The 288358-nt window shown below is 39.2% G+C and overlaps 1 protein-coding gene across 1 annotated transcript; it reads right to left on the bottom strand.

Moving 5' to 3' along the window:
* Positions 1-67193: 67193 nt before the first annotated feature.
* LOC126188363 (centrosomal protein of 290 kDa-like) lies at positions 67194-255336 on the bottom strand. Its single transcript, XM_049929965.1, has 32 exons — positions 255091-255336; positions 254797-254917; positions 252490-252611; positions 252087-252281; positions 251859-251994; positions 244094-244230; positions 243171-243293; positions 242952-243067; positions 231133-231268; positions 217822-218012; positions 208258-208399; positions 203145-203274; positions 190620-190805; positions 184072-184237; positions 178348-178546; positions 165027-165269; positions 155658-155783; positions 142963-143041; positions 121145-121284; positions 113312-113477; positions 109284-109464; positions 108137-108290; positions 106888-107034; positions 104424-104600; positions 99044-99178; positions 98769-98941; positions 94316-94465; positions 85249-85447; positions 77923-78023; positions 75492-75642; positions 71223-71402; positions 67194-68450 (listed from the first exon to the last, which is right to left on the bottom strand). The coding sequence occupies exons 1-32, from the start codon at positions 255268-255270 to the stop codon at positions 68415-68417; spliced, it is 4818 nt and encodes a 1605-aa protein (XP_049785922.1). The 5' UTR covers positions 255271-255336; the 3' UTR covers positions 67194-68414.
* Between the last annotated feature and the right edge of the window lie 33022 nt (positions 255337-288358).

Below are 288358 nucleotides of genomic sequence, written 5' to 3'. Positions count from 1 at the left end.
TCCTACCAGTAATGTTATTATCTTATACCAGTGAGGATCAGATATTTGTAATTTAGCCATGTTTCTGCACATATCAATATAATATTGGTGATACCGCTTGTCTTGCATTAAGAGAATCCTGTAGTCATTTATATTTTCTAAGTCACTGTTGGTTTCATTCATACCTTGTGGAAGCATAGGCAAAGTGTCGGCAATGGTGTTGTCCTTACCTTTTATGTACTTAATTTCAAAAGAGTAGTTCTGAAGAGTAACTGCCCATCGTGATAATCTAGGATGTACAAGTTTACAAGTTAACAAAAATGTCAGGGCCTGGTGATCGGTATAAATTACTGTATGTTTGCCAAATAAATAATAATTTAATTTCTTGAATGCCCAGACTATGGAAAGTGTTTCTAACTCAGTAGTGGAGTATGTACGCTCACATTCAGTTAGAGTACGACTTGCAAACCCAATAATTCTTATCTGTTCCTTTTCTTTATTCTTTACAACTTGAAATAAGCAACAGCCCAAGCCAGAACGTGAAGCGTCACAAGTCATACAAAAATCTAAATTGAAATCCGGATGGCTCAATATGTTTGCATTCACTAAAGCATGTTTAATTGTATTAAAGTCATTCTGCACTGTTCCGACCAGATCCAAACTTGATTCTTTCTGAGTAGATTTAACAGATGTTTACTGTTAAAAAGTGGTTGTGGTAAAAAACGTCTGAAAAATGAACATAGCCCAAGGAATGATTTTAACTGCTTTTTTGTTCGAGGGCTAGGAAAGTTTCTGATAGCATCTAATTTACTGGGATCACGACGTATGCCCTGTGAATTAATGATATGTCCTAAATATTTTATCTCACTGCAACCAAATTTTGATTTCCTAAGATTGGCTGCGACTCCAGCTTGTGCAAAGTTTTCTAAAATTCTTTGAAGTGTCTCAACGTGTTCATTCCAAGACTGTGTAGTTGTCAGTATATCATCTACATAGTGTGTGACTGTCTCAACTAAATCATCGCCAAGCACAGTATCCAGAGCTGTAATGAATACCCCAGAACTGACATTCAATCCGAAGGGTAGAACACAAAACTGATAGGTTCGCCCCCCGAACATAAATGCAGTGTATTTCCGAGAATCAGGAGTGATACCTACTTGCCAAAATGAATTAGCGAGATCTATTGTGGAAAAATATTTTGCATCTAGAAATTTCTGTAATTGCTTTTCTAAATTTTCGGGTTTTGTATGAACTGGTAAAATTATTTCATTAATTGCTCGTGCGTCTAACACTAGCCTAATGCTACCATTTGATTTTTGACAAGTAGAGGACTACAGTAAGGTGAGGTGGATGGTTCAATGACCTTCCAGTCTAACATTTGTTTTAATTCTTGTCACACAGCAGGTCGTTGAGATAACGGTACGTTATATGTCTTGTGGTAGAAGATCTTGTGAGGCTTAACTTCAATCTTGTACACATTGATAACACCTAATCGTTTGGTCAAAATTTGTAAATATTTGGATAACACTTCCTGTAGTTTTATACGTTCATGTACACTGAGAGCTGTAGCTTCATTTATCTTATGATCAAGCAATGTTTTCAAGTCCATTAGCTCTGTGTCAAATGAGAGTGTTTGCATGTCTTGAATGTCATTGTCAAGTACTAACTGAACCTTGTACCCTGTACAGTGTTTGTCATGCTTTAGAGTTCTCCTGTCCAAATCAATAATAATTACACTGCCTTTATCATTTAAAATACATTTACCTTTGGAGAAGTCTATAATGCAGTCCTTCTCGCTCATAATATCTAATCCTAATATGCAATTTGTCACAAGGTTTTGTACAACCAGGAATGGCCATTGTACGGTTCCATTACCTATTTTAATGTTTACAAAAACTTGCTTCTTAACCCTACATGACTTATTACCTAGAGCAGTAGTTATTTTACAGTTTTGGGCGGGAAACTCAGGCACAGGCTCCAATTCAACATCTTTTTATAGAAATTAAAAGACAAAACGCTCACAGCTGCACCTGTATCTAAGATAATAGTAGTTGGAATCCCACCTACTACACCAGTAGTAGATGCTAAAACAATTTCATTTGTGTTTGAACGACATTGTGTACTGTCTTGCAAAAGTTCATCTGATATATTCTCATTGTGGTGTATCGTATAAATAAAACAGGTAGTTTTTGTTTAGAATTATTAGGCATATCAATATTTTGTTGTTCAATGGTGGTGTCAAATAACTGATTAACATTGAAGTCGCCCCCCAAGAATTCTTCAGCCACGACCCGGGGCATAGAAGTGACTGTTCCTAGTTTGTTGGATTAGCATTTGTATTAGGTACTGACACAGATTGAGGTTGTGTATCAGGTGTCACGTCTATTATATTCACATTCGGATATTGCCTGTTGTGATCTCCAAACTTTCGCGGTTGTTGTTGCTGTTGCGCATTATGACTTACCTGTCGGTCGTAAGGTATGCTCCAATTTTCTCCTGGTGGCTGCTGTGGTATAGCAGTGTTTGAATGAAAGTATTGATCGCTAAGAGTCCACCCTTGATGCTGTCTTGGCTCGTAGTTATTATTATTTCTATTTCTGTTTGTGTTTTTGTTGTTATATTTGTATCCGTTGTTACCGTTGTTGTTGTTGTTATTACCGCGGTGCCTTTTGTATGGATTGCCGCATGAAGTGTTATTACTGTTGTAACTGTTGTTTGTATTTTAATACGCGTGTTGATTTTGATTTCCGTATTGAGACGGCATGGGAGTTAGCTGTTTTTGCTGTGCCCACATCTCGGGGTCGTGCGGTAGCGTTCTCGCTTCCCACGCTTCTAAAGCTGTTAAAAAATAATCTGGATCGTCATCCGGAATATGTAAAAGTTTTTCTTTAATGTTGAAAGGCAATTTGGCCTTCAACGCACGGAGTATATCACGTGTTGCGACTGGTTCGTCCAAAAAATGTCCCATGTTCAAGTATTGTTCAAAATATATGCATAAGTTACCATTTTTACTGTTAAAAGTTTCAGGTTCTAAAATTTGTCTTCTGAGTCGCTCCTGGACGGATTGCGACCAGAATTTTTTCAGAAAGGCACGCTCAAACTCACTGTACGTGGTACATACGTCAGCTTGACTGTATGCCAAGACAGCAGCATCGCCTTGGATGTCTGCCCCCGCCGCGGCATTAGACGTGACTTCATGTATTAACATGGGCTCTGACTGAGACTGAAATTTATGTGGTGGACGGCCTATTGTCAAAATTTCCGTTAACACTTGCGTCAATATTTGATGAATCGTCACTACCGGTTGCTGTCGTAAAGTCATTTTCAAACATTTGTCTCTCGTCCGAGTCGGATTGCGTCTGAATAGTATGTCTTTGCTGTTCCATCTTTCTGTATTGTTTTCTAGTTATGACCATGCCACACGTAAGATATGCTTCGAGAAAATAAAGTTTGACACTGGTTTTAAAATAAAATGCAGTTAAACATGAATCGCTCGTAGCAGCAATGGCTGTTTGTTAATTTAAAAATGTAAACTGAATATGGGATTATTGTTAATGGCTGCTGGCCATGTTACAACGTATCGTACAGAAGTCGGCCATATTGTACACTCGCGTATAGGTATTGTTGCAGAAGTTATTGTTTAAAGAAAAGCACTGAGAATGAAATTTATCACTGAAATAGGCTTGACCACTGTTTCTATGTTTCGATACAGTGTATCGATACGTGGAACTGTTTCAGTGTTTCGGAACGGCTGTGGTTAACTGTTTCGAAACAGTGGTGTTTCATTCCGCCCCTGTCTCGGATATCCGGACCAGACACAGAAACTGTATCGTTGTTTCAAAATAAGGCTGTTTCAGTCCACCTGTGCTTGGAACGGACTGATTGTATCGAAACAGTGATGTTTCATTCCGCTCTGTGTCGGACGAGATTCGGGCTCGGCACAGGTACTGAAACACAACATACCACTTCGTGAAACACTTTCAAGAGTGTCGAAATCGTTTTGACAAGCAATAGCATGAAGCTTAAGATATCCGAAAATAAAGCTTCGTTTCTAGATGACTGTCCTATTCCGAAATGGCGTAACATTTGCTTTATAAACATTAACCAAACAATAAAACAACGCATACTATTCACATTCAAAATAATAAATATGTGAAAATCATTCAGTTAAATTACACTTTTTTTATAACATACGTTTCTCTGTTCAAGTACAGTAGTCATATTAAGAAACGCAAGTAAGCCTAGAACATTTTGAATAAAAAAAAAGGCGTAGAGTGACAGTTATTATACATATACATAAATTTAATGTAGGTATAATTGCAAGCAATCTGTTTGACATATCACTGATAGTGTAATGGTGAACGGGAAGAGCTAGGAAGCATGGTGAATTTATAGTAACGGTTCGAAACACCTTGAAAGACAAAATTTTTCTGTTATATTTTATTATTTATTCGAATTATTTGGCATTATTTGTGAGTCTATAGTCACTGTGCCTATTATCCACAATGATTCCCTTTGTTTGCATGGGAATTAGCAGGATGGGTATATTCCCATACTAGCGGAATGTGGGAATCCCAGTACCATATCCGTTGTTTCTGCAGTTCGCTCCCACCTCCAGTTCCGTTCGTGGTGGTTCTTCTGTCTTCAGCTATGGCTGTCCTCAGCCAATTGAAAAGTATGAAAGTCACACGACACGAAAGCAGCGCATTTGCTGCATGAAAAACGAAACTGCCAAGACGCCTAAGTGATAGTTTCATACTTTCTGCGATATGATTAGCGCTCTCGCACCTCATTTGTGTTTATATGGACATACCTATACAGTAGACATTCAAGATGACAAAATGTCTAGGTTTATTAGATTACAAAACACAAACTGTTTCACTGTTTCGAAACAGTGTATCGAAACATTACATTGTACTGTTTCATTTGTTTCGAAACCGTTACGTGTTTCAGTTTGCCCATCTCTACACTGAAAGCTGCTACGCGCGAAAGAAATACTACAGTATCTACTGAAGAGCTAATACACTGAATTATGCGTCTGGTCAAGCCTGCTAATGCACAGATGCTGCGTCTTACCTTATTTTGCTGGAAGCTTCATTGCGTCTTCCCGGAAAATTTTAGAATTGGAAAATATCTTCAGATTTTTGTTATTTCTCATTTATTCAAGTCCAGGTCCAGAAAGTTGATTTTTCACATGAAACAAAGAGAACAATGTAACAAATGACAAAATAACAAGTCCGAGACGCAGTCGCCAGTATAAAATAAATAAATAAATATTGATTATTGTATATATATTATAGTGATTGGTTGTAATTAATATTTGCTTATCTGGAACGTGGACGTTTAATTATTTGGTATCAGACGCTTGACAATGGCTTTTTCGTAAGTGCAATGTTATTCGTAGTTGACCGTGAAACAGACTCAAATAATCGGACTTCGTATTTAAATCATTTCCAAAGACTGCTGCGGTAGGTGCGGACTCCAAATCTAAATCTCAATATTAGAATAATTTGCCAGCCATGTCAATACGTCGTACAGAGGCGACTGTCTACTAAACATAAAAAAGTTTACACAGTTAGTTAAATCAGACATATTCAACGAATAAGCCTACAGTTAAATAATTGAACTTACTTTCATAAATATAAATTCTTTACAGAATCGAGTGCCTAGTAAGATTGCAACTCGCAGTGTTCTCATATAACATCAAAAATGGCGGTGTGCCAGTTAATAAAATATACGTGCTTCCAGCCTCAGCTATTCCACAAGACCTCCTCCTTCTTAATGAAACATAAGAGTGTCATAATTGTATTTTGTTTTATCAGCGGCATAGCGCTGCAGTTCTGTGCCATAGGCTTTATTTATTTGTCAGAGATTAATTATTTAATTAAGATTTCGCGTTTCCGAGGAAACTCACGCACGGCATGCAAATGTGCCTTTATAAGCGCTGCAGGATTCATGGTACCAGTTCCCTCCAGCACTACTTCAAACATTAGTCGAGTCCATGCCACGTCGTATTGCGGCACTTCTCCGTGCTCGCGGTGGCCCTACATGATATTAGGCTTGTGTACCAGTTTCCTTGGCTTTTCAGTGCATTAGAGAGCTATACTCAAGTCCGTTGCCATTTCATATAACCTAACAAAATAACAAGAGTTACGATAAGCAGTAATGCCGCTATTCATACTTCCGTAGATACATCGAGATTACGAAACAAATTGTGTAAATACTTTAAGTCAAAGTATAGGACCAAAGAATGAAGAAGGAACTGAGGAACAATAAAGGAAATACGTATCATTTTAGCAAATTGGAAAAAAATGTACACAATTTACTTGGTGTCATCGAAACATGTAATATATGCTGTAATGTAACCTACAGCTTCCAATAAAGGCATTTCTAAACAAGTTCAATAAACTACAATTCATGTTTCTCTGTAATTTATCTTCTTCAAGTATTCGTGGGGATACGCAGATCAACTGCTGCCGATGCCAAAGACAGTAATTCATCCAGAGCAGAAATTTTCATCAGGCTGAAATTGCTTGGCAAATCGCTCATGTGTGGCGGGGTCGAGGTAAACGACCTTTAGCAACAATATCGAATGCGACGGGTTGCTGCGATCTGTCGCTTGTGTGTGGTCGCTTGCCTCGACCCCGCCACACACGAGCGATTTGCCGAGCGATCTCAACCAGTGTTAACTAGCGCCAAGGTGTAGTGAAGCTGTAAAATGGTAACTGAACTGCTGCGTTTAGCAGCTGCCGTAGTGCTACGTGTGACTGCTAACACTCGGAAAAGAAAAAACCTGGACCAAAAAATGGTTTTTTAAGAGAAAAGTTATCTCATACAAATGTACTTACGGAATTACAATTTCACCCAAAAGACCGGCATAATTACATGCGTATTACGGAAGCACTTATCTGAAGGTACTAAAAATTGTTACTCCAGAAATGCAAAACCGAGACACAAATAGAGGTCAATCAGTATCAGCTTGCGAGCGTCTCACAGGTTCGTTGCAACTGGAAGATCTTAGTAAGGTCTTACATTCTCGGCAATGATATCGCCACAGCTCTTCACAAAACTTCAAAAATGGCTCTGAGCACTATGGGACTTAACATCTATGGTCATCAGTCCCCTAGAACTTAGAACTACTTAAACCTAACTAACCTAAGGACATCACACAACACTCAGTCATCACGAGGCAGAGAAAATCCCTGACCCCGCCGGGAATCGAACCCGGGCGCGGGAAGCGAGAACACTACCGCACGACCACGAGCTGCGGACTCTTCACAAAACTCTAAAGGAATATTATAAGATAAAACGCATAAGAAAATTTGAGTTTACTCACTTTTTATTTTTAAGATACACAATTCTAAACATTACAAAGTAAGGTCAAAATTGCAGACACAATTTTGTATCTGCGAATTAGGAGCATTTTCGCCAGCTGTATTATTATTTATTGCTGCAGTATTTCGCATCACAAGTGTGAAATGAAAACTCAGGTTTTCAATTTGCCCTGCAAATAACACAGTTACAATTATTTCAGCATACATTCTTTGCATGCTTGACATGACCCTTAGTTTACAAGCAAGGTTTTTTTGCAACAATATCCGCTGTATCTTCTTTGTATTCCTTCCTCCTCTCCGCCACCGCCTCTCCTCCCCCCTCTCCATGCCCTTCCTCCTCCTCCTCCTCCTCCTCGTGGGACGTCAGCTGCTGTGCGCCCTATCATCTGGTGGTATTTCCCGAAACATGTATTAACGGAAGTGTACTTTATTTATTGCAGTTTCCATCTACGGACCAAAACTGGAAAGAAATCGCGAAGATTTGAAATCAGATAGAATTTTCTTAGCTGTCGGGGAGAAGTTGACGGTAAACAGATCTCAGTTATACCACCACCTGATGCGGGATCTTACTTCAACTGTAAGCAGTTCCACAGACAGATGCTTTTTGTTATTGCTAATGTAAATTATGAATTAATTTACCTCCATTACGGCACAAATGGGTTTGTATCTGACGGTGGTGTACTGAAGAATACAAATTTCTACAAGAAACTTTTGAATTGTACTTTGAAACTACCTTCACTATCTGAGGGGAATGGGTACGTTTTTGCTGGGAGACGAGGCTTGTCCATTAGTTGAAAACTTCATGAAACTATCAACAAAAATCAACTCAAGAGAGAAGGAAGGATTTACAGTTATCGACTGTCACGTCCCACACGGAATGCGAAAAACGTATTTGGTGTAATGACTACAAGATTCAGAGTGCGTAAAACTCGAATCAATTAAACCTGGACAACGTTTCTTCAGTTGTAACGGCTTGTTCTAAGCTACACAATTTCTTACGTTGATAACAGTCTGCTGGCCGTTGTGGTCTAGGCGCTTCAGTCCGGAACCACGCTGCTGCTACGGTCGCATGTTCGAATCCTGCATCGGGCATGGATGTGTGTGATGTCCTTAGGTTATTTAGATTTAAGTAGTTCTAAGTTCTAGGGGACTGATGACCTCAGATGTAAAGTCCCATAGTGCTTAGAGCCATCTGAACCATTTTGAAACAGTCCAGACACATACCCGACATCGCACTGCTTTGACCGACAAACTTGACAGAAGAGTGACCGAAAAAAAAACAGGATGTCATTGCGACTTAGTGGGGCTACAAAGAATTCGAACCAGCTCCAATGCTTCTGCTCAGAAAGTTCCAGAAAACGTGCAGTACTTGATTGGTGCTGCCAGAGTGTTTGCCAGTTTTAGTCTTCAAAAGCGTCCATACAGTATAATGACAACCGCATACATGTTCTAATTTGTATTATTTTGTACTGAAATACTCGTAACAGCCGTCATTAAAGATAAAAATAAGTAATATTGACTTTAATTAATTGCTATCTCATTCCTATATTTCAACTAATTTTATTACACCTCTGCAGTTACGATGACAAATGCTAAATAGCTCATAATTTCCTCATCTCTTTTATCGAACTGGCTGTTAAGGAATAAGACCCCGCGTTATTCTTTAGAAACAGAAGCTTATTAAAATACCACAGCTGCGGTGTACATATTAGTTCTGTTGGACGCCCTGACGCTAAAGGCTTTCCCACTTTGCTGAACTCCTTAAAAACAGATCTCAAACTGTGAATTTTTTTAACCTGGCCCTTTGTTGCTGCCGTAAATTTTACGAACAGGAGCTCCAAATATTTCTCTCTTTTTAATTTATCATGTAATCCTTAGATTTCACAGCTGTTCCCGTTCACAGAATAAACTCCGGTATAAAATATTTATTCCGCGTGGCCATGGTGGTCCTTATAACATACAGGTACACGGCAAGAAAAACAAATTGATTTAATTATCACTGCGATGTCGAAGTATCGTCGATTGTCAATTATAGGGCGCCATTTCATTTTCGCAAACATTATTGCAGCGTGCTCTTTTTATTAAGCCGTGGTTACTAGTTTAGATAAATTACCCACGTGATGATGGGTTATCAGGGGTTTTCATTTAATAGTAATATTTTTCCTTTTCAACTCTATTTGTGATGGGACTGATGATAACCTTGTTATTTTTAAAACAAATAGGTGGCTGCTAACCAGCCAGACACCGATATTACAAGCGCGAATCACAAGCGACCCACCAGACTGCCCGGGATTTCCACAAAACCAGCGACCGATCGCTGAGGTTTGCCTACACACGAGCGATCTACTAGCAATCGGTCGTCCATGCAACGGATCGCTGCGATCCGTCGCTCATATGTGGAGCCCTTAAGAATGTAAAAATCATTATAACCCGTACATAATTATTGCGTAACAAGGAAACTGCCTGTCATAATAAGAACAGAAAGTAATAAATGGCATAGAAACCATTTATCCAATTACAAACATGTTTTTAATACTAGATGTACTTAAAAAAGATGAAGCTGGTTCATTTCGGCTGCTAATTTAGTACATAAGTATTTAATTTATTTCTGTCGCTAGCTTCTTCCCGTCTTAGCAAAATATTCTCGCTCCTTTTTTGTTAGTCGTTATGCATCCCTGAGAATTATTAACATAAAAAGCACACTTACGTATAACTATAATATAAGTTACATATTGTAATGAAGTCTGAATCATACTTCTACCTTAAATTGGAACATCATCGTTCCACATACACTAATAAAATGAAAAATGTATTTTCGGCAAAGGCATGTTACAAACGAGAAAAAACCGTCAGTTGGTGTGTCGATTCTACACGTTGAGGTGCGTGTGTATGCTTCTTATGCTTGAAATACTGTTTTTATATTCTCTTTCTTTGGCGTGTAAGATGCAGCTATCGTGTGTCATAACAAGAGTTTTGCCCCGTAATGTATTTTGGTGATTCATACCTCTTAATATTTTACTGCCGTTTTTGACGCAGAAATATACTAATTATTTCGTAAATTATGTATATGAAAATAAATTTAAAAAATCATAATTCTTATGGTTCATTTTATTTTATTAAGTGGCAAGCTTTCTCTACGCTAGGTGCTAGATGGTAACAATTTTAACAGCAGTGAGCGTGACGACTGCATGGTATCTTGCCCGACTGTAGTATTACTCAGGGCACGGCTTGAATACAGAGACAGATTTAGTGTGCTGATATCGATATATGCATAATATCGAATCCAGGTTCGACGTTAAATGCGGTGAATGGGTAAGATTAACAAGTATATAGGGAAAAATTAATTGAATTCCTGTTTTCTGGGCTCCAGCTTGGTCAACATTGATCAAACCAAATGTCACCTTTTCACTGTATCTCTACAAAACATCAGCATGGATGGGACGTGAAAACAGATAGTACTGTAACAAAATAATTTGTTAAAACAACGAACGAAAAAAGTTCAGGCGCGTGGTGTTTTGGACGGAGTTTCCACCTGTCCTATTTCGGCGAGGCAGTCCCGATTTTCACGGTTTTGTCCCGCGTCCCGGGACATATCTGTTTTGTACCGACTTTTGGTAAGGACTCAGCTAGTTCGTTTGTCTTACGTTGAAGCATGAAACTCGCACTCGGGTCAAGTTTGCCGTCCTGCGCTCGCCACACACACTGCGCTCGTGTTTCGTATCCCACTCAGCCCCCGCCCCTGCGCAGCCCTCAAATAGACAGTCGTGTGGCTAGTTTGGTTCAAATGGTTCAAATGGCTCTGAGCACTATGGGACTTAACATCTAAGGTCATCAGTCCCCTAGAACTTAGAACTACTTAAACCTAACTAACCTAAGGACATCACAAACATCGATGCGCGAGGCAGGATTCGAACCTGCGAACGTAGCAGTCGCGCGGTTCCAGACTGTAGCGCCTAGAACCGCTCGGCCCCCCGGCCGGCGGCTAGTTTGGACGAGAGAATACACAGATGTGCGTGTGTTTGGAAAATTCACAACTGTGTTATGTTCACAGTGATTTGATAAATTATTGAAGAATTATTTCAATCCAAAACAATGTGCAGTACAGGATTGGATGAACCGCGCGCTTCTCTTATGGCACACACACAAACTAATGTGGCGTCGATAGTTACGATGCCACAATGGAGGTGCACACTCTCGTAAGTTGGCACTACGAGAGAGAGTAAAACTACGAGGACCACAGCGTCCTCTGGTCGAGGCTAGGGAGCAGGGGGAGCGCCGTCTTGATGTCGCCCATTTCATCAAGAGTAGACGGTCTGGAAACATCGCTTCTACTACCGAGTGGGTTAGCCTGCTATTGAGACTTTGGATTAGTTACGTTCAGTTGAAGTTTGAACACCAGCAAGTATTTGTTAGTTTTGAGATTACACAGAACAGTCATCCTAACTTCACAGGATTAGACATGGACTACGGCTTCACATCTACGTCCTCATCCTAGCCAAATTTATGTATGCATTTGATATTTACTTGTGTTTTTGACTCTATTAAAAGTGTTTAAGTTACATGCAGTACCGAAGTCCTTCACCTCTACTGCTCCTACTCGCTTCCTTCACTCTCGGCCTATGTTACAGGAGAGTTCACAGGAACAGATGCACGCACCGCCTATCCAGGCAGGATACAAAAACTAATAACTCGAAAATGAAAATAGATATCGCTTTACGGTGAATTCTAAATAAAACCGTGATATGTTAGCTACATTTCAAAGCCAATAATTTATGACCTAAAGTAAATAAAAAGTAAACTAGTAGGAACATGAAAAATTCACTAGAAACACATGCAATGCCTTACTTTATTTCAAAGCTGAACAATAAACGTAACGAAGTACTAAAATATTGTCAGTTCATTATCACGCTAATATATTTCACTGTGAGATGTTTAAAGTTTCAGTTCGTTATACTGAATAGTTTCCTTAAAATCGGATAAGAAGTACGTTTGAGAGGCCGTCACTTTTGCGCTAGCGAAGTTCCTACTGTAAAAATATGACACCATGAAAAGTTTTTACTGTAATGCTTCTGGAAATGTATTTGAATGAAAGCGTACTTTTTGTTTCAATATATACCCTAACTGTTGGTCAGTGGCCTCATTGTTTCCAGAAAGAGATACGCGCAATTCTTTACGGCGCGCTGCCGCCCAAGCAGCTACGATTTAAACAAGAGCGCGCGACGCTGCACTGTTGTCTGATTACGCGGTGCAAAGGGTTAAGTTCTCAGTTCCTATGTTGCGCTCCTTGCATTAAAAATAATAATATATAATTTGTATTTACACGTTAGGTAATAAAACAACAAATCTTCCTCAGCGAAGGCAACGCTAGGAATTGATGAGTTAATTGATCTAGCTTCGTTTTGCTCTTTTTGATTAAGTATGGTTTTAGGGATTCGGTTGCCAGAATTGCCATATAAATATTTATATGTATGTTTATTCAATTTTTCAATATTTTTGATTTTATTTTTTGGGTGTCTGTATGACACTTGGCTTATCTCTCTTTTCATACAACAATTTGCCACAATGACTGATCCTGAAAGTGACAATGGTTCAAATGGCTCTGAGCACTATGGGACACAACTGCTGAGGTCATTAGTCCCCTAGAACTTAGAACTAGTTAAACCTAACTAACCTAAGGACATCACACACATCCATGCCCGAGGCAGGATTCGAACCTGCGACCGTAGCGGTCTTGTGGTTCCAGACTGCTGCGCCTTTAACCGCACGGCCACTTCGGCCGGCAAAGTGACAATAATTATGATAAACAAGATAGAGAAATTGCAAAAATATCTCATTACACTCCCAAAAAAAGGCAAAGCGTTTATACAAATTTCGTGATGAATGGTTACAAAGTAATTCATGCATAGCCAAAGGCAGCACAGTTTTTTTTGCGCACTATGCAAAATTTGCGATAAGGGTTTTTCCATATCTCATGGCGGATTGAGCGACTTTAAACATCACGCAAATGGAAATGAACATGAAAAGAAACAGCTTTTCAGAAGCACTCCAAAATTAATGACAAGTTTTTTTTTCAAAAATATAATTCAGCAGAAATTAATGTAATAACTTTCGCTGAACGAACGGAAACATATCATTGTGTTCAAGTAATATTTCGTAGTCTTTCAAGGACTGTGCCATGAAATTGCTTCCACATATATTACCATATTCAGCTATTGAAAAAAAAAAGTTCCCGTGGCAGAACTAAGGCTGAAAGTACAGTCAAAGACGTACTCGGCCCCAAAGATGAAGAAGTTGCAGTGACAGCTCTTAAATCTTGTGGTTGTGACGGAAATCCTAAAATTTACTTAAGTATCGCTACAGATACATCTAATAAAGGAAACAGGAAAATGTATCCCGTTTGAATTCAATATTTTTCTCATGAAGACGGACGTCAAACAAAATTATTGAATTTTTTTGAGTGTCTATTCGAAATGGCTGGGGCAATAAGCGATGCTATTTTAGCCACGCTTTCAACGTTTGATTTGGGTATCGCATGTGCCTCGGTGTTCAGTGCAGATACTACGAACGCCAGTTTTGGAAAAAATAGATCTTCGTTTACCCTGCTGAAGGACAAAAATCCAAATATATTTAAAGCTACATGCCTGGCTCATGGTTTGAATAATACAATCAAACACGCTATGAACCAATTAGAACTCGGCTTGGAATCTGTGGTTTTCAGAATTTATAGTCATTTCTCATTGTCCACCTTAAGAAAGGAACATTTGACGGAGTTTGTAGCCTTTGCGCAATTGGAACGGACTACAAGGTGGCTTTCTTTGAGTACACCCATATAATAGATTCGGAAAGCTTACCCGGATATAATTTCCTATTTCTTACGATTGGTAATGAGTGTCCCAAAGCCAATAAGACATAGTTATCCATTACAACAGACGATGAAAGCGACGTGGAATCGCATATGTTTAGTAAACGTCTTTATACTTACATTTTTCTATCAATGTATGCACAATATTTGGCGTTGCAGGACACGACAACCACTTCGATCTAATTATATAGAATTTTAGAAAATGTGGCAGGTCTGCGGACAAGAACTGAAAAAAAATTTTGGATTGCATTTACATACTGCACGAAACCGCGCTGATGAGAAAGCTTATGAAGCATCAGTTTTAAATTTTAAATTATTTGATCAAGATTCACTTACTTATCTCGAAAGCCACTTTGATTTTAATGAATCAAGCCCATTCAAAAAGCTGAAACGATTGTCACTCTCTGGTGAGTCGACGTTTAAAGAACTTTGTGATGCTGCTTCCGTTTTAGGATTCGATTCAGACGAAGGATTTTCAGTCTGAAGACTATTCTGTTTTAAAAGAAAATATCGACTCACATTGATCAAACTCACAGTGTAGATAAAAGTGGGTACAAATATTTAAAACCGCAATACATCAAAAGTTAAATATGTCATTTGGTATTGTACCTCTTGCTTTGAGCATACCGCTCTCAAATACGTATGTGAAACATGTTTTTTTTAATGAGCATGAAACGGACAAATATCAATAACCGTTGAAATTTCGCTTAATATGGACATAACATACTCGGAATTTACTTGTACCACATCTTACAAAAATAATTCCACATTGTTGTTACTTGGAGTATATTATTACATAATAATAGTAATAATAAAATAAGTATAAACGCGTTTTTATTTATTTTCCTACACTCGATGGTCCATAATCCTCCTTTCCCCTCGGAGCCTTCGAGCAATTGTCCCGATTTTTGTACGCAGAAAGGTGGCAACGCTGGTTGTCGACACCACACATTAAAAGCCGCTCGTGTGATAAGCTTAAATTTTCGTAATTGTGTAAATTCCGATTTGCTTTATATCTAACAGTTATGTAAATAACTAAATTAGAATACACAAAATATCAATTATCATTGTTTTCAGTTGCCAGAAACATACTTTGGGGTGTTCAGGACACCCTCCGCCAGTTCTCATGCAAAAAAACAAAAATAATAACAAGTGTCAGTTTTTTTTTTTAATTTTACAGCCGTTTCATTGCTGTTGCATTTCATGTTATATTAAGTGAAGTCATTGTTGTCTAGTACCGCTATTCTAACTGCTTTTCAAGTGAAATTAAAATCTCGTAGACAGTGTTCCATCTGTTACTGTATGGCAGCAACTCAATCTACAGCATGTGTACGGATGGAGAAAACGAAAGACGAATACAGAGATAACTTGAAGTTGAGCATGAGAAGAGTATGATAAATCAGATTCAGAATCATCTGATGGTTTAAATGGCTCTAAGCACTATGGGACTTAAACAACATCTGAGGTCATCAGTCCCCTAGCCTTAGAACTACTTAAACCTAACTAACCTAAGGACATCACACACATCCATGCCCGAGGCAGGATTCGAACCTGCGACCGTAGCAGCGGCGCGGTTCCGGACTGAAGTGCCTAGAACCGCTCGGTCACAGCGGCCTTCGACTTGGCGCTAAAATTGTAACAAAGTAGTAACAATATATTGTAAAATTAATTCAAAGCCAATCTCTCATTTAATAGGACAGCTAGTTAAAAACTTGGAACTCAGAAATAACTTAGTACGACTGGTTCTACCACATCTCTTCCATTCGAGGCACGTTAATCGTTTTCTAACAGGGCAGGCAGGCGTGGCTCGACCAAGAACTATATGGACACGACCACTTACCAGGTATGAGAAGTGCACCTAGAACTACGGAAACGACCTTAGAGCGCTTCCTTTTTTTTATAGAAGTGTGTTCGAGAAAATAAGTGCATATACTAATGTGTACATAAGAAGTATTTGGGTATCTTTGCCCGGAAACGATACACCAAAGAGACAGCCGCGGCTCAAATTAAGGCTTTTGTTGGGTTACTTAGTCTGGGCAATTTTTACTGCTGTGGACGTATGAAACAAAAGAACCTGTGGGGCACAAATTATTTTGCAATTGAGATATTTCACACTAAGATGAGTTTGTACTTGTTCCCGTTTCTGCTCAGATGCGCGCTGTTTGATGACATAGAAAGCAGGCAATAGAGAAAGTAAATAGATGAACTTGCGCCGCCGGCCTGGGTGACCGAGCGGCTCTAGGTGCCTCAGTCTGGAAACGCGCGACCGCTTCGGTCGCAGGTTCGAATCCTGCCTCGCGCATGGATGTGTGTGATGTCCTTAGGTTAATTAGGTTTAAGTAGTTCTAAGTTCTAGGGGACTGATGACCTCAGCTGTTAAGTCCCATAGTGCTCAGAGCCATTTGAACCATTTTTTAACTTGCGCCTGTCAGGGAAATACTTGAATCGTTCTTGGCGGCTACCCCGCGCGGCAATGTGTTCATTAATGATAACGCTAATCATGTATACATATCCTACCAACTTGCTCGTTCCACATCATTTCGATAAAAAAAAATCGTACAAATCATCTATGAAACATATAACTAACGAACTAACTTTTTATTGGTATTTGAGAGTGGAAAAAAAGAAATGAAATAAATGCCGTTTATTAGTATTTGCAGTGGTATTTTTCGAAAATGTACAACGGGAAGAAAGGAGGGTTAGTGTCGAACATGTCGTCATCTGAGACAATTAAGGACCGAGCTGTGGCTCAGTTGCATACGCGAGAAGGGAACCGGACATGTACTGTGTAAGACGTGTATATTTCTATTGCCTATTGTCAAATCACAATTTATGAAAGATGTTTATATTTTATTAATAGGATTAAGTAGGAATAATTAATATTTGTCATGTTGGAAATAATTGTGGCAGCAGGGAATGTCTGCACCAAAGTATTGTTGACAAGAGAGACCGCAATAATTTTAAAAAGGGCGGGAGAGACCGCGTATGGATACATTTTAAGAAAAGAGCGGGAAAGACCGTGCAGTGATACATTTTGTAATGGTAGCAGGGATTGTCTGCACCAGGAAGCATTGTTGGCAGGAGAGACCGCAGTTAGAGTTCGTAGGACGTCAGTAGGTTTGAAGCGAGTAGTAAGCAGGTCTGAAGCGAGAGTTTGAAATGAGCGGTGTGCTTGACAGCCACTAGCTATGATTTACAAGAGATTGTAAACGGATGTACAGAGACATCAGCTATTATAACAAGAGGAACTAATATTATTGAATTAATTTTTTTGAGAAACTCAAGACTGCTGAAGGTAGGTTTGCGCATTGCTAGTTGTAAGATTATCGTAAAAAGTAAGTCCTATTTGAACGTTTGTAAACTCATTTCATTACCAACAGTAAATATTTGAAGGGTTTTCAGAATATAATTAATTTTGCCAGCAATGTTGCATTATTGATTATAATCCATCCCAAAAACCATCAACATAAAACTTTGCAAAAATTTTATTGTTGTCATGAAAAAGTGTAACTACGAATTGCGTAACTTCCGTCAAATTAATTAAAGAATAACGTCAGTTTTGCTATTAAAGAAGAACGTCAGTTTTTGTATTAAATACAGCCACTTATTATGACAGCCCACCAGCAGTTAATAGAGTATAGTAAACCAGAGTAAGTATATTCATGTCGCAGTTCGATGTAGCAGCCAGATGGCGATCCAGTAACAGTAAAAAAGGTAGGGAACAGTTTTGGGTTACTGCAGATAACGACTGAGGGCCACACGACGACGACACATTCTATGTTTCGTCGAAATAATCCGAAAATCACTTTTAAAAAGCAGCAATTAAATTTGTATGCGAAGATTGAGAAAGAGAATAAATTTCAAAGGGAAGATTTCATTTGTTATTATCAAGCAAGAGATAGATACCCTAAGGAAAGGTTTCATAGTTTACTGTAAAATGGAAGGTTATCATTAACAAAAGAGATACAGAGGAGACGGGAAGGTTTCACTTGGCGACATCCAATCAGTAAGACTCTTTAGTGAATCTACTGTGAAAATGAATATACTGACTCTGGCAATTGTATGAATAAGCTAGTGTTACGTGGAGCAACGCTTATACTAAACTGTGTACCTTTAATTCACAGCCCATCGGCAATTCTGTTTGCTCTACTGATTCTGCGTTGAAAAGTGTTTTTCCAGTGTTGAATCCGCTTTGAACAGTGATATATTTTGTTGTGTGTGTTAATTATAGACAATGTCCCGCAGAATAATTACTCGTTCTCAAAGCGATAAAAGAGTAGAAAATAGTGACGAGAAATTCTTTTCAGGAATAGACAGAAATAATACGTGTGAAAAACCCGATAGTGAAACGTTAGGTGAACAGACATTAAAGAGTAGTAATAATACGGAATCTTTTGACGAACAATCAACTTCAGATATGCCAACTGATAATGAGACATAAGTGCAAAATAATTTGTTTTTAAATACAACGGACGCTACACAGCCACAAATTACGCGTAGCAGACATAATAGTTTCACTATGAAACCACTATAATGCAGTCAACCAGTGTCACTCCATTACATGCCGAAACAGATTCAAACGGTACACAGCCACACTATCTGCGTAGCAGATACCACAGATTTATTGACAAAAATTCCGAAACCACGGAAGAGGTGACACGATTACAATCGTCTGAGGATGTTCAAATGAACACAGATGTACAACCTTTAACAAAGAATACAAATACACACAGAAGTCAATCCGAAACGGATCCAATAATGGCATTTTTGCTACAAGTGAGACAAGACATGAATCAAAACTTTAACAGAAGGGCACAAGAATCAGCAGACCTAAAAAACGAAATCAAGGCAGAACGCACACATAGAGACCAGAAATTAGACAAAATGTATCAAAATCTAAAACACGAAATCAAAGTAGAAATTCAAGCAGTCGCTGAAAAATCAAACCAAGAATTACAAGCTAAGATTCAAGAAATAACAGATAAACGAGGAGCATTCGCGCTAAGCATGCGAGAAAGAATGACAGAGAACTTTTCTAAACAAAACGCTCACATTGATGAACGTTTTAACAATCACACAGAAAAATGTTTGATACGTCACCGCAAAGAACGAAAAGAACTATCACAAACAATTAATAAATAGCGACAGGACGACAAAAATAAAGTGTTTGCTCAGGGAAAACTTCCGTGGACAATCACATATACTCGATTTCGGAAGAAATCGAAACGGTTAAGGAGACAAATATTCAAATACAAGAGAGGCTCACGGAAATCCAATCACATACAATTGAGGCGAAAATTTCTACACACACTGAAATCCAGAATATTAGGTATAAATTAACAGAAGAAGTTCTGACACTAACTCACAAAATGGAACACATAAAAATCAATCAAGACTCAGAAAATTTGAAAGTAGATTTTAAGAAAGTAACCAAAAGCAATCGTAAATTACGAAACGAATTGAGAGAAAAGATCAACGAACTCACTACAAGAATAGGCCTGTTAGACACTACCAATGACAGTAAATCAGATGACACTACACCAGTCTCACTTCAACAGATTTCTAATAATGAAGATAAGCAAATTACAAATGTACAACAAACAATCGCAGACCTAGAATCACGTAATAATTTGTTACATCCGAAAATCAATTCTTTACAGCAAAGGATAGCTGACACACAAGAAACAACTGCAAACAATCAATTCCAACAGAACACACACCATTACGACATGCCTCAGATGCACAATACATATAATGTCGGTAGACTTCAGAGAGTAAGAGATCTTAACCAGGCAGAAAGACACACAAATTCATATTCACAAAATTACGAAAGTAATTACACACAAAGACATGACGGTTTCGACCACAAGCATTTCCTTTCAGTGAGAAAGTTTAAAACATTTAAAAACGACAGGACGCAAATACATCCACTGGACTGGATCCAACAATTCAATGCGGCACTCCCACCATCATGGCCAGTTCATCATAAGCTAGAATTTATTATTATTTTTCTTGAAGGGGAACCAGCGAGAAGAATGCGACCAATTTTCTAGACATTGTTTTTCAGTAGAAGCATTCCAGGAAGCATTTCTAGCAGCATACTGGTTAGATACCATACAGAGTAGCATTAAAGATCTGATAATTAGTCTGCCAAATTTCGAGAATTCTACTCTCCTAACAATCACACAATTTTTTGAGTATATGGTTGAACAAAACCAATACCTCAATGAGCCATACAGTCAATCAGCATTAATACAGCTGTGTATTTCAAAACTCCCCAGAGCATTAAAAGTGTCATTATTAACAGGCCAGCAAAAGGACAGCGTGTACGTATTTAGAGACATCCTGCAAGTGCTGGGATTATGCGTTTGTTAATAAGAACTTTTCACGACTTAACCCAAACCAAACAATACTAATTTTGAGCAAACACGATTTGGCAATAACAATCATAATAAACGCTTTCGCAGCGAAAATGAAAACTTTAATCCAAAATACACACAGGGATTCAATGAACAGCAGTATAATAACAATGTACATTAAAATTAAAGACAACAACAAAGCCATCCAAATAACACGACACATATACGACAGGAAATGCCGAACCGGTCTAACTTTCACATGACTCATCGCCAAGAAAATGCGGCAGGTGCAAACAGTTACATGGGTCAGCCGCAAAATACACAAAACGAACGAAGACAGCCTTTTCAGAGAAACACGCGTGCCTCGCCGTATAACCACAGTTATGACGACAGAAGGAGAGAAAACGAACACCGACCGCAAAGGACATTCTACAATGATAATTTTTATAGAAATTCAAACAGTGCACAACAACCAAGTTATCATATGAATGTACCAGACACAAGATTTCATCCGCCACCTACCGCTAATAATCAAAACGGTAGAACAGAACAGCTCATAGAAAACACACAACACTCCCCAACAGAAAATGAAATGTCAGAACATTTATGACTAGAGATAGCCTGTGATGAATCTCTAAATGACGACACTATGGATAAGGACAGAGAAAAGATAACGATAGAGAATACCATTACATTCGACCACGTGCGAGACACATTGTTGTTACACGAAAAACCGATCATGCAGAAAACTATATGCCACCCAATAATCCAGATAAATTTAAAGCCACAAAATATTTTAGCAATAATTGATTCAGGCTCACCAATGTGCGTAATTAACGAAGAATATTTAACAGATGCAATAGCAATAATGATTACCCAGTATTCTCATTACACAAAACTAAAGTCAAGGGAACATTTCCAGGAAAAATCATTGAAGTCAAAAGACAGACACAATTAACGTTTGTTTTTGCAGGGCAAACTTTCCACAGCAATTATTGGATAGTTCCACGTTTAACAACTGATAAAATATTAGGAATGAATTTTCTCGTACAGTACGATGCAAAGATTGACTTTAAATCGTCATACCTAACATTACAGAAGGAAGACAGTGAAGTGGTAGTGAGATTTCAAAACACAGTATCCTCAGAAGAACAAAATTTGCACAGGATCGAGGTTATTGCAGATTCTAAGGAGAACGATTATTATCTCACACTATACACGAATACACATAATAACTATATGGCAGAGGAACAGGAGTATAATGTATTAGAGACAATAACACGCAAGGCTAGAGACAGTACAGCAGAAGTCTACACAGAACGCACAGAATTAGAAAATATTCTTGTGCAACATAAAACAGTTTTTAAGAATGTTCCAAGAACGATGACAGAATTTATGTACGAATTTCAGGTGAAACCACACGAGACTTTCAAAGCAAAACACTATCCAATCCCGCATATATACACAGAAGCAGTTAAGAAAGAGTTACGAGCATTGACTGATCAGGGTATAATTGAACCAGCAGCAAGCCAATATGTTAATCCATTACACATCGTTGAAAAGAAGGATGGATCACTCCGTTTAGTTTTAGATTCACGTGAGGTTAATAAAATAATCATTACAGAAACTGACCGACCACAGAGGTTAGAAGAGTTACTTCTAAAGTTTCATGGCACCTCTATATATACCACCTTCGATCTCAAATCAGGATTTTGGCGAATCCAGTTGCATCCAAATTGCCGAAGGTGTATTGCATTCCTTTGCTTTGGTGAATGTTACCAATTTTGTAAACTTCCGTTTGGACTAACGATTTCGTCTGCAGCCTTTATACGAGGCATGAATACAATTCTCCCACAGGATCTTAAAAACAAAATTACTACATATGTATATGACATTCTAATCACAGCAGAAAACTGGGAACAGCACAACCACACCCTTCATCAATTACTAAATACATTCGAGTAGAACGGTGTAACTATAAACCTCCATAAATCTGAATTTGGAAAAGCCTCAATAAAATTTCTAGGTCATACCATTTCACAAACAGGTATTGCACCAGACTCCGACAAATTGCAAGCATTGAAAGATATCAACGTGCCAACAAATAAGAAGGAACTTCGGAGCTTTTTAGGCCTTGTTAATTATTTTAGAAAATTCATTCATTATAAAGCATTAGACACACCCTTGCTATACCAGCTCACAAGTAAAAACACAATTTGGTCATGGAATGAAGACGCTGAAGCTGAATTCTAGAATTTGAAAGAAGCGTTAATAAGGGCACCTTTGTTATCGCATCCTGACCCAACACAAAACTTTTCCATTGCAACAGATAGTTCAACTACAGCACTTGGAGTACATATTTTCCAGGAAGTAGAGGAGGACGGTAAGACAATCGTTAAACATATGGCGTTTGCAAGCAGAATACTTTCTCCAGCAGAGCACAATTACTCTCCAGTTTTTATTATCAGCAAAACTTACGCATGATAGATTAAGCCGTTGGAAATTATATCTACAAGAGTTCGACTTTACTATTGTACACATTCCAGGCACGCAGAATATTGTTGCCGGCGCACTATCGAGATCTATTCAGCATAAACGACTAGAGAAAGAAAATACCTTCTGCCACAACAACCATAGTATTATGTATATCAAACAAGTAGCTTTCGAAAACTTTATATCATCAGCATTACAGGACATAGAGAACAGCAGAAAGATGAAACAGTAAAAGAGATTGTAACGTTTTGGCGAGACAAGAGCAACGCAAAAATCAGACATAATTACACTATACATCAAAATATTCTGTTTATTCGCTCGTACCCAGACGGCAACAATTGGCTTGTATGCATTCCAGAAGGGATCACAAACAAATTGATATGGTATACGCACCTAAGCTATGCACATTACGGAGCTAGGAAATGCTTTCTAATTCTTCGACAAAATTGTCGCTTTAACAATATGGAAAAACACATTCGCAAAGTTATAGCATCCTGCAAGATATGTCAGAAAGCTAAATCATCTACAGTATCACATATTCCACCACTGTATCCCATCATACCGGTTAAGTTAAGACACAAGGCAGCAGTAGATCTTTTCGGTCAAATCCCCAGAACAAGTAAAGGTTATAGTTATGTTCTAGTAGCCGTAGAGCTGACATCCAAATTTGTAACATTTTCTCCACCAAAGAAAGCAACAGCTAGATCAGTATCAAGAGCATTTGTAAGAGATTTTCTACTAGTAGTAGGACATGTACAGAAGGTTATTTCAGATAACGGACCACAGTTTAGGTCAGACATATGGAAACAAATGGTAGAGAGTAAGAACATAATACCAATTTACATATCAAGATATCACAGTTCTTCTAACCCGTCAGAAAGAATAATGAAAGAGATCGGGAAACTTTGTAGAATTTATTGCCACAGAAAGTATACAACATGGGACGAATACATTTCACAATCAGGAAGTAATAAATGCAATACCTAATGAGTCAACGATGCTATCACCAACTGTAATACTGACGAATAAAACCCACCGAATAAACTTACTGAAATGATTACTTTTCCAAAGAAGCGTAGACTTCGTCATTGTGAGATAATAGACATGGCACTAGCGAACATTAAAGGAGCTGCAGATCGTCGGAAGAGACGGCAGAAGCAGGTAAGTAGATTAAGAAAGTACGAGATTGTCGATAAGGTACTAGTTCGTACCCATTATTTGTCACATAAAGGGAAGAAACGATGCAAAAAAATTTGAACTTCTATACGCAGGACCGTACAGAATTCGAAATATTCCGCACGCTAATGTAGTACACATTGAGACACTCAGAACAAAAAAAAAATCGAGAGGAAACCATCATATGTCAAACATAAAGAAATTCTTAAAATAGAAAAACCTTCTTACAGGAATACATATTGACAGAGTATAACAATGAGCTTTTTGACACATTCCAGCAAGCCCGAATACAGTGAGCTACTAATGGGTTATTTACGTGCGCAACAGGTCACCTCGATTCGACCGCAGATAAATACACTGAACATTAATAGCAGTCTTAGAAGCGTTCTCGCAGGACATTAATTTCACATTATGTAAGGTAAGTGAAGCAATTAACAGGACTACTTTAAATGTATAACACGTACAAATAATTTTCATACAGTAGTAGCAATTAGATGTCTTCTTTAACCCGTGCATGCAGCATTGTTGTCATAGTTCACCAAAATAAACGTAGTTTTAATTATAAGTATTGAATATGGAGAAATGTGGATAAATGCTTTACAGGTCAGGCTGAGAGCTGACGCGATTTCCCAGATGCAGAGAGATGTTGAAGTCATGCCGTGCGCTGACGATTATTAACCATACATATTTTGTTATAGGTAATACAGAGAGATATTGAAGTCATGCCGTGCGCTGATGATTATTAACAATGAATATTGTATTACAGGCTATGCAAAGAGATGACACGAGGTACAAAGGAGAGAGGAGAATGAAGATGTTAGTATGTAAGGAATATAATTTAGTAATGGTTTATTTTGATAACAGGTGACACAGCACAGCGCAGCACTACGGATGGAGAAACCACATTAAATTGATTGCTATATGTACTTTACTATGCGAAATTTTTTTTTTTTGCATTGAACATGAAATCTTTTACATCAGATACATACATAGGAAAAACAGATCACACCAAATGTCAGCATACCAATTCGCACTCTATGTAAAATACAAATGTTTTCCCTTAAATAACAATGACGATGTGTGTTACACAACTCAAACATAATATGTAGTCGACTGACAATATGACTCGTAACTGATGAACACATTACCAAACATACTGAAGTCATGGAAAGTGACATATTTTCTCAAAATTTACTTTCATGTTTCAAAAACTGTGAATTCACAACCTGTGAAGTAATATAAGAGTGTCTTTATCTAATTATTTATATGAGCACCAGATTATGATTTATTTAGAGTCACAGAAAGTGACACAGTTTGTATAAAGGTACTTGTCTATTTTATTTAAAATGATGATGCCTAAATATACTACTAAATTCCACTTACAGAAATATTTGTTTATGTTACTGACTGTCATGTAATGTAATACGTATTGTACTCTGAATTCACTACAGGTCGAAAATGTGTTTTTTATGTAATTGTTTAAAACTATAAACTTTTTCTACAGTCACACAAGGTGACATATTTTGTCCTTTTAAACGTAAAATAAATAATTTTTATGAGCACTTAGGAAAGAGATGATGTAAAATTTGGTAATAGCGGTATCAAACATATCCGTGAACCTTTTGACAAAATGATTATACCTGTACCTTAATTCCTGTTCATCCGCATGGTTATGGAGCACAAACAAAGTGAATAGTGACCCACGTTACTTTAATCTACGATGTTTTCTATGAGGTGTCGGCAGACCAAGATGCACAACACAGTCATGATGTATGTCAATAGGTGCTTTCATACCAAGATGCACACCATCACTACTAATGGACAATTGGAGTTGGAACTTGTACCTGACATGTTCCACATCCTGGAGGACCACCTCACTATGGATCAATTGGAATGAAAGTAAATCTAATCTAATCTAACCTGATGTAGCTGCGGCAACTCAGGCAATTCGACAGTTAACGTAATGTTTGGTTACACTAAAACTATGGATCAAAGAGACGACGGAATCACATGGCGAAACCTGATGTTGTGCTATGTGAGGGAAAGAAACGGACTTTTGAGTGCATTCACAGACAGTTGCCAGTGCTTTGACCATGCTATCCAATTCCTTTTTTTCCCTTCCTTGAATATGGTACTAATAGATGGCAATTTATAATGAAACATAAACTATGTTCTAATTTTTGCCATCCATTACTATTAGAAATATAAATAACTTTTACAACCTGATGAACACTTCCAACTTACTGACTCATATTATTTGTATATTTTGATGTATACTCTTTTGAATATTCTCTTTGTTAGACTTAGGAAAACAAATTCTTATGACAGTATATGTATGTGCTTTGTTGAAAGAAATATTATATCATTAACTTACTTATTTCTACACATATTTCTATAATCAAATTTTCTCTTTACGTCAAGTCCAAATGACTTAACGACGTAGGAAAATAAGGAAACACAGTGGAGGATTATGTAAGACGTGTATATTTCTATTGTCTATTGTCAAATCACAATTTATGGAAGATGTTTATATTTTATTAATAGGATTAAGTAGGAATAATTAATATTTGTCATGTTGGAAATAATTGTGGTAGCAGGAAATGTCTGCACCAAAGTATTGTTGACAAGAGAGACCGCAAATTGATATAATTTTAAAAAGGGGGGGAGAGACCGCGTATAGATACATTTTGAGAAAAGAGCGGGAAAGACCGCGCATTGATACATTTTGTAATGGTAGCAGGGATTGTCTGCACCAGGAAGCATTGTTGGCAGGAGAGACCGCACTTTAACGTTCGTAGGAAGTCAATAGTAAGCGAGATGTGAAGCGAGTAGTAAGCAGGTCTGAAGCGACAGGCTGAGAGGAGCGGTGTGCCTGCCAGCCACTAGCTATGATTTACAAGAGATTGTAAACGGATGTACAGAGACATCAGCTATTATAACAAGAGGAACTAATATTATTGAATTAATTTTTTTGAGAAACTCAAGACTACTGAAGGTAGGTTTGCGCATTGCTAGTTGTAAGATTATCGTAAAAAGTAAGTCCCATTTGAACGTTTGTAAAATCATTTCATTACCAACAGCAAATATTTGAAGCGTTTTCAGAAAATAATTAATTTTGCCAGCAATGTTGCATTATTGATTATAATCCATCCCAAAAACCATCAACATAAAACTTTGCAAAAATTTTATTGTTGTCAAGAAAAAGTGTAACTACGAATTGCGTAACTTCCGTCAAATTAATTAAAGAATAACGTCAGTTTTGCTATTAATGAGGAACGTCAGTTTTTGTAATAAATACAGCCACTTATTATGACAGCCCACCAGCAGTTAATAGAGTATAGTAAACCAGAGTAAGTATATTCATGTCGCAGTTCGATATAGCAGCCAGATGGCGATCCAGTAACAGTAAACAAGGTAGGGAACAGTTTTGGGTTATTGCAGATAACGACTGAGGGCCACACGACGACGACACATTCTATGTTTCGTCGAAATAATCCGAAAATCACTTTTAAAAAGCAGCAATTAAATTTGTATGCGAAGATTCAGTAAGAGAACAAATTTCAAAGGGAAGATTTCATTTGTTATTATTAAGCAAGAGATAGAAATCCTAAGGAAAGGTTTCATAGTTTATTGTAGAAGGGAAGGTTATCATTAACAAAAGAGATACAACTGCATCAGCGAAAAGAGCATTCCCAGCGGCTGCCTGAAGTGGTCTGCGATAAAGCGAAGGCTGTGGTAAGTAAAGGGTGAAGAATTCTGAACATGGTAATATTATCTCCTACGTTTTTAAAACTTAAGCGTGTCTTTGGCTTGTTGAAAGAAATGCGAATCGACTACTGTATATTGCCCGCTACCTTCTTCCTTGAATTTATTTTTTGTACTTCTTTTCCTCATTATTAATGTTAGGAAGTGTTGTATCATTATCTTACTCTTTTCAAGAGCTTTGAAATGCAATAAAAAGGTGCATTGTTCCACAACCCTACTTGATGCAATGTCTACACACACAAAGATGTTCAAACAATAGCCCTTTAACAGATTACTCTGCTCTTTCCATATTGTTGCTATTCTACTGTACCGTCAGTTTGTTAGGAGATCCTGAATGCATCGCATATTGTAGTTTTCTGGTTAGCTAATAATGTGTAAACATTATTTAAATCGTTTGTTAATTTTTATCCTGACACTGCTTTAATATCATCCTTTTACCTGAAATAAGGTGAGGAATGTGGCGGAATTTCTCACAGTTTACGACATGAAGTCACAGTTTTAATTTCTGCTCCAAAACTTGGAACACGGTAACTTCAGTAGTTTGTTTTGCGCCATGCCCTTGAAAACTTCGATGTTCATAAATCTGCATGTAGTATTTCATGTACAGTTTTCGTTTTACGCAGTTTTTAATAATTTTTTTCCAACTGGGGTCTCCAATTTGTACAAGGATGTTAATGGCCGGCCAGTGTGGCCGTGCGGTTCTAGGCGCTTCAGTCTGGAACCGCGTGACCGCTACGGTCGCAGGTTCGAATCCTGCCTCGGGCATGGATGTGTGTGATGTCCTTAGGTTAGTTAGGTTTAATTAGTTCTAAGTTCTAGGCGACTGATGACCGCAGAAGTTAAGTCGCATAGTGCTCAGAGCCATTTGAATTATTTTGATGTTAATGTTAAGTGAAGTCACTGTTTCATTATTTGGTTGTACTTATCACTAACACACTTATATTGGCAAGGCAGCAGTCAAATAACAATTTGTTTGAATCCCGTCATGCCAACGTCTGCGTGTAATTGATTACGGAAGTGCAACCGAGCAAGATGGCGCAGTGGTGAGACATTGGACTCGTATTTTGGAGGTCGGCGTTTCAGATCCGCGGCCGGACACCCACATTTCTGTTATTTTCCTAAATCGCTTAAGGCGAATACCGGAGATGATTCCAGTGAACAGACATGACCGAAATCCATCCCCAACCCGAACTTCTGCTCTGTCTCTGATGACCTCATCGTCGCCGCGCGGGATTAGCCGAGCGGTCTGAGGCGCTACAGTCCTGGACTGTGCGGCTGATACCGGCGGAGGTTCAAGTCCTCCCTCGGGCATGGGTGTGTGTGTTTGTCCTTAGGATAATTTAGGTTAAGTAGTGTGTAAGCTTAGGGACTGATGACCTTAGCAGTTAAGTCCCATAAGATTTCACACACATTTGAACATTTGACCTCATCGTCGATGGAACGTTAAACCCCAGTTTTCCATCTACGGAAGTGCCCTGTTTATCGCTAAATTGGTTTACAAGCAAGTGCGGGCAGTTCACTTATTTGTGTATACATCCAAATAAGATCTGGACGTTAAGGTCACTTTCTGACAAACAATTTTATAGCGTCACTGAAGCCGAAGAAGCTGAACGTGCAGACTTCTATTCCACATTGATTGTCGCACCAAAGTAATTCAAAATTCCAAATTATACTTGAAATTATGTAAGCAGACAATTGTGAGTTAATTGTACGGCAACTACGTAACACATTCATCCAAAATCAACTCCAAATGCGTGTAGTGGAATAAACTAACATTCTACGAGTAGGTCAACCTTTAAAAACCTCAACATCATATACACATCTGCTATTTGCTCTGATATAATGCTTGTCTGGGTGATTTTCTTGGGGAGCTTTTGCACTATTGTCGTTTTTTAAAAAAATAAAATAAAAAACTGTTTCTTGCCCTAAAAATTAGCGTTAGACTTCATTTACGAGTGACTGTCAAGCTTACGAAGTTCACTCGTGCACGTCATTCGTGTTCCTCGTATAGATAGTGCCACCATGTGGCACATATAGTCGCGACGTTCCTGCTCGCTCTTGTTGTCCACTGTGAGAGAGGCACATCAAGCGAGAAATCTGAATTTTTACCACGGCATTTGGTGTACGCGGAACGTAATGTTTACATTGGATTTATCATGGGCGACGGCAGTGCGGCCACGACCACGGCCAGACTTGCGGTTGGTCTGATGCGGCCAGGTTTACGTGCAAGGGTACCTTACAACGCGTACACAGCCAACTGCAATCAGACGCCCTTCTGATGAGCATTTTGTCACACGACCAGCTACCGCCGATGAGCCGCTGCGGCCAAAGTTATATGCAGCTGCAAGGGACAGCGCGCACGCTAGACTGCCAGTGTGCGACCAATGTCAGTGCGATGTGTGATCTCTTACATTTCATTCTTTGCGTGTTGCTAAGTTTCTGCAAAAAGATCTTTCGGCCATAATGGACTTCAATACGAAGAAATTTATTATAAAAATTAAAGAGGAGCCTGCTTTGCGGGACTTGACATTTGAAGAATGTTGTTGTTGTTGTTGAAGTCTTCAGTCCTGAGACGCAGGAGGTCCCGAGTTCGAGTCTCGGTCGGGCGCACAGTTTTGATCTGCCAGGAAGTTTCAGTCCTGAGACTGGTTTGATGCAGCTCTCCATGCTACTCTATCCTGTGCAAGCTTCTTCATCTCCCAGTACTTACTGCAACCTGCATCCTTCTGGATCTGCTTAGTGTATTCATCTCTTGGTCTCCCTCTACGATTTTTACCCTCCACGCTGCCCTCCAATACTAAATTGGTGATCCCTTGATGCCTCAGAACATGTCTTACCAACCGATCCCTTCTTCTAGTCAAGTTGTGCCACAAACTTCTCCCCAATTCTATTTAATACCTCCTCATTAGTTATGTGATCTACCCATCTAATCTTCAGCAATCTTCTGTAGCACCACATTTCGAAATCTTCTATTCTCTTCTTGTCCAAAGTTTTTATCGTCCATGTTTCACTTCCATACATGGCTACACTCCATACAAATACTTTCAGAAACGACTTCCTGACACTTATATATATATACTTGATGTTAACAAGTTTCTCTTCTTCAAAAACGCTTTCCTTGCCCTTGCCAGTCTACATTTTATATCCTCTCTACTTCGAGCATCTTCAGTTATTTTGCTCCCCAAATAGCAAAACTCCTTTACTACTTTAAGTGTCTCATTTCCTAATCTAATTCCCTCAGCATCACCCGACTTAATTCGACTACATTCCATTATCCTCGTTTTGCTTTTGTTGATGTTCATCTTATATCCTACTTTCAAGACACTGTCCATTCCGTTCAACAGCTCTTCCAAGTCCTTTGCTGTCTCTGACAGAATTACAATGTCATCGGTGAACCTCAAAGTTTTTATTTCTTCTCCATGGATTTTAATACCTACTCCGAATTTTTCTTTTGTCTCCTTTACTGCCCAATATACAGATTGAATAACATCGGGGAGAGGCTACAATTCTGTCTCACTCCCTTTCCAACCACTGCTTCCCTTTCAGGCCCCTCGACTCTTATAACTGCCATCTGGTTTCTGTACAAATTGTAAATAGCCTTTCGTTCCCTATATTTTACCCCTGCCACCTTTAGAATTTGAAAGAGAGTATTCCATCATTAACGTCGATATGCAGTAGGATTTTTAGAACATATATTGTGTTCGAACATTAGGAGTTACCTCAAGATAACGGTAGTCAACACACAGTCAATTCGGATTTAGAAAACGTCGTTCTTATGAGACACAATTAGGTCTTTACTCACACGAAGTGTTGAGTGCTATTGACAACGGATTTCAAATTAATTCGCTATTTCCAGAAGATTTTTGACACTGTATCACAAGCGGCTTGTAATCAAATTGCATGCTTATGGAATATCGTTTCAGATATGCGACTGGATTTGTGATTCCCTGTCAGGGAGGTCACAGTTAGTAGAAAATGTCGGAAAGTAATCGAATAAAACAGAAGTGATTATGGCGTTTCCCGAAATAGTGTTGTAGGCCCTCTGATGTTCCTTGTCTATGTAAACGACTTAGTAGACATTCTGAGTAGCCGTCTTGGGTTGCTTGCAGATGATGCTGTCGTCTAGTAAAGTTATCACAAGATCAAAACCAACTGCAAAACGGTTTAGATAAGATACCTGTGCGACAACAGGAAATCGGCCCGGCACAGCCCGGCACACAGTTTAAGTCCGCCGCTCGTGGTCTCGTGGTAGCGTTCTCGCTTCCCGAGCACGGGGTCCCGGGTTCGATTCCCGGCGGGGTCAGGGATTTTCACCTGCCTCGAGATGACTGGGTGTTTGTGTTGACCTCATCATTTCATCATCATCCAGGAAAGTGGCGAAATTGGACTGAGCAAAGATTGGGTAATTGTAAGGGCGCTGATAACCACGCAGTTGAGCGCCCCACAAACCAAACATCATCATCATCATCAACAGGAAATCGTCCCTAGATAATGAAAGGATCATCCACACGAGTGCTAAAAGCAATCCGTTAAACTTCGATCACACGATACATCAATCAGATCTAAAGGCCGTAAATTCAATTGAATACGTAGGAATTACAATTGCGAGCAAATTAAATTGGAAAGAACACATAGAAAATGTTGCGGGGAAGGCGAACCCGAGACTGCATTTTATTGGCAGAACACTTAGAAGATGCAACTGATATACTAAAGTGGTTGCCTACACTACGCTTGTCCGTCCTCTTATTCGAGTACCGCTGCGTGGTATGGGATTCTTACCAGACAGGATAAACGGAGTACATCGAGAAAGTTCAAAGAAGTCCAGCACGTGTTGTATTATTGACAAATAGGGAAGAGAATATGACGGACATGATACAGTATTTGAGGTGGACATAATTAAAACAGAGGCGTTTCTCGTTGCGGCGGGATCTTCTCACGGACTTTCAATCACCAACTTTCTCCTCCGAATGCGAAAATATTTAGTTGACGCCGACCGACATAGCGAGAAACGATCGTCGTAATAAAGTAATATAAATTAGATCTAGCACGGAAAGATATCGGAGTTCGTTTTTTCCGTGCGCTGTTCGAGAAAGGAATAATAAAGAAATATTGTAAAGGTGGTTCGATGAACCTTCTGCCAGGCACTTTAGTGTGATTTGCATAGTATCCATGTAGATATAGATTACGGAAGACAAACACAATTCAGACATAAACTAAACGGGAGTGACTTACGTTTTACTTGCTCATTACGCGTTTCCGCTGTCGCACAGAACTGTGTGTCAGTAAGTTGGTCTACGACTTGATAAGCAAAAGGTAGTTTCAACTAGCGTCATTCTCGAGAAAGAGGTTTCATATAGTGCACGTTCGGGACGATGCCAATCAGTGAGGATATTTCACGGGCTCCTCAGTGCCGACGTTGATTTCGCTTAGACAGCTCTGTACGAAGCAGAGATGGGTTTGATTTTTAGATGAAATGAAATGTGCATCTGGCTGGTCCTCCCGCCGGGTAGACCGCTCGCCTGGTGCAAGTGTTTTTAAGTTGACGCAACTTCGGCGATTTGCGTGTCGATGGAACGAAATGGTGATGAAGACAACAGAACACCTAGTCCCCAAGATGAGAAAATCTCCAACCCGGCTAGGATTCGATCCCGGGCCCCTCGCATGGCATTCTGCCACTGTGGAGGCGGACAATGTATTTTTTTTAGATACATTGTATACTCCAATCTATGAAGATATTCTACAACGAATGCAGAGGTATAGAACCAATTCACTCTAACGAAACGATTTTGACGATTACTTTGTACATTAAGATTCTCTGCCATGGTAACTGGGTTACATTCACTGAACTACATCTTCTTCTTCTTTCGCTTTTGCCTGTATCCCGCGGTTTCGCAGGGTCGGCAAGGTTAATGTTATTGCGTGGCAGATGCCCTTCCTACCGCCACCCCGTGATGGAATTAGTGTACCCCAGTTGTCTGCGTTTAGTGTAATCCATGGAATAGTGTGAACGTGTTCAGATGTCTGCGAGCCGTGTAACTGAGGCGGGACGTGAGGACCAGTGCGGTATTCACCTAGGGGGATGTGGAAACCCGCCTATAAACCACATCCAGGCTGGCCAGTACACCAGCCCTCGTCGTTAATCCGCTGGGCAGATTCGAATCGGGGCTGGCGCGCCTACCCGAGTCCAGGAAGCAGCGCCTTAGCGCTCTCGGCTAACCTGGCGTGTCATTGAACTACGTGTCTGTGATGTGTTAATAAAACGTAAGTAATCGTAAAAGAACTTATACAGCGTCTTGTGTTCCTATGGCCTTGCTCATTAGTTGCCTCCGAACATCATAGTGATTCCCTCTCACATTCTCTTTTTCGGAATTTTACCGGTATATTCTTCGGATCCCACCCATGAAGAAAGGACCTTGGTGTGGAGGTTTGCATGCCTCAGCGATACAGATAGCCGTACCGTAGGTGCAACCACAACGGAGGGGTACCTGTTGAGAAGCCATAGAAACGTGTTGTTCCTGAAGAGGGGCAGCAGCCTCTTCAATAGTTGCAGGGGCAACAGTCTGGATGATTGACTGATCTGACCTTGTAACACTAACCAAAACGGCCTTGCTGTACCGCGAACGGCTGAAAGCAAGGGGAAACTACAGCCGTAATTTTTCCCGAGGGCATGCAGCTTTACTGGTTGGTTAAATGATGATGGCGTCCTCTTGGGTAAAATATTCCGGAGGTAAAATAGTCCCCCATTCGGATCTCCGGGCGGGGACTACTCAAGAGGATGTCGTTATCAGGAGAAAGAAAACTGGCATTCTATGGATCGGAGTGTGGAATGTCAGATTCCTTAATTGGGCAGGTAGGTTAGAAAATTTCAAAAGGGAAATGGACAGGTTAAAGTTAGATATAGTGGGAATTAGTGAAGTTCGGTGGCAGGAGGGAGAAGACTTTTGGTCAGGTGAACACAGGGCAGGAGAGAAGGAAACATAGTGGGTGAATATGGATTGGGGGAGAGAAATGAAAGAGGAAGACGTCTGGTAGAATTTTGCACAGAGCATAACTTAATCATAGCTAATACTTGGTTGAAGAATCATAAAAGAATGTTGTATACATGAAAGAATCCTGGAGATACTAAAAGGTATCAGATAGATTATATAATAGTAAGACAGAGATATAGGAACCAGGTTTTAAATTGTAAGACATTTCCAGGGGCAGATGTGGACTCTGACCACAATCTATTGGTTATGAACTGTAGATTAAAACTGAAGAAACTGCAAAAAGGTGGGAATTTAAGAAGATGGGACCTGGATAAACTGAAAGAACCAGAGGTTGTACAGAGTTTCAGGGAGAGCATAAGGCAACAATTGACAGGAATGGGGGAAAGAAATACAGCAGAAGAAGAATGGGTAGCTTTGAGGGATGAAGTAGTGAAGGTAGCAGAGGATAAAGTAGGTAAAAAGACGAGGGCTAGTAGAAATCCTTGGGTAACAGAAGAAATATTGAATTTAATTGATGAAAGGAGAAAATATAAAAACGCAGTAAATGAAGCAGGCAAAAAGGAATACAAACGTATCAAAAATGAGATCGACGGATAAATGGCTAAGCAGGGATGGCTAGAGGACAAATGTAAGGATGTAGAGGCTTATCTCACTAGGGGTAAGATAGATACTGCCTACAGGAAAATTAAAGAGGCCTTTGGAGAAAAGAGAGCCACTTGTATGAATATCAAGAGCTCAGATGGAAACCCAGTTCTAAGTAAAGAAGGGAAAGCAGAAAGGTGGAAGGAATATATAGAGGGTCTATACAAGGGCGATGTACTTGAGGACAATATTATGGAAATGGAAGAGGATGTAGATGAAGATGAAATGGGACTTACGATACTGCGTGAAGAGTTTGACAGAGCACTGAAAGACCTGAGTCGAAACAAGGCCCCCGGAGTAGACAACATTCCATTGGAACTACTGACAGCCTTGGGAGAGCCAGTCCTGACAAAACTCTACCTCTGGTGAGCAAGATGTACGAGACAGGCGAAATACTCCCAGACTTCAAGAAGCATATAATAATTCCAATCCCAAAGAAAGCAGATGTTGAAACATGTGAAAATTACCGATCAGTTTAATAAGTCACAGCTGCAAAATACTAACGCGAATTCTTTACAGACGAATGGAAAAACTGGTAGAAGCCGACCTCTGCGAAGATCAGTTTGGATTCCGCAGAAATGTTGGAACACGAGAGGCAATACTGACCCTACGACTTATCTTAGAAGCTAGATTAAGGGGCTCCAGAACGCCCTATACTTGCAATGTTAAAATAACGCTTATAAATTACATCTCTCCTCACAAAGTATTTGAGGTAGGAAGTTGAACTTTTTACAGATTATTTATTGGAATATGGGCTACAACTTAACACAGGGATTTTACAGAATTTTAGTTCAGTTATTAAAGATGATTTTTTTCAATTGTAATGAAAATTCACATTTTTTTGCAATTTTTTATTTATATATTCAAAAATATACAGTTTTTTGGAAAAAGGCTGTGTTAAATTATGCAGAAGGTACTGTGTAACATTTACTGAAAGTTTGAAACAAATATGTTTGGAAGATCCTTAGAAAATATGTAATTAGTATGAGAAAATAAAAGTTTTGGTAATCGAGCGACACAGATTGGATTAACTTTTTAGTGCATTCCAGGTCCATAGGATGGATTATCTTCATCCTCTGCAAACTCCTCCTCCAGCTTCCTCTTGTTCCTCCTCCTGTTTACTCTTGCTTGTATTTCTAGACTCTTTACAGCCCTGTCTGCAGCCCCAAGGCGTTCCTTGTCTAAAGCAAGTATCGCTTGTACCATGTTAGAACCTATCTTCATTCCCATATTTCTACATACCTTTCCATCATTGAAAGTCGCAACAGCATCATACACACCAAAGTGAAGTGTTTCTATTCCAACAAATACAGTCTTGGGGATTCTCGACCATATAACACTATTTACACTTTCATTGGGGTTTTGAGTTTTTCCGTGAATACACTTTTTCAACAGTTCAGGTGCTGCTAAGATCTGAAAATAGGTTTTACCACCTCCATTATTGCATGAGGCAGACTATGCTTATGAGTGTACACTTCACCAGTTAGCAATCCTTTGTTATATTTACATCAACTGTCTTCTTCTTTGGGACACAAGCTATGTTGGGGATTTTCATCGGTTGAAGAAGTATGAAAAAAAAGAGCCCAAACAGCCTTCTTCATTTCGTCAACACTTTATCTATTTTGCCTAATAGCCATTCCATAATAGTTCTGTATTTTGTCAATTACACTGTCAGTTAACCTTCCCTTCCCATCCAACCCTTTACCATCACTGAGATTTTGTTTTTTGTACGAAGCTTTCAGTCGCCGAAGTCTTGTTCCCATTCGCTTCTGTACGTGTCCAATACACTCAAATTTCTGCACTACAACATCATCACCATAGGGCTTCAGTCCTTGAACATGTTTGAAACTTTTAGAATCACCGTCACCAAGGTAATTAACATATTGCACTTTATCACACGCCTCAGAACGCTGGAATACACTGGCAACACCAGCCACTTCCATTCCTCCACTACTGCCACTATAGTTAGCTTTGCAATTATTTTCATGTGTACCTTTATATTTTTGTGGACATCTACAATACTTTGATATTACTGCTACATCTAAAACTTTCCCTGTATACATACTGGTGGCAGATACTACACCATGAAGAGATGTGTGTCCCCGTTTATGCCAGGTACCATCGAACGCTGCAGTCAAATCTCTGTTACCATTATTTTCCATTACTGCCTCTTCCACAGCGTTCTTCATAGATTCTATACAGACATCTTCTACTTTAGACCCTATTAATTTATTATAGGTCGTAAACTTGGTTGGGGGATTTGGAAGATTCATGATGCCACAGAAAATTGCACCTGCAGTAGCACACTTACCAACTGAACGCAAGGAATAAACAAATCTAATGTTGTGTTCGTAGATTTTGCTACCATTTTCTTCAGTTGCAGTTACTGCAACACTGTTCCAAAAGGTGGTCATGTATGAACACTTATCACATTTCAGTTGTATTTCACTAGCAAGTCCTACGTGCTTTATTATGGAGAGTTCCAGACCAACTTCACTACAATGAATACATCTTACACAGTTTGAAAAAATTCCTTTGAGAACCGACATATCAAATATTTCATTCACATCCGATTCGCCCATAAAACATTCATAGATTTCACTCATTGAACCAAGCTTCTTCTGTGAAGTATTCTCTTTCCCACTTTGACTGCTATGGGCAGGTGTACTTGAGAGGTTAGGTTCACTCACTTGGTTATCATCTTTATTGTTTACAGTAATAACACATACCTTTGGCTTTCCAACATTTATCCTTTTCTTAAAAGCCTACAGAGGATTTCTAATAACTTTACTTTTACTCATTATTATACTTCAACAAAACAGAGACTCAAGAAACAGAATTAATTACGAATATTTTCGAGATAACGACAGAGTAAATAAACATGAAACAATCGACAATCACACCAGCGATATATATTGAACCATCACAGGTTAGCCACAACACATACTTTATCTCACATCACTAAAATGTACCTGATGAACACGGACGTTAATAATAACACCATTTGACAGCAGTTTAACAGCGCCACAGTGGGTCACGCCCATGTAGAACACATTTCAAAAAAAATTTAAAAATAGTTGTAGTCTTCGGAATTGAATAAATTATATATCTATTAAAAGGTAATAGTCTGCAGATTCAGAAAACGCAAAAAAGTAAAAATTGAACTTTTCATGATTTTGAGCCTTTCCGGAGCCCCTTAAGGAAAGGCAAAGCTACAATTCTAGCATTTGTAGACTTAGAGAAAGCTTTTGACAATGTTGAATGGAATACTCTCTTTCAAATTCTGAAGATGGCAGGGATAAAGTACGGGGAGCGAAAGGCTATTTAGAATTTGTACAGAAACCAGATGGCAGTTATAAGAGTCGAGGGGCATGAAAGGGAAGCAGCGGTTGGGAAGGGAGTGAGACAGGGTTGTAGCCTCTCCCCGATGTTATTCAATCTGTATATTGAACAAGCAGTAAAGGAAACAAAAGAAAAATTAGGAGTAGGTATTAAAATCCATGGAGAAGAAATAAAAACGTTGAGGTTCACCGTGAAATATCCTCACTGATTGGCATTGTCCCGAACGTGCACTATATGAAACGTCTTTCTCGAGAATGACGCTAGTTGAAACTACCTTTTGCGTATCAAGTCGTAGACCAACTTACTGACACACAGTTCTGTGCGACAGCGGAAACGCGTAATGAGCAAGTAAAACGTAAGTCACTCCCGTTTAGTTTATGTCTGAATTGTGTTTGTCTTCCGTAATCTATATCTACATGGATACTATGCAAATCACACTAAAGTGCCTGGCAGAAGGTTCATCGAACCACCTTTACAATATTTCTTTATTATTCCTTTCTCGAACAGCGCACGGAAAAAACGAACTCCGATATCTTTCCGTGCTAGATCTAATTTATATTACTTTATTACGACGATCGTTTCTCGCTATGTCGGTCGGCGTCAACTAAATATTTTCGCATTCGGAGGAGAAAGTTGGTGATTGAAAGTCCGTGAGAAGATCCCGCCGCAACGAGAAACGCCTCTGTTTTAATTATGTCCACCTCAAATACTGTATCATGTCCGTCATATTCTCTTCCCTATTTGTCAATAATACAACACGTGCTGGACTTCTTTGAACTTTCTCGATGTACTCCGTTTATCCTGTCTGGTAAGAATCCCATACCACGCAGCGGTACTCGAATAAGAGGACGGACAAGCGTAGTGTAGGCAACCACTTTAGTATATCAGTTGCATCTTCTAAGTGTTCTGCCAATAAAATGCAGTCTCGGGTTCGCCTTCCCCGCAACATTTTCTATGTGTTCTTTCCAATTTAATTTGCTCGCAATTGTAATTCCTACGTATTCAATTGAATTTACGGCCTTTAGATCTGATTGATGTATCGTGTGATCGAAGTTTAACGGATTGCTTTTAGCACTCGTGTGGATGATCCTTTCATTATCTAGGGACGATTTCCTGTTGATGATGATGATGTTTGGTTTGTGGGGCGCTCAACTGCGTGGTTATCAGCGCCCTTACAATTACCCAATCTTTGCTCAGTCCAATTTCGCCACTTTCCTGGATGATGATGAAATGATGAGGTCAACACAAACACCCAGTCATCTCGAGGCAGGTGAAAATCCCTGACCCCGCCGGGAATCGAACCCGGGACCCCGTGCTCGGGAAGCGAGAACGCTACCGCGAGACCACGAGCGGCGGACTTAAACTGTGTGCCGGGCTGTGCCGGGCCGATTTCCTGTTGTCGCACAGGTATCTTATCTAAACCGTTTTGCAATTGGTTTTGATCTTGTGATAACTTTACTAGACGACAGCATCATCTGCAAGCAACCCAAGACGGCTATTTGGGGAGCAAAATAACTGATGATGGTCGAAGTAGAGAGGACATAGACAAGGAACATCAGAGGGCCTACAACACTACTTCGGGAAACGCCATAATCACTTCTGATTTATTCGATTACTTTCCGACATTTTCTACTAACTGTGACCTCCCTGACAGGGAATCACAAATCCAGTCGCATATCTGAAACGATATTCCATAAGCATGCAATTTGATTACAAGCCGCTTGTGATACAGTGTCAAAAATCTTCTGGAAATAGCGAATTAATTTGAAATCCGTTGTCAATAGCACTCAACACTTCGTGTGAGTAAAGACCTAATTGTGTCTCATAAGAACGACGTTTTCTAAATCCGAATTGACTGTGTGTTGACTACCGTTATCTTGAGGTAACTCCTAATGTTCGAACACAATATATGTTCTAAAAATCCTACTGCATATCGACGTTAATGATGGAATACTCTCTTTCAAATTCTAAAGGTGGCAGGGGTAAAATATAGGGAACGAAAGGCTATTTACAATTTGTACAGAAACCAGATGGCAGTTATAAGAGTCGAGGGGCCTGAAAGGGAAGCAGTGGTTGGAAAGGGAGTGAGACAGAATTGTAGCCTCTCCCCGATGTTATTCAATCTGTATATTGGGCAGTAAAGGAGACAAAAGAAAAATTCGGAGTAGGTATTAAAATCCATGGAGAAGAAATAAAAACTTTGAGGTTCACCGATAACATTGTAATTCTGTTAAAGACAGCAAAGGACTTGGAAGAGCAGTTGAACTGAATGAACAGTGTCTTGAATGGAGGGTATAAGATGAACATCAACAAAAGCAAAACGAGGATAATGGAATGTAGTCGAATTAAGTCGGGTGATGCTGAGGGAATTAGATTAGGAAATGAGACACTTAAAGTAGTAAAGGAGTTTTGTTATTTGGGGAGCAAAATAACTGATGATGGTCGAAGTAGAGAGGACATAAAATGTAGACTGGCAATGGCAAGGAAAGCGTTTCTGAAGAAGAGAAATTTGTTAACATCGGGTATAGATTTAAGTGTCAGGAAGTCGTTTCTGAAAGTATTTGTACGGAGTGTAGCCATGTATGGAAGTGAAACACGGACGATAAATACTTTGGACAAGAAGAGAATAGAAGCTTTCGAAATGTGGTGCTACAGAAGAATGCTGAAAATTAGATGGGTAGATCACATAACTAATGAGGAGGTATTGAATAGAATTGGGGAGAAGAGGAGTCTGTGGCACAACTTGACAAGAAGAAGGGATCGGTTGGTAGGACATGTACTGAGGCATCAAGGGATCACAAATTTAGCATTGGAGGGCAGCGTGGAGGGCAAAAATCGTAGAGGGAGACCAAGAGATGAATACACTAAGCAGATTCAGAAAGATGTAGGTTGCAGTAAGTACTGGGAGATGAAGAAGTTTGCACAGGATAGAGTAGCATGGAGAGCTGCATCAAACCAGTCTCAGGACTGAAGACAACAACAACAACAATGTGACTAGCAGTTTCTGTTCACTTCCTACTGGCTGCAGTGCCCAGCGTTGCCTGGGATGTTTGAAATCTGCACACACAAAGTGATTGGCCCCGTGCCTTGTTGATACTCATAGCGAAGGCAAGCCGCGTGGGAAACTGCAATAGCTTTAAATCGAAGGGCATATTTAAAGCACTGGGTATCAACGGAATGCGAAGAATGGATACGACTTCACCTGCGGCTTACTCGGTGATGATGGTGGCCTCTATTACATTCGGAAACAGGGTCCTCAGGGCCGCCGCCGGCCGTTGTGGCCGAGCGGTTCTAGGCGCTTCAGTCCGGAACCGCGCTGCTGCTACGCTCGCAGGTTCGAGTCCTGCCGCGGGCATGATTGTGTGTGATGTCCTTAGGTCAGTTAGGTTTAAGTAGTTCTAAGTCTAGGGGACTGATGACCTCAGATGTTAAGTCCCATAGTGCTTGAAACCATTTGAATCTTCAGGGCCAGTCATATTGGTTGGTTGGGTGATTGATTTGAGGGACGGGACCAAACAGCGAGGTCATCGGTCCCATCGGAATATAGAAGGATGGGGAAGGAAATCGGCGGTGCCCTTTCAAAGGAACCATACCAGCATTTTCCTGAAGCGATTTAGAGAAATCACGGAAAACCTAAATCAGGAGGGCCGGACGCTGGGTAGAACCGTCGCCAGCCTTGTTCCGTTGCATATGTAACAAAGGCATATTTCTGTCAAATTCTCGAGCTTTCGCTCGTCCCGCGATCTTGTCTGATGGTACTACCTCCAAGACGAGTATTGTCGCTGTAATTTATTCTCGCGATGGGAATTACAGTCACCTTACCTCGGTATATTTCGTTTGGTAGGCACTTGATTAATTTTTTTTTAATTTTCTTCATTGTTTCATCTTAATATAGAAATTTGAAGTCAATCGGTCGAGTACTTTTCGAGATGTTTGTTAACAGCATTACATATATATTGTATATTTAAAAAATACACACATCAAAAGAAGTTTTGCATCAACCCTGTTCCCAGAATTCCTGAAGGTAGACGTTGACGGTGGATATTGTATCACAGACATAGTCCCTTTAACTGTTCAGAGGTGTCTCTAAACCCGCCCAGAGATGTAAACAACCATGCATGAGCAGCACCTACTAGACGGAGGGGGTCCAACAGCCGATCAGTTCCAGTCATTCCACCGGGAAGGACGTACACGGCTCGTGTTGTCTGTAGTTCAACCATGCCTAGACGGTCAATACCGCGGTTCGATTGCGTCCGCATTGTTACTTTGTGCCAGGAAGGGCTCTCAACAACGGAAGTGTCCAGGTGCCTCGGAGTGAACCAAAACGATGTTGTTCGGACATGGAGGAGATACAGAGAGACAGGAACAGTCGATGACATGCCTTGTTCAGGTCGCCCAAGGGCTACTACTGTAATGGATAACCGCTACCTACGGATTATGGCTCGGGGGAGCCCTGACAGCAACGCCACGATGTTGAATAATGCTTTCCGAGCAGCCACTCGACGTCGTGTTACGACTCAAACTGTGCGCAATAGGCTGCATCATGCGCAACTTCACTCCCAATGTCCATGGCGAGGTCCATCTTTGCAACCACGACACGATGCAGCGCGGTACAGATGGGCCCAACAACACGCTGAATAGACCGCTCAGGATTGGCATCACGTTCTCTTCACTGATCAGTGTCGCATATACCTTCAACTAGACAACCATCGGATACGTGTTTGGAGGCAACCTGGTCAGGCTGAACGCCTTAGACACACTGTATAGCGAGTGCAGCAAGGTGGAGGTTCCCTGCTGTTTTGGGGTGGTATTATGTGGGGCCGACGTACGCCGCTGGTGGTCATGGAAGGAGCAGTAACGGTACGTGAATACCATCCTCCAACCGATAGTGCAACCATATCGGCAGCATACTGGCGAGGCATTCCTCTTCATGGACGACAATTCGCGCCCCCATCGTGCACTTCTTCTGAATGACTTCCTTCAGGATAACGGCATCGCTCGACTACAGTGGCCAGCCTGTTTTCCAGAAATGAATCCTATCGGACATGCCTGGGATAGATTGAAAAGGGCTGTTTATGGACGACGTGAGCCACCAACCACTATGAGGGATCTACGCCGAATCGCCGTTGGAGAGTGGGACGATCTGGCCCAAAGTACCTTGATGAACTTGTGGATAGTATGCCACAACGAATACAGGCATGCATCAATGCAAGAGGACGTGCTATTGGGTATTCAAAAATGGTTCAAATGGCTCTGAGCACTATGGGACTTAACATCTGTGGTCATCAGTCCCCTAGAACTTTGAACTACTTATACCTAACTAACCTAAGGACATCACACACATCCATGCCCGAGGCAGGATTCGAACCTGCGACCGTAGCGGTCACGCGGTTCCAGACTGACGGGCCTAGAACCGCACGATCACACCGGCTGGCTATTGGGTATTAGAGGTACCGGTGTATACAGCAATCTGAACCACCACCTATGAAGGTCTTGCTGTACGGTGGTGCAACATGCAATGTGTGGTTTTCATGAGCAATAAAAAGGGCGGAAATGATGTTTATGTTGATCTCTATTCCAATTTTATGTACAGGTTCCAGAACTCTCGGAACCGAGGTGATGCAAAACTTTTTTATGCGTGTATATAGCCTTTGTCAGCCCAAATGTTCATTTAGGGTATCGTGTAGAAATCTGAAGTAAATCGACCAAGAAATGTTAGATATTTTTGGCATACACATACATGTACGTTTCAAGTCACATTACGAAACCTTACGTAGACAGTGATCTTCCTCTTGTGTTGAAGGTAAAGTGTGCATAATTGCAACAGATCAGAATAAAACGTAGGTAGATGCATAGCCACATTCTGTGTCTACACCTCTTATGCTGTCTCCAGTGTTCTTCAGTGTGTCATCAAATTATTTTATAGGTATTTATTGAAACTGAAGTATTTATCTTAGTGCCCATGAAGTTCACAAAAACAGTAACAAACACTACGTTTGTAGAGCGGAACTGCAACGTAGGATGCACTCAATATAGTTTCTTTTTTCGGTTCGCCTCACGATTCCAGAGGTACACAGCGCTAGCTATCGCCGTCATCTCATCGCGCGATTGAGCTGTGGTCAGTCGATTGCCAGCCGTGCTGGTCGCGGTAGCTGCGGCCACGGCCAGCCGGTGGTCGCGGCCATGGTCGCACCAGCCCTCACCTCGAAACGTCATGGTTGCTCCATGCTCTGAAGCGAACTACTACATCTCATGGAATGTGCTCGACAACGTGATTTGCGACCTTAGCTCTCCCCAGGTGCATCTGGCGCGTAAGGATCCGGTCGCACACGTCCGGGCCGTGTCCGTGCTGAGACGTCCGAGTATCGCCTGTCACCCGGAGGAAGGAATACACCGTTAACATAAATGTAGCGGTCCACAAATGACCGGGAGATGCTCGAGTAACGACTGTGAGCTGAGAGCGTGCCGGGAGGAATTTGTTCTGTTTAATTTTTCAGTGACGGACAACGCGACGGCAGAATTACATCGTAAGCTGCGCAACTGTGCAAACCCCTTTGTGTACAAAAAAAAAAAAGCATGTGGAAAGTCTAATAGAAGAAGTTCCTAAGTTTTTCGTAAATTCTTTTTTGTTTACCTTCTGTTTACTCTTTTTTGAGACCACCTTAAAAAAAAAGATACCAGGTGTTCTTTGGGTGAAACTGAGTGTACTGGTGTTGCTTTTTCCCCACAGTGCCTGGAAAACACGTGTTGAAGTCCATATTTACTATTGCGAAAATTAGTGAACATATTTATTTACAACTTTCACAAACAGAAACACAGACCAACAATTGCGAGTCACTACGAGTAACAACGGATGAGTCTCGGTCCATATGTGGCTCCTACAGGAACGGGCTGGAGCATGGGCGTCACTCGACTGACACTTCTTGGTCCTGACATGACCCGAACATGAGTGAACAGACCTTTTTAAATCACATAGTTTCTTTACGAAAATGGACATGTGTAAAATAGCAGTGTTAACTCTGTTAGCAATTTCCGAAGAAGAGCGGAGAAAATCGCGAAGAAGATTCTGGATTTGTCATTGGTTTAAACAGTGAATTGCTGACAGAGTGACACTGCATAATGCTGTACAACGATCCGAGGTACTGTACATTCGGGAAGAAGTTATTCGTTCACTCAGTTGAATCTTCATCCCATTTTTTGTTTTAAATTGAATATAGCTAAAGTATTGTGTCTAATATCAGTCTGTGCATGTATACCATCCATATTCTCGGTGTCACATTGACTACCATCACTCTGAAGTTACGTGCTTCATCACATAGATTTCTAGATTCAGATTCGTTTCGTAATTTCATTTGAATGGAAGAGGAGATTTTTTTGAAGCTGCTCACCTTCACTGAAAAAGACATTTATTGGCAAGATACAAACATGATGCAGTCCATAAAAGCAAGAGAGAGGTTTACAGAAAGTTTCATAATAGCAGAAATGTCCAGTGTGTAGCTTGTGTCAGCTTTCTCACACAGACTGGCAGATATGTTAAGATTTCGGACCACTTGGGAAACATTCCAGTCATTGTCCTTTGCAACAAGAATTGCAGCAAATACATTATTTATAATAAATAACATCGCTTCTACAGATAATACTTTTATTAAATTAATAAAAAAACCCAGAGTCTTTTAGAAAACAAAAGGTAAAAAAAATGGAAGGAGGTGGATGCAAACCTACTATTTTTCTCTTCATAGCTCACAATGCTATAAACTATGCTATGGCTTTGACATGGCAATCAGACTTCCGTGTATGGCATACACTCTCTAAATAGTGTCTCGACAAATGTCATTATTTGATGTTTTATATGCAAATCCTACCATAACTCTGAAACGGTATATTATAAGAAGTTTCCAGAATGAGATTTTCACTCTGCAGCGGAGTGTGCGCTGATATGAAACTTCCTGGCAGATTAAAACTGTGTGCCCGACCGAGACTCGAACTCGGGACCTTTGCCTTTCGCGGGCAAGTGCTCTACCATCTGAGCTACCGAAGCACGACTCACGCCCGGTCTCACAGCTTTACTTCTGCCAGTATCTCGTCTCCTACCTTCCAAACTTTACAGAAGCTCTTCTGCGAACCTTGCAGAACTAGCACTCCTGAAAGAAAGGATATTGCGGAGACATGGCTTAGCCACAGCCTGGGGGATGTTTCCAGAATGAGATTTTCACTCTGCAGCGGAGTGTGCGCTGATATGAAACTTCCTGGCAGATTAAAACTGTGTGCCCGACCGAGACTCGAACTCGGGACCTTTGCCTTTCGCGGGCAAGTGCTCTACCATCTGAGCTACCGAAGCACGACTCACGCCCGGTCTCACAGCTTTACTTCTGCCAGTATCTCGTCTCCTACCTTCCAAACATCAACCACTAAAAACATCAACTATAGGAAGCCGTTGCCTACAATATGTAGCTTATTGTCATTTTATTATAACAAATCGTAGCTAAAACGACGCATTTTCAAAAGATCATAATTTGCTCTTGTTTTGAAACAACTTATAGTCATACCACATACTCTGATTAAGAAAATCTACCAAATATGACACTTAACACCATAAAATATGGTGGCTCCTATGTTCTGCTTGTGACTTACAAACAATGCCACATCTCATTGGTCACATCCCTACCCACAAGGGAAAGATCTGTCATGCTAGATAATTTATTTCAAGCTCTACAGTGTACTGTAACTTGGAATTCTATGCTGTAATGTCACCAGCACCTAATCCATAGATGTCTTCATGTCCCACGAAAGAACGGCTTAAGTCCCATAGTCCTTTGGAGCAATCACTTGCAGCGCCATGCCTAGAGGGGACGGCTACGATGCCTAAGCGCAAAACTGGTAAACAATGCGTATCATAATTACTAGTGAAAACTGGCATAGGTGAAAGTATATAATTGTAGATGCAAAGCCATTCCATTAAATGTGGGTAGTGTATGAGATAACTGCAAATGTGTGGTTTCGAGTCATCACTGTCTTCAGAATCAAATATTGTCTGACAAGGGGACAATGTCTAATCAGCATCATAGGTTTTGTCCAGATTTATGGTATATATAGGGCTTGGCCAGAAACAAAAGAGGAAGAACGGGGGCTCCAGAGAAGAGGGAAAATATCATTTTTGACATGGGTTGGGCAAGGCACCAGCCATTTATGTTAGTGTAGTTTCTAGACAGCAGTCGGCACAATGGAAAGAGTACAGAACAGTAATCCAAGGGTCATAAAGTCAAGTGTTTATGCAGAAATCTTCTTTCTAATTCTCAATTTTTATCTTTCTTAAACTGCAAATGAACCAAAATAATGTTGAACATATTGTATTTATTAATATTTTCATAAAATGTATGAAAAGAGAAGGCAAAGGAAAAAACTGAGAATGGAAATAAATTTTCAGGAAGGTATTATAAGGTTTGCACGAGAACTTAGTATATAATGTTAGATACTTTCATTATTTTATAGTTAATGATTTACCCCAGCTGGGTGATATTCATCTTAAAAACAGAGGAGGCGATAATTTTCTTGTGTTAACATTTCTATAGAAAAACAAACTTAATTTACAACCAGAAAAGGTTTGCTCTCATCACACAGTTTGGCACGTATTTTGATCTACTTTTCTCTGGATGTGATTTCTTCTTCTCTCTCGATGAAATAAGAGCAGTTTTGATGCTTTTTAATCAAGTTCTTTAACTGATGCTAAAAATAGATAGCGTAGAGTTGCAATACCAGAGTGCATTTGTGGGGACTCATTTTAATATTACACAATGGCAATCATTCTTAATCTTGAAAAATATTGTCATATACTTCAGGATATATTTATCTTCCCCATGAGTCAATCAAGAAATTTCTTCTCCTGCTTCATCACATCAATCAAAATTTTTTTTCCTATTATGCTGTTGTGAGTTTCCCAGATTTAACATAAATGGCTGATGCTTTGCCCCAACTGTGCCAAAAATGCTTTTTTAAACGCTTGGCCATGTGGACTGCAACATCTGTCACTTTCATTTCTGGCCAAGTCCACCATATACCACAAATCTGGACGAAATCTGTGATGACAAGTAGGTGGAGTCCCCTTATCAGTTAGCATAAATGTAATTGAAATATAAATTTTTCATCTTTTGGACTTGCAGCTCCTACTTTTTCAGTGTTTAGCGTTAAAATAATTGGATATAGGCTCTGCCTTTAATGCAAAACAATCTTTTTTTCTTGTTATCCAAACACGTTTTTGGTACCTCTGTGCCATCATCAAAATGTGAACATACTGTCTTTAGGCCTGTCTTTTGTTTTATAAGTTGCAACCTAAAATACTTTCACTTTTTACAGTTTTTCAATAAGCAAAACCCTCCAATGATGGCACAGAAATGCCAAAACACATTTGGGTAACATATATATATATATATATATATATATATATAAAGATGATGAGGCTTACCAAACAAAAGCGCTGGCAGGTCGATAGACACACAAACAAACATACACACAAAATTCTAGCTTTTGCAACCAACAGTTGCCTCGTCATATATATATATATATATATATATATATATATATATATATATATATATATATATATATATAATAGGAGAAAACATTCCACGTAGGAAAAATATACCTAAAAACAAAGATGATGTGACTTACCAAATGAAAGTGCTGGCAGGTCGACAGACGAATGGATGTGGGTTTTAAGGGAGAGGGTAAGGAGTCATTCCAGTCCCGGGAGCGGAAAGACTTACCTTAGGGGGAAAAAGGACGGGTATACACTCGCACACACACACACATATCCATCCACACATATACAGACACAAGTAGACATATGGTCTTTAAATATGTCTGCTTGTGTCTGTATATGTGTGTGTGTGCGAGTGTATACCTGTCCTTTTTTCCCCCTAAGGTAAGTCTTTCCGCTCCCGGGACTGGAATGACTCCTTACCCTCTCCCTTAAAATCCACATCCTTTCGTCTTTCCCTCTCCTTCCCTCTTTCCTGATGAGGCAACAGTTTGTTGCGAAAGCTTGAATTTTGTGTGTATGTTTGTGTTCGTTTGTGTGTCTGTCGACCTGCCAGCACTTTCATTTGGTAAGTCACATCATCTTTGTTTTTAGGTATATTTTTCCTACGGGGAATGTTTCCTTCTATTATAACCATATATATATATATATATATATATATATATATATATATATATATATATATATATATATATATATATATATATATATATATATATATGTTTTGCATAAAAGGTGGAACTTATATCCAACAAATATAAACTTTTCGCTGAAATCCCGGTCTAACTTGGTTCAATTTTCAACAAAGGTCTGTCATAACAAGAATACAATATCTCCTCAGCACCTTAATGGGGTTAAAGCAGTTTTTCAAAAGGCAGATTGATAAAGATATACAACACTTTCTCAAGAATGACTGTATCGATTGTCAAGTTCAGCCACTGAAAGTGATACCTTGATATCAGTAGATTTAGAATTTTAGATTCTATTTTGAAAATGTGCTAGGTTAAAGGTTAGAAAATTTTCAGTGTACTGTTTTCATCTGAGAGAAAGAAAGATTTGTTGTTGGGTAGTTCACATGCCTGAGGTGTAGGCCAACTTTTGCAGGACCAGTTAGGATCAGAATACCAGGTCACAAATTTTTTTTACAATAAAGTGCTGGTCTGGGTCAGGTGACAGAGGATTTAGGTTCACTCTGTTAAGATTTTACTAAGGAAGACACCGTGGTTATTCTGGGTGGGCCGGGCAATAGTATTGACAGAGATCCTGGGTACAATATAGAGTGTGACCTGGCAAAGATTGCATCAGCAACGAGACACACTGGTGTCGAGTTTGTATCTGTTCTGAGACGCCATGACCAACCTCATTTAAACTCTTCTGTCGGGGGAGTTAATTTGGAGTTGGAACAGCTGCTTGGGTCAGGTGCGGGGTCACATGTTGGTTTGATTCCTGTTGATTCTCTCAGTAGGTGGGATTATACTAGACATGGCCTACACCTCAACAGGAAAGGGAAGGGTAAACTGGCTGAGCTAATAGCAGGAAATGTAAGGGGGCAGGCACTGCCATGACTGGTAATATACCCGTGGTCACAGGTGTTGGAGCAGCACCTTTTTTAGGATAGGTAGGACAGAACGAAGTCAAGTTCTGAGAGAAGTAAAGATTGAAACAAGCCTTCAGTTTGGTAAAAAAATCAAACAGCATAATCCTGGCACAATGGATCAGCGAACACAGCTGTTGGTTAAAAATTTACAGAAATCAGCAGAAATTTTATTTCCACACGATTTCATCTCAGTAGATGTGAAATGCCAACTATCTTTAGTGCATCAAAATATTCAAGGGCTTGGAAGTAAAACTAATGAACTACTTATGTGCATTGATGAATTAGAGTCATCAAACCCAGTTGATATAATCTGCCTCTCTGAACATCATGTGACCACTGGTATAGATATGTTAGACCTTATAGAATTTAAGTTAGCTTCCTACTTCTGTAGACAAAAGATGGAGAAAGGAGGAGTTGCCACATTTGTTAAAAACAGTTTTAAATTTAAGAATATTGACATAATAAATTTTGCTTAGAGCAGCACTTAGAAGCATGTGGAACAGAGATAGAATTTCATAATAGGTCCTTTATAATTGTAGCCATATACAGAGCACCTTCAGGAAATTTCAACCTGTTTATAAACGGCCTTGAAGATTTATTATCTCATTTAAAATTAAAAAACCAGGAACTAGTGGTTGCTGGTAATTTTAATATAGATGCCCTGAAAAAACACTGTCAGTGAACAGTTACTGAAATCAGTTACATTGTCATTCAATTTAATTTCTACTGTAAATTTCCCAACTAGGGTATACAAATGTTTCAAGACTGCCATTGATAATATATTTATAGACAATTCTAGGGAACTGTGCCACATTACAAAACCAGTAGATGCAAACCTAACATAAAATTTTGAAAATTGTCAGGGTAAAACATCTATCAGAACTGAGTTCAGAAAGCCAATAAAACAGTCAAAAACTGAGAAATTTAGGAGATTGCTCGAAGAAATTTGATTGGATGGATGTTTACAGCACCCAAGACACAAATGGAAAATACAAAATGTTCATTAATAAAGTTAGCACCTTATTTGAAAATTGTTTTCCCCTGAAGGTAATTCAAATTAAGCAGAAGTCTAATAAGAAACCATGGATCACACAAGGGATAAATATATCATGTGAGACAAAAAGGAAACTCTATCTGATATGTAGGGACACCTTTGCTACTAGCATTATAGCTCATTACAAAAATTACTGCAAAATATTGAAGAAGGTTAGCCAGAAATCTAAACACCTGCATTATGAGAAGAAGATAAATACATCCAGCAATAAAATAAAAAAATATGGGATATAGTTAAGTCAGAGACAGGTAGGACCAGAAATGAGGAGGAACAAATAGCTCTAAAAATAAATGAAACCCTGGTAACAAACACATTTTGTGTTGCAAACCATTTAAACAATTATTTTGTCTCTCTGACTGATAGCATGAGACTGTCAGGTTCAGTAAATAATGCAATGGAATATCTGAGACCAGTGCACACAAGCAATCTCAGTAAAATAGAATTGACATCCACTTCATCCAAAGAAATAGAATCCATCATAAAGTCCTTCAAATCAAAGCATTTTAGTGGTTACGATAACATATCAACAAAGTTAATGAAAGAGTGTTCATGTGAGCTTAGTCATATCTTAAGTTATTTGTGTAATCAATCACTTGTCACAGGAACATCCCGCACTGGCTTAAATATGCTGAAGTTGTACCTCTCCACAAGAAAGGGGACAAAGAAATCCCGTCAAATTACCGACCGATCTCACTTTTGCCAGCTTTTTCAAAAATCAGGGGACAAAGAAATCCCGTCAAATTACCGACCGATCTCACTTTTGCCAGCTTTTTCAAAAATCTTTGAAAAGGTTATGTTCAAGCATCTACTTAAGCACCTTAGTGAAAATAGCATACTGTCAAAGTCACAGTTTGGGTTTCTTAAGGGTTCTGATATTGAGAAAGCTATTTACACTTACAGCGAAAATGTCCTTAATTCATTGGACTACAAATTAGAGGCAACTGGCATATTCTGTGACCTGTCAAAGGCATTTGACTGTGTGAATCACAGTAAATCACAGTAAATTAAAATATTATGGCATCACTGGTAGTGCTGCAAAGTGGTTTCATTCATATATTACTACTAGAAAACAAAGTGTGTCATTACATAACACTTCAGCAGTAGGCAATCAGACATCATCTGACTGGGAAGAAATTACATGTGGTGTTCCCCGAGGTTCCATACTAGGTGCACTACTGTTTCTTGTGTATATTAATGGCCTGTCATCTGTTACATTACCAGATGCCAAGTGTGTCTTATTTGCAGTTGATACAAACACTGCAATAAATAATAAATCAAATATAAATTTAGAAAGGGCAGCTAATCAAATTTTTACTGGCATTAATACGTGGTTCATAGCCAATTCACTGTCATTAAACTTTGAAAAGACCCACTATATGCAGTTCAGAACTTCCAAGAGTTTTCCTTCTTGTGTGTGTATAAAATATGATGACATGGAAATAGGAGAAGTTGAGAGTGTAAAATTCTTGGGATTACAACTTGATAATAAATTCAGTTGGGAACAACATACTAATGAGCTGCTAAAGCGCCCAAACATGTCTGTGTTTGCAATGCGATGTGTTGTAATAGCCAAGAATCTAGCAAATGTCTGAATGATGGATTAAATGAAAGCAGATGTAAGTATTAAACCTGTAAACATTAGAAGTTTAAATTTAATTAGAAGTTTAAATTTAATTCATGTACATAATTTTACTGTTTATTGACTCAGGATCATTAAAATGAATGAAACTCAAGTTTTTCTAATTACATTTTTGCAATGTGTTTATCTGACGTGTTCCACACCCAGGAGGATTCCATCTATGGAATGAATAATCAATCTAATCTAGTCTGAGGGAAAAATTGTAAGTACATATACTGAAGAACTGTAGGAATTATGCATGACTTTATTAATAGAATTTTCACTTTAATGTCACACACAAATTTCTGTCTTCATTTCAGTTGCATATATATAATGTCTGACATTGTTTATCAATTTTCAACTACTTTCATAGGAAATTTTCTAAAATTTAACTGCATACCGGAACTGGTAAGTTTTTCCACATGTAACATATAACCTACGCAGTTAAACAGTATCTTATGTTTAACATGTGCAATTTCTTCCAGTGGGAAGTGAAATAATCTGTAAATTATAGAATTAAGAAATTCTATTATTAAACTAAAAAATTACAGAAATTTTATAATTTCATTCTTTCCACTCTGTTTAATGTATAGCACATTTTACTGAAGCTACAACAACACAGTAGATCTAGTCGTTTCTACTGTCACTACAGGACATCAAGAATTACCTTAAATTTAAATTAAATCTTTTCCTAATATTTGGCATCAAATTGTCTGAGTAATACTTACTTTGGAAAAGAAATAAATGATTTCCACGAACACTAGATTTAGATTTATCTTTGTTTTTGAGGAGGAGGGGGGGGGGGGGGGGGGGGGGACAGTAAATGTTCTCCAACAGGCCACAGGCCCTATGTAAGCATCCTCAAGGGGGAGGGCAGGAATGAAACTGGCTGGGTAATTTCTCCTAATTCAACATTAATTCCTACTCCATATTTTCAGCTGGTTTTGTTTGATACTACTGTAATCATTATGACACTTTAACTGTCAGTCACAGACATCTGCAATTTGTTACATAGAACAGCGGTTCTCAAATGAAGATATACATGCACACAATACAAGGCAAAAATCTGACCTTCACATGAAACAGGTGAGAACATCATTGTGTCAAAAAGGCACACTACATACGGGGATAAAGACTTTCAATAATCTACCTAACCATATTAAATCAATAGGTAAACTCTGTAGTTTTAAGGCTGAAGTAAAGGCCTATTTAATTGATCATTGCTTTTACAGTCTCACAGAATATATAAAAGCCAAACAACAAAAATAAAGATGCATTATTAATATTCTACTTTGTATGTTGCCTGTAATGTTTGTTGTATGTATGAATCTTTGCTAAATTACTTCAATATCTAGTCCTTAGAATTGCAATACAAACTGTATTTTATCTTGTAAATACCTAACCATGTCCAATATCTTTGCATATATTCTATACATATAGGATTTGAAGGACTAAATAAATAAATAAAATAAAATAAATAAATAAATTTTGTTGTGATGGAACCCCTCTGAAATACTAAATATTGTACAGAGACCTGAAATAAGCATTACCTGGTTTGATGTTCTTTCCTTTATTTTAATAATTTAATGAAAATCATACAAAAAATAACTGCGTTACACACTACTGATTATAAGCCATACTTGAAATTGTTTTTACTGTCACAACTGTTCATTTCATTATTTTCTGATTAATTTATTTGATGTTACGGCATGCTTAATTTGTAGATGTTAACTTGAATTTTAACAAGAAAAGTCCAAATGCAATGCCACCTAACTGCTACAGATTGTTGTTTAAGGTATGGCGCCTCACTAAACAATACAGTAGCCTATGGGAAGAGTGTGCATGTGAACTGATAAGATACAGTGTATTGAGATTTTTAAAAGTACTATGCTTTTGTTTTATTTTTTTAAGTACAATGCTTTTGTTTTATTTTATAAATGGATTTCTGTAATAGTTGTAGAACTATTACTTCTCATTTGTTCTGTTTAACTGACAGATTCTGATAATGGCTGTGGCTGAAATGCATCAATGTGTATATTTTTAAAACAATAAAAATATAAATAATGATAAAGATGGACAATTATATTGACCAGTGATAATGACCACAGGCTTATATAATGATTATGCCATTTGTGGAGAAAAATGTATCAGCAGTCAGGGGTTAACAATGAAGAGCAACTACACTGAAAACATTATTCCTTTCTACAAGGTGTGCTTCAGTACCCACTCATTGAAGAATGAATAATGTTTTTTTCCCCAGTCTCTTTGGCTACTGGATGATTGTACTGTCAGTTGGATACATTCAATGTGCCTATGTTTTCAGGTTAATATTTAGTGTCTTGTGTTGACACCCACAAAGCTTGCTACTTCTGAGTTGCATTCAGTTGTCTATTCTGATGGGCACACGGACATCTGTTAAAAAGGCAAGTGTGTGTATGTGTGTGTGTGTGTGTGTGGGGGGGGGGGGGGGGTGTTGATATATTAAAGAGAATTTTAAATAGACTCATGTTTTTCATTTTATTCTGAAAACATGTTTATTTACTTATTAGGTCCATTGAACTAAGCCAGAAAATCTTTCCTTGAAACAGTATAACATATATTCTCAACGAATGTGCAGTTAAATATTTCTTTATTTGCCAATATGATAACTTCACTACATTCCCAAATGAATTAAAATTCTTTGCTAACAAAACACAGGTCATTCTTCTAATATAAGTACAAGTATAGGTATAGTTTTAGGTGACAGCCAACTGTTGATATATTGATAGTTTAAATCTATCGAAGGCCTTGTTGACTATCATTAGTGCATATCCCTTTTTTGTTACATGACTGAAAATCAAAATGTAAGTGGTGATCAAAAAACTTCTGTTTGAAGGTAGTAAGTCCACAATTGGTACGTCACTCAGGTAAGATCACTGCAGGTGCTGAGGCAATCGTCCCACTGATTCACCAGGTTGGAGATACCGGTTTGGTATAACACTGTGTCCTGCTTCATAAAGAAGTTCATAACTGCCTGACACACATCCTTTTCCAACAGGCATCGTCAAGCCTTCAAGACCTTTTTTAAGGTACCAAAGGTATGATAACCACATGGGGAGAGAATAGGACTATAGGATGGGTGCTCGAGTGTCTCCCAGTTGAGCTGGCGTAACTTCTGTGTTGACATTTGCGATGTGGGGATGTGCATTACCAGGAATCGGCAGCACCCCTTGTCACACCATTCCACAATGGCAGTTTTCGACAGACATGCTCCTCCGTTCACATTCTTCATTGTCTGATGAATGTCTATTGGTGTTTGCCCTTTGGCACCCAAGAAAAGAATAATAGCATGTTGGTCCTGCTTGGGCACATTCAGTAACAATGTTACTGTAGTTCACATTTCTGCATTTAACACACACACGTTGGAAAGAAACAAATGCCCCACTAAACCATTGCCTTCATGGTGGTACTTATACACCTGCATCGGAATCACATTATGTTGCATGTACACTGTAGCTACAGTCTCAAATGGAAACTTTTAATCTTTCTGTTTCACTACATGGCAACTAGGTTGCGTACAATTTTTTTAGGTGATAGTGGCAGTCTGGACTCACCCCTCCCTTTGGCTATATCCTTGTGATGGGCAATAAGTTAGATGTTATGACTGTCTTTGCTTTAGTTGTTTGTGGATGACCTTGTCATTATCTTTTTCCAAAACTTCCCACTATTTTCTTGCTAGTCCACAACTATAAATTTACACCCTCAATGATACTCAAAATTACTACTTGTAACACAAAAAGGTGTAAATATCCTATTTGTTATTGTACCATGCCTGGTACCAAATTTTTTTTCTTTATTTTGCTCTAGTTTCATAAATAGCACATATACGACAGTTACACAAGTAGCTACTTTCTTATTCAAGCACATATGCATAAAGTTGTGTTACTCACAAAGTAATTTCACATTTACTGATGATAACAGCATAATTAATTTACCTGGAAACAATTTTCAGAAAAAGATGTCCATAGTTTAAGTTTTGTAAAGAACACTTTGAGTGGAAATCCCTTACGAGAAAATGGGTGTTTCGTGCTAAAGTGATGTACCTCATTTGAAGGACCTCAATCTCCTCTTCTCAGAACACATTTTATGAATTTAAAAAAAATCTATTTTAAAAATTATTAGTAACCTCAGTTTGCATGTTCTAGAACATTGGACTCTTAAGTAACGACTACTTCCAAATTTCCGGTATCATAGTTCTGTACCCCTAATTTTTCTGATTACAAAAATTCCCTCTGTCTCTGGGGGAACTCATTAGTTTGAAAATTATTCAATCCAGAAAATTTCATTTTTCCCCATTTTTGGCATATGCTGTGAATCTCTGTGGAAGTATAAATAACATCCATAAAATAGTAGTAATATTGCCTTTTTTCTGATCATCCAAGTCATAGTTAAGCAGACTTGATGTTTTCCTTATTACAATTTTGTGTTATCTAATTTTACTGTCTTTCGTGTTATAAATTAAAATATAACAGTATATTTAATGTTAATATATACAATGTACACAGTGACTAAATAACTGAAAACTCACTTCATGTTACCTGCGAGTCAGAACATGACAAGGAAAGTGTAGTGTAAAAATGTTGCCCCTAGCAACGTTTGCACTGTAAGCACTGACCTGTGGTATAAAGACTGCTAAAAGTATTAATTGTAAACTGGTCATCCATATTTGACCAATGTTAATAAATGTGAAAAGATCACAACTTGTACATTGTTGTATTCATCAATTAACTAAACAAGTCATTAAACGCTGGCTGGAGTGGCCGAGCGGTTCTAGGCGCTTCAGTCTGGAACCGCACGACCGCTATGGTCGCAGGTTCGAATCCTGCCTCGGGCATGGATGTGTGTGATGTTCTTAGGTTGGTTAGGTTTAAGTAGTTCTAAGTTCAAGGGGCTGATGACCTCAGCTGTTAAGTCCCATAGTGCTCAGAACCATTTGAGCCATTTGGTCATTCAACCAAATTATAGCAAGAAGCAACATACTGAAGAGTGGGAGCTACTGAAAGCAGAAAATCCAGGTCATTAAACTTACATACTTTTCCTTCATCCTAAGGCTGACTATTTTTTTGTTCTTCCAATGACTACTCAAGCCACGGACTTAAGTCAACCAAACAGCTTAAACAATTCATTATCTTTACTTGCACTAAAGGGGCACTAGATTTTTGTGTGGTGAAACACCGGAATGATCCCCTAACTATTTAACCACTGTAAAAGGATTTCTGAGTTTTATACCTCAAAAATTGTTTAAATGATAAATCTACATCTACATCTACATACATACTCCACAATCCACCATACGGTGCGTGGCAGAGGGTACCTCGTACCACAACTAGCATCTTCTCTCCATGTTCCACTCCCAAACAGAACAAGGGAAAAATGACTGCCTATATGCCTCTGTATGAGCCCTAATCTCTCTTATCTCATCTTTGTGGTCTTTCCGCGAAATATAAGTTGGCGGCAGTAAAATTTTACTGCAGTCAGCCTCAAATGCTGCTTCTCTAAATTTCCTCAGTAGCGATTCATGAAAAGAACACCTCCTTTCCTCCAGAGATTCCCACCCAAGTTCCTGAAGCATTTCCATAACACTCGCTTGATGAGCAAACCTAGTAGTAATAAATCTAGCAGCCCACCTCTGAATTGTTTCTATGTCCTCCCTCAATCCGACCTGATAGGGATCCCAAACGCTCAAGCAGTACTCAAGAATAGGTCATATTAGTATTTTATAAGCGGTCTCCTTTACAGATGAACCACATCTTCCCGAAATTCTACCAATGAACCGAAGACGACTATCCGCCTTCCACACAACTGCAATTACATGTTTGTCCCACTTCATATCGCTCTGCAATGATACGCCCAAATATTTAATCAACGTGACTGTGTCAAGCGCTACACTACTAATGGATTATTCAAACATTATGGGATTCTTTTTCCTATTCATTTGCATTAATTTACATTTATCTATATTTAGAGTTAGCTGCCATTCTTTACACCAATCACAAATCCTGTCCAAGTCTACATCTACATCTACATCCATACTCCGCAAGCCACCTGACGGTGTGTGGCAGAGGGTACCTTCAGTACCTCTATCGGTTCTCCCTTCTATTCCAGTCTCGTATTGTTCGTGGAAAGAAGGATTGTCGGTATGCCTCTGTGTGGGCTCTAATCTCTCTGATTTTATCCTCATGGTCTCTTCGCGAGATATACGGAGGAGGGAGCAATATACTGCTTGACTCTTCGGTGAAGGTATGTTCTCGAAACTTTGACAAAAGCCCGTACCGAGCTACTGAGCGTCTCTCCTGCAGAGTCTTCCACTGGAGTTTATCTATAATCTCCGTAACGCTTTCGCGATTACTAAATGATCCTGTAACGAAGCGCGCTGCTCTCCGTTAGATCTTCTCTATGTCTTGTATCAACCCTATCTGGTACGGATCCCACACTGCTGAGCAGTATTCAAGCAGTGGGCGAACAAGCGTACTGTAACCTACTTCCTTTGTTTTCGGATTGCATTTCCTTAGGATTCTTCCAATGAATCTCAGTCTGGCATCTGCTTTACCGACAATCAACATTATATGATCATTCCATTTTAAATCACTCCTAATGCGTACTCCCAGATAATTTATGGTATTAACTGCTTCCAGTTGCTGACCTGCTATTTTGTAGCTAAATGATAAAGGATCTATCTTTCTGTGTATTCGCAGGACATTACACTTGTCTACATTGAGATTCAGTTGCCATTCCCTGCACCATGCGTCAATTCGCTGCAGATCCTCCTGCATTTCAGTACAATTTTCCATTGTTACAACCTCTCGATACACCACAGCATCATCTGCAAAAAGCCTCAGTGAACTTCCGATGTCATCCACCAGGTCATTTATGTATATTGTGAATAGCAACGGTCCTATGTCACTCCCCTGCGGCACACCTGAAATTACTCTTACTTCGGAAGACTTCTCTCCATTGAGAATAACATGCTGCGTCCTGTTATCTAGGAACTCCTCAATCCAATCACACAATTGGTCTGATAGTCCATATGCTCTTACTTTGTTCAATAAACGACTGTGGGGAACTGTATCGAACGCCTTGCGGAAGTCAAGAAACACGGCATCTACCTGTGAACCCGTGTCTATGGCCCTCTGAGTCTCGTGGACGAATAGCGCGAGCTGGGTTTCACATGACCGTCTTTTTCGAAATCCATGCTGATTCCTACAGAGTAGATTTCTAGTCTCCAGAAAAGTCATTATACTCGAACACAATACGTGTTCCAAAATTCTACAACTGATCGACGTTAGAGATATAGGTCTATAGTTCTGCACATCTGTTCGACGTCCCTTCTTGAAAACGGGGATGACCTGTGCCCTTTTCCAATCCTTTGGAACGCTACGCTCTTCTAGAGACCTACGGTACACCGCTGCAAGAAGGGGGGCAAGTTCCTTCGCGTACTCTGTGTAAAATTGAACTGGTATCCCATCAGGTCCAGAGGCCTTTCCTCTTTTGAGCGATTTTAATTGTTTCTCTATCCCTCTGTCGTCTATTTCGATATCTACCATTTTGTCATCTGTGCGACAATCTAGAGAAGGAACTACAGTGCAATCTTCCTCTGTGAAACAACTTTGGAAAAAGACATTTAGTATTTTGGCCTTTAGTCTGTCATCCTCTGTTTCAGTACCATTTTGGTCACAGAGTGCCTGGACATTTTGTTTTGATCCACCTACCGCTTTGACATAAGACCAAAATTTCTTAGGATTTTCTTCCAAGTCAGTACATAGAACTTTACTTTCGAATTCATTGAACGCCTCTCGCATAGCTCTCTTCACACTACATTTCGCTTCGCGTAATTTTTGTTTGTCTGCAAGGCTTTGGCTATGTTTATGTTTGCTGTGAAGTTTCCTTTGCTTCCGCAGCAGTTTTCTAACTCGGTTGTTGAACCACGGTGGCTCTTTTCCATCTCTTACGATCTTGCTTGGCACATACTCATCTAACGCATATTGTACGATGGTTTTGAACTTTGTCCACTGATCCTCAACACTATCAGTACTTGAGACAAAACTTTTGTGTTGAGCCAACAGGTACTCTGAAATCTGCTTTTTGTCACTTTTTCTAAACAGAAAAATCTTCCTACCCTTTTTAATATTCCTATTTACGGCTGAAATCATCGATGCCGTAACCGCTTTATGATCGCTGATTCCCTGTTCTACGTTAACTTTTTCAAATAGTTCGGGTCTGTTTGTCACCAGAAGGTCTAATATGTTATCACCACGAGTCGGTTCTCTGTTTAACTGCTCAAGGTAGTTTTCAGATAAAGCACTTAAAAAAAATTTCACTGGATTCTTTGTCCCTGCCACCCATTATGAACGTCTGAGTCTCTCAGTCTATATCCGGCAAATTAAAATCTCCACCCAGAACTATAACATGGTGGGGAAATCTACTCGAAATATTTTCCAAATTATCCTTCAGGGGCTCAGCCACAACAGCTGCTGAGCCAGGGGGCCTATAGAGACATCCAATTACCATGTCTGAGCCTGCTTTAACTGCGACCTTCACCCAAATCATTTCACATTTCGGATCTCCGTCAATTTCCTTCGATACTATTGCACTTCTTACCGCTATAAACACGCCTCCCCCTTCACTGTTCAGCCTGTCTCTGCGGTATACATTCCAATCTGAGTTTAGGATTTCGTTACTGTTTACGTCTGGTTTCAGCCAACTTTCTGTCCCTAGTACTATATGGGCGTTGTGATCGTTTATTAATGAGAGCAGTTCTGGGACCTTTCTATAGACGCTCCTGCAGTTTACTATTAGCACATTAATATTGTTATTCCCTGTTGCATTTTGCCTACTCCTATCTTGCCGCGTCTCAGGAGGCGTCTTGTCGGGCCTAGGGAGGGGATTCTCTAACCTAAAAAACCCCCATGTGCACTCCACACGTACTCCGCTACCCTTGTAGCCGCTTCCGGCGTGTAGTGCACGCCTGACCTATTCAGGGGGACCCTACATTTCTCCACCCGATAGCGGAGGTCGAGAAATTTGCACCCCAGATCTCCGCAGAATCGTCTGAGCCTCTGGTTTAAGCCTTCCACTCGGCTCCAAACCAGAGGACTGCGATCGGTTCTGGGAACGATACTACAAATAGTTAGCTCTGATTCCACCCCGCGAGCGAGGCTTTCCGTCTTCACCAATTCCGCCAACCGCCTGTACGAACTGAGGATGACCTCTGAACCCAGACGGCAGGAGTCATTGGTGCCGACATGAGCAACAATTTGCAGTTGGGTGCACCCAGTGCTCTCTATCGCCGCCGGTAGGGCCTCCTCCACATCTCGGATGAGACCCCCCGGCAAGCAGACAGAGTGAACTCTGGCCTTCTTCCCCGACCTTCTCGCTATTTCCCTAAGGGGCTCCATCACCCGCCTAACGTTGGAGCTCCCAATAACTAATAAACCCCTCCCCCCGTGTGCCTGCTCGGACCTTGCTGAAGGAGCAGCCACATGTCCCCTCACAGGCAGAGCGGGCAATGCCACACGGCCAGCCTCCACATTGACCTTCCGCCTCGTGCGCCGCGAACGCCGCTGAACCCGCCACTCCCCTTGGGGAGAGGGTGGCCCAACCGCGCCCGGTACCCGCGAAAATGTCTCGACAGCAGGGACAGTGGGTGAAGCATGTAACTCCTGGGGTGTACCTTGCGACGCACCAGACTTCCCACTGCCGCTACACTCCGAGGCAGCAGCCTGAAGACGGCTGACCGCGGCCATCAACACGCTCAGCTGTTCGCGAACAGTGGCCAGCTCCTCCTGCGTCCGTACACAGTAGTCACACATCCTATCCATCCTAAGGAAACAATTTACTGAAGAGAGTTAATCAACCTTTAACTAGACTGCTAATTCACTAAAGGCGGCTGCTTATTCACTAAACTGTGGTTGCTAGCCACTTCTTGTAGAAAACAATGAAAATAGCACTACCTGTCTCTGGACTGTATTGAAAACAAACTCTAGCACTACTGGCACTATGGTTGACTACAGGGACTCTCTCTGACTGTATTCAAAACAAACACGAAATCTATGGAACACTATTAAGAGCACTCGAAAAATAAAGCTTCCTAAAAGCAAATACACATGGAAGAAGTGACAAGTAAGAAAAATACAGTTAATACTTAAATTAAGGTAGCTCGCTGCACAGCAGACGTGAAGCAGACAGCAGTTACGACGACACTGACACTGACTATGGCTGACTAAAGGGACTCTCTCTGACTGTATTCAAAACAAACACGAAATCTATGGAACACTATTAAGAGCACTCGAAAATTAAAGCTTCCTAAAAGCAAATACACACGGAAGAAAAGTGACAAGTAAGAAAAATACAGTTAATACTTAAATTAAGGTAGCTCGCTGCACAGCAGACGTGAAGCAGGCGGCAGTTACGACGACACTGACACTGACTATAGCTGACTAAAGGGACTCTCTCTGACTGTATTCAAAACAAACACGAAATCTATGGAACACTATTAAGAGCACTCGAAAATTAAAGCTTCCTAAAAGCAAATACACACGGAAGAAAAGTGACAAGTAAGAAAAATACAGTTAATACTTAAATTAAGGTAGCTCGCTGCACAGCAGACGTGAAGCAGGCGGCAGTTACGACGACACTGACACTGACTATAGCTGACTAAAGGGACTCTCTCTGACTGTATTCAAAACAAACACGAAATCTATGGAACACTATTAAGAGCACTCGAAAATTAAAGCTTCCTAAAAGCAAATACACACGGAAGAAGAAGTGACAAGTAAGAAAAATACAGTTAATACTTAAATTAAGGTAGCTCGCTGCACAGCAGACGTGAAGCAGGCGGCAGTTACTGTAAAACCAAGTCATCTTGTATCCTAATACAGTCACTCAACGATGACACCTTCCCGTACACCATAGCATCATTAGGAAACAGCCGCACATTGCTATCCACCCTATCCAAAAGATCATTTATGTAGATAGAAAACAACAGTGGACCTGCCACACTTCCCTGGGACACTCCAGATGATACCCCCACCTCCGATGAACACTCACCATCAAGGACAACGTACTGGGTTCTATTACTTAAGAAGTCTTCGAGCCACTCACATATTTGGGAACAAATCCCATATGCTCGTACCTTAGTTAGGAGTCTGCAGTGGGGCACTGAGTCAAACACTTTCCGGAAGTCAAGGAATATGACATCCATCTATACCCTTCATCCATGGTTCACAAGATATCATGTGAAAAAAGGACGAGTTACGTTTCGTAGGAGCAATGATTTCTAAAGCCATGGTTATGCATGGACAGCAACTTCTCTGTCTCAAGGAAATTCATTATATTCGAAATGAGAACATGTTCGAGAATCCTGCAAGAAAATGATGTTAAGGATATTGGTCTGTAATTTTGAGGATCCGTCCTTCTACCCTTCTTATATATAGGCATCACCTGCATTTTTTTCCAGTCGCTCAGGACTTAACGTTGGGCAAGAGATTCATGATAAATGCAAGCTAAGTAAGGAGCCAATGCAGTAGAGTATTCTCTGTAAAACCAAATTGGAATCCCATCAGGACCTGGCGATTTATTTATTTTCAACCCATTCAGCTGCTTCACAACCCCAGGGATGTCTATCACTATGTCCTCCATATGGGAATCTGTACGAGACTCAAACAGCGATATGTTTGTACGATCCTCCTGCGTGAAAGATTTCTCAAATGCTAAATTTAAAATTTCAGCTTTCGTTTTGCTGTCTTCCGTTGCCAGGCCAGACTGATCAGTGAGTGACTGGATGGAAGCCTTCAAAGCGCTTACCGATTTTACGTAAGACCAGAATTTCCTTGGGTTTTTAGCATGATCTTTTGCTAAGGCATGACGGTGGTAGTGGTTGTATGCTTCACACATCACTCTTTTTACAGCAGCACTAATCTCTACTAACTTTTGCCCGTCCTCATTCTCCCGATCTTTCTTGTACTGCGAGTGCAATTGTCTTTGCTTCCTGAGCACTCTCCAAATTGCGCTGTTAAACAATGGTGGGTCTTTTCCATCCGTAACCCACTTTTTCAGCACATACTTCTCCAATGCGTGATTTACAATGTGTTTAAAATTTGCCCATAATTCTTCCACGGGCATTGTACCGGAAGTCGATTCATTTACTAAGTGGGATGCTAACAACTGTTTATCTGCTCTTTCTAGTAAGAATACTCTCCTAGCCTTCTTAACCGACTTTTTAATTTTGTAACCATAGTCGTAATGACAACATCATGATCACTAATTCCTGTCTCAACATTGACATCGCCGGTGAGATCTGGTCTGTTCGTGGCTACCAGATCTGAAATATTTCCATTACGCGTTGGCTGTCGATTTAGCTGCTCAAGACAGTTTTTGGATAATGTGTTCAAAAGTAATTCACACGACGGCTTGTCTGTACCACCTGTAATGAATCCATAGGCATCCCAGTCTATACTAGGTAGGTTGAAGTCGCCTCCGACTAATACAGAATGATCCAGGTACTTCTGCGATACAGAGTGTAGACTTCCTTTGAATGATTCCAGAACTGTCACGGTGGAATCTGGTGGCCGGTAATAACACCCAACAATTAACTTTATTCCTCCTAGCCCGGTTAAACATGCCCAGATAACTTCACAATCACACTCTACTTCGACCTCAGTAGACACAATATTTTTGTCAACTGCAATGAAGACACCACCTCCTACAGTGTCTAATCTGTCTTTCCGATACACGTTCCAACCCTCACTAAATATTTCAGAACTTCCTATCTCAGGGTTCAGCCAGGTCTCAGTCCCGAGAATAATTTGCACTCCACACGCTTCCTGGAGGGCAGTAAATTCAGGAACTTTATTCCGAACACTCTGAAAATTTACTACTAAATCATGTCTCCTAAAATTGTTTCACTGTGGAAGACTGCACTACAGTTCATTCAAATATAAAGTTATTGTGGAATCGAAACTTAATTATGATCACTTAGTAGGGATAAGAACCACTAGACCTGCTGGAGTACTAGAATTATACTGCTTATATGAAAGAAATGACCTATCACCTATCAAATGTGTATCAAAGTGTGCCTGTAGGTGCATATAATGTGAATACTGTGGATGCAGTGAACATCTCTTCCCAAGAATATTTTCCCTCACACAAATCTTACCTAATGACCAAAAAAGTACAATAAAAATAATTTAGTTTCATACAGTGACACAGACTACTCATGACAGGAATAGGAAGGGAAGAAAGGAATACTGGCACATTATACTTCATCCATCACACATTTCATAGTGGCTTACAGAGTTCATATTTAGGTCTAGATGTAAATCTGTGAGTCATGTGAAGCTGAATAACTCTTGAAGATAATTTTAAAGCAATGCATTTTTGAATATTCTTTGTACCATTATAATTATAGCCAATATCATACAATTTAATTGATTTATTTTTTGTATTTGCAAGTGAACATATTGTCTACCTTCAAATCCCACTACCATTAAACAGCATAAATGTTTTGGTGCATTTCAACACATTTTTAATCTCAAAAGAGAATGGATTACATAAAGTCACACAACAATTCTTGCAAAGTATAAACTAAATTATGATGACAAATAATAAAACATCAATCAAATCCAAAATCTTAAATAAAGGGAAATGCTAAGAACATAAATATGAACAAGTGTGCACAAGTCTCCCTGTATCAAACAAATATTTTTTATGAAGATACATACAGTATTCTGTACTTTTTTATATTAAAAGTTAGCAACGCAACCCAGTTTTACCACTTTAATTCATTCTTATTTTTTGCAGATAAGTAAATTTATTGTTACAACCATATACAATTGTATTTATTTGTGTGCCTTTTAATTTTCTAACTGTTGGGACCTGACTGACAACCAAATTATTAGAAATAAAATAGGCAGCAATAGTCATACGGTTAATTAAAACAAAATCTTTGATTTTTTTTGTACTGAAAGGACAAAGAAGTGTTCAGAAGTATCTTCTTAGTAAATAAATACAGAAACAGACAGAACTACACACACATATATCATCTGAAAAATAAATTAGGCTACACTTTTGTTTGCAAGTATACATATATGTTAACAGGACACGAATGAACAAGTGCCAAAATAATTACATGGTTTACCAGACAATTCACAATCTTTTACAAGTTTATGCATGTAATATTTACTGTTGCAAATATAGGCACCTGCGAAACAGCCATCTGAATAATGAGTAAATTAAATACTCAGATAAGTACCACTCTATTAATACATGAAAACATCATAAAAAAAACAGTAGTCAAATTACTAAATTAATACCTCTGCTGAGAATAACAGACAGTACACCATTGCACAAAGGTAAGTGATGAATGTTACATTGCTGTTATAAACTCTGGGCTTTCAGAGGCATGAGCACAAAATAGTCAAAAAATCTGTTTTCCAAGTGTAATGTGCAGTCACATATGTTACTGCAAGCACAGTATGGAGATTTTGTAAAAATAGAACATGCTTCATTACAGTACTTCATACAGAGGAAACCCCAGAATGTCAAGGACATGTCATACATGTGTTTCTTCCCTCTAACGTGCTGAATGCAAGCTGAATTGTGTTTTGCAAACAGTTTTGAATTACTCATATTTTATTACCTAGCTGAAAGAGCTAGTTTCACTTTTTCCTCCTGAAACGGAAAATAACAGGACAGCATATTCACTTGGTAAATGCATGTTAACACAGTTACATTAACAGGATAGATAAAACTACTTATGCGCCATCAAACATAGTCTTCTTACTTATGAAAGACTTGAAATCAAAATCGACACAACAAGCCAGTTTACAAAATTAATCAGAAATAACCTCTGCAGCTTATCTCCTATGAATGGAACTTATTCAGATGTGTTTCTAATCATGGCTTCTATTGTTCAGCATAAATGGCAATTATAAAATGCAATGATACTTTAGCAATTGCCAGGAACATGACAAGAGTAGCTAAAAGATAAGAAAATATAGCTGGACAGGTAAAATTCAGAATATGATGAAGACTAAGGTCACACCACTGAATTTACGATAGAAACAGAAAAATGAATGTTTTCATTCTTATCACTATTTTAGAATATATTAAGAGTTTACAGTGCCATCATGCAATGACTAAATGAAATCAAATGCAAATTATGACTGTTGGCACTAACAGAAGCCACCTCCTAAAACAACATACCAGTTATTATTAGTAACATCACTCAAATATATTTCACACTCAAAAAAGGCTCCAAAAAATTCACAAAATGGAAAAGTGACCACTACAAAAAGAGAGTATAGCAATTATTGATGATTTCATAATCAATGAACAGAATGTGAAATGAGCAATTATTTTTCATACCCGAGTGACAAAATGTGGAAACATATGTCACAGTTCCTTTCTATTATGAAGATGACTTCTATATGATGATGAATGATCTATTGTTGAAACATTAAAATTAGAGCACAAGTGTGTGGCTGATCCAAATGGTCTTCATGTGACTGTGGTGCGCAAGAGAGAGCAAACAAACTTTGTAGAGCTTGGTGGAAGTTGCCAGAAATTACCAATACTACTTACCTAATGAGACAGATACACACAGAGCATGTATGGCTACATGGATGTCACTCACATGGGAATTGGCTGCAAAGTTGCAGTGTGCACAGACCTGATGTTGTTCCATTACTTGCCAATACACCTTGCACTGTGTTGTGACGTAGCAAAAGCTGCCAGCTGTGTGGAGTCTATGCACATGGAAACTGAGTGGTGGAGAATGAGTGTTCCTGATTCATCTTCAGCACATGGATGCAGTGCTCTATTAAGAATGGCATCTTTCTACTTCTTATGTGTCTTAACCATCAACAAGCTCAGAACTAAATGTAATCTATATAAACAAAAATCAATTGCCATATGTATGAAAGACCACCACTTGAGAATGGCATGAGTGATTTGGCTGATTTTTGTGTCCATAATTGTCAGGACAAGGTTTGTATGAAAGAAAATTTTTGGAAAATCCACAGGAATATCAGAGATTTTGATGGTATTTTTGTATGAAAATCTCAATGAAATAAATGTGATGGTCAGTTTGACAGTTCTGCTGTCTCATGTTTCCATAACAACATCAAACTCTGCATTGAATATTGATATTCTGCAAAAAAGAATACAATATTTCAGTGTCTTATCAGTGGTGATTATATCTTTGGTGTGTTGCCAAGACTGAATTGATGTCAGTTTGTTATAATTTGGTGTGCTGCAAATGTTCAACTGATTTCAGTTCATTGTTTACTTCTTTGGAAAAAATGCCACTAGTGAGGCATCGAAATATTGGTTGGCGTATGTGCAACACGAGCCAACAACATGACCATCAAATCAATGAGACTGACAAATAGTGTGGACAGAGTTTGAAGGCAAACTGAATAAGAATTTCTCAAACTCAGTCCATTTCGACTCTGGAACAATGGATAAAATCGAGTTCAGTTCACTTGGTTGGGGCTTATGCATGAAATAATTTGGAACATTGACAGAACAGATGGCCAAATGTACCAATTTGAACTGAATGTTTGGCTTCAGACACAATCCAATAGTAGATTACACTGTGGATGTATTGGTCGACTTCAGGACAACGAACATTATTTGGCAACATTGTAATGCTTTGAGGTTTCGACATGAACCGTCAGGATTATGTTGTGTGAATGGAAACGTCAAATTACCACAATTGACACTGCCACCAAAGGCACTGGCATCTTGCTTTCGGGCCAAGAAACTTGATTGAAGCATTTCTTATAGACTATAAGAAAGCACAACAGTTCCTTCCAAATGACATAATTTGAGGGGAATATTATCCAAGAATGAGATTTTAACCCAACTTATAAGGTAAATTCTTTTTCGACTGCATCACACAACACATACACAAGCACATCAATAATTCACCAAGACTCATAAACCTATTCCAAATCAAGGCTCCATTTTCAATAACAATAAATACGGTCAGAGAGAGTGGGGAGAAGGAGATGGATAGAGAAGGCGGGAGGAAATGGATATAAAGGAGGAGGATATGCACAGAGAGATGAGGCAGGAGGAGATGGATAGAGAGGGTGTGGGATGAGAGATGTACAGGGAGAGGGAGGTGGGGGGGGGGTGAGGTGATGGATAGAGATCATTCCCATACATATTTAGCACTTGCAAAGTATTGCCAGGTGCACTAGTAATACATATTACTGATCCAGCAAACTTTCTCATTACAAGACTGTATACTTTAATTAATTAGTACTTCTGTGAATCCTTTCAATCATACAATGCATCACAAGATGCCATCAAGAGAAGAATCTTCACAGATGTGGATTCAGTTGAAGACTGGATTAGAAATTACTGCCTTAACTGGTTACAGCAGACAGCACATGCAGAAACACAACTTCCAAAAATTATGCCAAGCTAAATTACCTTTAATGTGGAAAGTTTAATGAGAAGTAGATTTTTCTCCCGTTCCAGTCTAGTAACCGTGAATCTTAAGCCGGTGTTGCTTTTTTCCAGTTTTTCGTTGGCTTCTTTCATTTCTTGTAATTTCTTGCGTATTTTTTCTAACTGAATTTGCCATTTTTTCCTTTCATCCCATCGCACTGCCTGAAAGAAAAATATTTTCATGAAAATAGTTACCCCTTTTCAGTTTACAATATACTTGTAAAGTATGCTGACAGTAAACAGCTCCCGATAATAATATAACACTGTTGTTAGTTATGCAGTGTCTTGCACATTCATCATTTCACCTATCTTTTACCAGTAAGAGGGGCCTTTAACAGCTGTGACTGCTTTTTACAATGGCATGAATTACATTAATTATTTAACTACACTATTAGCACATCAAATACTAACAGGGTGTCAAATGAACAAAATAAGTTGAATTAACACAAATAATGGTTAACTCCATGTTAATTATAGTCCAGGACAGTGAAAAACAAGGCTTTGTCCTCAGAATATTTTGGTGTTATCCAAACCTGGCTTTTTCACACACTGATAGAATCATATTACATAAGAAAATAATAATTAGTTTATCTAGTTCACATATTACAATATTCTTATTTAAGACATGGCATGTCCTCTTATTTTCATATCAAATGCGTTTTAGTGATCTAAATCAGTTCATGCAACCATATTAAGTGATATATTTATGCATCATTTTAAAACAAACCACAATACTAATAGTGACCACAGTAGATCCAAGTCTTAACACAACTTCAGAATCTATGGCTAGCCGCAATGGCCGAGTGGTTCTAGGCGCTTCAGTTCGGAAACGCGCGACTGCTACGGTCGCAGATTTGAATCCTGCCTCGGGCATGGATGTGTGTGATGTCCTTAGGTTAGTTAGGTTTAAGTAGTTCTAAATTCTAGGGGACTGATGACCTCAGATGTTAAGTCCCATAGTGCTCAGAGCCACAACTTCAGAATCTACATTATACTCTGTGGATCTCTATAATGTAGGTGCAGAGGATCCTTTTTGCTGCAGTTAGTATTAAGACTTCTTCTTAATCTATTCACAGATGGAGCCTCATAAGAATGACTGGTAAAATGCCCCTATGTGATCTGTCTAACTTTAACTTGAAAGTCTTTATAAAATTTATATTTAGGGAACTAACAACATTACGAGTTTTCATCCTGAAAGCTAATTTTGTACGTGGATGTTTATGAGAGGTAAAATAAAACAGTGGGAAATCCTGGTTGGAATAATGACAATATTCTGTAAAGGATAGACTGCTACTCATCGTATTAAGGAGATGCTGAATTGAGTACAGGCACAACAAAAAGACTGTTATACATCTGAGCTTTAGGCCAAAAGGCCTTCTTTTAAAGTAGGAAACATACATGTATTCGCACAAGCACAACATATACACACATGACCAATGTACCTGGCCATTTAGGCCACACTACGAGCAACTGCACACGATGGTAGAAGCAATCCATGGGTAGAGGAGGGTACGGGTGGGTAGCATGTAGTGCTGCTTGTCAGAGCATGCAGGGACATGTTGCAGACAGGGTAGGACTGCTAAGTGCAGCTGGTTGGTTTGGAGGGGGTTGGGGAGGAAGGGGACTGGAAAAGAAGAAAAATAAGGGAGGGGAAAAAAGACTAGTGGGTACGTTGATGGATGAGATGGCTGTGTAGTGCTGGAGTGGCAGCACTACACAGGAAGGGGATTGGTGGGTGAAGGAGAGGGACCAGCAAAGTTTGAGGCTAGGGGTGGGTTACATTTGTTATGTTCGTATAACCCTACTTGTTATGTTCCTATAACATTTGCTAGTCCCTGTGCTTTGGCCATCTATCCCCTTCACTACTCCCAATCCAGCACTATACAGCCTTCTAATCCACCAACACACCCACCATGTCTTTTTCTCCTCCTCTATTTCTCTCCTTTTCCACTCCCCTTCCCCCCACACCTTCTCAAACCTCCTACTGCACCTGGCAACCTTATATTGTAACTTCATGTTCCCACAAGCAGCACTACACCCTCCCCCAACCCTACCCTACTACTCTTCCCCCTCTCAACAGCAGCATCCTCCTTACCCCTACCAACCCCTACCAACCACATATTGCTTTTCTCATCATGGACAGTTGCTTGTGCATGTGTGAGCACATGTGCGTACTCCCATATGTTTGTGGTTGTTTCTTAATTTACAACAAGGTCTTTTGCCGAAAGCTCTGTTGTTTTCGATGCACATTTTGTGTGTTTAGTTCACAATATTCCTTCTCCCTTCTTTATTTTTCCATGTTAGCTCTCACAACTAAGTAGAATCAAATGAATAGCAAATGATGAACTTAATTTCAGAGTAGTCAACATTGGGTTGTTTGGGGGAGAGACCAAACAGTGAGTTCATCGGTCTCATTGATGGGAGGATGGGGAAGAAAGTTGGCCATGCCCTTTCGAAGGTACCATCCTGGCATTTGCCTGAAGCAATTTAGGGAAATCATGGAAAACCTAAACCAGGATGGCCGGAAGCAGGATTGAACCGCCGTCCTCCCGAATGTGAGTCCAGTGTGCTAACCACTGCACCACCTCGCTCGGTGTATCACGGGGATATGGAAAACAGTGCACTCATTTCATAATGTGGAAATGGAGTGGTTTATCTGACGTCCAAAAGGGCATGATCACTGGCTTTTGGGTTGAGGGTGAAAGCATTTCCAAAATGGTCAAATTTGTAAACTGTTCACATGCCACCACGGTAAAAGTATACTGTGCAACGTAACTGTGGTGCACCACAGGCCACAGATGACCTGGGTGAATGATGGCTGCCAAGATGCGTACAGGTAAACAGATGTGCAATTGTTGAACAGCTGACCATTCAGATGAATCAAGGGGCTACCAACAGTGTCTCCTCAATGACCATTCAGGGTACATTGCTGCATATGGGCCTCCACAACAGGCACTTGGTTCCTGCACCACTGTTGGCTGCTGTTCATTGGCTACGAGGGCTGGAATTTGCAGACCAATGCTGTAACTGGACGTCCACTGACTGGTGACAGTTGGCCTTTTCAGATGAATCACATTTTATGCTCCATCAGACATAAAGCAAACATCCTGCAACAACTGTTGGAGGGGTCCAGGCCAGAGAAGGGAGTATTATGGAATGTTTTTGTGGCATTCCCTGGGTGATCTCGTCATTCTGGAAAGCACGATAGATTAACACAAGTATGCATCTGTCCCTGGACAGCTGTCTGCTGGAGTTGGCATGGTTCCACATCCCTGTCAGTATCTTTCAGATCTTCATTGACTCTCTTCCTCCACATCTATGAGCAGTCAACACTGGGAAAGGTGGTTATTCAGACTTTTGACAGGTATTCACTTTAATGTGACGGGACAGTGTAAAAATGATAAGACTAAGTAAAGCAAATACTATTATTGTTTAGCACTAAATACAAAACATCAAGTAATGTACATATAAACTGAAATCATATACTGAATCTAAGACACAGGAAAATTGGAAAATTCAGATTGCCAGCATTAAACAAATAATAATACTGAACATGAGTATAGTAAATTAAGATAGCATCAAACATACAGTAGAATCCTGATTAACCATCTCTTCTGCGACCAGGGTGTGATCAGTACACTAAAAAGTATGGATAATCAGAGTAGAATAAAACAACCCCTTTACAGAGCTCAAAATGGCATACTAAATCAAAATCAAGTAAAAATGTTATAGACCTTTACTTTGCAGCAGCATCACACTATTTCTTAATCACAAGTTAATAAACTGTACAAAATTACACTGCTACATTAAAATTAAAAAGAATACAGTGAAAATGTGCACAGATAAAACAGGAGATTAAAGAATACAGTAAAGCAAACAGTGCAGCAGTCTGTCAATGCATGCATGAGGAGCAAAACTCCTGTGACAGGAGTGTAAATTGATTTATAACATTGGCACACAGTTTGGCAAAGAGCACAGACTCATGTTGACACACTGTCTGATAATCTGAGGAGCTGGTTAATCAAAGGTTGGGTAAAAGAGGTTCTACTGTATGACAATACTAATAATTTTACTTATAAAAGAAGTTTAAAGGCACATTCCACAATTAGAATTGTCTCAACTGACTGATATTCATAAACAGGAATACAACATTAATGAAAGAAATAGCATTTGTGCTTTTTACTGAACCACTAATAACCTTCAGGTCTGTTGAAGAAATTAAAAATATTTAATTAATGAACAGCAACCAACCTTCATCTTGCGTTCTTCCACTTCTGCTTGTTCCTTCTGTTGTTCTTGTCTGATGTCCTGCAGTTCCTTCTCAAGTGATCTAATTTTTTTCTGGAGCTCTTCTTCTCGGATTTCTTTCAATTGTAATTCTTGCTGTAGCTTCCTGTTTGCTCTGCAAAATGAATACTGAATGTTGAAATATAGTCATGTTTCCTTATTCATACTATTTTTTATCTTTCTTCTGAGATGCTCTGTTACAACATGAAGTTTGTTTATTAGTACTGTTTACCATCCTTCAAGACATTCCTGGTGCAAAAGTCAACAGACACTCTTTCAGGTACCTAGCTGAATTATTAGTATCATACAATCTCATCTGGGTCTCAACAAAGAATGCACCAATACTATAGCTCATAACATTTGATGAAGACTGTTAAAACATTTATAGAAATTTATGTAAACTGAAAGTGATGTTCTGGCTTAATGTTGAAAGAACAGGTATTTTTACAGATACAGTAATAATCCATATGAAAAGCTCTCAGGTTTTCAGCCCAGTGTAAACCTGTGAGCATTTCTTCAGTAGTGTACACCAGGAAAGTCTACATTCATATACACATTAGTCCAGTTCAGTAATGTAGCAACAGAAACCATCAGCACTTTTTAATGGAATCATACCAGAAAACTTAAATTAAGTTCCAGGATCAAGATCTGAATGTGGTGCTTCTTGAATAATTATCACATATCTTAATGCTACACCACAGCATTCTCTTATTAAATAAATGGAGCCATATACAATTATTTTGAAAATGACAGCCCTAGGATAGAAGGGCATAAATTATATAAAATTTAAAGAGTAAATAAATGACCTGCAAATGGTTTTAATTACAGAGTGGTAAAGTGCACACAAGCTGAGAAACACTGCGTAGCAATGTTAGCATAGGTATGTAGAGAAATTCTGAACATTCAGTATCGCTATTTATCAATAACAGATAATATATAAGAGATTACTGTATTATTGGCAAAAAGGCACACCAGTGCCCAGAAAGGCAAATGGTCAGGCTTTCTGCAGTTGTTTTGTTTAACCGAAAAAATTACAAGCCATGACATTATTACAACATATACCAGTGCCATACAAGTGTGCACACACATGCACATGGAAATGGGGAGAGAGGGGGGAATTGTACACATGAGAAGGTCAGTCCTAAACCTTGTACAGGATTATGAAATTTGACGTCAGCTGAGGCTGACAGACATGACAGACATTGATAACCCATAATGCTTCAGTTCAGTGGTAGCATAACATAGGCCCAAATACAAAGGCTCAGTGGTTAAGACACTGCACTTGCAGTTTGGAAGCCATCTTCATTTAGGCTTTTCTTGAATTTCCTAAATCACTTAAGGCAATGATAGAATGATTCCTTTGAGAAAGTTTTTGCTGATTTCATGCCCCCTTTCTTATGGTCCACCTCTAGTTGCCTTATCACTGATGGGACATTAAACTGCACTCTTCCTTTGAAACATGGGAACACAGCTACAGTTCTGCCACTATCACCAAATGGAATGGATTAATCAGTAAGGGCAGTCATATGCAAAGTGATGAGAAAATGACTTTTCTAATTAATTTGACTTCATATCGATCTAAAATAATAGCTGAGAACATGTGATGGAAGTACTGTACAAGGGACAGGCATCTCCCAAAAGTGCATTGTCCATTAACACTTGGAGTGATGGTCCCTTTTCATCCACATACAATAGTCAACATTGCTGAATTTTGGATAAATGTAGAAGTTATTTAGAGTTTCATCCCTCAAAGTCTGTTTGATGTAATGTCATGTACACTGCCTACTATGATTTGTAAAAATAGTGACTGTGGAATTGTATTTATATATTGCTCCATACATTTTGTTATTTCTTTGTATCATTAGAGCTCTTATGCTGACTAAATTCAGTCCTTTTCTAGCTTTTCCTTTGGCATATGAAAATCCTGGTGCTTTCAGTGCTACACAGGCAAATTGTTATAAACATTTTCTAATTCTCTCATAACTTTCTTCATGAACACTACACATTAAAAGTCCACCATTTCACACACAAGACATACACTGACTAGTAATTGAGATATTGGTCAATAAGGTTCTCACTACATAAACCCACAGGACAGGAGTGTTAATTTTTTCTTTCAGGTGTGTCAATTCTTCATCATTTCAATTAGTTCTTAATGACTTCAATCTCTCCCTTGACATGGGGACACTTGGGACTATACACACAGGTGTCTATGTGGGGACACACATACACAAAATCTGACTTTCACAGCATCAGCAAATATCTTAGAATAATTTTTCAAACCACAACTTTTTCAAAAAATTAGCAAAGAACTAAGAAATTAATACTTAAATATTTATTTTTCTGCTGCTATGACTGAAGTGGATACAAAACAATATATATTCAAGAATGATACCTTTTTCTTTCTGCAGAATAAACTGTTGCAGGTTTCTTTACTTCTTCAGGTTGCAAGATTGTATCATGAGTTAGGGCCTCTGCTAACATCTTAATATCACTCTGAAAAAAATACGTTTATGACAGTAAATGTCAGTAAAAGACACTACAATTGTTTACCTATATGACACAGCAAATATTGGGATGGTATAATTTTCCTAAAAGTCGACAGAAATTAAGTATACTCATACTTTTCTACACTATACTGCAACTCTTACAGCATAGACACTATATCAAAGGATGAAAGTCTCTTCACCAAAATCTATACAGGTAACCATACATTCCAAGAAATCACCAACCCACAAATCATTTCATATAATGATGAACAAACCCATTTACTAGCTAGTATAAATCTGGTTACATGGAGAATTATCTTCCTATTCATGAAATTTGAAGCCCTACCATTTTCCAAGACATAATCCATGCAGAGTTGCATGTCCTGTTGAGGCTGGCTACACATAATGTTCCGCACATTACTGTTATGCAAAACTGAGAACATATTTTTTTATTTTGGAATAACATATGAAAATCATACGAAATAAATGTTAATGTACAGAATATACAACAGATGTGAAAATGTATGTGGTATACACTCACAAGCACCTGGGTCAGATGCAGTTGTGTGTTGGAGAAACAGCAGTTCTATCACTGCCACAAACCCAGGATAAATTTATATATGGATAGTTTTTATGTACTATGCAGTAATGCTGTTACTCTTTTATAGTTTGTCAATTTACAGGTTTCCACACTATCTTTATTGTGAGCTACACTTGTAACTTGCACTATCACGTGGTTTACTGTAAACAGTTTTAAACACTCTTATTTTACTGTTCACTATTAATTACCAATACATGTTAAAATACATTAAAATTTACACTTCAACAATTTAGGGACATGCATGAAATGCCACAACATTTTAGACCCCATATTACTCACATCCAGTCTTTACATAAAATAGAGACTATACCCACACTTAATTACAGGGACACACTCCTGTCATAAAACAAAATACAATGAATAAGCACCACATGTTAGTGATTCCTTTCACTGGAAGTCATGCATCAATGAGTATAGTGAATAGTGTCCAATTCAAAGTCTGCTGTGACCAATTTCATCACATCTCTTTACCTGGAGAGAAGTTTGCCAAAGTCATGTGTTGGTTTATGAATTGCACCTTGTTGACAGTTTCCTTCTGCCTATGAGATTCCCATTGACACACATAAAATCTCTTCAAAACTGAAACTATCAGATATAAGGGGAAAGCACAGTATGATTCACAATTTAAACCAGATTCTTACCACACTGGTACACAGAGCAAGAGTTATATGCTACAAGGAAAATCTGCCTACCGAGTTATAGAATCTGCACAAACCTTTCATAAGAACAGCTACTCAGAGACACAAATAAAACTCATTACCCAGTAGAGCAAGAAGAAGAAGGAAAGAAAACAATCCAGAAGAAGAAACCAAGCACCTAGCGTTTTTTTCTGTATACACGGCTGCCCATTTGCTGAATACAGTAGCTGAACAGTCTGTGAAGCACTTAGGGGATCTAGACATATAAGTAATTTTGGCATGTGATCAGATCATTTCTTCTCCATCCCTCTCAAGACTGCATGAAGTTCAGCACCAAACACAATTTATTCATTGTCATGAGTAAATTGTAAAGAACCACCAGTCTACATTACCCATTACCTTAAAATTGTAGCAACTGCTTTAGATGTGATAAAATTTGATCTTTGAATTCTGTATTCCATGAGCTCTTACAGTATATCAACATGGGACTTAACAACAACCAGTGGTGATATTTGTTCCAATCTCGTGTCAGTAAATTTGTATCTGCCAGCCTATTTTCAGTCATACACTAATTTGGTAGGACTCAAACATGTGTATGGATGACTGTGGATGTTCTCAGAAATTTAAGGTATTATGGGCATATGTTACCAGTTATCTAGCTAAAGATGTGGCACGGTTCTTGCAGAACTGAACTTCCATACTTCTCCAGACATCTTGATTTAGGTTTCCCTAAATCAGTTTAGCTAAATTTCTGAGTTCCTTTGGTTTCCTTCCCCCATTTTTGTTCTTTCTGATTTTGTGACCAACCTCTATTAACACAGTAATCAGTGGAATGTTAAACCCTAATTCTTTCTTTACCAAGCCCCAGAATACAGGCTGGTCCAAATTGTTCCAGTTTCTAATCTGATGCCTCATCGTGTAACACATTGAGCATTTTAAGGTATGAAGCTTACACTGATCTACAAATGGTGCAGCCATAATGTGACTGGGACTGAATAAAATCAGTTGTATATTTCACTGGTTGCAAAGTCATAATTAAACACTCCTTTTGATATGGATGAGACTGAAGCCTTAGCTCTCTGGAAATATGATATTACAAATGAATTGTGGGATAATCTTGGCTACCTGTAGTGGTGCCTTTGTGGACCATCCATTGTTCAATATTTATATCAGCTGAACAGTCCTACATTCATTTGCAATCCTCTTGCTGACTCACATAATACTGAAGATCAGGTGGAGCAGTTAATGACAGTAAGAAGCTGGTGTCATAATCTGTTTTTATTCTCTGTGTTTCTTCTTTCTGCTTTAGACATTGCAGTCCAAAAGGCCACATGGTTTTCTGTGGTTGGATTGTTTTTGGAGATTCTCAGTGGTACTGGCCTCTTCTTCATTGGAGAGTAACATATCTCATTACACTAAGCACCCAGATTTCTTCAAATATATTTTGCAGATTTTGGCATGGATACCTCAAAACCTCTGTAGATTACAGATGTTATTCGTTCCTTTCAATCTTGTACACTGTCCTGCTACTGAAATACAGTCTTCTGGCTGTATAGAGTGCAGATTTCCTTGAAATGATACACTTTGGCAGTCTGCTTTTGGGTACTGCTCTTTAAGAGAAAACCAGTTGGAACTGAAAGTGGTCATTGGAGTTGACATTTCGCATCACTCTTGCATTGAAAGTATCTCCATGGTTTGGGGAGCAGAACACAAAGTTTATGGCACAGAATGGTTCTGGTACTGTGCTGAAATGTGTCATTCCTATTATGTTTAAAAGACATACATTTTCTGGAAGCTCGGGACACTCAAGCAGTTGTTCCCTCGGGCATATGCTGGAAGAGGCTCACAGCATAGTGTGCCTCACTATAGAGATGTTCACTCATTGGTGGAGAGCAGCAGTTCCCAACCTTTTTAGGCAAAATGTTTCAAGCAAATGTTTTTTAGCCATCAGGGCAACATCAAGCAGCATTATTGCCACTTTAGGAGAGGAAATGAATTACCAAATAAAAATAATACAGGGTACCATATCTTTGTAAAAAACAAAGTGAGTGTTTGTGTGTGTGTGTGTGTGTGTGTGTGTGTGTGTGTGTATGTGTGTGTGTGTGCGTGTCAGTAGGTCCAATTGGTAAAACATGCTGTACAAGAAGGATTGAAAAATAACTATATTTTTTTATAAAGAAAATATTTTTATTATATTCACTTAGCTGTCACAACTAGATGAAAACTAAAGATCATGTGGTAAATGTTAAAAAGAACTCAATGAGATTTTTGACATTGTCATCCATGAGAAGATCAATATTTGGATTAAAACTGGTTACTTTTAGCATCAAATCACTATCTACATTCAGTCTATTCCTATACTTATTCTTCAAAACAAGTATAGTTGAAAAGTTTTGTTCACATTGAGAGCATGTCAAAAAGGCCATCAAGTGTCTCAGGAAATAGTAATACGGCAATATCTCCATAGGAATTGAGCAAAGAGATGTGCTGGCTAACACCCTCAACTCACATTCTACAGACTCAGGTTCAATTCTTGGAACGGCCATCCAATTATCTGTTTTCTGTGGTCACCCAGGTCACTCTATGCAGGTGCCAGGATGGTTGACTCCTTCTCCTTCAGCACAAACAAATCAAAGCAAAGCTCCTTCTCTCACAATCTTTAGCCACATATGGGATGTAAAATATCAACCATCCTTCCTCCTTCTTGTATCAGGATATTAAATGAGCAAAATTCAAGCAAACTGTTCTTGTGAACAACTGTGTTTGAGAAACTAGCAACTCGACAAATTACAATTGGATTGTGGGGTGTTATGTGTTTACACCATTAACAGCCAACCAAGGCTGCACGCCACCCCTGTAGGGCTGTTTGTAAGCATATATACTTCCAGCTTCCTGGTGGCACATAATATTGGCCATTTTCAAAATTAAAAAAAAGAAAAGAAAATAACTGGTGAATATTTCAGTTGTTTCATTTTGTGCTCGCTGACCTTGACGACTGATGAGTGAAAACCCTGAAGCTCCCAATAATTTTTATCTTGTTTTGGACTCTAGACCAGTGCTCAAGGCCTATTGCCACAAGTGGGCTGTGGTCCATGGGTTGGGAACTGCTGGTGTAGGGCATAATGAAATACTAGATTATGCACCGATGGCAGCAGCAACAGCTTTGAGTGCAACAGTTCTGGTCATAGGCGATGCCTAACAGGTGTCACCAGCAAAAACACTGCAATGCTACCACCTTCCACGACCAAAATCTTCATTATGCCCACAAGGCAGATGTGTATGAAGATTTAAAATATTTCTTATAAACATATATTTAAGACAGGGGGTTCCTGGATTAAGAGCTTCAGTTCTTCTGCATTTCTGCATGAGATCTGAAGCAATGTGTCTGATTTTTCCTTCAGGTGATGCAACTGGGAGAGAGTGCCTGTCACTTCTTGGAATGGATGCTCGAGGAATGTTAACCTCTAACCTCTCCATGAAGTGCAACACCTGTATTGAAGCATCTGCTACTGGAGTTGAATGAGCACTTTGTTACACACTCTTTCTTATTAAATGAACCTATGACAAAACACACTGCTCTTCTTTAGATCTTCTCCATCAACCCTGACTGACAAGAGTCACGGACTTATGACTTATATTCAAGAAGGAGGGGTTGATAAGCTTCCTCTTACTTGGTATGATTCCTTCGAAGAACCTCAGTCTGGCATCAGAATTTCCTGTATAACAATGCTGGTGAGAGTCATTCTTTCCTTTTTTCATCTCAATGGGAAAAAAGCATGTATGATGCAGGATTAGAAGGGCTACGGTGTTCACTCATAATTATTTCGATACAAAATACTGAACTGTTGACATCAGATGTCACAAATTTGTGTTTGCCTCTTTCTTCCATTCTGTTTCAAGTTTTTTCACCTTTTTCTCTTGGAGTAAATGACAAATTGGATGTTGCTGAGAATACAGGATTTAAGGATTTTATATCTGCAGGACACTCGTTTTTCAGACAAAACATTAACTTTTAGCTTGTCATGCTATCAGTTTCAGATAGCGACCATTTTTTACACATGCACTTGCAAGTACAAGTGGTTCCTACTTCCTTTAAAGACTAGCTCCACAATGAAGCATTCCTCTAACCTTTGGAGTCTTCAGTCTTGCATCAACCATGTGTTTTGAAAGTTGGAGTATATATTATCTTTAATGGCCTCTTTTCATTTCATTTCAGAGGCACCTTAATTTACCACCGGCTACACCAACAGGCTAATTTATTTATAGTCAAAAGAGACTTCAGTCAGTGGTCTACATTAGAACAGTCTCTTAATAGACAAGTCTAAGGATAACTGTCACCAGCTTTGCACACGACCTCAGAAACTAGCCAACAAAAATCATCCTGTTAAAGAGTATAATGCTCCTAGGAGAAAAACCTCTAGCCTTTGGCAAATGGTGAAAACTGCCTCCAAACAGAGGAAAGCGCAAGGTGGCAGTGTCAATGAAGCATCCTCACACTTAGCATAGCCTATAACTCCATGACACCAGGCCTATCCACTGTGTACTTCAGGTCACTCCAAGTTCTCAGCCATTCCTGTGAAAACCATGATACTCATACTACAGCGCTCTTGCTGGTAAAATTACCCTCACTATGTTTTATAATATGCAAGTATGGATGCCTATGCATAATCTCTACCACACATTTATGCAGTCAGTGTATGCATTTTAACCCCTAACAAGGGCCTGTAGGCTCTACAGACAACTATAGGGGTGCATTAAATCACCATGGTTTTTTAAAATGTTTTTTCTTCTGTGTAAAGACTGAGCATCTGTGCTTTGAGCTGCATGGATACCGTAACTGTTAACAACACATTTTCTGCCATTTTATGATGAGTCTTACAATGCTCCGGCATGTTGCATCCCATGGTCACACAATCAAACATCTGGAATTTCAACATCTCACTGGATCTGAACGCACAGCTGTTCCTCGAGGCATGGAAAAGCTTCCATTATATATTTAGGGAGCTCTGAAGAATCGAAACTAATATACAGGGACTAGTCTGTTCATTGTCACTATTCACTTGCCTCATTGTTTTTCACTTCCCACGATTCTTGGAGTTCAAAGAGACTCACACCCATAATATATTTACAAATTGCTTTGTCATTATTATAGTTCAAAAAGCTGGGCACTTCTGTTGTTATCAGATACTTGATAGGACCTATACTTTTGAGGACTGTTAACTGACTGTGAGCAGAAGTTCCAACAAGTAGATTACTGCTAAAGGGTTGTTTCACTGAACTGAGAGCCCCAACCAGTCAATATAAAATATTATGAACAAAAAATTGAAATATTTCTAGTCTATTGACATTACAAAAATATTTTGACACAATGGAAGTTCTAATTTTCAGTCCTCACTCAGCAGGTGCTCAACAGGGCTGCCCTTCCGCAGCCACTTAATCAGTTGTTGGTTATTAATATTGCATAAGGCCACAGTGAAAGCTCTAGACCTGTCTGAAGACTGATTAATGTGCTCTACTTCACTTCCACAAAAATCTATAAATATAGACAGTAAATCCAAGAAGAGGCTCACACACCTTGGTGAACCAAACACAACTGGTATGCAGAATATGCTCTGTAGGTAGCCTACAAATGGCCTTTTGCTCCTCACTAGTCTCTCCGTCCCTCTTCAGTGTTAGTACGTAGCACACCTTGAGGCTGATGTGCTTCTAATGAGGACTGTACTATCTTTCAAATGTATGCTGTTAAGACAAATTCCTCATTCCATATGGCAAATTACATTCTACCCATGTGGTCTCTAAAGAATCCCCCCCTCATTCTATAACACATAAATGGCCACAAAAGACAATAAAGACAGAGTATAACACTTTGTTGCTGCACTAAGCATAAACTGCATACATTTATTCAAACTTACATGACTATGGACTTGCTCCTGTAGTAAGGTACAAAACAATATTTTATAGTACAAAGCTCGGAATAATATCTGTGTCTTTACCTCAAGTTCTGAAACTGTCTTAGTCAATATTTCCTGTTTTGAACCTTGTGCATGAAGTAAACTCATGCACTTATTAAGAGTAGGATCTTTCTTAGCACCCTCCAGCTGCTCAATTAATTTCTGAACAGCACAAAGTAGTTCTTCCTTCTTTGTATCCTTCTTTTCATCTTTCAACTGTCCTTCTTCTAATGCTGGAACACTGCAAAAGACCTTCTACATTTTTCCCATTCAGGAATTAGCAATACCAAAGTGTCACAGTAAGTGTAGAATATTTTATAATTGATCAGTCACATACAAATACTAACTAGAAGACATTAAATTAATACAGTTGAAAGCACCCGTTGTAGGTGTCAGTTCTATTTACATTTTGGCTTACACCTTCTGTATACAGTGGTGTCACTTACTGCTGTTACTGTGTTGGCCTTCATCTAATGGGACACAAAAATTGTGTGTGCCGGGGCCAGGTCTTTAAACAAGAATTTCTAGTTTTTATGAGCAGTCACTTTAACTATTAAGCTGTCAAAGCACACCTTGTGAACTAATGTCAATTCTCACTGTTCCAATACAAGTCTCTTAAAATTCCAAACAATTCTTGCATTATGGCAACAACATCATTGTAAAGAGCATGGCAGAGGGATCAGTCTGATAGCCAGGGATCAGGTACAAACACAACATTAGAATTTTGTGAATATCACCATTTAACAAAGTGATAGCATTAATATAGTCATGCCACAAATAATGAGACTAATGAGCAGGGACACTAAATTAGTAGTGTGTGGCATAAATTGAGAATTTGGATCTGAAGGGAGGTGTGGTAGGGTAGTCCGTGCAGCTGTGGCGATCACTGTGTCCAGATGGCATAGTGGTCAGTGCATCAGCCTAGTAAGCAGGAGACTCGGATTCAAATCCTAGTCTTGCACAAATGTGCAACTTGTCCCATTGATATAAATCAATGCTCACTGGCAGCTAATGTCCTTAATTCCTTTGTGTGTTGATTCATAATGGCTGCAAGATCAAAATGGGGTCTGTTCTTTCGGAAATGTTGGCAAGAACAGAACCACATATATGTTGAATAAAACTAGGTATCATAGTCAGTAATTATATTATTTATTAATAAACTTAAATTGTAAGATATCCATAAAATTAAAATCATGCCAAAGACTGCCAAACACTATTTGAACAATGGCCTTGGATCTCCTTGTAAAGTTTGGGCAAGTCCAGTTTGTATGCTGTTGATTTTAATTTTAGGAATAATTCCAGCTTCTCATCAATAAGATGACTTCTCAGTTTAATCTAGATTAGGTACCTGTTTTGAAACAATTGTTTGCATGAATATGTAGTACAAAATAACAATAAAAGCTAGGTTTTTCAACAATTGTTTTTCTCCAACATTTCTATATCAACACAAAAGACATTTAAATTTAGAGCTCCACAGTTCTTTGTTTCTTTAAATCTGACAACAGCATTTCAAAACTGCCAATGCCAATATTAAAGGAAGAAAAATTTTATTCTGTTACAGCAGCATTAAAAGTTGTTCAACCAAAGCTCATGTCAATTTGCCATTTCTGTAACCTGTTGAGAAAAGCTTCCCTTGTATTTAAAAGTGTTGTTCTGAAATAAAAAATTCCAATATCAGAATTAATTTCTTGGTGATGTTTCAACAGGATGCAAAGCAAACAAAGTCTTCCGTTCAAAGTCTTGGGCAAAAAAGGAGGATTTATTTTTGAAAGAAATAACTTATTCTAACATTGAAAAAATTGTTTCCATTCCCCTGTAGTTTACAATTAAGCTGCTGCAGATGAGACACGTCTACCATGAAATGAAATTTTTGGGCCCACTGATCTTTTGTTAGTTCTGGATAGTGAACATCATTTTCAAGGAGAAGTGCTTTAATTTCTGTTATTAAGGAAGTGACATGTTTCAAAATGTTTCCTCTGATAACTACCATAACTTGTTACACAGAAGAAGATCTGCATACTCAATCTTCATTTCAACTAAAACTTCTGTAAATTGGCAATTATTAAGAGGTTCATCTATTGTGAATTTGATACTCTCAATCACGTATTTCATAACTTTCCAAATTTATTCTGGAAATGTCTGCTCACAAAGTGCTTCTAGATAAATGATGTAAGTATGTATCTCATGATTATTTTTTTCTTTCAAGATAGCAACAAAACCATTCCTTTGCCAGTCATACTCTTCACCTGTCTGTTGAAACTGAGACAATTTTAATGAATGGAATACCGTATTTACTCGAATCTAAGCCGCGCTTTTTTTCCGGTTTTTGTAATCCAAAAAACCGCCTGCGGCTTAGAATCGAGTGCAAAGTAAGCGGAAGTTCTGTAAAATGTTGGTAGGTGCCGCCACAAGTAACTTTTGCCGTCGAATATATGTAGCGCTACACAAGCATGCTTTGAAGGCACAAAGATAAATACTGGCGCCAAAACCTCTGCGCCAGTAAATAAATTTAAAAAAAAGAAAAAGGTGGAAGACGAGCTTTTTTTCTCCGCCCCGAGTTTCGACCACTGCATTTTCATACATTATCCAATGAAGTAAATACAAATTCCGTATTGTTCATCTTCGAATGTAGCAGCCTTTCAATGTACTACGAAAATCCGACTGGCAAGACTGTTTGGGATGTTTGTCGATATGGCCAACTCTACGTTCTGAATTTTTTCCTATCTGTGACAAGAGATGGTTGCTAATAGGAACTTTTATGAATTGTGAATCACATGCAGTATTCTCTTCATCATAAGAATAATACGAATATAAACATTTTGCCATGTATTCTTTTGTGTTTGCTGCTACTTCATTTAAATCCTGTCTGCCTAATAAACTTCGAAACTAGAGGGAACAACAGCAATCGCGGAAGAATATACATATCATGCCATGTTTATATTAGTATTATTCTTACGCCGATTAGAGATACAGTCAGAAATGAAGCACGACAACTGACTAGATTTTTAAATCTAAGATGACTCTAATTTCTGTGCAGAAGGTAATGTACTAAAGAGGCATCTGGAAAGATATTCAAACGGAGAAAAATTTTCGCTAAACTCTCCTTCACAACATCTTCTATCATACACAGTCTATTATTTGGTTCTTGTTGATCATTATCAAAGAAAGCAGCAGTGTAAGTAACAACAAATTGCAGTCTCTTGCCATTGTTTCGCTAATGAGACGATTTTATTCATTTATTTTTATTTATTTTCAATTGGAAGCGGCGGTAGCGCGTACAAAAGCAAGCCATGCCGCGAGCGGCGACAGGTCGTAAACACTCACTATCAGAATGCGACAAACAATGCGCGACACAGTACAATAATGCATTTTCAGCTTAGAGTGACGAAACACCTATAACAAAGTAACAGCACTTATCAGATCAAAGAAAAATAAGCAATCAATTCAACCCAGATGAAGCACGTGAAAAAGGAAGGGTACCCGTATAAATATGGACGGAGCACCTGACGCATAGCAATGGCTACCTGGTAAAGCTTAACTGCTAAGCTTACGACTCGAACCAAACTACTGTAGCTGTATCGTCATTCATTCGACCTAAATTGTATCTCATATTACAATCGACCAACTTTGTTTCGATTTGGAGGTGCGGCCTAAAACTTTTCTCTACCCTTGAATTTCGAATCTCAAATTTCAGGTGTGGCTTAGATTCGGGAAAAATTTTTTTCCTTGATTTCGAGTCTCATTTTTCAGGTGCGGCTTAGATTCGAGTGCAGCTTAGATTCGAGTAAATACGGTACAATGTTTTTCAATGGACTCAGTTACAACAGCTGCTATATCCTCTCCACATGTTTCACCTTTGAGTGGCAATAGTCCTCAAAGTTCTTCTTTAGAGTCTGTAGATGAAATACAAAGGAGTGCTGAAAAGTAATTTTTTTATGTGGAAAATGTTAAAGCTTTTTTAATAAAGTGAACATTATTAACATCCTACATCTTCAGTCTTCATGTCTATATATTTATTACTACATGTATTCACCCTGGTGACAAATACATTTCTCCCAATGAGAGACTAGTTTGTCGATACTGTGGAATGTTTGGCTCTGTTGACGGAGCCACCACCTCACATCCACTTGCACCACTTCATCAATAACAACAGGAAGTCCTGGAAACAGATGAAAATCGAATGGAGCCAAGTTTGGACTTTATGGAGGATGTCCAATTGTTGCAGATGTCAAGTGCTCACATGTGGTATGGCATTGACATGCTGAAGGGGAGATGCAGATGAACTCTTCGAATTTGAAACTAGATTACAGCACACTGTTTTTCATATACCAACATAATTACGTTACACACTGCCACATTACATGCTATAATTCAGAGCCCTCTAGGGGCAGAGGGCCACAAATATGTATTAAGTTTTCACATAAAAAATTTTTCAGCAAGTCATCATATATCATAAAATGAAACTTGTATTGTATCATATAGTTCATTATATTTGTCACTAGACTTGTTGACTATATTCAAAGACTTTTAACTGTTCTATCTTTCACTGTTTTTGCGGACAAAAATTTTGTTTTAAAATCTTAAAACAGCTCTTTAGAAGCATCTACAAAACAACTTTTTATGTGTTCACTGTCTGTATATGGTTTTATTCCCTTATCAGTCTCTTGGCTAACTACTGCATCCAGTAATTACATGCGAAAGTTGATTTTTCTTGCCACTTCTGAAGTTTCTAAAGTGCTTTCTTCCTTGCATCACTGACAGGATATTTAGTACTACATGACAAATATTTAGTTGTAAAGTGTTTCTCTAAATTTGATTTCTTGTTATGAGCCAATTTTTGGAAGGCCGTTTAACTGCAGAATAAATGCAAAACTCTCAGTCAATTCAAATTTTATGGGTTTTATCTTCCATTTTTCTTTGCCACTTCTCTGTAGCCAAGTCAAACAGGACACACAAAATTTATGTTTTGTTTTATAACCAACACAAAATAATTACAGTTCTTAAAACTGGTGACCAAAAGTTCCTATAGGATTTGCAGCTGGTTGGGAAAATTGTTGGAAACATTAAGCTTTAAGAACATGCTTTTGACACCTGAGCACCATTTTCATACACAACTAGCACTAACCACTGCATAATGAGACTGCTGACTGACTGGCTCATTCAACTCATGCATGAACCACACACGCCTGGCCCACAGGTTAACTGAAACTTTAGGTCCCATCAATGCAAAGAATGATAGTGAGTGGAGGAGAATTTCCATCTGCAAGGATGATGCAAGTAATACATGCATGGGACACAAAGTTTCAATCACACTCTCGCATGTGGTACTTTGCAGAAGAGAACCACTCAAAGGGTCCAGGAGCCACATATGCTCATGAGCCACAGTTTGTTACCAACCACTGTCCTATGCCATTAAAGGAAAGATCACCATTGAAAGCAGCACATCATATGGAAACTCCATTGTAACTGCAGCACAGACTTCACTGATCAAGGTGGCACAACAGTTAGCAGATTGGACTCACATTCAGGTGGACAACAATCCAAATATGTGTCCGGCCATCCAAATTTAGGTTTCCTGTGATTTCCCTATATCACTCCAGGTAAATGCCGGGACAGTTCCTGTGAAAGGGCATGGCCAATTTCCTTCCCCATCCTTGACACAATCCAAGCTTGTGCTTCATTTCTAATGACCTTGATGTCGATGGGATGTTAATCTCAATCTTCCTTTTTTAATATGGAATGCGCACCACCAAACCACAGGCATGGGCAAGGTTGATCATGTAAGGTTATGCTACTAAGTAGAAACAGTTGCACTCCCAGTTCAAAGAGAACATGCAAATGACAACAGTGAAGGCTAACAGAGATTTGTGCATCTGTGAAAAGATCTAGGCGTAAAACATACAACAACTACGACAGTCATGCCTTAGCAAAAGATCTGACTGAGAATCTGAGAACATTGTGACCCTATGTAAATTTGTTATGAGGGGCTAAGGTTTCCATCCAGTCACTTGTTGATAAGTATGATGTGGCAGTTGAAGATAGCAAAATGAAAGCTGAAGTTCTGAATTTCACATTTAAGAAATCATTCACACAGAAGAATCGTACAAACATGCCATCATTTGCCCATAGAACAGACTCCCATATGGGTGACAGTAATAAATATCCCAGGCATAGAGAAACATCTGAAAGGGTTGAACATAAATAAGAAGCCAGATCCAGATGGAATCCCAATTTGATTTTACAAAAAGTACTCTATGGCATTGTCCCCTTACTTAACTTGCATTTACCACAAATCTCTCACCCACTGAAAAGTCACAAGTGACTAGAAACAAGCGCAGCTGACTCCAATATGTAATAAGGGTAAAAGGACAGACTCGCAAAATTACAGACCAATATCCTTAACATCAGTTTGCTGTGGAATTCTTGAATATATTCCCCATTTGAATATAATAAATGTCCTTGATACCGAGGACCTTATGTCCATGAGTCAGGACGGTTTTGAAAGCATGACTCATGCAAAATTCAGCTTACCTTTTACTCACATGATATACTGCAAACTATGGAATGAAAGGCAACAGCCAAATTCCATGTTTCTAGATTTCCGAAAACCATTTGACCCGGTACCCCACTGCACACTGGTAACAGAGGTATGAGCATATGGAATAGGTTCCCAGATATGTGAGTAGTTTTAAGTCTCCTTATGTAATAGAACCTAGTATGTTGTTCTCGACAGCAAATGCTCATCAGAGACAAGGGTATCTTCAGGAGTGCCCCAGGGAGGTGTCACAGGACTGCTGTTACTCTCTGTATACATAAATGATGTGACGACAGATAGGGGAGCAGCAATCTGTGGCTGTATACTGATAATGCTGTGTTGTACAAGAAGGTGCTGGGTTGAGTGACTATAGGAGCATGTAGGATGACAGACAAAATTTCTGGCTGGTGTGATGCATGGCAGTTAGCTCTAAATATAGAAAAACATAAAGTAATGCAGATGAGTGCATAAAACAAGCCCACAATGTTTGAATATAGCATTAGTAGAGTCCTACTTGATACAGTCATGTCATTTAAATACCTGAGTATCACATCGCAAAGTGATATGAAGGTGAACGATCAACTTGGTTCATTGGGAGAATTTTGGGAACGTGTGGTTAATCTGTAAAGGGGACCATATGTTGGTTGTTAGTGTGGCCTATTCTTGAGTACTGATTAAGTGTTTGGGATCTGCACCAGGTCATATTAAAGGAAGACATCAAAGCAATTCATAGGTGGGCTGTTAGATTTGTTACCAGTAGGTTCAAATAACATGCAAGTATTACAGAGATGCAATGGGAACTCAAGTGGAAATCCCTGGAGGGAAAACGATGTTCTTTTCAAGAATCACTACTGAGAAAATTTAGAGAACTGACATTTAAAGCTGACAGCAGAACGATTCTACTGTCACTGACATACATTTTGTGTAAGGACCATGAAGGTAAGAGAAATTAGAGTTCATATGAAGTCACAGGAAAGTAAATGACTAGAATTGGTAAAATGTATCCTCTGCCATGCAGAGTGGCTTGCAGAGTATGTAGATTTGGAAGTAGACGTGTATGTAGCTGTACAAACTACCAGACATAAGTGAAAATCAATGTCTGATGCAGAACAGAACAGCATACAACATCAAGGAAACAAGACCATGTGCTGCCAGCTATGAAAAAGAGCTAACACTTGTGGCACATAGTGTGCATGTTACCATAATCAGACCAGTCAATGAGTTGACAGCATAAGTGCCTTCTTATGTTGCTTTAAGAGTGAGATCAGCTGGCTGCAATTACCAGTTTTGTGATGTGTTGAAAATGAACATTTCATTAACATGGAGATCATAATTAACATCCAAACTCTAGCATTCACGCAGTAAGAGATTTCTACCTACCTATTGCATGAGCACAAGGGGTAACTTCAATGACTACTTCATAACTCATGCGATCTGGATCCTTTCTCCTTACCATAAGCAGTCTCTCCAACAGATCCTTCTTAACTGCAGTCCCCCTAATCTCAATATCCATTACTCTCTTGTCCTATTCCCATCTCTGACCATGTTTCTCATCTTTTATCAGGAATCCCCACAAAAAAGAAGTCTTACCCTTTCACCACGACAAACTCACTTTTGTTTGAGTCGTAGGTCTATTGGTTTATGGGGCTGTCTAGTTGGACTCACATGAGTGAAATTTATACAGAACAACAGCCATGTGGTAGCAGTCACAGAGGGGCATGTAGCCATGTCATACCAAGAGGAAGACAAGTGAAAACCAAATACTGAAAGATTTTGGACCACTTGTAGTGCATCTGTAAAATAAGTCTTATATTAGTTTCTTGGTAAACACTTTACTTTCAGGATGAATAAATTAAGTATTTTCTTCACTACAAATCTTTATCGAGCAGTTTTACATGAACTAGTTGGTTCAAAAAACTCAATCTTTGGCATCTCCTAGTCTTACAATACAGATTGATACCAAGCTGCATATCCTTGCAGTATTGGTTATAATTAATGTAATGTTTCAAAATTCAGTAGCCCATGACACTTAATTCAAATAGTTTGCAGGAAAAATGGAATCACTGAGCACTTTACATTTTAAACAAATAAGGTACACACTGATGTGTGTAAATTGCATCTAACACATTGCTTTTAAAGCTGAAAAATAAACCACATTGCTCTTCACAGTTTGGAGTAAATGGACATTGTGCACTCATAGATGTGTTGTAGTGTGGCATGCTGAAATCATTAAGTGTCTTTATTTTCTCTGTTGTACATAGTTTGTCAACTTGAATGAAAAGTACATCAATAAGTAAAGGCAAGGTGATTGCATACAATATTCCTAGCAGAATGAAGCAAACTGCACAATAATTGTTTAATGGTGTGCTTCTGGGAGTTCTGCCAAGCCGTTGTTTCCATTTTATGCACCTGTGCACTCCATTTTATACATAATATGGAAAAAATAACACAGCACAAAACTCATAAGCACACCATTAATCAGTCATGATGAGAAAACCTGAAAGATCACAAAAATGGCTTTCTACTGGCAAAATTTGAAGAATTATTTTAAAACTCATATTCTATTACACTTACCTTGCAACCTGAGGACTTAATGACTGTAGAGCAGCAAGCTGATTACGCAGATCAGTAATTTCCAACTGAAGCTGCTGTAACTGGTGATTATAACTTTCATTTGAGCTGTTTCTTGCCTGAATGAGGAGAGCACGTGCCTTTTGCTTCAATCTGAAAAACCCAAGTGTATATAAATAGGGGGATGTATTTCTGCATGCAACACACAGGCATACCTTCAGTGATTATGTATAACGAAAAATGAAGCTTTAGCAGTTGCAGACTTATCAAACGATACAGACAGACTATTATTCAAAATCACGTAAATGAAATTACTCAAATAAAATTTTGACTTTCATTAATGGAAAGTGAGTTCAATGATTCACAGTTGTGTGCCTTGAACTGTGAAGACGACTATAACCATTAGGTCAATTTATGACTATCACAGCCTCTGTCTGTCCATACAATGTGCCACTAAATTTCAGTAAATGCCTCCAAGGTGATGAAGAGTTGTGTAGCTATTTTTGGGCTGGTTAACACTGTATCTCATCCAAGGAATACTAACTGGTTTATCTTGATGGCCTGTATCAACCACTCCATTCCAATGTCCCTTTTTGTCAAATCTACATTGTTACAAGTTCCACTTATATGAAAAGGAGCACAGGCATATTGAAATAGAGTATGGCTGATGCCAAATCATTGCCACGGCATGAGTAGCGGTGACAATGTGCCCTCTGCTACAGTGGGAACAGTGCGCTTCTGTAAGAAACAATCACTCAACATTCAATAGGTATGGATATGCTCACTAAATAGGAAGAATACTATTCTATAACAACACAGTGTGTTGTTAGCATTACTATAACTGGCAGTAGGCACACTCTGCCAAGATCCTCACTGTATGTGGAATGGCTCATCCCACAGAATCCAAGTGCAAACAGCTCTCAGCAATTGTGTAATTGTTAAACTTTCTACTACATGTCAATAAAAATCTTGTGTCTATGTTTTTTAATGAAGTTTTTCAATTTTATTAAATTATTTACTGAAACACTAAGTTTCTGTCTACCAGTGTGTTTGGCTGGCTTGGTCCAGATTAGAAATAAATGAATCCCTGATTTGACTTTTTCCCAACACATCAGTATGAACTATTTGGAAAAATTTAATGACTGGGATGACCAGTCACTGAACAGTATCATCTTTGTCATTTCAGCCATAGTCATCAGGATCATTTTCCACAACTGAAGTCAAGATTGACCATTTTTCACCACTAACTAAACATTTTTATTCTTCCATCAGAAACACACTGGAATGTAGATTGAATAATGACAGAAGGATCATGACGTATCTCATAAGGGAAACTCCTCATCATCACCCCCCCCCCCTCCCCTCAGCTTTACTGGTAAGAGTGCCCTATGGATAGCCCATCAAAAACTGGACACAGATCAACCATGAAAACAGGAAGAAGGTGGGGGGAAAAAAAAATATAAATAGTGAACCTTCCAAGAACAAGAAGGGCTTTAAGGAGCAGCTGGAAGCAGCAATGGCATCATGGGTAAATGGTCATGGTGTCCAACTGCTAAGCAGGTAAGCTGTGTTCAAAACCCCCTTGTGCCATTCCCTTTTTTTTCCACCACAACTCTCCGTCCGGCCACTGAAATGTTTTGTTCTCTTTCCACAGTCTTGGCAGTTGTCATACTATACACTGATTATAGAATATGAGTCATGCGGTAAGAATATGTTACCATCGCTAGTAAATGTGATGAATAGTGAGAGCAGGAGACATACCATATAGAAATGAAAACAACAAATAAATATGTGTGATCTATGTTACAACAAAGGAATTCAAGATTCAAGACTTCCAAAACTGAATACAATTCCAAAAATGTTAAAAACATATGTTTTGGCAAAGCACAGAGAAACTCTGTGATTGTGAAACTGTTTGAGTCATTTGTTGCAGCTTATGTGACAAACTGTTGTGTTTTCATCCTTTCCTTGGGAATGATCACATTCACATTCAAACGAACATTTATATCGGGCAAGGAGGCCTATCTCACTCACTTACCAGTCGTACAAATTTGGTGTGTTGATAAGAGATTCCTATCATGGGACACGCATACTGTAACTAATGCCGTGTATGACACACCACATGTTTTCCGATGGAGGATTCGATTGACTTATCACTCTGTCATCATATGTTTGCGGTTCCCATTTGAAAGCCACTTCCTTTCCACTGCTAATAGAGTAGTAGTGCAGAATCAACTGTCATTATAGGTTCCTACCTTACACCTCACTGTTGCAAATGGACATTACACCATGATGCAAACAGAAATTTGAATAAAGTGAACAGTGGAAAAAAAGGGAAAATACTGGCATGTGGAAGGTTTGGACGTGGCTCATCCGCATGGCAGTCCACCACCATAGCCATGACAGCACTTCCCTTCCCAGGTGCTCTATATTGCACTTTTTGTTCTTGGACCATTCACTGTTTTTATTTTGCTTGTTTTTCAAAGAGCATTATACCTTCTTCCTGTTTTCATGCTTGACCTGTGTTCAGTTTTTGACAGGCTGTCCACTGGGCCCTCTTACCACTAAATATGAGAAGGATGAATGGGGAGTTTCCCTTGTTAGTGTCACATAAAATATATTACCATTGAGAATGTATCATGCTTCAACTTATAGAGTGAATCATCATTTCCCCACTACCAATTATCATTGATCCATGTACCCATGGAGAAGTCATTTTATAACATCTTAATGTACCTTTATTGGGCATGGCATATTTTGCACCAGCTCTTGCCACTGTACATCTTGGCTTCACGTACAAAATGTTCACAGAACACCTTACCTATGAAACAACATTCAATTAATTGCCCTTGTTATTGTTGTAAAATGAAATATACAAAGCCACATGTCTGGGACTAGCTAGGACAGCCCTGGTTGTGTTTTTAGTGCTGTCCTGGGGAAAGTGTCCAAGCTTGCGGAAATGTCCAGGGTTTGAGAATTTTTGACTGTGAGGATATTTTTACACATCTATATCCACAACAGGAGTGAAAATTGGCCATTTTTCAGAAATACTTACTACTGTTATCAACCTTCCATCAGAAACATGTTTGACATCACGCTTTTAAACATTATTTTATGGCTGTGCCTCTCCCAGCCGACTTGGATGCAAGTACTGACACTGATGGGTAGGTGTGGCTACTGGTCCAACCACAACATTTTCCTTAGTCATTTGGCAACAGGGGCAATGTGGCTATGTTGTTTTTGTGTGTGAAATAACTTGTCTACACATTTTTGATCACTTCATCTATATGCGTTTTTTGCCTCATCATTAAGCAATGGGCAAAAGGAAGGTTTTTTTTCCTGTGACAGGGATAAGATTTTTGAAACAGGGCAATGACACTGACGATAAACTTGTCTACTGCACACTATGTACTGGATGATTTTTTTGGTTGCATTTATATAGAAAAGGGTAATGTTAAAGACCACATGAAAACAGCTAAACCTAGGAGTGCTATTAATGTGACTGCTTCACCAAACATAACAGATATTTTTTAAAACTGAAGGTGGGAATTGTTATCTGGAGTGCGCTGCTGAAGAGGCTATACTTTCATACCACACTGCTACACATGAACTCAGTTTCAAAATATCAGATTGCAGTTAATAAGTTATATGACCTAAAATTCTTATCTACTAGAAACAAAATCTGAGGCAATTATTGTTATCATTATGTTGCCATTTATGTCTGATAATGTGTTGCACTCTCTGGAAACCATTAGTCACATAACAATAACAATGGATAGATCAAACAGCAGTGAAGTAAAATTGTTTCGATTGTTGTAAGATATTTCAGTATGGAGAAGGGAATTCAAGTTATACTTTGTGACATGTGGAACTGCTCAAATTTTGACTTCATATTTTTTTCAAGGCATGAGAAAATACAAACTAGAATAATAGTTGGTTCATTACATTGCTGATAATGCTCACAGTAATTTTTGTGGTGCGAAGAGAAACATGAATGAAAATATGTTAAGGAAAGTTCAAAGTGATTTAAATAAACTATTTTAGGAATTGGTTGTTAAATCCACATTGTTCACAAACCGTTTCTGAAACAAAAATCTCTTGTGAAAAATACAACTGAATAAATAAAGTTTAAATTTTAAGTCAACTTTTAAATATTTTCCTAAATCAGTCCTGATTTGGACCCAAAAACATATAATAAATTTCCTTCATGTCATGTCCATGGCCACATTACAGTTATTTAATAATCTGAATGCATCAAGAGTTTGTGTTTTTTGGATTAATACCACCTCTAACTCTGAAGCCATTGTCGAGTGACAGAGTGATGCCTACATAAAGTAGCTGTTTGTAGCTTTCTAGCAGAAAAACAATATCAACATTAACTCAGTAATTCATCTCATATACGATATTTCTACATAAGTATAGGGTGGAAATGAGTTTAATTTTCTGTTCACCATACCGACTGTGTATCTGGCTGTGGAGAACCATTGCACTCTGAAGATCTTTTATTTCTTTTCGCAGTTTCTGCTCAAGTTCAGTAGATTCTTCTCGATTTTCTTGCAACAGCTTCTGATAATGGCAAATAGTTTCATCCTTCTGAGCAATCACAATCTTAAGAGCTTCAATTGTTTCCTACCAGTCAAACAGAAGGCATTAGTAATTATGATTATTATCATTAACTTCAGATAAAAATAAATAAAAATTATTATTTTTTAAAGCAAATTATCTGCTTACCTGTTGCTTTTGACTATCGTAACCACTTTCACAATTATGATTCTGGATCTGCTCTTCTAGAATCAACATTTTTCCTTTCAGTTCTTCAATTTCTTCTCTATCTCCTCTTTCAGGGGCATTTAGTATTCTATTTTCCTAAAAATGTAAATTATTGTTACGTAAATTATGCTACTGTACACTAAAACTGTCACCATTTAAGAAATATTTCTGAAGTGCTCCATTTATCAATCAACGTCAGTAACCAGACAGTTGTAATGAAGATATACACTCTCTAATCATTCCAGGTGTACTTCCATGTCATCTTCTAGCATATATTTTATAAGATGTTGCAGCTGTGCATACAGGAAGATAATACTGAGATTCATACCAGCCAAGGAAGCCTATAGACTTATTGCATTTCATTTCACGTTAACAGATAATGCTGCTCATCACAGCTGGCAGAAATCACGCCTTTCTGGAAGAATACAACATTCTACTAGTAGAACGAAAAGCTGGCAAGTGAAGAAGCAGAGACACAAAAGACCAGCTCCTGAATGACAAAATTATTCTGGAAATCTGTCAACGCTGTGAAACAAAACGATGAGGGTGAATCAAATAGTAATGGAATTTTTGTTTCTCAGCATCAACAGTTGGCAGAACTGCTTTTAGTATTGTTGGGTGTGGCTGTTATGAGTGGGGAGAGCCGGCCATTACATACTACCACAACAGCTTCGTCAATACTGCTCAAAATATCGCAGGAAAAGTTGCAGCTCTCCACTGTGCAATGCATGCATAATTGTAAAATTTCTTGCTCATGAAGAAGTTCAAGTGACAGTAATTTTCCAGAAATTGACTGCACAATTTGGTGATCAAATATTGTCATGGATGCACGTGTTCACTTGGATAGAGGCAGGTGGAGGACAAGGACTAGGAAAGGATGATGCCAGGGCAGTTATGGGAACAAAGGATATGTTACAGGGAGAGTTTCTGCATGCACAGTTAAGATTGTTGGTATTGGTAGGAAGAACCTAGGTGGCATACAGTGTGAAAGAATAATTAAAGTCAAGCACTTCATATCGCACTGCATGCACGGAAATGGGGTACAGCTCTCCCTCAGTTACAGTTAGGCAGTGGTCATTCATGGCAACAGACAGCTTCTGAGTGATCATGCTGATGCACAATGGTGCACAGATGTTGCAGGTAAGTTGAAAGACTACATTCCTGCTATCACAGGTTTTGATGGAATAGGAAATGCCTGTGACAGGACTGGAGTAGGCGGTAGTGAGGACATATGGGACAGGTTTTCGATCAAGTCTTTTACATGGTCTTGGGATGAGCCACAGGGCAAAGCTTTGGGAGCAGGTTGGAATAAGGATGGACAGGGATACTGCATTGGTTGGGCGGCTGAATGCCACTGAGAGAGGGGGGGAAGGGGCTGGCCACGACAAGGGTAGTCAAAACCCTAGCGGTGAATGTGATTCAGTTGCTCCAGTCCTGCAAGGTACTGAATCAAGAACGGGATGCTCCTTTATGGCCAGTCACTGTGTAGGGGATGGTAAGTGACTGGAGAGACAAGATGTGATAGCTCTGTTCCTGACAAGTTGGGGAGGGGTAATTTCGGTCTGCAGAGGTCTCAATGAGATTCTTTTGAGAAGAACTGCTCTTCCCTGCAGGAGCAATGACCATGGGTGGCTGCGCTGTGTAGAAGAAACATTATTATGTGGAATAATGGCAGCTGTCAAAACAGAGCTGTTGTTGGTTATCGGTAGGTTCAATGTGGACAAAAGTACTGATGGAACTATCCATAAAGTGGAGGTCGACATTGAGGAAGGTGGCTTGTTAGGCTGAGGAAGAATAGGTGAAATGAAAGGAGGAGAAGGTGTTTAAGTTCTGGAAAAATGCCTTTGGTCTAGATCATGATGATGTCATCGATGAATCTATAACAGGTTAGTGATTTGGGATCTCAGTGGCTAGGAAGGATACCTTTAGATGGCCCGTGAACAGGTTGACATAGGACAGTACCATGTGGGTGCCCATGACTATACGGCAGATTTGTTTACAGGCGATTCCTTCAAATGGGAAGTAATTATGGGTGAGGGTATAGTTGGTCATGATGACTGAATGTACTGGTGTTTGGTACATACAGATAAAATTGTGGTAAAATAGACCGAAAATAATAACACATTTATTCAGGATACAGTCACAGGAAAAAAAATAACGCCATCATGTAACTTTAAAGTCCATATGAGTTACAGGAAGACACAGCACATAGAAAGTAATCACCCAAGGAGTTACTAGAGGAGATATCACCAAGCTGATAACTCTATTGAAGCAAGGGCACCTGTACGATGGTTTGTAGGGAAAGGGGTGGAGTGGGGGGGGGGGGGGGTGGGGGTGGGGGGAGGACAACTAGATCTGGGTGTCTGGAGTATTTTTAATATGTTAAAAGATGAATGGCAACTTGTAAGTAGCCATAAAAAGTTCCAGTTCCACCCCAGTTAAAAACCTGCATAATACCAACTTTTAAATTATTTTCTTGAAAGACAAACACCTGACTACACAATACTTTTACCTTTCCCTGAGAGATAGGGGAGGGAGAGGGGTTTACAGGCATCCAGGTATTGAAGGTGTGTGATTGAACCCTCACAATGAGCCACAGTCCAAGGCCTAGGGGTCACGTCAGTGCCCTGAGAAAAGGATTTGTCAGATTGGCAGCGGATTGTGCTAGACAGGAGTTACTTCAAATGAGGAATCACAGAGCAGTCAGCACAATTACCAGGCAATTCCCAACAATGACTGACTTCTCAATGGTCATGCACCAACCTAAGTACTACTCAGTGGAGATATACGGTTCAGACTATTTTGAGGCACATGACTCACAGAGGGAAATAGTCCCACACTGGCAGCGCCTTCTTTCATTGATTGACACACTGCTAGATGGTGAGCCCAGCACCTGCAGTGCTGGCGTCCTGAGTTCCCAGCAATAACAAACTGTGTTGTTATCAACATTGTTGTTGTTGTTGTTGTTGTTGTCTTGGTTGCAACACAGAACAGTTCGGAATGTAGCTGGTTTGCAGACTCCTATATATTGATAGGTTATACCAGAGACTAAGCCTATCGTGGGATGCAGGTGTGTGTGCGACTGAAGTCCGGTCACAGAGCAGGAATGCATACTGCATCCCTTTTCCTTGGGGAGATGATGGTAAAGCCATCATACTAGTAGCTGCAGGTCTTACATTCCTTTCCCCCTTGAGGAATGAGATGGCAAAGGCTTCAAGTCATTCCTGTGGAGCACATGCCCCTCCCTCCCTTGGAGAGAAACAGATGGTGGTACCAACTGGATGCTGGAAGCCAAATTCCAGAACTGGTACCTCAGGTTGAGAAGTGTTGTCATGCAGATGTTATGGTCAGGCCAGATATAACTGTGAACAGCAGAGTGGGCAAGAAGAGGCACAACTGAGAAAAGGAACAGATTAAGGCTAGGATGTCACAAAAGGACCAGTGGCATAAAGCAACCAGAAAAGAATGCAGAAAGGAAAAGAGCGGGTCACTTGAGGAATCTATTGAGTGGAGCAAAGCTGCCAGAGGAAGAATGGCAGCATGGCAGGAAGAAGGCACGAGCACCAGAAAAATGGTCCATTGCAGGCTCACCATCTTGTTGTGGGCAAAAGCATGTAGTGGAAGGGAGCAAAGAAGTGCCATAGCAAGTGGTCTACTGAGAGCTCACTGACGGAACATTTGTTGCAGCATTGAAGGAAAAAAGGTAGGCCTTTGGTAAAGAATGAGGACTGGAGCACCCTGTTAAGCCAAGGAGGCCAGTGGAAGGAGGGCAGTGCCCTGGCAGAGTCTGTTGCATACTTAGTCACAACAGGCTGGCGGAGTCTTGGAGGCAGATGATCCTGCCCTGTCCTGGAGGCAGTTGATCCTCAGAGCCCTGGAGGTGGTAGGCTCTGGTGGCAGGATGAGCCTGGAGGTTAGATGTCCCTGGAGTCAGATGACCCTGGAGATGGGCAAAGGCCAGCCATGAAGCGAATGGTGCAGCACAACTGAGCTGAAGCCCCGTGCCCAACTGGTGTCCATAGCAGTGTCACTATAGAAGAGGACCTAAGCTGCAACATTTTGACGCAACAGAAAGGAGCATCATGCAGTGGGAGGAGGGCAGCAGCCAGGTGGAGGACAAGATTTTAGGCTACTGGGACATATTGCAACCCTGCCTGGGAAAATATCGAGAGCATAAGCCATGCTAAGTCTAGAGCAGGAAACGACTAGAGGCAGAACCAGAGGCAAACAGAGAGCATGGTACTAATAACAGGACAAGAACTGAAAGCGGCAGCACTGGAGACAAACAGGCAAGGACAGCAGACCTAATTGGCAAGCACACCTTCATTGAGTATACCTGAGGGCAAAAATGTCGCATGTCACAGCCACACTGGAACCCACAAAAAATGTGTGATCTCACTGCAATTCCTTTGTCTGAGCAGTACCAACCTCGAGAAGAGGACCTACAATGGTTGTAACATGCAAAGCTACAAAAGCAGCTTCAGGCAGAGCTGGAGGTGGCAGCAGCCAGATGGTGCAAAGGAAGAGATTACTGTGGGACCATAACTATCCTTATTGCAAATCTATCATGTACCGTGGTTCAATAAATACAGATAAAACAGCATCAAGTAGATTGGTAGCTATCATACATTTATTCAGCATAGTTACAGGAAGAAGCAGAGTCTATACAGTCTATGTTGATTACAAGACAGCATAGCACTTAGCAAGTAACCACTTAGGGAGTTACTGGAGGAGATATCACCAAGATGGTAACTACATTGAAGGTGTATGATGGAGCTGTAATAGTGAGGCACAGTCCACGGCTTAGTCCAAAAGGCGGTGCCTGCCGAGGAGGATTCGTCAGACTGGCACCAGTATGCAGTTACTCCAAATCAGGAACAGCAGAGCAATCACTGCAATCTGCAGTTGCAGTCCAGTCAGAGTGCAGATGCAGGTACTGCAGATACCAGGAAGAATGCTGTAGGTCTGGAGTAAGATGGACAGTGGGAAAGATAGTGTTCAATGGTGAGAAGGCCATAGGCATTGGGGATGTTGATGTAGAGAGAAGTGACATTAACAGCAGGAAACAGGACATTGGGTGGAATTTTAGAGCTCTGGTAGAGGAAATGCTTAGTGGCTGGGACCTTGTCCAGTCCATGACACTGCATATGACTGTTGTTATTGTGATGGAGAGAGGTGTTACCAAGCTGTAAGGGTAAAAGTGACTGATATGTTGTGTGATAAGCTTATTTCATGCAAGAATTCTAGAATAATGACCTGCATAAACTATTTGCATGTGCATTCTTAAGATATAGCAGTTCCTTTCAGCAAAGCAATGTAAATTGTGTTGTTAATTACATACCTCTATCGTCTGCACTGATTTGCTTTCTAATGTTTTTGCACAAACATTCATTTCTGATTGATATTCTGTGGGTGTCTCTGGGAACTGTGTTGCTACTTCAGTCTTATCTTTTTCTGCATTGGATGTGTCTTCTGTTAAGCTTTCTTTCAGGTCCTTTAGTTGTTGCTGCAAAGTCTCCTGTGGCAGATTTCACAGTATTCCCGCAATCAGTTGAAAGATATTTACAATAACAGTTACAGCTAGTGTAAAAGAATATATAACATTGTTTATACAGCTTGTACTATTTTACTGATGAACTCACATGTTTCACAAGTTTGGAACTATCGCAATTAATTCACTCCTGTACAAAGTGTTAAAGAAAATGTATAGCACCAAAAAAGCTCAAACTTATCATAGAAATGTAAATGATAATTATGCAAATGTGGAAAACTTATGAAGATTGCAATTAATAATTTTTCTATTTTTCACAATAAGTCACTGCTGTAGAATTCTTGTTGACCAGTATTTTGGAACTTCATTCTATGATGAATTTCCTCCCCAGAGCCACAAATTCAGCTCTTTCTACACAAATTCTTAACCATAGCAATAATTTTGTGTACCAAACAGCTGCAGACTGATACTAATGATTTCTCGCCGTGTACTGTTTCCACATCTTTGACCCAGATATGTGAGGTTAAATTGTCTATCTTAAATAGATCCATTTACTACAACTTTTTTCTCACTTTTAATAGATGAAAATGCTGCAGATACCAGCTGATTTTGTTTGCATATCAGTTCGACATTGCTTGGTAACTGCAAGATTTTTCCCCTATCTTCATTTTAATCATTTGTGAACTGTATTTGAAAGTCAGAAAAAGACATCAAGAATTTTCGAGGCAAGTGCTGAAAACCTGTCTAGGAGAAAAGTAGCATTTTAATTATTTTCATCAAATTTAGGGTTGGTTATGCAGTTAACCAGTACAAAGAATCTGCTGAGTTATACAATGACAACAATTCATTAAAATTAAATGCATATTGAATGCATTCACTTATGCATGCCTTTCTGATAGCAAACTGCCTTCAAAGAAAAGGTTGCTAAAGCATGCCTGTTTCGTGGTCCTCAGTGAGTACCATAGGTAATCAGGCCAAGACATTTTCATCATTAGTATTAGGCCAATAGTGGGAAGACAGGTGGTAATGTACCTACAGCTCCTGATCACCAGATTTTGTGTCAGTGTTCTAGTTAAAGCCAAATCTCTCTACAATGCATCACAAAATGATGGCATATGACACTATTGGCAGCGATTCACTAATTAGATGGAGACATTGAGCTCAGCAGTCTCCTTGATACTGTTCAAGATGCGTAGGTTACATGCTGGCAACACAATTCTCTTTCTATTCATCATCAACAACACAAACATGAAACTAAAAACTGTACATGTTCTTAGCACCATCTCCTGCATTGGACATACAAATTGTGTGTGAGGGAGGAAAACCTTTTCAATTAGTAGCCAAACAAACCCCTTGGGGGGGGGGGGGGGGGGGGGGCGTTCCCAGCCAACAACATCATTTTTACTTTTCTTCTAACAGCAGTTAGCAGCTGGTGGATTGCTATGACACAGAATTTTGGGAAACATATTGTGACAGGTGAAAATTTATGTTACAAACATTGTCATGCACACCAAAGTATTTCCTCTAGTGACAGTAACTGAATGATTTCAGCATTTAGCATTATTTAAGATGTATAGAATATATTTCTGTGTCCCCCCCCCCCCCCCCCCCCGAAACTTGTTATCACTAATGCTGTGGCGCACTTCATGTAGCAGACAAAACATGTATGACACAAGGTTATCCACCTGAGACGGGGACACCAGAGACTGATGTTCAAAAGGCTCACTGACAATTATAACAGGCAAGATGATATGTTATCTATTACTAATATACCCTGACTGTAAAACTGTGCCAATAAAATTAAATTTTGGATTACAAAGGGTACACAAATGTGGTGAAAAACATGGTATCTGGAAGAGAGGATACTTACAATAAAAATGAGACATCAGTCCCCTATATGAACTGTGATGTCATTGTAACATTACAATGCTTGACAACTTCAAATGACTATTATAAAAATTTCTCAATTTCTGGTGGCCACTAAAACACGTTCTCATCATTGACTTATATAATGTGAATGTTCCCCTTTACCTCAAGTAATAGATGTTCCTTGATAATCCAGGACATGATTAATTATCCCATATCAGAAAATATTTCTGTACTCAAACTGGAGATTCAGTGAATTGTAATGTATACATATCGTAACTGAGGGCATGGACAACAGTAAAAAATGAACTTATGTAATACAACACAAATGTTAATGCATCTTTTGAGCTAAGTGTTAACACAATATCCATTTCACAAAATAATATTTATGAACAAGCCACCAACTTCACTACCAAAAGAAAGCTAAATACTTAAAATATTATTGTACCTCAGATGCCTTCCATTCCTTCTGAGCATCCACTAATTCATTTTTTAAACATTCTTTCTCTTTTTCCAGTGACATAATGACTTGACTTTGATTTACTAAATTATTTTCCAGATCCTTGCATTGCTTTTCCAGGTCATTATTCCTTGTCTGGAGAAAATCAAACATCAAATGTTATCAAAAATTAACAAAGGGTATATGGTGTCATAAGGCTTAGGCCTGTCCCACCCCTCATTAAATCGACCAAGACTTATATGAATAATTGTAAGAACAGTTATTATTATTATGTTCTTTAAGTTTGTTTTTGGGTTTTCAGAAATACTGTGGGAAGAAAGTTTATTTATGTTGCAGATAATGTGGAAGACGATGCCCAACGATCACCAAGAAAGTTCAACGTAGCGGCAAGTGGGCAAGGAATATAACGAATGCTGCAAACTACCGCGAGCCATGGAAGAGCCTGGGCTGCGAGGGCGTCGAGCATCCTAGGTCGTTGTTGGACAACATCAAAGGAAGAGATATTCTGCTTTCTCTTTGTAAACAGATTGATTGAGTCTTGAAAGGTTCATGTAAAACGTATAGGCGGGTGACACGTGAGGTGGGACCCAATGCCTGTAATACTTCCACAGTGATTAAAAAGATGTTGAACGGCGAAACCAATAGTTCATTATTTATATAGATAAAAAGTAGTAAAGATATAGGAAAGGAAGAATTGCAGCATCAGAACGAAAAGTGATACATCATTCAGGCACGAAGGAGGACGTAAATTGTGGGCGTTATGTGGTGAAAACAAATCAACTAATAAAATAGTAAGTCTATAATTAAGCATAAAGCCCCATAACACTGCAGGTACTAACACATAAAAAGTCATTTATTAGTAAATTACTACTCAAACAATCACTATAAAACATTTGAATTAGTTGCAAGAACTGATGGAAGGTGAAGAAGAGACACTTACTTTTTGTCACTTACATTTCATAGTTTTAAGTTGATACTCATTTAAATTACCTGTCTCAGAGAAGTACATAATGGACAAAATTATTTTAGACTTGTTCAGGTAGAATTAAAAGCTAATATCTGAATTCGGAAAACTAAGAGAGCCTGGACTATCCTGGGATGATTTTCTCCTTTAACATAATATAACAAGTGGATTTGTCTAAATCTCAAGAACTTAACAGCCAAGTCATTAGTAACAAAAATCAGGGTGATCAGAAATTATGAGATTCACAGAAAATATGAAAAAAATATGCAATACCTGAAGAATCTCCATATCAGGGAGACGTTTTCGTGGTAAAGGAACTGGCGTACTGTGAACAGGAACAGCTGGTTCTGAGACCCGTTCCTCATTCTTGCCTGTTTCTGAATTTGACAGACAGCTGTGCAGATTCTCAATTATTTGATTTAACACCCTAAAAATAAAACCATTTAGACAGAATAATAAAAATATGAAATGAGAAGTCACATTTCATTATAAAATTTTGCTCAAACAATGAACTCTCATGTCCATGTCCCTCCTTAACCCATGGCTCGCATTACCACTAAAAAAAAGACGCTTGGTGATAAAATACCTCCAAAATTAGTTAGTGCTAAAAATTATGTTACATAGTGTGATGAATATAGTACACACACAGAATAAAGTAGGCTCAAATGAAAAACGTTAACGGAAAAGAATGAATTTGTGCAGACACGAAGTAAATGCTACAAAAACAGTAAAATCTCTAAAAGATGTATCAACTTCAAATATTTGTACATTGGGTGAGAAAAGTATCTGAACAGAAACTTAAAAAGAAAAATGAAGGCAAGTAACAGACTAGCAGTTATTGCCATTCTGTTCATAACAGAGTGTAAGTCATAGAAAACTTCAACAAAATGCAGCAGCAGCAGCAACAATAATAGCCAAAACTTGAGCGATATGAGCTTTAAAAGTGATTGAAAAAATATTGCATCACCTGTACTTTTTTAAGTTATATGTTGTTTTTTTTTTGTTGGTCTATTTTGTTTTTACTGCTCTTAAAAAAGTAGAATTTGTTGTATCTGCTGGACCCAATTCAAGAGTAAATGAAAGTATCCTATGGTTCAAACATTGCAAAAGTCAATCTAAGTATTTATGATACTGTCATTCTGAATCATAGTTGTTCTAATTGGTTACAACAAAGCTTTTTCCTGTTAATTAATGACAGGTCTAATTTCAATGATGAATTCTTCTCGGGTTATCACCCAAGAAAATTCATCATTGGAATACGCCAAGAAAGACTGCAATCGCATATAGGTCTAATTTCAATTCGTACTTTCAAGTGCAAATAACAGTGTATAGTTTCACACTAAGCACAATTAAAATACTAGAATAGTGCATTACAAATGTGCTTCATGAAATTGAAGATCATCCCATACAAAAACATTACCTGCACCTTGAGTTAAGCTCATCTCTTACTTTGGATAAACTCTCTTCTTTCTCATGTAACTGAGATTGATTTGCCACAATTACTAACTGTAATTTGACTATCTCATTCTTCTGCTGCTGAATTATATTTTCATATGACTTTTCTTTTTGTTGTGTTGCCAGAAGCTCTTGCCCCAGCTTTGCTGGAAAATTTATCACCCAGTGTTATGTAATGCAGGAGTAGGGTAAAACAAATCTTGTTTCTTATATTTGTCATCATAATATTTTCTATTCAACTGAAACAAGGTGGAGTTAAAAGAGTATATACCATCAAGTAATACCATTACAATTAAGGCTCATACAAGTCACCATATCAATGAAAATATAACATGCAGTTAGATTTTACTGTTACAATTAAAAGGATCATGACAATGTTTTGTCACCACCAAATATGAGGAAAGTGAAACTGTATGCGTTTACCTATTGATGACATGTTAGAATGAAAGCTGTTTGTGTAGCAAGAAACTTTTGGATCCATCAGTTAAATAGCTGCATACAAAAAGTTGAAAAGGAAAACCTGGATTTAAGGAGAAGTATATAATAAAGAAACTATGGTTACTGTAAAAAGTTGAAAACCATGAAAGAAAGAACATAATGTGGAAAAATACAGCTCAAAAAAAGGGCAAATAATCAACCAATTTACAGAAGAAACTGAAAAGAAGCTCGGTTGTGCCAAAAATGTAACATGACAGAAGTTCTAGAAAGGAGGAAGCATTATGATTTAATCTATCAAGAAGATAGACTTCATGCAGAACAATTCTAAAGCAATATGGACAGAAGAACACAGTTACAGCAAGGAAATTGCCATCACTGAGGAGGACAAGGACTTTTCAATCTGGATGAAATACGTAGAGATAGATATTAAAGAAACAAGACATGGAAAAGCGAGAGATGAAACGAAATCCCAATAGAATTTATCAAAAGTTATAAGTGTAGGGAAACTGGAACTGTTGCACTTAAGCAACATCACTTATGTGAAGGGACACTTGCTTCGTGATTTGACCAAGATTGTGATGGTGCCAATCCTAAAGAAAAGCAATGCTTATAATATAGAACTATTGCTTTGTATCTCATGTCCCCAAAATTCTGTTACGAATTTTTAAAAACAACCTACAGTCAAAACTTAGAGAGAGCTGAAAACTGAATAGTTTGCAGCCAGAAATGGAAATGGGGCATAGGATGTGATTATTGTGTTAAGAAATGCTGCAGTTAGGGGTCTATAAAATTTATTTGATAGAGTAATTGACTGGTAACAGAGAAAGTTAGTAAGATTTGTATGTAGTACAGCAAGTAAACATAAGAACTGGAGAAGAAATGAAATGAAAGAAGTAATTAAAATTGGCTGGAGTGCAAAGCAAGGATGTAGTTCATTACATTTCCTGCTCATCATGTGCCTACAAAAATAATATGTATATGTGTTCAGAATGGAGGAGGAGTATCAGTAAATGGAAGGAAAATTATGTGCATTACAGTTATGGATGATATGGTATAATTTGCTTAAGATGATGAGACAACCTGCAGTAATTTCAAAGAACTGAAAAACACCTGTGAACAAATATGATATGAATCATAAAATGTAGGCTTTCATGGCCAGCATCTTCATTAGTTAAAACTTCCAGGCTGAGGGTCCATGGTCGATCTGTAAAACTTCTTCTCCCTGACCTTTTGTTGCCAACTGCGGGCAACATGTTCCGAGGTGAGTCAACAACTGGCTGCCAGACCATGGAGGTCCTGTTTATATAGAGCGCATAGAGGCCACCAACATATGTCATGTGTGGCCAACTATAAATCTATCTCTAACATCATTATTCTTGATTGAAGGGAATTGACTGTCACATCATTGGTGTAAAGTCGACTACCATATCTTGTCTAACTTTAAGCTTCCCTCTTTTCGGTTAAACTTATAGTGGTGTTTCTGAATCTCTATAGCTCCCCTACACATACGTGCATAACAATGCGATGTTCTGGCTAGCATGCTGGTCTCACTAAATTTGATTTCATGATCACTGTCTTTAAAAACATGTTCCGCTACAGCTAATTTGTTGGTATGTCCTAGTCGACAGTTCTTTTGTGTTCGGTTAAGTGAGTGTTGACACTTCTTTTCATTGTTCCAGTATAAACCTTCCCACAGCTACACGGAATTTTATACACCCCAGTAGTTGCTAAGGTGTGTTGTGGTCTTTTGCCAATCTTAAACACTCACTAACCTTCTTGGTGGGTCTAAAGATTGTTTCAACTTGAAACTTGGCCATAACTTTCGCAACATGGTCCATAATTTTGCAAATAATTGGAAGAAAAACTTTTCCAGCTGACAGTTGTTGTTGCTGAATGTTGTTAGCCACTTTTCTTTTGGGATGAAGTGCTCAATCTATCTCGTTGCCAGTGTATCCAATTTTCTTAAAAGCCGTTCGCAAATGATTTAGTTCATTTTGCAAATAAACTGGTTCACAAATCTTATTAGCTCTGTTCACCAATGTTTTAATGACACCTCTCTACTGCCTGGGATGATGGTTCGAATCCTTATGGAGGCAACGGTCGGTGTGTGTATCTTTTCTATACACTTTATGCCCTACACTCCCATCTGCCTATTTAATTACTGATCCATCCAAAAAATTTAGTTGTCCATTGCTCTTTTTCTCCATAGTAAATTGCATCTCTGGATTAATATTATTTAGGTGCACCAAGAAACCATGCAATTCCTCTTCACCGTGATTCCATTCCACAAAAGTGTCATCCACATACAGATATCACTTAAAAGGGTTACTGGCAAACTGCGGTACCTGCGGTTCAAAAGATTCCATGAATAGATTAGCAACAGCTGAACTCAGAGGGCTGCCCATGGCCACTCCTTCGGTTTGTTAGTAAAACTCATATTGGGAGCTTACCCTCCTAGATTACATGGGCTGCTGAAGATACATAAGCCTGATGTCCCAATGAGACCGATAGTAAGTGCTATTGGATCGTCTACTCAAGAGTTCATTCAATGCATCTATCTACTCCATGCTCATTATACCTCTCAATTTATTTAGTTTCCTGTATGATCTGTTGTGGTCTCTGCATTGTTTGTTTTCTGGGATAGACTATGTGATCAGAATTATCTGACTCTTTTTATTATTATTTTCTCCTTAGTCACTTTACTACAATCATATGATTGTGGTCTCATTAAGATCTAAGTGCAAACTGAGTAATTTAAAAGCAGTTAAGTATCACATAGACAACCTAATGGCTTGTGAATTTATGTTGTTTGTATATAAGACAGAATCTGTCAGCCTGATGGATAAGCAAACACTTTATGTATTGGCCACTTGATAACACATGCTGAGAGCCAAGAGTCACAAAATGATACCTGCACATGTTAGTATGGGGCACTGTAGGTTCCTTATTCAGACACATATTGTGTATTGTCTGCAGTATTGTTAGAAAGCTGACAAATCTGACAAGAAGGACAATATTATAAGTACATGGGCAACATTAAATAGCCCCAGGATGTGAAGAAAAAATAATTCAAGGAGGAAGGTGAATATGATAAATTTAGTTTAATAATAATACTCGCAGGTCAGAAGTCATTATGTGCACACGTATACCTAGCAAACATCACAAACAGTTCAGTTAATTAAAACAGACCAAAGGAGTACATTTATTTATTTTATATATGCACGTAATGGATAGATATAAACACTAGCAAGAAGGTTAAGAAAATCATGACCCACAAATAAGTTTGGTATTTGAAAACACAATTTTTATATTTTCTCTAGAGGCAATGATCTTGTTTCCTTGCATGTGGCTCTCATTGTGACACAAAGTGGTTTATTATTACGGAAAAATTATGGTCCAATGGACAACAAACATCACAGTGTCTAAAAGGATTATTCTCCAATATACAATTTGTCTCTCTTTTTGTAAAACTCAATACTTATATTGACATCTTTATCCTCCACTATTGCCTTTCCCCTTTATTTCCTTTCTACTTTCTCCTACTATTATACTCACCAATTTCTGCCTTATCATCACTATCTGATTGGAGTTTTGAAATTAGTTGCTTCAATGCACTGAAACAATCTCTGTCAAGTTTCTCGGTAAATTTTTGCTTCTTTATTTCATATTCTGCCATTTCAAATCCTTCCAGCAGTTTTTGTTTCTCCATTTCTAAAGTTACCTGAAAACGCATTTTATACTTAGTAGTGTCAGATTAAATATTATAAAATCATTTTTTTCAATTGTACAAACAGGCTGATAGTTTATAATGAATTAACATGTACCACTATAAAAGTGCAGTAAAAGTGCACTTCACTTCTTATCCTTCTGATGTTTCATGTCTAAAAACATCCTTATATTTATCTGAAGATCTTGATGGCTACTGACTTCCTGCTGGTAATGAATAAGAGATATGGCAGTTTATTTAAGGATCTTTAAGGAAACAGTGAGTGCTGCACAATAGTTTAAGTAGACTTATCTACTGTCAATGAACAGTTGCTTGTTGATTCCTCACTAAGAAAAATCAAGAAATATGCTTCCATTTAATTGCAGTGGCACTGTGAAGGTGAATTACGATGTTACTTGTCTTAGTTGTGTAAATGAAGATGGCAGACTCAGAGCTATGAAAGTATTTTTCAGATGATATTAGGAATTGGCAGCTAATTTAGCTAATGGTACCTTGGTATAGATTTCTGTGTAATACAAAACTGCAGCTACTCTTTGAGAGAAAGCACTAGTCACCCTGGTCTAATGTACAGGTAGCAGAATTACCTCATAAAATTGCTTCCCTACATTACCTACATGTGTGTGCTGTAAGTTTCTCACACAATCCACTATTTGAAGAAAACAGTCTTCTCCATGATAAGCAATGAGAATTCCAAAATAATTTGATCATCTGGATCCCAGACTGCAAACATGATTTCCTAAAAACCATAGATCAATATAACACATCTTTTGAATTACTGAAACACTTATATTTCACACAGAATTTCTGTACACTAAATACATTCCTATTAGATTATTTGTTTAGTTTTGTGAGTGGATTAAATATATCTAGATGGGCTGGGCTGGATGCAAGGCTATATCCTCAACAGAAATTCTTAAGCTGGCATATAGGAAAGTTAAGATAAGCCACAGGTTAACAGACAGTAATCGTGCTGTTATGAAGTGGGTCAAAACTACATAGCACATTCAACAGAATAGAAGATCTCTCTGAGTTTATCATCATCTGGAAACCAATTTTTTTTCTCCCTCATACCATTTTATGTTTGAAGTTTACCAACATGTTACATGTGTCAATTTAAAAGACCCAGGTAGAAGAGCATGAATGTGTTGACGTGTATAATGCAGAACAAAGTGATAATGCTTCTTCCTCAGTCTTACCCCAGATACATTTATGTAATCAATGTCAATCGGCATCTGCGGAGGGGGGACGAGATGGGTGGCGCGCGCGCGCACACACACACACACACACACACACACACACACACACACACACACACACAGAGAGAGAGAGAGAGAGAGAGAGAGAGAGAGAGAGAGAGAGAGAGAGAGAGAAGTCCACCTCACCTCTAATATTGTATGTCTGCGGCTAAACATCTCTTCTATTTGGTGAAGAGTAACTTATCCTTGTGTAGATGTTTATATTCTGTGCTGTATGCAGGGGTGTCCCCTCCATACTTTGGTCACCACACTAACATGCTTTGCAGGCCAGATATGGTCCTGCATCACCAAGGACACTGTTTGTACATAGAAGTCATGGTACTCTGTACAATAAAGCTGCCAGCAACCACCACAGTATCTGAGGGCATCAACCTCACCAATAGGCAGAGTGCCAATCACGACAGAAAGCACTGCAGGCAGTGCACTGTCTCCCTACATGACATCACTTGTCCTCACAGCGCCACACGGATATACTTCCACAGGGCTATTTAGACTATCAGGCTATGTTGGGGAGTTACATCCCCAGGCTTCATGCTGGCCTCACCAGCAGCTCACCAGTGGAGTCACTGCCTTTGGCAGGAGCACCTGTCTCTAACACTTTTCAGGACCACAACCTGCCACTGCCAGGTGCCACAACATGCCACACATCACACCAGCAACTATTGCCATCTGAGCTATCGCCTCTGACAACTGTCAATACCCGCAGAAATACTGTTGTCCATCCAGCAGCTACGTAGTTTGACCCATCATCGCGGACTACTGTGCATGTACTGTCATCTCAAGGACATACTACAAGCACCAGGTTGGATCCTAATGTCAATCAACCTCAGCTCCTCCTGCTCTGCCGTCTATCATGACCTGTGAGCTTCACTGTGTAGGTACATTTCAAGTAACATCGAGGAGAGGCACTTCTGTTTGTACTTCAGTTGTATGGACATAATTCACAGACTTTGTATTTGATTTATGTTTTCCATACCAATAATAATGAGTTGTTAATGGAAAGTGTGTGTCTCACTTTAGTCAGTTGCACCACTTGGCATAGGACACGTTAATAATGGTGACAAGTCTGTTTATCACATGTGGTAAAAGCGCATTATGAAATTGTTTTCTCTTCTCTCATCCATCATACATCAGAAATGGTGATGAGGTAAAAAGCTTTCATGTTTCTGTATTCTTCAGGTCTGTTATAGTATCTTGATGTGTAATAATTCATTTTGACAGAGCAGGTTTCCTTTTTAAGTTTGTTCAAATAGATATCATCCAAGTAGATTTTTGCTAGTGTGCTAATTCATTTTGGTGGCCAAGCATTTTCATGCTTCTTGTGTTATCACAGTTTGAAGGCAGTAGCTGAAGTCACATTCCACGATTCTTACTGTGGGGAATGTTTCTCAGTCTATCCAAGTTAGTGACACGAGTTTCTTAGATGTTGTCTTCTTTTTCTGGGTAATTCAGGTGGTTTGTTCACGTGTTGTACAAGTGCGAATTCTCTAAATTGATGCTGCTGGTCTGACATGTTCTCAGACACTGAAGGCTCAGGTTTCAGTTCACTGGCAGTATATTTTTGTGTAAGGTTTGAGTGTCATTTTGTTGTATCATGTCTGTCCCATCATCAGAGCTGCCTTTGTCTCAAGTTGTTCAGTTACAGGAGAGAAAATTCAGAAACTGCTGCAGGATGTAACCCAGCTCACTCAGGTTTTGGCTACTACAGCCACATGTCGGTATGCCGCTCCCACATCTACGCAAACTTTTTGGGTGTTTGACTGTCAGAAGGAGGAGCAACTTATTAGTGGGACAGTTTTATGTGGATTTTTGTTGGACTATTGCCTCCAGATGAGCAGTGCACATGCCTCATTCATGGTTAATGTTGGACAGTCTTCCCCAAGGTGTTTGAGTGAGCTTGTTCATGAACAGTGTCTGGGCTCAGCATCCAGAGGTTTCATTTGGGGAGCAAGTTGGGTCACCTTAAGTCAGGTTGTTTGCAATGTTGTGTGGTGCAGCCCTAGATTTTGTGTTCACAGAGTTCTATAGTGGCAGTTCTGCCATTCTCAGATCAGACCTTGCCTGTGGTGCCTTTGGACACTGACTATCTCATCATCGGCATCTGTCCTGTCAGCACTGGCCCTGTCACGACCAGCCCTCAAGTTGTCACAGGCCCTGTCACAGCCAGCCCTTTCACAGCAGGCCCTCCTGTCGGTGCAAGCCCTCCCCTAGGCCACCCCCCTGTCATCAACAATATCAGTCCAGTTGTCAGTCTGGATGTTGCTGGCTCTTTCATGGCCAGCACTCCCACGCATGTCGGCGGCAACATCAGCCTTTTCGTCAGTCCAGATGTCATTGGACCTGTCACAGCCAGCCCTCCTGCCTTTGCCAAGTCTGTTGGTGGTGATGTCAGTCAGTTCACCAGTCCTGTCAGTGCCAGCTCTTTCTTGGGCAACCTCCAAAGTTGTCACTCAGCCTGTCAGCAATCACGTCTGTCCAATCATCAGTCCACACATCAACAGCCCTGTCTCAGCTGACCCACTGGTGTCACCGCAGCTGTACCAGCAGCTGCTCCTATAGTTGCTGCTGGCCCAGCTGCCAGTCTCACCATTCTTGCTAATACCACAATCCTGTCATGTGTCCTTCCGGGCCTTTGGTTGTGCCTTCATGGAAATTTTGCCGCAAGCCCCGCCTATGCCCAGTCTGCCCACTAATTCATGCAGAGGCCAGTTATCAGTCCCCGATGGGAACTCAATGTGTTTGTTCTATTGGGATAATTTTTTGCTTTAATTAGTAATTCGGTTCAGTATATTCATGTGCCTTGTCTGAGCTTTTGGAAGTTATTAAGCAGTGTTTACGTGTTTCTCTTGTCTTGTGTATCGGATGTCACTGGTCCTGCACTCCATCCTCTGCAGTCTTGTGCAGTCTTACTCAAGTGTCCATGCCATGTCTAGGCTTCTTTTTATGCATAGTGTTTCAGTTCTATTCAAAGCTATTGGTATGAAATGTTGTGTTATAATACTTAGAATTGTACTGGTTAGTTCTCGGGCACATGATTACACACTGGCTGACTGTCTTGTTGCTTTGTGCAAGTTGTTTTGTACCACCAGTGCTGGCACCTGTGTTATGCCTCCTCCCTTGGGTATGGCACTTCTTTAAGACAGTTGTCCCACTTGGTTTTAAGGGTGGTGGGATGTGGTGTATGCAGGGGGCACCACCACACAAATGTGTAAGCTTCATGGGCCAGGTATGGCACCTGTCTCACCACGGACATTGTTTATAAACAGAAGTCATGGTACTGTGTACAGTCAAGCCACCAGCTACTGCCATATCATCCAGGGGCACCATCCTCACTGACAGGCAGCATGCCTGTTGGGACAGAGTGTGCTATAGGCAGGACACTACTTCCCTTTGCTACGTTATGTGCCCTCACAGGGCCACGAATGTACCCTTCCCTGGAGATTATTAAGACTGCCTGCCACTGGACCATGCTGAGGAGGTATGTACCTGGTCTTCACACTGGCCATACCAGCAGCTCACTGTACAGAGTCATTATCTTCACCTTGAGCACCTGTCACTGACTATATGCAGGACTGTCATCTGTCACTCCCGGGTGCCATGCCACATCGCACGTCTTCCCACCATAGCGGTCATCGTATGAGCCATCGCCTCTGACAACTGCCAACACTCAACATCCTGAAAATACGGTCATCCCTCTGGAAGCTATAGTCATCTGAGCCATCATCTCCTACAAGTATTAGCACCTGACATCCCAGAAGTACCATCATCTCAAGGACATTTTCCCAGTGCCAGGTTGGATAATAATGACAATCATCTTCAGTTTCCCCTGCTCCACTGGCTGCCACAAACCATAGGGTTCATTTTTAAGGTACATCTAAGGCAATGTCTAGGAAAGACAGTTTTGTTTGTACTTCAATTCTGTGGACATTCATCTATGGACTTTGTATTCAAGTTCTGTTTTCTGTATCGATAATAAACAGTTTTATTGCAATGTGTATATCTCACTTTAGCCAATCATGCCACTTGGCAAAGGACACTTCACATTCCATCTTCCTTTGATTCATTTTTCCTTGTGATATGCTTCCACTCTATACACCAGGTTATTTGACTTTTGTTGCTATGTGTGTATTTATTTTCTTTTTTCAGTTCTGTCCCTTTCCATTCCCTATCTTCGCTTCACTTGTCTAACTTCTCTTTACATTATCTGGTAACCTACCTGTAACACAGCTCACTGTCACAACTAGCTTTGCGATGATGAACATGTCGCCTGTTCATGAAGCTACGGGTTGGACATTTGCAATTTTGTATTGACCACACATTTCTGATCAAAATTCACTTTGTGGAATAGATGGAATCGTTACAGAGAAACATTTTGATATTTTCTTGAAAACACTTCTGCTTTCTGCAGACATTGTATTTATGTGGGTAGACTGTTGAACAGCTATTTAACTCACTTCTTTCTACACCAATATTAGACTCACTATATGCTACTGTATGTCATCTTCCTTCTCGCATTGCACTTGTGGCTTTTTCAATAATGCCCAAACATACACAGATTTTTGATAATAAATTTATTCAGCAAATAAATGTTCCGCAAGTGGTGATTAATATTCCCTACTGACTAACCAGATGCATGCAATATATACATGCATGAAGCACACACATACCTCTATAATGTCTTTGGAGAAAATCAGAATTCACACAATGAATACTTTTTGTGATTGTCTGTTAACTCAGCTAGTAGTTTTTAAGGAAGTCTAGATCAAGTGCAGTGATAAATTGGATAATGTCATGATGTAGCTGCCAGTTTCTGCATTCCAGAGGTCTTATCTTTTGCAGCAAGGAGATCAAGAAGAAATTTTTCATAGTGCTATTTTGCCACTGCTGGTCTTATTGGTGTGTATTTGTTATATACAATTCCACAACTTTCAAGGAAGACATCAACCACCACTTTGGGTTTTAACAGGTCACATTTTTTATTTATTTATTTATTTATTTATTTTTTTTCATACTGGAGACAAGAAATGCTTCCACTGTGATGACTGTGCTCTTGAGAAAATGCAATTAACCATCATCTGTTTGTTATACACATATTGTCTACTGGTTTTGGTCATGCATATTCCATGTTCGTTATGGACTCGTATAACATCAAAGTTGAAACTTCCTGGCAGATTAAAACTGTGTGCCTGACCGAGACTCGAACTCGGGCACACAGTTTTAATCTGCCAGGAAGTTTCATATCAGTGCACACTCCACTGCAGAGTGAAAATCTCATTCTGGAAACATCAAAGTTATCATAATGAAAGCCCACAATCAATAGTACAGTGCAGCACTTACAATAGTAACAAAGCATGACAGTGATTAACACACTGTGATGCAGTACTCCTACTACAGGTGCTGCACTTAACTATTGATTGTGGACTTCCATTGTACTCAAACCGGTAGACTCATATGTTTATAATAAACAGCTGATGGTTAATAAACATTTTCTCAAGTACTTAATGACTGTTGATTGTCACTTAACCAAAACTTTAATGATTATGCTCCTGTTTCACGATCATATGTATATACTCAAGACTCATATCCAGTTAGGACAGTGTTATAAACTCAAGATCATAGATGGTAGTGTCCAGCATATCTTGTGAAATCTCATTACAGAGAACATTGTTCCACTTTGATGATGGCTTGGGTACAAATTTTATGTGGCTTACATTCAAATTCTTCTGTTAAATTCAATGTCAAAATCTTTACTGAACACAAACTTTTCAGCTATCTTAATTATCATCAAACAAATATTTCCAGTTACCCGATTTTGCACATTCTTAAACATCAGCTGCACTATGATCAGTTTGTGGCCTCACAGAAGACTGCTTAACAGTTTATGTAAACTGGAGATGGAGAGGGAGAAAGGAAAGGAAGGGGAAGGAACTGATGAGATCAGCTGCATCGAGACTTTATTCAGAAGCAGCGGAGATGAATGAAAATGTGTGCCAAACTGGAACTTGAACCCGGGACCTCCTGCTTACTGGGCAGTTGCATTAATCATTGCGCCACCCAGACATGGTGTTTATCGCAAATGCATGGACTACCTCGGCAAACTCTCTGGCTGAGTCACATCCCCACCCAGCATCACCTATCCACGGACCCCATCGGGTCCTGCATGCCTGGTAATTTCAGATTCCTACTGGAGACCGAACGAAAATTTCCATCTGCACTGAAGCTTGTGGATTCATTGCCAACTGAGCCAAATCAATTTTATGAAAGTGTAGTGTCTGCTCTTTCAGACACATCTGAAAGAACAGACACCATGCATCCACATACTTAACAATTATTGAAATTAATGAGTGAGACAGGATTAATAACATGATGATATAAACAACGAAAAGTTTTATTTAAATTACTTACTATCTTATACTCAGCATCCTCTTTTTTCTTCTGTAATTGTTCATACTCCTCACAGCTTACACAATGGAGCAGTTTGCCTCGAAGATAATCACATTCAGTTTCTAGTAGCTGGATTCTGTTGTTTGCAATTGCTGAATCACCTGTGGAAGGAAAAGATGACGCGAAAAAACATTATACAGTCAACTTCTTATTGTTAACAGATGAAGGGGTAAATTAACACATTAAGTTCACATTTTCAGTTGACCAGTTCACGCCGTAGGAATGCAACAAATTCAAAAGAGCAATTTTTTATCATATGATCAAAAGAAGTCTCACTAAACACTAAAAGCTGCCTCCTTTTATAATGAGTGTTAGGGACACAAATATAGTTGTTCAAACATTGTTCAGCATTCAGAAACAATTACTATCAACATCTAACTGCCTAATATTCTTTCTTAAGCAGAATCTATAACACTTTATCATGCTGCTCCATCCATCTGTGATCTATGGTCTATTACGGAGAAGAATGCTCTTTATCTATGTGCATGTGAAGGTTTCCACAGCATGTCATTGCAGTAAATCTTTACAAATTAGTAACCACTTCAATTCACATAGTGTCCACAACATATCAGCTTCTGCCAAACTGGTGTTATATCATATTCCATGCCTTTATATATGAGGATTTAAATCACATAACAATTCAGCTTCTCATCACTTCTCCTGGTGGCAGCTCAACTCATTATCTATCATTTAAACAAGGGGTTACCAGCTGATTCAGCTGACCACGAACAGTTAAACTCATTGAATACTATGGGTTTCAGAGATATTTGCACGGCACTGTATTTACCTATTTACATTAAGTGTAGGTCTGCAATGTCTCGCTGTTTAGATCTAGTGTTGCTACCCAGTCTTAAGTCTTATAGCAAAAGTATTAAATCTTATAGCAAAAGTAAAAAAACAGTGGGAAAGCCGCCATTAAGTATTGCACTAGCAGCTCCGGATTGGTAGCCACAGATTGGTGATATGTGGTTCAAAATAACATACAGCAGAACCTCAATTATCCGACCTTCACTTAATCTACTCCTCAGATTATCCGACCATGTGTCTGACCAATCACTATGCTCTGCACCAGCACCAAACAGCGTGCCAGCATTATCAATTGATTTTACTCAATAAACCTACCACCCCATGCCGTGATACTGCTAGCCAAGTCCCAAGTCACCCTTCTGAGTCTGAACCTTAATGAGGTGACATAAAAGCTAAGTTTTTGCCTTCCTCCCCCCCAACCAAATGATCAGGGTGTTATTGAGTGGATAAAATGGCATTACAGGAGGCAATATTTCACTGTACTCTTCAAGAAAACAGAAGATGGTTTTGATCTTTTTGAAACAGTGAAAAGCCTCAACATAAAAGATGCAAGTTGCACAGCTGCCAAAGCTTGAGAAGAACTTAAGAAAACAATTCCACAAAGATCATGGAAGAAGGCTTGTCCTAACCTAAATCAAGAGCAAGAGCTTACACAAAACTAATGAGTCAGACACTAGATTTTTAGTCATTGATCTGCAAACTCTTCAGAATGATAAACAACCTGGTGATGTAGAGAAATGGCTAGTGGAAGATGACACTGCAGCTGTTACAAATGAGGAACTTTAAATGATCAGCTTATCGATTTTGTTTTGCAACAGTATAGTGCCGAGGGGGGGGAAAGGGGGGGGGGGGAGGGGACGGACCAAAAGATTTGGCACTCTGTAGCAAAGAATGAGTTCAAGACTGCCCTCCGATATTTGTAATAACAGCCAGCCGCTACAGCTACGAACAAATTGTGCACAAAGAAGTGGTGGGACATAGTCGCAAAGTCAAGGTTTAAGAAATTGAAACAAAAAACATTTCACACTATCTAAATAGATTTGCTGTGAGTAAAATTTTCTGTTGTTTTCCTCTTTATTAGAAATTAATTATTTTTATTTAATTTTGATTTACTACATTATTTTGAGCTTTGTGAGTGACGTGTTTCATTCTCCCCTAATTACCCACACTTTTTTTGCATTCCAACCACCTCTTGGTCCCAAAAGTTAAGATTAATTAAGTTCTAATGTGCTTGTACAGGGACTGCAAGACAAGGCTAGCTAAACTCAGCGGAAAACTGCAGTATACAGAGGAAACGACCATACCATGTGGGGTGGATGATGTCACCAAATCAGGGCAAGTCTCTTGTTATGGGTGACACAATTAGGTGCCAGATTTTAATGAAACAAGTGCATCTCAGAGCAATATAAACATGTTTGAATTTTGAGGCAGAGGCACTAGCTTTTGCCAGAGTTCAGCAGCACCAGTGCGACACCTAGGCCACACCGGACAGCGAAACAACTAGGAATCACCAGCAGCAGCCACTGCCAACACTAAGTTCCTCAAGGGACTTGGTGCCATAACACCACCAACCTGCTGTCCGTGCCTGCAGCCACCAGTGCCAAGTGCCCTTCCAGAGGCTTAGTGCCACAGCACCAGCTGCTGTCTGACTCCTGTCAGAGAGCAATGGGTCAAATCCTACGCACAGCAGTCTCCACAGTGGCTGAGTGTGTGGACGAGGGACCATCCCAGATGTCAGTGCTGATGGACCAGTAGCATGCTGCTGACATCACAACCATAGCCTACAGAGGCCACTGAGCACCCACAGGCCTGCCGTCAGGATTGCAGGGTGCCTATGTAGCATCCTGTCAATGGAGTGGAGGCCCCTGCCCAAGCATCAGCAACAGCAACAGCCAGCCCCAACAAAATGAGGTGTGTTTTGCCTCGCCGAACCAGGATGAAGCATGCGCAGAGAAAGAATAAAGTCCTCTTTATTGTCAGCAATGTTTCCACAGGGCCCAACTTGCCGTCACTACCACTACCATTCACCCCAACTGCTCTTATCAGAATGGTGTCAAAGTGGTCGTCTCCTCTGTTCACTCTTCAGAGTGGTACACCAGTAGTTGTCTCCTCTGGTCACTCTTCAGAGTGGTACCACAGTAGTTGTCTCCTCTGGGCACTCTTTAGAGTGGTGCCAGGGGAGCTGACATCACAACAGTCAGCAGCAGAGGATGTGCTACCCTCCCCAGCATGACATCGCATCACGGCTTAAAATATCGTCATTTGGTGTGAGAGATACCATATTGTTCTTTTGTGGTGACGATCATGCGATTAAGGATTAAGGAACTTGATAATAGTAGGGTTACTTTTGTAACACTGGAGGAGTTATCACAGTTGAAGGGAAATTCTAGAGATGAATTGTTAGTACCTATGTGTTTTACACAGTACAACTTGGTTGAGCATTCTGCCCTTGTGCCAAGTTTGCAGCAGTTGTTTGTTTTACATGTAATCATTTTGGGCATTACATATTATCAGTTTGGACGCAAGGCTAGACAATGTAGAGTGTCCAGGTGGCTCATAATTAGACAAAAGAAGTAGGTTGGTAGGATAGGTAGCCAAAGAGCTTACTGTCTGGATTATTGTTGGATTATTTTTTGTATTGTTTTGGGTTATTATTAATTCTGAGTCTTTAAAATGATAATGGTGAAGCAATGGCAAAATTAGAGTCACAAGGTGTCACTAGAAAGAAGGCTATAGGGTTATTGGTGGACCAGGTAGCTCAATTAAGAACAGATAAAGTGGTTTCAGATAGTAAACTATCAGAGAAAAATGAGGAAATAGAGATGTTGAAAGTCACAGGCTCCAGGACTGGATCTGGCTGCTGCTAACCTTGTTTCTCCCTTTTCTTGTAAGTCATCTGACGATGTGTTAGCATTTGTGGAGGATCTCACATAGGGTGTTGATCAGATAAGCAATCATTACAGATAGCAAGGTTATATTTAACAGGATTAGCGAAGTCGTCTGTACAGTGGAGAGAGGTGCTGTGCAAGACACAGACTTTTCATCAACTCAGGCAAGCATTAACAAAGGTGCGGGAAACAGTACAATGCATGGCTTTTCCACAAGCTACTGAGAGTGGTTTCCAAAAGGCATCATGAATCAGGTGAAGATTTTTCAGATAGGATTAGGAAACTGAATGTGTGTGCTTATGAGTTAACACAGAATGAGGAGATAAACAAAGTATTGCTACAGGAAACTGAGCAACTTGGGCTTGATGCTTTTCTGAGAGGTTTGGCACCTAAGTCATCTACGAGGGTGCCCACTGTGGTGCCTAAAGACCTTCATACAGAGGTTAGATTGACACTGGAATATGAGGGAAACAACAGGCATAAGGGATTGAAGAAATGTATTTGCACCAAATGTAAAATGTTTTTAATTATGGACATACGGGGAATGTACAGAGGCCACTGACCATCCATAGACCTACCATCAGCATTGTGGGGTGCCTAATGGCATCCTCTCACCAGGGCAGAAGCCCCTGTCTGCACATCAGTGCCGGCCAACATCAACAGTGTGTGGCGTGTTTTGCAACAATGAAGCATGTACAGAAATTGAATAAAACCTTCTTTACTGTCAGAAGTGTTTCCAAGGGACCCTTTGGCTTGTCAACACCACCACTCAGCTGACAGAGTGCAATTGCAATCATCAGAGTGGTCATCTTCTCCAGGATTATTTGACACTAAGTACTGAGAAATGTCACTTTGCATTTGAAGAAGTTAGCTACAAAGGCTGTGTAATTAGTAAGAGTGGTGTAAGAACTGATCCTAGATTAGTGCAAGCAGTGCAAGATTTTCTGGTACCAGGAATAACCAAGGTGTTACAGTCTTATGTGGGTCTCACAAATTAATATCGTACTTCCATGAAGGAATTTGTAGATATTGCACAACTGCTTACACAATTGTTGAAAAATGGTGTTAAGGTTATTAAAAGACATCTTCTATACCCCATGAGCTGATTTGGCAAAACTGGTTTTTTGGTTTATAATGCATCACCAGTGGCAGATTATGCACTTCTATAGAAATGACATGTTTGTCAGTTAATACAACAGGATCTGAAATATATCCTATAACACAGCACACAGTTTCTCATGTACATTACTGCTGTCAAATTTTAGGCAGTGAAAATTCTTGATAATGTTTGGCGTAACTGTCATATAAAAGAATGTCACAGAGAATTTGTCAAATTAAAGAATCTGTTAAGATTGAGTTCAGTGTTGGTGTTTCCAAACTATCAGAAGAAGTTTATACTGTCACGTGACGCATCAAACCATCCCCTTGGATGAGTTTTGAGCCATGAGGACAATGGTCATGAACAATCTATAGCCTTTGCATCAAGAAAGCTGAACAGAGAGGAGAAGAATTATTCTACAATGGAGAGAGAAATGCTTAGCTTGGTGTTGTATGGAATGACATACTTCCAGTGCTAGCTACCTCTATGGAGGGAAGTTAAAGGTAGTAGACCATGCTACTTTGAAGTGGTTACTAGGTCTGAAGAACTCATCCAGTAGATTGAAAAGATGGACATTAAAACTCAGTGAATTTGGGCGCAAAGCAATCCACAAACAAGAGAAGAAGCACAGAAATGCAGATCGCTTAAACAGGAAAACATCAATAGTAGAAGTGTGGGGTCAGGACGTTGTTGAATGGCGAACAGCATAAAGTGCCGACAAGGAGTGTAAACAGTATGGCTAGCAACAGGAATTTTGCTTGCATGAAAGATTGTTGTGTAGGGAAACAAAATTATGACCACGGGTTGCTGCGCCATCAGAACTGAAGCACGAAGTACTACATGAGATGTATGATTGTATCTTGTCATTTCATAGCAGACGCAGGGTAATGAATCAGAGAGTGATGGAGAAGCACTGGTGGAAGAATGGCTAATCAGAAGCAGGTACCACTGCAGAGGTTGCAGAAGCAACAGAACCATTTAGTTTCATTGGGTTGGATGTGTTAAGACCATTTAACCAAATACCAGCAGGTAATCATTTCGTGCTGACTAGATTATTTTTCTCGTTACATTAAGATGCTGCTGATGCCAGACTAGCAGGCAGTCACAATCATGCAACATTAGTTAGTATGTGGATATTGAAGTATGAGGTGCTGGAAACAATAATTACAAAACCGGGGATGAACTTCATGTCATACCTGATGAAAGAGTTGTGTCAGATAGTAAAAAGTTAACAACTAATCCACTCCATCTGAAAGCTAATGGAAGAATGGAATGAGTTACTCAGAATGGTTCAAATGGCTCTGAGCACTATGGGACTCAACTGCTGAGGTCATTAGTCCCCTAGAACTTAGAACTAGTTAAACCTAACTAACCTAAGGACTTCACAAACATCCATGCCCGAGGCAGGATTCGAACCTGCGACCGTAGTGGTCTTGCGGTTCCAGACTGCAGCGCCTTTAACCGCACGGCCACTTCGGCCGGCAGTTACTCAGACAATTGGAAAGATGCTTAGTTATCATGTGAATGCTCATCAGTCAGATTGGGACATGTATTTATTCTTTGTAGTGACTGCGTACAGCTCCAGAGTGCACATTAGCACCAGGTTGCATTGTCACCATTTGAGTTGGTGTATGAGAGCAGGATGCTGTCGCCAATCGACATGATTAAACAGAAAGGAAACAGGAATAGATAATCAGTATGAAAATTTGCAAGAATAGTGAGGGAAGCTTGGGAAAAGGTTCAGCAACAAAATACTAAGGCACTGGAGAAGCAGGAAGAGGTATTGATGTAAGTGAGAACGTTACCTCAGTGCAAAATAGGCCAATTGTGATGTTTTTGAGTCCAAATACTGTGAAGGAGAAAATGAATAAATTTGTAACACAGTACCAGGACACATACCAAGTAATTGAGACCACATCACCAGTAAATGTAAAGCTGCAGCTACCAACAAGGTCAAAAATTGTGCAAGTTGGGCATCTACAACCATTCAAGGGTGCACCAGAACCAATTACATAGGAGGTAGGAAAGAAAGTGAGGAAAGAGGCAAAGAAGAAGAAGCAGAAGGATGAATAACAACATGCGCTGGGGCAGGAAACAATTGACATGCATTGCATTTTCTGATTTTTGGGTTTTTTTGTGTAAAGTACAGAGCATTAACATTTTAATTGGATACATAAAAATCTACTCACCAAGTGGCAGCAGAGCACACACACAAATGAAAATTATAATTAGGCAAGCTTTCAAAGCCAGTGGCTCCTCCTTCTGGCAGAAGGGTTGAAGGGGAAGGAAGAGGGGTGAAGGAAAAGGACAGGAAAGGGGTAGATTTTGGGAAGGTCAACCGGAACTACAGCTCATGGGAGATTTACTGTACGGGATGAGAAGAAAAGACTGATTGTTGGAGACTGCATTGGATGAGATTTGAAAACCTACAAGCTTAAAGGTGGAAGACAGGGTAATATGCAAGACAGAGATTACTGCTTAAACATTGTGCATGAGTTAATAAGAGTGAAAAGCTAAGTGCATCACATGTAACAGAGGTGGGAGGGGGGCACAGAAAAATAGATGGGTAAGACAATGAAAGATATATAAAACTAAAACGGAATGAAGAAAAGACTAGTTATTATGAAGAAATGCTGAGACAGAAGAAATTAATGTAAATTAACACCAGGTGGGTGGCAAGAATCAAGGACATGTTGTAGTGCAAGTTCCCACTTGCAGAGTTCTAAGAAACGTGTCTGGGGGAAGAAACCAGATGGCACATGTGGTGAAACAGGCACTGAGGTCACGACTGTCATGATGTACAGCATTCTCTGCAACAGGATATTGCATGTTGCCAGTGTACACCCTCTGTCTATGCTCATTCATCCTAATTGATAATTTTATGGTAGTTATGCCAATGTAAAAGGCCAAACAGTGTTTACATTGACAACTGGTATATGACATGTGCCATTTTACAGGTGGCACTCCCTTTGATAGTATATGTTCTGCCAGTTATAGGGTTGGTATAGGTGGTGGTAAGAGGGTGCATAGGGCAAGTCTTGCAGCGCGACAGTCACAGGGATAGGAGCTATAGGGTAGGGAGATGAGTGCAGAAGGGGCATAGGGTCTGATGAGAATATTGCTGAGATTGGGAGAGTGATGAAAAGCTATTCTAGGTGTGGTGGGCAAAATCTCTGACAGACTGGAGCTCATTTCAGGGAATTTGTGGCCTTGTCAAAGTAGCTGATTAATACAGTCCAGATCAGGATAATACTGAGTGACCAGTGATGTGCTGCAAAGCTTTTTTTTTCTGCAGTAGCAGGATTGGACATGATGTTCAGGAAAGCTGCTTTTGAACTAGGATGGTGGAGTAATTATGTCCAGTAAGCCTGAGGTGAGAATGGTTTCTCAGAACTCTGCAGGTGGGAAGTTGCACTACAATATGTCCTTGGTTTTTGCCACCCACCTGGTCTTAATTTATGTTTATTTCTTCTGTTTCAGCATTTCTCAAGAATAACTAGTCTTTTCTTCACTCTGTTTTAGCTTTATACATCTTTCATTGTCTTAGCCACCAATTTTTCACCGACCCGCTCCCACCTCTGTTACATACGATGTACTTAGCTTTTCACTCTTATTAACTCGCACACGATGTTTAAGCAGGAATCTCTATCTTGCATATTACCCATCTTCCACCTTTGAGCTATCAGATTTTCAAATCTCATCCAGTGCAGTCTTCGGCAGTCTGTCTTTCCTTCTCATCCCATCCAGTAAGTCTTCCCTGACCCACAAATCTGGGCGACTTTCCCGAAATCTACCCCTTTTCCTAGACCTTTCCTGTCCTTTTCCTTCACCCCTCTTTCTTCCCCTTCACCCTTCTGCCTGAAGAAGGAGCCACTGGCTCTGAAAACTTGTCTAATTATAACTTTCTTTTGTGTGTGTGTGTGTGTGTGTGTGTGTGTGTGTGTGTGTGTGTGTGTGTGTGCGTGTGTGTGTGTTCTGCCACCACTTAGTGAGTAGATTTTTTTATCTACACAATTAAATTATTTTGTCAAATATTGATTATTTTAGTTGTTATATTAGAGGATTAACATTGTTTTATATTTGTATATTGTTGTATATTTGTGTTAGCGTAGGATTTATTGTTAGTATGCTAAGTTGTATTGTTTGGAGACAGTAGGCTTCGGAGGGGTGGGGAGGTGATTTTGGTCCTTTTTCTCAGGCTGCCATATGGGAGAAGGACCAAAAAAGAAGAATAATAGTTTTGCAGTGCTGTATCTCTTATTAGGAGTTGAATGGGAGCACTCCAAGATCACCAACTGTAGAGAAGAGTTCTGTTTCTTAGGTGACAAGAAGTACTGTTACCCATTCAAAGGTGGTAATTCAGTTTAGTGTTTAATGTGTGGGAATTGTGGGATAAGGATGTTGGAGGAAGTGTTTTCAGAGACATAACAGTTAGAAAATAGTAACGGGATGCTGAGAGAGGCCTCAAAGGAGTGCTGGAAGTTACTTGGGGCAATTGCGCATTTAAAGGAGCAGATATAGGAAGTGATCAGAATTGGTACCTCACGAGTCCAGCACGGTAAAAAGCAGATGAATAGATGCCGGTGGTAGAATACTAAAGACCATATATGAGACAGCAGATGCATGCACCATGAGCACATTGAATAAAACAGTTGAAGCCACAAAGGTGCTAATGGAGTTGAAAAAAGCAACTATGGAGTGGCATACCATCCAGATTGTGAAGCTGGAGAACAGTGTGTTGAACAACATAAGCATGCTTTGACAGCTTACCAAGGAAGGTATGAATTATGCCAGAGCCTCAACTAGCACTCTAAGCTTGGATTTCGAAGCAGTACAAAGACACAAGTGTTAGATACAAGAATAACAAGTGACTACTACAGTCACTAAGTGATAGTACATGGATGCAACAGTGGCGTTAACGTATTTGCAAGAAGTCCAGTCTTGCTGTCACCTGAGCAGTATCTGTGGGGGTTGAGGTGAGTGCAAGGAAAATTACTGCTGGAATTACAGTTAGTAGCAGAGCTGAGCAGCCATAACTTGCTGTTCTGCTGCCACGGTGTGGTAGTAGATGTGGCAACAGATAATGCATGGTTGTACATATCAGTGGGGATTCCTTTAGCAAGCAAGCATCCAGTGTTTAGATGTTACATGGTGCACACCTATTCAGTGAAGTTAGTGGCAGCTGGAAAACTTGTGCAGATTAGAGAGGAAGTTGTGCTACTAGGGGCAGAAGACAGGGATTGACATGTGGAGATGACCGAGGGTGAGTTTCAGCAATGTCAGAACAGGGTAGTCACCATATGCCTGACTCGTGAGGTTGAGCTGGTGGGAGTATCATGCAATAGTTCAGAGATAAGGCAGGTGGAAATCAAGCCAAAAGGAAATGACTGAACCAAAACTGTATCTTCAGAGAGCAGGTTTATGTCAGAGGCCACGATGTTGAGATCAAAGATTTACTTCAAGCTTTGTACAACTTTCGTAGGCCAACAAAATGACATAATGTGAAAGTAGTAAGGTGTACTACTCAGGCAATCTTAATCTGTGCAAAGGTGCTAACTGTAAGAAGTCATTGTGGTTAGCGTTCACACTTCAGCAGTGTTGTGGACAAGGTGACAGCTCGAATCCCACTAATACCTATTTTTCATTCTATATTTTTTTGTCACTGATCATATTATTTGATTTATGTGACACTTGAGAGGTAATATAATGAAAAAAAAGTGACATGTATTTGTACAAAGTTTCAGTTTATGTTTTCCATGTCTGTATGACAAATAACATCCTGCAACACGTGATGTCGAGAGCACATCTGACAAGTAACTCTACATTACTCTCGTGGTCTGGTACACTGTGACTTACTATATTACTGATTGTGAATAAGTCATTCACATCAATATTTATTGAGGTTTCACTTGGGCTTTCCAAGCTAGTCCCTCATCCTTGAAAATTTACAAATAATAAATAGTCAAATATGATATGAAATTCACTACAACTTCATGAAAATGCATATGGCTTTTTTATTATATTACCTCTCAAATGCCAATAAATTAAATAGTGTTACTTGTGATGAAAAAAGTATAGATTAAAAAATAAGTGTTATCGGGATTCGAACCGTCACCTTGTCCATGACCCCCTTGCAATGTGCTGATGCTAACCACACGACCACAATTACTTCTTATAGTTGATACTTTCGCCTAGATACATCATATACATAACAGATGCATAAAACTTCTCTTGTGATTTTCTTGGAATTGTCAGAGTAGTGCACCTTACTACTTTCACATTATATTGTTTTAATGGCCTACTAAACGTGTATGAAATTTGAAATAAATCCGTGATCCCAATGTCACGGCCTCCCCTTGTCAGTACATGACAACATAGTAGTGTTCAGTAGTTGCTATGAGCAAGGAAAGCTCATGCGGGCAAAATGTTTAGAGTTACAAGGTAGTGGATTGTTAATCAACAGGACTATGTGTGATACTAAGAGACCTATGTTTCATATAGCAGTTTCTACGATGTGAGTTACTCTCTTGAATGTAACACAGCCACAGGTGTACTGGCCAGATGAACTCTAGAGATGTTATCCGAATAGAACCTTACCTTCCTTAATGACATCTGGGAGTGAAGCCTGGACTCTTTGCTAAGTAGATGATAACAGCACAGGAGGAGCATACCACTACAGAACAGTTGTTGCAGCATGTAAAACAATTTCGGGACAGGAGACATCAGGTAACCATGACGTTGAGTATCACAATTTCTAGTGCTGTAGTTACTCTGATTTTGCTCTGCCTAGCTGTTATGTATTTGAAATGATGAGCGAGAAGAAACCCAATTCACGATTAATTCTAGTTTCTGTAGACTGGATTCTCTGTGCAGGGATGAAAAATAATTTCCAAAATTGAAGAATAATATAATACTTATATAGTAGTTAAGATTAGCCTACAGAATAGTATGCACTTGTTTTACAGATTAAGGGGGAAGGTAATTTCAACAGAGAACTGGGCTGAAGCAAGGTCCGGGGGGCTGGGTCTTCCCATGGAAGGGGGCGTGGGGTGATGCTACCCAGTTCAAATGGTTCAAATGGCTCTGAGCACTACGGGACTTAACATCTGAGGTCAGCATTCCCCTACAATTTAGAATTACTTAAACCTAGCTAACCTAAGGACATCACACACATCGATGCCCGAGGCAGGATTCACACCTGCGACCGTAGCAGTCGCGCAATTCCAGACTGAAGCGCCTAGAACCGCTTGGCCACCGCAGCCTGCTGCTACCCAGTCTTTTAGCAAACACAATAGGAATTAGTGAGAAAGCTGCAGTGAAATATTGCACTAGCAGCTGCAGCTGGTAGCTGCAGTGTGGCGGCATGAGAGTCAGGAAAACATACATGTAAGGGGATAGTGAGAGCCATGTTCAGTGGAAAGCTGCACTGCACAGTAGTAATGACTGTAGAAGGCAGGTCGATGTCAGCACACCAGAGTAAATCTCCTATTATGGATGATGGGACTAGGTGCCAGGTTTTAATTAAACAAATGCACCTCAGAGCATATGGCTGAATTTTGAGGCAGAGGCACTTCTCATTGACCAACTCCAGCAGCACAACCACAACACCAGGGCCATGTCGGACAGTGAGACAACTGGATTTTGCCAGCAGCAGCTATGGGTTCAAGACCAGGCTGTGCTTGCTCCTGCCAGCTCTAAGTTCCTCATAGGACTTGGTGCCACAACACCACCAAACTGTCACACACAGCTTGGCCACCAGCTCTGAGTTTCGTCCCCAGGACTTAATGCCACACTGGAAACCACCATCCAACTCATACCAGAGAGAGCATCAGGTCGAATCCCATGCACTTCTGTCTTCAAATGCCACTGTGGAGGCCACTTATAGGACCAAGCGGCCATGCTAACAGAGCAGAAGGTGCACTGTTGACATCACAACCGTGGCCTACAGAGGCCACTGACTATTTGTGGGCCTGGAATCAGCATTGTGGGTCACCTATGCAGCATCCTGACACGAGGCCAGAAGCTGCTGCTTCTACGTTAGTGCCTGGCATGCTCAACAGAGTGAGGCGTGTTTTGCCTCACCAAGCCATGATGAAGTATGTGCAGAGATTAAATGAAGCCTTCTTTAGTATCTACAGTGTTTACACTGAGCCCTCCAGTCCGTCACTACCACCATTCGCCCCACTGAATACAACTGCATTCATAAGAGTGGTGTCAGAGTCATCGTCTCCACCAGCCACTCTTCAAAGGCAACACTCAGGATCCTCTATGTTTTAACAAAAATTTATTGTGTCAAATTTAAGTTCAGCCTAATTACATGTTCCATTGAGACAAGGGAACTTCATCTATATCTGATCAGGTGCACTGCACAATTGGCACAAATCATTCTACTGTAGACAAAAATCACTTCACATATCCATCTAACAGATTACTTAACAAAATACTAATAATTACCCTCAAGTCCCCCACTGATCAAACCAGCTGCAGATCTCATCATAACTCAGAACATAAATTTATTTGAACACCACCACAGTTTTTATGCAGTTTATTAAGGTGATTGATCCACTGCTCAAGCTACAGTTCAACATGTGGTGGCCACCACACAAATTCAGCTGCCATTACCAAAACTTTCCACCACATGACTGGTCACTACCAAGCCATCATGTTAATTGCCCAGTGGACCAGTGGACAGATCTGGTCACAAATCAACATCAAAAAATGTCTCACACATGACATAAACTACTCAAATTATTCAGAATTCATAAATATAATCTATGGTGCCAAATGTGTGCTAATGAAACAAGAAAATAAAGCCTAAGTGGCTGATTCTAGGATGACTGGTACCCAAAATATACCCTATCAAATACTGTTCTTAAATTACATAATTTATAGTACAAATCAAAAGGTATTCATAAGTGGTTGGTGTTAGGGCAATTGCCTCCTCTTCATCTTGTAATTTGTTCTGTAGGATGTCATCAATCTACTCTTCCTGAAAATACATGTAGGATCTGGCCCTATAGGTAGCCTGAGTAGGGTATCAGTGTTACCATGTTGGGCTGTCAACTAGCAATGAATTGTATAATTGCTTAGCTTCACATCAATGCCCCAGCTCATTCTGCATAGGACACAGTCACATATGCCGTTTCTTTGAGTTACGAAAGTTTGTTTCACGCCATATTCTGATGATACCATCCAATGATTCTTTCCCCTTTTTCCAGGTGAAAAAACCATAGCATGACAGGCATTTTTCAGACTGACAATGAATTGATTTTAGAGGTTGAACAGCCCAAAATCTAGAATCCTACAACCAAGGTTTCTGTCAAGTCAAGCATCACTCAGAAAAATGAGTTGCACTGAAGGGTGAATATGTACAGAAGGATCAGCACCATCACCAAGCGTCATGGTCACAGCTTGATTTCTTCCAAGTGATAACTGTAACTTCATGACTACCCATCATACATTGGTTTTAGCCAAATCAATCACATGGTCATGAAAGACAGAATCATAAATTTCATTGAGAGACACAGCAGGCTGGTTCAAATAAAACAGCAACAGCATATTTTGTAACGTTTGATATTAGCACACTTGGAGGAACTAGGTAAATCAAAATTTATTCTCTGGCTATATTAGGTACAGATTTAATACCCAATAGTGACATATGAAAATTTGTGCCAGACTGGGACTCGAACCTAAATTTCCCGCGAATTGTGAGCAATTGTCTTAATAACTTAGGCACAAATTTTTATATGTCACTATTGGGTAGTAGATCTATGCTTAATACAGATGATGTCAAGGAATTCACAGTCCTTGAAAAAATTTTGAAGTATTTTGTACAGCTGTGGTACATCAACAGTGTCTGTTCTTTCATACATGCATGTAAAAACTAAATGATGTCTGTGGTTTCTTCCTTGATCTTTCTAAAGCTTTTGCCACTGTATCTAACAATATCCTGTTAGGGAAATTTGTAGCAACAAAACATAAAATAGATGCATGAGTTGCTACTATTTCCTCTGACTTTCAAGAAATTAAGCATGGTGTGCTACAGGTGTTCATGCTGGGCTCACTACTATTAGATTTATACACAAATGACAACCCACCAGCAGTCGAAAACAAGATAATTGTGTATGCTGATCCACTGTAACAAATAGTAGACCGTGGATGAACTGGACGTAAAAATGACATACAGTACAGAAAAGAAACATACTTAACTATTTCACTGGCAAAAACGTGTTTATGAATGCCAGTAACGCAATATGTATACAGTTCCATACTAATGCAACAGCTGCAGCTGACATCATTAATCTCAGGTTAGACAATTTGTTTCAAAAGGACACAGATCGTTACACATTCTCAGGTGTCATACTAGATCTATATACGACATGAGAATCATATGTAGCAAAAATTTGATTTTTTACAGAGAGATGCAAGAATAAAATTCAAATCTACGTAATTTCAACAATACAAACATGGAAGGTATAGTAACAGGGTAATTTGGTACGTACATAAACAGAACATGAAGTGAAGTCTCAAGCAAGTATATTTTAGTGATGGAACTTCTTCTTCAATCCAACAAACCTCTTTCTCAGCACTTTTCATGAGTTTTGTTTCCTTACTTTGTAGCTCTCTTACCTTTTCTCTGACCTCTTTCCTCTTTCTTTCATTTTCTTTTGACAGCTTCTCAGTCATCCTTTTTCCTGCTATTGCTTCACTGTACCGCCCATGTGCATTTTGTAAACTATGGATTAAAAGTTTGAGAGGGGTACAGATTCAATACCCCCAGTGACCTGGACTGCATTGTGAATGATACAAAGGGCTATGAGAGAGGCTTCAGTCAAATTTTTGACCAGAATTGGTGAGCAGTCAGAGAAACCTCTTACAAGGTTGGCATCACCATGGAAGAGAATAGAAGCAAGCTTTATAAACCTCCTCAGGTTTTCATATTCAGTCTTTCCCCAATGATCATGATGATCTGATCGATGCAATCATGATCTGCATCAAATTCCTTGAGAATAAACTTCCTTGACCTGATCTCTAAGATTTTGGAATTAAAAGGTAATGGCAAAGGGCTCATGACCACCAAAGTGATTGAAGTTAGTGAAATGTGTCAATGTTAAGCCTAACAATCTCTTCATAAGGTTACAATGAAAATAATCAGTTACTGACAATATAATGTAAATGGGTAGATGAACAATCTACTCACCAAGTGATGGTAGAAGAACACACACACAACAAGGTTTAACTTTTGCAAGCTTTCGGAGCAAGTGACTCCTTCTCGTGTCAGAAGATTTGAAACCCCTCTTCCTTCCCATTCAAACCTTCTTCCAGAAGAAGGAGCCAATGTCTCCGAAAGCTTGCAAAAGTTAAACCTCGTTGTGTGTGTGTTCTCTTGCTGCTGCTTAGTGAGTAGATTTTTTTATCTATCAATTTACATTACACCTTCTTAAGGTCAGTATTAATTGCCACTTCTGTGTCTTACCATGTGATGCCCTGTGTAAAGGAAATCACCAGGAGTGATGTATCCAGAATTTTTGATACCATACTCTTCATAAATGCAAGGCACTCATTCCGGAACACTGACATATCTTTCTCTGAAACATGACACAGACAATGGTTTTTCTGATTCTGTATCTAAGTCCATTTTCTGAGGCCAAAATAGATTTATGTTGTCACTCAGATCTATTTTGAAGATTGTCTGTTTCTTCAAAACTTCTGGTTTGACAAATCTCATTAATTCTCTGACCACAGACTGGGAGTAGGTACAGAGGAAAGGAGCTGAGGCGGCATCTGACTGAAATTTAGTCATAAACAGTCGTAGTCTCAAAAAAGCAATATGAGCTCTCAGCAATTTCTTCCTCACAGACTGACACACTACTTGGGAGCTATGACTCTTATGAACTGCAATAGTAACCTTGGTTTTAGTTTAATGTCCTTTTGTCCCTTCTTTATACATTCTTGTACTTCTTAACAGCTGTTAATATTTGTTGAGCACTGGCTGCCAAAATTTTATTTTCCACCCATTGATTGGTGCAAAACTTCTGCAGGGAAGCCTGTAACACTGGTGCATTCAGCTCAGTGGGAGAGAATGTTTTTAAATAAATTATATGAATACTGAAGATATTTTAAATCTGTCATTGCAGTTGAAGAAAATGTGTATTTTTGTCACCAAAGGCTTTTCATTTTACTGAAATACGATCAGTGGTCTGTAATGAAAGATATTTATGATTTGGCTTGCTTTCTAGATTGAAAACAGTTTCTTACAAAACATGTTGATTTTTATTTACAGTATTTCATTCCTGGTTTTCACTCACATCAGGAAATATCATCAACTTCCACAGTTTTGAGATAATCTTTTGTTTGGCACTATTGATTCTGGTCTAATCCCACATTGCTTTGCAGAACTACGCATTTCTTAATGTGAAACCCAACATAATGTAGCACCACTATAGTTCGCTTGCATCTTTCTGACTAAACATGTCTCATGTGTTTTGTCTAGTGTCACCAACTTTACTGCTAGTTTTTCCTTTGGTCTGAAAATGTTCTCTTCTTGTGCAATTCATATATGTGTGTTATGCCACTTTTTTATGTTAATATTTACTTATTTAAGGTGTAGGAGAAATGAAGGAATAGTAATACAATTGAAGATTTCACTAGCGAGTAGTGGGCAGGCAAATATGAGTGAACAGTGAATGCAGTGTAGTGGGTGGCAGATGGAGAGTGAGTTGAAGGAAAAGGAGTGAGGAGCAAAAGGTGAAATGAAAGGTGGGAGGGGGGGGGGGGTAGGTAGAGTGAGAGGGCATGAGGGGTGGGAATGGAAAAGGTTTTTTCTTCTTCTCATTACATGATTTTTTTCAATTATTTTAAATAATGTATGGTTTCCAATATTTATCTCGTCATCTAGTAACTGTTTACTGTGTGTTTATAATTTGTACATACAAAAGTTTGCTTGGAAACACCGTCCCTCTTTTCAAGAAAACTTCCATACGCAAAAATCATTAACACACAATAAACAATTACTTAATGATCAGATAAATATTTAAAACCAGAAACTAAATAAAATAATTGAAAAAAAATGATATAATGAGAAAAAATACCTCCCCATTCCTCACTCTCTCTCACTCTGCCTCTACATCTGCCCTTTCGTCATCGCAGTTGATGATCAGCTGAATACGCCCAGCAGTGGTGACATCTGATGCAGTAGCACTGGGGCATGGCTTCTTGCAGTGACTAACATGGATGTAGGTACTGTTACGTTCCTAGCAGCTCCAAGTTCAGCAATCTTATTTCCACTTGCATGCAACAAGGCCTTCTTGTCTATATTGCTGAGGGAGAAGATCATTTTATAGAGCATTCACCAAACACTGAATTTTCCAGATGTGCTCTGCGGTACTGACCAAAATTCTTGATCCTCTGTCCAACTAGGATTGAATGTACACTTTCAGTTCTTCAAATGAGCCCTGAATTAATGTATACATTAGACAGTATCACACCTACATTGTACTATGAGATGTATCAAAGAGTTCACAAATACAGAAAGGCACCAAAAATCTTGCAACCTACTTTCTTTCCAGTGAGCAAACTCCACTCCAGCTACTCACCTATACCCTTCCTTGACTGGGTGGAAAGAAAGGTAACAATATCTTCCTTGCCTGCATTTAACTGGAAGTGGTTTACAGCAACTGAAACCCACAGCAACATCAGAAACACTACCTAACGAGGAGAGAAATGACACAAAGCCTTGCCCCTACTGCACCATTCCCTTACTCCTACAGTCCCCACTTGTCCTCAGGCCACCTATGTCAAACCATTCCCATTGCAGGCATTAGTTCAATGATAACCAACCGCTACATGCCAAAAGATCGAGGCATGCTTGTTAGTGTTCTAATGGCAATATTTTATGTCTACCACTAAAGCTCTATAATCAATCTTATTCATACACAAAATCAATCAGATTGGTAGCTGCTGACATGCAACAACAGACATTTTTGGTATACATCCAACACAATGTACTGTATGCAAACCTATCATGCCCTAGTTCAAAACAGATAGACTGTAATACACTTAAAACTCCCCTAAAATGACATGCCTTTGTCATCATATTGTGTTAGCAAAAAAGCAATACTTGTATTGGAACAGATACAAATGCAAACCACACAATACTCTACACAGCGCCTTGTTGATCACATGGCATCACAAACGCACAATTCTGTGGCATAAAAAACCAGGGATGTGCAGCCAGGCTGCAGTGACAGACATGCAAGCTATTACATATCAACAACAACAAACCTCCACACAGTTTGGCTCAGCATGGCTTAGCACTGCTGGCCATGGCTAGGCTGGGCAGGACTGACAGGCCATTGCATTGGACTGTGCAAGGGGAGGGTGTGGGGGATGCTGAAATAAATAAGCACCGAGCTGAGGGTGAACAGTGAACACAGTACTGCTTCAAAGCAAACAGAAGGCAAGCAAAATGCCTTTGCCCCACAGCAAATCAGGTGTCGTGCCTTTTCAAGGGTTTGGAGGCAAACTGCAAAAATTCTCTGAGTTTTCCAGAACAAAAAAATACATTGAGTTTTTCTAGACACACTGATTCTGATGTAGTGGTATGCTACCGATGTTCATATATATTCCCTAATACTACATGGACAAGAAGATTCCTAACTTATTTCTGACTGCATGTATTTTCCAAAACGAATTTCACCTTTGCGGAGAAGTGTGTACTGACTTGAAACTAACTGGCAAATTAAAATTGTGTGCCAGACTGAGACATAAACCCAGAATCTCTGTCTTGCAGGCGCAAGTGCTCTATCAGTGACCTATCCAAGCATGAGTCACCTCTCCTCACCACTTCATTTCCACCAGTACATCTTCTCCTAATTTCCAAGCCTCAGAGAAGTTCTCTCACATGCCCTGAGGGATTAACACTCTTGGAAACAAGGGTACCACAGAGATATTGCTTAGCCACAGCCTAAGTGATTTGTTTCAGAGTGAATTTCCACTCTGTAGTGAAGTATTCATCTCTCTGTAAAGTTTGGAAAGTAGTAGAAAAGATACTGGTAAAACTGAAGCTGTAAGGTTGTGTCATGGTTTGTGGCTTGACTGCCTTATGAAAATGTAAACATTTTACCCATAATAGGCGACATTTTGTTACTATATCCACGTCTAAGTACTACTTCGTTAATCACTGTGTGTGAAGCTTACTAAGAACTTCCTTTTCTGTTCCACTCACAAATAGAGTGAGGGAAAAATGACTATCTACATGCCTCTGTATGAGCTCTGATTTCTCTTATCTTCAAGGTCCTTATGTGAAATGTATGTTGGCAGTTCTAGAATCATTCTGCAGTGAACTTTTAATGCCGATTCTCTAAATTTTCTGAGTAGTGTTTCACGAAATGAATGTTTTCTTCCCTGGAGAGATTTCCACTTGAGCTCATGTAGCATCTCTACAATGCTCGTGAGTTGATCGGACCTACAAGTAACATGTCTAGCAGCCCACCTCTGAACTGCTTTGATGTTTTCCTTTAACCTAAACTGGTGGGGATCCCAAACACTTAAACAGTACTCAAGAATGGGTCACACTAGTGTTCTACACTCAGTCTCCTTTGCAGACGAACCACACTTTCTGAAAATATTCCCAATAAACTAATGTCAACAATTTACATTCCCTTACATGCTCATTTCATTTCATATCATTTTGCAATGCTTTGCCAGGATATTTAATTGACATGAGAGTGTCAATTAGCACACTACAAATGCTGTGTTTGAACAATACAGGGTTGTTTTCCCACTCATCTACATTTAGATCAAGCTGCCATTCATCAAACAAACTAGAAATTTTGTCTAAGATACCTTGAGTCCTCACACAGTCAGTCAATGACAACATCTTCCCACATACCACAGCATCATCAGCAAATAGCTGCAGATCACTGCTCACCCTGTATGTCATGTCATTTATGTATACAGAGAATAAGAGCAATCCTACCACAATTCCCTGGGGCACTTCTGACAATACCCTCATATTTGATGAGTAATAGTCATTGAAGACCATGTGTTGGGTTCTATTACTTCAGAAGTCATTGAGCCACTCACATATCTGGGAACCTATTCCATATGCTTAGTACCATCATTAACAGTCTGCAGTGGGGCATTGTGTCAAGCACTTTACAGAAATCTGGGAATGTGGAATCTGTATGTTGCCCTTCATCCCTAGTTCATATGATATAATTCAAGAAAAGGGTAAGGGAAAGGGCATAAATTGTCTATGGCTGAATAAATTAAATTAAATGAGAAATGAGGTTTGTGCTCTCAACAAGAAATAACTTCACAAGGATGTAAACTGTTGTTGTTGCTGCTGCTATTGTTGTGGTCTTCAGTCCAAAAACTGATTTGATGCAGCTCTCTATGCTAGCCTATACTATTCATGCATTTTCGTCTCTACAAAAATGTTTCAGTCTTCACCCTTTGAACCTAGTTACTGTAGTCAAGCCTTGGTCTCCCTATACAATTTTTACCTCCCCCCCCCAAACAAATAAACAAGCAAATAAATAAATAAATAAACACACACACAGACACACACACACACAAGCCTACCTACAGTACATTTCCCTCCATAACGTAACTGACTTCCTTAATACCTCAAGATGCATCCTATCAATGGATTCTTTCTTTTAGTCAAATTGTGCACAAGGCTCTTTCCTCCATAATTTGCTTCAATAATTCTCCATTAACCAGTCAACCTATCCATTTCATTTTCAGCATTTCTTTACAGCAGCACAGTTCAGAATCTTCTTGTTTGTATTGTTAATAGTCACATTAGACAAGATTACTCTCGGGACAAATATTATCAGAAAGGATTTATAACATTTAAATTTATAAGTATTACAATTAACTCATGAAATTACTGAAGCCCAGCAATGAAGCAATACTGTTGAGATGATCAAGAAGAAGAAGAAGAAGAAGAAGAAGTGTGGTGTCTATCGGGGACTTACTTTTCACTGCGGCACTTAGAAGTTCTTCATTTTGATTTCTCTCAACAGTTGAAGTATGTGTTCCTAGCTCACGCTTTTCCTGTCAACAAACATGCATAAATGTAAGTCTAAGAAAGTATGACAATGCAAAATAATAGTAAGAACAATCTACCAACCATTCATGACATAAACAAAATGTCCATTAAAAACCCAATTTAAGACCATAAGTACTCATGCTATTTGACATGCAATACAAGATATGAAACCCTGACTATTATTACTCAGAAACATCCCGTAACACAGATACTATGCTCAGGACACTTTCAACGTCACTGGGTCAGTAACTAGTAAAAACGCATTTTGTGAACTGGCATTACAACATGTCCTTGGTTCCCGCCACCCAAGTGGCCTTAATTTACATTAATTTCTTTGATATCAGCATTTCTTCTGAGTAATTATTCCTTTCTTTACTCCCTTTTTAGTTTCCTTTATCTTTCATTTTACCTGTCTATTTCTCCTCATCTCTACCACATATAATGCACTTAGCTTTCCACCGTAATTAACTCTTGTACGATGTTTTGGCAGTAATCTCTGTCTTGCATATTATCCTATCTTCCACCTTTAAACTCTCAGGTTTTCAAATCTCATCCAGTGCAGTCCCCAACAACCAGTCTTTCCTTCTCATCCCACCCGGTAAGACTCCGCTGACCTAGGGTTCTGGGCGACTTTTCTGAACTCTCCCGATTATCTAAGCTTCACTAGTCCTTTTTCATTACTCATCATCCTTCCCCTTCAATCCTTCTGCCAGAAGAAGGAACCACAAGCTCTAAAAGTTTGCATATTTAAATGCTTTTGCCTGTGTTTTCTCTGTCAGCCGCCTGGGGAGTAGATTTTTTTTATCCATCCTTAAACTTTAAAGAGATATTGCATCTCTAAAAATGAGTTAACAGTTGTGGAAAAGAAATAATTATGCAGAAAGATAGTCTAGCATCACAAAAGATAGTGTAAGCAGTATATGTATATTATCTTCATTATACCAAGGAGACAAGAACCAATGGTGTATATTTTATATTATTCTCAGTTGATGTAACTGCCTAAATTAATTAATCACACTGGGTCATCTCTTGAAATACAGCACCGGCTAAAGACAGTTAGATATGTTGGTTCACCACAGAGTAACCTAGAGAAGGAAGGCTTATTTAATCACACTGGGTCATCTCTTGAAATACAGCACTGGCTAAAGACAGTTAGATACGTTGGTTCACCACAGAGTAACCTAGAGAAGGAAGGCTTAGCAAAATCAAATGATTATCAAACATTTAAAGAACTACCGAAGTAAGTAGGTATATTTAATCACAAAGGAAGTGTAAACATTAACTAGTGGGTATACTTAGGCCTTGGTTGTCATTTAAATATGTTGATATTAAATGAAAACTACAACTATAGAGTACAGTATAAATTTATGTGATATACTGCTTATATATAATCTGAAACTGATACATTAGGTTCCCTGCATAACTTAAGATGCAGTACTCTAGCTTATGATAGAGAGACGGTAGCCAGAATTGGATTGAACCTGTGTCCACCTGGTAAAAAAGCCAGCCCTAGGGCAATTTCCTAGGCTGTTTAGCCCAAGGCCAATCTCCAACCTGTACATTGTAATACAACCAATAATTTACAAAATTGGCAATTTATAAAACAAAAAAAGTCAACATGATCACAGGCTGAAAAAGAACATTCATGTAAAGGTGCAGTAAGTAAGTAAAAGAAATAAACCAGCAATTAACTAGAAGTAACTGCCTATTCAACAATATGTTTTTTAGTAGGAGTGAGTACAATATGTTCAGCAACAGATGTAATGTTAACAGCTGCAAGTTGGAGTGCACCCATGACCTGGTCATGATGAAGGACAAATGAATGCTTTCTCTTTCCAAACAGAAGTTACATCCAATTCAGTTTTGAATGAGTGTAAGATCTATAATATAAATATATCATAGAAATGACATATTTAATGCCTTTATTAAAGAAGACAGTGCATCCTGTCTGGAAGACTGGTACTGTCTGCATCCTTGGTTGATGCAGATTTGTGTGCATTGATTTCTACACAATTTTCATGTCAAAAAATTGTAATAAAATATCAATGACTTTCTTGCTGAATCATAAAAATAAAACGGGACTACGGCATCAGCAGCAGAAATTTTGGTCCTCCAGTAATGAGAGCCTTATGAAGAGAAAAATATGATTATCTGGCTCCACACACAAGCACAATAAACAATGGGGCTGTATTTGCTGCTACTGCTATTATTATTATTATTTCTTTCCTTTCTCAGACGTTATGTCTGGTAAAAATGGAAAGTGATGCGGACCTTGATTGAGCGTGACTTCCTTTTAACTGTATGGTATATGTTACATTGCATTTAAGAACTTTCGGGTAATTGAACATGTATCAATAAATACAGATTTCTGTAGTTGTATAAATACATTTGGATGTAGCTGTATTGCGTTGATGTACTGGTGGACATTGTGTGGTATGACTCCTGTAGTTGATAGTATAATTGGTATAATGTCAACTTTATCCTGATGCCACATGTCCTTGACTTCCTCAGCCAGTTGGATGTATTTTTCAATTTTTTCTCCTGTTATCTTCTGTATATTTGTTGTATTGGGTACGGATATTTCGATTAGTTGTGTTAATTTCTTCTTTTTATTGGTGAGTATGATGTCAGGTTTGTTTTGTGGTGTTGTTTTATCTGTTATAATGGTTCTGTTACAGTATAATTTGTATTCATCATTCTCCAGTACATTTTGTGGTGCATACTTGTATGTGGGAACGTGCTGTTTTATTAGTTATGTTGTATGGCAAGTTGTTGATGTATTATTTTTGCTACATTGTCATGTCTTCTGGTGTATTCTGTATTTGCTAGTATTGCACATCTGCTTGTGATGTGATCTACTGTTTCTATTTGTTGTTTGCAAAGTCTGCATTTATCTGTTGTGGTATTGGGATCTTTAATAATATGATTGCTGTAATATCTGGTGTTTATTGTTTGATCCTCTATTGCAATCATGAATCCTTCCATCTCACTGTATATATTGCCTATTCTTAGCCATGTGTTGGATGCGATTTGATTGATGTGTGGCTGTGTTAGATGATACAGGTGCTTGCCATGTAGTGTTTTCTTTTTCCAATTTACTTTCTTTGTATCTGTTGATGTTATGTGATCTAAAAGGTTGTAGAAGTGGTTATGAAATTGTAATGGTGTAGCCGATGTATTTATATGAGTGATGGCTTCGTGTATTTTGCTAGTTTCTGCTCATTCTATAAAGAATTTTCTTAAATTGTCTACCTGTCCATAATGTAGGTTTTTTATGTCAATAAATCCCCTTCCTCCTTCCTTTCTGCTTAATGTGAATCTTTCTGTAGCTGAATGTATGTGATGTATTCTATATTTGTGGCATTGTAATCGTGTAAGTGTATTGAGTGCTTCTAGGTCTGTGTTACTCCATTTCACTACTCCAAATGAGTATGTTAATATTGGTATAGCATAAGTATTTATAGTTTTTATCTTGTTTCTTGCTGTCAATTCTGTTTTCAGTATTTTTGTTAGTCTTTGTCTATATTTTTCTTTTAGTTCTTCTTTAATATTTGTATTATCTATTCCTATTTCTTGTCTGTATCCTAGATATTTATAGGCATCTGTTTTTTCCATCACATCTATGCTGTTGCTGTGGTTATCTAATATGTAATCTTCTTGTTTAGTTTGTTTTCCCTTGACTATGCTATTTTTCTTACTTTTGTCTGTTCCAAAAGCCATATTCATATCACTGCTGAATACTTCTGTTATCTTTAGTAATCGGTTGAGTTGTTGATTTGTTGCTGCCAGTAGTTTTAGATCATCCATGTATAGCAAATGTGTGATTTTGTGTTGGTACGTTCCAGTAATATTATATCCATAATTTGTATTATTTAGCATGTTGGACAGTGGGTTCAGACCAAGGCAGAACCAGAAAGGACTTAATGAGTCTCCTTGGTATATTCCATGCTTAATATGTATTGGCTGTGATGTGATATTACTTGAATTTGTTTGGATATTAAGTGTGGTTTTCCAATTTTTCATTACTATGTTTAGGACCTGTATCAATTTAGGATCTACTTTGTATATTTCCAATATTTGTAGTAGCATGAGTGGGGTACACTATCAAAAGCTATTTGGTAATCAATGTATGCGTAGTGTAGCAACCTTTGTTGAGTTTTAGCTTGATATGTCACCTCTGCATCTATTATCAGTTGCTCTTTACATCCTCATGCTCCTTGGCAGCAGCCTTTTTGTTCTGCATTTATAATTTTGTTCTTTGTTGTATGTGTCATTAATTTCTGTGTAATGACTCAAGTTAATATTTTGTATATTGTTGGTAGGCATGTTATGGGGCAATATTTTGCTGGGTTTGCTGTGTCTGCTTGATCTTTAGGTTTCAGATAAGTTATTCCTTGTGTAAGTGTATCAGGGACTGTGTATGGGTCTGCAATATAACTGTTAAATAATTTAATGATATGAATATAATAGAGGGAAACATTCCATGTGGGAAAAATATATCTAAAAACAAAGATTCATTAACTTACCAAATGAAAGCTATGGTATGTTGATAGAAGCAATAACAAACACAAACACACACACAAATTTCAAGCTTTTGCAACCCACGGTTGCTTCATCAGGAAAGAGGGAAGGAGAGGGAAAGACGAAAGGATGTGGGTTTTAAGGGAGAGGGTAAGGAGTCATTCCTATCCCGGGAGCGGAAAGACTTAACTTGGGGGGAAAAAAGGACAGGTATACACTCGCACACACACACATATCCATCTGCACATAACAGACACAAGCAGACATATATAAAGGCAAAGAGTTTGGGTAGAGATGTTAGTCGAGGTGGAAGTACAGAGGCAAAGATGTTATTGAATGACAGGTGAGGTATGAGCGGCGGCAAATTGAAATTAGCGGAGATTGAGGCCTGGCGGATAACGAGGAGAGAGGATATACTGAAGGGCAAGTTCCCATCTCCGGAGTTCTAATAGGTTGGTGTCAGTGGGAAGTATCCAGATAACCCAGACGGTGTAACACTGTGCCAAGATGTGCTGGCCGTGCACCAAGGCATGTTTAGCCACAGGGTGATCCTCATTACCAACAAACACTGTCTGCCTGTGTCCGTTCATGTGAATGGACAGTTTGTTGCTGGCCATTCCCACATAGAAAGCTTCACAGTGTAGACAGGTCAGTTGGTAAATCACGTGGGTGCTGTCACACGTGGCTCTGCCTTTGATCGTGTACACCTTCCGCGTTACAGGACTGGAGTAGGTGGTGGTGGGAGGGTGCATGGGACAGGTTTTACACCGGGGGCAGCTACAAGGGTAGGAGCCAGAGGGTAGGGAAGGTGGTTTGGGGATTTCATAGGGATGAACCAAGAGGTTACGAAGGTTAGGTGGACGGCGGAATGACAATCTTGGTGGATTGGGGAGGATTTCGTGAAGGATGGATCTCATTTCAGGGCATGAATTGAGGAAGTCGTATCCCTGCTGGAGAGCCACATTCAGAGTCTGATCCAGTCCCGGAAAGTATCATGTCACAAGTGGGGCACTTTTGGGATTCTTCTGTGGGAGGTTCTGGGTTTGGGGGGATGAGGAAGTGGCTCTGCTTATGTTATAACCAGGAATAACACAATAACCTCTTCAGTCTGATTTATTAAATCACAAATCACTTTTTAACAAATATGTTAGCCAAGCGTCTACCCAGGCTCACACTCAGAGGTAATGCAGAATTAAAGTTTGGATATACCAATGTCCGAATGTGCATGGTGGGGTGCAAGTCCCGTAATTATTCCCAAGTCCAGTGAAGTTCAGTCTTTCCAAGTGAAGTCGCAAGATTTTCCGCCGAGCAGGCAGGTAACCTCGAGGGGTGCGGCGAGTCATCCACCAGCAGCTGGAACACGGCGTACTGCACTTCCCGATGAGAACTGTCATTTGCGGTGGCGGCCAGGTTTATATAAGGCTTCGCTAGTTAATGGAGCTGTCGGATGGGGTCGCTGTTTTCCAGGGAAAACCAATCGCAATGTTTCCTGGTGTAGCCAATTGCTGTGTGCTGACAAACGCGCGCGCGCGAAGGCGGCCAGAGATGGTAGCCGCGAGCCGCCCGGAGAAGTGCGGCCAGCGATGTATTTATCGGCGACATAAGGGAGCGTGCGTGTGAAGACGGCCAGCAATGGAAGCAGCGGGCCGCCCAGAGAAGTGCGGCCAGCGATGTATTTGGCGGCCACGTACTCGAGCGCGTTGATCGGTGTTTGTTAGAAGTGGTGTATACCACAGCTTATTTGCTTCTGTACCAAGTTGGGACGGTAGTTGCGGGATCCGAAAGCTGTTTTCAAGATGTTGGTGTAATGGTTCAGGGGTTCAGGACTGTAGCAGATTCGTTTGCCACGAAGACCTAGGCTGTAGGGAAGGGACCGTTTGATATGGAATGGGTGGCAGCTGTCATAATGGAGGTACTGTTGCTTGTTGGTGGGTTTGATGTGGACGGATGTGTGAAGCTGGCCATTGGACAGGTGGCAGATGATTGGCGTGAAAGGAAATGCTCCATCGCAGCAAGGCCCTGGTCGTGCGGGATATTTGTGTATAAGGAAGTGGCATCAATGGTTACAAAGATGGTTTCTGGGGGTAACAGATTGGGTAAGGATTCCAGGCGTTCAAGAAAGTGGCTGGTGTCTTTGACGAAGCATGGGAGACAGAACATAATGGGTTGAAGGTGTTGGCTACGTAGGCAGAGATACGTTCTGTGGGGGCTTGGTAACCAGCTACAATGGGGCGGGACGCACCTCCTCTTCCTCAAAATCACCCTCTCCAAACCTTCCAGGAATTTCTCACTTCCAGTCTTGCCTCTCAATCCTTCTTGAAAAACCTTAATCCTATTCCCTACATCATCACAGCTGAAGCCCAGGCTATCCGTGATCTGAAGGCTGACAAGGGTTCCACGGGGTATTTGATCGTTGGGAGTATGTGGCTGAGGGACTGCGTCAGCTTTCAGACAACACTACATACAAAGTTTGCCAAGGTAATCCCATTCCTGATGTATAGGTGGTGCTTCAAGGAATCCTCAGAAACTTAGGCCCCCTACAAAACCTTTCACCTGACTCCATCAACCTCCTGACCCCACCGACATCCTGCACCCCTACCTTCTACCTATTTCCTAAAATTCACAAACCCAATCATCCCGACGACCCCATTGTTGCTGGTTACCAAGCCCCCACAGAACGTATCTCTGCCTACATAGATCAACACCTTCAACCCATTACATGCAGTCTCCCATCCTTCATCAAAGACACCAACCACTTTCTCGAACGCCTGGAATCCTTACCCAATCTGTTACCCCCGGAAACCATCCTTGTAACCATTGATGCCACTTCCTTATACACAAATATCCCGCACGACCAGGGCCTCGCTGCGATGGAGCATTTCCTTTCACGCCAATCATCTGCCACCCTACCTAAAACCTCTTTCCTCATTACCTTAGCCAGTTTCATCCTAACTCACAACTTCTTCACTTTTGAAGGGCAGACATACCAACAATTAAAGGGAACAGCCATGGGTACCAGGATGGCCCCCTCGTATGCCAACCTATTTATGGGTCGCTTAGAGGAAGCCTTCTTAGTTACCCAGGCCTGCCAACCCAAAGTTTAGTACAGATTTATTGATGACATCTTCATGATCTGGAATCACAGTGGAGAAGAACTCCAGAATTTCCACTCCAACCTCAACTCCTTTGGTTCCATCATATTCACCTGGTCCTACTCCAAATCCCATTACACTTTCCTCAACGTTGACCTCCATCTGTCCAATGACCAGCTTCACACATCCGTCCACATCAAACCCACCAACAAGCAACAGTACCTCCATTATGACAGCTGCCACCCATTCCATATCAAACAGTCCTTTCCCTACAGCCTAGGTCTTCGTGGCAAACGAATCTGCTCCAGTCCTGTACCCCTGAACCATTACACCAACAACATGAAAACAGCTTTCGCATCCCGCAACTACCCTCCCAACCTGGTACAGAAGCAAATAAGTCGAGCCACTTCCTCGTCCCCCCAAACCCAGAACCTCCCACAGAAGAACCCCAAAAGTGCCCCATTTGTGACACGATACTTTCCGGGACTGGATCAGACTCTGAATGTGGCTCTCCAGCAGGGATACGACTTCCTCAAATCCTGCCCTGAAATGAGATCCATCCTTCACGAAATCCTCCCCACTCCACCAAGACTGTCATTCCGCCGTCCACCTAACCTTTGTAACCTCTTGGTTCATCCCTATGAAATCCCCAAACCACCTTCCCTACCCTCTGGCTCCTACCCTTGTAGCTGCCCCCGGTGTAAAACCTGTCCCATGCACCCTCCCACCACCACCTACTCCAGTCCTGTAACCCGGAAGGTGTACACGATCAAAGGCAGAGCCACGTGTGACAGCACCCACGTGATTTACCAACTGATCTGTCTACACTGTGAAGTTTTCTATGTGGGAATGACCAGCAACAAACTGTCCATTCGCATGAACGAACACAGGCAGACAGTGTTTGTTGGTAATGAGGATCACCCTGTGGCTAAACATGCCTTGGTGCACGGCAGCACATCTTGGGACAGTGTTAACACTGTCCGGGTTATCTGGATACTTCCCACTGACACTAACCTATCAGAACTCCGGAGATGGGAACTTGCCCTTCAATATATCCTCTATTCCCATTACCCACCAGGCCTCAACCTCCGCTAACTTCAAGTTGCCGCCGCTCATACCTCACCAGTCATTCAATAACATCTTTGCCTCTGTACTTCCACCTCGACTGACATCTCTACCCAAACTCTTTGCCTTTACATATGTCTGCTTGTGTCTGTTATGTGCAGATGGATATGTGTGTGTTTGTGAGTGTATACCTGTCCCTTTTTCCCCCCAAGGTAAGTCTTTCCGCTCCCGGGGTTGGAATGACTCCTTACCCTCTCCCTTAAAACCCACATCCTTTCGTCTTTCCCTCTCCTTCCCTTTTTCCTGATGAAGCAACCGTGGGTTGCGAAAGCTTGAAATTTGTGTGTGTGTTTGTGTTTGTTATTGTTTCTATCAACGTACCAACGCTTTCATTTGGTAAGTTACAGAATCTTTGTTTTTAGATATGTTATATAATTTAGTTAGATGTGAATGTGTTGAGGTGAACTTCTTTAGCCATAAATTTGCTATGTACCAGGTTTGACCATATGTTGCTCCAGAAGTGTTCCATGTCTGTTATGTTTGGTGGACTGTCTATTTTAATGTGTGTGTTATCTATTGTCTGGTAAAATTTCTTTTGGTCTGTGTTGAATGTTTGGTTTTGTTTCCTTCTATTTTCACTTTTTTTGTTTCTTCTAAGTCGTTTGGCCAATGCTTGTAATTTCTGCTTCTTTTCATCTAATTGCTCTATCACTTCTTGTTGTGAGATTTTACCTAACCTTTTTCGTTTTTTGTCTGATATTTCATTTCTTATGAATTGTGTTAGCTGTCCAATGTCTTTTCTCAGTTTTTCTATTCTGATCTGTAGCCTGTGTTGCCATGCTGGTTTTGTGGGTTTCTTCTGTGTGTTGGTTGGTTCTGATCTCTGCCTAGCGTGTACATTTAGTGTAGTGAGTGCTCCTATATAAAGCAGTAGTTGTAACTCTTCCATAGTTGTATTTTCATTTATTTTGTTGTGTATGATTGTGTTGATAGTTGTTATTGTTGTTTCGACTTGTGGGTTATTTGGTGGTCTATGCAAGAATGGTCTAATGTCTGTATTTGTGTCTTTTTATTATATATGTCAGCTGAAATTTTTCTTCTATATCTAACATGTGTGTCACATCGTGTTCTATTTGTGCTTGTTCTGGTGGCTGTCTTAAGATTTCGTTTTCCTCTGATTGTTTAATTGATGCGTGTTGTTCTTTGTTTATTTGCTCTGCGATGTTTGAGTCCATTACCATATTTACTACTACTACTACTACTACTACTACTACTTATTATTATTATTATTATTACTGATATTCCCGATTTTTTAGTGTGCCTGCATGTTAATCTATAATTCCTTTATAAATACAGTTTATCATAAATATATCTAAAAAAATATTTCAAAAAAACTGAAAAGATTTAACAGTCAATGTTATCAACAGATGTGTGCATGTACACTAAAACTCAGAAGAGATCAGATTTTACAGTTGTTTTTTACAGGAAATAAAAGAGATATATAACAAAAATTTAGAACAAAATGCAAATTGTGTACTGTTCCCAGATTAATCATGCAAGGCTACCATAGGAATTCTGCCATTTACTGAAATCCCTCCACCTCCTCCAAACAGATTGCAAAGTAATCCAGACAACACACTGGCCCCACTGTCAGCCAAAATTGAGAATTTGCGATAAACCGAGATCAAGAGTGCTTCTTATCAAGTTTATTTATTTATCATATGGCTTTTTGATACAATGAAAAAATACACAGAATGTAGAGCTTAATATTTGTGATATGAAATCTTGAGAACAAACATCTAGAGCATTTATGTAATCTATCGACTTTGGAGCACCAGCAGGAAGTCTTCTGGTCTACCATCATATGATATTATGGGGCGTTCTTCTCTGATATGTCTGATGATTTTCCATTTTCAGCAATCACAAAGTGGGCCTGGTTGCTTACCCCATTTGTGTAAAAAATTAGCACGTCTATTGCTTTTGGTTCTAATTCAGTTTATCATTGACCATGTTTTGTGTGGCACATCATATCCCAGTGGTTTTTGGGTGATACACTTCATATTAACATTTTCATCTACATCTAGATCTACGTAGATATTCTGCAAGCCACCATACGGTGCTTGGCAGAGGTTACCATGTACCACTTTCCTGTTACACTCACAAACAGACGAAGGGAAAAACGACTGCTACATGTCTCTGTATGGGCTGTAATTTCACTTATATTATCTTTGTGGTCCCTACACAAAATATATGTTGACAACATTAGAAATGTTCTGAAATCAGCTTCAAATTTCAGTTTTCTAAAGTTTCCCTATAGTGCTCCTTGAAAAGGACGTTGCCTTCCCTCCCAGGATTCCCATTTGAGTTCCCAAAGCATTTCTGTGCCATTTGCACATGGTTTGAACCTACTGGCAACAAATCTAGCAGCCTGCCCCTGAATTGCTTCAATGTTTTCCTTTAATCTGACCTGGTGCAGATCCCCAACACTCCCCAATCATTCGTCTTCCCTACCACAATCCTCACATGCTTGTTCCATTTAAGATCTCTGAGCACATTATGGCCAGATATTTAAACTACATGACTGTGTCAAGGAGGACACTACTAATGTTGTATCCAAGCATTACAGGTTTGTTTTTCCTACTCATCCGCATAAACTTAAATATTTCTACATTTTGAGCTAGCCGCCATTCATCACACCAACTACAAATTTTGTCTGAGTCATCATGTATCCTCCTACAGTCACTAAAATTTGTTGTCCAGTCCATTCTTGAGACCATGCATTAGGAATGTTGAACTCATCTTCTACAGTGATCCTTACTGGTTTTGTTGGTGGTCATGTAGAGCATAGTCGGTTAAGGTCTGCATCATCAACATCTTGACGAACTGGTAAATTTTTACTATCCATGATCTTTTTGTACTCATTTGTAACAGCATTTATGGAACAAAGTTGAGGGAATGGAATGTGGCTTAGTACTGGCAACCATACAGTAGGTGTTGATTTAATAATGCCAGTAATTATTCTCATGACACTGTTTAGTTAGACATCTATCTTTTGTGCATATATGCTGTTTAGCCAAACCAGTGCACAATATTTGGCAGAAGAATGTAGGGTGGGTGCTTATGCTCCCTAGGTTGTACCACATAGCTCTTGAATGACGATGTTTCCTGTCTTCAATTTGTTGGCTGTTTTTGTTAGATGCTCTCTGAAAGACAGAGTTCTATCAAGAGTTACCTCCATGTACTTTGGTGTTTTAGTATAAGTGAGTTTAGTGTTTTCCAATTGTTATATTATTGACAGCATATAAAATGAATTTAGTTAAAATGTGATGTACAGTGACTTGAACATAAAACAGTGGTAATTATAACACTTCTGAATTAATGGTGCTTCTATACTCCTGTGAGTCTGAAATTAAAATAAATTTTTGTCTCTTTAGACAAAAAAGAGGTACTGATCTGCTCAACCACTGATTAAGGACACTAATCAGTGCTGTAACTAGTTTAACAACGCTGAGCTGTCTTGGTTTTCTTATGGCCTCACTGCCCACGAACAACTGAGAAAATGTTATTATTCCACTGACATATCATCACTGTCGTGCAACAAAAAAAGCAGTAAAACATTTTCCAATAATTATGTCCACTGATCTATGTTCCTTGCCAAATATTTTCCAACAATAGCATGTCCCTTGCCAAATAAGATATTCCAATAAGAGCAACAGTAAAAGCAATCATATTGGAAATAAGAATGTTAGAAGCATTTTCTTATTCAACATGATGTGGCAGGATGTCACTAATTGTGTGTTGAATAACATTTAGCCAATGACAGTATAAAAGTGGAAAGAAGTTCTTACAAATATCATTCTCATATCTGCACTAAAATAGCTAAAATATTTACCTGGGAATACAATCAAGAAATGAAAAATCATGTTCAATGTAAGTTACTTACTCCAATTACAATCTTTAATTTCTCAGCAAGCTGTTTAATAATTTCTGATGCCATCTCCAATGAAGAAAGGGGACTAGCATCAACTGGAGACTGTTGGAGCAATAAAAGACGCTGATGCATGGCTTCCTGTTATGAAAAAAAATTGCACATCAAGACCTGGAGATATACACACACACCATTTCAAATATAGGTAGTTATTCACATGATGTGACAAACAAATATTAATAGTGTAGATACCAGATGGATTTGTAGGTATACTCTATCTTTGGGTATCATCAACAACAAATGACTGGTGTTCACCAATAAGCTTGCAGGTATAAAAATCCATTTATTAGAAGGTATAGCAAAGAGGATAAAGTCTGAATTAAGACAGAAGTAGAATGACATAGATGATGTCACAAGTAAAATTGAAGCAAACTAGGAAAAACTGAAAAGAAATTATTTCAAATTTCAGAACTCACTATAAGTGCCTAACAGGTGCGGTGGATTGCAGAAATCTCTCGCCAGGTCATGAAATATGTTTATGGATCATATGTCTGTGGACGAATCACAGATCACAGTAAACGATCACTGAATTTTGGAATGCAATCTGATGGACTGCACATCTGTGGACAAATTACAGCTTGCAGTGAACGATCGCGAGTGCAATCTGACGAATCACATGTAACATGTGACGGTATAGCTGCCTGGATGTAATATGTTTCTCTGAATATTCTGTGATGTTATGCAGCTTTATTTCTTTTCCTATGCTCTTTTCCTATACTCTTATTTCTTTTTCTATGCTCATATAGAGTAAGAACTATACATTAGAATTTACAGTCATTCAGGGAGCACAAATCACTCTGAAAAGTAAATCCCAACATCCAAGAGCGAGTTGTGCAAGATGAGCAAAAGTTGGTAGCTCTGTTTTCACATCTGAAAGATGATGTCTATTCAGATTTTGAGCTAGCCACGTAAGAGTGGCACTAGTAGCACCACTATAAGGTTGAAAATCAGGTTTGCATTAAATAAGCACTTAATGGTCATGAGCATTAGATACCTTTGAAACTGGACACAGCAAATACATGGTAGTCAAAAATGCCTTTAAGATGACAAAGATGCAATTAGCGACAGCTCAAAGAGTTTGAACAAGGTTGTGTAACAGGGCTACGAGAAACTGGATGTTTCTTCTGCGATACTGCAGAAATACTGAGCAGAAATATAGCCACTGCACATGACTGCTATCAGTGCTGAGCCATAACAAGCTATGATCATAAGACGAACACACTCCAGACAGCCACGTGGCAGTACCAAGAGGGAAGACCGTTGTGTTCGGCATATGACTGTTGGGCATCGTACTGCATCTGCAGCAGCAATTCAAGCAGCAGCTGACACCACACTGGCACAATGAACTGATACAAATCAGTCACTTCAAGGACAGCTCCAAGTCAGATGCCCTGTACCTTGCATTCAACTGAGCCCAAATCACCACCATTTGCGACTTCAGCGATAACAAGCAAGAGCTTAATGGAGGGCTGTTGTGTTTCCTGATGAAAGACAGGTCTGCCTCAGTGCAGGTGATGGTCTTGTGTTGGTTAGGAGGAGGACAGGTGAGCACCTGCAACCAATCTGTCTGCAGCCAAGACACACTGGACCTACCCCTGGAGTTATGGCCTGGAGTGCAATTTCATATGACACCAGGAGCACTCTCGTGGTTATCCCAAGCACCGTGATTCGAACTGTTGTGCTGTCATTAATGAACAGAATTTCAGGATGTGTTTTCCAACAGCATAATGTTTGCCCTCAAACTACTCTTATGACTCAACATGCTCTGCAGTGTGTCGACATGTTTCCAGATCTGTCTCCAGTCTGGCACATATGGGACATCATTGGATGACAATTCCAGTGCCATCCACAATCAGCATTAACTGTCCCTGCATTGACAGACCAAGTGCAACAGGGACAGAACTGCATCCCACAATCTGACATCCAGCACCTGTGCAACACAATACATGCACTTTTACATGCTTGCATTCAACATTCTGGCAGTCACACAGGTTATTAATGTACCAGCATTTGACATTTGTAATGGCTTTTCTTGCACATACATTAACATTTGAACTTGCAATGTTAATCACTGAAATGTGTTACCCAGGCAAATGTATTCCTAAAACTCATTACTCTGCACTAATTATTTCTTGGTGTTGGGATTCTTTTTCCATCGGTGTTCATGTAAAGACATTGGCACCCTCAGATTTTGCAGTAATTTGCATTTTGAAGCTATTGCTATGAGAGTAGAAATTAATGCAAAGTTCATAAACGCAGGACCATCTGATGATTTTTTGTTTTTTTATGAAACAATTAGAAATATTAAAAATTTCAAAAGTTCAACTTCACAGCAGAATGAGATAAGATTAAACGGGGGTTTTAAATAGATATTTTAAATATGGCAAGAATGTTCTGGCAGAATGTAGGAGTAAAGGGGACCACTCAATGAATACTTTTCTAGCTTTCAGATGAATCCTTTACCAAGGTAACATAAAACACACACACATACATTGTGCTGGCTGATCACACAATCAAAACTGTGTGTTCAGTCAGCACAAAGTGGCTTCACAGGTGTGTGTGTGTGGAGGGGGGGGGGGGGGGGGGCGTACACGTGCGTGCAGGCATATATTTATATATACTATAGCTTGCCAAGCATTTGTCCAAAAGCTAGCCAAGTTTTTATTCCTTTCTATGTGTCTGCCGATGATTCAGCACTTTTACTATTCGGTGAATGTGTCTCCTTTAGTGCTACATTATTTATTAAGTCAAGATTTTAATACAAATGTTTAGGTCATACATATTTTGCGGCTGTACTGAAGTCTCTTGTCATTTACTATATTCTAACTCTCTCTCATATAATTAACAACAAGAGTAATGTGAACCAGCTGTACTGCATTTTGATGACATTTCTATAAACACATCAATAATTCACAAGCACTGTGTAAATACTTGCAGTCAAACTAAATGACTAATTTCAAAAAAATGCAAATTGACTAATTAACACATTAAGGACCAGACAGTTTTATTCGAACTTACCCCAGAGGCCAGTTATTGTGTGCTGCCTGACTTGCATGCAGCCCAAATAAAATAGCTGTCTTGCAGGTCCTCTGGTCTCCTTTCAGTACCATCAGTAGTCTAACCATAACAACTATATATATATATATATATATATATATATATATATATATATATATATATATATAATAGAGGGAAACATTCCACGTGGGAAAAATATATTTAAAAAGAAAGATGATGAGACTTACCAAACAAAAGCGCTGGCAGGTCGATAGACACACAAACAAACACAAACATACACACAAAATTCTAGCTTTCGCAACCAACGGTTGCCTCATCAGGAAAGAGGGAAGGAGAAGGAAAGACAAAAGGATATGGGTTTTAAGGGAGAGGGTAAGGAGTCATTCCAATCCCGGGAGCGGAAAGACTTACCTTAGGGGGAAAAAAGGACAGGTATACACTTGCACACACACACATATCCATCCACACATACACAGACACAAGCAGACATTTACAAATGTAAACTTCATGTACATATAATCATCATCAATCCACCAGCCAGATGTCTTAGCCAACCCCTTTGTGGACCAGTTGATTTTAGAGTGTGATTAAGGTTCTATTCTACTGATCATATTATATTCAAACTTAGAATTCCTACACACAAAAGGTTCTAGTAGTTCTTCAATGTGTGGTACTTCATGAAGCACATTCCCTTATGAAGAGGTACCTTGCATAATGAGCAGTGGGTTTCCTTCCTCAACTTGGGTGTACTGAAATGTTGCCGGAGTTGGACGGATATTTCTTGAGCCCTGATCCAAACATTGACTCTGGTTTGTGTTTCTTCATATCCCCTGATAGTCTTTGAAGATGGTCCTGTTTAGATGTTCAAGACGTGGGAGTCTTCCTGGGGTATCTGTCTTCTCTTTCATCGTACCCCTGAGCATTCACTTCTGGCTGCTGCATTGATACTCAGTATCTGGCTCTCTCCAACAGGAATGACTTGTTCTTCATCTTCTTTTCAGGGGTTTGTGTTCTATACACCATGAAGGCATTGAATAGCGCACAGCTGATCAGCCAGAGGACTGTCTTCTTGCTCCATTTGACAGTCTTTCTCAGGACTCAGTAGTATGACAAATACTGGGCTGCTCTGTCCATGCCCTTCATGTAGTTACTGTTCTGTAAGATACAGTTAGGCTTCTTCACAACACCTCTCTTGCTTTCTACACTCCTCATCATAGCTGGATGTACAGTGCTAACCAATTGCCCCATCTGCTTGTCTTCCAACCTTGTAAAACCATATCTCCTTTCCAGCTGTACATGCTTTCCCCATTCTTGAGATTGTTTACAGCAGTTAAAAACTCAGGTGGAAATCTCCTATTGGTCGTTACTGTCCCACAGACTCTACCCTTCCTTGCAAGCAGGTTATCTGCAATTGTCACACTGTAGTAGTTGTCCGGATAGACGTGATGCTTATGTCGAAGTGTGGTTCTGTCCAATCTTTTCCCTTCCCCACTATACATTTCCATGTTACGTATGTAACCTGTTGTGGCCTCACATACCATTTGCACATGTAGGCCACATTTTGCCAGCTTTCGAGGATTATATATAGAGGGAAACATTCCACGTGGGAAAAATATATCTAAAAACAAAGATGATGAGACTTACCAAACAAAAGTGCTGGCAGGTCGATAGACACACAAACAAACACAAACATACACACAAAATTCAAGCTTTCACAACAAACGGTTGCTTCGTCAGGAAAGAGGGAAGGAGAGGGAAAGACGAAAGGATGTGGGTTTTAAGGGAGAGGGTAAGGAGTCATTCCAATCCCGGGAGCGGAAAGACTTACCTTAGGGGGAAAAAAGGACAGGTATACACTCGCACACACACGCGCGCACACACACACACACACACACACACACACACACACACACACATCCATCCACATATACACAGACACAAGCTGAAATGTCTGCTTGTTTGGGCAGAGATGTCAGTCGAGGCGGAAGTACGGAGGCAAAGATGTTGTTGAAAGACAGGTGAGGTATGAGCGGCGGCAAATTGAAATTAGCGGAGATTGAGGCCTGGCGGATAACGAGAAGAGAGGATATACTGAAGGGCAAGTTCCCATCTCCGGAGTTCTAATAGGTTGGTGTCAGTGGGAAGTATCCAGATAACCCGGACAGTGTTAACACTGTGCCAAGATGTGCTGCCGTGCACCAAGGCATGTTTAGCCACAGGGTGATCCTCATTACCAACAAACACTGTCTGCCTGTGTTCGTTCATGCAAATTGACAGTTTGTTGCTGGTCATTCCCACATAGAAAGCTTCACAGTGTAGGCAGGTCAGTTGGTAAATCAAGTGTGTGCTGTCACACATGGCTCTGCCTTTGATCGTGTACACCTTCCGGGTTACAGGACTGGAGTAGGTGGTGGTGGGAGGGTGCATGGGACAGGTTTTACACCGGGGGCGGTTACAAGGGTAGGAGCCAGAGGGTGGAGAAGGTGGTTTGGGAATTTCATAGGGATGAACTAAGAGGTTACGAAGGTTAGGTGGACGGCGGAAAGACACTCTTGGCGGAGTGGGGAGGATTTCATGAAGGATTGATCTCATTTCAGGGCAGGATTTGAGGAAGTCGTATCCCTGCTGGAGAGCCACATTCAGAGTCTGATCCAGTCCCGGAAAGTATCCTGTCACAAGTGGGGCACTTTTGGGGTTCTTCTGTGGGAGGTTCTGGGTTTGAGGAGATGAGGAAGTGGCTCTGGTTATTTGCATCTGTACCAGGTCGGGAGGGTAGTTGCGGGATGCGAAAGCTGTTTTCATGTTGTTGGTGTAATGGTTCAGGGACTCCGGACTGGAGCATATTCGTTTGCCACGAAGACCTAGGCTATAGGGAAGGGACTGTTTGATGTGGAATGGGTGGCAGCTGTCATAATGGAGGTACTGTTGCTTGTTGGTGGGTTTGATGTGGACGGACGTGTGAAGCTGGCCATTGGACAGGTGGAGGTCAACGTCAAGGAAAGTGGCATGGGATTTGGAGTAGGACCAGGTGAATCTGATTGAACCAAAGGGGTTGATGTTGGGGAGGAAATTCTGGAGTTCTTCTTCACTGTGATTCCAGATCATGAAGATTTCATCAATAAATCTGTACCAAACATTGGGTTGGCAGGCCTGGGTAACCAAGAAGGCTTCCTCTAAGCAACCCATGAATAGGTTGGCGTACGAGGGGGCCATCATGGTACCCATGGCTGTTCCCTTTAATTGTTGGTATGTCTGGCCTTCGAAAGTGAAGAAGTTGTGGGTCCGGATGAAACTGGCTAAGGTAATGAGGAAAGAGGTTTTAGGTAGGGTGGCAGGTGATCGGCGTGAAAGGAAGTGCTCATTCGCAACGAGGCCCGGGACGTGCGGAATATTTGTGTATAAAGAAGTGGCATCAATGGTTACTAGGATGGTTTCCGGGGGTAACAGACTGGGTAAGGATTCCAGGCGTTCAAGAAAGTGGTTGGTGTCTTTGATGACGGATGGGAGACTGCATGTAATGTGTTGAAGGTGTTGATCTGCGTAGGCAGAGATACATTCTATGGGGGCTTGGTAACCAGCTACAATGGGACGGCCGGGATGATTGGGTTTGTGAATTTTAGAAAGAAGGTAGAAGGTACGGGTGCGGGGTGTTGGTGGGGTCAGGAGGTTGATGGAGTCAGGTGAAAGGTTTTGTAGGGGGCCTAAGGTTCTGAGGATTCCTTGAAGCTCCGCCTGGACATCAGGAATGGGATTACCTTGGCAAACTTTGTATGTAGCGTTGTCTGAAAGCTGACAAAGATGATGTGACTTACCAAATGAAAGCGCTGGCAGGTTGATAGACACACAAACAAACACAAACATACACACAAAATTCAAGCTTTCGCAACTAACGGTTGCTTCATCAGGAAAGAGGGAAGGAGAGGGAAAGACGAAGGGATGTGGGTTTTAAGGGAGAGGGTAAGGAGTCATTCCAATCCCGGGAGCGGAAAGACTTACCTTAGGGGGAAAAAAGTACAGGTATACACTCGCACACACACACTCATATCCATCCGCACATACACAGACACAAGCAGACATTTGTAAAGGCAAAGAGTTTGGACCAAATATATATGGTCTGAAAATGATCTGCAAATTGCTGGGGAACTGGTTGGACCTTTAGAGCCAGTCTGCTGGATCATCCTATTGTGAATAGTCAGAAAAATGTCATATATTCCATATCTGTTCCCATCAATTGTGACTTATCAGTTGTTTGATGATAGGAGTTTCAATCAAAGGTTGTGTGCTCCAGTAATCCTGATAACTGCCCTTTCTATCTTGTCCCATCACAAGCATGATCACTAAAAATTGTTTCATTTCAACAACTTAAATGTCAGTCCACTTTTGCATATTGGGTGATGCTTTACACTTATGTCAATTCTGACTGTAATATAGGTTAGATTGTGTTACAAAAATATCAAATAATTTGTAGCAAAAAAGTGAACTATAACCTCTAAAATACTACATGGATCATCAAGAACAAATGTAAGGCCTATCTGATCTTCAAAAGGTTCGAAATGTGTGCCTGGATTGTCTTTAATATAGCCATTGCTAATATCCATTACATGTAAACAAACATCTATCCCATCATCACTGCTAGCATCAATGTCACTCACCAACACACATGGCTGTTTCCGACACTTAGCTGACTTAGAGGTCCAAAACTCACTGCCACTAATATTATCACCACTGTCAATTTCTATATAACTTAGTACATCCTATAATGAATCTGCATATAAATCATGAAACATTTCATCGGTGCACAAAGCACGTTGCCAATGGTACGCCATCCTGTGCGTTGACTCCTGGCATGCAATATTACCTTTGTATATTTGCAGATTTCATAGCTATCATGATCGTACAAAAGGTCAAATATACTGACACTAGCATCTATACTCTTCCTACTCCATGCCTTGCCAGCAAATAGTTCAAACTTTACCCAACAGAGAATACAACTGGCATTACGCAAACTGAGATTTCTGTGCCCCGTCAGTCACTGCTGGCCGCTGTAGTATGGAGATCTCCAGGACCCATCATCAATGTGTTAAGAAGTATTTGTGAAACACAAACGAGAAAAATGTACACAACATAATTTGTGTAAATGAAAAATGTTTTGTATTGTGAAACATAACCAACAGTTCCCAAGAAAATTGTTTCAAAACAAGTTTAATAAATTACAATTCTCATTTTTTTATAATTTAATTTTTTTGCAAGCATTAGTGGACAAACAGACATCAACTGCCTCTGCTGCTAAACACAACAGTTCATTTTCCACAGCTGACCTTTATGAGGGTGGCATTCAAAATACTGGATGGCACTGCTTGGTAAAATGCTCATGTCTGGCACGGTTGAAGAGAGCTATCCATCACTAGTATGCTGGGCCCTTAAGAAGGAAGACACACACAGGATGAAAATTATACTCCAGGACAAGACGTATGAAATCATCAAACAGAAAAGATGAAAGTATTCTGTAAGAATGAAATTCAGTGCACAAATATAAATGAAATAAATGACAGACATTTGCGTCATGCTAGTATCCTCTGCATTGCACTTCACAGAGGTTTGCAGAGTACGTATGTAAATGTTGATGCAAAAGAGAGCCAGGCATTCTGGCACTAGTATGCAACACATCATCCTCAATGTGCTGCAGTTTCATAACATGCCTACCATACCAAATAGCAGTGGAACTAAAGATGAATTTATTGGTACCTGATAGGGATCTTTTGCAGTATTTTCATGCTGAAAATGTGGATTTGTAAGAAGAACTGTTGCAGGGGGCAGAGACCCATGTTTCAATATTGATAACAAGAAACAAGTTATCTTTCTCTCTGTGTTAAGATGAATAAGGTGCAGTTTTGAAACACTAAATAGATAGGAGAGCATCAATCACTAGTGCTACATAAGGAGATCTCCTCAAAAATCACCTTCACCATGTAAACATTAATAACAGATAAGGGCTGCTGAGTCCCAGTTTTTTATGCTGCTTGTAATTCAAAAGTACTTATATCACATGAAAAGAGAATTTCATCAATTGGTGAAAAATGAGGTTTTAACATAGCTTACTTCCAGGAAAAATACTTATTTTCAAGATGTATTCACACACTTCTAGTAAGCTGAAATACACACATTACACTTCCCAGGGACTTTACTGAGCTATGGCATTATTATATGCCCTAGGTAAATAATGGATTTGACACATAAGCTATAATAAAGATTTTTATTTGAAACAGCTCCAGAGTTGTCAAGTTAAATACATGTAATGTAGTGTACCTGTTGATGATTCAACTGCATAATCTCATGCCGCACTTTTATATCACTTTCGGAATTCCACATTTTTTTAACATCTGTTGGAGATGGAACATCAGCACATTTCTTTAGCGCACCTTGCCTTGAATTTGCAAGGCACTGTCCATAAAGCAGACCTAACTGATGCCGTGCCATGCAATAGCCTTCTTCCAACTGCTCAACAGTGTGGGACAATTGAGACAAATGCTTTTCTTGAACTTCGTACTCCTAAAACAAACAGAGCAAGTTAGTGAGATAACATGTGCTACACAATTTTATCACATCATGGCAGCAGACAATTACCAAACAATGTAATTACTATTCAATGGAACAGCAAAGACCACTAAGCTAGTCATTTTACTGATCAAACTATATCCAGTAACAGGAACCAAATACACAACTTGTTCAGTAATCTTCATACATTAATAAATATTTTTGACCTAAAATAGTGTAAGTTCACGTGCATTTACCAGGAGGCAGATTCTCTTACATACACATATATCACATTTACAGACTTTCATCAACAGGAGTTCATCCATTTGATGAAACAGAGGGAATAGTTGTACCAATAAGTCCTCTAATAGTGAGTAAACAATATATGTGATGGTTTTGAGGTTCCACTGGTTGAAACATATAATCTCAGCTTCCAAATATTGAGGAAAAGCTGAATAGGAACTTGAACATTGCTGAAGAGTTTATGAGCACAAAACTGCCCTTCCTTAAGGAAATTCAAGTGCCACATTTCAAAGCACAGTCACAAGTGATAAGGAATGTGAATGCCTTCTGTGAAGATAAACAGCTGCGAATGAAATATGCTTCTGAAGAAAGACAAATCAATACACATTCATGAGCAACTGAATCACTACCTTGTAGCTCGTAGTATCTACTTTTGTCCTGATGACAGCAGTGGTGCATCACAGAATATATTCCACAAGATGCTACAAGAACTGGGGTGATATCTTAATCCATTGTGTTCAAATGTTGCCGACAACTCATTTACATTGGTAGAAACAGGTGATGACAGACAAGATATGACCAATTGCACCGAGTTCAAGTGATACTGCTGCCACACAGGTTCTCTCAGATTTGTGGAATGTTCCTCAAACCTTTCTGACATATTTCAGGAGTTTTTGTATGTTCGTCCTTGCTGCACATGGTTATGGAGACTTCTGCTGTTCAATATGAAATGAAAATTAAAACACCTGCATCAATTGTTTCTGTATTTAATTTATTTACATGACACTATCCTTTCATTTGTCAACCAACAAGTCATTCGTTGATGAACAAAGGGATAGTGTTGTGTAAATCAGAGATCTACGGGCACCGATTATTTAATATGACTGCACCTGACATTGGATTCCTCCCAATTTACATTGGACATGGAGCCTGAAGATAGTACAAAAGAACACCAAAACTGTTGGTGTAAACAGATTAAATGCAAAAGAGATGGCTGTAGGTGTTTGAATTTTCATTTCATATTTCAAGAGTTGTGCAAAGGCTTGTTGAAGCTGCAGTTGCATGCAGGTTACTGAATGTGAACAAACAGATGCAGCCAATTTAACTGTACATTACTGTATCACTGTATGGTGAGAAAAAATGGCAAATAGATCAAGAGCCTTATTTCATATGACATAAGCTACTCCCACACAAGATGAGTCCTCTCTTGTTGGGAAACAAGATGAGTCACTTCTTGTAGTTTTCACATAATCATCCCCCGCCATCATCATGTACCAACACAAAGTGTAGGTCATTGGCCGTGACAGTCTTTTCTCCCATGCTTTAATCACTGAAATATGATGATGTTTCTGCCTCCATGCCAACCTGTACTCTGTCACACTTGGTGCATAAAGTGATGTGTTAAACTGTCTAGAGTAATTTGCTTATTAAGATGTCTTATGGAATGTGTACACTGTCACATTTGGTGCAGAAAGAGATATGTTAAAGTCTAGAGTAATTTGCTTATTAAGATATCTTATGGAATGTGTACCAGCAGCCTAGGATGAAACATCTTATTTTGCATTTTTCAAACTATTACGTCATATGAACTTATTCTCAGGGGAAACTCAAGTCATACTTGAAACATATTACTTCTGCGGAAGAAAGCAATCAGAGACATTACATGCTCTCAACATAAAGCACATTGTAAGACCTTGTTCTCTGAAAGTAAAATAATAACTGTTACAAATCTCATCAGGGTGGTGAAAATAAAAATGGCTTAGAGAGAAGAGTTCTTGGGTACAAAGAAACACAGCACAGGGAAGAAAATACATAGTAGATGCTGAAAGTGATCACTATTCACCTCTTGGCACTTTTGGGTCCTGGTCAGCAGATTGAAGCTGGACAGCTGGAAATGCTGCAATCTCATCCATAATGTTCTGCTGCAGTTCTTGAAGTCTATTAGGGTTCTTGTGATACACCTTAAACTTGAGGGATCCACACACTGACAGATCAGGTGACCTGGGTGGCCAGCTAGGGCCATGACCAGTCTGATCTCTGCTAACAACTCTGTCAGGCATGAAGACTGTGTAAATGTGCTCCAATGGTTTGGTCAGCTGTATGGGCAGTTGTTTCATTCTCTTGGAAGTAACTGTAGGTCTTTTCTTTCAAAATGTTGGCAATGTAATGCACCAAAGTCAGCATCTGATAAAACCAGATGTGACCAATAATGGGGTGGGCAGACACTGCACACCAAATCCCAACCTTCTGATCATGTAATTGTGTTTCGTCAAAGTTATGTGGATCCTCCACTGCTAAGAACCTGTGATTCTGTCAGCTGACATAACCATTCAGGTGAAACTAGACTTCATCAGACCTAAAGAACAAATCCATGTAGAAGCTATTCATTGTTATCTCAGTGAACAGCCACTCACAAAACTGGAGGCTCTAAGGAGCATCTGCTAGTTTTAATGCATGAACAACAGACACTCAACAACGATGTATGTGCAGGTCCAGGTGGAAGTAGTCGTCTGCACGATCGGTGTGATACGCCGGTTTCTTGTGACAGGCATTCGGTTGATTTGGTACGACTCTGGGTGAACTGCAACCACATCTTCTGGTGCTCAGGCATGTTTTGGAATGTTTTTTGACTTGTTCTAAACAGATCCTGTCTGACACCATTTTCAGACTAAGTGCTGCATGGCACTCTTTACTGGCACTTTGACACCATTAAACTTCTCAGCAAACAACTGATCACGCTGTTTCAGTAACTTTATCTTTCAATAATGAATGCCTGCTGCTCCACTGTGAGTCTCATCATCCCCTTTGCACTGCTCCACTCATACTTACACAGCCTGCACTGCACTCTGAACTGGTGTGGATCACATTGGTGGGCATACACATGGTGTGGGCATCATGGATTGTGGTTATATGCATACATTCACATCCAATTGTATCTATTTGTCCACGTCACTTTTATTTGCCCCACCCTGCATATATATCAAGTGTTAATCTATACAAAAAGAATCTGCATGAAGTAAAATGTAGAAATAAAATTCACAGTCACAACACATTTTTAAATCATATACATGCCATACTATAGACTATCAAAGATGATCAATGGCTGTGAGCTAGTGGGCCATAAAATATTTAGTAAGCTTCCACAGAAGGTACGAGACCTTCCAGAGTGAGTATTTATGAAAACATCAAATAATTGGCTTGTTGCCAACCTCTTTTATGAATTAAAAGGTTTTTTTGACTGTGACATGCAATTGTAAGTCAATAACTGGCATGCTGTAATGTTATATTTACTAACGTAATCATTATGTTGCACAAAAATTTCACTATTGCTGTAATGGCCTAATGATAATAAAATTATCCTATCTTGTGTGTAAAGGGAGGGGGGGGGGGGTTGCCAGGAACAGCCTGTAGTGAAGAGGTGGCTCTGAAAAAAATAGTTATGCATTATTACCCAACACTGAATTGGTGAATGATTTTCTGCTCTGTGGCCTATCTGCTGTTAACATTTGTGATTGTCAGTTACAATCTCTGTCATCAACATACTACAGGCCATGGCCCACAGTACTCATGAGGGAAGTCTTTCCCATATCAAGATGCTCACTTTACACCCTTGACATGAGTGTCTTATGCACAGGCAGACACAATCTGGACATGCTCAGCAACTATATTGTGTGGCTTAATCACCCTACATTCAGTTGCCATGTTGATAACCAATAATCTACCTGGGTCAAAATAACATTGTGACTGACAGCTAACTGTATACAAGGAAGCTACAATAGCAACAACCAACCAGAGCATAAGTCTGGTCACAGCTTCTACCTTCTCACTGTTGTCACATCATTCTGTTATCCTAGCCACTAATTTCCAGTCAGCTGCTGACGACAATTGCAGTTTGTAATATAGCTGATGTGATTTATTCTTACATGCTTTGTTTCTCACTGTGGTGTGTTTTTGTTATGGAACATGTGAAACAAACTGTGAAATTGCTTACAAATATGACTGTGAACTTCATCTTCTTATATGATAATAGTGGAAAAATTCACGTGTGTACAAAACTTTGACAATACTCTAACAGATGATAAACTACAACAATCATACCATACTGTATTTCTGCATGTGTTAGAGTTCTATTAAATTTTTTGTAGCTCCTTTATTAGTCCAGAAGATGAGTACTGCACAGTCTAAATCGGTAACCAGCTCAGATCATATTCATAGGTGTCAAATTGCTTGCCTCTCACTCAGCTGTTCCTTATCCAATATTGTATTGCTACCATGTTCTCCTCCCTCTTCTTCCTATTCCATTACGTCTACCAACACCTTTTGGATTGTTCTTTACAATCTTTCAGTGTGTCATTTTTATTATTTTTCTTGACAATGAGCATTCACACATTCTCTTCACACAGGAGAATTGTTTGTTCTCCATTCCTAAAACATTTTGCTGTGCATACTCTTTAATCTGAAAGCAATTTGTTGTTTGTTTAATTAGTTGTGTTTCAGCAGAATCTGCAAACATTCACAATACTCACTCACTTTTTCCTATTGTTGCTCAAGATTCGATGCAAAAATACTTGTCCTCTCCTCCCTTCTTTCCATAATCATTCATACGATATGAAACAAATTTCAGAAGATATAGGACATAATATCAGATCGCAGTCAATGAACAACTAGCATTAGGCAGTTTTGCAGACTTAGGAGAAGTACTACAGAACTTTTTTTGTATACTATTGCTTAAATAAACAACTTGAGTCTGTATAAGTGTCATGCTAGTCCATTGTTACAGCACAGTTAGATCCATTAAACATTCCAAACAACATTTTTGTCACACTTTGAATAGCTCAAAACTGAGAAAAAAAAGTAGTAGTAGAAGAAGAAGAAGAAGAAGAAGAAGAAGAGGAAGAAGAACAGATCTGTACTTAACAGTTGGACAGATCATACCAATACTCAAGAAATGAAATAGGAATAATCTGCTGAATTACAGACCCATATCACCGATGTCAGTTTTCAGTATGAGTTTGGAACATATATTGCATTCAAACATTATAAATTACCTCAAACAAAACGATCTATTGACAAATAGGCAGCACAGATTCAGAAAAATATCATTATTGCGAGACAACTATCTCTTCATTCACACAATGGAAACTCCAGGTAGGAATATCAACAATGCAGAAAAAGATAGATTGCTACTTACCGTAACGAGGACTGACATGAGATACTGGAGTTGGCAGCTGTGTGTGCATGAGGTGTGCTTGCTTGAGAGTGTCTGTGTGAATGTTGTGTGTGTCTCTCTCTTTACTGATGAAGGCTGTGGCTGAAGGCTATATGTGAGTGTCTTTTAATCATGCCTGTCTGCAACTTGATGTGTCTTCTTTATGGTAAGTAGCAATCTATTTTTTCCTACATTCTTGTCTTTATTCATACAAATTAACGAGTGCTGTCATCAAGGAATTTCAAATTCACTCCATATTTCTAGATTTCCAGAAGGATTTTGGCACCATTCTTTCTAAAGAAATTGGATGCCTATGGAGTATCATCTCAATTGTGTGAGTGGATTCATGATTTCCTGTCAGGAAGGCAACAGTTTGTAGAAAATGACAAATCATAGAGTAAAATAGGAGTGATATCTGAGAATACCCAAGGTACTGTTATAGGTCCTCTGCTGTTCCTATTCTATATGAATGATTCAGCAAACAATCTGAGCAGACTTCTTAGATTGTTTTCAAATGACACTGTCATTACTGTCTAGTAAATTCCTCAGCAGACCAAAACCATATGCATAATTATTTAGACAAGATATTCATACTGTGCAAACAGTGGCAATTGAATGTAAATAATGTAAAATGTGAGGTCATGCACATAAGTGCTAAAAGGCTTTTGTTAAATTTCATTACACAATAAATCAGACAAATTTAAAGGCTGTCAATTCAATTAAATAATTAGGGATTAAAATTATGATGAACTTAAATTGGAACAATCACATATATATAATGTCATGGTGAAAGTGAATTGAAGATTGTGTTTTACTGGCACAACATTTAGAAGATGCAACAGGTTTATTAAAGAGATTGCCTACACTATGCTTGTCTGTCCTCTTCTGGGGTGTTGCTGCATCATATGGGATCCATATCAAATGGAGTTGACATAGGACCTAGAAAAAGCTCAAAGAAGGGCAGTTCATTTTGTATTATCGAGCCACAAAACTTCAATCACTAACTTTCTCCTCCAAATGTGAAAATATTTTGTTGGTACCCACATGCATAGGGAGAACTGAATTCCATAATAAAATAAGAGAAATCAAAACTCACATGGAAAAACTTCAGAATTTGTTTTTCCTGCCACTGTTTGAGATTGTAACAGTAGAGAAATAGCTTGAAGGTTGTCCAATGAGCTCTCCATCAAGCACTTAACTGTGAACTGCACAGTAGTGATGTAGATGTAGATATAGAAGATATGATGAAGAAGAAGAAGAAGAAGAAGAAGAAGAAGAAAAATAAGAGAACAAATTGTCCTGCATTCTAAAAGAAAGAATGAATTAATATTAGAGTTACATGACGTTAGTCATCAAGCCCATAGGGGACAGAGCACATTCTAATTCTCAAATGAGAGGAGTGGGGAAAGGAATTGTCTATAGCGTGTTAAAGCAACCATATAAAATTTTACTTGAAGCACACCAGTTCTCTATTAATAGACATTAGTTCCAAAAGTGATACTTATAGCAGTACTAGTACACAATTTCTGAGTTGCAATTAGTTAGCTGTATTAAATTTTAGCATGAGGAAGTGAACTGCAACTAGGTTTTGACAGTGTTTAAAGCTTTAAATTACGTTATCTCTTTTGCATTTGTGAGAACTAGGTTCACAGGTAAGGTAATACTCATCAATATGGATTTTGGCCATTATAAGAAATTAATGGAAGAGTTGATGATTGCCTCTGAACAGCTGGAATGTGCAATGAAAACAGTCAAAAAGTTTCACATGAACACAGCAAAATTTGTCAGTGATGGAGTGGCGTCGCAGTCTCTTGTTGTGATAAATATGTCATGGAACTCACGCATTTATCATATTACTGATATGGTCTACAGAGAAACCTGGACTGGTGCCTGTCACATGATGGTGGTTGGCACATCATGTGCAGATCTGAAACCAGCTCCATACTTCTAATGAGAAGTGTTGAGGTACTGTCTCCTGCTGATACTGAGACAGAGACAATGGTCCTCACCTCTCCTGCTGGAGAAGTGGCCTCTCCTTTGTCATGGTCAGAGCTTAGTTGTGTGATGCTCCCTCTTAGCAAATAGTGGCACAAAAGAGAAATAATCTACTATGCATCTTCGGAGGAATTGTCCACTTTATGGAAGAGGCTATCCTGGAAGCAATTGAAGGAATAAATCGCATCCCGTTTCTGACCACAAAAACTGTCATCACACTATCGACTTCAGTCCATAACTACCCCCTAAAAACTGAAGAATCAGAAATGAGGCCTTATATTATCCTAATATGATTAAGTCAAAGTGACATAATCAAAACTGGCTTGGCATCATCAAACAGATATCATAATATAGCATAACCCATTATTGGGAGAATCATAATGTGCATGGTGATACTTTTCATGTTGACACTAACAATATCTGTCTACCACTGGAGCTCATTTTTGATTCTGTTCAGAGACTGAAGGAAATGGTGAATACAATTAGACTGAATTGTGAGGCCTTGTTTCATCTACTGCTTTGCAGCAACAGTGCAAGAATCTCTGGTCTTGGTGTCATGTGGAGTGTTGGTAGCACTGGTGCCCTTCTGTGGCTGTCTCTGTGTTATTAGTGAAAAGCAGACAATCTTCATATGGAAAAATGATTGAAGCACATTTTATATGTAAATTTGTTCCTTTATATCTCCTTCATCAGGACAATTGAAGATTTCGTGGCTTGAAGTTTTGTATTTAAATTATCACATAAGACAGCATCATGCATAGTAGGCTGTATTTTGCCAATAGTAAACATTGTCAAATATTAAGTAACACTCATGATAAGTAGTGGTTAAAGGTTACATTTTAATGTAAATTAATTAATTAACATAGTGCAGTTAAGTGAGGGATGAGTTTTTGGTTTTCAGCAGAAATAACTAACTTTTTAGCGTTATATGATACATCTGAATTGCTAACCTGTGGGCTTAATTTCTTGCAGCTTGTAAACAACAAAAATTCAAGTATTGTTAAGTGATTTAGTTCTATGTTTAAATTTATAGCCTATTTTGTAAATTATGATAAGTGTGGATGTTGCATAGGGTTGTCAGATAAGGAATGGTAAGTGAGGATTGCGGACGGGAGTTCCATCGTGGCGACTGTAATGAAGAATTTAATGGGGAACTCAGCAAGGCCTGTTCACTGAACTGTTGGGTCTACAAAAACACAAGATAATAGCTCAACAGGAAGCAATGATCTCTGTCCTTCAGGCTGAATTAGATTACCTGAAATTTGAAACAGATAGGATAAAGGGGCAAAAATACCGTGGGAACCATGTAAAGGTCACAAGTAATGGGTGAGAGGGTAACAGCTCTTCAACTTTTTCAACTACACTTGAGCTTACAGTATCCAATAAGTATGGCTTGTTAGGTTAAAGTAGAAGAGGAAAAGCGCACCCAGGTGTAGGTCACAGCACAGTACAACAGACTTGTAGCAAAGTAACTAAGTGGAGATCTGTATCAAAAGTGAGCAGCCTGGCTAAAAGCAGAAATTACAGTATTAGGTATGATCTGTATAGAATAGGAATAGCAACTTCATGCACAAGTGCAACTTTTGTGGAGGTCCTGCAGGGCAATGATCAGCCCTGGATTAACACTACTGTGAGCCATGTGAACATGGAATTGTGCTGACTGCTGCTGAATCAACTGAAATTTCATAAGAGTACAGTGTCTGGTGCAACAATTGGGAAATGGGGATGTACTAGACATGGCCTATACCTGAATAAAAGAGTGAAAGATAAGTCAGCTGAGCTTCTTGCAGAAAATTTATGGGGGACATCATCATACAAAGCAAGATTCTTGTGGTTGCTGGTGTCAAAGAGGTACCTTCTTTAGATTATAATCAATATACAGGAAGCCTGTTTTGAAAGAAATCAAAATAATGGAAATCCAACACACAATGCTTAAGAATCCACCATAAGGTGAGCTTACCAGTAATTCATCAGAATATTAGAGGATTGAGTAATAAGGTACAAGAGCTTCTTGCTGTTTGGAAAATTCCAAGAGCTCTAGAAAAATAGATATCCTATGCCTATTTGAACATTACATAACTACACGTTTAGAGAAGTTAAATATAAATTAATATAAAAGATCACACTCTAGCATCTCACTCCTTCTTCCTTCCTTTCTGCAGCCCTGAAACCAACCAAATTCGAGTTGGTACTGGTACAGAACTTTAAACCATACCTGAATATACGCTATTATTACATTGGGGTCACCACTTCTACAAGCATTCTAAAGCTACTGCCAGCTTCCATGTGGGGAGGAATCTGGATAGTCCTTCTATCTGTGTCTAGTGTATTTCATATGGTCAAATGTGACAAAGTTTTTCAAAAGTGTCTGGATATCCCATAACTGCGGCAGGATGTGGGAACCAGGCAGGACTACAGGCCACAGGACAGGGCTATAAATTATCAGTCATAGGTAGCAATTATGTTTAATAATCATTTCTTAAATGTAGTAGAAAATACGGGGTTCAGCAGTTCTAGAGAAAAATCAAAGCAACATGGTGAACAAGCAACAGACATAAAATTAAATCATACAGACATCTCACCCTCTTCTCATTTTGAAATTAAGAAAAATGTATATTCTCTCACAAATAGAAACTCATCTTGATTTGACAGTATTTCCAACAAAGTGCTGAAGACTTTTTCCCATGTAATAAGCACTGTCTTTTCTGTGATATGTAATTTGTCATTAACTCTCAGTATTTTTGTCCAGAGAACTTGAAATACATCATTTTTAAACTTCTCTATAAGAAAGTTGACACGAGAGATATCAATAACTACCAAACACTTTATTTACTGACATGACATCTTTTCCCCAAATTTATCAGCTTTCCACCTGAGCAAAAATAATATCCTCAGTAACTCGCTGTTTGGATTTCGGAAGAATTGCTGAATTGAGAACATCATTTATATATTCACTCACCAAAAACACAAAACAACATTGGCTGATATTTTGTGTGATGTATCTAATGCACCTGATCATGCGAATTACAATTTTCTCCCAGATAAACTGAGGTTTCATGGAATTGATGGTACAGCCAACTACTGGGTACCATCATATCTAACCAAAAGATTCCAGAAAGTTGTACTTAAAAATTTAACTAACATAAGCAAAAAAGATTCTTCTGAATGGAGACAAATCACCTACAGATTTCCAGAAAGCTCAGTCTTAAGTTCAAGATTGTTTCTTATATATGTAAATGACCTTCAGTCTAATATACAACAAAGAGAATTAATTATTTTTGCAGATGACTCTAGTATTGTAACCAATCCAAACAAATATACAGCAATGGAACAAACTGTAAATAATGTTCTTAAAAGTATTATGGAGTAGTTATCTGCCTATGATATTCAGTCCTGCACATCTGGAGGTACTATACCAATTATAAGTGTAGCACATGGTAAAGAAATAATAACTGAGTTGCTGTCCTCAAATATTTTTGGTGCCCATGTTGATGAGAATTTAAACTGGAAAGAGACACATTCTGTAACTCCTAAATCAACTTAGTTCAGCCACATTTTCACTCTGAATCATTGCAAATCTTGGGGACAGACAAATTAGTAAGATAACATATCTTGTGGATTTTCATTCAGCCATGTCATTTAGAACAATGTACTGAGGCAATCTAACTACTCCTTTACATTATATTTATTTCCCCACGACATTTACTCAAAATAAACCATTACAGCTCACAAGGAACAATGATGTACGTAATTAGATTGCCAGACAAAAAATGACATTCATTATTCAATATTATGGCTGTCTTTTGCACAAAAAGGAGTGCACATGCTGCCAACAAAGTTTTCGATCACTTACCCAACAACAAAAAATGTCTAACAGCCAAGATAAATTTGAAAACATACTGAAAAATTTTCTTCTTGACAACTTTTCCTATTACGTAGACAGCTTTATATTTTTGTAATGTGTAAAGGGTGATGGGTTGGAATTGCTAATTCACATCTGTATTTTTTAAAAAAATGAAAAATAAATAAATCCACTTGAAAATAATCAGCATGTAGTCATAATTACACAAGAATGTGCAATGCGAATGTAAGGTGACTCGTTCCATGTAATTATGATTCATCATACAAATGATCCACGGAACAAAAAACTAACTAACACAGAACTTTTTTTATTCTGTGAGAAGCTCAGCTATAAATTCTACAACCTTGGAGAGTTACCATGATTGATCAGATGTATGCACTGTACAATGCAAATACCTACTCAGGTGGCAGAGTTAAGTATACGGAATGTTTCTTAGGTAAGTTTATGCTCCAAGGACTTCAAAGAAAATCTTGTCATCTCTTAAATCATTTATCACACCTGATCATATAACAAATACAGAATGCCAGAATATTAAAATACTTGTAGTTAATTGCAGAACTGTACACAGCCAAGTCCAAGTAAGGGCCTTTCTGCAGGAAAGAAGTCATTCTCACAAAGCATTATGAACTGAGAGCTGGTTGGAGCCCAAAACAGAAAGTGTGGAAATTTTCGACACAACATGAAACATGTCATGGAAGGACAGATTAGAGTCCCCTGGATGTGAAGTAAAGTAATAAAAGATGGAAAACATCCACCCCAGTAATTTTTTAAAGCAGAGAATGTTAATACAACACATACTGTTACACTCTCACAAAAAAAAGACATGTAAGGAAACTGACAAACAAAATTTAATGGCAATTCCTGTTTCCACAAGAAGGATTCGGCATGAAGCCTAGAATAATTTCCACACTCAGGTCCTGGTTTAAGATCAGTCTAAAAATCCAAGAAAGCTCTGAATAAAGTCAACAAATGAATTCGAACTTCCATCTAGTCTCTCATGAATCATTCTGATGTTAAAACTAAAAAAAGAAAGCAAAAATTAAAAAGATCAACATTTAATACATTCACAAGACCCTACTAGCGATCTGATGGTAGCCCACTGTACACACTTACAAATGAGAGATATTATGTGCTTCAGGTGCTGGGAAACAACTTAGACTACTCAAAGTGAAATGGCAACAGGGACTGATGGAATTTCTAATAGTTTTACATAATTAGACAATTGAAATAGGTAGCAGATTCTGATGCAATTTCTGATAATTTTTAGATAATTAGCCCCTTTCAGAGATCACATTTACCAAGAATTTTTGATAAACCAAGCAGTTGTTGGTGAGTGGAATACAAAACAGGTAAAAGAATGGATGCACAAAATTAATAATTGACTTCCCTAACATCCATTTATATCATGAACTTGGAAAAGTATTCTATGCTTGAACATTGCGACACTAGCTTGAGTAATTTTTCACTGACGGTATCCAGTATTTTATAACCAATAACAAATATTCAACACTCAGTGGAAGTAATTTCCCAGTTTTACAATGATAACTGTAAAAAGGGAGATACATGTACTGGAGAAAGAGAGATTCTAAACTGGCTTTTAATAGGGGCTTATTGACTTCCCCACTTCACTTCACTCTTTGGCCACAATAACGACTGCATTACACATTCGTGAGTACAAATTCTATTATGTAAACCATGACACATTCCTCCTCCTTATTTCTTACAATTTTATAGTCAAATTTTTTTTAGAAATTTTAGGGAAAAAATTAATGAAAAACACTCACATTTAAAACCTTGAGTAACTGAATATTGAGCTTTGCTATGATTTCAGCACTTGAAAGCGGAATTTTACGAGGTTCAGTTTCACACGTAATGAAGTTATCAGTCTCTTCAGGTGTTTCAAGGTCTGCCAGTTTGTTATGTAATTCATCCACCTTCAACAAAGCTTTCTGAAGTTCCTTATAATTTTTCTGGTCCTCACACCTGTGAATATGCACTACATTTATTTTACTATGCCCAACAGAACACAAGCACTGTAACAACATATACAATACTTATTTTGGAAAGATAAGTTCTTCAAATAATTTTTAGTGACTATGACACTGTTCTACATATTAACAATAACAACAATGATATTACGAATATCTTGTGCTCTGAATGCAGTTTTCATAACTTGTTACACATCCACATAAAATTATTTCACTTTAAATAATGGAAAAAGTGAAGTTAATAATTCACCGTACAGTCAAGTGGTCTAAAGGTACACTAACAGAACTGAAAATACTGCTAAGAGTTTAGATGACGTCTTTCTTCATATCTAACAGAATACACCTACACTGATCAGCCAGAACATTATGAGCAACCACCTAATAGGCAGTATGCCCACATTTGGCATGGATAACAGTGGTGACGCATCACAGCACAGAAGCAATGAGGCCTTAGTAGGTCACTGGAGGGAGTTGACACCACATCTGCACACACAAGTCACCTGATTCCTGTAAATTTCGGGGAGGTAGGCAGTGAGCTCTGACACCATGTTCAATCACATCCCAGATATGTTTGGTCAGGCTCAGATCTCGTGAGTTATGGAGGCCATCACATCAATTGAAAATCGCCACTATATTCCTTGAACCACTCCATCACAATCATGGCCTTGTGACATGACGCATTGTCTCGCTGAAAAATGCCGCTGTTGTCAGGAAACGTGAGCATCATGGTCTGCAAGCAGTGTACGAACTCCTTGGCCATCATGGTGCCTTGCACAAGCTCCACTGGACCCATGGACACCCACATGAATTTTCCCCAGAGCATAATGGAGCCCCTGCCAGCTTGTCTCTGCCCTGCAGTACAGGTGTGAAGGAGCTGCTTCCCTGGAAGATGACGGATTCGCACCATTGGCATCAGACCATCCAACACTCTGCCACTGCAACATCATCTAGTGCTGATGGTCATGTGCCCATTTCAGTCATAGTTCCCACTGTCATGGTGTTAACGTTGGCACTTGCATGGGTCATCAGCTGCAGAGGCCCATTGTTAGGAGTGTTCAGTGTACTGTGTGTTCAGACACACCTGTACTCTGCCCAGCACTGAAGTCTGATGTTATTTCCACAACAGTTCACTGCCTGTTCTGTTTTACCAGTCTGCCCAGCCTGCAATACCCGGCAACCGTAATTAGGAGTGGCCACTCAACCCCATGATATCTGGATGTGGTTTCACCTTGGTTTTGCCACGTGTTGAAGACACTCACTGCAGCACTCCTTGAGCACCCAAAAAATCGTGCAGTTTCCGAAATGCTCATGCTGAGTCTCTGGGCCACCACAAACTACCCTCAGTCAAACTCAGACAGATCACACACCATCCTCATTTCATATATGGATAGCACACTCACTGATACTGCATACACCAATAGTGTGTCTGACTAACAGTCATTCCTCAACAGGTGACACCTTGATGGGTTGATATCTAGGTCAGTGGTCATAACGTTCTGGTTGATCAGTGTACACATACACACACACACACCCACCTCCTTGGACACACTGTGATGACTACATTTTACAACCACTGCAGATCAACTAGGGTGATGGTTGTACTGGGAGGAGTAGGTGAAGAGATAACAGAGGCACGGATTGGGAGTTACGAGTAAGAGGGAAGGGTTGCTGATGGCTGCGAGGTAGAGACATCAATTTGATGGGAAAGGAAAGGGCATCAGTGAGCTCATTCTGGTGCAGGAAGGAACAGTTGTGTCTGCATGTGGTGCGTAATGAAGTGGAGAAGTGAACTGGAAGACAGTGGGGATAGAACATAGGCAGAGGAAGACTGCAGAGAGAAGGGTCTGAATGTACATCAAGTGAAGCAGCAGCTGAGTGGAAAGGGGTGGAAATAAGTGTAGGGCAAGGTTAGTGGAAATTGAGGTCATGAGGTTTGTGGGACCAAAGGATGTGTTGTAAGGAAGACTGTCATCTACTTTACTAAGAGGCACTGGTATTATGGAGGGGCAGTTTGTGAAGAAGTCATTAAAGTTGAGTTACCTCAAGTTGAGCACATTATTCTCAATAGTGTGTTCTGCCACTGGGTGGTCAACTCATTCTTGGTCACCATTTGATGGTGACCATTCAGTTGAAGAGACTGCTAGTTAGTGGTTACGCCCACATAAATGGCTGTACAGAAGTCACAACAGAGCTAGTATATAACTTGACTGCTTTCACAGGTAGCGCTTCCTCTTTTGGGATACGATATGAAAGTGACAGGACTGAAATAGCGTGTTCTGGATGGGTGGACAGGACAAGTGTTGCACCTGTGTTGTACAGGGATATGATCATGTGGAAAAAGCTTGGTAGTGGTTGCTGTATCAGGATGGCCTAGGACATTTCCAAGAGTGAGTGGATAGCAGAATATCACATTGGGAAGGATGGAAAGTATTGACAGTAGAATGTTCATAATTTTCACACACAATGATATATAGTCAAAGTGATGGCAATGAATATGATTATGTTGTTCCAATCAGGGATTATCTTTAGAAAAGAGGGGTGCTCTTTTGCAGCTGGTCATGAGGGCATTTGGAGGATTAATAACATATGTGGATACCTCAAAGAAATCTCTTTGTGGGCTGTATATGTTGTATTGCCTGTATGTGAACAGCTTAGTAAGATTAGTATTTTATCCATCCTCAGCAACTGTAGTCCTATATAATGAAATAATAAGCAACCAGTAAGACCTTCATCATGCTGGGCAAAGGAGTGCTCATAAATGCAGATGTGGCACCCGCAGGTGGCCTGATCTTATGGAAGAGACTTTGAGGTGGGAAAAGGATGGTGGCTGCCAAAACTGAGATACTTCTGGTGGTTTATGGGCTTGATGAGAACAGACATTTGCATGGCACCATCAGAGGGATGACGGTCAAAATCCAGGAAGATGATTCGGTGGGCTGAAGAGGCACAGGTAAAACGGGTGGCAAGGGAGATGTTATGGCTGTGAAGGAATGAGTATAGAGTATTTGGTCCTGGGTTTTCAACTTGAAGGTGGGAGGTTTGGAATCTTGGGTGGCTAAGTAATGGGACAGAGGTGGCAGAACGATGTCAAAGGCACTGGTTTGTGTCTTGGGTAGGGGAAGCTAGCCTATAGGTAATGGGTTGAAGATATCGGTAAATTAGAGACAAGATTATTTCTTGGGTGCACAGTAATCAGCTAAAATGGTATTCTCAAGGTGGTTAAGTTTATGGATTTCTGGAGGTTTGGAGAAGTTAGGTGTAGGGCACTTTGAATTTGACAATGCTAAGCATGTGAGACAGCACGTAGATGCTAGAAAGTGACTGTCACTGTATCTGCATCTTTCCTATTCTGTTTGTAAAATTTACAGGATGATATAAAATTCTGAATTGAGAATTAAAAAATGGTATAAATAAGGTGAACTGTTCAACATACAGGAAGATGCTAAGCAGTGGACAGGCATCTAAAAACATGAGTTGCTTACCGACAGGATGCATTCCCCAGAATACATGTGCTCTGTGCTCTCTCTCTCTCTCTCTCTCTCTCTCTCTCTCTCTCTCTCTCTCTCTCTCTCTGGTCACAGTTGTCACACAGCACACAGTAGTAAGGAGAAAGAGATAATGGCTGTCCATGTGAGCATTCTTGGCTGAAGAATGTAAGTTTGATAGCTGACCTACAGTAATTAACATCTTTTTATGTGCTTGTCCACTGGTACATATTTAATAATACTGTGTATGTAATGCAGCTGAATACCACAACTGCAAAGGTTACAGGAGTTTTACAGATGTGTGCTAAATTGGAGTCTTGTAAACTGTTGCTGTTGTGGTCTTATGTCAGAAAAAAGGTTTCATGCAGCTCTCCACACTAGTGTCTTCATGCAGTGTACATTCATCTAAACTTGCTTACTGTATTCACCCTTTGTTGTGTCACAAATTTCTTTTCTTCCCAGTGCAATTCAGTGCCTCCTCATTAGTTACATGATCTACCCATCTAATCTTCAGCATTCTTCTACAGCACCACATTTCAAAACCTTCTATTCTCTTCCTGTCTGAAATGCTTATTACCCACATTTCATTTCTGTACAAGGTTACACTACAGATGAATATCTTCATAAAAAGACTTCCTTACACTTAAAATTATAACCAATGTTAAAGAATTACTCTTTTTTCAGAAATGCTTTCCTTGCTATAGCATCTATATTTTATATGTTCTCCAACTTGGCCACTGTCAGTTATTTCATTGCTCTGATACCAAAACTTATCTATTGGTTTCAGTATCTCATTTCCTAATCTAATTCCCTTGGCATTGCCTTAATTTAATTCCACATCTACACTTACACACATAATCCACAAGCCACCCTATGGTGCACATTGGGGATGGCACATTGTACCACTACAAGTAATTTCCCTTACTGGTTTACTCCCAAACAAGCCCTATTTTTTCTTATATTATGTTTGTGCTCCTTTAGCGGTGGCAGTAGGGTCATTCTGCAGTCAGCTGCAAATGCCAGTTCTCTAAATTTTCTCTACAGCGTTCCTTGAAAAGAATGTCACCTTGCCTCTAGGGATTCCCATTTGAGTTCCCATTAACAAAGCTAGCAGCCCCCTCTGAATTACTTTGATATCTTCCTTTAATCTAACCTTGTGGGTATCCCAAACACTCAGGCAGTCATCAAGAATGAGTTGCACTAGCTTTCCATATGCAGTCTCCTTTACACATGAACCACACTTTCCTAACACTCTTCCAATAAACCAAAGTCCACAAGCTCACTCCATTTCATACTGCACATTCAACTCTATTCCATTGCCCTTATTTTAATTGTGTTGATACTCATCTTATAATCTCTCTACCATTAATGACAGTTGTCAGTGAGGTCTACATAAATAATTTATAATATATTTTGACTCATTCCACATTTATCAGGGTCCTCCCTCATGATGGATTCAACCAGAAGGTTTATTTCAAATTACTGGAACGCATATGCATTTTTATTGAGAGACCATTACAGATTTGTGAGTTTTGGAAACTCCTGACTACTGCTCAGCAACTGTATTTGACATTGATATAAATTAAGAGACAATGCTATGAGTTGCTCTGCACAACAAACCTGGATAGCTCAGTTGGTAAGAGCATTTCTTGTGAAAGGCAAGGGTCTAGACTTCAGCATTGTTCTGAGACAAAACTTTAATTTGCCAGAAAATTTCATTCCAGTGAACACTGTTATAGAGTAAAATATTCATTCCGACGATTTCAAAGTTGACAAATTCTTATCAACAACTGACTGTTCTTAATCATGCAATCTTCTTTAGCTATTCACATTACTCTTCACTATTTGTGTCACACACTAGTTTTGTTCCAAGTAACAAAACTTATCAATTTTCTTTTTGATAGTTTTACATATATGTTTTCTGCTAATCATGCTTGTGATATCATTACCAAAATAACAGAAAGTCAAGAAGTATCTGTGAGATGAATAATAGAGAAAATTTCTTAACAATAGTATGAGAAAATATCCACACTACCTCAATTTATGAAGCTGATCTCTCAGTTCAGCACTGACCCCCTGTGAAATATGAAGTTCTGCTTGCAACCTCATAGCTGGATGGTACCAACCAGCCACATGTCGAGCATCTAATGCAAATAACAATCTCTCGAGAACTGGAGCTTCTAAGTGAACTATGCCACTACCTTTAAAACAGAAGATAACACAAAATAATTCAGAAATATACCTACTGCAACCGAAACATTTTTGTGTGTATATTTCAGAAAAACTGACATGTTCATAAACTAAATTTATGAGCACTTAATCATCAGCAAAATAACAATAGCAAAAAAAAAAAAAAAAAAAAAAAAAAGAATACAGCTGTACACATAGCATACAAGATGAGAAAATGCAGATAGGACGTAGCTAGCCAAAATAAACTAAATAGGATGAATTTGAATGGCTTTTTTCACTGAGTTTAACAACCACACTGATCACAACTTAAAAGTTTGAATCTCAAGCAAAATAACAATTGTTTGAACAAACCACAAGTTTTAATCTGACAGTAAGTATTCAAGTGATTGCATTTGTTTCCAAGCAAGGAACGGATATTTAGCTATGTCATAGGGGAAAGTAAAAACAATTACAAAAAACTTGAAAGTCAACAAATCAAACAATGGAAAATCCAGGATGGAATGTAACAATTATGAGAAGGAAAGTTGCTACTCATCATATAGCGGAGATGTTGAGTCACAGATAGGCACAACAAAAAGATTCTTACAATTAAAGCTTTCAGCCACTAAGGCCTTCATCAGCATCTCTGCTTATGGTGAGTAGCAACTTTCCTTCTCATAATTGTAGAATTCAACGGAGATTCATTAGACTGAAAAAGCAACAAAGCAATATCAATAATGCATGCACATCACCAAACTGGGCACAAGTTTCATCAAAATAATAAATGACAGTGACAAAATAATCCCAGTCTTTAAATCAATCTGGCATTTAAAACTATATGAAAGAGAATGGAGTAAAAATGATGAAAACAATGACAATGGAATCATATAAAATACTAGCTGTACCTGGGCACAGTTTGATGTGGCTCAGGCTGCTTAAATGGAAAACAAAGAAAAGAGAAATCAAATGTTTCTAATATTTAAAGGAATTGGATATATATCCTAATTTCCTTCTCTCTCCTGTCTCTGTCAATCGCCCCCTCACCCTTCCTTTTTCTAACACCTCCTCCTTCCCCTTCTCTCTGTCCATCTTCTCCCCCCCTCCTTCTCTCTACCCCTCCTCCTCTTTCTCTACCCATCTTCTCCACCCCCCACCCCCCCAAATCGCCAACTCCTCCTGTCCTCTCTCTCTCTGTCCATCCCCTCCTGGTCGTTTTTATGTCCCTTTCTCCTACTCCACTGTCCATTTCCTCTTTTCCTCTCTCTCTGAGCCTTGTTTACTGTTATTGAAAATTCAGATTCTGTAGTAGTATTCTAATCATAAACCAACAAGCCATAAATATAGCCTTCCTGTTCGCTAACAATTTTGTAAAGACTGAAAACTGGCAAAGACATGCTGTTGATCATATCAACATGGTTTCAAAAAACTGAAAGGCCTTTCTCAGACAACTGAAAACACATTGCGAGCAGCAGCACCAGTGCATGATGGGAGTGGCAACTGAGTTGGGTTAAGGATGGGGCTGGAGTGGGGAGGGGGGGGGGGGGCAGAGGCGGATAGCAAAGTGCTATAGGTCAGACTGAGGGCCTTCAGTCTAACTTACAGCATTTCGCTGTCCGCCACTCCTATCATACTATCCCCCCACCCCCCTCCCTGTTCCAGCCTGCTACTTAGCCACACTCAGTCACCACTCCCATCATGCACTGGTGCTGCTGCTCGCAGTGTGGTTTCAGTTGCCTGAGACTGCAGTCGTGTGGGTGAGTTGCATTTGCGCGAGTGTGTGTGTGTGTGTGTGTGTGTGTGTGTGTGTGTGTGTGTGTGTGTGTGTGTGTGTGTGTGTGCGTGTGCATGTGCGTGCGTGCGTGCATGCAATGTTTGATTGAAACCCTTTCTGCATTTTCCACATCACTCCTTCTAGAAGTCAGAAAACAAACAACCATAATGACGGTATATATCAAGTAATAGAAGTTCTACCTCTAAATTCATGTACATAGCTCTTAATGCAAATGACAACAGGGTTTAGTAGACTATGACAACAATTAATGTTAGAGAATTCATTCATCTCATAAACTGTTAACTTCATAAAATCATAAGCTTAGGCTTAAGATAGTATCACAGGTTTGTCCTGTCCTATCCTATCAGATGCAGTGCCATCTGTGAAAGCAGTCAGGTCGCATATCAGTTCTGCTGTAATTCTTGCACACAGGGTGCAGATGCTACCGGGTGACTGTCAGTTTGTCTCTGGGTAGTTACAGCCATTATTGGCTAGCCACCAAGAGGCTCAATTGCATGCATTCTGTGCATGCCCAAAGCACTTGGCACTCTTGCTCATGTGCTGTATGATCATGTATGCTAAGATCAGGTTGTCTTACTGCACACATGGCAGCTGTTTGTCTGCCATGTCCATCTGTACCAGTAGACACCAAGCTGCCCACCAGCAAACACTCAAAGTGGAACAAGCCAGTCTACACAAATGAATGTCCACAACAAAACTGTGGGTAAGAGCAGAGTTGATCGCCCACTGGCAGAACATACAGTTGAGCATAACAGGCTTGATTTCAATCTACATCTACATCTATGAACATACCGAAAGTTACATACAGTGCGTGGGAGAAGGTACCCTGTACCACTACTAGTCCTTTCCTGTTCCACTCGCAGACAAAGCAAGGGAAAAATGGCTACCCATACGCCTCTGTATGAACCCTAATTTCTCATATCTTATCCCGATGGTCCTTGTGCAAAATGTATGTTGGCAGTACCAGGATCATTCTGTAGACAGCTTCAAATGCCGCTTCTATAATTTTCTCAGTAGTGTTCCTCAAAAAGAATGTTGCTTCCCCTCCAGGGATGCCCATTTGATTTCCTGAAGCATCTCCGTAACACTTGTGTGTTGTCTGAACCTAACATTAACAAATCTAGCAGCACACCTGTCAATTTCTTTGATGTCTTCCTTTAATCCGACCTGGTGCAGATCCCAAATGCTTGAGCAGTACTCAAGAATAGGTCGCACGAACATTTTCTTTCATTTCATATCACTTGGCAACATTAAGCCCAAATAATTGAATGAGATGACTGTGTGTCAAGTAGGATATTACTAATGCTATATCTGAACATCACGGGTTTGTGTTTCCTACTCATCCACATTACCTTGCATATTTCTACGTTTAGAGGTAGCTGTCTAAGTTGTTCTATATCAACATATAGTCACTAACCTTTGACAACTCCCTGTACACCACAGCATCATCAGCAAACAATAGCAGATCATTTATGTGTGTAGAAAGTAGCAGCAGTCCTATTACACTTCCCTGGAGACAACCTTGTTCCTCATGAATACTCGCCATTGAGGACAACATATTAGCTTCTATCACCTAAGAAGTCTTTGTGCCCCTCACCTACCTGGCAACCTATTGTGTAGGCTCTTAACCTTCATTAACAGGCTGCAGAGGGGTACAATGTCAAATGCTTTTCAGAAATCGAGAAATATGCAATCTGCCTGTCACCCTTCATCCATATTTCACATTATATCTTGTGAGAAAAGGGCAAACCAAGTTTCACACGAATGATCATTTCTAAAACCTTCTAAAACCATGCTGATTTGTGGACATAAGATTTTCAGCTTCTTCACAAATCACAACTCTGAATCGTTGGAACTCCCTCTCCGCTCAGAATTTGGTTCTCTGAATTACACAGATGAGAGCTGCCCTTGCAACACATTCCTCAAACCTACAACACTCGTCACACACACACACACACACACACACACACACACACACACACACCTCTACCACTTGTAATGTAACTTGTCAATAAAACACTCTCATCTGCTATTGAAAAATACAATACACTGCATTTGTAAACAACAATCCACTTTAATGTTGTGATTTCAAAATTTCCATGCACTCTCTCTGAACACTATACAACTTAACTTCTGAGGTCATCAGTCGCCTAGAACTTAGAACTACTTAAACCTAACTAACCTACGGACATTACACACATCCATGCCCCAGGCAGGATTCGAACCTGCGACCGTAGTGGTCACACGGTTCCAGACTGAAGTGCCTAGAACCGCACGGCCACACCGGCCGGCTTCCATGCACATTTAATAACTATTTATATAACTGGTTACATTGGCAATCATCATCAAATAATTACTGTTAATATTAATAGTGATCGTTGAAACAATTATAAATGGTAAACTGAAAATTAGGTTCAAGTAAAAAACTTTTCTGTTAAAACTGAAACCATTGGAAAAAATTTATATTTTTAACTTCATGTTCTTGGCAATAAAAAAAGGTTATTATGTCAGATATGTGCTTGTGGAAGTCATAAGTTTGACTTTGTGACGACTGGTCATATTGTGAGAAGAATTTATTGAAGAAGTTAATAAAATGTGGAAGAAAAATGCTGTAATATTTCATTTAATAGTTATAAAACACAGAATCAAGCAGGAATGTCATACCTTTTAGACTAAAATTGTGCCAACAATAACATAAAGGTGGAATGGATAGCAAGCAGAATTTAAGTAAAAGAAAATCATTTTAATAACATCAATTTAAAGTTCATGAACATTCTAATTTCTACCTCTTAACAGAAGCTGGCAAAGTTTTGTCTAGTTTATGTGCCTCTTGATGTCTCAGCACCTCTACTATTACCTTTACTCCTTAATTTATTTACTTTGCACTAGTACTTTGTAATACCACATTTAGACAATTAATCTTTATATATTTATTAGGAATATTCTTATACATAGTCATGCCACTCCAAAAGTTTTATGGAAGAAATGCAAATTCCATATCTATGTCTCATGGTATTTTCCTCCAAAAAGCGTTCATCAGTGCACTCTCTCAAGTAACGTAGTGAAGGCTCCATGAAAAGCTTCCTACAGAAAATATTCTTAAAAGCTTAGTGAGACAACAATGGTTTCCTGTGATTCAACCCAATGAATATAGATGGTTTCTTTCATTTTCAGCAAGAGAAATAAATAATGTGGGGCCAGATCTGGACTGTTTGTTGGACATGGAAGTATTTGGATTTGAGAGTGTTCAGGAAACTTTTGCCTTCATATCTGTTGTGATTCGACATCGCCCATGAAGGTCTATTTTTATCTGCTTCTCTTGGATTATTTTGATAGGTATAGTAAGAGACATTAGAAGGTACAAATCTTTGGTTACTGTCAAATATTTTTCAAGCATGATTGTGGCAGTCTACTCCTTAAGTTATTGATTAAATATTTTCCTCTTACTCCTTGTTCTCTTCAGTTTTGTTGAAGTTATCAATGAAGAAGATTCGGATATATGAATGCCATTACACTCTGCATCAAATTGGCACTTTGTATCAATAAGGAATGACAAGTGACTTTTAATCATTTTAATGGCAGACAGTTGAACAATAGAGTACAGGAAAGCCTATATTGTGTGCTAGGCACTAAATGTTAGGAAAAGTTTAGATGGAACTTTACTGTCTAATTATTCCATTCATATTTCAGAATGTAAAACTATCTTTATTAGGTACAATATTACTGAATATCTATACAACAATGTAATGTACATGGTTTTTTGCACAATCATCACCAGGTCACAAACTAAGTGGTTGTTGAGCAAATGAAAGCATATTGAAAGTGTGGGTAGTACTTCCATCTGATAAACCTCATTATTACAGAGCAGAAACAGAGCTGTTACATCATGCGGAGCTTGCCGAGTATCTAACTTAATAATACAAGTAAACATTTCAAAGAACAGTAACAGTGCAAGAAACAACAGGTGTCACGAAGTGAAAGAGCAACGCACCTATACTCTGTACTACACTCTCAAAATCTGCTGTTCATGGATTAGATAGTACGGTATTCACCAAGTGACAGCAAGTGTCTTCTGGAATCCATTAACACAAAATATATTTTTTGTATACTGTACCTTTCATTTCTAAGTTGTTTCCATTTTTATGTAATTAAAAAATGGTGGAAGATCATGGGTGTGTGACTAAAATAATCACTAAATGTTATTTCTCAAGCAACTAGTTCACATATAAGCACTATAAAATTTTCAAAGTTCTGTAAACGTAAATGTTGATTCAACTTAATTGTTGCACTACTGATACTTGCAACAATGATTATTTTCGAAGTACGGCATTCTCAAAATTTTAAGAGTGTTTCTTATATTCAAGAATCTACCTTGTCAATAAAGTGTGTTTTTAGGAACCAACAAATAATAATATTTTGAAGCCATTAATTGGTAGTTCTCCTTCCAAGATGAGCAATAACTAAGAATCAGGGTATGAGGATTATAAGATGTGATGTGATGTCCAAATGATGTAAATAATTAGTGACATATGATACGAATGTCTAATGATAGCTTGTTGCAAGTGAATCTAAAATTTCTGACATTACATTGTCACAACTAAGCACAAACAAACCATAATTACCATCTTGCTTTTGAATACTGTCCAGAATCTCATGCATTCCCTTTCTTAATGCTTCATTTTCTTCTGTCATAGCCTGCAACTTCTCCTGTATTAAATTTGCTTCTTCCTGTGATGCTGCTACATTAATCTGTTCCCACAGCATGTCTTTGTGATCTTGGGTGCTCTTGTAACTCAACCTCCGTTTCCCTAGGAAAAAAAGTTTAAATTTCATAGGGTTATGGTCAATAACAGTACACATCACAGTACTTTTACAGTTCCACAAGACATTCTGTTCCAACATTATCTAACCTCACTTCAAATTTCATTATTGCATTTTAATACTACAAAACTGCACCATGAACTTATCATCAATAAAATAAAATTCCATTGTTTTCATGCATCAATTTGTTGAACAAAGTGTATTTAATGGGGAGAAATGACATACAGGATTTTCACCATGGACTATTGGGAAAGCCAAGTCTTGTAATATCTTGATGTGACTGCTTCACCACGGCATAATGAAATCCTCTCAAGTGAAAATTGGAAACCCTGATGATGGGGCTTTTGAACTTTTATATGTATAGACTTGTCCTTGTTTTTTAGGTACTCCAGATGAACAAATTATTGAATCTGGCCATCACAACTACAGATATTCAGGCCTCTCCCAGACATTAGTATTCTAAATGAATCTCTGTTCTCTTCCTGCTTTAGTTCACAAACAGTGAAAACAGCATTTTTAATTCTTACATATGTCTTACTTAGAGCTATCAAAATGCGTAAAATCTGGGATGGAATAACAACATGAATTGGATAGATTGCTACTCACCACACAGAGGAGGCATTAAGCATAAATAGTGACATTTATTAGTAGACTGTCGGATATACACTGATGGAAAAAAAAGGTCATAGGACCAAGAAGGAGTTGTGCAACATAAATGTAACTTGGTACGCACATTTCAAAATCTGAAAGATGATGCCTAATCAAATTTCATGCTGGATGCATAATAGTGGCACTAGCTGTGCCACTATGAGAATGCTGTAGTGGTTGTGAGCATTAGTTACCTCTGACACTGGGCGTGGCGAGTTGATGTTACTCAAGAATGCCTTTAAGGCAACAAAGACGCCTTTATCAGCACTTCACTGAGTTTGAACAAAGTCGTGTAATAGGGCTATGTGAAGCTACTTGTTCCTTCACCGATATTGTGGAAAGACTTGGCAGAAAAGTATCCACTGTAAATGACTGCTGGCAGTGGTGGTCATGAGAATGTACAGTTGCAGGAAGATTGGATTGTGGATAGCCACATGGCACTATTGAGAGGAAAGACCATACCTGACTGTGTGCTAGATACACTGGACACACACCTGGAGTTATGGTCTGGGGTGCTATTTCGTATCACAGCAGGAGCACTCTCGTGGTTATCCCATGAACCCTGATTGCACATTTGTACAATTTTCAGGCGATTTGACCTGCTGTGGTGTCATTCACAAACATAATTCTAGGAGGTGTTTTCCAACACGATAATGTTCGCCCACATAGTGCTATTGTAGCCCAATATGCTCTACAGGTGTCAACATGTTGCCTTGGCCTGCTCGATCAGCAGATCTGTCTGTAGTCAAGCACATACGGGACATCACTGGGCGACAAATTCAGCATCATCGACAAATCCTGTATTGACCAACCAACTGCAACAGACATGGAACTCCATCCCATGTGACTGAACGAGTTAAAATGGCACAAAAACAAAGGGTTCGCACCATGGGTGGTGGTGAAATTAAGGGAATATTTTATGCCATTGCAGAGAGGGAAGAAGTGAGAGAGGAAATGCTGATGCAATCAACGATCGCCATTGCCAACACAACTTGCTATGTTTAGTTTCACTGTGCTATTACAATACGACTACTGGTAGATTGTGGCAGCAACGGAAAAGCAGGCAGTCAATGCCAAGAATTCTGGACTGAGCCAATATGTGACGAAGTGGCCCAGCCAACACCTTTTGTTGTGTCACTAATAACTCACTCTCATCTTTTTGCATGTATTTTTGATGTAATGTATTCAGTAACAAGACTGATCATCAACCTTTTAAAATCCAATGCTGAGACTCCAAGAGTACGTTTGGTCAGAATCAAGGAAACAGCTATTTCTGGCTAGTGAGCTCTTATTGGGTGGCGACTAGTTACGTCACCCAACAGCAACTGCAGCAACCACACCACACTAACACACGTATTAAGTGTATAGACATTAGCCTATGAAACATTCAAAATTCCTAAAGCACTGGGTTATAAAGTATAAACAGGCAAAGAAGCTATAAATCGAAGCTGGTGCAAGAATTTCATTCTTCTCTTCCTAGGCAGCAATTTTATCAACACTCATAGTGTCAACTGACATAAGCAAATCGCAAATCCATAAACAAACAAGACAGAAATTTCAAAATTTTACAGCATATAATGGATGTATTAGGGAAAAAAATGGTTTTTGCATTTAGTAATATTATACGGTACGTAACTGGAAGGACTATCACTTTCTGTAATGATGTACGAGGTAATTGAGCCATTTCTCAACACCCTGCTGCCACAAACTATACCTTAAAACACATTGTTTTGAGGGTTCTTTCATTTTAATCTCACCTTGAAAATAGCAAAAATTTGTACCCTACATGGTGAAATAAACTGAAACTGTGAAAACAATGAAAACTACCAGATTGCAACATCTCAGATGTTTGTTTTCCAACTGTAGCAAATGCTGTAGAGCATGGTGACGTCACACTACTGCAGTTGCTTCTAGCATATAGAGTGATAAAGAGCAAGCTTACTTGACAGCTTGCCCCAATATATTGCTGATATTATCAGTATATAGCAAATGGACTGACCATGGCTTCCACTTAGGTTCAATTTATATAGTTATACCTCGTATGCCCTTCACTACCTGTGCATTAATTTCAGATATAGTACTTCTGCTCAGAGCCTGTCAAAAGAATCCAGAACGTATTGTGCCTCTATCGGCTGCATCAAACTTAGGCTACTCCATTTGCTACATGCAGCACCACAATTAAAAGGACATGATCAATCAACAGTTGTGCAGGGGCTTGTTCATCTTTGTTGCACTCCTCAATGGTGGTTAATATGTTGTGATGACAGAGGGATTGTTACAAATTTAACAGATTGCTGGGACAGAGACGCATTGGAATCACAGCAGGTAGAATGCTCCACTCTGACTACTCAGCATAATGAATAGGGAAAAGTTTACAAGCATTACTAGAGGTTACTGCAGTTGAGTCACCAGAGTACACTGCACTGCCATTGGCTACAGAAGGAAAACACACACTCTCCAATGCCTTTCACCATACTTTGCAGTTTTTGGTTTAATTCACCAAGTCCATCAATTTTTGCTTTTTTCTGGCTGTGCACAAAGGAAAGATTTCTCAAAAACATGTGTTCACAGTATGTTGGAAATCGGCACAATTACCTTATACCCAGATATCAATTTGAATTTTTTATGGGTTTTTATCTGTCATTACACATCAGCAATTTTTTTAAGAACTGATGAAACTCATTATACAAATTATTGTAAAAACATTATGTTGCACATTTAATTTCCTTTACTTACACAGCTTTTATATAATACACTGGTGAGGATTACGAGTTTTAATCATACATGAGCCATACTTACGTTTTGGCTCATACCTTAGGGGTTTCACCGTTTTCCTAGATTCTGTATTTGCCTCAATTTTAAGTTGTTTTTTTTTATTATTATTATTTTTTTTTTTATTTTTTTTTTTTTTTTTTATGTTTGGACTGCACGAAAATGTAAAACAAGGGTTCCACACATTAAAAATCTACTCACCAAGCAGTAATAGTATGAAACATATTCAAAAGCTATGGAAATATGTAAGTAACATTTGTGAAGGAAAACTTTTTTGTATATACATGCTTCTTGCAAAAGCACTGAGTTGAAAGGAAGAGGCATGAAGGAAAAGGACTAGCGAGGTTTAGAAAATGGGAGAGTTATAAGGAAGTCACCAAGAATCCTGGGTCAGAGGAGACTTACCAGATGGAATGAGAAGTAAAGAGAGGTAATAGGCACCAACGATCAGTCTTTCCTGCTCAACCCGTTTGGTATGTCTCCCCTGACCCAGGGTTCTGAGTGACTTTTCTGTAACTGTCCCGTTTCCTAAATTTTGTGAGGCCTTTTCCTTCATCGCTCTTTCTTTCCCTCAAACTTTTCTGCCAGAGGAAGGTGTGGTGTCACCGCCAGACACCACACTTGCTAGGTGGTAGCTTTTAAATCGGCCGCGGTCCGCTAGTATACGGCAGACCCGCGTGTCGCCACTGTCAGTAATTGCAGACCAAGCGCCACCACACGGCAGGTCTAGAGAGACGTTCTAGCACTCGCCCCAGTTGTACAGCCGACGTTGCTAGCCATGGTTCACTGAGAATTACGCTCTCATTTGCCGAGACGATAGTTAGCATAGCCTTCAGCTACAATTGCTACGACCTAGCAAGGCGCCGTATTCCATTTATATTGAGAGTCTATTATTGTACCATCAAGAGCAATGTTCTACAAATGTGGATTAAAGTTAAGTATTCCAGAAGCTACGTACTTTTCTTTATAGCATTCATTACGTATCCTGTTTCAGACCTCACGCCAGCCTGGTTGATTTTAACGTGTGCATTTCAGCCTTCTCTAGCTATACAACAGAAGGTACCACTGTCTTTGAAAACTTGCATATTTCAATGTATTTTAATGTGTTTTCTCCTGCCACCACTTCGGTGAGTAGATTTTTTATCCATTCAATATATTATATCTTGAAAAATATGCTGAGTGTTTTTTGGGACTGCTGTGGTGCAGTGCTAACAGATTATGCTCATAATGGAAAAACCATCACAATAGCATACTATTGAAATCTGCTGACGAGGTTATGGGTGAATGTCAAGATGAAGTGTTGCAGGAAACCATTGAGTGGGTATATTTACTCCATGACAATACACCATCTCATTTTGCACAGGGCACAGGCTGCTTCTACTTGACGCTGACATGGCATCCAGTGACTCCTTCCTCTTCCCTCAGATGAAGAAACCCTTGAATGACAATCATTTCCAGAATAGTATAGGCAAATGTCAATAAGTGTTTCTTGTGTTGAACTATACAACAGAGTCATATGTGCATTGCCATCTTACTTTCATATGAAAATTCCCAAGGATATACAATCTATATGATTTGAGGACTCAGAGATTAGTAAGGAAATATCAAGAGAATGTTTATCAAGAAAAGAGCTATAAATCCAAGTGTTTCAACCAATAATAAACTTGTATAACCTTGAAAAAGTGCCCAAGAAAATCATTGTTCCATTTAGAATTTCAGACTGTTGCGTCAGTAACATCCACTTACAGGTTCGTGCACAAAATCAATCTGAAACCCTACAAAGTAACAGTAGTGCACTGTTTGACCAACTCAGTTACTGCTCATACAATGTAGGCTTTCACGGCCAGTGTTGTCTTCACTTAAAACTTTTGGACTGATAGGCCATGGTCATTGTATAAAACTCTCCCCTGATGTTTAGTTTCCTACTGCGGGAGACATCCTCAGAGGATGTTTCCTGCAGTCAGAGATGAAACATCAGGGGTGAGTTGTATACATCGGCCGTGGCCGATCAGCCCGGAAGTTTTAAGTGAAGTTACTTACTGTTGCTAGACTTCAGTACTGATAACACTAATGTGTACAGAAAAGTATTGTCTCCAAGTTAATTAGGAGGATACAGGATAAGCTGGATAGAATTTATATTTGGTATGATAAATGGCATCTTGTTCTAAATGTTAACGCAGATGAGAAGTAAAAACAATACCGGAATGTTCAAATACAGTATTAGTGGTGTACTGCTTGACACAGTCACATCAATTAACTACCTAAGAGTATGAAAAGGAACAAGTATGTAAAGTCTGTTGTAGGGAAGGCAGTTGGTGGACTTTGTTTTTTTTTTTTTTTTTTTTTTTTTGAGACAAGTGTACATCATCTATAACAGATACCACATACAGAATACTTGCACGAACCATTCTTAAGTACTACTCCTTCTTTGCAATTCTCACCGGGTCAGATTAACTCCTTGAGTCAAAACAGTGTGAAAAAATATACAATTTTATTTTTTTCACTAAATTAACATTTATTATCATAATAAGCAATGCATACAAGTTGAAACTGGCAAAAAGTAAACACTCAAATGTTTCAAGGAGGCAGCTTCACTTTAGAATCTAATTTAAACTTTTCACAGAAATAACCTTTACTATCATAGTAACTAACAAATACAAGAAGATATTGGGAAAAAGTAAATGTTTAGTTGTTATAAGGAGGTAGTTTCATGATGGAATCGCTAGAGCACACAGTTTTCAACCACCTCTCATTTCATACGATATATTTGAATGCAAATTCTCAATTTTCTGAGATACAAACTCACATCTAAAAATTTCCACGAACTCATAATGACTAGAAGAAATTATAGTCCTAAATAACAGGCAGAAATAGGTGTAAAATATAATAAGTTTTGTATGAAAACTAGAACTGCCCCACTGGCTTTATTTCAAACCACTTAAAAAGTCATGATCTCAATACAGCCACTATAAAAAGAACTGTGTGCCGCAATCTTCTACAATCGCATAGCACATCTTGAAGCCAAATGTTGCTTTGAACATTATAAGTAAATGCTACAATGCACAACATTCAAAGAAGTACCTCAGTTTGTCTCCAGATGTCCTTGTCTTGCAATAGCATTGGTGATTTCACACTAAAGGCACTGATACTTCAAAACAAAATTAATAAAATGGTGGTTTCAGGCAGAAAACACTATTGCTCAAAGGTTCAAAATAAATTATTGAAGTAATTCAGAAGTTTGCAGCTAGATTTGTTACCGGAAGGTTCAATCAACATGTGAATATTACGGAAATGCTCCATGAACGTAAATAGGAATTCTTTTCACAAAACACTATCAAGAATGTTTACAGAACAGGCTTCTGCAATACAGTGCAAAATGATCCTACCGCCACTAGCATGTATCCTTTGTAAGGACTGCAAAGACAGGATAAGAGATAGCAGGGCTCATACAGAAGAATATAGACAGTCATTTTTCTCACACTACATTTGCAAGTGGAATGGGACAGGGCATAGCTAGCAATGATACAAGGGACACTCCACGATGCTCCATATTGTGGCTTGTGGAGTATGTCTATAGATATAGATGCAGAATATGATTGTTCTCCCCTTAGTACACGGATACTCAAGGCATGCAAGGAATATCCAGGATGATCCCATGCTACCTCAACTAAATAGTTTTAATAATACCAAATCAATTGTAATTATTCCCAGTAATGATAATAAAAGACATTCTTTTCAAGTATGACATCCACTTCAATAATAAAATGTTGGCATGTTTTCCAAAATAGTATCCTAAAGCAATTAGTTACATACACTGATAGCTCCAAATCTACTGCCTTGTTTGGAAGTTAGTCATACATTTCATGCTTTGCAAAAGATTGGTTTATTCCAGTCTTCAACAGTGGCAAGCATCATGACTAATGAACTCATATGTATACTAGAAGCACTACTTTTTGGTTTAGGATGACAACAGTGTCATGAATTATAAAATTACGAGACACAATTGCTGGCCAGTACTTTCAGGAGGTAAAACACCTGAGTGCAAATAGGCACATACAAAAATACATGGCACCATCCTACATTTTGGAACTATTAGTTGCTTCCTAGGGAGGATGAGAGGGATATGTTGGGGAAATTTAAAAAAGAATGCCAGGTCATTCATATTCCAAGATGCGAATGACACACCTGTTTCGGGGGTGAGCTCTTCTATGGAATTGTCAAGCACATATGATTTCAGTTTGCATTTGGTGTTAATTTTAGTATTTAATAAACTTGTTACTTTACTGGATAGATAACTGAAGATTATTATGGCTGAAACTCTCACTTCTTTCAGTGCCACTAAGGCTGAGTGAAGGGTAGTTCAGCCATTTCTCTTTTCATTATTATAGTTAAGACACTTACGATTGTTTTAGAACTGCTACTGGCTGAAGCTTTATAAAGGAGTAAATGTACTGTGAGGGTGTTATCAGTATGCCCAACAGTTTCCTGAGCTGTCCTCAAGAGTGGTTACCACACATTATCCTTATTACATGCTTCTATGTAACAAGTATTTTTTTTCCTCGATGATGAGTTACTCTACAATATGATGCCTTAAGACATTAATGAATGAAAATATGAAAATTAAGTCAACTTTTCAACATTTGCTTTTCCAAAATCTGGTATTATTTAAAATGCGGAAGTTTCAGAGCTGAAGAAGATGTGTAACATGTGATTTGCTGTTTAGGTTCTTACAAACATTTAACATATTGGAATATTCAGTTTTATTTGTTAAGTCACCTTTATGCAATATTTATAATGCCATGACAATGTCTTTGCAGTACAAAATTGTATTTATTGTGTTTTATCCAAATTTCCCAAGAGTCCATTTTCAAATAAATATTAATTTTCAAGAAAATTCTATTTTCAAATGTTGAAATTTCTCCATTAGACTTCATATTAATACTTACATTATCAGCAAGGAAAACTCTTTCTTCTTCTTGGATTACTATGGCAAAACATTTTCATATAATAACAACAAGAAGAGACCCAATATTGATTCCTGTGGTACACTTGTAGCAATTATTCCCCATTCTCAAAATTCTGTTTGATTGTGTCTTAATTTGACACTATGCACCCTTTTATTTAGCTAAGATGAAAACCAGATCTAAGATACTATAATAGTTGAGCTTTCCTAGGACATTACTGTAAATTTACAATCAAATGCTTTTGAAAAGTCACATAAAGTACCAGTTGGAAATATTCTGCTATTTAAGTTCTGCATAATTAGATTCCTTAATTCAAAAATAGCATGTTCTGTGAAGAGATCCCTTTTGAAATCCAAAATGAGACCTAGTATCCTCACATACACAACCTTTTCCGGTACACTCAAGAAAAGGATAGCTAGTGAGCATACGTCAGCAATTACTAATATCTGTCTCACTACCTTCCTTGTATAGGGGTCTGACAATAGCACATTTTAATCTGTCTGGAAATATTCCCCTTGATAGTGTTTCATTCATCCATTCACACATTTGATTGAAAAAAATGCACGTATGCAAGGAATAGGATGTTAATCATTTACTCACAACGTTGTCAATTCCATAAGTAATTTCACCTTGAGGGAGTTAATTAATTCTTCATTTTGTTTTTGACAGAGCACATAGTAACTGTGATTTGCCAGCATATAGGTAAAATTGCTTCTTGGATCTATTCTACTGATGTATGAGTCAGTCTTCTGAGCTACTTCATGGATGTGATTATTCATTCATTCACACATTGTGACTGACTATGTTGCACATACGTGAAGAATAGGATTTTAGTAATCAATATTGTCAACTCCATGAGGAATTTTGGTTTTAGGGAGTTAATTACATTTTTAATTTTGTTTTTGGCAGGGCAAGGAGTAACAGAGATTTGCCTGTATGTGGGTGGCATTACTTCTTGAATGAGTTCCATTGATTTATCCTTTGAACTGTCCAAGGCAATCTACACAGCTACTCAAGGAAGTGATTATTAAAATTTGTTGGCTATCGGACAATTACATTTTATTATTTGGCTGTTTTCCTTAACAACAAAATCCTCAAAGCTGTTTCTGAACATAGTCTGCCATAGTCCATAAGTCATATTTGATTATGACACCACATGATGTTTTTCTTCCTGAAATGGACAAATGTTCATTTACAACCACCAAGTATTCTTTATCAAATCACCATCCATGAAAGGGAGCAAGGACTTTGATAAACAGAATGCAATTTTGTGGCTCATCTGCACAGCATACTACTTGATTTTCCTCTTTCTTCATCCTATTTAGACAGCTTCATTTTAAGTTTTAAGACCTCTTGTACATTCTCAGGTCATTTACATATTCTGTTTCATTATTCTTTAATGTGGCAAGACATGTAGTGCCTTTGTAAACCGAACTTCCTGAAAGTATTCAGTGTCTTACGATACACTGAAGATTTTGCACACTCACCTTTTTGTGTTAAATGATGAAATTCCCAATGCTGTGGATTGAAGTGTGAAGAGGTTGGAATTACACAATGACAACTTGCCATTGCTGCTATTAAATTGCACTCCTGTCAAAATGGAGCCTCCCATATTTCACAGTTAGCACTGGTCCCACGATGTTGCGACCACATGATGTGCGTGCATTTCCTTCACTCCCCTCCACATCACAACTGCTCTCCTTGTGAACAAAAGTGTGAGCAGGTGCGAATGCTCATGCTCAAAATCAGTGAGTTGTTACGTTTCGATGTAAAGAAATAAGAGAGTCATTAATTTTAGTCCTCTAATGTTTGAAGCATCACAGCACACATATTCAAAGAAGTTTCATGAATGCCACCGAAACTCAGCAGCAAATCTGTCAGTACCTAGGTAACTTGCCTGATGGGTCTGTTCATCCTGGATTGATCATACTACTGCAGGGCCTCAACAAATCTTGTATTTGTGTATGAGGTTACTGCAGCTAACTTATCCAAGCCATTCCCAAAACTATATTCTCTATTCTTGGCAAGGATGTTGCCTGCTTTTCCATCTATCAACTCTTCATCCTGGGTACTCAAGTCTCTAGCCAGTGCCTCAATATCCTCTATTACCTGGCCAAGGCTAGCTCTAGTTTTAGCAATGCTTGTGACATTATCCTAGTTTTTTCCTACAGCTGTTTTGACCTACACAATGACTGCTACCTAGCAGAAAGACCTTTCTTTTTCTATTCACCTCAGTTTCTGACTTATCTCTTAAATTCTTATTAATGACCTGCTGCAACCTACTTTCTTCTACAGCTGAAAGTGCTCCATCCAAACTATACCCTTTTCACCTCTTTCCTTTTATCTTCCCCGACTTCCCTTCTGCCCTCCACCCATCAATGAACTTCTCTAATTCAGTTTTCATGTCTTTAGTCTCTATCTGGAAGGCTCAAATCTCTGCCACTTGTTCTGAAATCTCCTGTCTTTTACACACAGCCTACATATTCAAAGGAAAGCCTCACTAATAATCCCTTCTTCTCTTCCATAACAGTTGCACTACCGAAACCACAATTCTCAGTACCCACACACCAATGTCAAGCTATTAACTAACCTGCAGCAGCATGCACACTTTTAATCTATGGGCATACTATTTACAATGGTTTACTTGATTTATATTCACTGATACACATAAAAAAAATTAGGCCTACTGGTGGTGACTTGTAGCATTAAATAATCTTATACAAATTCAAATGAAATCAAACCTTTATTAACTCCTTTAGAGAAACACTAATTACTCCAATACTTCAACTTCTAAATGAAACTGAAACACAAAAAAAATTGAGATAAAGTTTATCCAGTGTTTATCATAAACAAATTTACACCTGAGCATGACTTTACTTCTTTCAAAGTTTACACTTTTAATGAAGAATTTGACTGGAACTATGAAACTTCTGTAATATAAACTGGAACAGGCACTAAGACACTTATTTGCTATATAATAAAGATGAAATTAACTGTTAAAACCCCATACATAGCTTGGCTTCATAGCAGTATCAAATGATAACATCTCATCTTGTAACATAGAATTCCATTTGTAGTTATGTAAACATGCTCGTGCCATTTCTGTTTCAGTGGGTGGTTAAGTAGGCCTGCCTCTTGGCACACATGTGTACATTTTCAGTTTTTATGTCAATATTTTGATGGAAGAAAAGTCAGAGCTTAATATCTCATTAACATTGACATCCGGGACAGTGCTTCCATTGTTGAAGTATGGTGGGAAAAACAACTAGCAACTGGTTTGTTGAAAGAAGAAAGAACCCTACCAGCATTTTGCTAAGGAATCTGAAGAAAATATAAAGCTGAATGACAAGGTGAAGAGACAAATTCTTCCTACTACTTCTAATTACCAGTTCATTGTTTTAACAGTTATGCTACAGAACTTTGGTTTACATACCATCCATTATGAAACATTATGAACTTTGGAGTTTCACAATGAATTGCTTGAAATTGTTTGGAAATCAACACCAGCTTTGAGAAGACAAGGATAGTGGAGTCTAAGTCCTGTTAACAAAACCTATAAATTTTCTCAATTTAGTATCTCTACCAATTTTTTTAAAAAAGTATACAATAATTTCAAACAAGAAAATCATTATACAAAGAAAGCATCATTTACACATCTTCCTTCTCACAAAAAGAGTACAGTTTTGCTTTTTATTTGAGTTAACCATTTATATCACAGTTCATTTCATCAAGTATTTGGTAACTTCCCATAAGATGCTCACTAAAATTATCTTTCACACATGCTGAAGCATGGAAATGTGACTGACGATGTATAATAGAACTTAAATAATCGTCAGACAAAAGATGCAACATATCATAAAAAATACAACATTTAAAATAGTAATTGACATGCACAAGCATAAAATCTTTATTGGCAAGGGCAATCCAACAATATAATCTTACTTGGTGAATGCTGGTCACTCTTTTCTGGTAAAGATAAAGACAAGCCTCCAGTGTCTTCCGGGAGAGGTGACTGTGCGTCAAAACCAAACTTTCGGCATAGTTTTGATAGTTTCTGTGTAAGTCGATGATTCTGTACAGAGAAAGATAATTAAAAGAGTGGTAAATTAATTGTCAAACACAAAACGGAGACTGGGTACACTGATGATATACAGCAAAAAATATTAGCTCACATATTAAACAAGGTAGGAATTGTACTAAGCTTGGCAGCACATCACATCTTTATTTATGCTGATTCTGATTTGTAAACCTTGTAATCGTTTGCATTCAATAAATGCATTTACAGGGTGGCGCACGAAATGTGTTACCAATTGTTTCTTTCACAATTTACGACGCACATTATATATCCCACTGGGATCTCTACAGCAGTACCAGCAGAGCTTGGAAAAACAAATGAGTTACGAAATGACGTCTAATTCACGATACTGCCGCTAGGAGACTAGTAAATGGAAGACTGACGACACAGCAACGATTGGCAATTGTGTTACTTTTTCATGAAACAGAAAGCCTTGTTGTGACTCAGAGGCATTTTTGACAACAGTTAACACACGATGGGTCCCTTGCAAGAAGACCATCCACAGGTTGTACGATAAATTTGTACAGGAAGGAACAGTATTGGAAGCAAAGCAACCTTGGCCTAAACCTGTTTGTTCGCTGGAGAATATTGAGGCGGTACGAGTTGCTGTACAGAGAAGTCCCGGGAAATCGTGTAGAAAGGCAGCAGTGCAGCTGGGAATATCCAGATGCTCCGTTCAACGTATTCTTAAAAGTGACCTCCATATGTACCCATACAAGGTGACCTGTACACAGAAGCTCACTGAAGAACACAAACAGCAGAGACTACGGTTTGCTCAGTGGGCGGAGGATAGGGAAGAAACTCTCAACAACATTTGGTTTTCAGATGAGGCGCATTTTCATTTTGATGGTGTGGTTACCAAAAAAATGTAAGCTTTTGGGCCACTGAAAACCCACAAGTGATTCATGAACGACAACATTATGCTCCGAGGATTACAGCATGGGCAGCAATTTCCAGTCACGGACTTATTGGACCCTTTTTCTTTGAAGAAACTGTGAACAGTGAGCGTTATTTGAGCATGCTTCGCAATAGCTTCATTACACAGCTTCTTGTTACTGACTTGCCCTTCAACACACAGTGGTTCATGCAAGATGGAGCAAGGTCACATACTGCAAACACTGTGCTGGAATTTTTACATGAGCATTTCGACATGCGGCTCATTTCACTCAGGTTTCCAGGTCGCTTCAATGACGGACAAAATTGCCCCCCCCTCCCCCCCTCCCCCCCTAGAGTCCAGACCTCAATCCATGTGACTTTTTTTCTTTGGGGGTACCTAAAGGAAAAAATTTTCCCGAAACGTCCACGTGATTTAATGGAGCTCAGAAGACTTATTTTTCAAGCTTGCAGTGAAATTATGGAAGACATGTGCCATAGGGTAATCACTAACTTCAGTGTTCATTTGAAGGAAGTTAGGAAACGAAATGGTGGACATATTGAGCATGTGCTGAGTTAGAACAAATCTCCATGGACGGCTGTTCATTGTAGTATATGTTCCTTTCAGATTGTATTGACAATAAAGTTTATATTCAAAAACAAAATGGTAGCACATTTCGTGCACCACCCTGTATTTGCTACTTTTAATTTTGTTATTGAGAATTCATTTCATGTACAAAAAAGACATTTTAATGAGTGTTCATATTTTAGATTCACGTTTGTTGAGGAAGGAATCAATTTTAGTATGGAAAATAAGAAATGATAAATAGAGGATTCATGAGTATAATTAAGAAAGTAATTTCCCTTTCTGTTTTGCATGAGAAAGAATGTGTGTAACATGATTTGTTGTACCTACTTAGTTTAAGTTATCATTACAAAAAATCATCAGTGTCAGCCATTTGGTGCCTAACTACTGTACAAATGCTTTCTCTACACATTTTGAAGTATTACAATCTTCAGTTGTGTGCATCCACATTGCTTCTATTTGTTTTCTAATCTTGTTGACAAATTTTCCATCAGATTGTTGTCTCAGTCTTTTCTTGTCACTTTAAATGCCTTGGTCCATTTGCCATCCAATTTTGTGGCTAAATGTCCTGTTCACCACTATGTTATTTTTACTACAAGCATAATCATGTATTATGCTCCAGTCACTTCACTGATAAATTTTATTGTTTTTCTTTCTCATCTAGTAATTTCCAACATGCATCTTTCCACTGCTCAAACAGCCACCCTCAATTTTTATAACAATTTTTGCATTAAATGTCCATGTCTCATTGTCATAAGTCAAAACTGGAAAACACAAACTGATTGTAAAGATGAAGCCAGAGCTGGAAAACACACACTCTTTGTACAGTTATGTTTTCAGACATATCAGAAACTTCATTTTAAACACTTTATTAGCTTACCAACCCCCCCACCTCCAGACAATTTTTACTCTGAAATTTCCTGGCAGATTAAAATTGTGTGCCGACAAGAACTTGAACCTGGGACCTTTGTCTTTTGTGGGCAAGTGCTCTACCAAAGGAGCAATTTAAGTACCACTTACGAGCCACCCACCTTAACTTCATTCAATAGCTAATCTCCTATCTTCTATGCTTCACAGAAAATTGGAAGATAGGAGATGAGGTACTGGTGAAAGTAAAGCTGTGACATTGGATTGTGAGATATGTCTGGGTAGATCAGCTGGTAGAGCACTTGCCCTCAAAAGACAAAAGGTCCCATGTTTGAGCCTTAGCTCAGCACATACTGTAGTTTTAATTTTCCAGGAACTTTCAAATCAGCATTCACTCCACTGCAGAGTGAAAATTCATTCTAGAATTTATTTTATTTATTTATTTTTATTTATTTTGTTGTCTGCCTAATCATTGACATCTGATGCCCCAAATGCAAAAACTGTTTCTAAGATTTCATCATTAATTTCTGCTATTTTCTTTTCAATTCATTAATTGTGTATTATTTTAGTGGCATTTTAATTCATTTGCAATTCCAATTCCAGACATGCTCTATTAAGTTGCTCTTTCTGTTCCTTTTGTTCCTCTGCAGTGATAGAAAACAGCCCATTGTCATCCTCAAAACAAGGTGGTTCAATTATGTTCCATCAGTACATATTCCTTCATTTTTCCAGTGAAAATAGTTGTATACATCCTAAAAGGACTGGAGAAAATAGTTTTGATGATATAAAATCCCTTTGTTGTCTACCCTTTCAATTCTGAATGTCTCATTATTCTAATTAAATCTATTGGAAGTTTTATATTTATCAGTATACTAGAATAGGTTGAACCAATCCCAGTAAGGCAAAGGAGCATCTGGCCTTGTGTTTAATGTTTATGATGTCATATCTTCTGAATCATGAGACATACAATGATATAATACTGTAGGTACTTTCAGCAGAATATTTGGATATTGTCTGCAATATGTGTTGCAAACGGAGTTAGTAGCAACGAAGTAATAAATTTAAACATCATGCATGATGTGGCAGTTTTTCTTCCATCTCACTATTTATGAAGTCATACCACCTGATATAATATTGCTAGTACATTCAGCAGCATATGTGGATACTCTCTACAGAATTTATTGCAAATATAGTTATTAGCAAAGAAGTAATAAATTTTTTCTGCATGTGTGGCAGTTTTTCACACATCTCATTGTTTATGACATCATATCTCCTGAACTGTGTGTCATTCAATGATATAATTTTGATTACATTCAGTGGTATATCTGCATACTGTCTGTCTAAGGCGTCTTGCCACGGTTCATGTGGCTCGCCCACTGGAGGTTCGAGTCCTCCCTCAGGCACGCGTGTGTGTGTTGTCCTTAGTGTAAGTTAGTTTAAGTTAGAGTAAGTTAGTTTAAGTTAGAGTAAGTAGTGTGTAAGCCGAGGGACCAATGACCTCAGCAGTTTGGTCCCATAGTGCTTACCACAAATTTCCAAAATTTTGTCTGTAAAATTTGTCATGAATGGAGTTAGTAGTAAAGAAGTAATAAATTACTATGTCATGCCTCGTGCGGTACTTTTTCTACAGGAAAAGTGGAAAAGTAGTAAGTGTTATATGTTTTCTTTCATCATTTTGTATGGATAGCCAATGAAATTACAAGTAAAGTTTGTTGTAAGTCACTAAGTGCACTCATTCTCAAATACTGGCAGAATAAAGTCTCGGAATTCATGCATCACGAGCTGTACTTCTTTTTCATACCCACCCCCACCCCTTTAACAGGTAGGTGGTTCTTACACCCACAGGGATCATCGCTTGACAGTAAGGTATGTGTGTGCCAAGTTTGGTTGAAATCGGTCCAGCGGTTTAGGAGGAGATGTGGAACACACACACACCTGTTTTTATAATATGTATGGATATATGCTGTGGTGCAGGGAGTGCTGTTTCAGCACAAGCTGGATATGACAAGACAGAAAAGCATGAAATTAAGGGAATGGATGGTGGCAGCTGAGAATGATGTCTAACGAAGACTTAGACCAGGCAGATGATAAGAACAGAGGATGTGCTGGAGGCACGATGTCCACATGTTCATTTAAGAAAGGCTGATGCTAGTGAAAGGGTGGAGAGGAGGAAAGAGATAATTCAGATACCATGGCTACTGATGCAGCTTTTGATGTCAGTGATGTGAAGAGTGTTTAGCAACTGAGTAATTCAGTTCACATTTAGCCACAGTTTAGCAGTAGCAATTCTGTGGACAGATAGATGCTTAGTTGTATTCAAAATGGAATATACCTGGCTGCTTTCACGCACAGCTCAGATTTTCATTTGATACGAAATGATAGCAAGTGGACTGCTGTTGCGGGTTTTGGGTGTGTGTATAGTGTACACCTTGCACCTAAATGGTCCACTGAGATGGAATTAGGATACTGGATACAACAGTTGGATGATGGAATAATACCCAGGAGAATGAAGGTAGAATTTTATCCAATGATGTAAGACAATATTTGGAACATTTAATATTAAGTAACAAGTATAAGGGCATTCTAAAAACAGTAATTGAAGGTGCAAGCCTGTATCACTAGCTCAATAAAATATTGCAACACACATTTGTTACCTCAGCCTGAAGCTCAATCTTCAGTTCTTCAAGGTTGTCCAACTGAACTTGCAGCTGCTGCACAGTCAAACGTTCACTATTCCGTGCTGCAACTACAGCAGTAGTGTCAACTGTATCTGTAGCAGACATATTAAGCTTCTCCCTGCAGTACATACAACAAAAATATGTAATTTAAATATTATTCTTACCTATTTCTAGATGTGGTTAGTGACAAGGACAAATATCAAGAATTCTTATAGTGTGTATGACATTAACAAACCCAAAACACGAATGTACGAGTAATACATGACTAATTAAACCAAACTAGGACATCAAAATAACAAAATAATGCTACATACATAGTCTGCAAGCCACCATATGGTGCATGGCAGAGAGTATCTTGTACCACTGCTAGCCACTACCTTTACTGTTCCATATGCAGATGGAGTGTGGGTAAAATGACTATCTATATTCTTCTGTACATGCCATGATTTTCCTTATCTTATCAGTCCTTACGTGATATGTATATTGTTGACAGTAGGATCATTCTGCAGTCTGCAACATATGGCAGTTTTCTAAATTTTCTCAATAGTATTTTGCGAAAAGTCTTCTTCCCTCCAGGAGTTCCCAACTGAGGTCATGGAGCATTTCTATAATACTCACACATTGACTAAACCAATCAATAAAAATCTGGCAACATGCCTCTGAATTGGTTCAGTGCCTATCTTTAATCTCAACAACTGGGGATCCCACAGTCTTAAGCAGAATTCAAACTTTCCACAAATCCTCCCAATAAACCGAAGTTGATCAATTGCTTTCTCTTCAGTTGACCCCACATGTGCATTCAATTTCATGTCACAAAAGGACATTGTATTAAGATTCCAGTACCACTGCTAAAACATTTGTCGGTTATTACGACAGCTATTTAGGAAGATTTCTATTGTCAAGTACCTGTGTATACAAAGGTTGAGAATTACAATGTGCTATAGTTCTACATGAATTTTAGAATTTATAAGTGAAGACTTTCATAAGTTACTGAGGTATTACTGAAATCACAGTCATAATTTTTACTATCACAAATTACACAAACAACTAAGTCATAATTAATTTTTTTATATATTTCTAATTTATGTAAGTAAGAGGGAGACTTACATTTACATTGTCCTGATGAACATAAAATATCTAGTGTGACTGTATCTGGTACCTCTTCTTGTTATATTTCAAGTGAAATTCTAAAATCTTGATTTCACACCGATTTTGTGCTGTTTTATAGCATGTGGCATAATACTGTAGATATTTCCTGGATTTTTTTCTGACAGTTCATACCATAAATGTTTTATGTTTACATAGTAACAGACTATGGTCAGAGGTGATTATATCTTTAGGTACCTCAAGTATTTCTATCCTATCTTTGGTTCTCAACTTATGCCAATGTTGTTCTGACATATAAATAATATCTGGTGTGACTGTTCTTGTAACATTTCACATGAAATTCAAGAAATTTTGGTATCACATTGATTTTACACTGTTAGGTTTCATACAGTAGGGTGTCACATTTTAGTGTAAAATCATAAAATATTTAGCATAATTTATGACAGTTGATGCCACAGATGCTTTACATTTACGTGAGAACAGGCTTTGGTCAGAGAAGACAATGTCTTTAGGAATCTTTGGCATGTGTATCCACTCTTTCACTTAAAATCTTTATCGGTTAAGTCAATTAAGTTATCTACATAATTTTTGTGTTTGAAATTGGAGTATTCATTAAGAATCTCCTTAGGATATTTTTTTGTGTGAATATATACCTCAACTTCTTCCAAAATGTAGCAAGAACAGTCATACCAAATATTATTTACACATCGGAACAATGTTGACATAAGTTGAGAACCAAAGATAGCATACAAATACTTGAGATACCTAAAGATAAAAATCACCTCTGACCACAGTCTGTTCCTATGTAAATATAAACTGTCAAAAAAAATTACAAGAAATATCTACAATATTATACCAAAATATTATGCCACATGGTATAAAAAAGCACAAAATCGATGTGAAATCAAGATTTTAGAATTTCACGTGAAATATGACAAGAACAGTTACCAGATACAGTTGCACCAGATATTATATGTATGTCAGAACAAAGTAGATGTAAGCTACTTACATAATTTAGCAATATACACAAAAAAAATTATTACAACATAGTTGTTTGTGTAGTTCTTGATAGTGAAAATTATGACTGCAATTTCAGTTATACCTCAATACCTAACAAAATTCTTCATGCTTATAAAGAATTAAGTCTAAAATTCCTGTAGAACTATAGCACATTGTAATTCTCAAACTTCGTATACGTAGGTACTTAAAAATGGAAATCTTCTGAAATAGATGTCATAATAATCAATGTTTTAAGCAGTGATACTGGAACCTTACTTACAACATCTTTTCAAGACATATATTTCACTGCAGGCCTAATCGTCAAGAAGCAGTTTATATCACTTTTCAATGTTGTGCCTAGATATTTAACCAGCACTGACTCAAATAGCACACCACTAATTCTGCATCTGAACATTGCAGGATAGTTTTTTGCCATTCATCCTCATTAACTTACATTTTTCCATGTTTAGAGCAAACTACCATGCACCAGACCAAATACAATTTCTATCCAAGTCATCCTGTATCCTCCTACACTACCTGAAAGACATTTTCTATATACTACAGCATCATCAGCAAACAGTCACAAACTGATACTCACCCTACCCCCATGATTGTTTATGTATTTGGAAAACAAGAGGTCCTTATCACATGTCCCTGGGGCATTCCTGATTATACCTTCACCTACAAGGAACCCTTTCCATCTGTGACAATATACTGGAGACTATTACTTAAAATGTCTTTCAGTCATTCACACACGTGAGAACCTATTCCACATGCTCAGACCTATCTTAACATCCCTCAGTGGGGCCCTGTGTCACGTGCTTTCCACAAATCTATGAATATGGAAAATACACTGATGTCTCCAAGCTCAAGGTTTTGAGACGGGCCGGCCGCGGTGGTCTAGCGGTTCTGGCGCTGCAGTCCGGAACCGCGGGACTGCTACGGTCGCAGGTTCGAATCCTGCCTCGGGCATGGGTGTGTGTGATGTGCCTTAGGTTAGTTAGGTTTAAGTAGTTCTAAGTTCTAGGGGACTGATGACCTAAGATGTTGAGTCCCATAGTGCTCAGAGCCATTTTTTTTTTTGAGACGGACATAAGAGGTTGGACTATCACACCTGGAAAACTTTAGCTTAATTTATTCCCCACTACATATCATTCTTAATACATTCTCACGGACTTTTTATAGCATACTTGTTTTGTAAAAGATAATGTATTAAACTGCCATGACTATTGGCAAATGCTGTTCAGAACAAATGGCTACAGACAGGTTGTTCACGTCAATAGAATTCAATATCATACTCCTAAGAACACAATGGAACTTAGCTACTGAAACTTGAATATTACGAAGTATCACCTAATACCATGCATATTCAGAAGATCAGTTGTAGCAATTTGTGAGACTGGAGAACTTACAAAATAACTAATCTTGGAGGGAAAAATCAAAAGAAACTCAGAAAATCTTAGGTTATAATGATGGCCTAGAACCCACAGTTATGAGGTGGTTATAGAATGGATCACAAAAGAATGACTAGAGTCTTGGTTAATACATCAGCCACGTAGTACAAGCTATTCATAACTATTGTGTTATTGGCAGTATTGCCAGGAATATCACTATGCTGGAGTTAGTTTAGCATTACATGTAGCTTAACATCATACAATGGCCAAAAAAGGATATAATGAAGGGACATTCAATAAGATGAAATTCCTAGATAAAGATACAGTAGGGATACACAAAATCTGATCAAAAGTATCTGGAAACCCCTATGTAATGCAGAATTGACCACTAGATTTCACAGGAGGTGGACCTGGCAGTATAAAAGGAGGCAGGTAGTACTGTGTTGTCAGTAGAGAAGCAGTAACAGCAGAATGTGTCAGCCAGGGGAACATAGTGACTTTGAAGGTCACACCTAAGTTACAAATCCATAATGGACATTTCAACCTTTCTAAAGCTGCCCAAGTCAATTGTTGGTGATGTAAATGTGAAACGGAAATGCAAAGGAACAATCATAGCTAAGCCTACAAGCAATGGAGTACAATAATTGAACAGCTTCTCAAAAGCCACACATTTCTGTAGTCACAGCAACGGGACACGTGAGGTGATGTAAAGAGTAATGCCATCGGACTGCGGGTAACTGCAAACAAATTATTTGGAATGATGAACCACGCTTTACCCTGTGGCAATCTGAGGGAAGCATTTGGGTTTGGCAAATGCCTGGAGAATGTTACCTTGCTTTATGTGTAGTACCAATAGTCAAGTACAGGAGAGGTGGTGTTACGGTTTTTCATCGTTAGGGTGTGGTCCTCTTACTGCACTTAAGAAAATGCTACATGAAGAAGGATATGAACACATTTTACAGCAGTATGCACTACACAAAATACAGTAACACTTCAGAGACAATGGCTGTTCATTTCAGTATGAAAAAAAGCTGCGATAAAGCAGCACTAATGAGGCGATGATTTGTAGACAATAATATTCCTGAAATGGGTTGGCCGCCCAGAGTCCCAATCTGAACCCAATAGGACACCTTTGGGATGAGTTATAATATCAATTTCATTCCAGACACTGGGTCCAACATCACTACTTTCTCTGGTTTCAGCTCTTGAGGAAGACTTTGTTGCAATCCCTCCACAGATATTCAGGCACCTCGCTGAAATGAAATGATCGTACGGCATTGTTGGCCAGGAGACCCCATGCGAGGTGTTCGGCTGCCGAAACTGCAAGTCCTTTTTAGCTGACGCCACTGCGGCAACTTGCGAGTCAATGATGGTGAAATGATGATGAAAGACACACAACACCCAGTCATCTCGAGGCAGAGAAAATCCCTGACTCCGCCGGGAATCAAACCCGGGACCCTGTGCGCGGGAAGCGAGAACACTACCGTACGACCACGAGCTGCGGACAGGCACCTCACTGAACCTCTCCATCAGAGTTCAAGCCCTTCATAAAGGTGTAGGGTGGGGACACCCCATATTAATGTCCACCAATAGATGCCTGGATACTTCTGATCAGATACACTACTCCTATGTTCATAAACCACTGTGTAATGGTGAAAATGAGAGGGAGAGGGGGGAGGGCTAAATTGTGGTACATCAACACAAGACACACTTAACATGGTTTACAAGGTCGTTAATGTGCCAACAATCAGGTGGGTAGTGGCCTGTTCAAAATTGGGAGTGATTCTACCTGTTCCCCTCAGAAATGTCAGACTAGTGGCCTAGAGTTATAGTGTAAGCCTAGAAAATGAGAGGTCACAGGATCAAATTCAGGTTGGCCCGTGAAAATTTTCAGTCTGCCTTTAATCTAGCCTTCACATGTCAACAATGTGAGGTACCAGGAATGTCACCTGGTTCAGGTCCCACATTAAGCTGGAGGTCCCCTTTCCCCATTTGGATAAATGGGGCAGGCTAGGGACATGCAAGTTATCAAAGTGGTGTTGAATTGAAAGACTTGCACATGGCCTTTGAACCACGTGAAATCACTATTATTACTGTTATTATTATTACCCTCATCATAATCATTGGACAGACACATCCCCTGTCATACATTACAACATTACCAATACTGATGAAGTGGACTGATGTGGCAGTGTCCTGTGTTTTCATTTGGGGCTCTGCCCTCTTGGGAGTAATCACACCATTGAGTGGTGTCAGACCCCTGCCCCCCAGCCACTCTCCCACCCTTAGAGGTACTGTGGTGGTTGCAGTCTATATGGACAATGTCCTTCAACAGTATATAATCCCTGTCAGATTCTAAACCAAATTCATGGCTGATTTAGCCCATCTGTTAACTATTATGTACCACAGATCCCTTCCAGCTACTGTTTCCAGTCGCTAGAAGAAAGCACATGTCACACCTGTCTACAAGAAGGGTAGCAGAAGTGATCCACAAAACTACCATCCAATGTCCCTGACATCCATTTGTTATAGAATCTTAGAACATATTCTGAGCTCACACATAATCAGGTATCTTGAACAGAATGACCTCCTCCGTGATAACCAACATGGATTTCAACAACATAGATCATGTTAAACCCAACTTGCACTTTTCTCACGTGACATCCTCAAAGCCATTCATCAAGGCAGTCAGGCTGATGCAGTGTTCCTTGATTTCAAAAAAGCATTTGACAGTAGCACACCTACACTTGTTATCAAAAGTATGATCATATGGTGTTTCATGTGAAATATGTGAGCAGACTGAGGATTTCTTGGCAGGGAGCAGCATATTATCTTGGATGATAGTTATCAACAGATATGGAAGTAACTTCAGACATACTCCACTGAAGTGTGTTGGGCCTCTTGCTGTTCATGTTGTATATTAATGATCTTTCAGACAATATTAATGGTAACCTCAGACTTTTTGCAAATGATGCAGTTATCTACAATGAAGTACAGTCTGAATGACGCTGTAAAAATATTGTCACACTTTGATAAGATTTCAAAGTGGTGCAATGATTGGCAGCTTGCTTTAAATGTTCAAAATGTTAAATTTTGCACTTTACAAAATGAGAAAAGCATAGTATCCTATGAATATCGGTGCACAGTTGGAATGTGTTAACTCATACAAATACTTGGGTCAACATTTAGTAGGGACACGAAGTAGAAAGATCACATACACTCAATCATGGATAAAGCAGGTAGTACACTTAGGTTTATTCGTAAATTATTAGGGAAATATAATCTACAAAAGATATTGCTTACAAAATGATCATATGACCTATACTAAAATATTGCTCAAGTGTGTGGGACCCGTACCAAAAAGGAGTAGCATGGATATTGAACGTATAGAGAGAAGGGCAGCACGAATGGTAACAAGTTTGTCTGACCTGTGGGAGAGTGTCACTGAGATGCTGAAAGAACTGGACTGGCAGAGACTTGAAGATATATGGAAATTATCCTGAGAAAGTCTACTTACAATGTTTCAAGAACTGGTTTTAAATGATGACTCTAGGAATACACTACAACATCCTAAATATCACTTCCATAGAGATAATGAGGATAAGATTAGATTAATTACAGCAGGCACAGAGGCATTCAAACGGTCATTTTTCTCGTGCTCCATATGTGAATGGAACGAAAAAAGCCCTAATAACTGGTACAGAGGTAAATACCCTCTGCCATGACTTTCACAGTGGGTTTTCAGAGTATAAATGTAGACACAGATGTAGATATTTCAGAACACCTGACACCACTGTAAACTCAGATGAAGCCAATTGTATGAAAAACACTGAAAGGTGAATAAAAATATTCTATTCCATTCGACTACATTTCTCAGAACAAGTGAGCATAATGTTCATCTACAACTACATCTATGTATCAACATCTACATGGATACTCTGCAAATCACACTTACATGCTTGGCATATGGTACAGAATTCTCTGTTATTCCTATCTCAAACAGTGCGTAAAACAAAACAATACCTATATCAATCTGTGTGAGCTCTGATTTCCCTTATTTTATTATGATGATCGTTTCTCCCTATGAAGGTTGGCATCAATGAAATATTTTCACATTCAGAGGAGAAAGTTGGTGGCTGGAATTTCATGAGAAGGTTCCGTCCCAACAAAAAATACCTTTGTTTTAATTATGTCCACCTCAAGTCCTGTATCATGTCAATGACACTCTCCCCTCTATTTTGTGATAATACAAAATGTGCTGCTCTTCTTTCAACTTCCTCGATGGACTCTGTTAATCCTATCTGGTAAGGATCCCAGACCACGCAGTATTAATCCAAATGACAATGGACAAGCATAGTGTAGGCAGTCTCTTCAATAGAACTGTTGCATCTTCTAAGTGTGCCACCAATAAAACACAGTCTTTGGTTTGCCTTCCCCACAACATTTTCTGTGTCTTCTTTCCAATTTAAGTTGCTTGTAATTGAAATTTTTAAGTATTTAGTTAAACTTACGGCCTTCCGACTTAACTGATTTATCATACTAAGTTAAGTTTAACAGATTCCTTTTAGCACTCATGTGGATGACCTCACACTTTTCATTATTTTGGGCCAATTGCCAATTTTCGCACCACACTGATATCTTTCCTAAATTGTTTTTCAATTTGTTTTGATCTTCTAATTACTACACTACATGATAAACGAAAGCATCATCTGCAAACAACCTAAGATGGCTGCTCAGGTTGTCTCCTAAATCATTTATATAGATAAGGAAAAGCGGAGGGCCTATAACACTATCTTGGGGAAAGCCAAAAATCACTTCCACTTAACGCAATGACTTTCCATCAACTACTATGAACTGCAACGTCTCTGACAGTGTCTCGGGTGCAAAGTATGAGCCTAAAGCCTACAGAAATTGATGAAGAGAAAGTAAGACAACCATGTTATGTTTTTAGGGACAACCTTTCAAAACACTACTATCTGGACAGAATTGGGAGATGTAGCTGCCAGACAACAATCTTGTTGAACTTGTGCTTTTATAAGTTCTAAAAGTAATCATCCATGTCCTTCCCAGAGATGATTCAAAGAAAGGACTGTTCGAAATTGTGAATGATGAGCTGTCATATAAAAAGTACAAGCCTGATGCTTGCAGAAAATGTGCTTACAATAATCAGAAACTGACACCAGGGAATATCTTTTCCGTCCATTGTCATGAAGAGGATTCTTTTTTTTTTCCAAATACCGTCATTAGTGATGATAAATTCATTTTATACACTAATGTGACACAATCAATAGCAACAACATTTTATTCCATCATTTCTTAGGTGCACATTATTGGGATAATGCTGTTGAAATTAAGTCTTGCACAAATAAGAGTAAGAGCTAGATTTGGGGGAATTTACTAAGCAGATGTGAAGACGCAAGGGAAGACGCAGGACAAAGGTGGTTACTGATGCATTATGTAAACGAAGGAACGACCTTTAGTAAAAAATAAATGTGAAATCATGAAACAACAGCACAGTTAAATACTCTTATGTTGGTAGACGAGTAGGGGAGTGGAACAAATTACAGTACCAGGAGGTATCCTCAGTCCATTCCCAGAATGCATCACTAAATTTAAATATCTGGCACAACAGTGGCAAAATGCCACAGATTAAAGACAACAGGAAAAGGCTAAATTTAGTTTTTATAGTAAATTATTGTATAACAGGGATCTAATATACTTATGTGATGTAAAAATGTTATGTTCACCACCTTGGCAACAGCCATATTTGTGAGCAAATAAAATTATCTGTCTTTCTATCTATGCTCCAAGGATCACAATTGTAGTAACATTAACTATCACAGTTATGGGTATGATCTCTTTGACCTACAGTCAGTGATTCCACAAACAATCAGTATTTGAAAACATAACACTTTACATAGTTATGACAAAACAAAAGAAAAATGCAACTGGTTCACAGCAGAGAATGGGAAATACAATACCATTTCAAACTGTAAACAAATAATTTATATTCACTGCAACATTCTCCATATCTACTAACCGCAAAACAGTATTTTGGTCTTCCAGATTATCAACAACTGTCTGAACCTCATTAAGCTGGCTGACCAGTTGTTCAATACGCCGATCCTTATTAGAGATTTGAATCTGAGCATCATTCAGTTCTGACAAAGCCTCTGCCAACCCAGATTCACCACTTTCCAAGTTGCGCAGTTGTAAAATCAGTTTCGTTGTCTGAAATGTTAAGCACACACAATACATATTGAATTTGGTAGCATATTAAATAGTTTATACAAGATAAATATGACTTTACATACATCAATGACAGCTGCAAGACAAATGCAAGGAATGAACAATTTACTACAGTCAATGGTGGTTATTCAGTGTGTGAAAGAAAAGACTTCAAGTACATCTTACTACCATAAGCTTAATGGGATATAAGATACTCAAACAACAGCCATCACTGGCATTGTAAATGCAACACTGGTTATGCAATATGTGTGATAAAACAGTAGGATGAAATTCTTTCACCTTTAGTAGAGTGTAAACTGTGCTGATCATAAACTGAAATTGTATGGTAGGTCAGAACTTAGACTCACACATCTGCCTTTCTTTTGCATGCAGTGTTTTTCTGAATCACTACATACAGCACGTCACAAAATGATTCAAAACATCAACTTGCCATTTGTTTCTCTCCATTCTGCTCAGGCTGTAGTTAAGCTGGACTTCCTGTGCCAGTGGGGTTTGCATACAAAGAAGAGAAGCCAGTTGCAAGTTGAATTAGTAATTTATCAATGAGATGTGCTCAATTGAATGAGCATTTTCTAAAAAAGGCAGGTGTTTGTGTTTGAGTTTGATTTCCAGGCCATCACACAGCTTTAGTGAACCATGAAATAACTTTGTTTCTGATACATTAACAGTTCATTTGATTTTATAGGTTGTCATTTGCTCATTGTGCTTGGCAGTTATTTCTGAGCTAATATGTAATTACACAGATATGCAATACATATCATTGATGTTAAGGCTCTCCAAACTACATCAAAACCCAAATATACTCATCCATTTATTCATTTGGTGCTCTGTAGATCCCATCACCAATAAGAACCTCCAGACACATGGATTGAAATGAGGTACACATTAACAAAAGAGAAGAAACTTTAAGAAACTTTGTGGGGAGAGGGGGAGCAGAGGAGGAGAGAGCAAGGGGGAGGGGGGGAGGGAGGGGGGGAGAGAGAAAAAGAGAGAGAGAGAGAGAGAGAGAGAGAGAGATAGCAGTGTGAGAGGGGCGAGGGGGAGGAGGGGAGACAGAGAGACAACTGCTTGTTTCTCAGTCAGATTAAATAGCTGCTGTTTATCTTCTATGGGTATATTAATTATTAATGTTTATATGACTGCAATAGTATTTTTCAAAAGAAATAATTACCTACATCTTTAACAACAGAAGACTTTTTACAATGCACTACTACATATCACACAGCTTTAAAATGAGCCCCACTACCTTCCATGTAGCTACTAAAAATTTTCCTATGTTGAATCTAGATGGCCAGATAATTCGTAGAAGGAGTGGTTAATGAGGTATATTTCTTTATTCGCTATTGAACTAGTAGGGTTTACCGGGTCATTGCTTTATGTCTGATGGGAGCTTGTTGAATACCTTTTCACCAGAGTACATAACTTCACTCTCCACCCTAGACAAGGAGACAAAGCCTAAATAGAAATTATTTCTATGTCTCGTAATGTGATTGTGTAGATCCTGAAACTGATTTTTATTCTCACCAACAATGACTATTTAGGAGTTAAAGTACTGAGAAGTTAGTGTAAGAATTTCAGGGGCCCTCTCAAAGAATTTAATTTACAGAAAATTTTTAGTGTACAGTCCCAAAAATTAATTTCATAACACAATCGGGAGTGAAAAATAGGCAAAATAAGCCAGCAGCTTGTCTTCATATCAATACATTGAGAGATACTTCTAACAGCATGTCATGCTGAACTGAGCTTCCTAATGAGTTTATCCACTTTCACTTGTTATCAAGCGAGATCTTAATGAATTCTGCTACGTTTCATTTAGTGTATGATAATAAATGGGTACTCTGGTGTTATTAGGTCATTTTTGTTTGCTTGGAATGACTTTATGTGAGTCTGTGTAAAATTAAAATTTAAACTAATGGTGTGCTTCCATGCATTCTGCAAAGTCTTTTTTTTTCCCTCCATTTTTTGCACAATAGTTCAACAACAAACCCATCAATCTTCTTCAGGAGCCACAAGTTTTGCTGCCTTGACTCCAAATAGTCTATGAATTTCCGTTGGCCTCGTGCCACTGTTTATAGGTGACTGACTAATGATGCCCAATATGCCAAGATCACAAGACTTTTAGGCCAGTCCAGCAACCATCTGAGCTCTGTCTTCTCAGGTTGAGTTTGGTCACAATATTAGTAGTATACTTGAGCCATTAGCATACGTTTTTAACCTTCCTCTGAAATCATTGGAAGATCATTTATGTAGATTAAGAAGAACAGAATAAGAGGAAATACTACTGATACTTTGAGAACACCACATGTTGTTCCCTGATTCTAAGGTTAGTTTAATTCTTGTGACACAATCTAACAGCGTGATGTTCTGTTTACTGTTATCAAGTCGAGAGACTCCTGCCATGCAAGGGGGATGTCATTTACGCAACAACATTTCAGTTTGTGAGATAAAATCATGTCATTCACACAATAAAAGGATTTGGCACAATCACAGAATATACCAACACAATAATTTTCCTTGTTTAGCTCTGCATGTACTTAATTTGTAAGATCTTGTAAGGCTCTATGTGTGGAGAATCCTTTATGAAAGCCCTTAGGCATTGATTGATTTACAAGTATAGTTTTAGTGTAGTCCTATAAACTCAGAACAAAATTTTAATACTCTGCTAAAAAAAATCATCATAACTGGCAAAATTACTACTTTTTAGCAATCAATGAATGTAAACTGACTTAGTGGTTGTATTCTTTAAACTGATGCCTGTTTGTTGTGCATGCAGTGCCTACCAAAATTAATTGATATATCCATATCTCGAGTGCAAAGTTTGCTGTACTGAGAGTGCTGAGTGTAAAACAAAGTTTCATTATCAATGTGCAAAAGTGGATTCCTTGTTGAACAATGACAAGAATTTGATGAAATCATGGAAATGTGATCACTGTAAAAATGAATCAAATACAACTTTTCCACCAAGAACAGTTATACAGATTAGTGTCATCAATGCCAGAAGATGGGTAGTATGACACTTCCCGAAACGTTGCGAGATATCAACGCTACCACCTGACTGGAGACCCGAGAAACCTTCATCAATAGTTTACGCCGGGCAAGCCTACAGTCGCATATACGACACCTCTATGGGGAGGAAATAGTCTGCAGCTTCAAACGGCTACAGAAAGAACGCACCAAGAAAGCGAAACTTCTCAGCACACTGGCTTTCCTACAACACTGTCGAGACGAGAACATCTTACCAAGGTTTGCGGTGATTCGACATCCAGTAAAATCTAAGAAGACCGACCGGATATTACGAAGAGCAGGCATGGCCTTAGTAAGGGAGCGCATTCATTTCACTCGGAAGGAGCTTGATAGGAATGCGCACACCCTCCTCACATGCCACCTACAACTGGCAGGGACATTACCAGCCTATCTGTGGGAATGGGTCGACTGCAGCACTTACTCCAACAGTGAGGTGCAAAAAGGGGGCTCTGCATCTAAACAACTCGGAAAATTCGGCAGATTAGCCGGGACTCAGATGACAAAAAAGGAGATGAATGATACCAGAGCCGTGGTCAATTTGACTGGAAAAGAACTGGACGCTGCCACAATCGCAGTCCTCAAAAAAGGACTGAATTTCGCCCCCGTCCCCAGAACAATCCCGAAACGAGACATTATCAGTGGCGTAGAAGAAGTAGTACGAGGGCTTCCAAAGGAGGAAGCCGAGGAAGTAAGACGGGAAACTTGCAGAATAATCGACAGATCTCTATTGCCTAAAAATAACATATCTGCGGAAGAACGAGCAGCTCTCCGGTCCCTTAGAGATGACCCTGATATAACCATCCTACCAGCGGACAAAGGCAACGCTACAGTGCTGTTAAGTACTGCCAAGTACTGACAGAAAATAAACCTTCTGCTACAAGACGAGGCTTACAAGAGGCTGAAGAAGGATCCAACCCCGACGATTAGTAGAAAGACGATAGCTCTGCTGAAGAAATCGGACTTACCAGAGCAAATGAAGAAGCGACTGTACCCCAGAGCTCCAGCGATACCATGCCTCTATGGACTCCCCAAGATCCATAAGGAAGGGGTACCTCTGAGACCGATTGTGGACTCCATCAACTCTCACAGTTACGAACTTGCTAAATACCTAGCAACACTGCTCAAATCCCTTGTGGGACACTGCAGCCACCATGTGAGAAACTCAGCCGAATTCGTAAAAATACTCATGGACATGCAACTGCAAAGGGAGGACCCACTCGTGAGCTTCGACGTGATGTCGCTTTTCACGAAAATGCCTCTTCAAGACTCCTTGGCACTTTTAACACAGCACTTTGAACCACAAACAGTCAGCCTCTTCAAACACGCACTAACAACCACGTACTGTCAGTGCAACGGGGAATTCTTCGAGCAGATCGACGGTGTGGCGATGGGCTCCCCACTGGCTCCTGCAATTGCAAACCTCTATATGGAACATTTCGAGGAGGTGGCCCTTCAAACTGCCAGACAGAAACCGAAGCACTTCTTCCGCTATGTCGACGACACTTTTGTCGTGTGGGGACATGGCAAACAGGCACTAGATGAGTTTCTTGAACACCTCAACAGCATCCATCCGAACATAAAATTTACAATGGAAATGGAAGAAAATGGATGCCTCCCCTTCCTTGATATTTTAATTAAGAGGAAGGCAGATGGATCACTAGGCCATGCAGTACATACGAAGAAGACACATATGGATCTATACCTTCATGCAACAAGCTGCCACCATCCAGCACAAAGACAAACAGTACATAGGGCGCGCACCGTCTGCGACAAAGACAGCCTACCATCCGAGCTGCAACACCTGAGAGAAGTCTTCCAACAAAATAGCTACAGTAGAACGCAGATTAACAGGGCGCTTAAAAGAAAGAAAGAAGCAGTGAGAACCCCAGAAGAAAATAATGAAGGAGAAGAAGAAGATAAACGACTCGCTTTCCTTCCGTACGTGGGTCCGCTCTCGGCCAAAATTGCACAACTTCTGGGAAAATACAAGATCAAAACCATTCTCCGCCCACCACCGAAGAGGAGGGAGCTCCTAGTTTCTGCCAAAGACGCGCTGAACCTTAACACACCAGGAGTATACAGTATACCATGCGAATGCGGAAAGCAATACATTGGGCAAACAGAGCGCTGCATATCTAAATGCTGCAAAGAACATATCAGATGTGTGCGACTAGGCCACACAGAAAAATCAGCCATAGCGGAACACAGCATCAATGAAGAACACACCGTCAACTTCGAAAACACGAAGGTACTGTGCCGAGCATCTGGCTTTTGGGAAAGTGTGATCAAAGAATCCATAGAAATAAGGATTCACGAGAATCTGGTAAACAGAGGCGAGGGATACCAACTCAGCGCAACATGGAACCCGGCAATCCGTCGGGGGCACACCCGTCAATGTCCTCCGCCACGGACGCAAACAGAATGCTTACACCGAGAACCGAACGTGGCCACCGGGGGCGACCGCCATCCCCACCACCGCACGCACGCCGCTGGTCCACCGCAGCCACCCGAGGTCTAGTGGAGGGGGGTGACCGCGCATATAAATAGCCCACTCTCCGCGAATCTCGACACTTCACCAGAAGATGGGTAGGATGACACTTCCCAAAACGTCGCGAGATATCAACACTTCCACCCGTCTGGAGACCCGAGAAACCTTCATCGATAGTGTCATCAACGATGAAAGTGTAATTCAATTTTCTAATGAAAATACACGAACAGTGCCAGCGCAATTGCTGGTTGACAGAGCATAGTCACATAACATCAACAAGCAAAATATCTGAATTATTATAGAAAGCTCATGATTGTTGCAACAGCTACAAATGCAGAATGGCTTGATTTGTTGGTGGAACTCAGCTGTGAGAACAGTGAATTTTGTAAAGTCTGAAGCTTATGTAGCACAAATAAGTAAGCTTGTTTGCTGAGAGGAAATTGGTAAGTTGCCTATGGATAACTTTGTTACACTAATAGCCAGATCTAAATGTGTATCAAACTACGTGATGTCTCTTGCTTAATGGGAAATAAAGAAATGCCTGGAACAAATGACTCGCAACATTATTATCTTGAATATTTATCATTGTTACCATCTGCAACTTTGGTCCTGAATAAATAGAGAAATTAGTGCTGCTAATGAACAGTTTGCTTACAAATGGAGACACTCCAAAAAATGAAAATGTATATCAGTGATACTGGCCGCAGATTCTATATTACATGTACATAACATTTGAGTGGGCTACAAAAGCCACAAATTACACAAAAAGTACTCACAGAAATGACAAGGAAATGAGTGTATAACACAAACATTGCAGTACGAAACCAGCATGCATATTGCAGTCACAAATCTTTTTCAGGGCAAATAATCTGCTGATCATGCCATTTGAAATAATGAAGACTGGGAATAGCCCACCATAATAGTGTCCCACATAATACATAGGAGCAATCTTTAAAGCATACATTTCATAAATTTCAGCAATAATGTTACAAAACTGGAAACAATAGCTGCTTCAGTATACCCCCTGATCCAACCCCCTTTTCTTTATGCATTCCTGAAAATGTTCAGCTTTGTTCATTAAAGAAAGCCATCTTCAGTTCTGTAATACAACACATTATACACTGAAGCAGCAAAGAAACTGGTATAGGTATGTGTATTCAAACACAGAGACATCTAACAGGCAGAATATGGCATTGCAATCAGCAAATGCCTATACAAGATAACAAGTTCAAAAAATGGCTCTGAGTACTATGGGACTTAACCTCTGTGGTCATCAGTCCCCTAGAACTTAGAACTACTTAAACCTAACTAACCTAAGGACATCATACAAATCCATGCCTGCGACAGTAGCGGTCACGCGGTTCCAGACTGAAGCGTGTAGAACCGCACTGCCACACCGGCAGATAACAAGTGTTTGGCACAGTTGTTAGATCAGTTTCTGCTGCTACATTGACAGGTTACCAAGATTTACCCGAGTTTGAATGTGGTGCTATAGTCAGCGCACGAGCGATGGGACACAGCATCTCCAAAGTAGTGATGAAGTGGGGATTTTCCCTACGGCCATTTCACAAGTGTACCGTGAATATTAGGAATCTAGTAAAACATCAAATCTCTGACAGTGCTGTGGCTGCAAAAAGATCCTGCAAGAACAGGACCAACAACGACTGAAGAGAATCATTCAATGTGACAGAAGAACAACCCTTCCGCAAATTGGTGCAGATTTCAATGCTGGGCCATTAACAAGTGTCAGCGTGCAAACCATTCAATGGAACATTATTGATACAGGTTTTTGGAGCCGGAGGTCCACTCATGTACGCTCGATGACTGCACAAACAAAACTTTTGACCTCGCATTGGCCCATCAACACTGACACCGGACTGTTGATGACTTCAAACATGTTGCTAGTCGGATGGGTCTCATTTCAAATTGTATCAAGCGGATGGACATGTACAGGTATGGAGACAAACTCACGAATCCATGGACGCTGCATGTCAGCAGGGGCTGTTCAAGCTGGTGGAGTCTCTGTAATGGTGTGCGCTGCGTGCAGTTGGAGTGATATTGGACCCCTGATACATTTATATAAGACTCTGACAGGTGACACGTACATAAGCATCCTGTCTGATCACCTGCACCCATTTATGTCCATTATGCATTCTGATGGACTTGGGCAATTTCAGCAGGACAATGCAACACTCCACACATCCAGAATTGCTACAGGGCGGCTCCAGGAACACTCTTCTGAGATTAAACACTTCCGCTGGCCACCAAACTCCCCAGACATGAACATTATTGAGCATATCTGGGATGCTTTACAATGTGCTGTTCAGAACAGATCTCCACCCCCTCGTGCTCTTACGGATTTATTGGCAGCCAGGCAGGACTCATGGTGTCAATTTCCTCCAGCACTACTTCACACAATAGTCGAGTCCCCATCATGTCGTGTTGTGGCACTTATGCATGCTGGTGGGGCCCTACACGATATTAGGCAGGTGTAGCAGTTTCTTTGGCTCTTCAGTGTAGATGGTTACATATTGAAAGTGGGGAAACCAAAACATGTTCTCAAACAATATTCTTCGATTTGTGGAAAATCCAGGATGGAATACCGAGAATATTATGTAAAGGACAGATTGCTACTCACTATACAGAGGTGATGTTAAGTCACAGAAAGAAACAACAAAAGAACTGCTGTATATTTGAGCTTTAGGACAGAAGGTCTTCTTCTAAAGTAAAAAACACACACTTATTCACACTCACACATCACCTTCGACCAGAGACAGAGGCCATGTGTGTGTGAGTTGTGTTAGGGTGAATGTGTGTGTGTGTTACTTTATAAGAAGGCCTTTTGGCCAAAATTTCAAATGTATAGCAGTTTTTTTTTTTTTTGTTGTGCCTTTCTGCAACTTATTGTCTCCTCTAAATGCTGAGTAGGAGTCCATCCTTTTCATAATATTGCCATTCTTCAATCTGTGGCATTTAAGTAGAGTAATTTCCTACAGAGAAAAGGAATTACATTATTTCCTAATTTGACTGAGAGATGAACTCAACAGAGAGTATACTGAAGGAGTGGAACAATTTTTTAAGCACAAACTACAAAAAAAGTACTTGGGTGTATTTCATTTGCTGTTTCAAGAACAGTGTGAATAATTTGAAACACTTTGCTTCCCAGTTCCAACCAAGATAACCTTTCTTTGGGCAAAATAAAGAGAATGAATGAAATGAGCTATTTCGCCAGTTAGAATTTGTAGAAATCTACATTCGTATAGATACTATGCAAACTACTGTGAAGTGGATGACTTACTAGAGCAATACTTAGGGGGATGAAGAATACTTCTAAATTCTTCATTTAATTCTGGTTCTTTAAACTTTGTAAGTAGGTTTTTGTGGGATAATTGGTGCTATGTTCAAATGTCTGCAAAGTCAGGTTTTTCACTATATCCATACACTCTCCCATAGTCAAACATACTTGTGACCATTTGTGCCAGCCTTCTTTTTTTACATTCAATGTCCCCCGTTAGTCCTACCTGATACAGGTCACACACATTAACTCTATTCTACAATAGCATGCAAGAGTGACTTGTAAGTAGTCTCCTTTGTAAACTGACTGCATTTTCACAGTATCCTGTCAATAAACCAAGGTCTGCAACAAGCTTTACCTACAACTGAGCCTATATGATCATTCCATTTCATATCCCTACAAATCGTTACACCCCAGACATTTGCACGATTCAACTGCTTCGGACATGAGTAACAGGTGGAGAAGCAAAGACAATGACGGTTTAAGCAATAAGTCGTCGTCTTTCTTCCCCCCCCCCCCCCCCCGGCTTTACCCTATGGAGTTTGTATGTTAAATTAGATTTGGCCACATTAGGGGTAGAGGGTGGCTAGATGCCCTTCCTCTTGGCACCTCTTTCCCTTCTCTGGGATGGAATTTCTGTACCCCTATTTGTCTGCCTCTACTGCTGTCTCATGTGCAAGTGGGAGAATGTTTTTGGAATGTTTGTGAATCAACTTAGATGGGACAAGGGTACCAGCCCAGTATTCACCTAGTCATATGTGGGAAACTGCCTAAAAACCACATCTAGGCTGGCAGGTACCCCAGCCATTGCTATTAATCCACTGAAAAGATTCGAGCAGAGGCTGGTGTGCCTACCTGAATTGCAGAAACACTGCACTAACATACAATGCTATCTGCATGGGTGGCTTAAGCAAAAAAAGGGGGCAGAAAAGAAAAATATATATTTAGGACACAAAAAGTCAAAATTTCATTAGAAAGAGTTAGGAGACATGGTATAGCTAGGGAATCCTTTTAAGTTATTATGGCACGCTCAGAACATAAACAGTTTTTGTATGTTACTCCATTGCAGATCCCAAAAATCCCTGATTCAGGAGCTTATTCATTGCACTGTCCTAAAATGAGTAGAATCAAGTGAATGAACAACTACCAGGATTTGAAATAGCATTATATCTCATGAATGTAGCTTCGAATGTTTGTTATGTATGCGAGATTTAGATATGCATTATTATTTCTTGTTAAGTTAAGAATTATGGAGATGTCATTTTCTCCAATCTAATGGTAAAGAGAAAAGTTATTCTTTTTAGGTTTAATTATTTCTCTTCTACATTTAGTATATACATCGTGATGTAAATGCTTTTGGTGAACAACCATTTGTTATCCGTATAGTGTCCCTTACTTTGCTACGTGGAGCAAATATGAGAACAATATTATTGGAAGCACATGTAGCTGCACTAGCTTTAGTGATTAAGTTTTGATAAAATATTTTCTGAAAGGAATCTAAGATACCATTTTATCAAATGAAATGAATATAAAATGAGTTTTGATTAAATGTTTGCTGGAAAGAGTCTAAGCTACTATTCTAGCAAACCACATGAATTTAAAAAGAGAAAATTCTGAAAACATGGGACAAGAGGTAAATTTTATGATTATGAACACATGACTTTGACCTTCAGTACTAAATTCAGATACAGATGTTATGTCATCAAGGAGCTAACATGAGTGCTTGCACTAGGTCAGGGAGTGAGTTTTGGTGAATTTTTGTTGGGAGATACGAGTAGTACTGACATTTGAAAGATGAGAGCCAACAAGCCATAATCACTATGAGAAGTGTTGATGATGTTGTTGTTGTTGTTGTTGTTGTTTCAGCCTGAAGAATGGTTTGATGCAGCTTTCCAGTCTAGTCTATCCTATATATGTCTCTTCATATTTTCACCTCTGCACAACTACTGTAGTCAACATCACCTTGAACCTAGTTACTGTAGTCAAGCCTTGGTCTCTCTCTACAATTTCAATGCCCCACACTTTGCTTCATTATCAGATTTACTATTCCTTGATGTCTCAGGATGGAACCTATCAGCCCATCCCTCTCTTTAGTCAACTTGTACCATAAAGTTATTTTCTCTATAACTTAATGCATTACCTCTTCATCAGTTATCTGATCTACCCATCTAATCTTTAGCATTCTTCTGTAACATCACTCTTCAAATGCTTCTACTCTCATTCTTAATTAAGTACAATCTTTGGGGTCATTGTTAGCAAATCAGAATTTGAACAGGTTCTGCAGATGAGTAGTCTAAATACATAAATAAAGACAGCATCAAAAACAAAGAAATAAGCCATGCTTCATATAAGTACTGCTGGAAACTAAAGGCAGCTCTAGTTATGTTCCTATGAAGTAGCATGGCTTATTACATCTTTGTCAACAGATATCAGTAGAAGTATTGTCCTTGAAGAGGTTGCTACAATGCACAGCATGATATCAGCAATCTGGAGAGTATCATTAGTTTGAACTAGCCAGCTGTCGTAGTTGCAATGCAATGCTGTATGAACAGAAAAATGCTACATTAACCAAGGGGTTGAGATCATCCTTCCCATTGGGTTAGGGAAGGAAGTCAGTCATATCCTTTCAAAGGATCCATCCCGGCATTTGCCTGAAGCGATTTAAGGAAATCATGGAAAACCTAAATCAGGATGGCCAGATGCAGGTTTGAACCATCATCCTCCAGAATGCGAGTCCAGTGTGCTAACTACTGTGCCACCTCCCTTGGTCAGTCAAGTATCAACTATTGCAGTTTGTGCAGTCATGCATGTCTCTGGTTCTGTTGGGAGCCTCTATTATTGCCACAGTTTCATTAGATTGCTTCTGAACTTAGCTGTCTAGGATAGTCCAAATAGTTCCCAGCTTCATATAAAGATTTAAAGTCATAGAGAGGCGGGGGAGGGGGGGTTTATCGAAGAGATGAGTGTATTTATTTAAATTGTTTAACTCTAATAAACAGAGTAAAACATCTGGTACTAGGACTTGTCATATTATGTCAGAGGTAATCTATGATATGCTTGTAGCACAAAGAAAAGAGTCACCAGACATTGAACAAAGTAACCTTATTTGTTGTTTTGTTGGGTGCTTTTGCAAGACTGTGAAGACAAATGTTGGGTCTGTAGATGTCAGTTGTACTTACTGTAATCACTTTTAAAAGAATTCCCACCATTTATTAATGAATAACAATGTTTGTAGAGGAGACTACTGTGAAATTAGTTGAACGAAAATTCAAAATATTTCTTTAAAACTGATTCAAGGACATTAAACAATATTTGATATTTTTGTTTAAAATCTGGAAATTATATGTCTGTCTAAATGCAATTTGAAAAGAAACGCTATCTGAACAAATTGTGTTATTTACATGATTATTCTGCAATTCCTACTTAAGAGTTTTGTAGTGTGTCCATAAAACTACTTTAAGACTATTTCTCGATGTTCCGCTTTCAATTAGTATGTGGGGATTAAAAGAACACCTAAATCTTTCTGTATGAGCTCTGATTTCTTTTATTTTCTCAAAGTGGGCATTTCTCCATATGTAGATGGGCATTAAAAAATATTTTGGCATTTGCATAAGAAAGTTTGTGATTGTACTTTCATGAAACAGCTTCACTTACTTGTCACATCCTTGACACTCGCTCCACTACTCATGATAATACAAAATAAGTTGCCCATCTTTTAACTTTTCTGGTGTTCTTCATCAGTCCTATCTATTAAAGACATCGTACCACACTGTAATATTCCAGAAAGGGATGGGAAGGGCAGTGCAGGATAGCATTCAGATACCATTTGGAAAATGAAACAACAAATGTATTTTGCTTAACTTGCATCTTTTGAGATGTAAGTTATTTTAGTCATGCACTAATAAAGGACTTCTGCTGTCTTGAAAAATCAATCCGATCTGAAACTGGATCAGAGATTACGTTAAATGGCAGATAAATAAACAAAAAACTGCTGAAACTTTTTTTCTTTTGGTGTCTCTATTATCTTGTCATCAGATTGTCTGTAAGAAAATGAAGTCTTGTTTCAACAAAAATCTGAATTACCTTTAAATTTGTTCACTCTGATTTGTGTACATGTCTGACTGCTTGAAAATATGGATCATAAAATTCTAAAATCAAATTTTTAATTTTATAAATGGCTCAGTACTGATTTAGTACACAAGTGAACACACACGACATTTATATGAGAAAAATGCCATACATTCAAAAGAGTTTCTGAGGAAGACAAAAGGGAAAGAGACAGAGTACGACCAGACCTCTTCTGCCTTTCGTTTGGCATCTTCTTCTGCATTCCTCAGGCTTTCTTCCAAAAGCTGCACTTTCTCCTCTGATGACTGAAGCTGAGATTTCAGTTTCTGAATAGCATCACCATTTGGCAAACTGTTCTTTTCCCTGAAAAGAATTTGATATTAATATACTCATTTTAAATGATTTACATATACAGCCACAACATAAGGCACAAAAGCAATTTCCATATACACTTTTGCATCCATGTCTGAAGTTCACAGTTATATTCTGTTTCAGTCTAAAAGTATAAAATGGAAGCCTGTTAACACACAAAACAAGAGGTTGTAAAACCACACAAACTTTAAAAAGTCACTGAAAGTATACCTGTCCTGCTTCACATTCAATCACTTACATGAAAATGTAGATTTGTTTTTCCAAATCAATGTTAGAATGGCACACTTCAATAAGTGTACTAAAACATGTCTTCACACTTATGAACATACTGACTTTCACGTCTCCTTCTTGTTTGTACATCTGGTTAGTACTTTCAGTTGCAAAGTGTCTAAATAAACAATTCAAATAGCAGTTGCTTCTCTATGTATATATTCACCGAGAGAGATGCAAAAGAAGACTGAAAAGAAACTGCAGGAGAGCTTTTAATTATATCTTAGTGAAAATTGAGTAAATCAGTCAGGTTAGTTCTTAGTATCCAATCCTGAAGTGCAGCTGTTAGTAGCCATGATGTAATAATCTTGATAAATCACCAGTTTGTGGAGAACAAATATGGATGGGGTGCTCACTAACTCATACCACAGACAGTACAGTGAGTCAATGTCCCCAAGCCTTCACATTGAGCTTCAATACGTAACCAGTCACATAGACATTAACTGACTGCTAGAAAATAATACTGACCTAACACTTGATGGATCTACTGTCACAAGAACAGATGCCAACTGGTCATGTTGATACCAAGCTCTGAGATTCAAAACCACTTAAGAGTTGGACTGAGACTTCTATAAGCACATATCTGACAAGGTTTAGTACTGTTCACATGTCTTGCCAAGGTTTTCATGCTCTGGTTGACAAGTTAGTCATAGGTGGGGTTGTCAGAGGGTCCACTGCATGTGCAAGTTCCTGGGACAGTGGTTATTCAGCCAGGGTGAGTGAATACTGGGAATAGTGGTTTGAGGGAACTTAGGCAAACTTATCAGATCATGGGTACATCCAGTCATTCTGTAAGTTTGGTCAAACAAATAAGAACATGGACCTCAGAAGGTGAACTGTCTGTACTAACTTTTTTTAGGGACAATAAACTGTGTAACTTTAAGATTCAAAGACTGGTTAGTTGAGTTGGAAGAGGAGTTAAATACGATCAAATGGAACAATAAAGCAAATCTTACTTCAAAAAATGAACAAAAGATAGTCCATGAAAATCATTTGAATCCATGAACCACCATGCTCACTCTGATGGGAAAGCAGAATACCACTATACAGAGTTACACTAAATTATAAATAACACCAAATTTCACTAAATAAGACAATGAAAAATTTTGATACAACAGCTGGACACCACATAAAGAGCAGTCCTTCAGAGGGAAACATATGGTATGATGCTACGACAGAGGTCACACACACTAGTACAATTTTCTGGAAGGAACAACATGTCGACCTAAACACTTTCTTTTAATAGATAAATAGAAAACAGATCTGAGAAGGACCACACAGAAATAAAAATGAAATTGACAGTTTTCATCAGACAATTAGGAAACTATGGAGTACATGATGAATTTCAAAACACCATACACTAATGAGATCCAGAGTAACAGTAGATATGTAACTATAAAGAACTAACCTCATTATGCAGAAAATTGAAAATGGAGAGTATGAAAACTTATTTAAGTATGGTGAGACATACCACATTACATTAAGAAACAATTTCACCTTCTAAGAAAACTAAGATATACAGATACAGGTGAAAGAGCAAATTTTTACAGTATTTCCCCACAATAAATAAAGGTGAGGTTCATCTGTGCTATTCGTTATGTGAAAAGTACAACTGATACAACAGCTGGCAAAAAAAGTATGGGTGGAAGGAATCTAACGCATGGCATTGCATCATAATGTAGGACAATCAGCAAATTTCATCAAGGAAATCCTTCAAAGGGCCAAAGTTGGAAATATTCTGAACTTAAAAGAAGAGTTCTTTTGCTTGTACAAAATAAAAGGAAAGATGGGGTAACTATCTCTCAACAAATAATCAAGTTAAGTGCCTTGCAAATTGCAAAGACCTTAAAATACGACAGAGCATTCCAAGGCGGTATCGGTTTGGGATGCGGGCTTATGCATAGAAGTGGCTTCCCTATCCAACGCAGTACTTCACTAGCACAGATTCTGCTAAAAGATTTTACTGTGAGTGCTGTCAGTAACCAAAGGTGCATAATACAAGCTGGTCTCTTAGCTCAGTCCTCAGCATTGGATTGAAAACACTGACGTGACACATATCTTTTGAGCAAGCTAAACATTATGATAGTTACCTATAAAGGGCTGAAATTTATCTCATTAAGAACAACTGGAAATAAAAAAAGAAAGAGTGGTAGTGACAGTAGTTGTTACTACAGAGGCAGAGTGTGCCTATTCAGCAGATTTGTTGAACTGCGGATTTACGCTGCTTCTTTAATATTATTGGGATAGTAACATCAACAATGTAAGTAAAGATTGACTGATACTTTCCATAAAGACACACATTAAGTTGCAGACAGGCACAATTAAAAGACATTTACACAAAGCTTTCAGAAAAAAAGAAAGGAAAAAAAACAACAACAGAGAAACACACACCATTCATGCACACAAGAAAGCACGCGGCCATACACACATGACCACCAACTTTGGCAGCTCATGCTAGAATGCAACTATCATGTGGGATGTCAGCAGCAATCTAGAGGGGACGTGGAAGGGGGGATAGTAGAGCACAAGTGAGTGGCACAGGAATGCTGTCTGGTGGAGTGTGCAAGGACTAGAATGCCAAAGGCACAGTGTCAGGAGGTTGTAGGGAAGAGAGATGAGGAAAAAAGAAGCAAAACGGACTGGAGTGGGGAAAGATGGGCAGGTGCATTGAGGGAGGGTGGCAGACAAAGAGACTGGGAGACGAGAATGGGGAGGAGATGACAAGACAGTCGTTGTGGAAACTGCAGCTCTGCTGCAACCATTCACAGCTTTTTATAGTGGTATGACTATCAACCAGCTGTTCACCAGGATGAATTGCCACCACCTAACTATGGCCAAAAGCAAAGTAGACCACCCTGTGACACAACATGTACCTGAGCATAATGTGCTTGATTTCTGTTGTTCCGTGCATTCATACAGCAAGGTCCCCTGACGTAAGATGCGGCCACCACCGTCTCGAGCACCGTGTGCCAATGCTCCAGTGGCAGCAGCACGGCATACTTAAACGTGGGCACAGTGAGGTTGCTACAAGAGATGCAGCAGTCATACCGCTGGAAGCTACGGAGCCAATCAGGACACAGCTCCAAGTGATTAATTCGCATTGTCATGGCCCGGAAGGGGAGTCGTCTGTTGGGGCTCCTGGGGTAAGGAACAAGTCTCCTCTCAGTCGCAACACTATTACTGTGATAGTGTTTACAGGAGATGAACTTTGGCTAGGAAATGAGTGATTATGCTGAGTTACGTTTCACCTTGTTTTCAGAATAAATCGTCTCAGTTGTAATTAGTTCCGTCTTTCCACTTGGTAGTTTGTACCTGGGACACAACAATTTCAATGGTTGCTTCACTACTCAAGCCATCTGGACCCTCCCATCCAACACCAGATTTCCTGAACTGTGCAGATGGGAATTATCCTTACAACACATTCTCTGCTCCCGTAATTACCCCATCCTCAACGTATGGTAGCATACTGTACCCACACCCTCCACCCAACAGTTTCCATTCCCACTGTCCTATCACGCCTCCCCATTTTTGTCTCCCAGTCTCTTTGTCTGTCACCCTGTCCTAATGCACCCACCCATCATTCCCCACTCCAGTCCTTTTCGCTCCTTTTTTCCTCACCTCTCTGCCCTACAATCTCCTTACACTGTGCCTTTGGCATTCTAGTCCCTGCACACTCCACCAGACAGCATTCCTGTGCCACTCACTTGTGCTCTACTATCCCCCCTTCCACGTCCCCTCTAGATTGCTGCTGACATCCCACATGACAGTTGCATTCTAGACTGAGCTGCCAGAGTTGACAGTCATGTGTGCGTGAGGTGTACTTTCTTGTGTGTATGAATGGTGCATGCTTCTCCGTCTCTCTTTTGCTGATGAAGGCTGTGCCTGAAAGCTTTGTGTAAGGCTGTCCCTGGAAGCTTTGTGTAAGTGTCTTTTAATTGTGTCTGTCTGGAATTTAACATGTCTTTTTTTGTGGTAAGTGGCAGCAGTCTATCTATTCCTAAACAGTTGAACTTACTACTTTCCATTGTTTAATATCAGGATAGTGTTATTAAAGAAGCAGTGGAAATTCACAGCTCAATAAATCTGCAGAACAGAGACACAGTATACCAACTTAGTACAGTGTGTAATCCAGCACTGGCCATGTTAAAATCACAGTAACCACAAGGAGAACTGCTGGTCATGCAAGGGATGATATTACAGTGAGGATATAGATATTTGGATGACAATGGTGGTGATAGTTATATACCAGTGTGGATGCGTATATGGCCATGCTAATCCTGACAGAGGGCACTGAGGCAGTCAACAACAGTGTATAGTATGAATAACAAGCTTTGTGCATGTGGAAAAGATCTCAGTTCATTGTTCAACTGGCGGTGTACCTGTCTTTCCCAGTATTGGGCAAGATATCTTCATTACTGGACACCGAATTTGGCACCTTTACGGCTCTGCATTTCCTGCTTAGACTGACATAAATAGGGGGTTTCAGTCACAGCTCAGCACTGTGTCCATCACACCAATGAAATACTGTAGGAATTTTACAATGACAGCCAATGTCTCACTTGAGAGCCATTTCTACAACCACAAAGAAAATTGTACAAACATTACAAGATTTCTTTTGATGTTTATTCAAGAGACAAATCAGAAATATAGTTAATAAAAATATTCTGGCAGTAATGCCACCGAATCCACAAAGAATGAAAAGGTGATATCTGTGGAGACAGACAAGACATTAAAATACTATAGACAGGTCAGCCCCCTCACTGTATCACATACAATATTCAATACAATATTAAAAACAAGGCAGAAAAGTATTGGGTTTCACCTAAGCTAAGCAATGAAGTACAATTCTGGAAATTAATTTTCCGATATATCTCAATAGGAAAGTTTACACTCAGTGTGCATTAAAAGTTGTGACTTATGGCAGTAAGACATGAACTTTAAGAGTGAAAATCATTCAGCAATTGAAGGTTACTCAGTGGTTGAGAATACATGTAATGGGAATTACCAGGTGAAAGAGGTAAACAAGCTAATGGACCAGTGAACAGGTAGTGAATGACAGGGACTAGCAGAGAGAGAGAGAGAGAGAGAGAGAGAGAGAGAGAGAGAGAGAGAGAGAGATCAGGAGGTTGTCAGAATGAAGGATATGTTACAAGGATAGTCTCCACCAGCAAAATTCAGTAAAGATGTTCCTGAGAGAAGAATCCAGGTGGCAGATGGCACAGTGAAACAGATCACACTATCTTACATAGCATGCTCTACAACTGGATGGTCGGTTATTTAATTATATGTCGGATAGATCATCTGAACAATTCTTTCACTGAAATTATGTGGAATAGGTGGGGCAGTTTACAGGATATGTATACATGATTATCTGTATAAACAATTTGGATGACAATCTGAGCAGCCGTCTTAGGTTGTTTGCAGATGACGCTGTCATTTATCGACTAATAAAGTCATCAGAAGATCAAAACAAATTGCAAAATGATTTAGAAAAGATATCTGGATGGTGCGAAAATTGGTAGTTGACCCTAAATAACAAAAAGTGTGAGGTCATCCACGACTGCTAAAAGGAATCCATTAAACTTTGGTTACACAATAGATCAGTCAAATCTAAAGGCAGTAAATTCAACTAAATACCTAGGAATTACAATTACGAACAACTTAAATTGGAAGGAACACGTAGAAAATGTTGTGGGGAAGGCTAACCGGAGACTGTTTTTTATTGGCAGGACACTTAGAAAATGTATCAGATCTACTAAGGAGACTGCCTACACTATGCTTGTTCGTCCTCTTTTAGAATACTGCTGCGTGGTGTGGGATCCTTACCAGACAGGACTGATGGAGTACATCGAAAAAGTTCAAAGAAGGGGGCAGCACATTTTGTATTATCACGAAATATGGGAGAGGTGTCACTGAAATGATATAGGATTTGGGCTGGACATCATTAAAAGAAAGGTGTTTTTCGTTGCGACGGAATCTTCTCACGAAATTCCAATCACCAACTTACTCCTCCGAATGTGAATATATTTTACTGAGACCCAAAATACAGGAAATCAGAGCTCATACGGAAAGATACAGGTGTTCGTTCTTTCCGCACGCTTTACAAGATTGGAATAATAGAGAATTGTAAAGGTGGTTCGATGAACCCTCTGCCAGGCACTGAATTTAATTAATGAATATATGTATTGTGATGGTGGAGGTAACACGCTTAGCTCCTTGAAGAGGTACTTACATGATGTCCCTGGGTGAACAGCACATTATTACTGCTACTTGCTTTTGCGGAACCAGTACTTTTTTTTCTAAGTGATGAGTTACCCCAGAAAATTACTCCGATCAACATTACTGAGTGGAAATATGCAAAATATGCCAGGCGTTTGATACATTTGTTTCCAGCATTAGCAATTACACAAAGAGCAAAAGTGGCTGAACTAACTTGCTTGATAAGTTTAGAGTAATATGCTTCTTCCAGTTCAAGTTTTCATCAATACATAACCCAAACATTTGGAGCATTCTACCGTACTTACTGACTCCTGAAGCAAGGGGAAACTACAGCTTTACTGTACAATTAAATGATGATGGCGTCCTCTTGGGTAAAATATTCCGGAGGTAAAATAGTCCCCCATTCGGATCTCCGGGTGGGGACTACTCAAGAGGACGTTATCACAAGAAACAAAACTGGCGTTCATGGATCGGAGCGTGCAATGTCAGATCCCTTAATTGGGCAGGCAGGTTAGAAAATTTAAAAAGGGAAATGAAGTGGATAGGTTAAAGTTAGATATAGTGAGAATTAGTGAAGTTCGGTGGCAGGAGGAACGACATTTTTGGTCAGGTGAATACAGGGTTATAAATACAAAATCAAATAGGGGTAATGCAGAAGTAGGTTTAATAATGAATAAAAAATAGGAGTGTAAGCTACTACAAACAGCATAGTTAACGCATTGTTGTGGCCAAGATAGACACGAAGCCCACGCCTATTACAATAGTACAAGTTTATATGCCAACTATCTCTGCAGATGATGAAGAAATTGATGAAATGTATGATGAGATATGAGAAATTATTCAGGTAGTGAAGGGGGACGAAAATTTAATAGTCATGGGTGACTGGAATTAGACAGTAGGAAAAGGAAGAGAAGGAAACGTAGTAGGTGAATATAGATTGGGGCTAAGAAATGCAAGAGGAAGCCGCCTGGTAGAATTTTGCACAGAGCATCACTTAATCATTGCTCACACTTGGTTCAAGAATCACAAAAGAAGGTTGTATACATGGAAGAACCCTGGAGATACTAGAAGGTTTCAGATAGATTATATAATGGTAAGACAGATATTTAGGAACCAGGTTTTAAATTGTAAGACATTTCCAGGGGCAGATGTGGACTCTGACCACAATCTATTGGTTATGACCTGTAGATTAAAACTGAAGAAACTGCAAAAAGGTAGGAATTTAAGGAGACGGGACCTGGATACACTGAAAGAACCAGAGGTTGTACAGAGTTTCAGGGAGAGCATAAGGGAACATTTGACAGGAATGGGGGAAAGAAATACAGTAGAAGAAGAATGGGTAGCTTTGAGGAATGAAATAGTGAAGGCAGCAGAGGATCAAGTAGGTAAAAAGACGACGGCTAGTAGAAATCCTTGGGTAACAGAAGAGATACTGAATTTAATTGATGAAACGAGAAAATACAAAAATACAGTAAGTGAAGCAGGTAAAAAGGAATACAAACGTCTTAAAAATGAGATCAACAGGAAGTGCAAAATGGCTAAGCAGGGATGGCTAGAGGACAAATGTAAGGATGTAAAGGCTTATCTCACGAGGGGTAAGATAGATATTGCCTACAGGAAAATTAGAGAGACCTTTGGAGAAAAGAGAACCACTTGCATGAATGTCAAGAGCTCAGATGGAAACAACCCAGTTCTAAGCAAAGAAGGGAAAGCAGAAAGGTGGAAGGAGTATACAGAGAATCTATACAGGGGTGATGTTCTTGGGGACAATATTACAGAAATGGAAGAGGAGGTAGATGAAGATGAAATGGGAGATATGATACTGCGTGAAGAGTTTGACAGAGCACTGAAAGACCTAAGTCGAAACAAGGCCCCAGGAGTAGACAACATTCCATTAGAACTACTGACAGCCTTGGGAGAGCCAGTCCTGACAAAACTCTACCATCTGGTGAGCAAGATGTATGAGACAGGGGAAAATCCCTAAGACTTCAAGAATAATATAATAATTCAAATCCCAAAGAAAGCAGGTGTTGACAGATGTGAAAATTACCGAACTATCTGTTTAATAAGTCACAGCTGCAAAATACTAGCACGAATTCTTTACAGACGAATGGAAAAACTGGTAGAAGCCGACCTCGGGGAAGATCAGTTTGGATTCCATAGAAATGTTGGAACACGTGAGGCAATACTGACCCTACGACTATCTTAGAAGAAAGATTAAGGAAAGGCAAACCTACGTTTCTAGCATTTGTAGACTTAGAGAAAGCTTTTGACAATGTTGACTGGAATACTCTCTTTCAAATTCTGAAGGTGGCAGGGGTAAAATACAGGGAGCGAAAGGCTATTTACAATTTGTACAGAAACCAGATAGCAGTTGTAAGAGTCGATGGACATGAAAGGGAAGCAGTGGTTGGGAAGGGAGTGAGACAGGGTTGTAGCCTCTCCCCGATGCTGTTCAATCTGTATATCGAGCAAGCAGTAAAGGTAACAAAAGAAAAGTTTGGAGTAGGTATTAAAATCCATGGAAAAGAAATAAAAACTTTGAGGTTCGCTGATGAGATTGTAATTCTGTCAGAGACAGCAAAGGACTTGGAAGAGCAGTTGAACGGAATGGACAGTGTCTTGAAAGGAGGGTATAAGATGAACATCAACGACAGCAAAATAAGGATGATGAAATGTAGTCGAATTAAGTCAGGTGATGCTGAGGCAATTAGATCAGGAAATGAGAGGCTTAAAGTAGTAAAGGAGTTTTGCTATTTGGGGAGCGAAATAACTCATGATGGTCGAAGTAGAGAGGATATAAAATGTAGACTGGCAATGGCAAGGAAAGCGTTTCTGAAGAAAAGAAATTTGTTAACATCGAGTATAGATTTAAGTGTCAGGAAGTCGTTTCTGAAAGTATTAGTATGGAGTGTAGCCATGTATGGAAGTGAAACATGGACGATAAATAGTTTAGACAAGAAGAGAATATAAGCTTTCAAAATGTGGTGCTACAGAAGAATGCTGAAGATTAGATGGGTATATCACATAACTAATGAGGAGGTATTGAATAGAATTGAGGAGAAGAGGAGTTTGTGGCACTACTTGACCAGAAGAAGGGATCGGTTGGCAGGACATGTTCTGAGACATCAAGGGATCACCAATTTAGTACTGGAGGGCAGCGTGGAGGGTAAAAATCATAAAGGGAGACCAAGAGATGAATACACTAAGCAGATTCAGAAGGATGCAGGCTGCAGTAGGTACTGGGAGATGAAGAAGTTTGCACAGGATAGAGTAGCATGGAGAGTTGCATCAAACCAGTCTCAGGACTGAAGACCACAACAACAACAACAACAACAACAACTGACTACTGCTTATGTGCCACATCAATTGTTGGTATGACCAGTGTACAGAACTGAATGCAGTATTTTTTTTCTTCTTTTTTTTCTTTTTCCAAAATTTAGGGAGAGTCCAATTTTGGAGAACCGATAAACAATTCTTTGGAAAATATAATTTACAAACTCTTCTGTTGCTTTCCCTTTCATGGGATTTATAATAATATTAGTTTTGTCTGGAGAAAGTACCAATTTTCCTTGTTGAACGTTAAGTGGAGCATCGTTCACATATATAATGAATAGGAGTGGACCCAAAACTGAACCTTGTGGGACTCCATTTGTGAATCCGCCCCAGTCACTAAAATTATCTACCTTCTCGATACAGTTTGAATTATACAGCATAACCTTTTGCATTCTGTTTGTTAAGTTCACTCAAACCAGCTGGACGTAAAGCTATCAGTTCCATAAAACTTGGGTTTTTCTAAGAGAGTATCATGATCCACACAATCAAATGTTTGTAAAGATCACAAAAAATACCACCTGGTGATATATTATTATCTAGTGCTTTTACTATTTGATGAGTGAATGTATAAACAGTATTCCCAATTGAGCAACCCTTCTGGACTCCAAAGTGTGATCTGCTAAGTAAATTGTTTCCACTTAATTATGCAATTACTCTTGATTACATTACTTTTTCAAATATTTTGGACAAAGATGTCAGTAACGAAATTGGATGATAACTGTTTAAGTCTGTCTTGCCACCTTTCTTATAAAGTGATTTAATAATTGCATATTTCAATCTGTCTGGAAAAGTTACCTGAGGCAGTGATGCATTGCATACATCACTAAGGAAATTACTTATTAAGTTGGAACAACTTTTCATAATTCTCTCTGAACTTCAATCAACTCCACAAAAGCTTGTGTTTTGCTAGAATTTTTATAATTGTATTAATTTCAGTGAAGAATGTTGGTGCAACGTATAGTTACTTAAAAGTTTTGTGGAATGACATTTTTAATATATTCTCTTGCTTCTTCAACTGAACCATTTAATTCTACATTTACTGATACATTTAGAATGTGACTGTGAAAAGTAACTGAAACTTGTGGATTATCGGTCACAATATTGTCATTTAGTTTAATTGTTATCAAATGTCTTGTTTCCCATTTCACAATGCCCCATATAGTTTTAATCTTATTATCTGCATTATTTATCTCTGTCAGGACATGCATATTTCTGGTTGGCTACTGGCCACAGTTCTGTGATGGCCATTCATACATCTGAGCAGTATCTTTGTGGTCATATTCTCATACAGTACAATGCAGTGGTTGCAGGAAAGTGGGTATATGTTGTGGTTGGTTTCACAGGTGGCCGTGGCTTTGAGTGGATCGGAAATGTCAGTGAGGGGGCTGGAACAGGAAATAGTTGGCAGATATTTGGGACAGGCCTCGCATGTGGGTCTTCTATAGGGTTATAATACTGGTATAGACATTTGAAAGAAGGAGAGGCATATTGGGAAAGTTCTTTTGTGGCTAGTCAGTGAGTATAAAAGGAATACTGAGTTTGTATGGAGACAGGATGCAGAAGAAAGTAGTATTCTGCTAAGATATATTTTGACTGGTCCCATATGTCTTCATCCAGGTCTCTCTCTCTCTCTCTCTCTCTCTCTCTCTCTCTCTCTCTGTGTGTGTGTGTGTGTGTGTGTGTGTGTGTGTGTAATGTATAAGGAAAAATATACAATTCATAAAGAGTCTAGGCAGCTAAAAAAATTGTAACAGCACTAAAAATAGATCTAGGAAAATAAGGCAAGGATCTACGCCAGAACAAAATGAAAATTAAGTGGATAACATTGCAAATGTAACATATTTCTCACTTTTCTTTCTGGGACTTCAGCTCTTCTATAACTGTTGCACTCTCATTAATTTCTTTAGTTGCTTCTACTAATTGTTTCTGCAGATTTTCTATCTGCTTCTCTTGTTCCTGTATTGTCTGTTGAAGAGATAAAAGTCAGATTACAAAAAAGATACAGTAAAAAATGTACAAATATGAAAAAAGTGAAATTTCAAGACTTTTGCAGTAGTAGTTTCCTTACCATTGTTAGAAAAGCTATGGGATTTCTTTCAGTATCAAACTCTGCATTTGGTGCCTGAGAAGCTAGGTGTGCCACTTTTTCTTTGAGCTCAGATATTTCACTATTTTTCAGTTCAATTACTTTCTGTGACACAGCAAAAAATAGAAAAAGATGTTAATTTCATATCACTTTTTAATAGCTATGCATAACAAACACAAACTGCAATTTCCAAATCTGTAACTTCTGTAATGATTTTTCATCAATGGTTGATAAGGATAGTCACCTCGCTTACTATCGAAGCATTTTCACTTTGAAAGTATTAATTTACAGACAAAATAGTATGATGTCTACAGGAATTTCCAAATACAATCATGCACTATTAACCACAAAAGTCATTCAAGCAGGAAAAAAAAATCAAGAACTGCAAAACAAGCAACATGTATGTAATAATATTTCCATACATAATGTAATTTCTGGGGTTCCTTCATCTGGTAAATATAACAAAGAAGAAACACTGAAGGAGAAAGGATTATTTACAACTATTAGTATGAAAGTCATCTGGAATTTCAGCTAAGTGGAGGCACAACATAACAAGATGAGATTAAATACCAACAAGAAATTATATTTGAAAATGAAGGAAAAGCAAAGCAGCAGGGTGCTTTCATGAATTCCTTTCTTGTAAAGAGAGAATCACTTCTCTTTGAAGTTATTTCACTGCATCCAAAATGCTATAAATTGATTGATAAATATTTCAGAAACATTAACTAAGAGATTGTTCAACTCCTTAGTTAAAACATTTGTTTGTCACAACTTCATTAACTAATGGTATCTGTGTAATTGCAGTTCTATAAGAAAAATATTGTGCCAAAAAAACTGTAAGGTATTTCATAAAGTAGCAGATGCAACAAACTGTTTTTCTACAGAGTCGTTCATATGAGTTTTACCTTCCATTCTTGTACTTTTGAATTAAGAGAGTCTGTCAGCTGATCCAACTGAGCATCTCTCTGAATCTTTTGTTCCACTAGATCCTTAATCTGCATGTGCAAAGCAGCATTTTGTTCCTCCAACTTGGAAAGTTTCTCTAAAATGACAAGCAGATGAATAATTAAACATATGTCTTAACCAAATAAAGAAGTAGTCAGCAACGAAGTGTTTTATTTGAACATCACACAGCTTTACCATGTATAGTCCTGCCACAGATAGCACGTCCTTACCTTGGGAGATGTATTTCACTTATCCAATTAACTGTGGGCAGTTCCACACTTTAAGACAGAATCCAAAGTACATTGCAAGAATCACTTTTTTAACATTTGTAAAACTTCTGTCAGAGCTGAAAGTTGCATTCCAAAACAGAAAAACTCAATCACATTCTTTGCCAAGTCTTTCACTGGATCTCATATGCAGTAAAATCACATGCATTCTTCTCGAAATCATTCTTAAAGTACATAGTGTTCTTCTGTGCTCAATCCAAAATGGCTAATAACCTACCTCATTCTTATTCCCCTCCTACTTCCAAACTTAACCCCAAGTATCATACACTGTATTCCTGTGGATGGACCAAGTTTAGACCTATCACATGTATATGCTAAATAGTACACACAACAGTCAGCACAAACCCACTCTTTCTTATATTTGAAGAAGGTCAACCACTAACAACAGCCACATGATATCTCTTCTTAACTTACTCCTGAGAGATGTTCTTGTATTCCTATTAACTTCGTATGTTTCACCTCCATTACCTTGGTCTCTGCAACTACTTATCATCCTCACTCTCGCATCTTTCTTGCCTCGCCAACCAGCTTTATACCAGTCATACTACAGGATTTGCAGTGTGTGTGTGTGTGTGTGTGTGTGTGTGTGTGTGTGTGTGTGTGTGTGTGTGTGTGTGTGAGATTACAAAACTAAAAGGCATAGAATCAGTCTCAGATCTGTCAATTTTTTCAGTCAGTTTCAGCTATGGCAATGATTTGCATACATAAAAAATGCCAAGTTACACCATTGTTTAGAGTCCACATTAAACTGTTGGTCTCCCTACACTGAGGTGATGTCATGGGATACTGATATGCTCATTTATGGATGGCAGTAGTATTGCATCCACAAGGTACAAAAGTGCCGTGCATTAGTGGAGTTGTCATTTGTACTCAGGTGATTCATGTGAAAAGGTTTCTGAAGTGATTATGACTGCATGACAGGAATTAACAGGCTTTGAAGCAGAATCGTGGTTGGAGCTAGACACATGGGACATTCCATTTCAGGAATTCAATATACCGAGATCCACAGTGTCAAGACAGTACAGAGAATACCAAATTTTAGGCATTACCTCTCACTAAGGAGAGGCCTTCACTTAATGACTGAGGGCAACAGTGTTTGTGTAGAGTTATCAGTGCTAATAGACAAGTAACACTGTGTGAAATACCCACAGTAATCAATTTGGGACATACAACAAATGTATCCATTAGACTAGTGTGGCAAAGTCTGGCATTAATGGGCTCTAGCAGCGGACAACTGATGTGAGTGTCTTTGGTAACAGCATGTCATTGCTTGCAGACCCTCTCCTGGGCTCATCACCATATTGGCTGGAACCTAGATAACTGGGAAACCATGGCCTGATCAGATGAGTCCTAATTTCAGTTTGTAAGAGCAGATGGTAGGGTTTGCATGTGGCATAGATCCCACAAAGCCTTGGACTCAAGTTGTCAACAAGACACTGTGCAAGTTGGTGGTGGCTCCATAATGGTGTGGGCTGTGTTTACATGGTATGGAATGGGCCCTCTGGTACCATCTGAACTAGTCATTGACTGGGAATGGTTATGTTCAGCTACTTGGAGGCCATTTCCAACCATTCGCGGACTTCATTTTCCCAAACGACAGAATTTTTAAAGATGACAACGCACCTTGTCACTGGGCCATAGTTGTTAGCAACTGGTTTGAAGAATAGTCTGGACAGTTCAAGCAAATGATCTGCTCATCCAGATTACCCAACATGAATCCTATCAAACATTTATGAAGCATAATCGAGAGGTCAGTTCATGTACAACATCCTGCACCAGCAACACTTATGCAAACTTGGACAGCTATAGAGGCAGCACGGCTCAGTATTTTTGCAGGTGACTCCCAACAACTTGTTGAGTCAATGCCACTTCGAGTTGCTGCATTATGCCAGACAAAGGAAAATCAGACAGGATATTAGGAGGTATCAAATGAGTTTTGTCACCTCAATGTATAATTAGGTTGTTCAAATGAAAACTCTGAGTTGATGATAGGATCACTTGCTTATTATCAGGCACTGAGAATGCAAAGATACCTATATATCCATGAGCATCACTGGGTAAGATACCAGAAGAGGTTAACACACTTCCAGCCACAAAAGCATTCAAGAGACTCATATGTTCCGGCTAATTAAATATAAAGGGTTTCTAAGAGCAGATGGTGATATCTAAAAGTTTTAATCAGGTAGATCTTTCCCTACAAAGTGATATAATTAAAACCAATACATTAGTCTTAATGTTCTCATCACTGCAGAGTGCTATCTGAGGTAATGCTGTTTAGAACCTCCTGTCATTTTAATCTGAGTATGTTCTGAAGGTGCTTATCTTTTAAATCTGTTCTCACTCAAGAAAATTAAGGAAGTCCGGTGATTAGTGGAGTGAAGATTAAAACTTCATTTTGTCTTTGATCGGAAGTTGCCTGATACCCAATGCCACATATGTATAAGCATTATTGCTGTGATCGAGAAAACAACTTAGAAAGAGGACAAAAGCAGACTTTTTTCTACTCATTTATTAGTGCAATTATTTCGGAGTTCCCATAGTAGCAATGAAGGTAAACTATGATACGAGGGCTATAAAGAAAATAATAGACATCTTGTCTATCATGGCAGTGGGTGGGGCTACAACTGCCATCTTGGCACCATAATGTTCTTACACAGTATACAGCCAGTGCTGATAACATGTGGTCTGTGTCTCTGCTACTGTGCTTTCTGTCACGTGATAAAATGTACGCTGCAATAGAAAATCCCGCCACTTGAGAAGTGTTCTGTGATTAGGTTAAGCTCGCAAAAGACTGCAGACCAACTGAAATTTGTCAAACACTGACAAAGTTAAGGTGGGGATACAAAAAAAAAGTGTTGGGGAAACTTGGTGCAAAAGTTCTGTTTTTTCAAGACAATGTCAATCGTACCTGAAAGCACCTACAGGATTTTGGATGGGAGCTGTTTGATTATCCACTATACAGCCTGGATTTGGCACCGAGTGACTACCACTTCTTCCCAGCAATGAAGATATGGTTCACTACACAATGCTCTGATACTGACGGCAAACTGCATGCCAGTGGTTGGAATCACAGGCAGCAGATTACTACAGAAAAGGTATTGAAAAGTTTGTGCCATGATATGGTAAGTGCCTCAATATGAATTGTGATTAAGTATAAAAATTGCTGAAGAGTGTACCTTTAAAATATATGTAATAAATTTTTTTTCCATATTATTAATTTTTTATTGCAAAATGTTCGTTACTCTCTGAACAGCCCTTGTACCTTCTGCCAAGAATCTTAGTCTGGTTAATGCCAGATGTACAAATTGACATCATCATTTACTGATCAAATCTGCATTGCTTTTATCAGTCTGGGTTATAAAACAAGTCTTTACCTACCTCATTTCTGTTCAATTTCTAAATCAAACAATGGAAAATCCAGGATGGAATGTAACAATACCAGAGAAGGAAAGTTGTTACTCACCATATAGCAGAGATGCTGAGTCGCAATAGGCACAACAGAAAGATTCACACAATTATAGATTTCGACCCTTAAGGCCTTTGTCAGCAGTAGACACACATGCACACACACGCACACGCACACTCACACAAACGCAACTTGCACACACGTCTGCAGTCGTGTGCATGATGGAAGTGGCAACAGGCTGGGGGTAAGGAGGAAGCGGAGCGGGGAGAGGGAAGGATAGTATGGTGGGAATGGCGGACAGTGAAGTGTTGCAGTTTAGAGGGTGTGGAGAGGGGAGGTGGGTACGTAGTGGAAAGGAGAGAAATAAAAAGAAATTAAAAGACTGGGTGTGGCGGTGAAATGATGGCTGTGTAGTGCTGGAATGGGAACAGGAAGGGGATTGGATGGGTGAGGACAATTACTAACGAAGGCTGAGGCCAGGAGAGTTACGGGAACATAGGATGTATTGCAGGGAAAGTACCCACCTGCGCAATTCAGAAAAGCTGGTGTTGGTGGGGAGGGTCCATATGGCACAGGCTGTGAAGCAGTCATTGAGATGGAGGATATCATGTTTGGCAGTGTGTTCAGCAACATGGAGGTCCACTTGTTTTTTGGCCACAGTTTGTCGGTGGCCATTCATGCGGACAGACAGCTTGTTGGTTGTCATGCCTCCATAGAATGCAGCACAGTGGTTGCAGCTTAGCTTGTAAATCACATGACTGGTTTCACAGGTAGCCCTGCCTTTGATGGGATAGGTGATGTTAGTGACTGGACTGGAGTAGGTGGTGGTAGGATGATGTATGTGACAAGTCTTGCATCTAAGTCTATTACAGGGGTATGAGCCATGAGGTAAGGGCTTGGGAGCAGAGGTTGTGTAAGGATGGATGAGTATATTGTGTAGGTTCGGTGGACAGCAGAAGAGTCAGAAGGATAGTAGGCAGGACGTTTCTTATTTCAGGACACGACGAGAGGTAATCAAAACCCTGGCGGAGAATGTAATTCAGTTGCTCCAGTCCCGGATGGTACTGAGTTACGAGGGGAATGATCCTCTGTGGCCAAACTGTGAGACTTCGGGAGGTGGTTGGAGACTGGAAAGATAAGGCACGGGAGATTTGTTTTTGTACAAGGTTGGGAGGATAATTACGGTCAGCAAAGGCTTCAGTGAGACCCTCGGTATATTTAGAGAGGGACTGCTCATCACTGTAGATGCAATGGCCACAGGTGGCTAGGCTGTGCGGAAGGGACTTCTTGGTATGGAATGGGTGGCAGCTGTCGAAGTGGAGGTATTCCTGGTGGTTAGTAGGTTTGATATGGATGGAGGTACTGATGTAGCCATCTCTAAGGTGAAGGTCAACAGCTAGGAAGGTGGCTTGTTGGGTTGAGTAGGACCAGGTGAAGCAAATGGGGGAGAAGTTGTTGAGGTTCTGGAGGAATGTGAATAAGGTGTCCTCACCTTCAATCCAGATAGCAAAGAAGTCATCAATGAATCTGAACCAGGTGAGGGGTTTAGATTCTGGGCTTTTAGGAAGGATTCCTCTACATGACCCATAAATAGGTTAGCATAGGATGGTACCATGCGGGTGCCCATAGCCGTACCACGGATTTGTTTGTAGGTAATGCCTTCAAAGGAGACGTAATTGTGGGTGAGGATATAGTTGGTCATGGAGACTAGGAAGGAGGTTGTTGGTTTAGAATCCATTTTATGTAGGAGGATAGGTTCCGGGTAATAGGTTGGTCTACGAGAGCAGAGATTCTCTCAGTGGAGGCACAGTAACTGGTCACAATGAGGCGTCCTTGGTGGTTGGGTTTATGAACTTTAGGAAGCATGTAGAAGATGGGAGTGCGGGGAGTGGTGGGGGTAAGTAGAGAGATGGACTCTGGGGAGATGTTCTGGGATGGGCCTTAGGATTTGAGTAGTGACTGGAGATCCTGCTGGATTACTGGAATGGGATCACTATGGCATGGTTTGTAGGTGGAAGTACCCGACAGCTGACGGAGTCCTTCTGCCACGTAATCCTTGCAGTTCAAAACAACGGTGGTGGAGCCTTTGTCTGCAGGTAGGATTATAAGGTTGGGATCAGTTTTTAGATGGTGGGACTGCGGTTCTTTTTGTGGCTGTAAGGTTAGTTTGCATGTTGAGGGATTTGGGGAATGATGGTGAGACAAGGTTCGAGGTTAAGAAATTCTGGAAAGTTAACAGGGGGTTGTTTGGAGGCAATGGGGGTGGATCATGGTTGAATGGAGGAGTGAACTGAGTTAGGCAAGGTTCAATGTTGGTCTTTGGTTGTGTCCGGTTGGTCGGATTGGTGGCGAAAAAGTGTTTCCACTGTAGGGACCGGGAGAAGGACTTTAACTAGTCCTGCATGGCTGAATTTGGGAGTGGGGCAAAAGGTGAGGCCTTTGGAAAGGACTTATATTTCTGTGGGACTAGGTTCATAACTGGGGGAAAGTTTCATAGCTGTGTTGCAGGTCTGTTTAAGTTCTGGGTTATGTGGTAGTGGTAGAGAGTTTTGGAGGGTGGGGTAAGTGTAGTAGGCCTGCGAGGCAGGATTTGTCAGCTATGGGCTATGGGGGATGTGCGGGAGGTTTGGAGGTTGTTGTATAAGTGGTGGACAGTGGTACTCTGAGGCAGGAGTAGGAAGTGAGCAGGATGGAGAGCTTTTTGAGGTGGCATTGTGCATGTTGCTCAAGTTCCTGCAGGGCAAGAGTTTCAATGTGTGTTATGGGTTCCAGGAATTTGGGATTACACAGCAAGAGAATTTTGCGGATGGAGAGAAGGTACTGCAAGGAGGATTGGGCTTGGTTGTTATGGTTTTGCAGGACTATGTTGGTGAGGGCTAAGGATTGGCAGAATCTAAATCACACACACCACATGTTAATTTGTAACCCATGATAACTTCACACTAAATCCAAATTGATTTCCAATTTTAATTTCATTTTTTGTCCAATTTAATTCACTTCTTGATCACTTGAAACACCTCATAGAGCAAGTTTTGTTGCAGTATGTAACATCTATAATCAAAATTTATTTGTATAAAATTATGGAAATCCTACACAGCTTCTCCTCTTGACTGAGTGTTCTGATAATTATTGAATTAGGCTCTTCATTGATTTGTTTTAGATGAGGGATATCCTGGTTGTTGCTCCCCCTTAAAAAGAATCATTGTTGAAACACAAAAACACACACACACACACACACACACACACACACACACACACAAAACCTCCTCACAGACAGTACTTATTCAGCTGTCAAACAACAGTTTCTAGTAAGGATATCTCACAACAGGTGCAGGAACAGTGAGTCATTGCTTGCAAGGGAATAATTGTTATTCCTTCAAGGTACCTCATTACACATCTGTTCCAAGTAAACAATGTATGATCATATGATGGACCTACCTAACACAGAACAATAGTCTAACTGCCACACAGACAGACAACTATTTTATATATAAAATAACACAAAATTGTAATAAATTACACATACATAAATCATGAGGCAGAACAGCTGGCCAGTACTTATGTGATATCTGTCTTCCCTTGTTGTCACTACAGAATGATCTCTCTCACCTTGTGGTCTGAGAGCCCTGCCTTTCATTTTTTTTAACCTTCCCCACAACGTCCCTCTCTCCTCCATGAAAAGGGGACTATCAGTTCCAAAAACTAGGTAGTGTGTCCCTTTTATTTATGTGTGTCTATCAGTGACATTATACATTGCAGCCCTGAAGAAAAGTATTGGCAAAGCATCTGTGTCTCACTGTGTATTAGTTTTCTCACGTGACTTTTCCTCTGTTACAATTAATAAATGACATACATCACAAAACATATTAGTCTGAAATTTCTTTTCCCTCGGGCTATACCCACATGAGAAAATTGTAGACAAGCTATTACATCTTCAGTTTAGGTGTTATCTTCAATGTATCCTAGATTTTGTCATTTGATGTATTTCAGTAAATAATTACACACAGCTTGACAATCTACAGGCCAACATACCTGCCTGTTCACTGCATGTTTCTCTATAGCCAGATACCTCATTAGTCAAAGCTGTCAAATGCTCTGTTGCTTCAGTCAACTTATCTCGAACACTGCAGAGGTTTTCCTTAAGGAGCTTGTTTTCTTGATCCAATTCCTTAAAAAATATGAAACAGCCAAATTAAATTGTATCTTTATTAGATATAACTTTTTATCACAATAACAATGTGTAAAAATATAGTACATTACTTCGAAATCCTCCAGCAATTCAGAGATGTGTTTATTCTTCTGTTTAATAAGTTCAGTCATTTCTTTTTGTTTCTCCATATAAATTTCAAGTGACTCCTTTTGTAAATCATCATCACTTGGCTCATTCTGTGAAAACAGGAGTTCTCTCTGTAATTCAGCCTTTTCTTCTTCCAGTGTGTGGACATCTTTCTTCAACTGAAACAGTGCACACACAAAATTTTCTAGTGCAATCATATCTTTATTTCCATACTGAAAATTAAGTACTGAAAGATTCATGAAAACACAACAGTTAATTTTCAAAAGCACTTAACTAACTTGACAAGGACAGAAAAACAATTATTCATAGAACTAGCTTCCACTAAAGGAAAAAATAACTATATGTCATTTTTTTTCTCTAAATTACCTCCTCTAGTTCTTTCCTGGCTTCCAGCAATTCCTTATCTCGATCTCTAAGCTCAGTCTTCAATTTCTCAACTTCCAATTCAGTTTTTGTAAGTTCTTCCTTTAAGGAATCAGCTTCTGGGCCTTGCAAAAAAATGTTTTAAGATTTGCTAATGATTTTATTAAACAGAGATAGAAGTAATGAAATTCAATAACAATACCAGACATACCACCGGCAAATATATATGAGGCAGTGTAATCTAAAATATAAGAGATACCGTTGTCTTTCATAAAACATTATACTACATTATTGTAAAGTATGATCAGATAAGACTGACAACTGTCAAAAAATAAACAAAAACATAAACAAACATGAGGGTAGGCCAAATGTGGATGATAAATATGTATGTAAGCATAAGCTCACCAGACAAAACCTGAATCACTCCGGTAAAAGAGCACACTAGTTTTAGAGTGCCATAGACGTGTAGAACTGAAACAAACCTGTATGTGGAGGATGTAATTCAGGCTGGAGGTGATTCTGTGATGTTTTGGCGGTGTTTTTCACAACACACTTGGCCCACTCAATTAGATTACTGTGGACGTGAATGTCTGTTTCCAATCTGAGTATTGCCCTTTCTTCTACACTTCCATAATGGGTAAGCTGTGAATGCTGGCATCTTCCATGATGACAACAGCCATGTTCACTGGGTGTACACATATTTTCCTCGTAAGAGAAATACTCAGGCATCCTATCACGCCTTGACCAGCCTGATATGTCATCTGACATTAATCCCATTGAAATTATCTGGGATTATTTGAAACAGCAGGTGAAGCACAGCATTCAACATATCCACAAAATGGCTCTGAGCACTATGGGACTTAACTACTGAGGTCAACAGTCCCCACATATCCACAATTTGGTAGCTCAGTGTCTCCTATTATTCCACTATCCTTTTCTCACACTGCACATTTTACACCCTCCCAGTTGCTACTCTCCTTTCCTCTCCACACCAGCCAGCCTGGGTCACATGGTCATGTGTGATGCATTTGGGTACATGTGCAAATAAACATGAAAATATTTTGGTAAAATATTTGACATGTGTGTGAAATTATTAAAGGACAAATTAATGAATGATTATATGTATGTATGTGAACCCCACACATAATTCTTATTCCTTTTCCTTGTATAGTGAATACTTTTTCTTCACCTGAAGACTTGGCATAAAATATTATACTCTAGGATATCAATGAACGAAAATACGTAAAATATACCTTTATATCCCCACAGTGGGCGATTACCCTTATAATAAAAGAATCTGAAACTAAATATTTCAGCAAGTACAGTACACTTATGCAAAACTGCTTAGTAACTTTCACAAAGTCACCATTTACCAGTTCCCTATTGATGCTTACTTGCTTGGCTAAATAATAACAGCTTTTTCACTTACAAGATGGACTAACTTTGCTTCAGGATTCAAATAAAATTTTCAGTCATTAACACTGGGCAAGAACTGTTATAGGCTCATGATCAATTGCTGGTGTCATCCTCTGTAATTTATCCCCATGCAGATATTGCTGCTTCCCTACGTGAATTACTTGAACAGATTGGTGCTATTTTCTGTATCATTTTCCTTAAACAGAAACTAAACCAGGCATTAGCTGAACCAAATATTCCATAAAAATGTAACTTACATAATAGAATTTTATGACTGACACATTCAAATGCTTTTTGTACACTGCAGATGATCCAAACTAGCAATATTATACTGTTTTAAAATTTTATTATGTCCTCAGTGAATGTAAAATGCAATGTAGCCATTTTAGTCATGTGGGAAGAAGCATATGAAAAATTTCGGTTACTGCTGACAGATAAATTAGTTATAACAAATACACAAACTTGTTGAAAGACAAGTAGCTATTCAACAGATAGTACTACAAAAAAAATTATTTATTTATTTAGTTTTGGTCCTGTGACATCTTGTACAGATATAGGACCTTGCAACCAACAATGTTTAACACATCTGCTGATGAGCTGATGACAAACGGATGTAAGACAGAATTATAATACCTCAGTTCTGATGACAAATAATGGAACTGTACAATTATACTGAATGTAATGCATAAGCTGCTTATTGTGATTTAATCTCTGAACGTTGAGGGACCCGGGACGAAATTGGGCAGCACAGGAAGAAGAAAAAAGAAATTAATTAGTTGTCCCCTGTTTACTGCTGCAGTATTAAATTTGCTGCGCATGTTGTACGTTTATAAATGGCTGGACACAAAAGTCATGGTAGTTAAATAATTGCCGAGAAGAATAATGAGATCTTACGCAGTTTACTCCTATTCAACTGTTTTCGTCCCTTTAAATCTTCATTTACTTTTTGTTGGTTAATTTCTTTTTCTTTAAGTTTCGATGATAGGGTATCCAATTCTGCAACCAATATTTCCACCTGAAAATAAATGCATTCCTTTAATTAAGAGGAGATACCGATAAACAATAAGAATGATATTCCTTATCTACTTCCTACGTTCGAAGCTATGTCGATTGTTAGTGGACTACAGTGACTGTTATGTTTGAGATAATTCACAAAGCATACGTAAATGTCATATTATTGACGCATACCTGGTCTCCTTTGAATTTCAAAATTTCTTGCGCTACACGCAGTAAACTTATACAGTTTTCATGTGAGATATTTGAAGATATTTCACATTCCGTAATAGCATCAAACCAGTCCTCTTTTTCATCCTCTGTTAATTCCACCGGTTCAACAGCCGATATTCTTTTCCAATCTATTTGAACCATTTCGTTAAAAAATAATCGATGCAAATATATTTCTGACAGTAATATTGTTTGTATACACACTCTCCCTGTGGCGTCTGCAAATTTGTTTACATTTGTCGGCCGTTTACTGTTTCCATCTTCCCAATTCTGCCAACCGTCCACATACTCGAATAGTTTTGAAATTACAGACATGGGAAACTTTGATGAAAGGTCTGGGCTACTGACATTGAGCTACTTTCTATCATTTAACATGCATATAAAAGTCCGATGCGTTGGGCTATATACTACGGGCTAAGCAAATAACTAAATACACCTGACTAAATAGTTTATCTAAACTTGCATTTTACCTACATTTATGTTCAAATTTCTATACATCTGTAATAACAATAATAACTCACTGCCGACGACACGGATGTGGCTACTTATTGAATTGTATTATTAAAGATTTCTTACGGTTTTTGAGACTGTGTGAAGTCAGAAAGAACTGCCGTAATTGAAGGAGTCACTGTAATAATATTGGCCTTATAAAACAATTCCTTGATTATTATTCTTCTTGTTTACTTAACATTCTGCCACAACCAATACTAGTCTATGTTGTGTAGTTATTTGCCATGTTTCATATACAGCATACATAAATCTACACTAGATTGTACAGCGACGGTCCATAACATAATGACCACTGCCTATTATGAGGCTGCATGCTACCTGGTGGTTGGTGTTGCAGGCACATGACGTGGTAAGGAAAATATGTAACGGAGCAGAGACGATTGACGTCCCATCCCAACATCTCCTCTGCCCACAAACTCCTGCATCTCACACATATCCTACCCCATCAACACAAAAATAGAAAATCCGAAATTTTCGTATCCCTTGACCTCAAAAAAGTCTATTGGTCTGTATGGTACTCTGGTCTCCTCCTCAAGCTCCAGACTTACGCAAATCCAGATTAACAACCAACAACCTCATATGCTAACAATCCAACAAAAAGCCCACAGTAGACTAAAATACTATGCAGCCAAACACGAGGATTTCAACTCTTCACTGTCTACCCACGGAATTTTAATCCCCCCTGGCTTCTCCTATGCCAGTGTTGGCTGGATAACTGCTCCACCAAAGTTGTACCACATTCTCCAAATCCTTCAGCACTGTGCACTCTGTCTTGCTTTCCACATTGTTTTACCATCCACCACATGGACATTCTACTATCTCATCATTCTTCATATACATTGGACACTTCTGCATATTCTAAAGCATCCACAAACTAGATCCCAATAACCCCATTATTTCCCCCAAGATTCACCAATTCTTGTATGTTGCTGCACCTACACCAACATATCTGACAGTCCACATGCCTATCTACTTTTCATATTCTAAGCCGAACCAACTTCAGTCGACTCTCTCCTGTACAATGAAGTCTCCCCAAATATTCATCCTTCCAATCAAGTCTAATTCTTTCTCATCTATCCCACTCCACATCAGGGCTCCCTCTTGACTCATTCATTCTCCTCTTGGCTCTACAGCCTTGCCCTCACATCAAAATCCTCCGCATTTTGTCTATTCTTCTATTCATCCCAACACCTACATTCATCTCCATAGAAAATGCCCAATGGGCTCCTATATTTATACCCAGATCCTTCAGTCTTATAGAACATTTTTCCCCTCCCCAAATACTTTTCCCCAATGCAAGTTCTTCTAATCTTTTGTGAAAGTGAGGTCCTCTTTTTTAAAAGAATGCCGCCATTTCTGCAATATGTTTTAAATAAATATTTTTATCGTTGTTTTTATCTTTAAGTGTTTCCATTTTAATTCAAACAGCAAAGAAAATCAACATATTTAATGTTATTTAAATATCTACGAAATTCACCTTTCCTTTTTGCAAGTCATCAATCTCCTGACTGGCTTGATGTCGTTCACACCAAAAACTCTTCTCCTGTGCCAACCCTTTCATTTTAGAGTAGCACTTGCATCCTACATCCTCAGTTATTTGCTGGATGTATTCCAATCTTTGTCTTTCCCTACAGTTTTAACTTCTACAGCTCCCTCTCATACCACTGAGATTATTCCCTGACAAATTGTATAAATTTTAAGAACGTCTGAAATTTTTCACCTTAAATCATATTTTCTTCATCTTTTTGTATACTTTTAAAGATATTAGCTGAAGAGAGAATGTTGTTGCACCCATGACAGCCTACTGACCCCTCCCCCCCCTCACCACCACCATTCATAATGGGAAGGGGGATGACACAACAAAAAAATGCTAATGGGCAAATGTTCTGTCAATCATACAGATGGCCAAGGGATACACCCATTTCCCATAAGCGACATTGGCAAAGGCCAGACTGTTGTGGCTCAGCACCTAGGAACGGGCATCTTTGAAATGGCATTACTGGTCGGCTGTTCACATGCTACTGTTGTGAGCGTCTATGAAAAGTGGCAGACAGATGGTGAAACCTTGCATCTTTGACCAGGTGTTGGGCATTCACTTCTCATCATGTAGGGGTCAGGGTTTCTTTACTCTATAAATCAGAATAATCGGCGATAAGCAGCAGATTTGACAAAAGAGGACTATGGTGGTGCAGGCACAAGTGTTTTCATGCACACTGTTGTGTCTAGGCTCCTGCATACTCGGTTTGCTAGACAAACACTCAAACAGCTCGTATTAATGAGTTTTATTACAACAAGACGATGACATACGCTTAAATTTGATAGATGAATCAAAAGCAAAGAGTGATGTACAAAATAATCAGCCTACTTCAGAATAGACAAACACAAGCCCACCTAGGGTCCACTGCTGTCGTGTTGTCGTCCTGGAGGGAGGTTGGTCAGCATGCAATTGACTGACCTCTTCTCACAGCCGTCTCTTCTCTGTCATTTCTGACTGGTGTACTGGTGCTGACTTTACGCCATAACATTCCTCCCCCCTCCCCCCCAAAGCGATGGACTGTCGTCGTATATGGAGCACGACAACGGAAGGGGGCGAGAAGAGGGGGGGGGGGGAGGCAGTAGCGTGGACGCTCAGATGGACCAGAAGCTACAGCTGCAGGGGATGTCAGACTTCCAGCCGTAGCCCGCCATCCGGCCTTTGTTCTGATGGAAACGTCCCCCAAAAAACGCCCAGAAGGGTATGCATCCACTTCCTGAGATCCATACCAAGAAGTAAAAGGTGTCAGCCACTGCAGCGTGGGTGGGTCCAACTCCATTGGTAGGACGAGAGGAGGCAGAGGAAGCGAAGGCTCTGTCTCCATGGGGTTGTACTGCAGTGTCGTGTTGACACCCTCTGGTGGCTGGTGTGGCGGCACTGTCCTCGGGATCCATGAATCTTGGGGAAGAGATACAGAAGGATCACCATGCACATGACAGTGGCGAATTTCGGCACTGCAATCCGTCTGAGCCTAAAATGAGATACATGCATGCGCCAAGTCGATGGAGGATCTCGCCTCGCACCCACGTCTGCTGCCACTAAAATCTATGAAAAACACAATGTGGCGCGAAGCGATAATTGTGGCCTATCTCCGGCGCCGGATTCTGAGGAGGGCAGTGCAGTTGGAGCAGTGCCCGACGGTGATGGCTGTGAAGCAGGTCAGCCGGCGATGGTCCATCTTGTGGATGCGAACGCTTGGAGGCAAGAAACATTTGCAATGCTTGCTCCCTGGTGTGTTCGGTCTAAAGTTTGGTCATTTGCTGCTGGAAGTTTCTGACAAAACGTTCCGCTTCGCCGTTCGACCTTGGATGGAACGGTGCACTAGTTGGATGCGTTAACAGAATGTTTCAAATTCATTTGACATGAACTGAGGACCATTGTCTGACACTATAACTTCAGGCAAACCTGGAGACAAAGAATAGAGGACAACGCCTGATGCTGAGTTCTCTGGCACAGCAAAAGGAAACTTGCTATAAGAGTCTATCACAATTAACCAACGAATGTTCCAAAAAGGTCCCACAAAGTCTATGTGTACACATTGTCGTGGTGATTGCAACTTAGGCCAAGCAGAGAATTTTTGTGGCGGAGCGAACTGATTTTCCTTACATGCGTGACACTGTGACGTCATCTGTTCTATTTGGGTGTCCATAACCTACCAAGTACAGTCTCGACGCGCTAACTGTTTCACACGAACTATCCACCAGTGTCCTTGGTGAAGTAACTGCAACACTTCTTTTTGCAAAGATTTGGGGATCAACACACGTGACTTTCCATTGTCATTTTGAACAAGAATCACACCTTGCTGTATAACAAGGCTACGCTGATATGCAACTTATTGGCACACTACAGAATTATTTATGCTATGCAATATCCGAGGCCAAGATGTGCAAATGTAGTTTAGCAAAATGTTCAAATCTGAAACAGCTACTGTGACCTGTGCAACTTTCCTATAGTTCAGAGGAAGGATTGAAGCAATTCAGAATCGTGGGCATCGATGTGACAACAAGATGCAGCAGAAGTGTCAAAGTCCATATCAGGGCCAATCGGATGACGTGAAAGAGCGTCCATATTATCATGTTCAGCTGTCGGACAATACACAATCTCGTACTGGTATTGAGATAACAACAAAGCCTGACTTTGCAATTTTTGGGCGGATCGTACAGGAACCAACAAGGACTGCAATGGCTTGTGATTCGTTACTAAGAAGAATTTTCTGCATATAAATAGTAGTTGAATTTGATGACACTATACACAATATCCAATGCCTCTTTCTCTATTTGTCAGTAGTTACACTGAGCTTTGGACAACACTTTTGATGCGACAGCAATAGGCTGGTCTTTATCACCAAATCTGTGCGAAAGCACTGCACCGATTCCATAAGAAGAAGGTGGGCCGCTGGGAGTGGTCAAAATACGGTCATGTCACACTAACTCGGCTCACCCTGTTTCTGCACAGGATGCAAAAGGTGGTAGATATAGCGCTCTCTGACTTCCATTCAGTTCCGACTTAAGTTGGAACAATCATATGGACAGCGTTTCATGGAGGGCGGGTCAAATATGAGAGTGCCACCAGTATGACACACCAGTGGCTGTAATCATTTGAACAAATTGATTCAATGCATGTGTGTGGTTGAATGGAGAGACTTGATTCCAAATCGCAGACAGAATTTCGACTAGAAAGCGCAACACTATACATCTGAAAAGCTGGTGTATTGGTCATACGCTACTGGCCATTAAAATTGCTACACCAAGAAGAAATGCAGATGATAAACGAGTATTCATTGGACAAATATATTATACTAGAACTGACATGTGATTACATTTTCACGTGTTTTGGGTGCATAGATCCTGAGAAGTCAGTACCCAGAACAACCACCTCTGGCCGTAATAACGGCCTTGATACGCCTGGGCATTGAGTCAAACATAGCTTGGATGGCGTGTCCAGGTACAGTTGCCCATGCAGCTTCAACACGATACCACAGTTCATAAAGAGTAGTGACTGGTGTATTGCGACGAGCCAGTTGCTCGGCCACCATTGACCAGACGTTTTCAATTGGTGAGAGATCTGGAGAATGTGCTGGCCAAGGCAGCAGTCGAACATTTTCTGTATCGAGAAAGGCCCGTACAGGATGCGACCGTGCATTACCCTGCTGAAATGTAGGGTTTCGCAGGGATCGAATGAAGGGTAGAGCCACGGGTCGTAACACATCTGAAATGTAACGTCCACTGTCAAAAGCGCCGTCAATGCGAAAAAGAGATGACCGAGACGTGTAACCAATGGCACCCCATACCATCATGCCGGGTGATACGTCAGTATGGCGATGACGAATACGCGCTTCCAATGTGCGTTCACCGCGATGTCGCCAAACACGGATGTGACCATCTTGAGGCTGTAAACAGAACCTGGATTCATGCGAAAAAATGACGTTTTGCCATTCGTGCACCCAGGTTCGTCGTTGAGTACACCATCGCAAGCGCTCCTATCTATGATGCAGCGTCAAGGGTAACCTCAGCCATGGTCTCCGAGTTGATAGTCCATGCTGCTGCAGACGTCGTCGAACTGTTCGTGCAGATGGTTGTTGTCTTGCAAACGTCCCCATCTGTTGACTCAGGAATCGAGACGTGGCTGCACGATCCGTGACAGCCATGCGGATAAGATGCCTGTCATCTCGACTGCTAGTGATACGAGGCCGTTGGGATCCAGCGCGGTGTTCCGTATTACCCTCCTGAACTCACCGATTCCATATTCTGCTAACAGTCATTGGATCTCGACCAACGCGAGCAGCAATGTCGCGATACGAGAAACCGCAATCGCGATAGGCTACAATCCGACCTTTATCAAAGTCGGAAACGTGACGGTACGCATTTCTCCCCCTTACACGAGGCATTACAACAACGTTTCACCAGGCAACGCCGGTCAACTGCTGTTTGTGTACGATTAATCGGTTGGAAACTTTCCTCATGTCAGCACGTTGTAGGTTTCGCCACCAGCGCCAACCTTGTGTGAATGCTTTGAAAAACTAATCATTTGCATATCACAGTATCTTCTTCCTGTCCGTTAAATTTCGCGTCTGCAGCACGTCATCTTCGTGGTGCAGTAATTTTAATGGGCAGTAGTGTAGATTTTGTACACTTCTTATAACTTCAACCTAGCATTGCATCTTAAGTGATTCCTCACATAGCACGCAATGTACTGTATGTGGTCATTCTCAATCAAACATCATACTCCTTCACCTATTACTCTATGGATATACCACAGAATCTCTGTTACTCTATGTGGTATCAAGATAGAATGTATTACAAACACTGTTTGTCACCATGAGAAATATTTAGCAGTAGCATGAGAGAGTTGCAAATATTGTTGCAATACCACTCTCCTTAGTCGAGTCACTAAAGTCAGTGAGAAGGATGATTTTATTACGAGCTTATACAGTTGTTGGCATGGATCCACACTTTTGTTCCAGTCATAAGGAAGATATAGATATTGATATTTCAACACGACGTTCATCAGAGACCCGCGGCCGTCAGAATGAGGTATTTCTGATACCTCGCTCATTGTCTAATGTTGCCATATTGGGGCTGAAACAGGAATATTTAATCGTAATTGCAGTGACAAGTATGTGGCTAGTTTCCTAGAACGACACCTTTTGCCATGTGAGGCGCATGGTGAAGATAGCCAGTGGCTGGAATGGATTGAAATTTCTGTCTGAAGACTGTCACAAGTGGCAGGTCAGCTAGTTGGTTCTTGCCCACAGCCATGGGGCAATTTCTGGCAGCAGGCTTTTCAGTGACCTCTGGTCAGGTGAATAGCGAACTAATATTCAGTATGCATTTGACTGCCTTCGTTACCACGTGTGTTGCGAATATTCTCCGATTTTTATATGGAATTTTGAGAAGATTTTGTATGGTGAGTGCTGGCGCTGGACATATCGATAACATCTGAATTCCAACCACTCCGGTCATCCTGGACACCATCCACAACTGGGCAGTCCTCTCTGGTAGGCGGAGTCTGGCTTCAGACCAGGCATGATCGCTGAGACATGCTTTCATGGTGGCATCTAGCGGTATGCGACATCTAGCCTGGAGCTTTGCATGTGGACATCGGGACATGACAGCACAGGATGTATGAGTGTTTCAGTGGTCTCTGACACTATCTTTGACAATTACTGCTACGGATTGGATCATGGTTTAAGTGTGTCATGTTTAGTGCTTTTTAATACATTGTAGTGGACTCTGTCTTGCAGTAGTATCTGTTGCTGCTATCTCTATCCTATCATGCATCAGGCCTTTCCTCTTCCTTCCGAGTGTAGTGGAGAGAACCAATTTACGAATTCTATAATACTTTAAAAACCCAACTGCAATGTAAAATTTCCGACTGATACCTATCTCTGACATCTATCCATGACAACAACTACTACAGTTTGCATTATGGTTTAAGTGTGTTGTGTTTAGTGCTTCTCAATACAGTGCAGTGGACTCTGTCATACAGTGGTATTTGTTGTTGTCTCTGTCCTATCACGGAGTAAGCCATTTCTCCTCTTTCTGAATGTGGTGGACAGAACCAGCTTAGGAATTCTACAGTGCATTAAGAAACCAATCGCAACGTAAAATTTCCAATTGATCAATTCATTGTTTCTGATTGTATTGTGAGCACCCATCTGTCCAGCCCCTCCTGAAAATTGTTTAAGGACATAGCATGCAACTGAGCTGAAACTTGAAATTTTCAGCTACCTCCAATGTAATGGACTTCCTACCAAATGACCTAACTGTACAAGTATCCACAAATAGGAGGCAAGGGAAAACTGCCTGTACACAAGGGTATCAGTTTAATTAATTAATTAATTAGTCAATCAACTAGATAGAGTGAGGCAATATTTCCAGGACGTCCACTACTTTGTTCAGGGCAAAGGATAGTTAGTGTGGCTCATGACAGACGCTTGCTGGGCAGGAGGAGCCAAGCGTTTGTGGGCAGTTTTACAGATGCTGTGACCTAAAGTAGCCACTTAAGGTGGCAAAGGACACTGTCATGAACAAAGGGGACCACAGTTGTGGGGGTGACCTGGCTGCTGGATGGTCACAAACAAGTGAGCACAGTATTTTGAGACACTAAGGTCTGCCGCTTTGGACAGGTTGTTCGGAATTCTCCCAAGCAATGGCACACAACAGGAAGTAGCCACTCAGGATGCGCAGCAGCCAAGAGAGGTTGCAAGGTCTGAGTGGGCGTAGTGTTGGCCTCTTGGACACAGGCATATGATGAGCCCAGTGATGCGGTCAGCACATGGGCACACTGTCCCAGCTGGCATGTCTGCCCTGCAGTTGGTGCAAAGACGGACTGAAAAGATTTTTTAACAGTGTAATTAGGTGCAGTGAGTTATTTTGACATCAATTTCGTGATGATATTCCTTGTATGATCGAAAAAACCAATCTATTTAATTACTTTTTGTCGATATATTTTACAAGACCTGCATCTTCCCAAATAGCAGGGACTGATGAGCTTTTCCCACCAAATAAAAGAGAGATCCAACCCCTGTCTATTGAGTTTTATAAATAAACAGTATATCCTTTACTATGTAATTGCATTTCCGATTGTGAGCATAGACTAATTCCTTTTCCCACCAATTTCCAGATAGGGAGGGGAGGGGGAGGACTGGGGGATTTCCGAGAGGGGGAGGAGTCAGATAATTGATTGATTTAATTAATTAGTCAATTAATTTGATATCAAAAATGTGCTTGTATCAGCGAGGTGGAGGGGGGGGAGGAGATGGAGGGGGGGGGGGGTTCTCAGAAGGACGGATTATCACCAGGCGATCATAAATCAGTCCTTAGGGGTTCATAAAGCACTAGCAGAACAATCAGTCAAGTTTGCCCCTGAATGTAAGCTTGCCCCTCAATGTGTGCAATCAGTACGAACAAAACACCCCAGAACGAAGTTACCCTACTAGTCGCAAAATCTAGCTGACGGACACGTCATCAATGTAGAAGTAGGATCTGTAACTTAGCAGCATTCCCTTGGGATATGACAAAGCGTGGAAGAGCAAAGGAAGACACCAGGTCGACATTTTGCTAAATGTACGGTTGCAAAGCTTGACAACCTCATCTTCCACTGTATACACAGCAACGACTTAAGACTGGACAATAGGCAGAGAAGTAGTTGCCAGAGTACCGCCGAAATGCTATATTATTCTAATGAGCTGTGTGACAAGGTGAAACGTAAAATTTTATAAAATCCTGAGAAAGTACACTATTGCATACAGTTACAGGCAATATGCTGCATGGAGTCGGGAGATAATGCTACAATAAAGTTGTGGTAGGGCTAGGACGAGAGGGGGGGGGGGGGGGGGAGGGCGGATGTTATATATAGAAAAAGAAGAAAACCAGTGCTACAACACATATTAACAGTAACCGAACGTCATCATTAGAAGTGAAGAACATGTTAGACAGTATCATTATGTAGACTACAGTTGAAAACATACTCGTACACTGGCAGAACTAAATGTATTACACAATGAGCCACGAAGTATCCATCTAGTACTCGTTAAACTTTATGGATCATCACATGTTTATTACATGACGGGTGTTAAATGATTAAACTTTCGTTCCATTCAGAACTGATTTCTATCGTCAACTTAAGTATGAGGTGTGACCCCATAGGCCTGAATCCAGTCTTGTTTTCGTTGTGGCACATAAGTAAACAATCCCGAAATGTCATATTGAGGAATTTTTTGACATTCTTAACAATTGCCGTATCACCCATGCTGTCATATCCTACAGCTCTCCACAACATGATTTCAGAAATTGGGGAAGTATGAACGTCGAGAATTGCTGTTTTTTGTGACCTTTCACCACGTTGTTTATGGACACGTTGGCATCCATTTGACAGCCACAAACAGAAGCAAGAGTCATCGCTGAACACCTCAGAATGTAACACAGTCTCCCAGTTGAGTGTTGCGAAGTTATGTTGTCTGTGGTATCATGTCAGTGGTAAAGGATGCATGGCATCTTAAGAAGTCAACATAGCTTCTATAAATCTCTTCCCGACTGCTCGTCGCGACAATCTTCTTTTATTCGTAGCCCCTCTCCGTATTTCAGCTGTTGTCATTGTCATTTCGTCAGAGTGATTCGAAGAATTCAGCGATCTTCTCGTGGTGTAGTGCTTCTGAAAAGAACTGAAACTCATTTTCTTGCCACACTGTTGTCCCGAGTCTTTGCACTATAGCCAACCGTCTGTATGATCTGCCGGTATGTTGCACTAGTGACCCATATGATAATATTCGACATTTCTCAAAATCTTAAGGACTGTGATGATCTGCCCATGCATGCCTTGTGGGCATGCTGTGTTATTCTTCACCTGTAGGAATCGATTTTTTTGCCCTGAAAACACTAAAATAAGCTCGTTTAAGGATGTAAATTTAAGTGAACACATATCATAGGCATGGAAATGCTGGAGTATCAGTTTCGTTCTATTCGAACGATGTTTTCATGATGTGCCACTTTCCACTGCCATCAATGTACGTTAGTATTTTACGCCATACCATTTAGTATAAAATACTCGCTGAAAATAATCACCAGTGGAGTACTTTGGACCACTATTAAATAGACTTTCACATCAAAGTTAAGAAATAAATAATTGCATAAGTAGGGTAACGATCAGTACAACATCAATAAGCTTATAAAAATTTTTGTTTGTTTGACAGTGGATAAAAATATCCTGATGGTCGAAAGACAAAAGCTGAATTCTGTCTTAGATCCTGCTACATAATTTCGAATAAAACAGTGATCCAGAAAGTGTAGAATAAATATCTGGTATTTGTGTCTATGACATCAAAATATTTTCGTCCTTAGACTTTCGGTTTCGGTCAGCGATGACCGTGTTCAGATCTGTTCCAACACATGGGAAAACCAAATACTACTAGTGAATAGTCTATATCTTAAAGCAATAAAATATGCCGTAATGAAAAATATTACTTCCGTACATGTGGAAAACATGTGGTTAAAATCAGACGAGGCATTCCTGTTTTAAACCATATCCTATTGTCATATGATGAACCCTTGGTGGCATCGTCACAAGATACATACAATCTCGGCTTAGCATCGTAGCACATATTCGCAGCATGGTGTAAACTAGACACAGTGCTGGCAGAGTCATTCTAAGTTCTGTAAAGGTCGACTGTAGGCCTATACATATTCGTCAGTTACACAATTGCACAAAATTCAATAAAATGTTACCACCTTAAACTTGTTCTTGTACATGGTATTATTTTAATCTAAAATTCCGGAAGAACTATTTCAAAATCGCATGTTGTCACTTTGAAGCATATCCTTTTATATAATGTTAAAGTTTAATTTTATCCGTTTTTTGATTTCTTACATTTTATTACTGTTGTAGCATACACTGGAGGAAAAAAAGTGCAACACAGAGAAAGAGTTGTTCTATGCAAGCGAAAATTAGTTGTTGTGTTTCTATATCGGAAAGATGATGGCTATTCAAATTTCGTGCCAGTTGCGTAACAGTGGCACTGGGAGCGCCACTATGAGGATGCAAATCAGGTTTTCTTTAAAAACACCCTGTAACGGTCGTGAAGGTTAATTACCTATGAGGTTGGACATAGTGAGATGAAGTTAGTCTTTAAGGCGCCATTCTCAGCACCTCAGTGACTTTTAAACGAGGTCGTGTAACAGGGCTACGAGAAGCTGGGTGCATGTACAGTCATACTCAGAAGTATCCGAACGACCTGAATTGCATTTCGCCTGATTCGCAAGCAACCCACATAACGCAGCTGTCTAGCAGGTCCTCTAATCTCTCCTTGGTACAGTCGTTTGACTATTGAAAATGGTTCCAACAAGTCAACACTAGAAAACACTGCTCTGTATCGCAATAATTCAAGATGTAAAGTAATACCACGATACTAGAAATATCAGGGAACACTTTATCACAGATAAGACTGTCCTTAAGGCTTGTAAGCTCACATTTATTGCAATAAATGACATACCTGAAATGTTTCCACTCTCATTATTACGTCAGATAGGTAATGCACGTAGTAAGTTCGTCGGATTCATGATTTCCTCTTCAAAGTAACATACCGTACTTGTTATTTAACACAAAATGACATTAAAAATTTAAGTTATTCACGAGCGGCTAGTTGAGAATCTGTATGAACTTCAAATGACACGACGAACTGTCTCGTTCTGCATATGGATTCAAACCCAGGACATGCAGACTAAGATTTCGTGATTGACGTAAACTAACAGTCATTCCTGTCTAGGCGTACAGAGAGTGATATACCTCGATTTTAGACAGTATCAGTTAGCAAGTATCAACTTTAAATTACATAACGTAAACGTTTTTAACGGACGCGAATTCCTACCCAGCATCTATTGTCCCTGTTAACGAACTACGAGAAATGATAAATATTGCTTCTTCACAAGTAACTTACTGGAATTGCCTTGAGGTAAGGCTTTGTGTTGGACAGGAATTCGAACCCAGAACCTAATCGGATTGTTATCGAAGCACAATCAACTGTGACATATCGGATTTTCTCGGCAGTAGCTAGATGTTTTAACTGAAATGACGAGACGAAACATTAATTTTTTCCTTCCATGACTCCAACCCGGCACCTATTGCTGTTATATTCTAGAGAAAACGAACGTTAAATATGGGTTTGTTACACCAGCAGCTACATGTGAGCGTGTTTGAACTAGAAATAATATGACGAAGAGTTCGGTGCTGACTGGGAATCGAATCCCACACATATCGCTGTTGACTACACACAGACGTCAGCTACCGAATTTTTCTCCACCAGCAGCTCGGAATAACGTCCTTGAACTTACAGTGATTTCGCAAATAGTTATATGTCTCACTGGGAGTCAAAAACGTCAGATATCGTTAGTGTTGACAATGAATGAAAATGCATTAAAAATCAAAATTATTATCCACCAGCAGATATGTGTTCTCATGCTAGAGCTTGATAATTCATAATGAAAACATTGGTGCCTGGCCAGGATTCGAACCCATTCACGCGCAATATATGGAGATGTTGAGGAATCTGCAGTTTTGAACAAATAACAAATTGTAGTCGAGCTGTGTTGTCACGAAGGGATCAAATTCCGCGTTGAGTGCGGTCTGAGTTGCTTTCCCAGTTCAGAACCAATTTTATCGGAATACAGAAGCTCAAATAAAAGATGGAATAAGTGTCCTGTGACTCTACATAGCGTTTGTTTCATCACTAGAAATAAATAACTATTATAAGAAAGGATACTGGTGATAGAGTTTCTACATGTCGCCACTCCTGACTTTATTGTGATTCAACCTAACGTCTACTTGGTAGAGAAGGAATATCACGTTTAACGTGAATTTCAGACCACAATACCATTACACCTTCTTCACTTGGCGTAGCCAGAAGCTAACTTCTGCGACATTTTGTTCTTTTCATGTTTAATAGACACCCAGGCAGCAGATGCATTTCGAAGCTTTTGTATTACGTATGGGGAGAGCGCTTCATACCAAAATAGTCAGAAAAGTATTTTCTACATTAGCTGTCGTCTGGTAGTGGCATTTTATTCTTCTTCAAACCTTGTTTGACAGCTTTAACTCAGAACAAGTTTTGTACATGCATGCAATCAATAAACTGCATATGCATTGCCACACTGTTATAGATAACATCAGAGAATTCGCATATGTCGTTTATGATTAATTTCTCTCTCATGTTTAGTATTGTTTTAACAACACTAAAAGAAACCTTACGAACATTGTGCACTGTATTATAAGAAATGAAATAAAACTACCCACGATAACCTTAATACGAAAGTCTGTTTTAATAAAACTCAGTATCTGTACACAAGCGTGCCTCTATCGGCACGAATTAGTAAAATGCTACTCACTTACATTTCGATTGGGTCTGTGTTTATTGGTATGCTGTGTCATATTCAACAGGTATGCAAATGTGGCATTTCATAAATTAAGTTATGTATTCCTAGAAACCCAAAATTTGCTTGTCACAGCGGAAAGAGGCGTTACCTGTTGTGCAGCATTGTAAGTTTTTCACCATTTCACTATGAGCTGAAAGTATTTTCTTGCAATTTGCTTATCTATGTTTGATCTGACTGCTTGTAGCTCTTTCACAGAAGGGGTAAAAACGTTAGAGTCAGCAAAACTGGAACCGCAAATCATATCAGACTCTTTTCCCCAGGTCAGCTCTTCACCACAGAGCTAGCTAAGAGGTATGTGTTCTGCCTTCCTCTTACATGACCAATAGTGGCTAGAAGTCGTAAACTGCTATTTAAAGGAAGAGATTAGTTGCGATTTCCACGTGCAACGACTTTCCTGGGCTGAAAACCGTAAATTTACAGTCTTCTGTTGCACCTCAAGCGATAATAACTCAGATTATTCAATGGAAATGACTGGAAAAATCAAGTGAACTCTGTGGCTTAATTCCGTGCACACCAGGAAGTAACTCATCGACCACAGTGTTGCCAGACATACCTTGCCGTGTTGCCAAATCTCAGTTACAGTGCCAGGAAGAAGACGACGTGACGTGATCCTACAACAGGCTGGGAGTGACCATAGCTGGTGTCTCAAAGACGCGGCTGCTACGACTTGGAATACGTAATGCGTGTGATTCGCATTTCTGAAACTAGGTTTAGGGACTGGAGCGTAGTTGCTAATAATACTCAGAACTGACTGCTAACTAAGCATCATAAATCAGTAAATCTCATAGCTGTTTTTATATTTCTTTCGTAACTCTACTCAAAACTAAGAAACTCATTCACGGACGTTTTCGTGCCTTGCCGATAGTCGAGCACAACAAACAAATAAAAATAAAAACAGAATGTGTGTGTGTGTGTTTGTGTGTGTGTGTGTGAGTGAGAGAGAGAGAGAGAGAGAGAGAGAGAGAGAGAGAGAAAGAGATAAAAATTAAAATGAATGAGAGAGGGTAAAAAATTGTTGTAAAGAAATTGAATACTGGTATGTAAAGAAATCTTTCATTAAAATGACACGTTTCACATCATTACGAAATGTATTCATGATCTATGGAGCAAGTATTAATCTATCTAATCTAATCTAATCATATTGCTGACTAGCCATGAAGAGTCATGAATTACCGAAATTTTCGCCAATATCAGTAACCAAATCTAAACTTGAAAATAAAAGACAACAGTTTTTGTAATAACCCGGGACTCCTATATAGACCCTTTCATCCCTGTTAACTAACCACGAAAGATGTCTGATATACCTCAATTCAGAAGTAACAAAGTGTGTATGCATTTAAAGACGAAGCGCCTGATGTGAAGTTCTGTGACGGAGATACGAACCCAACACGTAATAGGATTGTTAACTAAGTAAAATCAAATGTTACGTATCGGTTTTTCTTACCAGCTGCTAGGTGTTTGAATCTAAAATAAGGATAAAAATTTTTGTGCCTGAGCGACAATCGAACCGCACTCCTATCGTTCTTCTTTATCGTCCACGAATATAGCTTAAGTATCAATTGCTTACTCACCAACAGTAAGATGTGTGCGTGTTTGACCAGAGATTGTTGGCAACACATGAACACACATTAAAAATGCATGTTAATTTTCACTAGCAGGCCGGTGTGCACATGATAGAGCTTGAAATGAAATTATGAATATTTTAGTACTGGATCAGGATTCGGACCCACATACTTACCTTTGGAGGAGACCTAGAGAAGATTGCAGTCTTGGGAAAAGGAACGAAATGATTGAACTATACCGTTCCGAGATATTCAGATCCTCGAAAGAGGAGATACGAATTCGAATCGCAGTCCAGCACCAAATTTTTCAACGTCTCTAGTTCAATCAAGTACAAGTAAAATAAGAGCCCTGTTCCTTTAAATGGCTATCGGTTCATCAAATAAAATAAAATTTTCTAATGTAAGTAAGTTTACTGGAGACAGTATTTCTGTTTACCACGACCTCCACCAATGTCATTTCCCAACGTAAACCGGCTCTGCCCAGTTGGGAATGAAGGAACGTGATGTTTAATGCGGATTCTGGATTATAACATCTTTCTCTTGAGGTTACCAGAGGTAAAGTAAATCTGTTTGTGCCTCCTAAAAGTAAATGCCTGAACCCACGCATTGCAGTTGTGATAGTTCGTTCCACCAGACCATTGTGGCCACATTTTCCAGCCCCAGGAGTGTGCTGTAACGGATGATGTGCTTAGCTCACAAAATTAGTCACGGTGGAAAAAATGCGAGTCTATTAAATGTTTAAGTAGAAGCAAGCTTCTGACGTGGATATTATGCTATTCTCCTGTCAGCAGGATGTAAAGACTCTTGTAAGCATCATAGCCTCGATGTGAAGCCATTTTGAAATTTTCACTATTTCAGCAAATTTCTTAGTTCGAGAAAATCCACTGTGAAGTGTGAAGTTACCGGATAATTCGATTATTACCGTCATTATTACTATCATTTTCTTCATACTGCTGCTGGAACACATGTGCTTGAAGATCATTTAAGGCCTTTTGGTCATTATAGAAGTAGTCGCCCAAGAACAGGTTCTTTCCCTGTCTACGTGTAACATTAGGAGTCAAGATAGCTGTAACGGAAATTGAATAGCGTAAAGTTATCATTAAAAACGCACGCCGCGCGATTTGTGACGATTTGGTTGGTCATAATAGTAGTAACATGCTTTTGAATACAATTAAAATATAACGGCGATACCTGTTTAGTGTTATTGGAAATAATATGTAGTAAATTAATGAGTAAGATAGCCGATCCTATAAGAAGAGGTGAAATTGGGCATATTAAGGTGTTTTGCTTTATGTCGACCAAGCCGATTATACGGCGTCTTTTTTTTCGTTTACTCTTAGAAAGAAAACAAACAAGTAACGAAGTGCTAATTGTGTGTTGTGAAAAATATAGGGGCGAATTTTAAATAGCTACAGTTTATAATCAGACTAACAAATGGACATTCAGTTACGCGAAATAGCGGACAGCGAAGTGTGGTCATTAAATTGAGTACACCTACAGGGCGGTCAGTTCCGGGATAAGTCTATTCGCATCTCACGAGGGACGCGGTATTGAGACCGGTTTTTTTTTTATTATATCACGGAGAGCGGGCTTTAATTTATAAAAAGGAGAAAAGCTGTATCATTATCATTGACTGTTGGTGTTAAGCAACCAAAACTGTTCATCAAAGGGTTTCAGTGAATGAATGGTGAATGCGAAATGAAACTGTGAACGAAGTTATATTAAATAAAGCAGAAGAGACAAGACAGTTTGGTCGTATCTGTTATTATTCCATCAACCGTAACATTTCTTCTCGTTGTACGAAGCCTTTGTAGACGATCGTTATGACAATTTGCTTTGAAGGGATCTCGTTACGAGTTAAGTTTTGGGGACCTGGTCAACAAGGGATAGTTCGTAGATCTTAACTACTGCAGCTATTCTGGAATCAGGTGCTACCGTGACCGTTGTGTGTTGTCAATGGCTTAAGGTCATCATATCTCATGCTCTAAGATCGACGCGCCTTTCCTCTTGGTATAACGGTGTCTCACGGTAACAACGACAACGCCGACGGCGAAGGAAGATACGATAGAAGTGGCGCCCAACGTGGGGCTCGATCGAGGAGGATTGCTGCATCGAGTCGAGTGTTATCCGGATTCACTAACCCTAGAGTTGGAAAATATTGTAGCAGCCAGTGAGTCTGTCCAATGAAAGAGGTATTCTTCAATAATCGCTAAAAGTGAGCGATACTACCAGGTATGATTAAAATAACTGTATAATTAAAAAAAAAAGAAGTTGAGACTTGTGATTTCGGTAGATAAATATATATAAATACATAGTGAAAATAAGTGTGTGTCTTGGTAGTGAATAATCATGTCAAAACGAACGAAAAGAATACATGATAATGTGCAGTTGAGTAGAGTAATGAGTAGAGAGAGAGAGGAAAGTGAAGAGGATATGGATGATGCATTCCATGAGCTCAATCTGGGACAGGAGACATGTACAGATAATAATACAGTTATTGATTTAGAGCCGTTAGGAGATTCAAATACAATGATAAGTAAGGTAAGCAGCGTGGGAGAACATAAAGATCTTGAGGTTTCGGAAGTAGATCAGCAAGTTGATCCTCAAAATGGAAATATTAATCAAAAAATGTTTGATATGCTGGTATCAATAAATACTCAAATGGGTGTGATGAATGGAAGACTTGGTTCACTAGAAAAAGATAATAAGCAATTAAAAGAGGACAATCAAAAGTTAAACGGAAAATTTGAGGCTAAATTTGGTTCATTAGAAGTTAAAATGGATTCTTTGGAAAGCAAACTGAACACCTTTGATTATAAACTGGAAAATACTAAGAAAGAATTAAAGGCGGACTGGGAGACTCAATTAAATGCGAAATTTGGAGAACTAGATGTAGAGTTTTCTAACACCTTAGAAAGGCAATATAATAATTTAATGGGAAAACTTAATGACGTAGAAAAGAAATATGAGGTAGTTTCGAAGAGTTATGATGGCCTGTCCAATAGGATGGTTAAGTGTGAAGGCAGCTGTTTCAATGCTAGCGCACAGATAGAAGAGCTTTCGAAACAAATAGTCGAGTTTGAGTACGATGCTCGTAAGGGGATTGACAAGTATTTAGTAGATCAAACTAAAAGACTTGACGAAGATCTATCTGAATGGATAGAAATAAAAGGAAATGAAATTGTAGACAAGGTTAAGACTACTATTGGATCCCAGCCAAATGAAAATATCAATGAGCACCTAAGTAGAAATGATGAATTAATTAAGCTCTTCACTAGCGAAATTCAGAAAATAAAAGAGAAAATAGTTGATGAGTTACTTAAATGGCAAAAGGAAACCAATCATAAATTGGCGGAGTTAGAATGAAAGTCATCACAAAATTTGTTGACAGAGGACGAACGTTCGGAGAATAGGTCGAAAAACAACCGAACATGTGAAAATACGAAGTACAATTGTGGTGAAAATTTGCATTGGGAAGTTGATGATTCGGTTGGTAAAGATGATGATTCTTTTGGTCAGCGAGGATATTTGTCTTCTTTAAAGGTGGAGAACAGCATTTTTAAAAGTAGACAATTCCCAACATTCTCCACTGAAAAGAACAACCTGCATCCGAAAATCTTTATCAATAATTTCAAAAGAATATTTCCACGTAGCTGGTCAGAACACGACCGACTTCAATTTATAGTATCCAAAATTACCGGAGAAGCCGCATTATGGGCCGCCGAAGTAAGTGAAAGTTGCCATACTTGCGCTGAGTTTGAACAACTTTTTTTGGCTAAATACTGGTCGTCGAGTAAACAAGAGAAATTAAGAAAAGAGGTTTACCAACCTGAGTATTTTAACAGTAAAAGGAGTACTTTAAGGCAATATTTTGAAAAGTACATAAATAAGACACGTTATTGGAGTGATCCAATTTCTCACAAGGAAGTGATCAGAATTTTGAAGGGAAGGTTGCCCATAAATATACGTGAAAAGTTAATAAATGTTCCTGACCACGATGTAGAACAGTTCTTGTCGGTGATTGACTCTATAGATATGATTATGGAAGACGCAAGACAAATGAGTGGTAATCAAATGTCGACTCACACTCATAGTAATACGAATAATTATAATAATAATAATAATTTAACGTATGATAATAATAATACCGAAAACCAGGTCAAACCCGCATCACAGGAGCGTGGACAATCTTCATCCTATGGTTGCAATAAAAACAATGATTATAATAAATATAGAAGAGATACTTACTGTGCTAGAAGTAAACCTCAATATGGTGATGCGAATGTGCATAGTAGTGATATTAATAAGAGTAACAGGTACCCAAGTGATGATCCCAATTGTATTCGACCTTGGGTAGATAATTCGAAGCATATTGTTCATCGGCAGGATGGAACAAATGCCTCGAGTCCTCATCCAGCACAAGGAGTTATACCAATGGGCGAAGGAGCCTCCAATGTGCGACGGGGTGAATACCATAACTCGGATCATACTGTACGGATTGTGGAAGTTCATGAACCCCCACCGATGACTCAACGAGATAGATTAAACTAATACCAGTCACCAAATGCCTTCCTAGGATGACTGGAAAGGAGAAGGAAGGCAGGCACCAATTTGAACTGAGAGTATTAAGGTACAATAATGATCAGGATATAAGGAATGAATTAATTGAAGAAAAACCTGAAGTTTCTAATAAATATGGACAAATTTTACAGGCAATAATTCCAACAAGTATAAATAATGTTGATGTTGAAATATTAATTGATACTGGAGCAACTATTAGTGTCATGACGCTGGACTGTTTAAAACAGATAAGCCGAGGGGTAAAAATGCCCACTTTTCCTATCACAGGATGTACCGTGTCTGGCGCATTCAGCGCAAAAATGCAAAAAGTTGTGAAACAGGTACGTGTCGACGTTACAATACGGGGAGCTCAAATAGAAAGTACATTCCTGGTTGTTCCTAAAATGACAGTACCATGTATCTGGGGTTTGGATTTTTTATGTGAGACCGGTGCAATCATTAATTTAGAGAAAGGTGAATGTATGTTTAATTCCAATGGTAATGTTTTGACAGCCACCCTGAGAAAGGGCCGAGTAATTCCAAATCAGTTGTGTATGAATCTAATGGTAAAATATGTCAGTATTGATGATGAAAATGTGTATGATATATGCCTTATTGAATGTTCTGAAGAAATGATTGATAAAATGTCATTGCAGGAAAAGGTGTTAGAATCAGAATATTTATCTGTTATCCAAAGGGACGAACTGTACTACTTGTTGGAAGCATATCAGTCGATTTTTAGTAAACGTCCAGGTATAATAAAAGACTTTAAATTCCATATAAAGACGTATGCACATAAACCCTTTTGTCATACTTCCTATTCTATCCCATGGACAAAGAAAGAAGTAGTCAGAAAGGAAATCAATAAAATGTTAGAATGGGGTATTATTGAGCCCTCAGATTCCGAATATTGTAACCCTCTTGTGGCGGTAATTAAACCCAATGGTGACATCAGATTGGTGTTGGATGCCAGAGAGATCAATAAGATCATTATACCTGTACAAACGCGACCGGAGAACCTAGAAGAGTTAGTACAAAAGTTTTATGGTGCCCGCTTCTTAACTTCTTTGGATATGCGTAGTTCATATTGGCAAACTAGAATATCGAAAGAATCTAGAAAATATACTGCATTCATTTTTCTGGGCCGAAGTTACCAGTTTACCGTCATGCCATTTGGGTTGAAAATAAGCGCTGGTGTTTTCATATCGTCATTAGATACCGTACTGGGCAGAGACGTTTTGAATGAAGTTACGTTATATGTGGATGATTCGCTAATTGCTTCTGAAACTTGGAAGGAACATTTGGACTTATTAAGAAGAGTTTATGCGAAATTTTTGGAATACGGAGTTACTGTAAATTTGAGCAAATCCAAGTTTGCTCATAACCAATTGAAATTTCTTGGACATATAATCACTCCTGAAGGGATAAAACCAAATCCTAAAAAGATGGATGCGATTAACAGATGTGCTTATCCAAAAAATAGGACGGAATTAAAGTCATTTATCGGCTTAGTTTCATTTTTTCGACGATTTTTACCCAATCAGTTAGGAAGCCAAGACTGTTTGTTACGGCTGTTAAGAAAAAATGTCATGTGGGAATGGAATTCCGAATGCACGCAAGCTTTTGATAACATCCGCAATGCTTTGACTAATGCTCCACTGTTACATCATCCGAGACTTGATCAAGATTTTTATATTGCTGCGGATGTTTCTGAAACAGGATTGGGTGCCACGCTTTTCCAGATGGACAATCCAGAAGATATCAGTACCATCAAAATAATTAGGTTTGCCAGCAGAACACTCTCTAGCTGTGAACGTGCGTATTGTACTACTGAATTGGAAGTACTGGTCGTGGTCTGGTCCCTTAGAAAGTTTCGCTATTTTGTATATGGAAAGAAGATCATTGTATTCTGTGACCACAAAGCTTTATCTTTTATTTTAACAGGAAGGATGTTCCATTCACGTTTAACCCAGTGGGCCTTGCTACTGCAAGAATATGATATTACGCTCAAATACATCAGAGGGAAAGACAACATCATAACCAATGCTCTTTCAAGACTACCGAAAAGAAAGAATGACGACGAGTGTGAAGAACGGACTATTGACTTTAAAGTCATGAATTTATCAAGGCAATATTGTGAGAGGCAGATTTCACAGCTATGTCGAAGTCTTCCACAACTGCAAGAAGATGATAAGTTGTGGAAAGCCATTAGGCATGCAGTTGAAAGCAAAACGCTAAGTCACTCTCAAGAACAGTATCAATTAAAATCCGGAATATTGTATCGAAAGAAGGATGAAGAAGATGTTTGGAAAGTTTGTGTTCCAAATAAATATTTAGAATCACTAGTATGGTACACTCACTTGAATTGGGGACATTTTGGTGCCGCTAAATGTACAGCCAAAATAGCACAATACTGCTATCATCCAAATTTGGGATGTATAGCTACAAATATTCTTAAGAAGTGCAAAATATGTCAGAAGGCGAAACCCATAAACTATTGTCGGAAGATAGAATTACATCCTATCATCCCACAACAACCTTTAATGTTGGTGTCATGTGATGTCTGTGGACCATGTCCCATGACACGTGGACGGTTCAAATATATATTGGCTTTCTATGATCTCTTTTCAAAATATGTGAAATTATATCCTTTGAAAAATCTCCACGTTCGACCCATGTTACGCAAATTTATCAACAACTATATAACTGAGCTTGGCAAACCTATAATGGTCTTGACAGACAACGCTGCTTATTATACAAGCAAAGTATGGAGAGACACTATGAAAGGACAAGGAATCCAGCACATTTACATCTCAAGATTTTACCCTTGTGGAAATCCTGTTGAGAGAATCTTCCGAGAGTTGAACCGATTTTTATGGACGTACATACCCAAACAACATTATAAATGGATCGATTGGATTTATGAATTTGAGAAAGTGTATAATGACTTACCACAGTTATCGACTGGTTATTCACCTAACCAAATAGTATTTGGTGAAAGTATTGTGCCAGAATGGATGAAGAAATTACCTGCGATAGAACAAAAGTTTACCAAGAAAGAAGATATGGTGAAGAAGGTCTACGAAAACCTGAAGCATCAAGCACAATTGAGAAAAACCCGTTTTGATAAAAATGTGAAGAAAGTAGTCACATATGATGTAGGGGAAGAAATTTTATTGAGAAATCACCCAAAAGCATCAACCAGGAAAAGACTGAATAAGAAATGGCAATATTTATATACAGGTCCATACAAAATAATGAAAATACCTCATGAAGGGAGCTACCTCCTGGCAGATTACGATACTGATGTAATTAAAGGCTTGTTCCCTCACATAGACCTGAAGACGTATTATCAATAAGGAGCAAAATATAGATTCAAGAAACACTGAATGATACCAAGACTACACTCAGTGGACTAAATAAAAGCACCAGTGGATAAATACGTACTTATACTAACTTACAAAGAAAATTGAAGAATGTACCGACGATTTCCATGAGATACCTTCTTGGTATCAGCAACAATGTCGACGCTGAAATACGATTTATCCTCTCACTGAACAGCGAGGATGGATGAGTTAAAAGTGGAATTAAGAGGAACAGAAAAGGACCAAACCCTCTCTGGTTAAACAAGTGGCCTAATAAGGGTTTTGGCCTAGGATGCCAATCGTCGAACCCGGCTGTGATACCTGCCTTGCACAGTCGGTTGAAGAACTGAGGGCTTCATCCAAGAAAAAAAATGTGGTGTGAATATGAAGTGATTAGTGCGAAGTGTTTCTAAGGCAACCTATAAACAAATGTGTAATTTAGTTAAGGGCATTTTGTCTAGGCCCATTAACTCAACTTAAATATTGTACAATGTATGTACTGACTTGTTGAGTGAATCTGAGAGTGAGTGTATTCGCCGAAACAAATACCCTCTCCTGTCACAGTACACAAAAAAATAAGCCTGTTCTGTCTGGAACCCTCTTCAAGACATCACAGTCGGGGGCCGTGTAACATTATGAGTCAAGATAGCTGTAACGGAAATTGAATAGCGTAAAGTTATCATTAAAAACGCACGCCGCGCGATTTAATTGAATAGCGTAAAGTTATCATTAAAAACGCACGCCGCGCGATTTGTGACGATTTGGTTGGTCATAATAGTAGTAACATGCTTTTGAATACAATTAAAATATAACGGCGATACCTGTTTAGTGTTATTGGAAATAATATGTAGTAAATTAATGAGTAAGATAGCCGATCCTATAAGAAGAGGTGAAATTGGGCATATTAAGATGTTTTGCTTTATGTCGACCAAGCCGATTATACGGCGTCTTTTTTTTCGTTTACTCTTAGAAAGAAAACAAACAAGTAACGAAGTGCTAATTGTGCGTTGTGAAAAATATAGGGGCGAATTTTAAATAGCTACAGTTTATAATCAGACTAACAAATGGACATTCAGTTACGCGAAATAGCGGACAGCGAAGTGTGGTCATTAAATTGAGTACACCTACAGGGCGGTCAGTTCCGGGATAAGTCTATTCGCATCTCACGAGGGACGCGGTATTGAGACCGTTTTTTTTTTTTTAATTATATCACGGAGAGCGGGCTTTAATTTATAAAAAGGAAAAAAGCCGTATCATTATCATTGACTGTTGGTGTTAAGCAACCAAAACTGTTCATCAAAGGGTTTCGGTGAATGAATGGTGAATGCGAAATGAAACTGTGAACGAAGTTATATTAAATAAAGCAGAAGAGACAAGACAGTTTGGTCGTATCTGTTATTATTCCATCAACCGTAACATTTCTTCTCGTTGTACGAAGCCTTTATAGACGATCGTTATGACAATTTGCTTTGAAGGGATCTCGTTACGAGTTAAGTTTTGGGGACCTGGTCAACAAGGGATAGTTCGTAGATCTTAACTACTGCAGCTATTCTGGAATCAGGTGCTACCGTGACCGTTGTGTGTTGTCAATGGCTTAAGGTCATCATATCTCATGCTCTAAGATCGACGCGCCTTTCCTCTTGGTATAACGGTGTCTCACGGTAACAACGACAACGCCGACGGCGAAGGAAGATACGGTAGATACGGAATCCTTTTCATGTTAATATCAAACATCAGCAATTATTCGTATATCACATTAAAACTAAAGTAATTGATGAAGACGTTACTTGATAACAAAAACGCGCTGCCTTTCTTCATTTACTTGCGCCTAGAAATGGCTGTCGAATACTGCCAAACCAAAAGCCAAGGGATCTCACTGCCTTCCGATACACGTCGCTGTCAGTTCTTCCATATGATCTAGTCGACGTGACTTGTTGCAAGTTGTGTGTGACAGAGAATGTTTTAGAAAATCAATTGTTTTCCTTTGCAATAAACAGAAAGATTTTCATTCTAAGCTATCCAAGTCCAAAATTTTCGCAATATTAGTTTAAATTTAATATTCGCTTCTATAATGTAGGAAAGTATTTCACAGTTGCAAAACCCGCATCCGACTCATTGTCCTTACACTTAGTCGCTGACAATAAATTCTAGCTCAGAGTGACACCACTTTAAGTAACCTAATGCAGCGAAGACTGTTTGTCAGTGTTCTTTCTCACCGGAAAATATGCAATTCACTCATTGGGCTCCATAAGTACACTGTAACAGTAATTTCTGTGTGTATGCAATGCATAGGGATTGTAGAATTCAGTGGTGCTCTCTCTTCCACTTCTGTACTCAATATGCCTGACCTAAACGGGCTCTTTATCATTACACGCCCTGGGCAGTGCAACATCATATGGACAACAGTAATGTGCTTATACTGACAACCTCACTGTTCGTTTTACCTGATTTTGTAATCATTTAAATAAAACAACATGACCTTCCAGTGGGAGAGATTTTGTCCCCATTTTCCTTCTTTGAAATTTGTCAGTAAGCTTTTTGCCTTCCAACCAGCGAAATGCGGCAGAGTACGGCCGGTAAACGATTCCCAAACCACGATTTAGTGCCGTTAAGGCGATTTCTTTAAACCCTGGCGTATCTGAAGGAATTTAAATTCCTCTTAATTCGTCTTATGCAGCAACGTTCACAGATATCTCAAATAGGAAAAGCTCTATATCGAGGTACGAAGGTTGTAAAACAAACTTCCCACAGTTTGTGTCAGATTGATCTTTTCGTCTGATAGTACTGCGTAAGTATGTTGTCTAAGAGGTATCACAAGTAGTGTTCCTGTAGCTGTGGGAATCATTGGTTGAAAACGAGTTTAACACCAAAATGTACAGTACTGCTAAATATTCATAATGGTTATCAACCTGTCTGCGTTCATCCAAAAACTGAGGCGTATTTGTAATATTGAAGCTAGACTGTGTATCCATGTCTTCCTTGAGTGGGCATTGGAAGGCTTTTACACACACGTATACTAGGGTAATCCCAAAGGTAAGGTCTCCTAAGGGACACGCAAGGTCCAACGCAGGCACAAACGAGAGATCCTAAGTTTAATGCCAAGCAGAAAACACAGTTTGTTGCATGGTGGCAAGGTGATAAAGAGCAGGATTACGGATACGTAGGTCTCAGGTTCGATCCCTCGTCAGTCCCACGTCTTTTATGTGCCATTTTACACTTATTTCCCCTCGGGCAGAGTTTGTTGATGTGAAAGCTGCTGAGCTGCACTGTGGTCCGAAAGCCTCGGTAAACTGTAGGTTTCCCTATTAACTGGCTAGGTAAGTCAACTCAAAGGTCGGAGGAAAGCAACGGCATACCACCTCCAACAAGACCGTGCCTACTAAAGCACTGTTGTGTTCAAACCAGTTTTCTGACTGATGACTGCTTTACTTTCTATGGGTTCCAAAATTAATCATCTTCGGGTTATTAACATTTTTGTGTTTTCATACTGTAGCTTTGATACTAGTAAACGTAAGTAACCGGCCGAGCACTGTCACCGTTCGAGTTGTCAAGGTGGTAGACGACGATGCTGTCGACTCCAGTTACAGTCTTGGTCATGGCTATGTTTCAGTCGAATACCTCTATGCGCCTTTCTGCATATTTCAAGATATACTTTTATACACTTGGTACGCATCCAAATTGGTATCTGATAGAGCTGTATTTAGCAACATGAATCAGATATGTTTTCCGTGCAATATATCGGACAACACGTCAGTGCATCGAGATTTCGTTTCTGTGTTGCGCATGGTGCAAGAAATATTTGTGTTTTGCTTGCTTCTGTGATAGGTTTCACCCCACTGAATGCGAGCAGGCTCACGAATAGACTGTCAGTAACTGGAATTACGCAATAATACACTTAAAAGTTGTAATTTTGCATTATGTATCCCGATGAAAATAACTGTAAACAGGTTATATGCCTACTTGCTTATTATTCGCGCTTCTCGATGCTTTCCTCAAAAAATAAAAATAAAATTAAAGAGAGAGAGAGAGACAGAGAGAGAGAGAGAGAGAGACAGAGAGAGAATAGAGAAATGTATTTCAAATTTCAGCTCAGTGGCACCATGTTCGTCTCGTGATGACGCAAGGATAGTTGATAGGTAATATCTCGTTGTACTAGCGATATGTATGGCTACAGGGTTCTTTCTTCTCTCTTTGCAAACAACCAGAACATAATTCAGTAACAAAGTGGTAAGAACACCTATGCAGTGCGCCAATTAAACACTCAACCTTTCTTGGTTATCCCGGCGGGGTCAGGGATTTTCTCTGCCTCGTGATGACTGGGTGTTGTGTGATGTCCTTAGGTTAGTTAGGTTTAAATAGTTCTAAGTTCTAGGGGACTGATGACCATAGATGTTAAGTCCCATAGTGCTCAGAGCTATTTTTCTTGGTTATTTTGTTAATCGTCTGTAATGCAGTAAACGTCCTTGATTATTGATTTGTTATTACTACCATTGTTATTATTCAAAAAGATTTCGTGTTTGCAGCCGGTCGTGGTTCACACCATTGTTATTGTTATTCGTCACCTCACAATAGCTTTCCTATCAGTCATTGCCGCCGATGCACGTAACGAATGGATAAGGATGAATGGAATGAGGGATGTTTCGTCATGGAGAATATACACATTTATCTTGGCGTCTTGTGTTCAGGGTAATATGAAAGTCTCAATAAGAGAAGACGACAACGGGATGCCGGTGATGCAGGCAATAACACCTAACTATTTCTGTCGACTTAACACCATGGCGACAGAAAAACTGGCGTCTCACTGTATTTCGATTATAATTCGTTAGACTTCTTGCGACCTCGTTTTAATACCTCGTGGGAGCAGGCATAACATTTTGCTTTTTGAACCCCGAACAATAACACACAAAGATAGTACATGGAAGGATACAAAGAAACAATCAGACTCATGGGTGTGGATGCAGTTCATCATTAGAAGACTAAACAAGAGGGAAATATTACGATAGCAATGAATACGCTGGTTAGTATACATTATTTGTATAGATCTGAAGATGAAAAAGCGCAGATCTGCACAGTGCCCGCATCTGCATTTTAGTTTCAGTCTTACTGGGCATAATTTTTAGTTTCTTCTCTTCTGAATTTTCAAATGAATTGATTATTACATGGTACAGAATAATTAGTTAACTGTGTTTCTTACAGCTTCCACTCGTACCAACATTTTTCTACATTCTCGTGTAATTTATGAAATTCTACTTGTATGATCACAAGACTGCTTATAGATGCAATCGATTTCGAGGTGCAATGTGTTTGTTATCATACTTTTCGTGACAGGTGGGCAAAGTTGATTTCCAAAGACTTTTTATTGTACTGAAATAGGCTTTTGTCACAAAGTAACAAGGTAAGTGTTTTATTCATATATATTTTGTGGGAAACTGTAATCGTGATGGAAGATTACACACCCAAATGTTTGACTGTTAGGAGAAAACGCTGCATATTAACCAAACCCCGCACCTCCTCTCTGTATCCTCCTATGACACGAGCATGGGATACTCCTCCTATAACGCTACAGAGCTGTTCCTAGCACAGCTGAGAATGGGCAACAACGTCACAAACCTTTGGCAATACTGTGACAGTGCACATGTAATTAGAGAAAATATGGAGAAAGGAGGAGTTGCCATATATGTCAAAAGTTATCATTGTGCAAAAAGTATAGAAACAAAAAAGTTTTGCGTAGAGAAACATATAGAAGCATGTGCCTGTGAGCTTAAATTAAATAAAGGCACATTTATAATTGTAACTGTATATAGGTCCCCACCAGGAAATTTTCATCTATTTCTGAAAAATTTGGACTCCTTGTTGTGCTATCTGTCAGACAGGGGGAAGCAAATTATTATTTGTGGGGACTTCAACGTAAATTCTCTGAAAGAGTGTAATAGGAAAAATGCCCTTGAAGTATTACTCAGTTCTTTCAATTTGACACCCGTTATTGACTTTCCTACTCGGGTGGTAAAGGATAGCAGCTCACTGATAGATAACTTCTTTATAGACCAAGATAAGTTTAACCAGATAAATGCTCAGCCTGTTGAGAATGGTCTTTCTGATCATGGTGCACAGCTAGTTACAATATATGACATAGCTCAATTCAGCAATACTAAACAGTCCTCCAAAGTAGTACGTTCAGTCAACGATTTAACAATTGCAAATTTCAGGGAAAGCCTAGAGCAGTTAGACTGGGATGAGGTGTACCGTGTTCCTGATGCCAATTTAAAATATAATTTATTTCATGACATTTTTGTAAATGCATTTGAAAACTGCTTCCCCAAGAAAATAGTTAAATATACTCGTAAGAAACCTTGTAACAAACCATGGCTTACTAAGGGTATAAAAATATCTTGTAACCGGAAAAGGGAAATGTATCTGACAGCAAGAAAGAGTAGTGACCCAGAAACTATCAAACATTATAAAAACTACTGTGTTATATTAAGAAAAGTTATTAAAAAATCCAGAAGTATGTGTATCATGTCTGAAATCAGCAACTCTGATAATAAAATTAAAACAATTTGGAATATTATTAAAAGAGAAACAGGTCAACCAAGAGCACAGGAAGACAGTATTACCATCAAACTGAATGAAAACTTAACAAACAAAAGGTCAGAAGTTGAAAATATTTTTAATAATCATTTTCTAAATGTTGTGGATATAGTAGGATCCAGGTGTTCATTAGAAGATGTTAGGCGGTTAATGGAAGAGGCCATACCTATGCAATTTGATACAATTGAAATCTCACCTACTTCTCCCTCTGAAATTAGCTTAAAAGCAAAAACTCACATGGAATTGATGGCATTTCCAGCAAAATACTAAAAGCTTGTTCTCAATAGATAAGTAAGATTCTCGGCCATCTGTGTAATAGCTCTCTGGAACAGGGCATTTTCCCTGATAGACTGAAATATGCTATTGTTATACCTTTGCATAAAAAAGGGGATAGATCTGATGCCAACAATTAATTTTCCAATCTCCCTTCTAACAGCTTTATCCAAAATTTTTGAGAAAGTAATGTATTCAAGAGTAGCTCCACATATATGTAAAAATGAAGTACTAACAAACTGTCAGTTTGGTTTCCAGAAAGGTTTTTTAACAGAAAATGCCATATATGCTTTCACCAATCAAATTTTGAATGATCTGAATAACCGAACACCACCCACTGGGATTTTTTTGTGATCTCTCAAAGGCCTTTGATTGTGTAAATCATGAAATTCTGCTAGACAAGCTCAAGTATTGTGGCATGAGTGGGACAGTGCACAAATGGTTTAATTCGTACCTAACTGGAAGAGTGCAGAAAGTTGAAATAAGCAGTTCTCATAATATGCAAAGATCAGCACATTCCTCAAACTGGGGAACTATCAAGAATGGGGTGCCACAAGGGTCGGTCTTGGGTCCTTTGTTGTTCTTAATATATTATTATTATACAAATTTGGCCGTTAAAGACCGTGAAAACAGTTATTTCTTGCGCTTCTGGGAAGTCTTCTTTCTCTCAGTCCACACTTCTTTCATTCTTGCGCTGAAGGCGGTTTTTCTCTCTTCAGACCATTTAGTTCCACAAGTCGTCTTAATTTTCACACCGAAACCCGTGAATGAATTCAGTTTTTTTCTAAAAAGGTTTCTGTTAAATATTGTTTCCTGATCTATGTCGACTTCTTTTAGATCTCTTTCTGTGTTGATAAACCATAAATTTTTATTTTTTAGATTTGCGACGTACGAAAATATTTGTTTTGTAAGCCTATTCGGGTTCATCCTCATGATGTGAGCATAAAAGGAGCATCTTCTTTTTCTAATTTCGTCTGTAATTTTGCTGCACTTCGTATACACTTCTTTGTTGCTTTTTAGTCTGTATACAGGCTTGCCTTGATCATCTGTTATTTTCCTGTGTCCAAGAATTGTCCTCACAATTCTTCTTTCACGATTTTCTATCTGTTCTGCGTATGTAAAATTTGCCAGTGTTTCTGATGCATATAGTATCTGCGGTCTAATGACAGTCTGGTAGTGTCTGAGTTTAATGTTTTTGGATATACATTTTTTTGAATACATTTGTCTGCAGTAGTGAGTTGCTGTCTCTAGTTTTTGTATTCTAGCCCTGCAGGCTGGATGACCTCTTGCCACAGGCTGAATTAGTTCACCAAGATATTTAAAATGTTTGGATACCTGTATTTTCCCGTATTTCGTAGTTATTTTCTTTCGTGGATTTTTGATATTTGTAATGATTTCTGTCTTTTCAAATGAAATTTGCAAGCCTGCTTTTTCAGCAGTTTCTTAAAGTAATTCTATTTGTTTTATTGTGTCTTTTTGTGTGTAAGCTAAACAGGCGAGATCGTCAGCGAAGGCAAAACAGTTGGTTTCAATGGCTTTGTAGCACTTCCCTCCAATTTGGACTTTCTCAGCTCCATGTTTTTGCGTGAGTTTTCTCCATTCTGCTATGACTTTATCCAGAACGCAGTTGAAGAGTACCGGGGACAGCACATCTCCTTGTCTGACGCCGGTTTTGACCTCGAAATGCCGTGAAATTTCTCCTTGGAATTTTACTTTTGATGTTGTATTTGTTAATGTTTCTTTGATTATGGTGATTGTTGTTTCATCTATTTCATATTCTCGAAGTGTTTTGATGAGTGTGTCCCTATCGATTGAGTCATAAGCTTTTTTGAAATCAATGAATGTTATGAAATATTTCTTGCTCCTTGTAGATAAATAGTTCATTGTTGTTTTGAGGTTAAAAATTTGTTCGGCGCAGGATCTTCCTGGTCTGAAGCCAGCTTGATATTCTCCAAGTTTTCCCTCTATAATTGGTGATACACGATTGAGCAGGGCTTTTGATAGAATTTTGTATGGGACTGGGAGAAGCGATATTCCACGATAGTTGTTAACATCCCTTTTGTCACCTTTTTTTAAACAAAGGGTGAATTAGGGCAGTTTTCCAGTGACTTGGGATTTTCTTGGTTTCCCATACTTGTTCAAGTTCTTTGTGTAGTGCTTCTACTGATGTTTCTCCCCCAAGCTTGAGCATTTCTGCTGTAATTGTGTCTTCTCCACATGCTTTCCTGTTTTTGAGATTTTTGATTATGTTTGTGATTTCCTCTCGTGTCAGAGGTGTTGAATGTGTTGGTAATGTTTCTGGTTGCGTAAAACTGAGAGTCTGGATGGGTGTTTGGCAGTTTAGGAGTGTCTCAAAATATTCAGCCAGGATTTCACAGTTTTCAGTATTGTTGGTGGCGAGAGTCTTATTATTTC

Source organism: Schistocerca cancellata, chromosome 1 (genome assembly GCF_023864275.1).
Source record: "Schistocerca cancellata isolate TAMUIC-IGC-003103 chromosome 1, iqSchCanc2.1, whole genome shotgun sequence".
Taxonomy (NCBI): domain Eukaryota; kingdom Metazoa; phylum Arthropoda; class Insecta; order Orthoptera; family Acrididae; genus Schistocerca; species Schistocerca cancellata.
This window is presented reverse-complemented; position numbering and strand designations above follow the sequence as displayed.

Excerpts from the sequence above, each read along its gene's own strand:
- LOC126188363 (XM_049929965.1), bottom strand. The coding sequence starts at position 255,270 with ATGGTTCAAATAGATTGGAAAAGAATATCGGCTGTTGAACCGGTGGAA. Across the intron at positions 190,806-203,144 it reads GAGTGACCAGCATTCACCAA|GGAAACGGAGGTTGAGTTAC; the intron begins GTAAGATTATAT and ends TTTTTTTCCTAG. Across the intron at positions 75,643-77,922 it reads TATTCTGCAGAAAGAAAAAG|AGCAAACAGGAAGCTACAGC; the intron begins GTATCATTCTTG and ends TTCATTTTGCAG.